The following is a 229,377-nucleotide window of genomic DNA, read 5'->3' as shown; positions in this document are numbered from 1 at the left end:
TGAGGACAAAGATTTGGAATTGATGGCTTTCTGTTTTGAATAGTCTACTAAAACATGTTTTAGCAATCTGCTTATTTATCACAATAAGGTGAAATGCATTACACAAGGGAGATGGATAGTGATATACTTCTTTTTTTTTACAAAGCCTTTTGATAGATTGCCACAAATGGATAAACCAGAATGGACGGGGTTGAATAATAGCCAGGTCTTCAATCCAATATAGTAATCTATCACATATCGAGTTGTATATACAATATCCTGGAAGAGGAAAGCCTCACTAGTGGTGTCTTAAGGATCTGTTTTAGGACAGTTCCTGTTTTAATTTCTGTGATACCAATTTGAAGGTAGATATTTGTTTTGCAGATGATGCAAGGTTGAAGTAAGGACATCAGATATGGCTTTACAAGATTTGAATAAGCTGAGTGAATTGGCATGGCAATTGGGGTCCATCAATTGTATACTTTGGTGGGATGCAGAGTACAGAATTGGGGACATGTTGGAGGTAGTAATTGATCTGGAGGTGGGTAAATTTTAGTAATTGTGAGGACAGCATGACAGATTGTCAATTATTATAGAGGACATTTACTTGTAACAATATTATAGTTCCATTTATATAAGGCTTGATTGGACCACATGAACTGTGCACAGATTTCATGACTAACTGGCTTTTAAAAGAATGAGTAGTAGAAAGTATTCAGAGATAGTTGACTAAAGTGACCTCTGGTCTTTGGAATGTAAAGTATGAAAAAGTTGAATGCAGCTTGCAGTCTGGTAAATAAGAGAAGGGGGGGAAGTGGCAAGTGATTTTTTTTCATTAGATTAATGAGGTTTTCAGAGAATGGAAAAACAGGTCATCTCTGAAAGCTGTATAAGGAACATATGAGAAAGGGAACAAGCAAGTTTTTTGCATGGAGGTGAATGATGTAGAATGCATTCTCTGAGAGACTGCAGAGAATGTGAACACATAAGGCACAGTATGATGAACTGTATGAGAGGTAAGAGCTCATGTGATTGACTTCATGTAGATCTGATGATAGTTTAATTTTTGCAAGTGTAAAATTTGTTTTGCATTAGGATAACTAAAATTCAGGCTTTATACAGGCAATCCCAGAAGGCCATACACATAATAGCTTGTTTTTTATCAAAAATGTGGCATTTCCTTTACTTCTGCTTTATAATTCACGAAAAAAAAGTTTAGTGAAGCTAAAATTTCATATTCATCCAGAAATATTGAAAAAATGCTTTTGATTTAATCTAAAATCACAAATGTCACTCAGCAAATCTTTGATACATTGTTCAGTGGCCATCCCTGGAATACTCTTAAGATGCCTGATTACTGCTTGGAACTAAGCAAATCTTTAATGTCCATAAACCCCTGAGCTAGTTAATGTATAACTGACATGATATATCCAGTCATTTATAAATTTAAAGTAGTTTCATATTGATCCAAATCTTTAGAATGAAAATATAGTAAATAGATGTCACATCTGTAAACATCAGTTACGTACAATAGATGCCAAGAAATTATATTCTTCGTTTAATCCTTTTTCTAAGTGTAAGCAAGCAAAGTTTGCACATGAAGTAACTTTATGATTGGGCAACTTATATATAGGCTATCAGGGTCTGGCTCCCATTGAGATCTCCAAGGTTGAAACTGGTCTGGGTAATAACCCTTCCCATGATGCAAGCATACATGTCTGTAAAGATAAGTATTTGTATGGGATACTGAGGCAAGTGATGTGAAGTAATTATCCTCTATATAAGAGTTGCCCAGTCGTGAAGTTGCTTCACACACTGTTTGCATACACTTGGATAATGGATTAAACCAATAATTCCTTGGCATCTTTAATTCATAGTATAACCAAGTGAAAAAATTCAAAATCGATTATGTACATCAAGAGTGCTCAGTCCAGAACAGATTTTTCCCTATAAATTGAATTACTTTACATGTCACTAACTGAAATGTAATTTGTCAGCTAGTATACTATCAGATTAAAAAATATCCAGATAACTCTGCATGGTATTTTATTTGTGCGAGGTTCTCCCTGTTCCTCGACTGTCCCCTCAGGACTGGTTGAGCCCTCCTAATGAGGAATTAAGTATGTATTTTTTTTTACTGTAGTCTGTCTGTTCATGGGCTGATTTGCCTGGTTGCAGGATGAAAAACCCCAGATAAGCTGGGGGGGAAAAACACTGCTGTCCATGCCAAAGACCAACTAATTTGGCTATGGCTTAGGAAGATCCTAAAGTTCCTCATGTCGTCGATGGGAATCAAACCTAGGACACTCCTTCCCCAGGCATATGGTTGCGAAGTATAGCCACTAGGCTAACCGCACAAACCGCATAGTAGTGGATTTGGCTATATACATCGCAACTATGGTATATGCAGTTATAAAAGGAAGCACAATCTCATACCAATTTTCAGTGAAAATTTATATTGAAGAACTCATTAAGTGATATGGTACTGTCATGGATGCCACATTTGCAACTAAGTTTGCAAAGTTTCTGTCCTTATTAATGTTGCTTCTAGCCATTTCTATTTCACAGTAACAGCACAATTGCAACATAGTCCAAACATAATTGCAGCAGGACTGCAGAGTGCTGATGCATGTGGTGTGACAATATTGCCCATCCTGAATTGAAACACATGCTACAGAGTTCCGAAATGCTTATGCAAGCAACATTAGCACGACTGTTTGTCAGCTGAATTTGGATTTCCATAGCTGCACAAAAGCCTCACATCAATTGCAATGCCAATTGTTGAGTGGAGTAAAGCTCACTGATATTGGACTCTGGAGCAGTGGAAACATTCTCTAGAACGATGAATCAGGTTTGTCATCTGCTAAACCAAGATAAGGAACACTACTACTACTTCTTGGACATGTGCCAACTGAACACAAGACTAGATTTGTAACAGAACAGCTTAATGTGATGGGTGAACTTGCCTAGAGCCTTGATCTCAATCCCATCAGACATGTGGGATGAATTGAAATACTGATTTTGAGCCAGGCTTAATCACCCATCAATGACCAACCTCACTAATACCCTTCTGGAAGAATGGAATAGAGATTATTGCAATAAAATACCAAAACTAGTGTTCTTATTAGTGTGAATAGGCGTCTGGACATGTTTTGATCAGATAGTGTACTTTGAAAGTATCAGTTTCATACGGTAGCAGATAGCCAGTCTCCAACCTCATTCACTCTAGTTTGACTATCAACATCATGCAGTAATCTATCAAAAGCCTTTGCAAAATCTAAGTATACTACTGTGTATTCCTCTCCTTTGTCCAAGGAAGCAGTCACCTTAATGTAATAAGTAAATTACTAAAACATGATCTCCCTTTAGCAAATCCATGCTGTTCATCATAGATAATACCATTGTTGTCAACCCAATTCTGGATCTTAGTTCTCACCAGCTTCTCCAACTTAACCACAACACCTGACACACAGATAGGCCTATAATTTGAGGCTTGAGTTCTATCATCTCCCGTATGAAGCAGCACAATCTTGAACTTCTTTGGAACCTCAACCCAGTGCAAGACTCACATTAAAAATTTATGTCAAGGCAGATTAAACTCCCTGGCACATTCCTTCAGAACACATGGCGATATTAAGTCTCACAGCCTTATTAAAATTAAGTTTGCTCAATTTCCCAAATTACCCTCTTGCTCATTTATAGTCAGTCTCTACTCCTCATCATCAACATTCTCAATCTGTCACATTCACAAGAATGAAAGACCTTTATGAACTGCTCATTAAGTATCTTTGCTATATCTTCTGCAGCAGTTGTCCTTATACCATTTTCTCCAATCAATGTCATCCTGCCATTATTTTTTGCTGGCTACATATCAAAAGAACTCCCTAAGATTCTTTTTGGCTTTATTAGCTAACTGCCGTTCATACTTCACTTTTGCAACCTTTACCAACTGCATCGCCCTCCTTGCCTGATCTTTGTAATCCTCATGGAATTGGTTATTGCCACTTCTTATGCTGCCTCCATAATGCCTTTTCCTCTGTATTGCATGCTTGATCTCATCATTCATCCATTTCACACCTATCTTATTTAACCTTCTGACCCCTGGAATAAATTTAGACATTGCTTCTACTAGATAGTTGAATATCCCCCAAGCTACATTGATCTCTTATCCAGCTAACTCCTCATTCCATGCTACATTTGCACACTGTCTCCCGAGATCCTCGTCACCAGCCTTCTAGTTCCACATATACCCTTTTCTCACAGAAGTCCTAGCAGAGCTGTCACCAGATTAGATCGCACCCTGAGGCAAACAATTAAATATCACCCCTGATTACAAGTCAAAAATATAAGAAAATCTCTAATCGTTTGTTTCTCTTGTAATAAAAATAATGAAAAATGATTACATAATATTAATTAAATGTTTGCTCTATCAATGGGGTTATTGCACAATAAAACGGTTTATAAGCTCTTTTAAATTATAAGCTATGTCTGCCTCTATCGATATAGTTGCTAAACCAACCAATCTTTCTTGGGTCATTGCTGTTTGCAAATAATTTTTAATCAATTTAAGCTTGGAAAAGCTTATTTCTGCACTTGCTATGCTAACAATTCCTGTTAGCGTAACGACAGCACCTACCACAATATGGCTGAACGAGCGCCCTTATTAAGTTGTGCTGTGAGGCAGGCTGCCTCTATGCTACGCCCTGTCGATGGTACTGGGTCCTCGCACTGCTGACAACCACCCAGGTAATTACTTCATGGTAACTCTCACCAGCTGGAGGGCGATTTGACACCTCATTTATAATTACATCCTCTATGAGATGATCAAATCCAAGACCCTCAATCCTCATGTGCCCTCTGTTACATACTGTCTAAGGTAGTTTTTCCTCAAAAACTTGCTCCTTTTCTTTACTTCCAGTTGCTATATTATCATCCCAGTCTCTATTGCAACAGTTTAAAATCATCCATAATAATAGCCTTTTTGCTTCACTAATTTTGATTATGCAGCCAGCAAAGGTTGGTCGATTGGTAGAGCCTCTGCTACTAATGGCTCAGTTAAGTAAGTTTGAGTGCGGTTAGTAGTTGGAAGGGACCAATCGTTAGGTGCTGTTGGCACACTCTCCCTCGACGAGTCCTTGGACTCCCTGGAGGTGTCAAATAATTTCATGGTCACTACCATCCACCATATTACTAGGTCTATAACAACCAAGTATTTCAATCTATTCACCTCTCTCACACCATACTGCCTCAAAACCACTGGCACTATTTCCCTCTTGCATCTCTACTTCGTATGGACATAACTCTTTATCACCAATAGCACTTCCCCCTTCCTTTTTATCTTCACAAAATACATCATACCCTTCCATCTATATTCATGTCAGGACATCATCCTCATCTAACCATGTCTCACTTATTCCAATAATTTTTGGGTGAACAGACTCAATTAATGCAACCATTTCATTTGCCTTGTTTCTTACACTTCTAGTATCTGTATACAAACACAGCAGCTTATTCCTGAATCTATAGCTAGTTCCACTGATACCACTTATTTGATATGACTTCTCCATCCTTAACTCAAGCCATTTCTTTTTCTCCTTATTCATCTTAGACCCTTCTTCAAATCTGACTGTTTGACCTCGATCCCAGGTCATCCACTTCTCTTTTGGTGTACCACGTGCATTCATATTCTCTTGGAGAATCTACATTTCTCATGCTGTGTTCCTTTCCTCTGTCCACCCTGAGCTTCCCTGTCTGCCTTGCACACCTATACTCGCACTGGTCACTTCATTCGTAACCACCTCTTCAATCTCTCCTGTCTTACTCTCCTGCTCTTCCACATCGCTTTCCACTTGATCAAATTCATTCTCTGCACTCACTTCTTTACCTTCCAGCAGCAATCTCTCCAAGCAACTCGCACCAAAACCACTCAAATGTGGTCCATTGCTCCTACACAGTTCACCTCAAACTCATTCCACACATTAACAAATGGCACTCCTTTCCTCTCACATTTCCGCTAACACATCATTCATAATCCTTGCTCTCCGCCTCATCTCGCAACTGTCATACCTGGGCAACATGATTATTACCTTTCCTATCACACTATTCTCTTTTTATCCATCTCAACAACCTCTTGATATCCAATCTGATTTTTTTTTAAATGTTATAGCTGGCTAGAAAATAACAAACTAAACAGATTAACCAGTCAGGCCACATGAAATCCATGACATTGAGTAATGAGTAAGATTATGGAAGATAACATTTTATGGGGAGGGAGAAGAGAAAGATGCTAAAGAAAAACCAAGGGTGTGAGCTAGTGTTTGATAGGTTTGTTGATACTGCCACATGTGGCAATATTAACTAAATTCTTGAATTAAGGTTGCAGAAAATGGATATAATTTGTACTGATCATTGAAAGTGTTGTCATTCCATCTGATATGGGGATGCTGGTGTTTTAAAAAAGTTTTTGTGGAAGGAACTTCTAAATAAAATCTTTTTTGCTGTTATATCTAGAAATGCTTTTAAAAACCTTAGACTTGCTCTAAGATACCTTTTTGTTATAGGGAATGGATATTCTCTTGATGTGAGAATACTACTAGCCATTCTAAGATTGTGACAAGTCTAAAGACTTGCTGTGGGAGGGCACACTACTCCACTAAATGAAACTAATTATATAGACTTTGCAGATGCTTCATCTGCAAGAGTTAAAAATAAAAGCCATATCAATTATAACTTAGTCTCGTCTAGCCAATATTTGAAATTTCCTTAAGTGCATGGACTGGGATCTGTCATGATGATGAAAATGAGTTGTCTAATGAGATCTAGTTGAGGTCTATGGCATGTAAGACAGCAGTTGGTTGCACTTAAAACCAATTGGGCAATACTCAGGCATAATAAAAAAATAAATAAACACTGAAGAGAAATATGAAGTTTGTTCTTTACTGTTAATCTTTTCCTTTAATGATACATAGTGAACAGCATTTCCATAAATTATGGAAACCACAACTTTCATATTATGGTCATCTGGAGTATACACATTTACAAAGACAAACTATTGCAAGTTTTTCCACTGGGTTATACTATAAATTATTAATACCAAAAAATTATATTCTGAATTTAATCCTTTATCCAAGTGTAAGAAAACAAAGTTTGAACCTGAACTATTTTCAGGACATGTACAAGGGTGATCTGAAAAGTTCTTGGCCTAACAATGACAAAACAAATTTTATAATTTCAAAATTATTTTTATTTTTCAAGATAATCTCATTTAAGACTAATGCATTTATTCCAGTGCTATTTTCCCATCCCTCTGGTGGTTCTCAGTAAGATCTTCAAAATGCCACTCTACAGCTGCAATCACCTCTTGATTTGAAGAAAAACGCTGACCAGCAAGGAAGAGTTTTAGTTTTGGGAAGAGATAGAAGTCAGAGGGAGCCAAATCTGGGGAATAGGGTGGATGTTCCAACAATTCATAGTGCAGATACCTTAATTTTCCCATTGCCAAAACACCTTTGTGGGCAGGTGCATTGTCCTAATGAGAAAAAAATTTTTTTTCATTAGGACAATGAAAAAAAGGTCTTTTCTCATGAATTTTTTTTGTCTAATTTGGTTAAAAGATGAGAATAATATTCTCATTGTTTTACCTTTTTCAAGATAAAAGATAAACAAAATGCCTTTAGCATCCCAAAACACTGCCATGACATTTCCTGCTGATGGTAACAGACTTTGTCTTTGATGCTGAACAATTGTCTTCTGTCCACTGTTTGGATTCTGGTGTGTAATGGTGAATCCAAGTCTCATCCATAGTAATAAATCGATGCACCAAATCAGTTTTATTCTTGTTAAAATGCTCCAAGCACTGTTAAGAGATTTTCACGCAAGTGCATTTTGATCTACTGTGAGCAAGCGTGGCACCCATCTTGTGCAAAGCTTTTTCATTTGCAATTCTTCATGCAAAATATATCCTACACATTCTTTTGAAATGCCTATATTCTCAGCAATTTCACGGACTTTGACTCGCCGGTCATCCAATACCATATTGTCCTTCATGTGGATCAAGGTTGGTACAGCCATGTTTAAACCTGGCAGCCCATTTCTTAATTGTCCAAAATGAAGGAGAGTGCACATAAACTTTTATGAACTTTGAATTTCTTTTGGCGTTAAACCTTTCTTTTATAACTGCACGATACTAAATTTTATCCATTTCAAGGGATACAGACAACACTATTGCTTCAGATAGCTGTATGAAACAAATTACTTGATAGAATAACTTGCAATTTCACATGGATGCTTATGACAGATGTGCCAACTTAGAGAAAAAAAAATGAGCCTATAGTATTGCCATCTATGGTAGAGGCCAAAAACTTTTCAGACCACCCTTGTATAATGCATAGCATTATACATATTGGTAAGGAAATATACTTTGTATTATGCAATACTAAGGCAAGTGATGTGAAATCATTAGCTTCTTTATATGAGTCAAGTTGCCTGTCCTGAAAATAGTTCAGATGCAAACTTTGTTTGCTTACACTTGGATAAAGGATTGAACCAAGAATATAATTTCTTGACATCTTTTAATTTAAAGACAAGCTATATTACATTTCAAACAGTGTGACAATGATTTGATCAACTGTTATTCCACTAGCTTGACCTCTAGTGGAAGAAGGGAAAAAAATATTCTATTTATAATACTTCATACATCAAAGGGATATCAGGTAAAATGAACAGAATACCAGAGAAATAAAGCCTTTATACCAGTGGTGGCCTGTATATAGACACTGCAGCATCCCCAAGGAAAAATGAAAAAAATTAAATTTTGTTTGTGTTTATAAATATAAATAACAATGCTTACAACATTGTATAAATGCAGTACAATATGTTAAAGGTTACAGCTTATGTTTTGACATTGATTGAATAGTTAATAATTGGAATTGTTTGATTAACGCTTTAGATTACGAAACAAATGCACTGCGATCTAATGCCTATATTCGTTTGCTCTTGTAATTGCACGTTACATCATTCCCAACTGTAACTGCTCAAACGGCAGTGTATTTTTAGTAAGCTTATGCGCCTTTTTTCTGTGAGATATGAAGCTTTTATTATTGGTGCATGTGCCTGGTGAACTATTTTTTTGTAAATCTTATTTTATTTTGTTAAAATAACATATAATTTTTTATTATAGATACAAGCTGAATTATCACTAGTGGCACTGTTGAAAATAGGAAAAGAATATTTTTTCAATTATCGTTACACGAAACAAATGCACTGCAATCAACCGCCGATATTAGTTTGCACTTATCATTGCTATTGATACGAAACTTTTATTATTGGTGTTTGTTCGTGGTGAGGATGAAATATTTTTAATATGTAAATTTATTTATTAATAAATTCATTACTTATTAGAGAAGTTTTTTTTTGTATATGCAGCACCCCAATTAAATTTTCACCAGCCGCCACTGCTTTATACCTACTACAAAATTAAAGAACTTATTAAACTCATCCAAGGATCCAGTGGCCTACCCTGGAGTATACCATATTCATTGCACCTGCAATATCCCTTTATATTTTATATACAGGGTGTTCGGGATAAATTTGACAGTTTCGTAAGGAAAAAGAAAATCTTCTTTGTATCTATTAAATTTAATGAATTGACAAAAAAAACATTACAGGCAGAGTTAATTACAATACTATCAACAAGATTTACTCAAAATAACCACCATTAGCATCGATCACAGCTTCAATTCTGCTTCGGAACCTCGAACAAGCTGATGCTACAGTCTCCCTGGGAAGGGCCGCAAAAACTGTTTTAATTTTATCCATTAACTGGGCTTTGTATTACTGGAAGTGCGATTGGTGTCTTTTTCAACTGCACCCCATACAAAATAATCCATGGGGTTAAGGTCTGGGGAGTTTGGAGGCCAAACATTTGGACTGGTGAAGTCGTAGAAATTTTCAGACAACCATTTTTGACTTTTCCCAGAGGTGTGGCAAGGGGCCGAATCCTGCTGCCATACATACGGCCTACCATTGGCTACCCTTGTTATCCAGGGCTTGACTACAGTTAGCAACTCCACGAACAAAGCCCGAATTCCAATGCCAGGGTTCTTCAACACCTGTTCCTGCAGATTTGCGAGGAATTCTGCTGTACGAACGCAATCAGATCGTCTGCTAGGGATCTTTCTTCTTGCTACATCCTCGTAGTCACCATTGCAAGTCTCTAGTTCATGCCTGATTGTTTTTACTGTATTCAGGGAGCATTGGGCAGCAGTCGTAATATCCTTATTTTGATGGCGGGCACGAATCATCATGATACAAGTTATTCTCTTCCATGATTCAGGTGGGTTCCAGCTATCCATCCTTTCTGACATCTTGTATATGAATGAAGAAGGGTCCAAACTTTTAAATGAAGAGAAGTGTGTGTTAATACATGTAACTTACGGAAAAATATAATTAATTATAAATGTCAAATTTATCCCGAACACCCTGTATATTCTAGGGGAGCTACGCCCCCCAGCCACCTGCTCCCCCGTGTTCCAGGCTGTTAGGCTGGTTCTTCAATTTTGAAGACTTGCCACTCAGGGGCTACCCTGAGTGTCGAGTCTTCAAAAAAAAAAGGGGAGGGTTCTGGCGCCTACAGCACCCCCGAGTTCCGGATTGGTAGACTGGTTCTCCTGATGACTTGAAAGGAGGGGTTCCTCCCCCTGGCAACTACGGCGGCCAACCCCCTGAGTTCTGGACTGGTAGGCCGGTTCTCCTTGAATTCTGATGACTTGAAAAGGGGGGTTCTGGCAACTACGGCAACCCCCCCCCTCCCCCTGAGTTCTGGACTGTTAGGATGGTTCTTGATTCTGACTCCAATTTTGAAGACTGAAAAGGGAGTTCCTCTCCCCCCCACAAGGTGCCCAACCCCCTCAAGTTCCAGACTGGTAGGCTGGTTCTTCAATTCTGATGACTCGAATTTTGAAGACTCGACATTCAGGGTAGCCTCTGAGTTTCAAATAACTTGACAAAAAATGTGACACAGAAACATTACATATAAAGCTTATCATTTTATATTATAGAGTAGACATATGTAGGTGAAACAGGATGCACAATTCCTATCCAAAAAAAAAGTAACAAACGGCATATTGAACTTAAGTATGATAAATCTGGCATTTTTGATCATGCCCTGAATACATAGAACTGACTGTAAAGACGCCTCATTACATCACACCAAAATGTAAAGAGACTTTGAAATTCTTATCAACCACCCTAACCTTAATAATGGTTTCAAAATCCCAAGAGTATGGATGGTGTATATTCTACTTGCATAACCTTTTGGTCTAAGAGTTGATTATAATTAGGGCTGTAGTAATGTAGAAACTTGGCTTTAATAATATAACACTTGTTAAATTATTGATTAAGCCACCCAATTTTGCTATATTAAAAGTATTAATATAATTTGTTTTCTGCTATAATAAATAGGATAGGATATAGCTTTGATGTGGTCCCCCTCCCACTAGGGATTAGGCCAATAAAATAACAGTTGATCATTGTTAATTTGGCATACTGTTCGAAATGTAATAGTGCTTGTCTTTGTGTGTACTTCGGATGATGACCTTAATATAAAGGTTGAAATGTCAGGAAATTAAAGTAATTATTTCTAACATGTCTGTAATCTCTATAATTTATCAAAATGAATCTTGACTATTAAATACAGACTGGCTTCAGCTGTAGGCTACAAATGTGATGGATTTATGTAACTAAGAAAGCATTGTTTACGGCTGGAAGATCAACTAAAAGTTATGCAATTATCTAATTTATCATTCTGGACCATGTCTTTTTATAAATGTTAAAGGATATTTGAGAATTCAGGAAAGCTTGTGACTATGCACCCCAATATGTATAGGGTGAATCATTTGTCATGCATATTGTTTGGTGATTGCATACTATTTTTATACAGCACAGGATTACTTCTCATACTAGCTGTGAGATTGATTATTCTGTGCACACCTCCCCCCCCCCCACACACACACAAATATGAAAAAAAATCCTTGAATACACTTGAGTTGCATGGTAAAAGTGTAAATTTGGATAAGTATTCATGAGCTTGTGCTATGATTATTAACATCTGAACTCCATGGAGTTGGAGACTCATCGTAGGAAGTACACACTTTAAATTGATTCAATGTGTCTACATTCACAACACAATCAGGCATTGCATCCCACTCTCCATGCAAAGAACCTATATTCCTCACACCCTCCTTATACAGTTTCCAGCGATGGCCTCTTATTCTCCCCCTCTTCCATTCTATGAAAAGTCTCCATGTCAACCCTGATAATCCCTGACTAGTTTATGTCTCGGTCATCTCCTTCCTGTTCACAAGGCTCTGTAACTTGCATCCTCTCATACTCAAAGACCACTGACCACCCTTGTGAATCTTCTCTGGACCCTTCCCAACACATCCTTGTCATTGTGAAAACCCAGTGACCAAATCTGTGCATAATTCATATGAGGCCTGATCAAGGCCTTATATATATATATACACACACACACAATGGCATAACCTCTATTTCTGCAGATCAGGGTCCTCCACATCATTGCCATTATCTGATATGTCTTTGCAACTTGTGCAGTGTGGCCACTGAATTATCAGGTTCTTGTCCACCATCGCTCCTAAATCTCTCATCTTCTCTAAAGTTTCCCCACCAAGTGTATACTTTGCATCCCATTGTTGCTTACCAAATCTCAAAACCTTACACTTTGCTACGTTGAACTGACAGTTCCACTTACTTGCCCACTCATGCAATTTATTCAAGTCTTCTTGTAAGGCCATATCTGCATTGCTCTCCCCTGTTTTGCTCATCTGAAAACAATTGCATATCACTAGTTAAACCAATCCCACTATCATTAACACACAGTGATGATTGTGCCACAGGGGTCAGTTTTGGTGCCATTTGTGACCTTTCTCTTTTGGGATACTGCACCCTATGTACAACTTTCTGCTACCTCTCCAACAGTCAGTCACTGATCCAACTCAGAAGTCTGTTATCCACTCTCATCTGTTTCAATTTATTTAAGAGTTTGTCATGTGGCAGTTTATCAAAAGCCTTTGCAAAATCTTCAAATGCCAGAGAGCACTTGACCACCTTTGTGAATCTTCTCTGAACATTTTCCAACATATCCTTGTCACCATGAAAATCTGGCAACTAAATCTGTGCACAATAATCCATATGAGACTTGATCAAGGCCTTATACCATGGCATCATAACCTCATTATTTCTGTATGTCAGAGTCCTATTGTGCTAAGATTCATAAGTCTCCTCCCACTTATTACAGAAAATTAGCCAAGCTTGTATTTGATTTTGTATAGCAAACTTATTTTTGGATGGATGTTAATTGAGATATAAAAAGATCTTAAGTGAGGAGAAAATTGTTTTATGATGCTCATTTCCAGATGTTCATGAATGAGCAGCATCCAAAAATAAGTATTATGCTACAACAACTATCATGTTCAGAAATGATCTTGATAAAAAGCTTTGCTGTATGAGGGTAATACTTAATTGATTTTCATCAGCTGCACAAATGCTGTTCATTGCCTTAAGGAACAGTCCAATGTTAATGTCATCTTGCAAAATATAAAACAACCTATAAAAATGAGATTGAAGTGATTCTTCTGAAATCCATTGTCAGTCTTGGTATGAACTGGCCATTTGCCTATAATCAAGATCATAATTTGGGGTTGGAGTTAAGTTTTTATTAGTAAAACTACAATAAATGAAACCTATCTTAAATGTAGAGTTTTTCATTTTTGTTGAATATCCCCCCCCCCTGTAAAAAAAAAAAGTTACTATTAAGTAGGTTGCAGATTTGCAGTTATGTGGAAAGATGAGAAAGGTGAAGAAACTCCCAAGCATGAGCAGCAAAAAAGATGGCACTTTGAATGGTCCGTTTGAGGTAGAACATGTAATTTATGACAGATGTTACCAGTCATGACTGGCAATTTCATATATTGGCAATGTTACTATAACTTTGTGCACTTGCTTAAAACTAGGGAAAATATAATTTATACCTTAATTACAACAGATTAACGTTTTACGTAAAGGAACATTTTACTTGTATATGCCAGATACTGCACAAATATTCCGAGTATACCAAATAATTTACCCTAAAATGGTATAGGGAAATGGAATGTGTTTAATTCTCAGCTAATCTTATTTCACCTTGCATTAATCTTTATTTTACTTTACCAGCGTGATTTTCAACTTTAGAGAATACTAAATTGATTGAAAGAAACGTAATACATCAGTGTCAGGAACTCTACAAACTTTCTGTTCATCCTTCATTTGTAAATAAGATTTTTCGCATTTACAAGGGGAGGAGGGAGAAGAAACCCGTGGGTGAAAATGACTGTGACCTTTGTACAAATATGGACTCCCCTCCGCCACTGTTTGATAGAGGGTTTCCTTGATAGAAACTACCCTCTTTCGAGGTCTTATTTGCCACTTAAAAGCGTCTTTATGAGATGGCTCCGTTGGGGGGGGGGGGGGGTAGAAAGAACACAACGAAACGCTTACCACGTTCCTAGAGGAAAACCCGGCAACGTAGCTGCTGATATCGCTAGACGTTCCATCACAGGATTGTTTACGGTCGGACGCTTAACAGGTCACGAGCAACAGGTATAAGGGCGATGCCTTTGGGTTATAGGACGACTGAAAATACAGATCTAGGACACTAAGGAGAACCCTTCAAGGTTAAATAACTGGATTGTTGTCGTCACTCGGTGGTAATGCTTTCCTTCTAGAAGTATGCGCCAGTGCTGAACTCCATCCGTTGATCGTAGGTCAAAATTTTACACCTGAAACGTTTACTGTGCGTTGGAATTTAGTTGAGGTCATGGACAAAAGTAGAACTGCGCCCGTTCACTGAATATTTCAATTAAAGATAGAAAGCTCCAAAAAAAATGAAAGCAAGTATAATACTTTTTCTACACTGGGTTTATCGCGATTATATATATATATATATAATAAAGCAATCAGTTTTATTTTATATAGTGTTTGACACACATAAAACCTGTATATTTGAACCGTTTAAATGTGAACTTAAATCGCTTTTAACTGAACGTTTGACTACATAATTTCTGTACACTTCGTAAAGAATTTTATGCATAATAACTTTTTTTCGTATTAGATTTGTAATTCTAACATTCGTAAGTGCGATCCGACATTCGCGCGTGTTACCCCACCTAGCTGTCAGTTTGATTCTCGTCTCTAATGAAAAATATTTCTGTAGTAAAAACTAAGTGGGCGAGTTAGAGGGTCATACGAAGGCGAGGAGTTTCGCTGCTTCCTGTAAGACAGAAATCAGAACACATGCAGTTATCACTATTTAATGGGCGGATTCCGGTCTGTAGTAGCCAACATGGAGTATCAACACTGTCTTTTATTATTATTATTAGATCATTTTTCTTCAGTGAGCATTTTAACAGCAAATTCAGAGGACTGATAGGCGCTTTCTGTCCGTTAATGATTTCTTTCTATTTTGTGCCGAAAACTCTGCTTTGATGGGACGTAAAAGCAGAACGATTTCAGGGTTCATATTAAAATTGCTTGTATTTCAACCGTTGCTTACTGCTTGTTTTTTTTTTTTTCAACTTAACGCAATTTATTACAGTTGAATATTATGTTAACCCGTATGTTTTTAAAAGTTTGCTAAAATTTCACATAAGCATTTTTTATGTATTTGCAAGTTTTCTCCAACACTCTTGTTAGAAATACGAGTGTTAATAAATATAGATGTTCTCAGCACAGCCATCCGAAGGAATAAAGGCTCTCTGCCGAACATACTGTTGGATATACTTTTGTAGTCTCTTGACTAACACTTTATGATAAAGTTGAAGAGTTGATAGGAAAATATTCAGAAGATTTTGAAGGATTTGAATGGGCACTTTCCTTAAATGTGACACTGGAAAGCCATCATGACCAGAAGCTGAATTACTAGAGGCAAATCTGATACAATTTCTTCATGCAATATGGGAGAATAAATAACTGATTCAGGGACAGACACAAGCACAGGAGGATGGTCATGATCAGGTAAATGCGGTGGTGGAGTGGAGAAGACAGTACTCCAAAACCACAAAATCGTTGTGCTGTTCTTCGGAGGGAGATGAAGATACCCCATCTGGTAAGGTATTTGCACACACATCCCGCAATTCTTATATATAAGGCTTGAAATTTCTACATAAGCCCTCTTCCTCAATTGTGAAGGTGGACTTAGAGGCTGGAGATGTCTTGGTTGTCGAGGCCGATGCTACTGCTCGGACAATACATTTTGGAGATAATCCTGGAGTTTGCTGGTGATATCATGCCCATTAAAATGAGCACGAATAATATCTTTAAGAGTTGTATGATTATATTCTGTTAAAGGTTGGTGGTCTAAAGCTGATGCTAACTTGGAAATCAGAGCCTCTGTTGATAAATCTGGTTGCTGAAAATCAACTTTTTGTTAAGTAGGAATGGAAGGGGCCGAGGTGGTAGGTACGGAGATATTATCCATCCTGCTATTCTTAGAAAGTTCTGTAAGCTGCTTGTAGCCTGCTAGTCTTCGATGACTTTTAATAGCATGAAAAGTACGATGAAGCAGCACATCAGTCAAAGCCTCATTTAAGTTCCTAACACCTGCCACCACCAAACGAACTTCATGGAGCAGCAAGAATGGCTCCTCTTCGGAACTCCAGCACACTTTAATGCGCTCGGTACAGAGAGCAGCGTTCACCTCAACAGGATGTTTAGAAGAACGATGCACTCAAGTAAAGGCACGATTACATTCGGGACAGATAAAATGATGCATGTCCGAAATTGCCGACCTGCTGGAACATTGATGACTTGTGCCTAACATTGATATGTTCGGTTTCTTTCGGACAGGACCGTTGTTAGGGGTATAGGCCGCCCCTATGCAAGCACTATTTCGCTGCCTTTAAATTCAATATAATTTGTAAAATTAGGAACAAAAAACGGTGTTTCTATAGTTGAGATACTCGCAAGTTTGCCTCTTTTTGCCAACTTCCCAACTTGCTGCTATTAGGCATTGTTTTTGTTTAGTAGGGGATTACGACGACCCTGCTTTATAAGGTAGTCGATCTAATCGTAATGGATTTGGAACTGGTATTAAATACCGAATAACTCCTTAACTTCCACTCCTTCGATAATTATCTCAATTTTCTTCTCCATTAGGAAAATAAACCGTTCCCGAAAACGTTGAGTCATGTAGCTGCAGTTTGCTGTATAAATCAGGCAGACAAGCATCTCGGACGTTTTTTTTTTTTTTTTTTTTGTGATTAATGTATCAGAATGGGTGAAATGCGTAACTTTGAACTTGTATGATGGTTTGTTCCAGTATGTCAAAGTCAGTCAAATCACAGCTCAATACAGCAGTGGTGGTAACAAATATCATCTCGCAGCGTATAGTTCGCTCTACACTTTTCCGAATGGGGAACAGGAGCAGACGACCCATCTGCATCTCAATGCTCTCAGCTAACAGAAAAATGCAACTTCAGTGGGCACGTGATCAAAATTAGACATGATACAACTAAAAAAATGTCACCTGGTCGGACGAGTTCTAGTTTGTACTGTATCATGTTGATGTCAACAACACGAGGACATAGTCCCTTTTTGCTAAATAACAGATCAGGCTGACGGTGGGAGTGTAACGTGTGGGGAATGTTTTTGGCACGTCAAACCCATGATACCAGTTGAACACTGCCTCAATGCCACAGCCCATCTTAACATTGGCGCTTATCATCTTCACTCATTTTCAAATGTGTTCGTACAGCACCATATTAGAAAGCGTTCTGTTAAAATGGTTCGAGAGTGTGTGTGTGTGCATACCAGTCACTGAATTAAAAATGTTTATTTGCTTTACAGGAATCAGTGGTTTCCACTAATGATGATAATAATAATTATAAAAATAAATCAAAAAAGAAATCAGCTAATGCCTATGTTGTTCCCGTATAGAGAAATAATAAATATAATAATAATATTTCTCTGAAATATAGAACACGCACCCGCAATAATCCAACAGCCACCTTATGTTCTGCCAGTTTGAATCGAAATATTCTTCGATATTGGACATTTGAACCAAAAGATTATTATTATTATTATTACGGGCGACTCCAAGGAGTCCTCAGACTCATCGAGGGAGGTCCTAAACATAATGTCCATCAAACCTATTTGACATTCACACAGTATCTATCATACTTTGCCTTGAACTCATTCACTGTCACAGCACCCACAACAAACCCAAGCAGCCTATTCCACTCATTCACCACTTAAAAGTAAAGAACACAGCTCAAACACCCTTACTAACTACACTCTTGCCCAGCTTCCATGGATGTCCCCTAGTCTTCCCACCACAGTCCTGTTCTCAAAAATATCTTCTGAATTAATCCTATAGAATCCCTTCAGCAATTTGAATGTCTCAATCATATCTCCCCTTTTCCGCCTATCAACCTATTTCTGCAACCCACAAATCTTCAACCTGTTTTCATAAGGTTCATTCCATAGACCTGCTATCATCTTGGTCACTCGCCTCTTGATCCTCTCAACCTCCTCCCCATCAAGAAGAAACCTAGGTGACCAGATCTGTGCACAGTAATCTAGATGGGGTCTTATCAAGGCTTGATACACAGGAACAATAACTTGCTTATCTCTGCTCGTATTCTTCAACAAATTCTTCAGCATCCTAGTGATTTGATGAGGTGATTTAGCCACTTTTGCGATGTGCCCCCTAATCTTCAACTCCGTATCCACCAACACCCCCAAGTCCCTGGCCTCATCAATCTCCTGGAGTACAGTTCCAGCAATGTGATATACTGCTGCTAATCTTTTCACCCCAAAATGCATAACCTTACACTTTGTCACATTAAATTGACATCCATTCTCCTTAGCCCAGATCACCAATCTATCCAAATCATCCTGCAAAATTTTGACATCTACATTCACTATTGCCCTACCCAACTTAGCATCATCAGCGAACAAATGAACCGTTCCTCTCAGATCCTTTCCTATATCATTAATGAGCATATTAAATAGCAGTGGTCCAAGAACAGAACCCTGTGTCACACCACTAGTCACAAGCCGTCTTTTGGACCCTACTCCTGAATAAACTAGTCTCTGATATCTCTCTATCAACCACCCACCTATCCATCTCATCAACCCTATGTCCATTCCTATATGTTATAATTTACGGGTTAGAATTCCATGTGGTATCCTGTCAAATGCCTTAGCCAGGTCCAGTGGTATCACTGTAAACCCATTACCCCTATCCAGTTCAGCCGTCACTGTGTTATAAAACCTGAGCAAGTTACTGAGGCATGATCTACCCTTCACAAAACCATGCTGTCCCCCATACAGTATCTCATTTTCATCAATCCATTCCTGTATTTTTTCCTTGACTACTTTCTCCAAGACCTTGATAACGATTCCTGATATACTGATAGGTCGGTAATTTGCAACATGTATGAACTTATTTGAACTTGGGAAACAAACTTAGTCTTGTAAAACAGTAGATGGGAAACAAACACCTCGGATGCAACGCTATTTTCTGAACGAGTTGAACGAAGCAAGGCACAAAATAATCAACAGTTTTTCACCGCATTCTTATCTGAGCAATTGAATTATCATATTTTATGAATAAGCTACTAACCGAACTATTCTGGGCTTATTGCATGGTAAGTAAATGTTGTACCTATGGGAAAAACAAGTTTTTCCATGCTAAACAGGTGTTTGTTGTTCTTGCAATATCTGAAAATCCTTTGTTGTAAACAAAGTACAATACATTAAAAAAAATTAATGGAGTTTTTCATATCTTGTAACAAATCACCGATTTGTAGATAAAAACCAATGACTTAATTTTGTTTTAAACTAACGTCTGCTGTACATATTTTTGTATATGTAATCTTGAATTGCAGGATAAAGAAAAGAGCACATTTGAGGCCATTTGGTGTGAGATTGTGGCTAGCAGAACTAAATATACAATTGGGTGCTGCTATAGACCAGGTGATGGAAAAGATGGTGGTGACAGTATGCGCAAGCAAATAGAAGAAATGAGTGGAAGGAGGGTAATTATTATGGGAGATTTCAACTATGGTCGCATTGATTGGAGTGAGGGGAGGACACACGGGGAAGGAATTGGATTTTATGCGGCTATTAAGGGATAACTATCTGCGACAGCATGTAATGGAAAGTACTAGGGGTCAGAGAGTGCTTGACCTAGTAATTACATCTGAGGATTTGGCTGTAACAAATATGACCACATTGCCACCAATTGGTGAGAGAGATCATAGGGTCTTGACTTGGGAGGTGGCTAAATGTGTGGAATTTTCAATTAAGACAGGGTACATGTGGAATTATCGGGCTGGAAAGTATGACAAGCTTAGGAGTTTGATTGGATCAGTGCTATGGCATGTACAACTGCAAGGACTAGAAGTCGATAGTGCATGGGAGGTAGTTAAGAAGTGTTTGCACGAAGCAATGGCTGACTGTATACCTAGAGTCCGAATAATAAATCAACTAGGGGTTAAATGGATGAATAACACCATTAAGCTTGAACTGCAAAAAAAAACAACTATGGAAGGAATTCAAGGAGAAAGGTGACCGGCAGGCACACGAACGGTATAAAGCGCAGGCCAGAAGAGTAACGAGTGTGGTAAGAAAAGCAAAAAAGGATTACGGAAGAACATTGGCAATGCAGGCTAAAGAGAATCTTAAACAGTTTTTTAGATATGTAGCAAGTAAAAGGAAAAATGTGCATGGCAGAATGATTTTAAAGAATGCCGATGGTAGGGAGGTAACTGAATCAGTTGATATAGTTGAGTTACTGAGTGAGCACTTTGCAAGAATATATCATCCAGGTGGTGACATTGCAGAAACGAATGTACCAGTAGATTATACTGGAATTGTGGTGAATGAAGTGGAGGTGAGTGGTCTATTGCATAACCTCAATGTCAATACATCTGTGGGATTGGATGGTATACCAGCTCGTGTTGTACGAGAAGCAGCTAAAGAATTGTCAGTACCCTTGACCATTTTGTTTAACTTGAGTCTCGGGTCTGGGTTAGTCCCAAGGGGGTGGAAAGAGGGGAAAATAGTTCCACTGCATAAAGGTGGTTCCAAGACTGTTGTTGTAAATTATCGACCGATTAGCATATCAGGAATCATTGTCAAGGTCTTAGAGAAATTAGTCAAGAAAAGAATACAGCATTGGATAGATGAAAATGGGATATTGTATGGGGGACAACATGGTTTTCTGAAGGGTAGATCATGCCTCAGTAACTTGCTCACGTTTTATAACATAGTGACGGCTGAACTGGATAGGGGTAATGAGTTTACAGTAATACTACTGGACCTTGCCAAGGCTTTTGATGGGATACTACATAGAACCCTAATCAGTAAACTGGAGCAGATGGGGATAGATATAGGGTTGGTGAGATGGATAGGAGGGTGGTTGAAGGAGAGATACCAGAGAGTGGTTATTCAGGAGTGGAGTCTAAAAGATGGCTTGTGACTAGTGGAGTGCCACAGGACTCCGTTCTTGGACCACTGCTTTTCAATTTGTTCATCAATGATATAGGAAAGGATTTGGGAGGAAGTGTTCACTTGTTTGCTGATGATGCAAAGTTGGGTAGAGCAATTATGAGTGCACAGGATGTCAAAATTTTACAGGATGATTTGGACAGTTTGGAGGACTGGGCTAGGAAAAATGGATGTCAATTTAATGTGCCAAAGTGTAAGGTTATGCACTTTGGGGTGAAAAGAATAGCAGCAGTATATTGCATTGGTGGAACCGTACTCCAGGAGATTGATGAGGCCAGGGATTTGGGAGTGTTGGTTGATAGGGAATTGAAGTCTGGGGAGCACATTGCAAAAGTGACTAAAACAGCTCACCAAATCACTTGGCTTTTGAAAAATACTTTAACATGCAGAGAAAAACAAGTTGTTGTTCCTCTGTATCGAGCCTTGATAAGACATCATCTGGACTACTGTGCCCAGTTATGGGCACCAGGGGTTCTTCGTGATGGGGAGGAAGTGGAGAGGATCCAGAGACGAGTGACCAAGATGATAGCAGGTCTGTGGAATGAACCTTATGAGAATAGATTGAAGATTTGTGGGTTGCAGAAATTGGTCGATAGGCGAAGGAGGGGTGATATGATTGAGACATTCAAATTACTGAAGGGTTTCTATAAGATTGATCCAGAAGATATTTTTGAAAATATGACTGGTGGTGGGGGGACTAGGGGCCATGAATGGAAGCTGGGCAAGAGCGTGGTTAGCAGGGGTGTTAGAGCTAGGTTTTTTACTTGGAGAGTAGTGAATGAGTGGAATCAGCTTCCAGAGTCTTTCACGTTCAAGGCAAGGTATGATAGATACTGTGTGAATGTCGAATAGTTGTTCTTGACATGATGTTAGGGCCTCCCTCGATGAGTCTTTTGACTCATAATAATAATAATAATAATAATAATCTGCATCAATAGGGATGATATCGTAGGACGTTTTAGGAATAATACAAGCGACGCACAGAAATTTCAGTTTTCTTTGCGGTTTTGTTCAGCGGTTAGTAAACATTTACTTCATCCTCTTCAAAACAGTCACTTTGGAAAACTGTGCTGCCATTATTCCGAAAATATAACATTTACAATTTCGAAAATATTGTTATTCGTTATTTTTAAAGATCTTACAACTGTTTATAAAATTTTGAACAATGTACCTCTATTTCGATTTAGCTCAAGTTAAAAGTTATAATTAAATAGGTGGCGCAATTTTCAGTGCCTATATTGTAAGTATCATATGTAAACAAATGTAAGTAATGTATCATATGTAATCAAACGTATGTAATGTATGTAATAACTGTAACAAAAGTATGCAATATAGAGTGATTATATCCATTGATATTGTATATATAGAGTGTAAAATTGCAAAGAAACATCTGTAATAATCATCATTATGAGTATTATAATAATATATGTTGTAAACAGTTATTGTTATTATTATTTTTTTAAAAAAAAACTTTATGTACGAGTACGAGACTCGTACATAAAGATCAGTATGGGCAACCTATACTTATTCCGGCCCATACCATCAAATCCTTACCTTGATGTTGGGGTCTTTCACGAACAAACTGTGGATTATTTCTTGTTCCACTTTCACGCCATATCAAGATACGTCGGTTATCTGGACGTATCTTGATATGGCGTGAAACCTGGGCTCTTCACTAAAAAATACATAAGCCCAATCCTCATTTGTCCAATTGCAATGTTCCTTTGCCCAAATTCTTTGGGCTCCTTGTGATTTGCATAAGTGGAATGCAAACCATTTGTCTTCGAGCATATAAATCTATGGCATAAAGACGATTTTGTACTGTCTGTGTCGATACCAGCTTCCCAGTTGCTGCGGCAAATTCGCTTTGAAGTTGTGTTGCGTTAAATGTTTGATTTCTTCTGGCAAGTAATGACAAATACAGATCGTCTGTTGAAGTTGTTGTTAATTTCGCGACTTTGGAATCGCTTTCTAGATACGGGGAATGTTTGCCGAAGACAAGGTCAAGGTCGCCCATCAACAACAACTTCAACAGACGATCTGTATTTGTCATTACTTGCCAGAAGAAATCAAACATTTAACGCAACACAACTTCAAAGCGAATTTGCCGCAGCAACTGGGAAGCTGGTATCGACACGCTTGAGCGACAGCTTGCTGCGTTTGTCCAGCTTCTAATCGACCAATGGCTCTCCAAGCCATGGATTCCAGGATATCATGTTGCTCTGCCATCTTTAACAAAATAATGGGTGGTAGGTGACACAAGTTTACAATTGAAGTGATAATTATGCAATGTGGAAGTAGGCGCAACAAGGCACGCTTTTATATCCCCCCACATGCTAAGACACGTTTCGACAAGTCCTAACATGATTTTGTACGCAGTTGCGTTTTCTACACCGTTGCATATTACGAATATTTTTAAATAAATGTGTTACATTTGTAAATTATTTTTATAACTTTATAATTTACAAGAAAACCAAAATATCCCTGTGTGTATATATATATATATATATATATATTTTTTTTTTTTTTTTTTTTTTTTAAATATAAGATAAACGTGGAAATAGCATTTGTTTCTATAGAGTATTTCTAGAGTTTAAACCACAAAGTCAAGCAGTCTCGCATGAAAATAGATTAGCAAAGTTATTTAAATATTTTTGAGCAATCGCTTGAATAAAATCTGAAAATTGTGTGTGTACACACATGTGGAGAAACGTGTACATGTGTTTCTCCTCTACGAGACCCCTCTCTTACTATTCTAAGCTTCATCTTTTTCGCAATCATAACCACTCACAATCATTCTGAATCCTTGCCAAGGTGGGGGGGGGGACAAACTTCCTTCATGTTGCAAGGAGGCATCCCAATTAATGATAAGCAGTAGATATATATACATCAGATATTTACGGTTGCGTTTCCTGTGTTACAATACAGGTTTAGAGATTACTATTTTCACTATATCCGGATGTGGAATTGAAGTAAATGTAGACAATTTAGCCTTCTTGTTCATCACACTTTCCTGTTCAAGACGAGTAAATAAACAGCTTTTCGTGTATTCCTACCGGTTTTTCTCCCTACCTACTTACTAGTTGTCAGTAAACAGTACTTAAAACCTATAACTACAATGGCGATCTCAGTTAACACTGTTAATCTTAGCATTGTCGACCTTGTCCTTTTACAAAATGATTTGAAAACAAATTACCTGAAAAGGCAGACAAACATACGGAAATAAACGCTTTAGGACTATTTTTGCACTTAATAATTCTTTCAAATGTAATCCGAACAATTTAATTCAAATTATGTGTCAAGGAAGACCAGCAGTAGTATTTCTTCCATAACAACAACTTCTACAAAACGTTTCCGCTTATTATCCTAACCCTAATAACGTTCTAAAATAAAAACCATAACAAATTTTATATCTTTAATTGTAATGTCCAAATATTTAAAGAGACGGAGTAAACACGATAAGCACCACGAACACTACTACCGGCGCAAACTGCATATAAACAATAGTGCCGTATTACACTAATAGCTCGTATCTCACTATGACGTGCATACTTGCGCGCGTAGCAATATGACGCTGTGGTAAACACAGTGCTGCTAGCGCCCTCCTAAGTGCTACAAGATGGATTTTTATTATTTTTTATACAAAATAAGAGAATTGTATAAGATTGTTGATGATAAAATTAAATATTACAAGCAAATATAAATCAATTAATAAATATATTTATATATCGAGAAAAATTGGGGGCGCTGCAGTTCCGCAGTGCCTATGCACGAGCCTCCCCTGTTAATACTGATACTGATTTACATAGTACAATATAAATTACATCCTCGTCGATGGGTTTACCATAAAATAAACAGTAAACAGGTGTTAGAAACTTCTTTAATGCTGTTGGGATTAATTACAGCTATTTTCTCGAGTTGTTTCAAAACTATGCCATCTGCATCTTGATCCTGACGGTCTATTCCTTTAATGGTAGGAATATAAGACCACGCAGGACTCATTACTAACGGAACTTCCAACTTCCCACTGGGCCACAGTAGGAACTCCGGTTAAGTCCCGATTTTGTATGGGTATTCACATTGCAGCACATCTGCAATGAATAGTATGTAATTATTAATTTCGTTTCCTGTACCTTTGGGAAAATATAAAAGTTGGTTCGCTGTTAATTAGAAGTATTACAAGCTAAACACGAGATGAAGAAAATGATGGTGTCATTGGCATACCAGGAAATCCCGCAATATGCGGGGAGGGGAAGAAGGTTCTATACGTGTAAAGAAAAAAAAAGTAGAAGAGAAACATGGATACTCTTGGTGCAACTTTAGTAAGTCTGCATGTGAAGTAGACCATGTCTAAGTGCTGTTGTATTCATGATTTATCAACTAGTTTTATTTTGTGTTTCTTTTTTTTGGGGGGGGGGTGGAATCAGGAAGATGGAGAGGGAAAAATTAACGGGGAATTCTATTTCCTTGTATATAAAAAATGTTTGCTTCTAAACAAGGATATTGAAGTATCTATTCCACTTCGTGTAATTCAACTATTACGCATAACCCCAAGTGCAGCCTATAGCTTTCAATGTAAAGCAGATAAAAAAAACAAAACAAAACTTATAAATTATAATACTAAACGATAAAAAAATATGAAGGCCAATTATTGTTGTCTTGCAAGCATTTTTTTATTTGACTTATTGTCGTGTTATGAATGAAAATATACAAAACAAAGATGAATTCCTAAAACTATTTTTCCATCAGCTGATTTTACGTCATCATCGCTTGGAAAATCTCACCAAGAAATGCACATTTTCTTTCTTTATCCCTACGCGGATATAAAATTAAACTTGGAAGGACTTGGGAAAGAAAATGCTGTATTTTTCTTCATGAGATGTAATCGATTTGTCTTCTTCAGATAACTCATTCACACCAACGATGGCAATAATATTTAGTGATTTGCAATATCATTGGAATCATTGTAAATCCTTTGATTGTCTCAGTAAGAGGATCAAATATTCCTTCTTCTAAATGGATTACAAATAACTTAAAGATATTATTGCCATCTTTGATGAGGTGAGGATGCTCCTACTCGGTTTTCTTTTTCCCGAGCGTATTGGCAGATCCAGGATCCCTTTTCGCAATGTCTCGTGCCACTGCGAAACATTTCAACGCATATCTCCATCATGTTAACGACGTTCCAAGTATAATAGAGCTTTCAAAGCCCGTTGATCTTCAATGAGTTGCTGGTAATGCTTCTTCTCCCAGAATCCTCATCATAGAGCCCGAGAAAGAAAAAAAAAGAGCCAAGATTGTATTGATATTCGGGACAATCATGTTTTTCCTTCGCCATAGCGGTTCTTTAGAACAATCCAACTGTTCTAACTTTGCACTGTTCTTTTGGGCCTATATGTCCAATTAAAAAAAAATCAGCTAATGCCTTTTTATTCCCGTATAGGGAGTAGGCGAGGCCGTTTAGCCCTATCTAACTTTTGGAGACTGAGTGCGCAGTTCAATTTCCACTGGTAGCCAATCAGAGATAGCTGGCCCAAGGCTATCACTAATTAAGCGTCATGCAGTGAAGAGAGACTGCTCAACAAGTGCTGCCATCTCGTAGTCCCTGACCCTAACACAATATATTTAATGTCTGAAATAATATGGATTCTACGGTCGATTTTCTTGAGTTTATGGGACGAAAAACCCGACTTTCTGGGAGAAAAAAAACCCCGCTTGCCTGTGCCAGAGATCGACTAACTCGGGAACCGGTCGAAAAAAGGCTTAGAAAAATTTCCTCTAGCAAACGACTAGATTCGAATCAAAGCCTTCCTTCGTGCGGTCAAGCGCCGTGGTGTGCAAACGCCCCATCCACTGAGCTACACAGGCTCTATGTCCAATTAATTCTAACATAAATCTCTTATTTGGCATTTACTTTTACCATAGTCATGTGCAAAAATCCTCCATATTTTCCCCACTGTTATAGGATGAATATTGGAAAATAAAATATATATAACTCAGAAAGAATGTACGTGTTACCATAATATTACCATAGTGTGTTTTATTCTTAACTCAATATTGTTATAAGGGTGAGAACGCTATTATTACCTCAAGAAAGTTTCCTAATTGTAATGATCGCTTTTTAGAATATTTTCGATGAACAATCTGCTGTATGCAGGATGAAATGAGAGTAAAGAAAGCGATTAGTGCGCCTTGTAAGAAACGTGTCAATACTGGCAACTTGTCTAAATATTTTTATCGTCATAGCAACCCGCTTGGTCGGAGAGAAACACAGGGTTATTGTCATTTCATGCGATATATTAATTCAGTTATATTATTTATATTGCAGCATTTTTTCCCCTGTTCTCTGCACATTCTTTTATAATTTTCGTGTCATTCTACATGTTTTATTAGTGGATTAGATCCGAATATCATAAAATCATCGTTGACGGCTGTTGGTAAATAGTACTGGTTTTAATAAAATAAAAATAAAAGAATAAAGAGAATAAAAGTACTGGTTTTAAATTAGCCAGTACTTTTATTCTCTGCGACTACTGAATATTCTCTTTTCGAATAACCCAAATGCAACTTTTTCAAGCCACTTAGGCCATCAACAAGCAAGGTGATAATCTCACAAGGGCGATGAATTCATTTACCACCGGAAGATATTGACAAGCATCCGCTCCCTCAGTGGGATCCGAACCTACGACCTAATTGATTGTAGAGAAGAAGTGCGCTTCACTTGGCCAACTAAGCCGGCATTTAAATTTAATAAATTTTATTTATAACAAATCAAAATTGTTTTAATATGTGATTTTTTTTTCTAAAAATGATAAATTACATTTTATAGGTAGTTATGTATATATAAAGCACTGTGATTAATATTTGTATAATTTTCAACCGACCAGCCGATTGATCTGTTGAAATTACTGACGCCATTATGATGCGAATTTGGTGGCACTCGATCTCCTCAAAGCAATAACGGGTAAAAGAGAGAAAGCATTTTCATTAACCAAACAAACATACCTGAATTGATAGCTAGGATAGTTGGCGCATCCATCTGAGAACAAATAAATTGAAAAACAGTTGAACTTAGTCACGTGATGCCGCATGTGCACTGTACGTTTTCCCATTGATGAATCATGCTAGTGAATTTTTAAGTTAATTAGTGGTTCTTGGTCTCAACACAAAATCGTTTTTTTTTTTTTAATTAGCTTTCATAATGGCGAAAAGTAACTGCTAATTATGAATGTTTCCATATATATATATATATATATATATATATATACCCCACACACACACATATACTGACATAGCAGCTGTGGAACAACATTAACCACCGTATCACAATGCATTAATTAGTAATAAACATACTCTAAATCTAGACAATATCTAAATAGCATTATATCGAAATCTAGGCCTATTTGGCGAAATACAAATATATAATATTTACATATTTAGTGGCCTTCCGTTGCCATAGAACAGGAAAGCTATCTTGTGAAGTCACATTGACGTCTAAATTACGTATTATAGCACTGCTATTACACATGCTATATAATACATGACTTTACGTTAACTGGGTAAATGATACATTGGTGTGACGTCACCAGAGGTGAGATACTCTTGTTACTAAGGTGACAAGTCGGCACTGGTTCAGTTCTTTATATTTCGCAAATTGTCTCTTAACATTTTTTCTTCCTTTTAAATTTACCAGAGTGGAGATAAAGCGTGCAATTTCAAATCTCAGTTAAAAAAATTTTTTTTTTAAATATAGGAATGGTTTTGGTCTTTAACGTTGCACAGAATAAAATCGAATAAATAATTCGATTTTATAACTACCAAACACCTGTTTAGGTGTACAATTTACTCATTAAAATACCTTCCTTCTAAGAAGTTACACGTTGAGCAATTGGAGTATTTAAATGTCGAAATAATAAAATTGCCCCGTCACGGGGAAAACCCCTACCTTAGAACAAGCAAGGCCAAACCTGTTAATCAAGTCAGCCAGATATTTCATCATTATTAGATTACAAACGTAGTCTGATTTAAAAAAAAAAAAAAAAAAACACACACACACAGAAAGAAATTACTTTATTAATTTATTATTTTTTAACCTGCCCTCTAGATTTATTATATTGGAATTGCCAAAAGATTTTTATCTGTGAGAAAGAAATGAACAATTTATTTCTTAGAGATTATCGAGAAAGGGCAAGTTACCGAGACTGCGCTGTCATTCACCAATGATATCAACGCAGTCTGGCGAGACGTTTTTTTTTTAATTGTGTAACGTTACGCCATTGACATTGAGTAAATAGCGTCTTTTAATTAAAAGCGTTAAAACAGGTATTTAAGATTTGCTAGATTTCTTTATATATATATTTAATGCTCTGCTCTTTTCGTTTTAAAATATTTTAGTAGCAATTGTGGTCAATGAAATATTCTTGCTTGCACATTCTAGCATAAATGAATAAGTTAAATTATTTCCGACCAAAAAGAAATAGCATATGAAATAAAATAAGTAAAACATAATTAATAGTGTATATTAATTATAATAATTATATCATATTATATTATTATATTATATTATATTATATTATATTATATTATATTATATTATATTATATTATATATAATCGTTACACTAAGAATACAGGCGTACTCTTTTCTTTGTAACTGTTGAAGAAGGAAAATACTGCTTTCTGAAGATTTTCGGAATAATAATAATAATAATTTAAAAATACCGTATATGGAAATCATCCAAATAATTCTATAAAGGAAATGTTTACTCGGTGATACCGCTGGCTTTTGCAAAAGGCATTTGACAAGATTATTATTATTATTATTATTATTATTATTATTATTATTATTATTATTATTATTATACAAACACCTCCTGGAGTCAAGACTCATCAAGGGAGGCTATAGTAAGATGCATTCTAACAGAGATAATGTTTATCACACCTCATCTTAAATTAGTTCAATGTTTCCACACTCACCACCTCATTCGGCAATAAATTCCACTCACCAATCACTCTCCATGCAAAAAAGTAATGCACCACTCTCTTACTCACCACATCTTTATATAACTTCCAAAAATGACTTCTTGTCTCTATTCGCTTTGAAAAATATCCTCGGTATCTGTTTGATAAGCACCCCTTAGCAAAGTATGTCTCAATCATATCGCAAATGGGAATGGATCTGAAGCTGATGATTTGGATTGGAGGGCGGACAAATATCAGAGTGGTTTATGGAGGAGTTGTGTACAGGAGAAGGCAGGTGACTAGGGGTGTACTTTGGGGCGCAGTATTTCGTCATCTGTTGTTTAATTTGTACATCAATAATATAGGGAAGAGAGAAATTAATCAGAACACTAAATTAGCTGTATACAAGACAATGTTTAAGCCAATTTTAACTTATGGATCTGAGAGCTGAGTTAGAAGTCAAACACTTGACCAAAGACTAGTGACCGCAGATATGAGAGTCCTGAGAAAGATTAGAGGGATGAACAGATGGCATCAATGGCAATATTATATTAAAAACGAGGATATTAGGAAAGAACTTGACATTGTCAGCATCCAGGAATGCGTTAACAGAGCTAATCTCAGGTGGTATGGTCACTTAAACAGAATGGGCGAGGAAAGATAAGCAAAACAAGTGTTCTCTGCCAGGTTGGCAGGAAAAAGACCCAGAAAAAAAAAAAAAAAACTCTTGCCGATAGCGTTGCCATCTATGGTTGAGGCCGAGAACTTTTCAGACCACCCTCGTATTATTATCAACGTCATCGATTTTTCTGAAATGCAGAGTTTCCTTGCATCCCTGGAAAGTTGACGTAGAAAAACCTTACTTGCCGGTTGCCAGAGATCAACTAACTTGAGAAGCGGTAGTTAAAAGCTTAGAAAAATTTCCTCTAGTTGGCCACTAAAATAGAACCTGTAATAGTTTTTCTTCGGCAGCGTAGCATTTATGGTAGTTGAAACGTTGTCGCAGGCACTTGATTTCATACTTATGCATTCAAAATAGTCCATTTATACTTATTTTTGTGTTGCATATTAAAAGTAATGGTTTGTGAGGACTCACCAATCACTTTGACTTGATTGTCCTTGAAGGGCTGGTATATTGAGAAGAAACGACTTACATAGTTTGCGTGAAGGGTGATTTTTAGAGGGAAGGGTGATTCAGTAGAAGAGCTAGTGATACACACACACACACACACACACACACACTGAATTAAGTCTTAACAGAACACGTCATGAAATATTCAATTCTGATGTGTCAACTGCGCTCGTTCGACGAGTTCATCTGCTTGGTGTCCATGTTAGGGTTGTGTATAGTAGTAACTATATATATATATATATATATATATTTATTTATTATTATTTTTTTTAAATAAATATTTAATGACCTTAAACCGAGATAAAATATTCTGGATCCTCCTAGGCAGTGTAGTACGGAAACTACTAATTTTAAAGGTAGCATCTCCATCCCATACATTAGTTCATTTTCCAAAAAAATGGCTAAAGTCCTTAAAAAAATACAACATCAGGACGTTTTTCACTACACTCCCTAAAGTCCGTTCTCTTATAAGCCATCCGAAGCCTATTCATCACAACCTAAAATATTCCAGGTGTATACAAATTATGGTGCGATTGTAATATTCCTTATTTTGGACAGACTAACAAATCTGTTCAACTGCATATTGAGGAGCATAAGAGAGATATCTCATATAAAAGATCACATGCGTCTGCGCTATCCAGTCATGTTCTTTTCTCTAATAAACCTCTTGACGATCTACAGAGTCACTCAGTTTGCTGGGATAAATCCGAAAACATTTTTCGCTGCAGTGATGAGTTTGAAAGGAAAATCGTGGAGTCCAGGGAAATCCTTAATCCTGAACATTTGAACAGCAATTTGAGTTATAACATCCCTGATAGCCATGCTGCAGTTGTTCAATACTGGCGTTCTCGAGAACTTACAAACACGCGTGCAACAAACAACAGCGCGTTGGATAGAACAACTTGAAAAATACAACGTTTTTTATGTCAATTATGTATTGCATTTTTGCCTGTAATTCTCAGTTTTTTGTAACTTCAATTTTTATTATTGTGTTCTACCTTTCGTGGATACCTGATGAAGGCTGTAAAAGGCTGAAACTAGTTGTATTATTTTCATTAAAACTTAATATTTTATCTCGGTTTAAAGTCAAAGTCATTAAATATCTATTTTTAAAATGTACCATACAGGTTACCAGTTGGATTTCACTCCTATGAATTTAATTGCATATTCGGTGTCTGTTTTCTTCTGTATGGACTAAATTCTGTAGTCTTCTTAGCTGTGTGCGCACGGGAAGTATTCAGGACATAGGTAATCATCGCTTTGTTTGCTGGACAGGTTAGATATGTGTGTTCCAAGGTACCTGAAACTTTGCAGAGTAGACACAGATCCGTTTCTCTAAGTTGAAATTTGTAGAGCTTAGAAGGAGTTGGCAGGATGTTATACCATAGTCTCCACTGTATGTCGGAATCTGATTTGGCCCACCTCGATTTATATGGAAGATCCCACTGAAAACTGAGTGGAGGCTCAGTTTTCAGTGGGATCCAGTTCTGTGTAGGGAAAAATAAGGGCTGGCCAGTTGCGAGACTTGTTATGTTTCTGTTCGAAAATAGTGGTTCTGTAAGTACAGCTGACTCTGTTGATCTTGTCAGTGTGTGATGAAGTTCTGTATTTTTCCACCGCTGTAGAGCATCTCTGTAAAAATGAGATAGTTTAGGAGGTGATGGTGCAGAACTGGCCATTCGGAGGATTGTGGAACGTGTGAATGCTCGGGTGGATGATTTCATGATGTAATCGAAAGTGGTTACATAAGCATGATTGGACTGAAGTGTCTTTAGGAGGAGGATTATCCTAAAGGATCTAATCTTGTTTTCAAGGGAAATCAGGCCTTGACCTCCCTTACTGAGTAGCTTGCAGAGCTCAGAGTATGTTGTCCAGTTAGTATTGTTGTAGAAGAAACGTTTGATTGCCTTTTGAATGTGGTTGAGAAATTCTTCAGGGGGTGTGAGTACTTCGAGGGTATGCCATAACTCACTCGCAGCCATCTGGTTGACTATTAGTACTCTTCCTCTAAATGAAGACATGGAACGAATGCTGTTCCATTTTCCTTGCAGCTGTGTCCAGTTCAGTGTGTTATATATTTTGATGTTGCCAAGGTTTACTTCTAAATATATTTGTCCTTCACTTGACCGTATATTCGATCAGAGAATAATTTCTAGCCTTTCATCTGCCTGACCACAAGTCAGTGGTTTTTGCAGAGTTTAATTTGTCTCCTGAAGCTTGTGTATATAGTCCGTGTGCTTCCTCGGTTACTGTCATTTCTTTTTATTTCGGATTATTACAGTGACGTCATTGGCATATGCTGACAGGGTTATTTTTTTATGTGATTCCATTACGCTGGTTCGTTTGGAGATGATGGTGTCTTGTACTCTTTTTAAGAAGAGTTCTATGGCCAGTGTATATAATTGTCCAGAGAGAGGACATCCTTGCTTGATCCCTCGAGAGTATGACGAAGTGTGGGTGAGCCTGTTGTTGATTTTTAAACAGAAGAGTGCATCACTGTATAGCAATTGCACTGTTTCAATAATGAGAGGACAATGCCTTTAGGACTTCATAAAGTTACTCGTGCCTTTTCTGTCGAAAGCCTTCTCCCGATCAAGGCTGACGAGTGCTAGGTTTCATGATGGCTGTTTGAGATGTGGATGAGATCTCTTATTAAATGGAGGTTATCCTGTATTGATCTTCTCGAACAGAATAAGTGTGATGAGATTGGACGCTAGTTTCGGATATCCGTGTGGTCTCCTTTCTTTGGTATCAATCGTACTACTGAGGTCGTGACGGATTGTGGGAGCCCATTCAGGTAGGCTTCTTGCAGTGTTTTCAGGAGAAATGGTCCGAGTTGATTCCAGATGACTTGAAAAAACTCTGACGTGAGACCATCAAGGCCAAGAGATTTGTTCTTTGGCAAAGATGTGCATGCGGTTTTCAGTTCATCTAGCGTGATTTTGTTTTCTAAGTGGTTCCGATCTGTTGCAGAGATTTTTTTTTGTTTCTTTCAATATTTCGTGAATGGCATGAAGGGATGATCCCGTAGAGCTGTATCCATCTTTGTAGTATTTCAGAAGTGATTTTACTTGGATCTTCTGAGATGCTGCCATCTTGAAGTCTAGTAGCAGAGATGGAGTTTGCTGCCTGGCATTTTTTTCCAAAGAGGAAAGATATTTTGTGTGGGCATCTGAAAGATTTATTTGTGTATGCCGCGATCTAAGTAGAGCACCTTTTGCAGATATTCTGAGTGTCTTTGCATAGCTTGGAGGGCTGAATGATATTCAGGGGTTTCTTCTGGAAGATACTTGAGCTGTTCTTCAAGTTGTCGGATACTAATGTTCCTCTGTTGAATTTTCTGGTGACTGTAGATCTGCGTGAAGGATTTTATTTGTGACTTTAGGCGGGGCCACCATGTTTTCATTGGTTCTGTATCCCCCCCTTCAAGTGAGTGAGGTTTATTAAAGCCTAAGTGTTTTTTATGTAATCTGGATCTTTTAGGAGGGTACTGTTGAAGATCCAATAGGCAATTCCTGATTTGAATGCTTCCAAAGATAATGAAAGTTGCAGCTTGATAAAGCGATGATCCGAGATGTAAGAAGGAATGTGTGAGATATTTCTAACTAGAGGAAAAAGTGTGTTTGGAAATGTATCAGTCCAGTCGTGCTTAGTAGAGTGGCCTGTTAGTTGCTGTGATTGCTGACCTCCATGTGTAGGACTTCTTATCTGGATGTTGATGCCGGAAGACGTCAATGAGTTCATTATCGTTTACCAGTGTTTGAAGTTTGTTTGTTAATCGGCTACGATGTTCAGCACATTGAAATCTGTCTTTTTCTTGGTCAAGAGTGCATTTAAAGTCTTCAGCTATTATGATATGTTCTTGGTCAATATAGAAGGATGGTTTTGAATGAAATCCAAGATTTGTGATGCCAGAGCATCCTGCTGTGGTATGTAGATATTGAACACATGCAGGGTATTATGGTTGGGTGCTCTTATGTGAGCATACAAGGCGTGTCCGGGTATATCAGCAATCACTTTCACTTTTTAGGGAGATCGATGATGTACATCTAAGCTAACTCCTGCTCCATGATGTTGTTGAGTTGCAGAGTGATGTAGGTCATAAGGCCCTGTGCCCATTTTCTGGTAAATTGGATGAGGAGTTATTTGAGGATGAGATATTTATTTCTTGAAGTATTATCTATATGATATTTTTGTACCTGAAGAATTTAACATAAAAGCTTTTCACTCAGCCTGCCATTTTTCCAATGGAGAAAGGGCGTCGTTTGTTTCGTTTGGAGAACAAAAAAGTACTTTAGTAAACTCCATAAGTACAGTGTATACGTATTTGGACAAAATATCAAAATTAAGTAAAAATTTATTTAAAAAAATTAAACATGAAAAAATATTGTTTATTATCGATAAAATTATACAGTTTAGTATAATTCAAAATTCCATAAAAATAAAATCCATTATCATAACCCCAATAATGTTCGAAAATAAAAACTATAACAAATGTTATGTCTTTAATTGTAATATGCAAATATTTAAAGAGACGGAGTAAACACGATAAGCTCTACTACTGGCGCAAATTGCATATAAACAGCAGTGGAACTGCGCGATGGACAGTGCCGTATTACGCCAATGACTCGCATCTTACTGTGAGGTGCTGTGCTTGCGCACGTAGCAAGCATAGCACGTCCCAATGCTCCTAGCATCTTTCGCCCTCCTAAGTGCTTCAAGATGAATTTTTATTATTTTTTATACAAAATAAGAGAATTGTATAGGATTGTTGATGATAAAATTAATTATTACAAGCAAATAAAATAAATTAATAAAATATTTGTGTATCGAGAAAAAGTGGGGGTGCTGCAGTTCCGTAGTGCCTATGCACGAGACGCCTCTGGTGACAATGTTTGTTTGCATTTCCAAGCTGTTATCACGTCGAATATTATCGTCACGCATTGGACTATTTCATCGTTAGCCATTAGAATAAATGAGAAAAGGTTTCTTATTAATTCTGCACAGATAGCTTTATTAAACAATTAAAAAAATGTGGATAATTCAATTTATTTATGGTCAATCAAATTTTTATTTTGAGGATTTCTACATCTGTGCTGAAATAACATAGACTAAAATGTTTACTGTTGATTCGGCATAGGGCTCTATTTATTTATTTTGTGACTAGTCTTTTTTTTTTTTTAACGTGTTTTTATATAACCAGAAATCAAAATCGAATATGCCCGTTTAACTCTTCCCCTGAAGTGGGGGGTAGTTAAATAAATAAATAACAATTGTTCCCCCAACAAACTCCTGTTTGTTGTGGAAATAATAACACAACTCAATTATCGCTGTGCTGTCGACCACAACTTTAACTGTTAAAATTGCCTTTCCGTGCGGTGGAATCTCCGAAAGTATTTTTAGAATTTATTATTGTTATTTTCTGCTGCATCGAGTCTATATACATTGAAACAATATTGTCTCACAGAATAAATTTAAAAAAAAAATCATGATTATGGGAAGATAAAAATGTGCTTTGTATGTTCCTTCAATTAATGATGATAACTAACTTTAGTTAAATAATTTGACACAGGAGTACACAGCACAGATCAAGTTTTGTACTAACATGCTGCCATCTTGTGAGAACAGATGTTACTAGAATCTAAATTTGATTTATAGCTAATTTATTTATTTTTGAGTCTAAAGACCATTCTTTTACCATCTTACGCTGCATATATTTTCATAAACTCTTTTTTCATGTACGGGCCTTTTTTGATATCTTTAGTCATCCTTTTTGTCATATTTTTTTAAAAAAATTCTATTCATGGCCGTGGCGGCCCGTACAAGCACTGCGATCCTGCAGCACCCCCAAGGAAAAATGAAAAATTTAAATTTTGTTTGTGTTTATAAATAATAACAATGCTTACAACATTATATAAATGCAATACAACATGTTAAAGGTTACAGCTTATGTTTCAACATTGATTGAATAGTTAATAATTTGAATTGTTCAATTAACCCTTTAGATTACAAAACAAATGCACTGCGATCTAACGTATCTAACGCCGATAGTTTGCGCTTGTCATTTCACGGTTACGTCATTCCCAACTGTAACTGCTCAAACGGCAGTGTATTTTTAGTATGTCTACGCGCCTTATTTCTGTGAGATATGAAACGTTTATTATTGGTGCTGGTGCATGTGCGTGGTGAACTATTTTTTGTAAATCTTATTTTATTTTGTTAAAATAACATATAATTATTTATTTATTATAGATATAAGGCTGAATTATGACGAGTGTCACTGTTGAAAATATGAAAAGAATTATATTTTTTCAATTATCGTTACACGAAACAAATGCACTGCAACGCCAATATTCGTTCGCACTTGTCATTGCCATGGATACGAAACTTTTATTATTGGTGTTTGTTCGTGGTGAGGATGAAATATTTTTAATAAAACCATTTTTAATATGTACATTTATTTATTAATAAATTCGTTACTAATTAGGGAAATAAAAGATTTTTTTTTTTTTTTTTTTTGTATATATGCAGCACCCCACTTAAAATTTTCACCGGCCGCCACTGATAATAATATAAAATTTTAGGTATTATTCCTATTTCTCAAATTAAAATAAAATTTCTTTTCAAATGGAAGCATAGGTAAATTCTGTATTAGGTGCTTTAACCTGGGAGCCAATTTAGTTTCATCACTTTTGTTGGACTGACATTTTTCTGAATTACTCTTTAATTTTAGAAAAATGTCAAGCTATTTAAACCTAACATTTTTAGTCGTTCAAGTTAGACATTCATTCAGGCACAAGGCGCATTTTCAATAAACACTCACTATCATAAAACATTTAAATCACAACTAATTTCTCACAGATCAATGACGTCTCACTTTAGACATCTTCCTAAGAACGGCACATTTCTCATGACTTTTTGATCTCCACACCCGGACAATTCGAATCATGACAGCAGCCTCTCTGCTGTCATAAGACATCACGTTTTTCAGATCCTCCTTTAAGTTACAAAACCATTAAAGGATGATAACTAATTATGGTGTGAAACCGCCACCACTTTGCTCACTAAAGGTCTGAAAATAAATCGAGTCGTTTCAGCTTATTTCCAGTTTTTGAACACTTTTTAAGATTAAGATGAAAAGCCAAACGGCTATTTTTTTCTGGCGAAGTTAATAAATTATTATTATTATTATTATTTTTGACACCTCCAGGGAGTCCAAAGACTCATCGAGGGAAAGGGGATAAAAATCCCTTATTGTGTTTAGCCAGTATACGAAACTCTAAGATCGAAAACTACGATGGTCATCTACCCTTCGCTTACACTACCAATGTACTACGGCTCTATAGCCCTATGGGGGGGGGGGGTAATAAATAACTTTTGAAACCCAACCAAGAGATGATAATTCTTGGTTTCATCCTTTATCCAAGTGTGAGCAAACAGAGTTTGCGCATGAAGTCACTTCACTACTGGGCTATTTGTATATGGAGGCTAATGACTCCACATCAGTTGCCTTAGTATCCCATAATATAACGCATATATCCTGTACGTGAAACTTGAAATGCAATATTTAGAGTAGTTTTATCCATCCACCTATGATAGAATAATTTTCCTGTGAAAATTACAAATATGTCTATGCATATGTACATACTTTATTTATATATAAATCCTTCACTGGGTTTTACCTTATAAAAGACATTATTTGAAGAATTGTTGCGCCAACAGTCATCTGGCGTTGAATTGTAATAATTGCTAAGATATATAAAATAAATGTAAATCAAAATGCCAAACAGAAAAAGCATTCTATGTACATGTGTATATATATTGTAAATAGTTGTATATATATTTATTTTGAATGTACTTAGAAGCTTTGGTGTAAATAAAATATAATGGCGTTGAATACACCGGTTCTCGTCCGATCACCGAAGTTAAGCAGCGTTGAGCTCGGTTAGTACTTGGGAGGGTGGCCACCTGGGAATACCGAGTACCGTTGGCATGAGATTTTTTTTTTCTCCCGCTTCCTTATGAATTTAGGTAAACAATGATGTCCTAATGTGTAATTTATTCTTCATTATCATTTAAGCTATAAAATAATATATTAGTAGTATAGCCTTTTTGATAACGAAAGAAAATTATGTATAGACTCACAAGCCAGAACATTATGATCACTTTCCTAGTAATGTGTTGGTTCTCCTTCGGGGAAATAACCGCTTCCACCTGCCACAGAATCCTAGAATTCCGCGAAAACTTGTAGGTGTTCCCCTTCAGTGACTGTGAACTGACTTCAGTGAATGTGTAAAACACTGATTTTTATTAAATGAATCTATTTCTATAACAGTTAATGTTACTCTATTATTTGTAATATTATGTCTCATATGTTTTCTTCATTCACAGAGGCAACTCGTGCATAGGCACTGCGGAACTGAAGCACCCCCCCCCCCATTTTTCTTCTGTATAAATATTATTATTATTCCTGATACCTCCAAGGAGTCCGAAGACTCATCGCGGGAGGACATCAACAACTGTCTCTACACCTAACCGCTACTACGAATCATCTCCATCAACGCCATCTACCGCCCACCTCCAACACCACCACAACTAGTAATTTTTGTCTGTAAATTGCGTGTGTTCTGAAGGGCCGATTTGTATGTTTATTAATTTATTTATATTGCTTGTAATATTTAATTTTATCATCAACAATCCTATACAATTCTCTTATTTTGTAAAAAAAATAAATAATAATAATAATAATAATCCATCTTGTAGCACTCAGGAGACCGAAGGACGCTAGCAGCCCTCTGTTTACCCCAGTGCCATATTACTATGCGCGCAAGCATATGCATGTCATAGTGAGATGCGCGCTATTAGCGTAATGCGGCACTGTCCGTGGCGCAGTTCCACTGTTGTTTATATGCAGTTTGCGCCAGTAGTAGAGTGTTCGTAGCGCTTATCGTGTTTACTCCGTCTCTTTAAATATTTGGACATTACAATTAAAGACATAACATTTGTTATAGTTTTATTTTAGAATATTATTGGGGTTATGATAACGAATTTTATTTTTAAGTAATTTTGAATTATACCAAACTGTATAATTTTATCGATAATAAACAATATGTTTTCACGTTGAATTTTTTTTTTTAATTTTTACCACAATTTTGATATTTTATCCAAACACATATACACTGTACTTACAGTGAGTATGTATATTTCGAAAGTTGCAGCACCTCACGATTTTAAGCCACGAGCCGCTACTGATTCATGGTCCGCACGGTTAGCCTAGTGGCTATGCGCTTCGCAATCATATGTCTGGGGAAGGAGTGTCCTGGGTTCGATTCCCGTTGCCTACGTGAGGAGCTTAAGGATCTTCCTCAGTCATAGCCAAGTTAGCCGATCTTGGACATGGGCATCTGGGTTTTTTCCCCAGTTTCTCTGGGGTTTTTCATCCCACAAGTAGGCAAACCGTCCCCATGAACACACGGATCTACAGTTTACATAAATACTTAACCCCCCTCATGAGGGGGCTCAACTCGCCCCAATAGGCACGGGGGAGAAAAGGGAATAAACTCCATATGAATAAAAACTGATTCATGGTATGCATTTTACCATTGTTGATAACAAATAACCCTTAACTAGCTTCCATACAATACTGACCTTTATATATCTTACAATTCCGCCATGTATTGTACATTTTTCGTTCTTCATAGTCAATTTGATGGTGATATTTGCTTCCACTTTTACCAAGTGGAAGCAAGTATGACATTTCAGGTGCTATCAAATCCTCTGATGCTCTAACTAAATCCAAAATTACTGATCCTCACATTTCCTCCATGCTTCTATGAAATTCGGCCATCAAGAAATCAAAACTGAGTTTCTTATGGTACTTCCTCTATCCTGTCTATATTGTCATGATAGAATTCATTCATAATGATCATCTGCTTTCCAATTACCATGCTACTTTGCCTCCTGCTCATCACCATCTATATTTCTCAGCCTATAGCAACATCCTACTATATATATATCGGCAAAAATGCTACTGAAACGTAGCTGTTGAAAGTGGCATATGGGGTGGATGCTCTGAAAAAGTTAATGTCCTTGAGTGGCATAAGATATTCAAAGGTTGGCTAGATGTGAACGACGACCCCAGAAGTGGGCAGCTTCCAAATGTGAACAGAGTGCGAGATTTGGTATGGTCTCACAGGCGATTAATGGCTGGTAAATTCCAAATGAATCGAGAAACAATCAAGGTAATTTTAACTGAAGAATTGGGTATGCGAAAGATTTCTGCGAAGTTTGTGCTTCGGCTCTTGACAGAAACAGCAGGTTCAAGTTGCGAGTGATCTTTCTGCAAATAAGAACGTGTTGCCGAGAGTAATTAGGGATGACAAAACAAAACGCCAGAATATGCAGTGGAAAACTCTTAGTTTTGCCGAAAAGATTAACGAGATTCTGTTCGGAGAAAAAGACTTGAATTGTGGCCTGACTAGTGGATCATCCATTGTGACAATGCGCCAAGCCATAATGTGCTCATTGTCAGAGTTTCTGGCCAAAAAATCGATTACCGAATTAGGTCATCCTTCCTATTCACCTGACTTAGCTCCGTGATTTCTAGCTATTTCCAAAATTAAAGAATGCACTAAAAGAACGAAGGTTTTCTGACATCGCTGATATCCAGCGTAATGCAATAAAGGAACTCGAGAGTATTCTGGAAAAAGTTCCAGGCCTGTTTCCAAAAATGGGAACACCATCTAAACAAATGTATAAATGCACAAGAGAACTACTTCAAAGGCAACAGTAGCTACTAGTGAATAGTTCCGACATAGGTTTTTTTACAGGTGCATTCCAGGAATTAAATTGTTATACCTCATATATAGAGGCCTGTGTAGCTCGGTGGAAGTGACGCTTGCATCCTCTGCACTTGGCCGCTTGAAGTTAGGCCTAGGTTCAAGTCTAGTCGTGGACTGGAGGAACTTTTTCTAAGTCTATCTTCAACTAGTTCCTGAGTTAGTCGATCTCTTACATGAGGGGGAAAGTGGTTTTTTCCTCCTGGAATCTTGGGTTTTTCGTTCCATAAAAGCAAGAAAATCGCCCTTAGTACCCACATTATTTCAGACAATCGCATATCCTGTTAGGGTTAGGCACCAAGAGATGGCAGCACTTGTTTGCAAATCTCTTCATCTGTAGCCACGAGCCAGCTAACTCTAGCTAACTGTCCACTCAATCTCCAAAGGCTAGATAGTGTATAAAGGCCTCGCCTACTCCCTATTAGGGAATAAAAGGTGTTATCTGATTTATTTTTTTTATACCTCATATATCTGATCCTGTCTTCCCCCAGTTCACATCACACACTCTCAAAGCCATGTGCATTATATTCCTTCTAGCTTTATCCTCAGAAGGCACATTTCACCAGCTATCCAAAGCAACATTTTCTCATTCTGTTTATCCTTCCTGTCCTTCTGGAAAATATCCTTCTACCTATACTCCTGTCAGGATATCATTCTCTGTTAACCTTGTTTCACTAATACCAATAATCTTAGGAAAGACCGAGTCAGTCACCGTCACAAACTCATTCCCTTTTTTCCTGATGCTTCTGGCATTTATATAGAAAAAGATGTGCATTCCCAGTCCTCTCTATAACATACCAGCTGAGTCAGTACTCTCACTGGTCCCATATATCCAGTGTACTCGACAATATCCTGTTTCATCAAACACCTTCCTTACATGAGGGGTGTCCTTCCTATCAGGGTCTACCAACAGTGCAAGACATGCATTTGCACGGGGTGGCAAGTTTTTTGGGGGGCGACAAAATTGGCATAAACTATACAAAAAAAATAAGGGGTAAGGGGCAGCAAAATTCCTAGGAGCAGCCCTGCTTCCTATTCTTAACCCTACCAGTTCTGGTCTCGTTGCCCAAAAACTTCCACTTGCTCAGAGAACAGTAGCCTCTTCAAACGTTTATTTTACAAATGCATCACTATGCTTGTATTTTACATGATTAATCATAGATGTTGTACATTTGTACATGCAGTTTTTCTTATATCACCCAAGATTTTTTTTTTTCACATTTTATGTTTTGCAAATTTTGAATCTTCACAAAAATCATATTGTTTTTGATCATTATTTATGGCCAAAGTTGTGTTATTTTTTTTCAATATTTTAAGGCTATAATATAAGACTACATGTGAACTAAAATAATAACAGATGATATCAAATGAAGTACCAATTGCAAATGAATATTTGGTGTATGTATCCCTGTTTTTTTTTGTTTTTTTTTTAATATAAGCCAAAAAAATCTTGAGAATCCATATCTGAAGGTAGCAACTATCTTTGAAAGTATGGATTGAAAGTCTTAGATCTGATCATATCATCAGAGAACATAACTCTGAATGGTGTGTGGCATTTTCCTCCAGATGGTGAGTGATCATAAAGAGGTCATCTGAGTGGTGGCCAGCCAAATCAAGACTTCTGTGAGAAAAGGATATATATGGACCTATAAGACCGGTGATTAAGAAAAGCTCAGGAGACAACTTGGACTATAGCATGGAATTAAGGAATTGGGTTGAAAAGAGACAGATACTGCTTGGGCACAGATCAAGAAATATTTAACAGCAAAATATCTGAGTATATGCCAAAGGTAAAATGGTTAATAAGGTAGGAGTAAAATGAATGACTGAAGGGATTGAGTGGCCATTCTGGAAAAAAAAGAAGACTCGATGGAGGATTTAAGCAGAGGTATGCAGCTGTTTACAGATGATGCAAAACTGGGGAGAACAATGAAGAGTCAAGCAGATGTGTCCTTACAGGAGAATATGAATAGGTTGTATGAGCAGGCAAGAATGTTGCTAAGTATAAGGTTCTGACATTTGGTGGCAAGAATATAAGATGAAAGGCATAATACACCTGGTGAGAAAATTTAGAGGAGATGAGAGATCTGGGAGTTATATTAGACAGCCACCTGAAGTTTAGTAATCATATTCAGAGGAGCTTGACATGCAGAACAAAAGAGGACTAAAACTAAAAACATGTTATATGGATTACTGTGTGCAGAGTTGGTCACCTAATTTCTATGGGGGGATGGGGATATATTAGAAAGGGCCCAGAGAAGACTTATTAAGATGGTATATGGTCTTTGGGATGTGGAGTATGAAGATAGATTGAGAGAATGCAAGTTGCAGAGCTTGTAAATATAAGCTGTAAAGAGGTTGTTACCTGGTTAATGTGGAAGAAATTTTTCTTAGAATTGGAGACAGGGAAGAACGAGTAGAACAAGGTAGAACCTTTTCTCCAAAATATTAACAACTACTGATGAAATGCAAATTGGTCTATGATTTGACACTTCCATTCTTCTACCACTCTTGTGCAATGGTACTATCTTACACCTCTTCCACTCATTGGACACCTTTTCCTTAACCAAACTCGCATTGAACATCTGTGTCAATGGTGCTGTCATTTCTTTAGAGCATTCTCTCAAAACCCGTGGTGAAATCCCATTGATTTATTGACATCCAGAATGCTCAGTATTTGAAACACACTCTTCTCTTGCACTCTAACCCTCAAACCTATCCTGTCCCTCTAGTGTTAAAGCCTTCTTCTCCAGGATGAAATACCCCAGTAGAGTGTTCGATAAAATGCAATGGGAAGTGAGAGAACAAGGGGATCATCTGTGGAAACTGTGTAATAGTATGGTTAAGAAGGGTGTTCGAACCTGATTTTTTGCTTGGAGCATGGTGAATGGGTGGCCACCAGTAGCATAAATACTTCATTGGTGAAGTATGATAAGATGCTGCAAATAATGGTCAGAATATGCCTCTCAGTTAGTCTTTGCCTTTGTGGAGATGCACTGCCAAAGAAATTATTATTATGATTATTAAGAGACCTCCAGGGAGTCAAAAACTCATCGAGTGAAGCCATACTATGTGCACCAGCAGTCATACCTGTTCTTGAATTAATTCACACTACTTGCACACACAACACCCAATGGAAATCCTGTATGATCCTTTCATAAGTTTGTAAATCTCAATCATAACACTCCTCTTTTTCCTGTTTGGTAGTGTTTGCAGCCTACAAACTCTCAGTCAGTCTTCAAAATTAGTATTCCATGATATCATTTTTGACACTACTTTGCACTTTCTCCACTGCATCATAATCACCATGGAAACCAGACCTGTGTGCAATAGTCCAAGTAAGGTTTTATCAAGGCCTTAGCTTCATCAGTTTCTCGAAGCATAATCCCACCAATATGATACGTCACTGGATATCTAATCACATCAGAGTGCATGACTTTACATTTATTAACATTGAAATGACAGCCATTTTCACATGCCCACAATTCCAGCCTATTCGAATATGCAAGTACTGCATATCAGCAGCACTCCTGATTACCCTACCTTTGCATCATCAGCAAATAGCTGTTTGTCACATGTCAATTCCTTCCCAATATCATTAATGTACAGATTGAATAACAATAGATCAAGGACTGATCCTTGAGGCATACCAAGGATCTTGCCTTGAATTACCTTGAATCTTGCAGATTCAACACCCCCATATACCACTTTTTGATATCTGTCAGTCAGCCATTCTCTTATCCATGCCAGTTATTTATAATCTAATCCCATATTCTCCAATTTATGCAACAGTTTCCATGCTGTATTCTGTCTAAAGCCTTTGCAAAATCCAAAGGTATTACAGTGTATTTATTATAGAATGTGAGCAAGTTGCTAAAACATGACCTTCCTTTAATAAACTCATGCTGTTCATTGCAAAGTAGAGATTCTCTGTCACAGTGGTGCACCCAGAAAGGGAGCCAAGGGGCCCTGCCCCCCCCCTCTAATTAAAATTATTATTTTTATTTATATTGTGTCATGTCTTCTATTTCTATACTACTTATTAATTAGCAGTCACATAAGGTGGGAATACCCTATAGCTCTCGGGAATAACGGCCACTGTTCGAGGTGAACAAAGTATTGCTCCATTGGACCGAGCACTACTTCATTTGCCCGAGCCGGGCCAAAGGAGATCACGGGTATCATGTATTGGCAGTCACTGCAGATGCTCAGTCATAGGTCATATGCAATGTGTAGTGTGTATTTCAAATCGTGTATTCTCAAATTCTCAACTTGGCCCTCCCCAAGATTAAATCTTGAGTGCGCCACTGCTCTGTCAACCTATTTCTGAATGCAGGCCCTAACCAACTTTTCCAAAATCTTCACAACCACTGCTGAGATACTGTTTGGTCAATAGTTGGATACATTATGCAAAGGCATTAATTTTCTTACTCACTTTTTCTTTACATTCATTTTTTGGTTTATTTACAGTATCTTCTAGAGATCATAATGACAGATATATTTGATTTAAAGAAATAATTCTATAATAAATTTAGTTTAATCCTTTATCCAAGTGTGAGCAAACAAAGTTTGCGCCTGAAAGTATCTTCAGGACTGGGGGAAGGTGGTACAACACCGGGCAACTCATTGCAAAGGTGGAGCAAGCTAACAGCGCTCCTATCTCAGTATCTCCCATAATGCAAAACACAAAACTCTCCTTGCAGATATGTATAATGTTATGCATTAAGGGAAGGGCCACTACCCAGACTAGTTTTGACCTTTATTGAGGTCTCTTCAGTGGGAGCCAGGCCCAAGTGGAGATACCAGACAGAAGCATTAACAAGGTCATCTCTACCTATAGGAGTTGCCAAACAGTGTGCCACCTTTCTATTAAATTACTCTGGATTTAGAGAAAGACGATGAAAGTTTATTTTTCACTTGGTTAGATTATAATAAATTTAGTTTAATCCTTTATCCAAGTGTGAGCAAACAAAGTTTGAGCCTGAAAGTATCTTCAGGACTGGGGTAAGGTGGCTAATGCTTCTGCCTGGTATCCCAACTTGGACCTGGCTCCCACTGAAGAGACCTCAATAAAGGTTGAAACTAACTAATCTGGGTAGTGGCCCTTCCCTTAATGCATGACATTAGACATATCTGCAAGGAGATGTGTTTTGCATTATGGGAGATACTGAGATAGGAGTGATGTTAGCTTGCTCCACCTTTGCAACGAGTTTCCCGGTGTTGTACCACCTTACCCCAGTCCTGAAGATACTTTCAGGCGCAAACTTTGTTTCTCGCACTTGATAAAGGATTAAACTAAATTTATTATAGTCTAACTAAGTGAAAAATAAACTTTCAATTTCAAAATCAAAGAAATAATTCAGTTTAATTCAGAGCAAACAGAAGGCTGAATAGTTTCGAGAATTATGATTACTTTCACAGATAGCATATATTACACAATATGAAAAATCATGATAAAACCCCAAAATCCACAGCTTTTTGGTGTGGATGTTGGTGATTTTCATAGTTCACTACGAGATCTCTATTTAGCAATGTAAAGCCTGAAGCAGCTTGAAAAAGCATCATGTAGTTTCTGGAACAGGGTTCTCAGATTATCTAAAGTTTAGCCTGCCTTGGTACTAAATGTGTTTTGGTTTTTCCAAATTTTCATGCTTGAGATCTATATATATATTTGGAAGAAAAAGGCAATATTTGTATAGATTTGATAAATATATCTATATTCATACTGTACACTTTATTACAGAGGTAATCTCAACTTTTTTTGTTAAGAGAAAGTGAGAATCCTTTCATTACATTTCATTAATAAGCACTACTGCTAACTAAGATTCAAATGTACAGTAAAAGTCCATTTTAATAAGAGTTAACAATAGTGGAAAATTATCATTATCGCCAATAAAACATCTGGAAACATAAAAATTGCTCCAGAATCAAACAGCAAGTATATAGTAAGTAAGTTTCTTTCACATTATTGTTTATACTGCAATAATTTTAATTAAATTAAACAGCTAATTTATCTGACTGACAATTGTCAATCGTTATAAAAGAAAGACATAAGTTTTAAAACAATAGGAATTCATCTGTTGAATGGTAGAACAAACATGGCTTCAACAGAGCATTGTAATACTATGTCTCTAATCAAAATTGTGACAGCAGGCTGCTATATTGCATTGTAATCACAGCATGTGATATTTTTCATCAAAAAGGCATGATGACAAAAAAAAAAAAAAAAAAAAAAATCAAGTTATATAAATGAACATAAAGAATTGAAACTAACAGTTACTGCATGTCATACAGAACTTCGTTTGTTAAAGCCATTTTATAACACTGTTCTTAAAGAAGTTTGCAGTATAATACAAAATTTAAATGCTAAATCGCATCTTGTTACTTAATGCATAATGCCTGTCTTAACTTCATGTATTATGTAGTTCTGATTTTCCACAAACAAATTGCTTCCCTCTCACACTCTCCATTTGTATATGTCTAGTCACCATGCAAGTGTCTAAACATTTGGATTTACTTTCTAAACATATTTCACTAAAATGTATTATCCTCTTGGATAATATGTTTTAGTGAAATATGTTTGGAGAATGTTTTAGTTTTAGCCATTCAACTATCCTTGTTGTGGTTGGCATATTCACTCTCCAACTAAGAGGCTGTGGGTTAATCCTGTCATGAGTATCGATGTTTGTGATTGTCTTTAGGTAGGAGATGAATTTCACTGCTTGGTGTGAGACCACCACTCTTCTTATTGTAGGCTTGAAGTAGTTTGAAAAGTTCCATGTTTGGTCTCTTAGAGCAGGGTTTCTGGACTATGTAAAACATAAAAATATATAAAATTAATAAAAATATAAAAAGATTCTTAGCCCACCCATAGTACGGGTGCATTACAGGTTTACAAAAACTTTTGTGGATAAGAGCCATGCCACAATAACACAAAAAAACAAGGAGATGCATAAGTAACCAGATGCAATTATACAAAAGAAATGTTTAATGATAATAAGTTATCTTAAAATGCATCATCAATTAAATAATGCAGATTCAAAAGGAAACCATACAGTAATGGATTTCATCTTTAAGGAGCATAATGTGGCTAAAAAGTATTTATTGCTGCCGAGAATAAGAATCTACTAAACTTCTTCTGGTATAGACATGAGGTTCAGTTGATTGCATCAACTGAACCTCATCTAGAACTAAACGGAACCTCAGAATTCTTTGCCAAACCAGCCAATGTGTTGGCCATTTTTACTTTTTTATGTTTTTGTTTTTCTTGTCTTAATGTGCCAGATGTTACTTCTAGCAGTGAAATCCATTATTGTATCCTACCTTTTGAATCCACACTATTTCACTGATGACCTGTTGTTTTCAGACCAAAATTTTTTATACATTTTAAGATAATTTATTACTAAATATTTTATTTGTGCATATATACAGTCCAGTCAAAATATTATGACCACCTCCACTATTTCCCAATCAGGTATTCTGCTTTGCCAGGTGGCACTCTTATCATAGTAAAAGCCATTATACGTGATACTGGAGGTGTGCGACTTACAAAATAGTTGCTGATCAACATGGGCAAGAAATGTGATCTGATGGACTTTCACAAAGGCATGATTGTAGGGTACCAGTTGAATGGTAGCAGTATAGGAAACTACCAATGTTGTAGGCTGTTCATGGAGTGCTATAATTAAGGTATTCCAAAAGTGGAAGAATACTGGATAGAACAACAGTTATTGGCCAACAAGTGGGTGTAGGTTATTCATCTGTATAACAAGTAATGTTAAAAATAGAGCAGAGATACATTATTAGTAGTGCCCATGCCTCATCAATGCTTATGGTGAGCACAGGTTGTCCTGCCTTGTGCAAACCCAAGATGTAAAACTGTGGGATGGCTGAACATAGAATTCTAGGGGATGAATTGCAGTGTTTCCACATCACAATCCTACATACCCACATTTGGACTTTTTAAAGTAGGTGCACCCTTGCATATCCATGTTTATAGTTTATTCATCTCATAGTTAACAATGAGATGAATCTCATTGTTAACTATGCCATGTGGATGGTAGGTGGAAGGTTAGGTGAAACCCTGGGGAGAGGAATAGCCAGGAGGGGAGCAGCGTTATAGTATGGAAGATGTTATCCTAGGAATCTCTTGATGTACTGACACCCATAGACCATACTATGAATGCTACAAAGTATTTGTACCTATACAAAGTACATATCCATGAAGAAGTATAATTCCTCTGTCCATGAAGAAGTATAGTCTTTTCCATGAAGATTATAGTGACACTTCTTCATGGTGACTGTCTTCCAACTTAACACAGGTAACTCCAGCAGGACAGCCATGCTACGTTGTCTGTATTGTTTGAGAGTGGTTCTCCCTAACCAGATGTTATATTGTTGCCAGGTTTGCTGGAAGTTTGCTGGATGTCTTAAAGATGTAATCCCAGAGATGCTCTGTAGGAGCATCTCTGGGATTACATCTTCAAGACATCCAGCATTGAATCCTCCACTCCAAACACTCACAGATCTAAGGGGGAAGCAATCCTGTCAGTATGGCACAGCATACCTTCTGCAATATGCTTAGGTTTTATAGAGTCCATGCTATGTTGTGTGGCAGCAGTTCTGGAAGCAAGGAGGACTGTAAACTATTAGGAAAGTGGTCATAATATTTTAATTGTACGTGTATGTTATTCATTGTATCACAAGTAATGTTAATAACAGAGATTCAGGGATACATTAGTAGTAGTAGCAGTAGTAATAATAATAATAAGAATATTTACTGGGTTCTCAAAGATAGTCAAAAGTGCTTGTTATAGTTAAATAGTGCACTTACACTCGTTATACTAAAAATATTTCTATGTTTAACATTATTACACTAACCATGCATAGAAAAACATTATAAAAATGGACTTCTCATTATAGGCAGGACTTGTATTGGACTTTTACTGGATTACCAAGTAGAATTTGTGTAAATAAAATGAAAAGAATAACACAAAACTATGATAAACATCTGGATATTATTTCAAGTGAATCTCAGTGGTTAAATTCTAAACGGATCAGCTGTGGGGCTCTTAAAGGATCATAAATGTAAGGCTATTCCTAGATTGTCACAACATTTTTTATTTTATTTATTTATTTATTCTGGTGGAGTTAAAGCCATCAGGCCAATGTGTCACAATGAATTCTCACTTTTACTTCTAATAATTGCTTCTGCACTTTTGTGAGATTTGGTATGTCTATGTTCGTAAATTTTCTTTCTGAGTTGCTTTTGTTGCCATTGCCCCTTCCCCTTTAATACATATTAATCCATTTATCCACTCTGATGCTAAATGAATACCCTGATATGAAGAACTTGCACCTAGGGTCTGTACCTCTGCACATGTTATACACCCCAAACCTCTGTCCTTACAAAATAACCAATTGTATTTACCTTTGAACGCGATCCACTGGTCGAGTGTCCAGCAAGTCTGCAAATCTTTCCTTTCGTTCAATGTATTAATATTATGGCATTGCAACTGATGGAATCCTGTGTTTCTGTGGATTCGTTACAGACTTCTCTCTTTTCAGAAACTACACACAAACTGTCATTACAAACTCGTTTTGTATTATCACTGTCATCCAAGCTATTTTTCCATTTAAAGAAGGTACCAACATACTTATCCATAGTTGAAATAGTAGGCCTACATAAACACAAAAAATATTACATGATTTTCTTTGTGCTTCTCACAATCACAAGCTCTGATAAATAACTAGTAATCTGCTGTTCTATTGTTGGTTACTGACTGTTGCTGATAGTGTTGCCAACCAGAAAAGACAAAATATTACTACGAGTCTGTCAAAATTCCACTACACTGCGCTGCAATAATGTTTGCTTGTCAATCGCTGCAAGATAACGCATTACAGGAACCTCCAAACCTCCCCATTCCTTTCATCACGTGTTCGTAATCAGGCGACTGTTGATATTGACTTTATATACACATTCAAAACTGTAAACAATTGTTGAATAATAACACAATAATGTAGGCATAATTACTGTAAAGGAAGAAAAGTCGCAAAACAAAAAATGTTCTGGGTCCGGGCCTGGTCCATAAAAAAAAAGTTCTGGGATGGGGCCCCAGAGGGCCCCAGCTGAATTTAACCACTGGTGAATCCTGCTCCAAAACAAAGATAATAGTACATGACTTTGGATACATGGTGTAATAGAACACTTAGTGAACCACAACTAGAAAACATGTACAAGCAAACTCGTCTTTCAATAAACAGATTATAAAATTGCCCAGTAAAGACTTTTCAAAAAAACAAAAATAAAATAAAATAAATAAATAAATAACACTATTTCAACTTAAACCAGAAAAATATAAGTAAACTATAATAGATAAGAAATGATACTATTGTTTTAATTGTTTTGCTATCTGCAAAATGTTTACCTGAGTGTGAGTGAATATTCAAATCATGAGAAACATGGGTTGCAAAAAAAAAATGCTATGCCACATTAAGGATAGGCACACTTTTTTATGTTCTATTTACATAATTAGGCATGGTAAATATAAATTAATACCTTAACAAATTAAAATAAGTCCTATGTATGGTTAAAAAGTTATTTCATCATTTATTTTACAAGGAACTTGACTGCAATATTTTGAATTGTCCATTATTTCTCTCTATTCTTCAATTGTCCACACATGTGGATTTTTCTTGATCTCAAGCACTAAAGAAGATATTCCAATATATCTGGCGATAAAGGATAATAAACTTCTTAAGGAAATTCCTAAAAATAAAAAAAAAACATGTAGATTTGTAGTTTGGTTTTTCTAAACCTTCCAAATTATTAGTCAGATCATAAATTCCTAAAAATTATTTTGCTAAAAGAATACTTGGTGATCATATATTTTCCTGATGGAAATATTTAACTGTGAAATGTATTATGTTCCAATCACTATAAAGATGAGTGATTATGATGATTAAACACAAAACTGCTATTCACAAAATTGCTATTGATACCAACTACTGTTTGTAATTTGTTTTTTTCTTCCAAGCAGTTTCCAGAGATACTGAAAATTAATAGTTTCAAAGAAAAACAGTGATCTCTGTTAATGTTAAAGCATCACTTGCACATATCAGTAGACCATTACTTCACAAAGAACTGCTGAAAATAGTCTGGTCCACCGGGTCATAACACCCACTGCTTTGAGATAGACATAACGGCCTGAAAGGTTCTGAGGACATTCCAAGTGCAACTTTCTTCGAAAAAGCGCATTATTCATTCTTGAAATAGAAGCACACTTTTTTCTTTCATCAGGATTCTCCAGTCGAGGCTTACCTTCCACATAAGAAATCAATTTATCTAAATTGTGAAGATGATCTCTATGTTGATTGGCACGATCTGTAAACATGAAAATTGTGAATCAGTAAAATGAAGACAGTGCAGAATGAAATTCATCATAATTGTTTTTTAAAATGTACACTGGTTTGAATCTAATACACATATACTTAAAGGAAATTTTATTTTACACAGGGGCAATCAAGGAACCTCTTAATTTTATTATATCAGCTGTATAAGTAGTGTTTCTGTCTTTACAGATATGCCTTCACCTCAACTAAGCAGCAATGGATCAAATATAAAAACCACCTTATGATTTTTTAATTAATAAACACATGACAATTTTCCATCTTATGATGCAATTACCTATTCAACTTTTAATTGGTTAATGTAGAGTTCATTAACCAGTTAACTGAAATGCAGCATTATATTATTATTATTATTATTACTTTGAGAACAATAAAGTAAACTTTTTTGCTTGGAATTTACTGTATCAGAAATTTCAATGGCTTTCAACAGTTGTACTTTTTTTTTTTGCTAAACATTTCTTTATTCACAAAATATAAAAATGAATTTTGCTTTGAAAGCATGTGCCAAAAAAAAAAAAAAAAGTTTAATGGTATCTATTTTAAAAATGTGACATATCAGTCCTAGCATTTTCCTTTAATATATTTATTATTATTATTATTATTATTATTATTAAACAAGACCTCATGGAGTCAAAGACTCATCTAGGAGGTCCTTTTATCTCACACACATCTCATCATACCGGGTCTTAAACACATTCAAACTCCTTGCAGACACCACACTCTCAGGCAAGGCATTCCAATCATTCACAACTCTGCACGAAAAAAACCTGCCTCTCACTCCCCTACTCACACCCTCTTTATACAGTTTCCAGGGATGACCTCTGGTTCTCCCCTGATCTCCCACTATTCGCTGTAGAACTTCTCCACCATTGATCCTATAGCAACCCCTTACCAACTTGTAGGTCTCTATCATATCTCCCCTCTTCCTTCTCTCCACTAGTCTCTGCAAATTACATCTTTTCAATCTTTCCTCATACTCGACATTCCAGAGGTCAGAAACTACCTTAGTCAGTCGCCTTTGGACCCTTTCCAACATCTCCTCATCCTTCTGAAAACCAGGTGACCAAATCTGGGCACAATAGTCCATGTGTGGCCTAATCAAAGCCTTATACAATGGAACAAGAATCTCCCTACTTCTACACGTCAGTGTCCTCCTCATCATTCCCAGAAGTCTTTGTGTTGTCTTCACAATTTTGGTGATGTGACCCCTAAATTTTAGATCTTTATCCACTATCACTCCCAGATCTCTTATTTCCTCTACTTCCAACAATATATTCTTACCAAGCATAAATTCTGCATCCCATCTTTGTTTTCCAAATTTTAAAACCTTACATTTTGCAACATTGAACTCACACCCCCATTTGCTTGCCCAATCACTCAATTTATTCAAGTCTTCTTGCAAGGCCACAACATCTTCACTACTCTTTATGGTTCTTCCCAACTTTGCATCATCTGCAAACAACTGAATATCTCCATCCAAATCTTCGCCAATATCATTAATATACAAGTTAAATAGTAATATTTATTCCTAGAAATATTTGCAATCTTTCCTGTTTTAAATGGAACAAGATAGATAATCAGGTCAGGTCAACTACTTCTCTTGGAAAGAATGTGGAAATTATTTTTATACTGTTTTTCCAAAGCTTGTCTTGAAAATATAAAGCTTTTTTTTTTTTTATGAAACGATGTTATTAAATGACATTTCTCTAAATAAATATTATTATTATTATGATTATGATTCAGGTCTCCATGGAGTCAAAAGACTCATCATGTTGGAGGCCCATCCTAGAAAACACAAAGTTTATCAAACCACTTCTTGAACTCATTGACTGTTTACACTCTCATCACTCTATCAGGCAATGTATTCCATGGTTGAACCACCCTCTTGCTCACAGCTTCCTTTTGTAACTTCTAGGGATGATCCCTTGTCCTCACTCCTTCCCCCTGTTCCATCAAGCAAAAGAACTCTCCAGTGTCAACCCTGTAACTACCTCTCAACAGTTTAAAAGTCTTAATCATATCACCTCTCCTCCTATCTACCAAACTCTGCAGTCCACATTCCCTCAGCCTGTCTTCATAACTAACATTGTACAGTCCTGATACCATCTTCGTTATCCGTCTCTTCTCCCTTTACACAGTTAATTTATCCCCTTCAAATCCTGGGGACCAAATTCGAGAACAATAGTCCAAGTGTGGTCTGCTCAGGACTTTATACAATGTGATATGGAAGCATTGGAGAGGGTCTAGTGACGAGCAACTAAGACTCAGGACTTTGGAATTTTGGCTAAGGAGAGAGGTTGAAGCATGTAGATTAAGTTTGGTAGATAAGAGGAAAAGAGGAGATATGACAGACACATTTTAAGTTAGTGAACTTCAAATTTCTATTGACTATCATCCTAAAATCATATGCTTTGTCTACTTCCTCCAGTCAACTTCTGCCAAGTATATGAGGTCTCCTGTCAGTGGATCCAAAATTTCAAGACTTTATACTTAGCTCTGTTGTGGAGTTTTGCCCTGATAAAGGAGGGGAGTGGAAGTGGGATTGCATTCCTGCACTCATCCCAATCTAAGTCAAGCATTATTTTTAGGCTTACAGATACTTATGTATTCCTTATTGTCTCTCCAATCCAAAACAACTGGTATAATGCAAAATTAATTTCTACAGATGCAACTATCAGTACCAGCATATATCCAATGCCATCATATTTTAGGTCATCCCTTCCAGAAAACCATCTTTCAGATCAATTTCATTGAAATATTTTCAGTTACTTACCTTAACATTGTCTGCACATAGCTCCTGCTTTTTGATTTTTCACATCTGCTCTCTTAGATAAACACTAAAAGCACCTAATTCCAAATCTATTTAACTGCAATTTATACCTGGGACAGATCCTTTCTTATAATTCTAAGAATTCACACAATAAATTCCATTTTCCAACTTCTAGGGATGGCCCCTTGTCCTCACTCCTTCCCCCCATTCCACAAAGCAAAAGAATTCCCCAGTGTCAACCCTGTAACTACCTCTCAACAGCTTAAAAGTCTTAATCACCTGCACAATCTATGTATTGAGTTATTTACTACCAAAACTTCTCAACTAACTTGGATTGTACTGTGGCAACAGACTCACAAATCTTAGCTCCTTCACTATTCTTTTTCACTTCTTCCAACAATCCTTTCAGGTCTTTTTTGCAAAAATATTTATTTGAAATTTTATATAATTTTGCACTTAAATATAATTTTGAAAGGGTCTCCATAACTCAGTCAATGATAGTACTCTTTGATTGGAAAGACAATTAAAGGGGAAATTTTGAAGGAGGTGGGAGAGATGAGAGATCTGGGAGCGATGATGGAAAGATTTGGAATTTAGGGGTCATAATATTGCTAAAACTGTGAGAACATCACAATGGATTATGACAATAATGAGGAGTGAGGAGGGCATCAACATGCCAAAGCTTTGATCAGACACATATAGACTACTGTGTGCAGATTGGGTCACCTGTTTTCAAGGGGATGAGGATGTATTGGAGAGGGTTTGCTAAGTGAGTGTCACATCTATGGAATGTCAAGCATGAGGGGTTGTTACCAGATTAATGTGGAGGAGATTTTTTATAGAGTAGAGAAAAACAAGGGCGGAACAAGAGGCCATCCCTGGAAGCTGTATAAGGAGAGTGTGAGCAGGGGGAATGAAAAGCAGGTTCTTTGCATGTAGTGTGATTGGTGAGTGGAATGCATTGTCTGAGAGTGAGTGTGTGTGGCGAGTGTGGAAACTGTGAATGGGTTTAAGACATGGTTCAATGATCTTTTTTAATGAGAGTGTATGGACCTCCTGCAATGAGTCCTTTAATTCCATGGACATCGGGAGTTAATTATAATGATAATAATAATAATCTTGGGTTTTCATCCTGCAGAATAGGCAGCCAGAGATTACTTATAATAGAGACAGACAGAGCAAACTATACAGATAAGATTACCTATCAGAGCATCAATTAAGTTTCTATGAACCAAGTTATTGGTGGTGATAGGACACAGCCTAATATGTAATGGAAGATGAGGTTTTTAAACTGATATTTAAAGAACCAGTTATTGTTTACTTGGGAAACAAAATCATATATTACAAAGAAATAAGTAATACAGCTTTCAACAAAATTCTCACTTTTGTTACAATATTTGTGTGATAAGAGATTTTCAGCACTAACGCTAATAAAGACATGCTTACATAATAACCTGTATCCCAAAGCAAAGAATTCTCAAGGCATATCATAAAAAAATTAAATTAAAAAAAAAAATGGTAACCATTGATACATGAACAATTCAGTTTCAACCTTCATGTTTTGACAATCCTTGAGCTTCCGACTTAAGTAATCACATATGCAGCATTCTCCAAACAATTCTAATTAATCTAATTAGTTTAACAGATGTTGCTTCATAACAATATTCTCTTTCCTAAATCCATACAAAAGAAGAAGGTAAAAAAAAAAAAGTGTTCTTTTGTTCATACCTTGCCCTTTGCCTTGCCATGTAAAAACTAAAACTCCTCTGACAGTCATATGGCTGCCTAAATCCACCATCCATACTGGGTTTTCTGCATAGTAGTTATCCAAAATGGCACATCTCTGAATCGGAGCTTCCAATTCACCATCTACAGCAAAAGAAGAATGTCCATATTTCCATCCAATCCATGCATGACGTTTATCATTCACCCATGTATCCTTGTTGTATGCCAAATTCTCCACTAAAATATAGAATAAGTAAAATAAACAGCTAATTAGCTCTTATAAAACGAATAGCTTGTTTAGTTTATATTGTTTTGTATGATTTTTTAAAGTAAAGATATAAAATAAAATGCTAAATAATTTATCAATATATTAAGTTAAGGGGATAATAAATCCCTCATTATTTTAAAGCCGGATACGAAACTCGGAGATCGAAATCTAAGAGTTTTATGCCGAAGAACTATTGGTGAGTCCAAGTGTAAGTCATCACCTGGGTAGTACAACACTAGGGCAACAACTCGTTGCAAAAGTGGAGCAAGCTTCGTCACTATCCTTAATATTTTCTCATAATGTAAAATGCAGCTCCTAGGAGATGTATTACTGTTTTACATTATGAGGAGAGGTCATTACCCAGACCAGTTTCGACCTTTATTGAGGTCTCATCAGTGAGTAGGTAGACCTGGAATACCAAGGTTTAAGTGAAACCGAACTCACATATATACCCTTACTATGAAACTCTTGAAAAAACCCTATGAAACTCTTAGATTTCAATCTCCGAGTTTCGTATCCGGCTTTAAAATAATGAGGGATTTATTATCCCCTTAACTTAATTTACGCCTCCAGAAAAATAGCCTCTTGGCTCTTTATCGTAGTAATAATAATATATGGGTACACTGGTCTGGCAATTCGTTAGTAGGGTAATATAGGTATATGAAAGTTCGGTTCATTTAAACCTTGGTATTCCAGGTCTACCTACTTACTGATGAGACCTCAATAAAGGTCAAAACTGGTCTGGGTAGTGATCTCTTCTCATAATGTAAAACAGTAATACATCTCCTAGGAGCTGTGTTTTACATTATGAGAAAATATTAAGGATAGTGACGGATCTTGCTCCACCTTTGCAACGAGTTGCCCTAGTGTTGTACCACCCAGGTGATGACTTACACTTGGACTCGCCGATAGTTCTTCGGCATGAAACTCTTAGATTTCGAGTTTCGTATCTGGCTTTAAAATAATGATTATCCCCCTAACTTAATTTACACCACCGGAAAAATAGCCTCTTGGCTCTTTATCGTTATCAATATATTATCAGGAATGTAAATTATTTAAACATTCAAAAACTGACATTTACTCAGCCATAATATATTAATTAAAATGTAACAATTAATTAAAATATTAATGTACAATAAATTAAATTAAAAACTTAAAAATTTCACTTTTGAATAAGTACTACAACTTTTATCCTCCTATATGATTAAAAACATGATTAAAAAACATGATTAAAAACACACATTTTAATCATGCTTTTTACCCTTTCTATTTTATATGGTCTCCTCCATATAAAATAGAAAGGGTAAAAAGGGAAGTGGAGTGCTATTGATGATAGAAAAAGAGTTACATCCTAGTAGAGTTGCTGTTTGTAGTTAGTCTCCTCCATATCCTCCTGTCTTGGGCTGTAACCACATCCAAGATCTTCATCCTCAAGTCCTCCTTCACCATCTCTCTCCATCCTTCTTTGGCTGCCTGCACTTCTTCCTCCCCTGCACATCCATCTGCATGACCTTTCTTCCCACATACTCGTCCTCCCTCCTCATCACATGACCAAACCATCTCAACCTTGCCTCCTGTATCTTTGCTCCTAGGTTCGTAACTTTCACTGTTCCCCTTACATAGTCATTTCTCAGACGATCCTTTCTGGTCACACTGCACATCCGCATAAGTATTCTCATCTCCGCTACCTCCATCCTGCTGATGTTATTTTTCCTCAGGGCCACAGTTTCCATAGCATATGTCATAGCTGGTCTCACTACTGTCCTGTAGATTTTGTCTTTTAGATTGATTGGCACCCTCTTATCGCATAGCACTCCAGCCATAATTCCAAGGATCACAATGTTAAATAGGGTAGGTGGGAAATGTCTGAATGAAAAGATTAAGCATACATACAGAGAAAGAAGGCATTATGGAGGCAACATAAGATGAGTGGTAATAATCAATTCCATGAGGAGTACAAAGAACAGGCATGGAGGGTGACTCGGTTAGTATGAGTAGCAAAAGTACAGTATGAGCAGCAGATAGCTAATGAAGCCAAAAAAAGATTATGGTAGGATGATATTGATTGGAGAAAATGGTATAAGGACAACTTCTGTGAAGGATGTAGTTGAGATATTTAATGAGCAGCTTGTAAAGGTCTTTCCTTGTGAATGTGACATCATGGAGAATTTGAGAGCAATGGATGATGCAGGGGAGAGACCGACTGTGAGTGAGCAACAGGTATATGAAGAAATGAGCAAACTTGATGTTAATAAGGCTGTGGGACTTGATGATATATCACTGTGTATTTTGAAGGAATGTGCCAGGGAGTTGACATCTGGCATGACATATTTGTTTAATATGAGCCTTAAATTGGGTGAAATTCCAAATGAGTGGAAGAAGGACGAATTGTAATGTTTCATAAGGGAGGTGACAAAACTCAAGCATCAAATTATAGGCCAATCTGTGTGTCAGGAGCAGCTGTTAAAATGGTTGAGAAGCTGGTAAGAACCAGGATCCAGGATCCAGAATTGAGTTGACAACAGTGGTATTATCTTTGATGGACAGGATGGATTTGCTAAAGGGAGGTCATGTTTTAGTAATCTGCTTACTTATTACAATAAGATGACAGCTGCATTGGATGGGGGGGGGGAGCTGGATACACAATAGTATACTTAGACTTTGCAAAGGCATTTGATAATCAAAGTAGAGTAGATGAGGTTAGACTAGTTCATTGGATTGGAGATTGGCTATCTGATAAGTATCAGTAAGTTGCGTATGGGGGAGTAATATTCTGGAAGAAGAAAGTCATTACTGGTGTGCCTCAGGGTCTTTTTTAGGGCCATTACTGTTTAACCTATATGTTAATGATATTGGGGAAGATTTGAATGGGGATATTCAGTGTACACAGCCTTGTTTGCAGATGATGCAAAGTAGGGACGAACTATGAGGAATAGAGCAGATGTTGTGGCCTTGCAAGAAGACTTGAATAGATTGAGTGAAGGGTATGGGGGTAAGGATGACAGTTCAATGTAGCAAAATGTAAGGTTTTAAAATTTGGGAAATAAAGATGGGATGTAGAGTTTACTCTTGGTGGGAATATATTGTTGGAGGTGAAGAGATGTTGGGGTGATGGTGGATAAAGATTGAAAATGTAGAGCATACATCACAAAAATTGTGAGGACAACACAATTAATTCTGGCAATGATATGGAAGACACTGACATTTTTACTGTTACTATTATTATGTGATACCTCCAGGGAGTCCAAAGACTCATTGAGGGAGATCACCTACTCTACAGCTCTCTATCTCCACCACTCAATCCACCAATAATGATATAATGAGCTGCAACTACACCAATGGCATCTACCTCCCACCACCGCCACCACTAGTATTTTTACAGACAATCACAAACATCCATGCCCACAGTGGGATTCAAACCCACAGCCTTTTGGCTGGAGAGTGGATATGCTAACCACTCAACCAACCAGGCCGACAAAGTGACTTGTAGAAGTAAATGTTGAAAGTTTTTCCACTTGGTTGTACTATAAAGTAAAGATGCCAAGAAATTATATTCTAGCTTTAATCCTTTATCCAAGTGTAAGCAAACAAAGTTTACATGTGAAGTAACTTTACAACAGGGCATGTCTAATGCTATTCTTTATGGGAAGGATCACAACCCAGACCAGTTTTGACTTTTATTGAGGTCTCATGAGTGAGAGCCAGACCTAGAAGTGATACCAAGGTTGAAGTAATGCAGAAGTCATATTTCCATATACAAGTAGCCAAAAAGTGTCACACCTTATTACTAAAATACTCTGGATTAGAGATAGATGTTGAAAGCTTTTCCACTTGGTTATACTATAACTAAGTAAGTGGATATGGAAGTGAGAAACTGTTTCACAGTTAACACACAATATTTGTTTGGTACTGCTACCCTCTTACTCGTCACATGCATTGATTCAGATGTTGCATGACAGTGAGATAGTACTGACCATTAAGCATTTGGCCCTCTTGAACAAATCCCTTATGAACAATTTCATGAATGTCAAAGAAAACAATCAGCATTGTTTTCTTTGACTCGAAGACTTACGCAGTGCACGTAATAAGCAGTCATCCCCATGTGGTATTGTGAGCTGATTAAGCATTTCTGAGATGGATTTGCCCAGTTTAAAATAAGATTTTATCACCACTTGGTGTTCATTTTCAAAGTTTTGACACAAGGCACTAACACCCTCTCACTCAAACAGAATCTATGAGGGCACTAATGAAGCTATCACAAATTGCATGGCTCATTGGAAAGAGAACACTCTCTAGTAGTTAAAATAATATACTATTTTACTCAACTTTATTAAGAGTACACATAAAAAACTTGTCTTGTTATTTAACAGGAACACCACGTACATTAGTTGGATTTTTTTAGGTCTATCCACATAACTGTGAAATAAAATAATGAAACTCAGAGTTTGGCAAATGATTTTCATAATGTGGTGTGGTGTGAGATCACTAGTGATGAAACTGGTCAGCATTTCTGCTTATTGGAGGTTTGAAGTGGCTAAATTGGATTCCTGGATTAACAGCCTTTATTCCACTTACAGCATACTAACATGTTATAGGCTAATCTTTTGTGGGATAGATATAAAATGCGACACGAGAAGTACTTATTGGATAGATGCAGAGAATATTTCTCATAGAACAAGAGAAAAGACAAAAAATGAGAAATCATCCTGAGAAGTTGACTAAGAATGTTGACAAGGAGTGGGTAGTCAGTAATGTCAAGTGAATTTGAAAGTGAGTATTATTATTATCATCATTAGACCTCAAAATTAAAAAAATTATCATAAGAGGACCAACTGTCAAAATAATTCATCGAATTATGCCATTAAACTCATTCACTGTTTATATTTATTCACTCATCTACCACATTCTCAACCAATTGCATTCCACTCACCATCCACTCTCCATACAGAAGGGACATGCTCCTCATTCTTCTGCAAGCATCCTCTTTACACAGCTTGCAGGAGCTCTTGTTCTATTCCTGTTTTCCCCTATTCCATGAACTATCTCCTCCATATTAATTATATAACAATTCTCTTACGAACTTATGTCTCAATTATATCTTCACTCCTTCTTTTCCTCCTGCTATTCACAAGGTTCTCCAAATTGCATTTTCACAGTCTATCATTGTTCTTAACATTCCAGAGATTAAGTGACTGCCTAAGCCAATTGTCAATGGACACTTTCCAATTTAATCTCATCCCCTTAAATCTGCAAACAGTAATCCAACCTTATTTAAGGGAACAAAACCGCTTACTTCTACATGTCAATACCCTCTACATCATTGCCGTAATCCATTGTGATGTTTTCACATTAAGAACGTGTTCCCTAAATTTTAGGTTCTTGTGCACCATTTCCTCCCAGATCCCTTATCTTCTGCACCTTATGCAAGATATTCTCCACCAAATATATACTTTGCATCCTATCCTTCCTTTCCAAATTTTAAAATCTTACACTTGGCAACAATGAACTAGAAACTCCACTCACCCACTCATATAGAGAGGAGATATGAGAGGGGATATGATAAACATTTTAGTTGCTTAAAGGGTTTTATAGGATAGATGTAGGGGAAATGTTTCAGCACTTGGTTAGAGGAACCAGAACAAGGAGTCATCCCTGGAAGTCAAATAAAGGTGTGGTTAGTAAGGTTGTGAAGACTAGATTTTTTGCTTGGAGTTGTGAATGAATGGAATGGGTTGCCAGTCAGTTGTAAGTGCTTTGTTAATGGGTTCACGGAGAGGTATGATAGATTGTGTGGATAGATGGGGTCTCCAGCAATGTCTTTGGACTCCATGGAGGTGCTTGTACAATAATAATAATAATAATATAGTTCAAATCCTCTTGCATAGCCATATCTGCTCTATCCCTCATCGTTTTCTCTAACTTTGCATCATCTGACAAATGCATATGCACACCTCTCCAGTATCACTGACATATAATATAAATTATCAGTGGCTCCAAAACAGACTCCTAGGGCAGTAAAAGAAAAAACCTCTGCATACCACAAATGGCTCAAGACCAAAGGACACTCTACCTATACTGCAGCTCACAACAGCTGTAAAAGAATCATCACCAATTCCAAATAAGACTTTGAAAGGATCAAATGCTGAGAACTTAACTCCTCCTCCTCCTCCCAAATGGTAAATCATTGCTTCTAGTCCCTTTCCAAGCCCAGTGGGCACAACCTTTTCCCACTGAGGTTTCCACCACTCTCACATCTGGATGGTATTGTCACTTCACCTAAAGACAAGGCGAACTTGGTATCACTCATCTCTTTCAATTCCTGCACTAATGATATGAGCCGACTTCCCTCCTCTCCAACAACTACTCTCTCTCCATGCCACCATAGTCTTCTTCCAGAAAGAAATCCAAAGAATCCTCAATAACCTGAATATAAACAAGGCATCTGGTGGTATCCCACTTATTGTGATAAAAATTTCTGCCTTAGAACTGACACCTATCCTGTATCACCCCATCAATCAATTCCATTCAACTGGCATCTACCCCTACAACATGAAAACAGGCTCACATCCAGCCCATCCCAAACAGAAGTGATAAAAATCAACCAGCGAACTACCAAACAATTGCTCTTACTCTTGTTCTCTAAAATTGTGGAGAAAGTCATCAACACCCAACTCTTGTATCATCTAGAGACCTAGCAACTAATCAGTGACCACCAGTACGGATTCTGCCACTTATGATCTACAGCTGATCTTCTAGCTTTCACCACCCCACCTCTGTACTCAAGGCATGGAAAAATTCAGAGAAACTAATATGGTTGCCTTCGGCATTTCAATGGCATTTGATCGGATTTGTCACAGGGATCTACTTAGCAAACTGCCATTCTATAGTCTGCCTTTCACACCCTGCAACTGGATTGTCAACTTTCTCACTGGTCACTCTCTATGTGTCATGGTGGACAGTTTCCTCTTCTCAGATTTCCCCACTAATGCAGGAGTAGCCCAGGGTTCTATTCTTTCATGCACTCTTTTCTTCTTGTATATAAATGACCTGCTCTCACAGACTTCCAACCCAATCGATAGCTTTGCTGATGGCAGTACACTCCATTCGTTCTTATCATTTGAAAAACCTTGTACTGCTCAAGTATTTGAATCCTGAAGATTCACCACGAGTAATGACCTGAACTCAATCTCCAAGCTATATCTGAATGGGGCAAGGATAACCCTGTAGACTTCAACCACCAAAACTCAGTTCTTTTTGATCTCTTGCATGAAAGAGGTCTCATTTCTCTTCTTAATTTTCACTAATACCCAGACATCCAAACATGATCAGATTTCCCTTCTTGGACTGACTTATAACTCTCACCTTTCCTGAGGAATATGCTTTGAAGAGCATGAATATTAATATGAAGAATTGCTGTTCAGAAGACATCAAAGAAGATTAGGAATGGCTCAAACAAAAGTCAGAGACTTTTCTAAAATATTGACAGATGGATCTATCTCCGTGGGAACAAAGTTGATTTTGGATGCAGTTGTTTTTCCAACAGTGACTTATGGATGTGAAACTTGGAACCTAAAGAAGTCAGATAAGAAAAGTATAGCTGCTTTTGAGATGTGGTGTTACAGAAGGCTGTTCAGGATATCATATACTGAAAGGTGTACAAATGAATAGGTGTTAGAAAAGTTCAGTAGAACTTTAAGGCTTCTTAAGGATATTGGCAGAAAAAAGTTAAAATATTTTGGACACATTGAAAGGATGGAAGGAGGACTTCTCAGAACAGTAATTGAAGGCAAAAGTTCCTGGAAAAAGAGGAAGGAGCGACCGTCAATGAGATGGATGGTGTGTGTTTGGAGTGATTAATCTTCAGAGAATTGAAGCCTCTAGAAAAGTATACAACAGGACTATATGGCAAAGACTAGTGTGGCACATCACCAAGCATCAGAGTGACCATATGGCATCTGTGGATGTCCAATGAACAGATGATGGTGATGAGCATGAAAAAAGGTGGATATCACAAAGATATTAGTGGAGATATTAAGTAGTGTGAGAAAACAGAATCATACCTGGAAGATGTATTAGGATTTAGGGAGTAATGGAGTGAAGATTAGATTTTTTTTTGGAGGGTCATGTTAGTTAATTGCATGGTTAGAATGGGTGGTGAAGCATTGATACTGAACATGATGAAAATAAGTAAGATAGGCATTGTAGTTAATGAAGACTTCCCAGGATAAGTCTGACTCTTTCCTGGATGCCTAAAATAATAGTACTATATTATAATCAATATTAAACAAATTGACAGTCATTTATGATAAACACTATTATGATGAAAGAAGATTTCACATGGAGGCTTGAAAATAATAGTCAACTGAATATAAATAATAATGAAAAGAAGCTCACCACATTCTGATTCTTCATGAATTCTAAAAAATTCAGGGCCACAGTCACCTGAAACATAAACAAGGAATTCAGTAAAACACACAACTTATTTCATCTTCAAAGCAATTTCATTTCTTAAAAGGACTCTTTATTCTTTTATTTAATTTGAACAGGCTATTAAGTTTAAGATTGTATTTGGTTATCAAGGAAAATTCTATGTATAAATAATTTCAGACTAATTTCTGATTATTATTATTATTATTAACATTAAACCTCCATGGAGTCAAAAGATCCATCTCAAGAGGTCCATACAATCATGCAAAATATCATTGAACTGAACATTAAACCCATAAAAGTTTCCACACTCATCGAACTATCAAGCAGTGAATTCAACTCACCAGACACTCAAAGAACTTCTCTTTACTCCCTTGCTCACACCCATCTTATACAGCTTCCAGGGATGGCCTACTCTTGTCTCTCACTACTGTATGAAAAATCTCCTTCACACTAATCTGGTACCACCCCCCCCCTTCCCCACCTCACCAGCTAATATGTCTCAATCACATCTCCTCTTCTTTTTCTATTAACAACACTTTGCAAATTACTCTCACACTATAGCTTCCATTTGCCTCATAAGTTGTTGATAATCACTGGTCTGGTAGTTCCACACACATATATCCTTTCATCATTCAAGCTCTCATATGAATGGCTACAACCCAGGTGATCACCTCATGGCAGGGCCGGATTTAGACTTGCTGAGGCCCTAAGCTATACAAAACCCAGAGGCCCCCTACTGTTTTAAATTACATCAGCTGGTCTCAGAAAAACTTAAAATATATACGCTTTTTAATACATGAAAATATATTGTCTTTTAATGTTTATTAAAAAAAATAATAAAGTATGCATTTACAAAATCACAGAAATAATTATATAATTAAAGGGTTTTAATTATATATAAATAAGGCTCAAAAAAAAAAAGACAAAATATCTCGATCACTTTTACAATGTGCCAAAATTATTTTAATGTTATATTTTGTATATTTAAAATTATTTAGAAATTATCATTGTGATATGTCTGACTTCATTTGAGATTTTTCTACGAATATTTTTTTATCAATTTTTATATTTTTTTGTTTTTTATTTGAGGCCCTAAACTGTAGCTTTTTTTTTAGCTTATATGTAAATCCGCCATTGCCTCATGGTCATGCTTGTTAATTTACAATCACATCCTCTGATGAATGATCATCACCAAGACTCAACCATCATGTATCATCCACTACATACTGCCTAAGACAGTTGTCATTCAAGAACTCAGAAATTAATTTTCCTTATTCCCTAATGATATCTCTTTATTCTATAATATTACCATAATTGAAATCACTCATAATGATCATCCCTCTCTCTCTTGCTCATTAAGCCAATTTGTTTACACATTTCTTTGTCTCCACTCTCTATACTCCCCTGGCCTATAGCAACATCTAACTAAATATGTCATTCTGTCAACCTCCACCTCATACCTTACTACTTCAAAATCACTGCCACTATATTCCCCTTGTGTCTCCACCTTGCGCAGACACAATTCCCCTTCTATTATCAGCAGTACACTGTCTGCCTTCTTGCCATTCCTGTTCTTATAAGAAACATCGTACCCTTCATTTTCACTCTTTTGGGATATCATTCCTATTCAACCATGTTTTATTTATTTTAAATATCTGCAGATAAATAAAATATGGTTGAAATAGGAATCTATTCTCTTTATACTGTGCCTTCCTGACTATCCCAGCTGCCTTTCTTCTTCTTCTGTTAGTAACTCAATATTGAAACAGGCAAGACCAAACACTCCAGTCTCACATGCGCCACTCTTCTACTTGTTCACATTACTCATTTCTTTCTAGAAACAGTTTCTCTAGTTGGTTCATGCCAAATCCATTTAACTGCACTATCTCTTTTATGCAATTCTATTTTCTTCTTGGATAAATTCACCACACATCAACAAATTGCACTCCCTTTTCTCATCATGGCAATGCTAGCATACAATTCATGATTTCTGTTCACAGTCTTAAGTTATCACTGACATATCTGGCCACACATCAACTACCCTTCCTATCATATTGCTGTCTTTTACTCTGCTTAATAATCTCCTGATATCCATCTTCCTATTCTCCCTATGCCAAACCAAATCATTACTTATTCTCTTGCATGTTTAATTCTCATATCCAAAGTATCCATCAAATGCTCATACTTTCTCCTAGAAAACAAACCTTGTGCACTCTCTCATCCATTGCTCTATACAAGTGTTTCTCAAAGTGTAGTATGCATATCCCCAGGGGTACATGAAAGGTCTTCAGGGGGGTACGTGACAATTTTTGGCTATGCATCATTAACACATGAAATCATTATTAAGAAAAACAGAATTATTTTAAATGAATATATTTCTCAATAAATTATATATTATGAATGAATTCTCCTGCTCAAATTGCCCTGACATTCACATTGGGGGGATAGTAACTCGCTCCCTTTGGTAAACAACACGCCCTCCCCAATAGCCACTATTCTGCAGATGCAAGAAAAACAAGTAGTTTTATTGTATCACTGAATAAGGTACAGAGACATTTGCAGACTGTGTAATATATTTCTTAACAAATAGTGCAATTAGAGACAACTGGGATAAAAACAGCAGTAACTAATGAATCACATGTCCCTCTCCACATTAACCATGCTGTATAGACTCAAGCAAAATCATATGTTGCACTGGCAAACATATGGTTTTGCTTGACACCACCCCATCGCACACATGTTAAAACTAAGAAATATATAGTGAATGTGTTTCAGATATTATGGAATTCAGTTGAAGAGAATTAGCATTTCAACTCAACTGTCGGCTTGCCTTTGTGTTTGGGTTGTGTGATCTTTTGTTAATACTGCACCAATCATATGCACATCTTCATAGCTGCTCTGTCTCTACTGGCCCACCATTGCTGTCTGTTTCGCACTCTGCTTTCATTTCTCATTATTCATTTGTGAAGGATTGTTCATTAGGTATCTCCAGTCTTGTAAGTTACCGGTAATTTTTGCTTGAAATAATGGGAAAGAAGATGATGCTATTTGGGTAGATGACCTTGACGGTGCACACAAGGAAACTGCTCTCGAGGCCAGAAACAGAGATAGTGAATAGGAGCTTCTTGGTAAGTCATACCCATGTCAGTATGACTTACCAAGAAGGTAAATCATACCGGAAACAAAAGTTTTCTGAAAACTTTTGTTTCCGAAATTTCCTGCATATATCTCGCAGCATGATTTTTAGCTTTAGTTTTGGAAAAAAAAAAAAAGTATGAGTTATATTCAAGCAAATAAATAAGTTTTTTAGCTTTCAAATTCTTAAGTAGATCATTGGTTAAAGACTGGATTTATAAAATGCACAAAAGAGATCAATATAGCAGATACAAGTAGCTGTAAGCAACAAGAAAACGTTAATATTGTATCTGAATCAAATGAAATTGATAAGAGTGTGTGTCGTCTGACATCTCTAAAGAACCAACTAGGAAGAAGATGAAAAAACTTCGTAAAAAACTTTGTACAGTATGATATGAATTACTTGAAATGTGGATTTTCATGGATGGGAAATGAACAGAAACCTATTCCATTATGTCTCATTTGTGGTGAAACTCTAAAATATGAAAGCATGAAACCATCTAATTTAAACTGCCATTTTGAATCAAAACATAATGCTTACAAGGACAAACCTATAGAATTTTTTCAAAATAAACTAAAAAAATTTAAAAGAATCTCAAAACATGATGTCGATCACATCGATGAACCCACTGACATTACAAATTTTGAAATTTTGCAAATCCTCTAGTTCATTAGGTATGAAAAAAATCAAAAACTTCATGATGACCTTTTATATTGCCACCCTTGCTAGAACATGCAACAGGAGAAGAAATAGGAAGTTTTTTTTTCACTTGGTTAGACTATAAATTATATATTTAGTTTAATCCTTTATCCAAGTGTAAGCAAACAAAGTTTGTGCCTGAAGTATCTTCAGGACTGGGGCAACTCGTGACAAAGGTGGACTGACTTCACATCACTTGCTTTAGTATCCCATAATGCAAAGCACATCTCCTTGCAGACATGTATAATGCTATGCATTATGGGAAGGGTCACTATCCAGCCCAGTCTCCCTGTTTAAGTGTGGGGGTTACCTCTCCAAAAATTCGTGCAATCGCTTAGATCACCCAGCAATGAGCGACCTGAGTGATCATTTAACTCAGCGTTGCCCCCCCCCCCCCCCAGTGGCAGGCTCAGGCTTACCCCACCACCGAGCAGAGTCATAATCTCAGCAGTGGCCCCACTCAGAGACAGGCAAAACCCTATCCCCAAGCAGAGCCACTCATATTTCAGGGAAAGCACTTCCCCTTCTGCGCAAAAGCATATCTGTGAGAGCCAGACCAGGAAACACCAATAGCCGAGCCTCAGTTAAGACTTCATTGGTTACAGCCTTGCCACAACCACTTCTGCACAAAAGCACATCAGTGGGAGCCAGATCCAGAGGTGATACCAAAGTTGAAGCAATTCAGGAGTCATATTTCCATATAAGAGTTGCCAAAAGGTGTCAGACCTTATTATTAAATTACTCTAGATTAAAGAAAGATGTTGGAAGTTTTTTCCCCCCCACTTGGTTAGACTATAAATATATATTTAGTTTAATCCATTATCCAAGTGTAAGCAAACAAACTTGCGCCTGAAGTAACTTCAGGACTGGGGCAACTCGTGGCAAAGGTGGACTGACTACACATCACTTGCCTTAGAAAGTAATAGGAAATAATATGAAAGTAATACAAAATATGACTTCTGCATTGTTTCAACCTTGGTATCACCTCTGGGTCTGGCTCCACTGAAGAGACCTCAATAAAGGGCAAAAAAAACGGTCTGGGTAGTGACCCTTCTCATAACACACAGCATTATACATGTCTGAAATGAGATGTGCTTTGCATTATGGGATACTAAGGCAAGTGATGTGAAGTCAGTCCACCTTTGCCACGAGTTGCCCCAGTCCTGAAGATACTTCAGGTGCAAACTTTGTTTGCTTACACTTGGATAAAGGATTAAACTAAATATATAATTTATAGGAGAAGAAATATTCAACAATATAAATACATTTATGCATCAAAACAAGCTTGATTGGAAAAGTTGTGTTGGAATAAGCATGGATGGAACAAAATCTGTGGTTGGATCTAAAAAGGGCTTGTTTCAAGGATTCAAGCTGTTGCACCAGATGCAAAGTCAACACACTGCTGCATACACAGGGAGACTTTGGCTACACATATGATGTCTGCAGACCTAAGAAAAGTTCTGGATGAAGCTGTCAAAATCATAAATTATATTCAAGGCCATCCTCTAAATGCCAGGCTTTTCTCTCGACTTTGCAAAAAAATGGGAAACAAAAATGGGAAACACAACTTCTTTTCCATACCAATTTTCGTTGGCTTTCTCGTGGAAAATTCTTTACTTGTTTATTTGAACTTTGGAATGAACTACAAGTCTTTCTTGATGAAAAGTTTGAATTGAAAAAATATTTACATAATTGGAAATGGCTCAGTCAATTAACATTCCTGGCAGATATATTTAATGTATTAAATAATCTTAATTTGTCTTTACAAGGCAAGGAAATTTCTATATTTCATGTCCAAGATAAAATGAACACCACATTGGCAAAAAAGAAGTTATGCAAAAGTGAATTGCTAATGGAGAATTTGACACATTTCCATCTCTTCATGAATTGCTTGCAAGTTCAAATGAACAAACTGATGATGACATGAAATTTACTATAATGCAGCATTTACAAAGCTTACAAATGAATCTAGAAAAGTATTTCCTGGAATTGGACATTAATATTAAGTGGATAAGATATCCTTTCAATATCAACAAATCTGTGCCAAAAGGTCTGTCGCCAATAAAAGAAGAACAACTTTTAGAACCAACTTCTGATGGTTTCCTAAAAAATAAATACAATGAGAACAGTGTATTTATTACGTAGTATCAAAATGATGATAATACGTTATCATCATTTTGATAACGTATTCTCTGGCTACAAATACAGAATAAATCTCCTGAATTAACAGATAAAGCTCTAATGTTTAAGAAGGGGTACACGGATATCTGAAGTTTCAGAAACGCTGCTCTACACAAAGCCACTCTTGTCATTCACCACCTCTTTTTCTTCACTACCTTTCATTTCATTCTTTTGTGCTTTTCTATCGTATCCACCAAATGTCTAATCGCATTTGGCATATGCCTTATCTAGTTTCCCATCTTAATCATCTCATTCTTCAACTCTTGCATTCTGGCAATCATACTTTCTTTAGTATTGACTATCACTCTTGCGATCGCTTCATTCATGCTCTTTTCTGTTTCCATAATTATTCTTGCTTTTGCGCCTGTCAGTCATGCTTTCCCCCATTCTTTTAATCAATCCCATTTTTCTCCTTATTATCAAGTGGTGAATATGAATGCCTGTGTAGATAAAAAGGGAAGGGGATGACATGGATTCAAAGAAAAACAGTTGGATCTGAAAATGGTTCAAAGAAGAATAAGGAAAAAAGAATGGCTTGAATTAAGCATGCAGAAGTCACATCAAATAAGTGGTGTTAGTGGAACTAGCTATAGATCCAGGAATAAGCTACTGTGTTTGTAAACAAATGCTAGAAGTGTAAGAAACAAGGCAAATGAAACAGTTGCATTATTGCTAGGGAACTGACAGTGCCTTTAACCTGGCTTTTCAATGAAAGCCTGGCTGCTGGAAAGGTACCCATGGAATGGAAAGAAGGTAAGATAGTGCCATTGCATAAGGGTGGTAACAGACTGGAAGTGTCTAATTATAGGCCAGTCTGTGTGTCATCAGTAGTTGTTAAGATCTTGGGGAAAGTAGTGAGGGACCGTATACAACATTGGGCAGATGAGGGTAATGTCATCTGTGAGAATCAACATGGATTTGTGAAAGGGCGCTCTTGTTTTAGCAATATGCTAGCTTTTTATAATAAAGTTACAAGAACATTAGATGAGAGAAAGGCATATACGGCAATTTTCTTAGACTTAGCGAAAGCATTTGACAGGGTGCCACATGATAAGCTGATATTTAAGTTGCAGCACATGGGTCTGGATGTCAGATTGGTCAACTGGATTCAGGATTGGCTGTCTGATAAGTATCAGAGAGTTGTGTATGGTGGAGCAGTTTTAAGGAGGCAGAGGGTTACAAGTGGGGTCCCACAGGGCTCAGTACTAGGACCTACATTGTTTAACCTTTATATCAATGACATAGCCAGTGGATTGCAAGGGGATATTCAGTTGTCTGCAGATGATGCAAAGCTGGGAAGGATTATTAGTAATAGTGCAGATGTGGTAGCCCTGCAAGAGGATTTGAATAAGCTAGATAGATGGGCAAATGAATGGGGGTCACAGTTTAATGCAGCAAAATGTAAGGTCTTCAGGTTTGGGAAACATCGATGGGACTCTGCATACTCTATAGGAGGAGTTATACTGGAAGAAGTAGGGGAGACAAGAGATCTGGGGTTGATGATTGATAGAAACCTGAAATTTGGGGGACATATTGCAAAGGTGGTGAAGGTAACACAGAGGATTGCTGCAATTATGAGAAGGACACTGACCTGCAGAGATAAAAGGGTTATCATTCCATTGTATAAGTCTCTGATCAGACCACACTTGGACTATTGTTCTCAGATTTAGTCCCCAGGATTTGAAGGGGATAAATTAACTGTTATTATTATTGTTATTGTTATTATTGTTCCGGGAAACTCCACGGAGTCGACAGACTCATCGAGGGAGGCCCTAACATCATGTCAAGAACAACTATTCAACATTCCCACAGTATCTATCATACCTTGCCTTGAACTCATTCACGGTCGTAGCACCCACAACAGACTCTGGAAGCTTATTCCACTCATTTACCACTCTCCAAGTAAAGAACCTAGCTCTAACACCCTTGTCAACCACGCTCTTGCCCAGCTTCCATGCATGGCCCCTAGTCCTCCCACCACCAGTCATATTTTCAAAAATATCTTCTGGATCAATCTTATAAAATCCCTTCAGTAATTTGAATGTCTCAATCATATCACCCCTCCTTCGCCTATCGTCCAATTTCTGCAACCCATAAATCTTCAACCTATTCTCATAAGGTTCATTCCACAGACCTGCTATCATCTTGGTCACTCGTCTCTGGACCTTCTCCACTTTCTCCCCATCACGAAGAAACCCTGGTGCCCATAGCTGGGCACAGAAGTCCAGATGGGGTCTTATCAAGGCTCGATACAGAGGAACAACAACTTGTTCGTCTCTGCATGTTAAAGTATTTTTCAGAAGCCAAGTGATTTGGTGAGCTGTTTTAGTTACTTTTGCAATGTGCCCCCTAAACTTCAACTCCCTATCCACCAACACTCCCAAATCCCTGGCCTCATCAATCTCCTGGAGCATAATTCCACCAATGCGATATACTGCTGCTATTCTTTTCACCCCAAAGTGCATAACCTTACACTTTGCAACATTAAATTCATATCCATTTTTCCTAGCCCAGTCCTCCAAACTATCCAAATCATCCTGTAAAATTTTGACATCTTGTGCACTCACAATTGCTCTACCCAACTTTGCATCATCAGCAAACAAGTGAACACTTCCTCTCAGATTCTTTCCAATATCATTGATGAACAAATTGAAAAGCAGTGGTCCAAGAACAGAGCCCTGTGGCACTCCACTAGTCACAAGACGTCTTTAAGACTCCACTCCTGAATAAACCACTCTTTGATATCTCTCCTTCAACCACCCTCTTATCCATCTCACCAACCCTATGAAACAAGCAGTGATGACAGCACAGTGATAAAAAACACTGACCAGGCATGCAGTCAGGAATACATATCCATACTTGAAGTAGAAAAAGCCATCAAAGGCTTGAAATGTGGAAAGGCATCAGGAGTAGATGATATTCGACCAGAAATGCTGAAGTATGGTGGTATAAAAGTCTTACAGTGGAAAGTGGAAAGGATACAAAGGAAAACTGTGGAAAGGATACAAAGACGGATGACAGAGATGGTTTCAGGACTGTACAAGGTTAGTTATGAGAATCGGCTGAGGGAATGCAGATTGCAGGATTTGGTGGATAGAAGGAGAGGTGATATGATTGAGATTTTTAAACTGTTGAGAGGTGGTTACAGGGTTAACACTGGGGAGTTCTTTCGCTTGGTTGAACAGCGGGAAGGAGTGATGATAAGAGGCCATCCCTGGAAGTTACGAAAGGAAACTGTGAGCAAGAGGGTAAGGAGTGGTTTCTTTGCGTGGAGGGTGGTTAAACCGTGGAATTCAATGCCTGATGGAGTGGTGAGAGCGAGAATGGTCAATGAGTTTAAGGAGTGGTATGATAGACTTTGTGTTTCTTAAGGGGGGACCTACCCTCGATGAGTCTTGACAGACTTTATGTTCTTAGGAAGGACCTTCCACGATGACTCTTTTGACTCCATGAATGCCTGAATAATAATAATAATAATAATAATAATAATAATAATAATAATAATAATAATAATTAATTGGATCTCTTACCCAAAAATTGTTGGAATAACTGAGAATGGATGAGGATAACATCTTAACAGGAGTAAAAATGGAAGGGTATGTATGATGTTTCGTGAGGATAAAAAGGGTAAAAAAGGAGGGGGTGCTATTGATGTAAACAAAGAATTATGACCATACAAAGTAGAGAAGCAAGAGGGGAAACAGTGCCAGTGGTTTTGAGGCAGTATGGTGTGAGATAGAGTTGAACAGAATGAAATACTTAGATATTGTTATAGACCTTGTAATGTGGATGGTAGTGACTATGAAATGTATAATCAATTCAAGACAGAACTTAAATAAAAATAAACTCTGCATTTTTTCAAGGCAATAGTTATATGTATTGACTTACTATATTTGCTAAATCATTTTACTACTTGAAGAACAATATAACCTACTTGAAACTGAGTCTCTGAAACTGATCACTGTAACCAGATCAGAGCAAGTGACTTTCAATGATGTGTTACTCTGGAGTGCATAGAAATCTACCACTCCTACTTCTACAACTGGAACAGAGAAGCAGTAGATTTTATAAATTGAGTAATCTTTTTAAAGCAATTTTGATTCCGTGTTTCTGTCATCAGAAATAATGAATATAACTACTATATCAATCAGAAAATCATCATCATCATCAAATTCCTGCCATGTACCCTCATGGGTGTACAGGATATGACAGTGCTACATGATAAAATTACATCATTACTAACTTCCTATCTACAATTTTCCTCCAAATCAGTCTGTTACTTGTCAAGACTCCAACATTATCAGATCTTATATTTTATCGTCTATGGCACTATGTACCGTATCAATCCACCTATATCTTGGTCTTCCTCTGGGCCGTTTTCCTGCCAACCTGGCAGAGAATTCCTCTCCCATTCTATTTAAGTGACCATACCACCTGAGATTAGCTCTGCTAACGCATTCCTGGATGCTGACAATGTCAAGTTCTTTCCTAATATCCTCATTTTTAATATGATATTGCCATTGATGCCATCTGTTCACGCCTCTAATCTTTCTCAGGACTCTCATATCTGCGGTCTCTAGTCTTTGGTCAAGTGTTTTACTTCTGATCCAGCTCTCAGATCCGTAAGTTAAAACTGGTTTGAACACTGTCTTGTATACAGCTAATTTAGTGTTCCGACTATTTTCTTTCTTATTCCATATGAATTTATTCAATTGACTTCCCACCATACCAGCTTTGCTGATTCTGTTGTCTATTTCTATATTTAATTTACCATCTTCAGTAAAAATCGTGGCTAAGTAGCTGAAATGTTTTACTTGTTCCACAGGTTCTCCATTCACAACACAGTTGACATTTTCAATGATTCTGCCTATTTTCATTGTCTTTGTCTTTTTATTGCTGACCTTCATACCATATCTATTACAACAGCTATTCAATTTAGTCAGAGAATCTTGCAGACTTGTAGCGGATTTATTTAGAAGTATAACATCATTCGCATAAAGCAAAGAGCTGACATTAACATCTCCAATTTTGATATCAGGTTTAATACCACATTCCTTCATAATGTGATCCATATAGATAATGAATAACAGAGGGGATAATGTACATCCTTGTCTCACACCAGATTTAACATTAAACCATCTTCCTGTACTTCCTTCAATTCTAACTGCTGCCTTACAACTCAAATAAAGACTAAGTATTGCTTGATATAATGCCCCATTGACACCATATAACTGCAGCGTATCGAATAGCTTCTCTCTTGGCACGTTGTCATATGCCTTTTCCAAATCGACAAAACTTAAATACAGATCTTTGTTATATTCCCATGCTTTCTCGACTATTTGTCGTAAAGTGAAGATCTGATCCTGACAGCCTCTATTTGGCCTGAATCCAGCTTGTTCTTCACCAAGCTTTTCTTCCACAATTCTTCTCAACCGTTTCTCAAGTATACTTGCATAGATCTTGCCAGGAACACTCAGTAGCGAAATACCTCTGTAATTCTCACATTCAGTTTTATTTCCCTTTTTATATATGGGTACTATGAGAGCTCTACTCCAATCATCGGGAATTCGTCCCTCTGTCCAGGCTTTCTGAACTATGTCACCTTTATCTTCTCTAATTCCTTTTACAGCACTCTTTCCTCCATTCCTAAGCTTCTTCAACAACCTCCAGAATATTTTGCCACCTTCTTGATATTTATATTCTATATTCTTGCCAAAGTCCTCCCATGACTTTTGTTTAGCTAGTTTTACACACTGTTTAGCTTTCTTACATTTGTCTCTGTATTCTCTAAGAGTAAAAGCTGACTTATTTGCCAGGAACTTTTGATATGCTTTCTTCTTTTCCTTCACTGCCTCTTTAACTTCCTGTGTCCACCAGGGAGTTCTGATTTTTTTATCCTTGCACACAACCTCACTACATGGCTCTCTGGCAGAATCAATCAATGTTTTCTTCAGAGTTTGCCATTGAATCTCCAAGGTTTGATTCCTGTTCTCAAACTCTTTCATTTTCTTTTCAATAATCTTTCTGTATTTTAGTCTACAGTTCACATCTGAGAGCTGCTCAACTTTTATTTGCTTTAAAACTTTCTTACATGTTATTCTTTTCAATATGTGAGGTGGAAAGAAAGTGAGGTGGAAAGAAACGAAATTGAGAGAACGAATGAAAGTAGAACTTGCGTAATGCAGAAATCGCAAGTAAAAAAAATCGAAAGAATAAATGATGGCGAAAGTTCGACGCATGTTGGACCGAAAGTACTGAAACAAAGAAAGATGAATGACAGTAAAAGTGAGAAGAATGATAGCGAAAGTAGGACGCATGTTAGTCCGAAAGTACGGAAACAAAGAAAGATAAATGAGAGTGAAAGTGAGAAGAATGATAGTGAAAGTTGGACGTATGTTGGACCGAAAGTACGGAAACAAAGAAGGATGAATGAGAGGGAATGTGAGAAGAGGGGGTCGAGAGTTAGAAAGTTAGAAAGATTTAATGATAGAGAGAATGTGTCGCGAGGTTCGGAAAGTGAATTAGATTGGATGAGGCAAGAAATGAAATGGATGCAGAATTAAATTAAGAGAATTCAGGTCAAAACTATTAAAATAAATCATGATGGCATGAAAGAGTTAACGAAAGATGAGCGAGTGGCGTTGTATGGCGACTCCATTATTAAAGGTGTGCTAGAGGATAAAATGCACAAGGTATGTTTTCCAGGCGGTAAAATAAGTAGAGTGATTGAGGCATTGGATATGAGGCAGGAGCGAGCAAAAGAGTTAATTGTATTAATTGGTACAAATGATTTGAGAGAGAACAAAGAGCATGTCAAAATGAATGTCAAGAGACTGCTTGGAAAGATAAAAGAGAATAGTGTGACAGGAAGGGTGATCAGTGTGTTGCCTAGGTATGATTGTGGTGAAATGAGGCGGAGAGCAAGGATTATGAATGGTATTCTGGCTGAAATGTGTGAGGAGATGGGTGTACAGTTTGTTAATGTGTGGAATGAGTTTGAGGGACGAAGTGAGCTGTATGGGAGCGATGGACTGCATTTGAGTGGTTATGGTGTGAGTCGCTTGGAGAGACTGCTGCTGGAAGGTAGAGAAGTGAATAGAGAAAATGAATCAGATCGAGAGGGGAGTGATGTGGAAGAGCAGGAGAGTAAGATAGGAGAGATTGAAGAAGTGGAAATGAATGGAGAGGTGAGTGGTATGAGTATAGAAAATGAGAGAATGGGTGTGCAAGAGGAGCAGGGAAACGGGGAGGCCCAGGGTGGACAGGGATACACAGCGTGAGAAAGGTGGATGCTCCAAGAGGAGGTGAGAGCATGTGTAGGCAGGAAAGTAATGGGATGACCAGGGATCAAGAGGAAACAGATGTTGTTGCAAAGGGTTCTAAAATGAAGAAGCAGAAAGAGAAATGGCCCCAGTCCAGCATGGAGAGAGCACATCGAGTGAATGGTATCAGTGGAACTAGCTGTAGATCCAGAAATGAGTTGTTGTGTTTGTATACCAATGCTAGAAGCATAAGAAACAAGGCAGATGAAATGGTTGCACTAATTGTGTCTGTGTACCCAGAGATTGTTGGAATAAGTGAGACATGGTTAGATGAGGACGACATCCCGACAGGAATAGAGATGGAAAGGTATGATGTGTTTCGTGAGGATAGAAGGGATAAAAAGGGAGGGGGAGTGCTATTGATGATAGAGAAAGAGTTATGTCCATACAAGGTAGAGATGCAAGAGGGAAATAGGGCCAGTGGTTTTGAGGCAGTATGGTGTGAGATAGAGGTGAATAGAATCAAATACTTGGTGGGATGTTGTTATAGACCTGGTAATGTGGATGGTGGTGATAGTGAAATGTATAGTCAAATAAGCCAAGCAAATAAGAAAAGGGTGATCATTATGGGCGATTTTAATTATGGCAATATAGACTGGATTGAAGAGATAGCGACTGGAAGTAAAGAAAATGAGTTTCTTGAGTTTTTGAGGGATAACTACCTCAGACAGTATGTAACAGAGGGCACACGAGGATTAAGGGTCTTGGATTTGGTCATCTCATTGGAGGATGTAATTATAAATGAGGTGTCAAATCATCCACCAATTGGTGAAAGTGACCATGAGGTGATTACCTGGGTGGTTGCCAGCAGTGCAAGGACCCCTGTGAAAAAAGGGTATATGTGGAACTACAAGGGGGGTGATTATGAAGAGCTCAGGAGACAGCTTGCAGATGTAGCATGGAATGAGGAGTTAGCTGGAAAAGAGATCAATGCAGCTTGGGGGATTTTCAAAAACTATTTAGTAGATGCAATGTCTAAATGTATACCACGGGTGAGAAGGTTAAATAAGGTAGGTGTGAGATGGATGAATAAAGAGATTAAGCATGCAATACAGAAAAAAAAGGCATTGTGGAGACAGCATAAGAGAAGTGGAAGTAACCAATTTCATGAGGTCTACAAAGACCAGGCAAGGAGGGTGACTTGGTTGGTGAGAGTAGCTAAAGAGAGGTATGAACAGCAGTTAGCTAATGAAGCCAAAAAGAATCCTAGGGAGTTCTTTCGATATGTAGCCAGCAAAAGAAAGAATGATTATGGAAGGATGACATTGATTGGAGGAAATGGTATAAAGACAGCTGTTGCAGAATGTGTTGTGGAGATACTTAATGAGCAATTCATAAAGATCTTTCAATCTTGTGAATGTGACTTCATGGAGAGATTAAGAGCAGTTGATGATGGGGAGGAGAGACTGACTGTAAGTGAGCAAGAGGTGTTTGGGGAGTTGAGTAAACTAGATGTAAATAAGGCTGTGGGACTTGATAATATATCACCACGTATTCTGAAGGAGTGTGCCAGAGAGTTGACACCTGCCTTGACATATTTTTTTAATACGAGTCTTGCACTTGGTCAAGTTCCTAAAGAGTGGAAGGAGGGCAAGATTGTGCCACTTCATAAAGGAGGTGATCGAACTCAAGCATCAAACTATAGGCCTATCTGTGTGTCAGGTGTTGTGGTTAAGTTGTTGGAGAAGCTTGTGAGAACTAGGATCCAGAGTTGGGTTGACAACAATGGTATAATCTTTGATGGACAGCATGGATTTGCTAAAGGGAGGTCATGTTTTAGTAATCTACTTACTTATTACAATAAAGTGACTGCTTACTTGGACAGAGGAGAAGGATACACAGTAATATACTTGGATTTCGCAAAGGCTTTTGATAGAGTACCTCATGATAAGTTGACAGTCAAACTAGAGCAGATGGGGTTGGATATTAGATTAGTGCATTGGATTGGAGACTGGCTATCTGATAGGTATCAACAAGTTGTGTATGGGGGTGCAATATCCAGGAAAAGGAAAGTCACTAGTGGAGTGCCTCAGGGGTCTGTTTTAGGGCCATTACTATTTAACTTATATATTAATGATATTGGTGAAGATTTGGATGGAGATATTCAGTTGTTTGCAGATGATGCAAAGTTGGGACGAACCATAAAGAGTAGTGAAGATGTTGTGGCCTTGCAAGAAGACTTGAATAAATTGAGTGATTGGGCAAGCAAATGGGGATGTGAGTTCAATGTTGCAAAATGTAAAGTTTTAAAATTTGGAAAACAAAGATGGGATGCAGAATTTATGCTTGGTGAGAATATATTGTTGGAAGTAGAGGAAATAAGAGATCTGGGGGTGATAGTGGATAAGGATCTAAAATTTAGGGGACACATCGCCAAAATTGTGAAGACAACACAAAGACTTCTGGGAATGATGCGGAGGACACTGACATGTAGAAGTAGGGAGATACTTGTTCCAATGTATAAGGCTTTGATTAGGCCACACTTGGACTATTGTGCCCAGATTTGGTCACCGGGTTTTCAGAAGGATGAAGAGATGTTGGAAAGGGTCCAAAGGCGACTGACTAAGATAGTTTCTGACCTCTGGAATGTTGAGTATGAGGAAAGATTGAAAAGATGTAATTTGCAGAGTCTCGTGGAGAGAAGGAAGAGGGGAGATATGATAGAGACCTACAAGTTGGTAAGGGGTTGTTATAGGATCAATGGTGGAGAAGTTCTACAGAGAATAGTGGGAGATCAGGGGAGAACCAGAGGTCATCCCTGGAAACTGTATAAGGAGGGTGTGAGTAAGGGAGTGAGAGGCAGGTTTTTTTCGTGCAGAGTTGTGAGTGATTGGAATGCCTTGCCTGAGAGCGTGGTGTCTGCAAGTAGTTTGAATGTGTTTAAGACACGGTATGATGAGATGCGTGTGTAAGATAAAAGGACCTCCTAGATGAGTCTTTGACTCCATGAGGTCTTGTTTAATAATAATAATAATAATAATAATAATATGAAATTCAATTTTATCCTGCTCAAGACTAAATAGTGATCACTTCCAATTTCAAATCCTCTGTACACTCTGGTGTCCTGCACCAGGGAGAAAACATCACTATCAACAATAACATAGTCAATGAGACTTTTCTTATTCCTAGCCTCTTCTCTCCATGTGAATTTGTGCACATTTTTATGTTGGAACATGGCGTTAGTAATAACCAGTCCATGTCCTGAGCAGAAATCCAACAGATATTTGCCATTATTATTAGCTTTGCTCTTTTCTCCAAATTTTCCCAAAATATTTTTGTATGTCTCACAATCATTTCCTACTCTGCTATTTAGATCCCTAACAAGGACCAACTTTTCCTTTTTCATTGTGTCAGTTGCTTTTTCTAAAGCCTCAAAAAATTCCTCCACTTCTACCTTAGTAGAACCTTCTGTGGGACCATAGGCACAAATAAGTCTCATTGTCCAGTTCCCCATTCTCATATTTGGCCACATTACTCTACTTGAGACTGACTGCCATTCAAGAAGATTAGCCTCGTATTTTGTGTTGAATACTATGGCTACTTCCTCTTTTCCTTGATTGTCATTGACTGCATATAACATTTTGTATTTATTGCTCAGAAAGATCTCACTAGTTTTGGTCTTTTTTGTTTCAGTCACCCCTATTATGTCGATCTGGTACTTATCTAATTCCTCAGCTAGCTCCATTTCTTTGCCATTCAGGCTTCTTACATTGATAGTACCGATCTTTAACTCTGGTGATGTTGAGTTGGGGTTTGTTTTCAGATTTGAAATCTGAAACAAATCAGAAAACAATCAGAAAATCTGCAGTCGAAATTAATAGCTAAATTTATAATACATATAATTTAATATAGTTTTTATCCTGCCGCGAGCCACACAAAATCACATTATGGATTGCATGTGGCCCTGCCGTTGGCCACCTATGCTATAAAGCATTCAATATTTATCATGCTATTAAAAAGATTGCTGTAGTTGGGGATGAAATTATCTCTCCATGTATGAGTGGCATATGGAAAAAGATATTAAAAAGATTTGTGCACGATTTTGGAAGTTTTTGAAAAAAAATGAAGACCTTTGTAAATTGAGTGAAGAAATAGTGGGCCTGGCAAACAACCTGAATCTCGAAGTGAATGATGATGACATAAACTTCCTATGAGTTTAACTCATAGGAAGTGTCCCTTGTTATACCCTGATAAGTTGGAACATTTGATATTTCATCTTATCATTGTATAACAGAGCGAACACTCAACATGAAAAATTAAACATGCTTGATATCTTGGTATAAATAAGTTCTGAATAATTTTTAAAGAGAAAAAAAGGGAATATGTAGAAATAAGAATGTAATTATCATGTGTATAATCTGTAAATGAGTTATGATTGACATTATTTTGATATAAAATAACCTTATAATTTGTGAAATAACGTGCAAAGGCTGGCCACCGTAATCTGTGTAAACGTTCAAAGGGGGGGAAAGCATACAGCTACCCCAGTAAGTCTTGTCCTCGTAGAACATAAGTAGAAGTGGGAGAAGCGACCGGAAGCCATGACGTTGTACACTCGTGATGGCGATTTCTACGTGCCGTGTGAAAAGAAAAGATTATAGCGATGACCGTTAGGGAGATGGTATATAAGGGTAAGTAACTCCCCCCCCCTCTCTCTCTCTCTTGTTCTTATTCCTGAGTCATCTCCTATTGACCAAAGCCCAGTGGCGTAAGGTCCTTTGCTGGTATGCGATTGGATGGTTTTAGGCGGGAAGTCCAATCCCAAAATGCTGCAGCAAGGAACGTCTAATAAAGTATGTGTCCAAAAGGCTGAAACAAAGGAAGCCAGATAGAAGAATCAAGTTAGCCAATTGATGTTGGAAGCCTAAACCGTGCCACATAGAAGGAAAGGGCAGTGAGGGAGAGATTCTGTGCAACAAAGGAACGGAGCCTCCATGAATAGATAAGTAGAATTTATGTCACTTAATTTCAGTATGTAAATCCATGGAGTTAGTATTGTGTTAACTTAAAAGAGAGACTCAGAGACATTTCTTAGAAGGAACTTTAAGAAAGAAAGTTGTTGTGCAAAATAATAAGGGAAGAATAAGTGTATTATGAGTTTGATTATAAAGAAAATGTCTGAGATAAGTTAAGAGGATTTTATTTAAGGAATGGCTGATAATTGAGATTTTTAAGGATGGTAAGATTACGGTGAGAGATTGATGCTATTTGTATAGTGATTAAGATTTATGAGAATTTAGTGTTTTCTGTAAAAATATTGGAATTGTCAGAATTGGTACAGCCTTTAACTAAGTCAGAATTTGAATATATCTTAAAGTATGCTTAAAGGAAATTTAACTAAGGAGTAAATGTTAACTAAGATTCAAAAGAGGAATTTATATTTTGAGACTATAGTGTGAGGGTGAGACTTTGTGTATGATAGTAAGATAAAATTAGAAATCTTTTGTGCTTTTCCTGTGGAAAGCGTTAGAGCCAGTTAGAGCGTTAGAAGTGATGTATATGATTAATTAACCATATTTAATTGAATCCCTTAAAATTTGTGTAATTAGTAACTTGTACATTTGTTAATTAAAACTTATTTTGTTTAATCTGCTGTGTTTTTCTTTATGGAATTCGATGCACCACTTGTAAAAATTAAGTACAAATCTGGGCGGGAAGAAAATTAATAGAAAGTAGTATAGGGTCACAATTGAGTATTTCGTGTTGTCTTTGTGTACTCCTTACCAATCCCTTGATTAACTTTTATTAATCTACAAGTTCTAGGTGGCGCAGTCTGTAAAAAAATATAAATGTTCTTAGAATTGTTAGAAAGATTGGTAATGAAGTGCTCTCACATAGGCAAGTCTTAGAAAAATAGTTAGTGTACCTGATAACCAGATTTAAAAAAAAAAATATTGGGTCACAACACCCTGAAGAATTGACCAATGAAGAATTAGTCAAACTGGAGGAAAAACATACTTCAAGAGAGGAAGAACAAGAAAAGGAAGAGGAAAATGAGAAACAAGGAGAGGTAGTTAAACAATTCACAGTGAAGGTCTTGCAGAAATGTTCTCTGAAGTTAGCAATGTTCTCAAAATGGTTGAAAACATGGACCCCCCCAATGTTGAACGCTACTTATTTGTAGAAAGGAAAGTACATGATGCATTTGCTTGCTATAAACACATTTATGATGAAAAGAAGAGGAACAAGCAAAGCACATTGGACGTGTTCATCAAAAAAAAAAGGTTACATCAGAAGAGCTGCAGCCTGGTCCTTCCAATAGGGAAGGTAATGAAGATGTGATTGTGGAGGAAGAGTTGGGTGATTATTCTCCTGATTGATTATACATTAATATATAATCAATCGTGTATTCACCCATATATTCACCCAATATATTCAATTACAACCTAAATTCAATTCAATTACAACCAACATAACATATATTCACCCAATCTCCTGATTGGGTGAATATATGTTCATTTAATGTATCGACTTACATCCAAACTGACTTACGTCCCTGATGGAACAGAACCCCGACGTAAGTTGAGGGATGACTGTATTAACATAATTACTTCATAATGCAAAAAATAAAAAATAAAAAAATGTATATAAAAAAGATCATGTTGATATACCTTTAAATCCCAATTGCTTTCACTTCTCAAATAGTAGATTGCAATAAAGAACACCTAGGTACCAATGCTGATTAAAACAAATGTAGTAGTGTTTTTTCACTGTGTCAAATTGAAAATTATGACTACAGAAAATTTGAAATTTACACTACCTTTGTGAGGACAGCCAATGATCCCAACTCGCATACTTATTCGTCCTTTCCACTTTCTTGGATGAACTCGAAGATAGCGTGCAACAAATGGTTGATTGAGATAATGTCTCCTCTCTGTGTTCTTATCCATGTTTCCTCCAAATTCCTGAAAAACGCAAGTATAAATATTTCTCAATTTTAATGTCTGAATCTTATTGTTTTATTATATTGGTATAACAAAAACGAAAAAAGTAAAATATTATTATTATTACACTCTCCATGGAGTCAACAGAATCATCGTGTAATTCATATTCATTAATCTAAATATCCTTAAAAAATGATAAGTATGTTATTTTCAATCAATGTAATTAAAATAACTAAACACTGAGTTTATTGGTCATAAAGATTTAATATTACTAGTTAATAATCGATACATTACTAAATAATGTAATGTATTGTTTATTCATAATATTCATAAACATAATATTCATAATTAATGCTTGTTGTGTTGTATATTTATATTTGTATGTCCATCAAAACCTAGATGAAGTCACTAGGTTACGTGGCAAAACTAGTAGGTGGCTAGTAGTATTAAATCCTTATGACCAATAAACCCAGTGTTTAGTTATTTTAATTTCATCCTTAAAATATTTTAATCTAGCTTCCAGATAAAAGTTTGTGCATCTGTAGTACTTTAGTACCATGAATGAGTTAAGGTTTTTTATTTTGTGTATATTATTAATATTTTTATTATTTTTTTACATAATTTAGAAACCATACTCTAGAGACCAAAGATGGAACTTTTTTTAAGCCACCTTAAGCCTCCAATAAGCGAGACAATGGTCACACATGGGTAATGAAATTATTGCAGGATATAAACCCATAGCTTGGTTAATAACTAGGATTCAAACCTGCAGCCTGTTAGTTGATTCTATACAAACATAATAATTTAATAAAGCTTTGTGCAGAAATTCCAGTTTTATTTGAAATGCAGAGTTTTTTTTCACTATTTTTGTTAATGAAAAGTAGTTTAGTGTACTTCACAGTAGAGTTGGTCTACAGTACTCATTTGTAAAGTACCACCGTAGACACAAACATAATATGTAAAACTTCACTAGTTATCATAAGGCCATAGCTTATACTGTGATATTTTTTTTCTTTTAAAAAGTATTATTATTAACATCTGACCTCTGTGGAATCAGAAACTCATCGTGGAAGGTGCATGGTATCTCTCTCTCTCTCTCTCTCTCTCACACACACACATAAACACACTTCATCCAACTATACTTTAAACTGATTCAATGAGTCTGCATTTACAACACACTCAGGTAATGCATTCCACTCACTAACCACTCTCCATGCAAAGAACCTGTTTCTCATTCCTTTTCTCATTACCCTTCCTTATACAGTTTCCAGGGATGACCTCATTCTACACCCCCTTCCCCTACCATTCTATGAAAAATTTCTTCCATCCGTGTTAACCTGGTAACCCTAATCAACTATCAAACCATTCAGATATTTTTTTCATTTGCAGGGGCATAAAGAGACAAAATGTGTCAAAATTATTTATTAAAATGACTTTTTTTTGACTGGATAGACTCTGAAAATTTTCAGATGAAACTAAATTAGAATAAAACCAAAATTGAAGTCCAATTCATGTTTTAATTATCTCACTTTTATTGGCAAAATATGATACAATTATTTAAACTGACCCTAATAAATCTACACAAAGTATAAATCTTTACAAAATTTTAGCTTCAATTAGATCATTTGTAGACTCCTAGCAAAAGTAAGCAAAACAAAATTATGTCTGTCTATTGTAATTGTATATATATATATATATGATGACTTGTAGTGTTGACTCGGAATTGGGATATGTTCATGCTTTTTATATACTGACTGAGATCTGAGAATTAGAATAAATAATGAAAGACTGAGATCCGAGAATTAGAATAAATAATGAAATTTATTAAAATACGCAACATGTTTCATCGGGGTGGACGACTTCTTCAGACGTGATAGAACATACAAAGCCAATAAAAAACACTGTAAAGAAACACTGAGTCACTATAAAACCATAAATTATAAAATCGATTATAAACTACAGTTATTTTGAACTGGAGCTACAGTCCGTGTTAAAGTTCTATTGCTAGAAACCTGTGTGCATGTGATTTCACAAATGCGCCAATATCTGACAGCAGAGCTAAAAGAGTCAGGCAAATTATAGCTGAGGTTACTGTTTAAATGAAGAGGGTCCATAACAATCTCTTTAGACTCGATTGTGTGGCATTCTACCTCGTCATGGCATATGTGCAGGTTTGAAGTTGTTGTCAGTTTATCTCATGTTGGTGGCCTTCATTATTTGTGTTAACCGAAAACAGAACATGGCTTGAGAGGGCACTAGCTCTAGTTCTTTTGTAAGCGATGTCTCTTTGGTGTTCCTCGAGACATAGGAGGATGGACTTTTCCGTTTGGCTATAGTATGGTTTCCCGCAGTCATATGTGATTTTGTACACACCTAGGAATTATAGATCTTTTTGAGCTTGTTTGTGATTGCTTAAACTTGATCTTAGTTTGGGAAGAGTAGAGAAGCACATTTTTATGTTAAACTTTCTTAAAATTCTACTCAGTTTCTTGGAGAGGGTGCTGATGTATAGCAAGGAGATATAGCCTTTGGGGTCGTCCTGTATTTCTACGTTATTTTGTTGATGGTTATCCTGCGTTACTACGTTGTTTTGTTGATGGTGGTATAGTTGTTTATTGATACGTTTTGAAGAGTAGCCATTTTTTTTGAAGGTCCTTTTAAGATGTTGTAGCTCATTTTTTAGTTCCTCTTCATCTGACAGTACAGATCTAGCACGATGTGCTAGAGTTGAAATGATACCCATCTTCTGTGCCGGATAGTGATGTGAGGACGCATGCAGGTATCTGTCTGTGTGTGTATGTTTTCTAAAGATGGAGAATTTTATGGACTCAGGTGTTTTAGTAAGTTTAACGTCCAGGAAACATAGAGATCCATTTTCTTCCATCTCCATGGTTAATTTGATGTCTTAATGGAAGTTGTTTAAGTGATTGAGAAAAGTGTGAAGATTCTCAATACCGTGTTCCCAGATGAGGAAAATGTCATCCACATATCTAAGCCAAATTTTTGGCTTAAAAGTAGAAGAGGAGATTGCCTTTTGTTCAAAGTCTTCAAAAAAGATATTCGCTAGTATTGGAGAGAGGGGGCTGCCCATTGCTAATCCTTTATCCTGTTTGTAAAGTTTACCTTCAAAGTCAAAGTAGCCAAAGTTAACACAATGAGATAGCAGAGAAAACATCTTCTTTGAAATCTTGTTACTTAAAATATGGAGACCTTCTTGCATTGGAATGTTTGTAAAGAGGGCTACTACGTCAAAGCTCACCATGATGTCAGAAGACTTGAGTTCTATATTCTTAATTTTAGAGACAAAGTCTGTTGAGTTTTTATATGAGAAGAAGATTTTCCTGCAAAAGCTTTTAAGGATGATGCAATATATTTTGATAACCTATAGGTGGGCGAGTCAATGCTATCCACTATAGGCCTCAGTGGGTAGTTTTCTTTGTATACCTTTGAAAGACCATATAACCTAGGAATGAGTGGATGTAATGAACAAATAGAAAGGCATATGTTTCTTGGCAGTTCTGTGGCTTTTTGTAGAAGGTTATTGGTTTTGTTGTGTATTTCTCTCATTGGATCTCTATCAATTTCCAAATAAGTATCCGACTCTAACAATGTTAAGATTTTTTCCCGATAGTCTGTTTTATTTAGAACTACAGTTGCATTCCCCTTGTCAGCTTGTAAGATTACAATGTCTTTATTTTTCTTTAGATTTTTGATTGCAAGCCTTTCACTAGGGGAGATATTATCAGAAGGAGGTTTTGCATTATTGATTGTAAAAATTGCTTCCATGCATAGTAAACTCGCGTCCACAGTAGGAAGTAGTGAAGCTGCTTTTTCAATCTTTGTTAAAAAAAGTTCTTTGGGAATGCATTTAGGTGCAGGGACAACATTGAGACCTTTTCCAAGAATTTGTTCTTCATCGTGATTTAGGACATATGACAATTTGTTAATCACTAATTTTTAAGTCTGTCATGAAGATTATTAAGCGCTGGCTGTTCTTGTGTTGAGTTGAGTGAGTTGAACTTTCTTATGAGCTTGTATTTATTTAAGTTTTGAGATCTTAGTGTGTGGCAAGTACTCATTTCCTGAATGTAATTCCATGACACGTGGTCTAAGCAGGCAGTTAATTGGTTTTCTAAATATGCTTTTTCTGTGAAGAGGACAGATAAATTGCTTTTGGTATCGCAAATCCTTTATGCTTTACTACAGAAAGAGCATGGTGTGCTCTTTCTGTAGTAATGACTACCCTAAATTGTAGGAATTTCGGAATAATTGAAGAAAACTTACAACGTTTCAAGAAGATAAGTCTGCTGATAGCGAGTCCAATGCTTCTGAGTGTCCTTTGATAAGCCTTCGTAAGTTGAAAATTGTCCTCGTCAGAAGGGATATGATGACTTGTAGTGTTGACTCGGAATTGGGATATGTTCATACTTTTTATATACTGACTGAGATCCGAGAATTAGAATAAATAATGAAATTTATTAAAATACACAAATTTCTATCACGCCTGAAGAAGTCGGCCACCCCAATGAAACATGTTGCATATTTTAATAAATTTCATTATTTATTCTAATTCTTGGATCTCAGTCAGTATATAAAAAGCATGGTGAAAAAAAAAAAAAAAAAATATATATATATATATATATATATATATTGGGGAGGGCACTCGTGAGTCAAGCGTGGCACACATGTGTAAGAAGAGCTCCAGATTGAGATAAGTATTCTTGGAATAATTAAGTATATATGAGTGTTTGTTTGAGTAAGAGCTGCTGTAAAAGTTGTGCACTGCCATTATTATTAGTGTGGGGGATTTTGTTTTGCTTAAACTTAATTACGAATTCGTTGTTATTATTAGACTTTAGAGTGTTAACTGGCAGATTAAACATGGTGGCGGCTTTGTCATTCCGTGACTTTAACTTAGATTTCAGTCGTTTTGTTAAGTGTGAGATGTGTTATATGTATTCTTTCGATTACATAAATGATTTGTGGATGTTTACGGCAGATGGAAGGAGGGTGTGTGCGAAGTGTGACCTGAACGAATTGATGAATGCAAATATGAAATTGATGACAGAAAGTTAGTAGCAAGAATGTCGCAGGGAAAATGAGTGCATCGAAAGAGAATGTTAAAAAATTAGTAAAAAAGAAAACGAGTGATTAAAAAACTAGGATGAAAGTGAGGCAAGAGTGGCGGAAGGAAACGAAATTGAGAGAATGAATGAAACTGGAAATGGCGTGATGCAGGAATCGAAAGTGGAAAAAAATCGGAAGAATGAATGATAGTGAAAGTCAGATGCATGTTGGACCGAAAGTACAGAAACACAGAAGGGTGAATGAGTGTGAAAGTGAGAAAAGGGTATCGAGAGTTAGAAAATTAGAAAGAATGAATGATAGAGAGAATGTGATGCGAGATTCAGAAGTTGAATTGGATTGGATGAGGAAAGAGATGAAATGGATGCGGAATGAAATTAAGAAAATTCTGGTAAAAACTAATAAAACTAATCATGATGGCATGAAAGAGTTAACAAAAGATGAGCGAGTGCCATTATATGGTGACTCCATTATTAAAGGTGTGCTGGATGATAGGATGCAGGTATGTTTGCCAGGCGGTAAAATGAATAGAGTGATTGAGGCATTGGATATGAGGAGGGAGTCAGCAAAGAAGTTGATGGTTTTAAGTGGGAAGTGATGTGGAAGAGCAGGAGAGTAAGATAGGAGAGATTGAAGAGGTGGTTATGAATGAGGAAGTGAGTGGTATGAGTATAGAAAATGAGAGAATGGGTGTGCAAGAGGAGCAGGGAAATGGGGAGGCTCAAGGTGGACAGGGGTACACAGCGTGAGAAAGGTGGATGCTCCGAGAGCAGGTGAGAGCATGTATAGGCAGGAAAGAAATGGGATGACCTGGGATCAAGAGGAAACAGTTGGAATTGAAAAGGATTTTAAAATGAATAAGCAGAAAGGGAAATGGCCCCAGTCGAGCATGGAGAGATCACATCGAATGAGTGGTATCAGTGGAACTAGCTGTAGATCCAGAAATGAGCTGTTGTGTTTGTATACAAATGCTAGAAGTATAAGAAACAAGGCAGATGAAATGGATGCATTAATTGCATCTGTTCACCCAAAGATTGTCGGAATAAATGAGACATGGTTGGAAGAGGACAACATCCTGACAGGAATAGAGATGGAAGGGTATGATGTGTTTCGTGAGGATAGAAGGGGTAAAATGGGAGGGGGAGTGCTATTGATGATAGAGAAAGAGTTATGTCCATACAAAGTAGTGATGCAAGAGGGAAATAGTGCCAGTGGTTTTGAGGCAGTATGGTGTGAGATAGAGGTGAATGGAATCAAATACTTGGTTGGATGTTGTTATAGGCCAGGTAATGTGGATGGTAGCAATAATGAAATGTATAATCAAATTAGTCAAGCAAATAAGAAAATGGTGATCATTATGGGCGATTTTAATTATGGCAATATAGACTGGAATGATGAGATAGCAACTGGAAGTAAAGAAAATGAGTTTCTTGAGTTTTTGAGGGATAACTATCTCAGATAGTATGTAACAGAGGGCATGCGAGGATTGAGGGTCTTGGACTTGGTCATCTCATCAGATGATGCAATTATAAATGAGGTGTCAAATCATCCACCAATTAGTGAGAGTGACCATGAGATGATTACCTGGGTGGTTGCCAGCAGGGTGAGGACCTCTGTGAGAAAATGGTATATGTGGAACTACAAGGGGGGGGGGTGATTATGAAGAGCTCAGGAGACAGCTTGCGGGTGTAACATGGAATGAGGAGTTAGTTGGAAAAGAGATCAATGCAGCTTGGGGTATTTTCAAAAACTATCTAGTAGATGCAATGTCTAAATGTATTCCAAGGGTGAGAAGGTTAAATAAGGTAGGTGTGAGATGGATGAATAAAAAGATTAAGCATGCGATACAGAGAAAGAGGGCATTGTGGAGGCAGCATAAGAGAAGTGGAAATAACCAATTCCATGAGGTCTACAAAGACCAAGCAAGGAGGGTGACTTGGTTGATGAGAGCAATTAGCTAATGAAGTCAAAAAGAATCCTAAGGAGTTCTTTCGATATGTAGCCAGCAAAAGAAAGAATGATTATGGAAGGATGACATTGATAGGAGTAAATGGTATAAAGACAGCTGTTGCAGAATGTGTGGTGGTGATACTTAATGAGCAATTCATAAAGGTCTTTCAATCTTGTGAATGTGACTTCATGGAGAAATTGAGAGCAGTAGATGATGGGGAGGAGAGACTGACTGTAAGTGAGCAAGAGGTGTATGGGGAGTTGAGTAAACTAGATGTTAATAAGGCTGTGGGACTTGATAGTATATCGCCACGTATTCTAAAGGAATGTACCAGGAAGCTGACACCTGTCTTGACATATTTTTTTAATACGAGTCTTGCACTCGGTCAAGTCCCTAAGGAGTGGAAGGAGGGCAAGATTGTGCCACTTCCTAAAGGAGATGATCAAACTCAAGCATCAAACTATAGGCCTATCTGTGTGTCAGGTGTTGTGGTTAAGTTGTTGGAGAAGCTTGTGAGAACTAGGATCCAGAGTTGGGTTGACAGCAATGGTATTATCTTTGATGGACAGCATGGATTTGCTAAAGGGAGGTCGTGTTTTAGTAATCTACTTACTTACAATAAAGTGACTGCTTCCTTGGACAGAGGAGAAGGATAGACAGTAATATACTTAGATTTCGCAAAGGCTTTTGATAGAGTACCTGATGATAAATTAATAGTCAAACTAGAGCAGACGGGGTTGGATATTAGATTAGTGCATTGGATTGGAGACTGGCTATCTGATAAGTATCAACAAGTTGTGTGTGGGGGAGCGATATCCAGGAAAAGGAAAGTCGCTAGTGGAGAGCCTCAGGGATCTGTTTTGGGGCCATTACTGTTTAACGATATAGGTGAAGATTTGGATGGAGATATTCAGTTGTTTGCAGATGATGCAAAGTTGGGACGAACCATGAAGAGTAGTGAAGATGTTGTGGCCTTACAAGAAGACTTGAATAAATTGAGTGATTGGGCACAGAAATGGAGATGTGAGTTCAATGTTGCAAAATGTAAGGTTTTAAAATTTATTATTATTATTATTATTATTATTCAGGCCTCCAAGGAGTCAAAAGACTCATCGAGGGAGGTCCTTCCTAAGACACAAAGTCTGTCAAGACTCATCGAGGGGAGGCCCCCCCCTGAGAAACACAAAGTCTATCATACCACTCTTTAAACTCACTGACCGTTCTTGCTCCCACCACTCCATCAGGCAATGCATTCCATGGCTCAACCATCCTCCACACAAAGAAACCACTCCTTACCCTCTTGCTCACAGTTTCCTTTCGTAACCTCCAGGGTTGGCCTCTTCAAATCCTGGGGACCAAATCTGAGAACAATAGTTCAAGTGTGGTCTGATCAGAGACTTATACAATGGAATGATAACCCTCTTATCTCTGCAGGTCAATGTCCTTCTCATAATAGCAGCAATCCTCTGTGTTACTTTCACCACCTTTGCAATATGTCCCCTAAACTTCAGGTTTCTATCAATCATCAACCCCAGATCTCGTCTCCCCTACTTTCTCCAGTATAACTCCTCCCATAGAGTATGCAGCATCCCATCGATGTTTCCCAAACCTCGAGACCTTACATTTTGCTGCATTAAACTGACACCCCCATTCATTTGCCCATCTATCTAGCTTATTTAAATCCTCTTGCAGGGCTACCACATCTGCACTATTACTAATAATCCTTCCCAGCTTCACATCATCCGCAAACAACTGAATATCCCCCTGCAATCCACTGGCTATGTCATTGATATAAAGGTTAAACAATATAGGTCCTAGTACTGACCCCTGTGGGACCCCACTTGTAACCTTATTATTATTATGTTGGAGGTTTAATGGATTTTTTACAACACTCAAAAAGAATTAAAATAGAATTTAATACTTCCTATATTTCGTCCTAGTCACTAGGACATCTGCGGGGATTACAAAAACAATTAATGTAACATGCACACAAAAACTTACAATACTAAGCCCAACCACATGGGTGACACTAAAGTCTTATCTAGGTGGAGTGCCCTCTAAGGGCGGTAGTAGGTGGCCTGGAATGTAAGGTCGGACCTCTGGTGATGAGTGTTTCCCAAATCTTAGGAAGCTTAATGCAACCCTATTTATTGAGATTTGGTTGGTTTCTGAGAGCTGCTGCTGCTTCTAAGAAAAGTCTTTCTTTCTTGAATTTGCCAAAAAAATAGCCAAGATACTAAAAAAGTATAACCTACACACAGCATATAAGCCCTACTGCAAACTTGCTACCCTTATCCGTTCTACGAAAGATCAGCTCCCTCCTCTCTCTCTCTCTGCCTGGAGTTTACAAAGTACCCTGTTCCTGTAAGCTTACGTACTTTGGACAGACAGGCAGATCAACATCCATCCGGCTGGAGGAACACAAGTCGTACATCGTTAAACATAACTACAGCCATTCAGGCTTGGCTGACCATGTGTTGGACACCACCCACAGAGTATCATGGATGAAAACCACCATGCTCCACCACAGCAAATTCAAGAAAGAGAGACTTTTCTTAGAAGCAGCAGCAGCTCTCAGAAACCAACCAAATCTCAATAAATACGGTTGCATTAAGCTTCCTAAGATTTGGGAAACACTCATCACCAGAGGTCCCACCTTACATTCCAGGCCACCTACTACCGCCCTTAGAGGGCGCTCCACCTAGATAGGACTTTAGTGTCACCCACGTGGTTGGGCTTAGTATTGTAAGTTTTTGTGTGCATGTTACATTAATTGTTTTTGTAATCCCCTTAGATGTCCTAGTGACTAGGACGAAATATAGGAAGTATTAAATTCTATTTTAATTCTTTTTGAGTGTAGTAAAAAATTCATTAAACCTCCAACATAATGTCCTCACAGCACTTAAGCCTCTACACAAGAACCCACTTGTAACCCTCTGCCTCCTGGAAACTGCTCCACCATACACAACTCTCTGATACCTATCAGACAGCCAATCCTGAATCCAGTTGACCAATCTGACATCCAGACCCATGTGCTGCAACTTAAATATCAGCTTATCATATGGCACCCTGTCAAATGCCTTTGCCAAGTCTAAGAAAATTGCAGTATATGCCTTTCCCTCATCTAATGTTCTTGTAACTTTATCATAAAAGGCTAGCATATTGCTAAAACAAGAGCGCCCCTTCACAAATCTATGCTGACTCTCACTGATAACATTACCCTCATCTGCCCAATGCTGTATATGGTCCCTCACTACTTTCTCCAAGATCTTAACAACTACTGATGACACACAGACTGGCCTATAATTAGACACTTCCAGTCTGTTACCACCCTTATGCAATGGCACTATCTTACCTTCCTTCCATTCCCTGGGCACCTTTGCCAAAGCCAGACTTTCATTGAAAAGCAACGTTAAAGGCACTGTCAATTCCCTAGCACATTCTCTCAAAACTCGTGGTGAAATACCATCCAGTCCCACAGCTTTACTGACATCCAGAGTACTCAGTATCTGAAACACACTCTCCTCCTGTATCTCCAGACCTCGAACCAGTCCTATCCCTCTAGCATTAAAACTGACTCCTCTAGGATGAAATACTCCAATAATGTGTTCATTGAACAATTCCACTATGTCCTCTGCATCAGTCACTCTATTCCCATTTTTATCCCACAATATCATTCTTCCACAGTCATTTCTCCTCCTACTGGCCACATAGCTAAAAAATTCCCTAGGATTTTCTTTGGATCTTAGGGCCAATCTCCTCTCATATTCCAGTTTCGCTTCCTTACCACACTAATCATTCTTCTGGCCTGTGTCATATATTCCTCATGCATCTCTTCACCTGTCTCCTTATATCTCTTCCATAGTCTCTTTTTTGCATGCAATTCCTGTTTAATATTGTTTGTCATCCACTTTACTCCAAATTGTGTCCTCTTCTTCACTCGTGGTATACAGCTTACCATTGCTGATAACAAATATTCTTTCACAATTTCCCACATACTAGTGATATCCCGGCCTTCCAATTCCTCCCTCCATGAAACTTTCCCAAGTTGATGTCTAAGACTATTGTAATCACCTGCCTTATAAATCCACATATATTCCCCTCTCTTTGATAATCCTGCATGTCTATTCATCTTCCAAGTCAAAACCATATGGTCACTCTCTCCAACTGGTGGGAGAGACGTCAACTCAGTTATTATCAACTCTTCTGATGCTATAACCAAATCCAAAACTTTTGAACCTCTTGTTCCCTCTGTTACATGTTGCCTAAGACATTTGTCCCTCAAGAATTCTAGAAATTCCATTCCCCTATTGCTACATGCATCTTCCTCTCTCCAATTTATACTACTGAAGTTAAAATCTCCCATAACAATCATTCTTCTTGCACTTGCCAAACTTAGCTGTCTAAACATCTCCTGGTCCATATCCTCTGTGCTCCTGGGTCTGTAGCAACACCCCACTAAATATCCTGTCTTGCCTACCTCTACCTCACACCATACGCTCTCAAAATCATTTGTCTCACTTCCTTCCAAATTCTCCACTCTTAGAGGACATAGGTCATCACTTATCATAAGCAGTACCCCACCACCACCACGCTTTCCCCTCCTATCCTGACAAAAAATGCTATACCCAGCGACTTCTATTCCTGTTGTTATATCCATTTCTGTCAACCACGTCTCAGTGATCGCAATAATTTTTGGCCAGGCTGATGCTATCTGCACCACCAATTCCTCTCCCTTATTCCGGATACTCCTGGCATTAGTATAAAGCATATAAATACCATTGTTTCTATACCCAGCATTATCCCTTCTAGACTCCACTGGGCTCAGTGTTACCTGACATTGTCTCCCTTCTCCAAAGTATCCATTCCCACAAGAGGCCACCCCTGCTATCATCCTCCCTGGCACACACTGACTCGTTCAGAACAGCAATCTCTCCAGATGCCTACGTCCTTCCTCATTCAAATGTAAACGGTCTCTCACATACAATTCCTCTCTTTCCTCAAACGCACTCCAAGCATCCACATATACCAGTCCTCTCTTGTCACACATTCTCGCTATTATGCCATTCAATATCACCGCTCTTCTGCTCAGCTCATCATTATCATACCTAGGCAACACGCACACTATTTTTCCTCAATCTGTCTTCTTCCGTACAGTCTCAAGCAAAAATCTCATATCTCTCGCTGCTCGACTTACCACTCAAGTCATTCGTTCCTACCATCACAATCATCTCATCCACCCTTTCACCTCTCTTAATTGCCATAGCCACCCTTTCTATGGTTCCTCCTGGCAAACACTCCTCACGCATCCTATCGTGAACACCACGGATCATTGAGTCGCCATACATTATACCTCTTACCATTCCCTCGCTCCTATTGTTTCCATTCTCTCCTCTTCTTTCATTCCCATACCTCTCTCTTCTACTGTTTCCATTCTCTCCTCTTCTAGCACTCTGATACATCTCTTTCATTCCCTCTCTCCTACTGTTTCCATTTTCTCCACTTCTAGCACTTCCATATCCCTCTCTCATTCTGTCTCTCCTACTACTGTTTCCATCCTCTCGTCTTCTTTTGTGTGCATGTTACATTCCCATACCTCTCTCTCATTCCATCTCTCCTACCGTTTCCATTCTCTCCTCTTCTAGCACTTCCATATCTCTCTCTCTCTCATTCCGTCTCTCCTACTGTTTCCATCCTCTCGTCTGCTAGCATTCCCATACCTCTCTCTCATTCCCTCTCTTCTACTGTTTCCATTCTCTCCTCTTCTTGCACCCCCATACCTCTCACTCACACTCCCTAAATTCTCTCTCTCTCCTACTCTGATTTGCCTTGCATTTATCTCTTCCATTCTCCTAATCTTATCTTTCATACTTCTGCTCTCATTCACAAGACATTCCACCTCCTCTTTCAACTCATCTATCTCCCTCTGCAGGTCAGTCACTCTTAATCTAAATTCACTCTCCATTTGGAAAACAAAGATGGGATGCAGAATTTATGCTTGGTGAGGATATACTGTTGGAGGTGGAAGAAATTAGAGATCTGGGGGTGATAGTGGCTAAGGATCTGAAATTTATGGGACACATAGCCAAAATTGTGAAGACAACGCAAAGGCTTCTGGGAATGATGCAGAGGACACTGACGTGTAGAAGTAGGGAGATTCTTGTTCAGTTGTATAAGGCTTTGATTAGGCCACACATGGACTATTGTGCCCAGATTTGGTCACCTGGTTTTCAGAAGGATGGAAGAGATGTTGGAAAGGGTCCAAAGGCGATTGACTATGGTAGTTTTTGATCTCTGGAATGTCGAGTATGAGGAAAGATTGAGAAGATGCAACTTGCAGAGTCTGGTGGACAGGAGGAATAGGGGAGATATGATAGAGACCTACAAGTTATTAATGGGGTTGTTATAGGATCAATGCTGGAGAGGTTCTACAGAAAATAGTGGGAGATCGCGGTAGAACCAGAGGTCATCCCTGGAAATTGTATAAAGAGGGTGTGAGTAGGGGAGTGAGAGGCAGGTTTCTTTCGTGCAGAGTTGTGAATGATTGGAATGCCTTGCCTGAGAGTGTGGTGTCTGCAAGGAGTTTGAACGTGTTCAAGGAACGGTATGATGAGCTGTGTGTGTGATAAAAGGACCTCCCAGATGAGTCTTTGACTCCATGAGGTTTTGGGGTAATAATAATAATAATAATAACATATATATAAATCACTGCTCGATAGTTATTTGAATAACAAATCTGACACAGACATAATGATATTCTTACAAAAACATTGGGAATAAATTATTCAGCTTTCAACAATTTCGAACTGTATAAGCACTTATTATTATCTAGGCATCTGCATGGAGTCTGAAGATTCACCTGGTAGGTATCACATGGTATCACACACACACCAACCTCATCCAACTATACTTTAAACTGATTCAATGAGTCTGCATTTACAACAGACTCAAGTAATGCATTATTCACGCTAAACATTATTCACGGCATGCCTGTCATTCCTCTCTGGAAATTCACAATGCGAGTTTCAGGAGAGGTATGATAACTATTTTGAATAATGGCTAATATGTGGGCTTCTCATGAACGAATATGTTCAAGAAAAAAAAATAATAATAATATCTGACTTTTAAAGAGAAGAGCTGCTTATTTGAAAGACTTCATGCAAAAATTATTTTGTATTGGGGTAGAAAGTGGAAAGTCAATAGTAGAAAAATTTTAATTTGCCAGACAAAATATCTTGACTGCAGGACAAGTGAGAAGAGAACGGTAATATCTAGTGGAAATTTTTCTATAATAGTATCATAGTGTCTTTCATGAGGACATTAGTGAACAGCCATGGCATCAAAACTGACCACAATATATTCAATGTTGAGTGTGATATTTTTGTTGATGTTAATAAAAGCAGTGTGTTGTGTTCTTATTGTAGAAGGGGAAAGATCTACAACTTCTTGAATATTGCATTGAGTGGAATGTTATTTTTATGTTCTCTGGGTAAACAGTATATTTTGAAGAAAATACAATAATTTTTTAACATTATCAGTTAACCAGGTGGTTACTTTTCCAAGTAAATCAAAAATTTTCTTTTTGGTATGCTTAACAGAGTTATAGTCAATGGCATCATATATAGCGTGTCTGCCAGTAATGAATTCACTTTGTCTAAGTGCTGATTTCAGTCAATTATAAATGTTGCATTTCCTTTATCAGCTTTGGTAATTAGAATATCCTTGTTCTTCAGAAATTTAATCTTGATTTAATTCTATAATTTCTCCTTGCTAGACGGCTAACCAAAAGTTAGCCATTATCTAGCAATTGCAATCTAATAAGGTTTGAATATCAATATCATAAATATGTTTTTAAGAATAATACTTAACCTCAAATTTTTCTTCTTTTGGTTAGTGGATAAAAGTATTAGTTTACTGGTTACTTTGTAATTGGCTATTTTTTTCTGTGTATACTGTATAGATGGGCAAATGAATGGAGGTCTCGGTTTAATGCAGCAAAATGTAAGGTCTTGAGGTTTGGGACACATCGATGGGACGCTGCATACTCTATGGGAGGAGTTAAACTGGAGGAAGTAGGGGAGACAAGAGATCTGGGGTTGATGATTGATAGAAACCTGAAATTTAGGGGACATATTGCAAAGGTGGTGAAGGTAACACAAAGGATTGCTGCTATTATGAGAAGGACACTGACCTGCAGAGATAAGAGGGTTATCATTCCGTTGTATAAGTCTCTGATCAGACCACACTTGGACTATTGTTCTCAGATTTGGTCCCCAGGATTTGAAGGGGATAAATTAACTGTGGAAAGGATACAAAGACGGATGACAGAGATGGTTTCAGGTCTGTACAATGATAGTTATGAGGATCGACTGAGGGAATGTGGACTGCAGAATTTGGCGAATAGAAGAAGGAGAGGTGATATGATTGAGACTTAAACTGTTGAGAGGTGGTTACAGGATTGACACTGGGGAGTTCTTTTACTTGGTTGAACAGCATGACAAGGGGCCATCCCTGAAAGTTACGAAAGGAAACTGTGAGAAAGAGGGTGAGGAGTGGTTTCTTTGCACGGAAGGTGGTTGAACCATGGAATGCATTGCCTGATGGAGTGGTGAGAGCGAGAATGGTCAATGTGTTTAAGGAGTGGTATGATAGACTTTGTGTTTCCTAGGAGGGACCTCCCTCGATGAGTCTTGATAGACTCGTGTTTCTTAGAAAGGACCACCCACGATGTGTCTTTTGACTCCATGGAGGCCTGAATAATAATAATAATAATAATAATAATAATAATAATAATAATAATAATAATAATAATAATGTACTACTGAAAACAACCTTAACAAAATGACTGAAATATTTGTTGAGTGTAATAATTTATTTTCATTAATAAATTTTTATTCACCAGAAGGCAGTTGATCCACAATTCTTTTACAATGATTGTTGTATACCATCAGACATTTCGAGTGAAGATGAAAGAGTTTGATGAAATAAAGCACAGTAATTACTATCTACTTAGTACAAAGGCATTTACTATTTCATCATTTGTTATTTTAGATGAAATAGTAAATGTCTTTGTGCTAAATAGCATTCTAATAATTACAGTGCTTTATGTAGCTTGTGAAATGGCAACACACACCACACTTCGACATTATTTTCAATAAAATATCTCACATTAGATATCTTATCTTGCTGCACACTGGAAAATAGGTAAAGCTGAAATATTGAGATTTAAAGACAATATAACTTTAGAATAACATCTCAGTTATCAGTTCTGATAATGTGAACTCAGTGACGAGAGATCTGAGAAATGTTAGAGGTTGTGCAACAGAAAAGTTTGAGAGGGAATGAATATATGAGATGGCTGCAGCAGAAGTGCAGGCATCTGGAGAAATAGTGAGAAAAACTATGATAAATAATGAATTGTATCCTGTCAGAGTAGAAAATTTGGAGGGAAATGGAACTAATGGTTCTGAGAGCATGTGTTGTAGGGTAGAGGTAGACAGAACACAATATTTATTAGAGTGTTGCTATAGGAGCAGGGGACACAAAAGGTGAAGAGCTGTATAAACAGCTGATGTTTATACAGTTTAGTTTGCCAAGCACAAAGCAAATGATCATTAGGGAAAATTTAACTACAGCAGTATAAACTGGAAAGAGGAAAAAGCATTTAACAGTAAGGAAATGGAATTTCTGCAATTCTTGAGGGAAAATCTTAGGCAACATGCAGTAGATGAAATATGAGGTTCAAGAGTTTTAAATTTGATCTTAGCCAGAGGATCATTTCTAACATATCCTCATCACCATGAAAACCGAAGGCCTTATATCAAGTTGTCAACTTGATAACAATTCTTCATATGATTATTCACAACCTAGGTGATCACTTCATGATCACTCTCATCAACTGGAGGGAAGTGCGAAACCCAACTCACATCACTTCCACTGATGAAATGATCAGATCTAAAACTCTCAATCTTCATATGCCCTCCTTTCCATCCTGCCTAAGATAATTGTCTCTCAAGAACTCAAGAAATTCATTTTCCTTATTCCCAAATGCTCTCTGTTCATTCCAATCTGTACTGCCATAATTAAAATCAACCATAATAATGACCCCTCTTTTTCACTAACCAAGTTGCTTATACATTTCCTCGTCATCATGTACCACATTTCCTGGGCTATAGAAGCATCTAACTAAATATCTCTTCTCGTCAACCTCCACCTCACACCACACTGACTCAACATCATTGCTGCTATTTAAATCTCTCATCTCTACTTTTAGTTGACATAATTTGGCTTCTATCATCAACAGTATCCCCCCCCTTCTTGTTTTTTCTATCCTTGCAAAAAAACACTGACCCTTCCATTTCTATTCCCATTGCTTATTACAACAATATTTGGATGAGTAAACTGAATCAATGAAACCATTTCATCTCCCTCATTTCTGATGCTCTTGGCATTTGTAAATAAACGAGCAATCCACTTTTAGGTGTATAACCAGTCCTTTCCATGCTACTTGTAGGTTGTGATTTCCCCACACCCAACCATTCCCAATTGCCTTTATCATGACTTAACTTATCTCTTCAGACTCAACCATATCCTGTACATCCCAGGCCATCCCATTCCAATATTGATCATCTCCATTAATCACTCACTCCTACTTCCAGCATCCAATCTTTTTCTTCTTCTTCTGTCTCCCTCTCCACCCTGATTCCACCCCCATTTCCCTGCATTCTCATTCCATCATCACTCACAGTACTACTATTCTCATTTACAATAACTTCAGTCTCACAAATTCTGCTCTCCTGATCTCTTCAACTTTTTTCTTTCTCTTCTTCTGCTCTCTTGCTCACATCACTCATTCCTCCTTGCAGCAATAGTTTCTCTGATTCACACCATGTCCATTCAAATGCAACCCATCACTTTTGTACATTTCCATCTTTCCTTCAAATGCATTCCACACCTTCAAAACCATTCCCTTCTCATCACAGAACTCCACCAATATACTATTCATGATACCTTTCACTCTCCTCAACAATCTACTGGTATCCATTCTTACATGCTTGCTCTCTTTATGTCCAAACAAGTCATTTGTTCTGACAACTAGTTCACTTGTGCCTATGCTTCTCTTATCTAATGCACCAATCATCCTGTTAATTCTCCCTCCTGGAAAAATACACCTTATGGAATCTCTCATTTACCACACCTCTAATAATGGAATCTCCTTATATCGCTATTCTCGAGTCATTTGTCACCTCTTTTTCTCTGCCTTTCTTCATTCCAACCTTTTGTACTCATCCATTCTTATTCACCAAACCTCATCTCACTGCATATTTTTCATTTCACTTCTCATTCTAATCAACTCATTTTTCAAGTATTGCATCCTGGCAATTACGCTGTCAATCTACCATTTGTTTCTTCATTCAAACATTCCTTTGCTTCCACAATGAAACTCGCTTTTGTTTCTTCAGCTATATTTTCTTTTGCTTCCATTCTGTAATTTACACAATCATTCACTCCTGCAATTGCTTCCATTCCATGAGTCATAAGGTCATTTGCCCCTGCAATTATGCATTTTTTCATTCCATTATCAGCCAGTTTCACTTTTGTCAATAACTCGTAGTCCAAAAGAATCACACTTTCAACATATCCATACCTTCTCTTGTCTCCTGTTCAGTCTCACTACAAACATACTTTCACATTCTGCCACATATACATCTTACATCCTTGAAAAGTTCATGGCATTAATTATGTCTGTTTGATTTTCGCTGCCTGATTTGCTTAATTTCCCGATCTTGTTGTACTACCATTTTGTCATCATTCACTGCAAGCTTCAAAAATAGTAAAAATAAAAGCCTAAAAATCTTTGGACAAGCAGACCACAGAGTTTGGCAGACAGAAGATGAAGAGATAATGATCAAGACATTTTAAAGTTGAGAGGTAGTTACAGGATTGACACTGGAATACCTTTAATATGGTAGAACAAGAAGAAAGCACAAGGACAATGGGCCATTCCTAGAAGCTGCAGATGATGAATAAAGGGGTAAGAATAAACTTTTTTTTTTGCATAGAAAGTGGCTGGGTCATGAAATGTATTACCTGATAGGGTGTTGAAAGTGCAAACAGTGAATGGGTTTAAGAAATGGTATGATAGATTTTGTGCAAGATTGGCCTCCTACAATAGTTCTTTGACTTTATGGAGGTTCTGATAATACTAAACATTTCAACCCCCCCCATCATAATATACACAGTAGAACTCAAAACTTGAGTTGAAGGAGTAAGGCATATACGAAGGAAAGAATTACTGATAACATTCCGCATTAATCTAAAAGGTATGAATAAAGCTCTATGAGTATTAATATGGAAGACTTTTGATTGGGTTACTTAATTTTTGAACCCTACTAATCAAATATAGATTAAAAAGACTGAATTCATTTTTCTAACCCAAATTTCAGTCAAATACTACCAACCTGAATTTTTGGATCATGAGGATTATCGTCTTTATAAAAGAACCATAAGACACTATCATTACTATAGGACAATCGGTATGATGTTACCCACTGTTTGTGTTTGCTTCCTCCTCGGCCTTTTGTAATAATCCCTGTAACCATAGTAGGAGGACCTAGGTCAATCTTTAACCACTGGTTACCTAAAATTAAATAAATGAAAATTGATTCAGTAATATTTATTTAACAGCAATGCTTGAAGGTATACTATAAGTTAGGAGGATAAATAAGATAGGTGTAAACATGAATCATGAAATTAAGTAAGCACTCTGGAAACAGAAAGCATTTATAAAGGTAGCATAGTAGAAGGTAATAACTGGTTGCATGTATAGTATAAAGAACTCACTAAGAAAGTTTTAATTTTGATAATAAGAGAAAAACCTGATTTGGCAAGTATCAGGAGCACTTGACCAATCAGGTTAAGGATTCTATGGTGCTCTTTCAATAAGCAGCCATAGAAGAAAGAATGATGGGAGGATGGATTGATGAAAAAGCTCAGGTAATGTACCTACTGTAGAGGATATAGTATTTGAAACATTTCATGTGCTGGTGAAAGTAGTTAAATACAAAATTTGGGTAAGGTTAATGAGTAAGAAGAATTTGAGGTATTAAGTAAATTCCATGTAAACAAGACAAGCGGACTTGACAAGATGTGTTTTAAAGGAACAATCCAGGGAGTTAAAGGTGCCTGTGAGTTGTTTAATACAAGGCTTGTTGAAGAAGATCTCCAAAAGAGTGGAAGTAGGAAAAAAGAATATAACTTCTTAAAGGGAATACTAAACTGAGGCTTCCAACTATGGACCAGTTTGTGTATCTAAATGGATAGCTAATGTGTAAAAGAGGTTAGTGTGAGGGCTAAAATTCAGGATTGGGCTGTTAAGAGCAAGATTCATTATACAGTCAGCATTAGTTTTCTGGAAAGGAGTCATGCTTTAGCATGACTCTTAACAACAGGATAAGAAATGTATTTAATAAGAAGGATACATATACAGTGATATATCTAATAGATAAACAGATATCAGTAAGTTATATGAGAGGAAGCAGTGTCCCAGGAAAGAAAGATGACAAGGTTCTGTTTTGGGATCATTGTTGTTAACATGTATTAAGAGAACTTGAAATTAATCTTGAACAAGCAGCAGAAATTTAGGAAACATACTGCAAAAATCTTAGGAACACATAGAAGATTATGGTAATAATCAGGAGGGCTCAGGCAAATATCAATTGTTCTATGGAGGGAATTTTTTGACTATGCAAGTTGATAATCAGGAAACATCGGGATTACTATTCATAGCTTTGATTACATGGTTTTCAAAGTAGCAATGAAGAAATTTTCAAAAGGAGTCACAGAAGAATGACAAAAGTAGTATCTTTAATTATTATTATTATTAACATCTGACTTCCATGAAGTCAAAGGGCTCTTCATGGGAGGTCAATACTCTCTCATGCAAAAATATCATCGAACAGCCTTAAACTTGGCAGTTTCTGCATTCATCACTTTCAGGCAATGAATTCCACTCACCAATCACTCTCCATGAAAAGCACCTTCTTCTTCTCACATACTCCTTGTACAGCATCCAGGGATGGCCTCTTGTTCTAGCCTTGTTTTCTTCTACTCTATGAAAATCTCCTCCACATTAATCTGGTAACAACCCCTCACCAACTTATATGTCTTGATCATATCTCCTCTCCTTCTATTAAAAAGTCTCTACAACTCACATTTCTTCAATCTTCCCTCATATCTGATATTCAATAGACCTGACAACATTGACTTAGTAAGCCTTCTCTTGACTCTCTCTAATATATCTTCATCCCCCTGGAAAATCAGGTGACCAAATCTGTGCACAGTAGTCCATATGTGGCCTGATGAAAGCCTTATACAAGGGAACCATAACCTCTTTGCTTCTGCAGGTCAATGTCCTCATCATTATTACCATAATCTACTGTGATGTTCTTATAATTTTAGCAATGTGATCCCTGAACTTTGTCTCTGTTCATCATCACCCCCAAATCTCTTATCTCTTCCACCCCTTCAAAATTTCTTCATTAATTTTATATTTTACATCCCAACCTTGCTTAACAAATTTCAGGATCTTGCACTTCGCAACAATAATGTTATAGCTCCACTTACTTGCCCATACATAATCTATTGAGATCCTCCTGCAAGGCTACAACATCTACCCTGCTTCTCATAGTTCTTCCCAACTTTGCATTATTGGCAAACAGCTATACATCTTCAGATAAACCAGTCCCAATGTCATTAACATACAGGTTAAACAATAATGGCCCCAAAACAGATCCCTGTGGCACTTCACTAGTGACCGTCCTCTTTTGGGGTACCACTCCTGTTGATACCTATCTGACAGCCAGTCATCTATTCAAGTCACTAATCTATTATTTAATCCCATCTGTTTCAATTTAGCTACCAGCTTGTCATGTGGCAGTCTATCATGGGCCTTTAAAAACCAAGTATACCACTGTATATTCTTACTTAATTCCTCATATGCATGATGCATCAAATACAAAAAACAGAACTGTCAGATGCCTATTTGCCTGATTTATATAGCCACATGACTCAACATCTTCAGGAATGGTCAATTTACCTAATTGGAGAGGTGCACCTAAAAAGTGGCCACTTGGTGTATTTTTATCGTAAATTCACTATAGCAAACTTTGCACTATAACAATTATGCTTCTGGCCCCTAGGGGTTTTCTATAGCAAGTGTCTACTTCATGTGCCCTAAATAATAATCTAGATACAGCATTTATTTAAATGTCAAGTCTTCTTGCATATTACAGATTCAAGGTTAATTCTTTTTATTATGAGTAGCGTACAAGTGGACTATTATGCACAACTTCAGAACTTAGCTAATCCAGAGTTCGGATTCCAGGTTTGCAAAAACTCCTTTATGTTCAGGAAGAACTAAGACTGCAGGTCATCTCAACAAGTCCATCACTCCTATATCCATAAACATTTTCTGACCAAAACATAACAGAATATAACAGGACTCTCACAGTTGGTTAAATCAGTTATTCTTTAGTTTGTCATCTGGGTTTGGCTCCCACTGAGACCTCAATAAAGGTCAAAACCAGTCCAGATAGTGCTCTTCCCATAATGCACAGCATTATATACACACACACACACCTGAAAGGATGTGTGCTTTGCATTATTGGATATTAAGGCAATTAATGTGAAGTCACTAGGCCTATATACAAGTAGTCTTGAAGATACTTATGTGCAAACTTTATTTACTTACATTTGGATAAAGGATTAGACAATAATATAATTTCTTAGCATCTTTAATTTAATTGAGATAATTTACCTTGTATATATGATAATGACTCCAAATAATGATCTTGATGCGAAGGCCAAAATATGGAGTAACTAATTTTGTTTTTAATTAAAGTTGTTATTCAAACACAGCAGCAGTCTCCAAAAGTTTTTTTTTATAAATGTTACACATCGTATAACAGTGAAAGAATATAACATTTCTAATTAATGAAATTGAAAAATAACTACTGGCACAGGGGAAGATTGCTCTTAAGCATGCTGGACATCATTCTGCAGCATGCTAAAAGTATGCTAAAGATGTGTTTTTATAAAATATGAAGAAGTGGGTATAGAGTGAAGTGTCCTCCTCCTCCTGTGATCCATGAACTCCTCAGAGACATCAAGTAATAATAATGATGAAATAATTAATGATATTGTATTAATTTGTAGTCTTTTTTTTTGGTTTTGTTTTTATAAGTACAGTATTTATTGAATAACACTGTGGGACTATGGAAGTCTGATGATAATAATAATAATAATAATATGATCAATAAGACTTTTCTTATTTCGTGTATATTCACTCCACATGAATTTATGCACACTATTATTATGATGTGCTATGGACTTAGAGACCAAAAATGGTATTTTTTTAAGATATTAAATTTAGGCCTCCAAATAAGCAAGGTAGTAGTCTCATAAGGGTGATGAAAATCAACCACTACTTAAAAAAATTGCACACACCCATGCCATGGTAAATTCAAACCTGTGCTATGCATTCAGCAAGTCAGATCAAGGAGTTCATGTCCTGAACAGAAATCTGGCAACTACTCACTGTTATCATTTGCATATTTGTATTGGCCTTTTCCTCCATTTTTTTTTTTTTTTTAACAAAAAGGTTCTATATATCTCCATTTATTTCATACCTTGCTATTTAGATCTCCAACATGAACCACTACCAAAATTCACTGATATTTTTTATCTCTTTATGTCAGCTATTCCTCTCTAATGACATAAAATTCCTCTACTTCGACTGTACTAGAACCTTCCACGAGTTCATATGCACAAATAAATCTTTGTCCACTTAATAGTTTAATAAACAGAAATACAGTAACTATAATGCTACCTTCAAATCAGAGTAGTCTGATCTGATTAATCACCTTATCAGCTATGATGTGTTTATCCGTCATGCAAAACCTGAATACAAAGTGTACCTTTGAAATTGACACACCATTGAGATACCACTAAAATAAAATGGATACAAATTTTAAGATGGTTGATATAATTCATCCACCATGGCCACTTTGGGTGGTTAAAATTATTTCACTAAGTAAATTACTTTTGTTAAGTTAATTTTAAGATTAAATTATTAGCAAGTTGGTAATAAAAAATTATCAATAATCTGAAAAACAGACTAAAGATAGTAACTAGAGTGAGAAAAAAAAATATTGATTTACCATTGTTATGTTTAGCACACCAAGCACCATTGCTGTAAATGTGAGCATCTTCTGGAGTACATGTGTGATGTTTCTTCCATGGTCGCCATGAAGAGGCAGTAAGTTTAGATTTAGATGGGAGACTAATTAACCGATTACATTCTGTAAATTAAAAATGTGGTATAAAATAATTTCTTTTCATTAAATTTAAATTATGACAAAAAATAACCTATTAATTAGAATCTTGAGCCTGTTATCTAAACTTTTAGGCTTTAAATTAAAAGCTAAAATTTTTGAAGTTGTTAAGCATAACTTCTAATTTCTGATGGCCATCCTCTTATTTACAGATAAGAGGATGGCCATCAGAAGTAGTATATGATGTACTGGAATCAAAGAGAAGGCATATGACTAGTGATGTGCCACAGGACTCTGTACTAGGGCTGCTGCATGCAGGGACGTGCCAGTAGTGTCCAGCGTCTGTGTGCAAACTTTAGTTGGCTCCCCTATCCCCCCCCATCCAATAAAAAATCACTTTAAAAAAACGTTTTTTTTTAAGTATTTCCTCCTCTTTGGCACCTTTACTATCCTGGTGTCTGTGTGCATTGCACACATTGCACATATGGCCGGAGTGCCCCTGGCTGCATATTCAATTTGTATCAGTGATATTGGGAATGATTTGAGGATGAATAGTCAGTTGTTGCCAATGGTTAAACTGGAGTAACAGTTAATCATGGTGATGTAGCAATCCTGGAGGATCACCTAAATCAGTAGTTTTCAAACTGCAGGTTGTGACCTATTAGTGGGCTGTGAAATCAGTTTAGTGGGTCGCAACAAACATTTTTTTAACATGTTTATATTGTAGCAGTTGAGACTCTCACACCACCACCACCCTAACCACCATCTGGCAGGGTGATTGAAAACACTGTTCCCTGTGGCCATTTTAATCTTGTATATCAGCAGATTATAATTATTTTATTATTATTATTATTATTATTATTATTATTTAGGCCTCCAAGGAGTCAAAAGACTCATCGCAGGAGGTCCTTCCTAGAAAACACAAATTCTATCATACCACTCCTTAAACTCATTGACCGTTCTCACTCTCACCACTCCATCAGGCAATGCATTCCATGGTTCAACCACCCTCCATGCAAAGAAACCACTCCTCACCCTCTTGCTCACAGTTTGCTTTCGTAACTTCCAGGGATGGCTCCTTATCATCACTCCTTCCCGCTGTTCAACCAAGCGAAGAACTCCCCAGTGTCAACACTGTAACCACCTCTCAACAGTTTAAAAGTCTCAATCATATCACCTCTCCTTCTTCCATCCACCAAACTCTGCAGTCCACATTCCCTCAGCCGATCCTCATAACTAACATTGTACAGTCCTGAAACTGTCTTCGTTATCCGCCTCTGTACCCTTTCCACAGTCATTTTATCCCCTTCAAATCCTGGGGACCAAATCTGAGAACAATAGTCTAAGTGTGATCTGATCAGGATCTTATACAACCGAATGATGACTCTTTTATCTCTGCAGGTCAGCATCCTTCTCATTATTGCAGCAATCCTTTGTGTTACCTTCACCACCTTTGCAACATGTCCCTTGAATTTCAGGTTTCTATCAATCATCAACCCCAGATATCTTGTCTCCCCTACTTCTTCCCGTATATCTCCTCCAATAGAGTATGCAGCATCCCATCGATGTGTCCCAAACCTCAAGACCTTACATTTTGCTGCATTAAACCGACACCCCATTCATTTGCCCATCTGTCTAGCTTATTCAAATCCTCTTGCATGACTACCACATCTGCACTATTACTAATAATCCTTCCCAGCTTCACATCATCTGCAAACAACTGAACATCCCTCTGCAATCCACGGACAATGTCATTGATATAAAGGTTAAACAATATAGGTCCCAGTATGAGCCCTGTGGAACCCCACTTGTAACCCTCTGCCTCCTTGAAACTGCCCCACCATCACAACTCTGTGATGGTGGGGCAGTTTCAAGTTATAAATATCACCTTATAAAATGTCTTTCCCTCATCTACTGCTCTTGTAACTTTATTATAAAAGGCTAGCATATTACTAAAGTAAGAGCACCCCCCTCACAAATCCATGTTGACTCTCACAGATAACATTACACTCATCTGCACTATGTTGTATATGGTCCCTAACTAATTTCTCCAAGATCTTAACAACTACTGATGACACACAAATTGGCCTATAATTAGACACTTCCAGTCTGCTACCGCTCTTATGCAATGGCACTATCTTACCTTCCTTCCATTCCCTGGGCACATTTCCTGTAGCAAGACTTTCATTGAAAAGCCAGGTCAAAGGAGCTGTCAGTTTCTTAGCACATTCTCTCAAAACTCATGGTGAAATACCATCCAGTCCCACAGCTTTACTGACATCCAGAGTACTCAGTATTTGGAACACGTTCTCCTCCTGCACCTCTAAACCTCGAACCTGCCCTATCCCTCTAGTATTAAAATTTACTCCTCCAGGATGAAATACACCAATAAAGTGTTCATTGAATAATTCCACTATGTCCTCTGCATCAGTCACTCTATTCCCATTTTTATCCAATGTAATTCTTCTACAATCATTTCTCCTCCTACTGGCCACATAGCTAAAAAAGTTCCCTAGGATTTTCTTTGGATTTTAGGGCCAGTCTCTTCTCATATTCCAGTTTCGTCTTCCTTACCATACTACTCACTCTCCTAACCTGTGTCTTATATTCTTCATGCATCTGATCTTAACCTGTCTCCTTATATCTCTTCCACAGCCTCTTTTTCACATGCAGCTCCTGTTGAATATTGTTTGTCATCCACTTTACACCAAATTGTGTCCTCTTCTTCACCTGTGGAATATTTGTTAGTAGCTTACTATTGCTGCTAACAAATATTCCTTCACAATTTCCCAAGCACTAATGATATGCCAGCCTTCCAATTTCTCCCTCCATGAAACTTTCCCAAGTTGATGTCTAAGACTATTGTAATCACCCGCCTTATAAATCCACATATATTCCCCTCTCTTTGATAATCCTGCATGTCTATTCATCTTCCAAGTCAAAACCATATGGTCACTCTCTCCAACTGGTGGGAGAGATGTCATTTCACTTATTATCAGCTCTTCTGATGCTATAACCAAATCCAAAACTCTTGAACCTCTTGTTCCCTCTATTACATGTTACCTAAGATATTTGTCCCTCAAGAATTCTAGAAATTCCATTCCCTTATTTCTACATGCATCTGTGCCAAATGTTGCACCAAAGATCGCGATAGATGTGCTAAATATCATGTTGGTTCTTCACAATTATAAACAAATCTGTGTGTGGAGAGGGAACTAATTGTTTGTTTTAGGATATATCAGAAAACAATACAAGGAGAATGCTATAGTTGGTAAGTATATTTGAATTATTAAAATGTGTAAATATATATGAACCATCATTAATGAGCCATGCATGAGTGGGAACTATAACCAAAAAAAAAAAGAATAGGTGTAAATAGAAATACTTTCATTACTGGAAATGAGTTATTAATAATTCATTTACAGTAATGAAGTTGAGCTTTTGTGATATTACATATATGTCTTATAAGTTGCTGGGTGAAGCAAGTAACATGTAATCCTATAAACTCTAGACATAATGTAGGCATAATTAAAAAAACACAAAAAAATTATGACTAGAATGAAAGAAATTTGTTTGAGAAATATGAACGACCAATAATAAATAGTGGTTATATACATTTGGTAGTTCAGTGAAAAAAACTACAGGGGAAAAAACTACTACTAGGTATTGCAAGAATATGTGTGGATAGATAGACCAGCAAATCATTCTGTAAAATTTTCTGCTTGTTATGTGTATTTATTTCTATATTATTTATATTTCATTTTGTTTTCTAAGAATTTTCTTTTATTCAATGGCTCTTTGGTGGTGCTAGTGTCCTTGGTGAATGTAGCGGTCATGTTTAGTTAGGCTAGAAAATGTCTTTTTAAATTTACATATAGTGTGGCTCTTTGTCTCAAATTGTGCTGCAGTTATGATCAGTTAGATACAGGTGTCCTTCAGTGGTGTTATTGTTTGGAACTGTGTTGTATATATTGTGTTTTTGCTACCCTTTGTTTCACTATTTCAACATGTAAAGATGGCGTCCAACAAGAAACGTACGTCAGCAGTGGGCAGGACTTCTACACGAAAGACTGGCTCAGCGACAGATTTTTCGCAATGGATGCATTGCGGAAACTGCTACATGTATGCGCCGAAGAATGTGAAGGATCTGTGGTCGGTTTGGCTAAATGAGAAGAACAAAAATATCGATGTATGTGAGAAGTGTCAGGATAGGCTGGAGCATTTAGGAATGGAAGCTGACATCGGGACCGTAGTGGAAGAACTTCGGTGGGAGTTCGTGAAAATGAAAAATGACCATCTTCTGCATGAGGAATTGGAAGTGCTCAGTAAGGAGATACTGGAAATTAAAACTGAGTTTAATGTGTTAAACAGAGAAATTAGGACTATACAGATTACTCTAGCTGAAGTAACTAGAACAGGTTTATGTATGGGTGAGTCTTTGGTGAATGATGAAGTAGTAAATAGTATGGGAGTGATTGGGAGTCAACAAAATAAAACCACAAGAGGTCTAGAAGAAACGAGATGTCGCGAGAGTGGGGGGGGTAAGTAAAAGAGCGTTGAGTAATGAAACTGGGAGAGTCATGCTGAATTATATAGAAAATGAGTCCATGAGTGATGCTTGTGTGGACCTGAATGAAGTTAAGAGTGGTAAGATATATGGTGATTCTATGATTAAGGGTATGGAGAGTGATATGCCTGAGGAGTGCTTGGCTGGTGGGACAATAGAAAGAGTGGCTTTAGCAATAAAGAGAGGGCATGATGCAGACAAGATGATAGTTATGGTGGGTACAAATGACCTGAGTGGAGGTATAAATTGGGTAGCAAAAGATTTAAGAATATTGTTAGATATTGTGAAGAGGAAAAGTGTCCATGGGAGGATACTGTGTGTGTGTGCTGCCTCGTTTTGACAATTACGAGTTAAGTAGACGAGCGATGATAATGAATGATATGATTGCAAGAATGTGCAAAAAAAAAGAAGTCTGGAAATTTGTTGATGTCTGGAGTGTGTTTGAAGGAAAAAGACAGTTGTATGCTAGAGATGGGCTGCACCTGAACATGGAATGACATAAGCGATTGAAGAAGCTACTGTTTTCTGAACAAGTTGAAGTAATTGGGCAGGGAAACTAATATTGAAAAGGTTGAGTGTAAGAGAGAGAGAAACTTTAGCAGTGATTGTATATTTATTGATCCTTATTCACAGAATAAATTGCAGAAGAGAGGGGATAAAAATCAGCATGGGACTATTGAAATTAGTGACTTGCCTATCAGTTCTAAAGCCAGTACAAGAACTAGAGGGAATCTGCAATTTTTGTATATCAATGCAAGAAGCATTCGAAATAAGAGAGAAGAATTTTTGGCATTGGTCAGTGCAATCTCACCAAAAGTTGTAGGCATTAGTGAAACTTGGCTGTCAGCAGAAGATGTGGTCACTGGAATTGAATGTGATGGGTACAGTATTTTCAGGGAGGATAGAGAAGATAGAATAGAGGGAGGAGTACTGTTGATGATAGCTGATGTGTTGCAGCCAAAGAAAGTAGTATATCATGATGATAGACATGTGAATGAGAGTTCATTTGAGGTGGTCTGGTGTGAAATAGTGACCAATGCAACCAAATATACAGTTGGATGCTGCTATAGGCCAGGGGATACAGGGGGCGATATTGAATTCATGCATTAGCAAATTAGTGCAATGAGTGCAGGTTTAGTGATTATTATGGGGGATTTTAATTATGGTGATATCAATTGAAAGGAGGAAATATCACATAGCAAAAAGGAAATGGAGTTCATACATCTTCTACGAGATAATTACTTGAAATAGCACATAACTGAAGGGACACATGGTGAGAGTGTTGGACCTGGTTATTGGTTCAGAGGATATATGCATAAGTAAGGTGTCCTCGTTATCCTCGTTACGAAAAATCTGTGGATTTTTTTGTTAAGAAGGGGTATATATGGAACTACAGGTTAGGCAATTATAACACGCTTCGGAGTGAGCTTACAGCCATCCCATGGCAGAACATATTGCAGGGGAAAGATGTTAGCAGTGCTTGGGATAAAATCAGTGGGTATCTGAGGAAAGCAATATCAGATTGTGTCCCCATGGTCAGGAAGACAAACAAAGCAGGCATTAGATGGATGAGCAGTAGTATCAAGCTTGATCTGCAAAAAAAAAGAAAATGTTATGGAGAATGTACAAGGAGAAATGCGATCAGTACACCCATGAGCAGTACAAGGCTCAAGCTAGGAAGGTTACCAGCATAGTAAGAAAAGCTAAATCAGATTATGAGACCTTAGCCAATGAGATCGAGGGTAATCCCTAAGAGTTCTTCCGCTATGTGGCGAGTAAAAGGAAGAATGACTTTGGAAGGATAACTTTAGTGGGTGCTGATGGTATTGAGGTGACAAAATCAGATGTAATAGTCGAGTTACTGAATGATCACTTTTCAAAAGTCTATCACCCAAGTGAGGATATCTCTGAACCTGTAGCAATGAATGACTAATGTGAGAATTGAAGCTAAGAAATCAAAGGTATTTAATATATTGCAAAATTTAAATGCAAAAACTGCTATAGGTTTAGATGGAATATCAGCTCAGGTGTTATGTGAATGTGCAAAGGAATTGTCAACCCCTCTTACTTGGATATTTAGCTTAAGTTTGAACTCTGGTATGGTCCTTAGGGAGTGGAAGTTAGGCAAAGTGGTTCCTTTGCATAAGGGCGGCTCTAAAACTGCGGTAGTTAATTACAGACCAATCACCATCTCAGAAATAGTGGTAAAAGTATTGAAAAAGTTGGTTAAAGACAAAATTCAAGAATGGGTGTATCAGAATATGATACTCTATAGAGGCCAACATGGTTTTGTTAAAGATAGATCCTGCCTTAGCAATCTATTAACTTTTCATTTACATCTGAGTTGGACAAAGGAACTGGCTACACAGTGGTACTTCTGGATTTTGCTAAGGCTTTTGACAGGATACCCCATAGAACACTGTTACGCAAATTGGAGCAGATGTGAATGGATACTAAATTGGTGATATGGATAGGAGAATGGCTCAGGGAGAGATACCAGAAGGTGGTGTATGGAGGAGCAGAGTTCAGGATGAGGCAGGTGACCAGTGGTGTGCCTCAGGGCTCTGTGGTTGGGCCATTGTTGTTTAAATTGTATATAAATGATATATGAAATGGCTTAAAGGGAGATATTCAGTTGTTTGCTGATGATGCAAAGTTGGGTAGTGCAATAAAAAATCAAGCTGATGTTGAAAGTTTGCAGGATGATTTAAATAAGCTGGTAGAATGGGCAAAAAGTAATGGATGTCAGTTCAATGTGGAAAAGTGTAAAGTCATGCATTTTGGGATTAAAAGATTACCAGCTGTGTACTACATTGATGGAACAGTACTCCAAGAGATTGATGAGGCTAGGGACTTAGAGGTGCTGGGAGACAGGGAGATGAAGTTCAGGGGACACACTGCTAAGGTGTCCAAGATTGCACATAGGATTACTTGGTTGTTGAGGAACACACTGACATCCAGAGATAAATAAATTATTATTCTGCTTTATAAAGCGTTGATACTTCCACATTTGGATTACTGTGCTCAGGTCTGGTCACCTGGATTCCTTGGAGATGATGAGCTGTGGAGAGGGCTCAGAGAAGAGTGACTAAGTTGGTGAGTGATGTAAAAAATGCTCCCTACATTGATAGATTGAGAGCTTGTGGATTGCAGAGGTTGGTTGATAGGTGGAGAAGAGGGAATATGATAGAAACGTTTAAATTACTTAAAAGGTTTTTATAGGATTGATGCAGGGGAAAATGTTTCAGTTGTGTGATAGTGATGGAAGAACAAGAGGTCATTCCTGGAAATTAAAGAAGAGTGTGGTTAACAAGGGTGTGAGAACAAGGTTTTTTGCCTGGAGGGTGGTGAATAAGTGGAATTCATTGCCTGACTTAGTTGTGAGTTCTTCGTCTGTAAATGAATTCAAGAAGAGATATGACAGATATTGTTTTGCTTGTTTGGGTCTCTCGCGATGAGTCTACTGACTCCATGGAGATAATAATAATAATAATAATAATAATAATAATAATAATAATTCACTGATGATCAGTAGACATTTTTACATAGTAATATATACATAAATAATTTATGATCATTATTGGACTTATCCATCCTTTTCTAAATGCTATGTTTATTTACATATATATATATATTCTTTTTTGACAATGGCTCTTCGGCTTATCAATAATATATATTATTATTATTATTATTACTATTATTACATAATACCTCCAGGGAGTCCAAAGACTCATCGAGGGAGGGCACCTACTCTACAGCTCTCTATCTCCATCACTGCACCAACCGCAACTACCTTCATCATCTACACCAGCACCATCTACCGCTGACAACCACCACTATTTTTCACAGACAATCACAAACATCCATGCTCAAGGCGGATTCGAACCCGCAGCCTTTTGGCTAGAGAGCGGATACACTAACCACTTAGCCAACCAGGCTGGCAAATCTCTCAGCAGATATCTCGCCCATGTTAGTATTTTACTGAAGATCAACAGATGCAGTTCACTTCTTATAACACATAGAAAGATCCATTTTTATTCAGGAATAGACAAATTTTTAGTTTCTGCATCTGTTCTTTTAGAAAACTAGAAACATTCCATTTCCAACAGACAATATACTGCAGAAGCAAGGAAAACAAGTAGTTTATTGTATCACTAACTATGGTACAAAGACATTTATAGTCTATGTACTCTATTTAGCAACAATTAGTGTAATTAGAAACAACTAGAAGGGCCCATCATAATTATTTATTATTATTATTTTGTGACATCTCCAAGGAGTCGAGACTCACTGAGGGAGGGCACCTACTCAACAACTCTCTCTCTCCCACTACTTAATCTGCCAACTACACTGAACCACCACTAGTATTTTTTGTCTGTAAATTGTGTGTGTTATGAAGGTTGATTTGTCTACATGTGAGATGAAAAACTCGAGTTTCCCAGAAGGAAAACCCTCCTACCTCCATATGAGATTGGCCAACTCACTGTAAATTGAAAAATTCCCACATAAAGATTCTTCTCATTATGACAAGAATCGAAGGGTACGATGTACTGTCATTCTTCCAATTGCACTATGGAGACAATTGAGCATGATGTATATTTAAACTTTTTTTTGAAAAGTTTAAATATACATGGCATGCTAGTTTGAATGTTTTTACTTAACTTTTAATTGTAATGAAAACCACATTCTCCTTCCTCAAATGTAATGTTACATACCCACTAGAAACAGCTTTTTTGTAGCAATAAACTGGAGAATCCTGCCGTGGGCATGGATGTTTGTGATTGTCTGTGGAAATAGTAGTGGTGGTGATCGGCGGTAGATGGCATGGTGTAGTTGCAGTCAGTTGGTGGATTGAGTGGTGGAGAGAGAGAGAGAGAGAGAGTTGTAAAGCAGGTGCCCTCCCTCGATGAGTCTTTGGACTCCCTGGAGGTGTCAAATAATAATAATAATAAAATAATAAACACAGTATCTAACTAAACACATTTGTCCTAACATCCTATTTCAAAATTTCAGTTGAAGAAAACAGGTGCAACAGCTGTTTATAATGCAGTCATAAAGTAAACAAAGATATATATGCTTATATACATAGATAGATAAATATATATATACACTATCTACCAATAATTGTCTGGACATCCCCTGTTATTTGAAGTTATGGAACATTCCAGGTTTGTTAATAACATAAAAACCAATATACAAATAGTAGGAAGCAGTATTTCATCATAGCAGTTGAATACAGTTAGTATGGCAACATAACATGAACTCAGTGACTTTGAGAGAGGTGTCATTATGGGCTGTCACAATGGTGGCATGTCCATATGTGTCATTGCCACTCAACTGGAGCATCCAGTTGAGTGGGTGGCAATGTGATCGACAAATGGAGACATTCCTGCATTTGCATCACTAGTGCAGGAAAACACTCAGGAGGGTGGCTGCTGAAAATGACTGACTGGGACAGGAGGGTGTTAAAATGGGTGGAACACAAAAACTGGCTACAATCAGCACAGACCATCCATGAGTTCCAGAGCACCAATAACACCATGGTGAGCACTAATACTGTATGAAAAGATCTCCATTTACTGGGTTTCCATGGAAGAACAGCAGCAGCATGCAAGCCAAACATCACAACAAAAACAAACAAGACAGCTCGTCTGGCCTGGTGAAAAGAACATGTGAACTGGACAATTGACCAGTGGAAAACGGTACTCTAGAGCGATGAATCAAGGTTCACCTGTTTCCAGTCTGATGGCAGGGTGTGGATACCAGAGTGTGTTGTACCCACAGTAAAGTTTGGTGGTGGAGTAACAGTGTGGGGTGAATTCAGCTGGTTTGGAGTGGGACCACTGATCATTGTCCGTGGTTCCATGAAGGCAGCTCAGTGTCCTGATATTCTGGGTAATCAGGTGCTGCCTACAATGTGGAGTTTTTATGGAAATAGACCCATGTTACTATCAAGATGACCATGCCACAAAGCTGCAGCTGTTATGGAATGGTATGAAGAGATGGATGTTGAACGATTGCCCTGGCCTGAACAGAGTCCTGACCTCTACCTATCAAACACCTATGGAACAAATTGGAGCAGCGATTGAGATCCAGAGCAGCACGTCCTTCCAAGATCTGTCACTGAACTCAATGCTGCTTTATTGGAGGAATGAAGACAAATTCTACCTGATGTCTGCCACACATTGGTGGAAAGCCTCCCTCAAAGGGTGCAGAGGAGATCAAAGCCAAAGGTGGATATACCCGATATTATGGTTTGCTTATTGATATCAATTGTAAATTGCTAAAGTGTCCGGACAATTATTAGTAGTGTGTATGTGTGTGTAACTTGAAATTAGTTCAAAATATCGAAAAAAAAAAAATATTTTTTTCAATATCATTAAAACATTCACAACTGCTAATTTTATAAATAAATTCCATTGAAAAAGTGTATAAGTTTTGTGAAAATGTCAGCAGTGGTTCATGTACATGTGGAAGCTGCCCAGCTTGGACATGTTAAAGGAAATATAGTAGAAGATATCAAAGTGTATCTGATATATTTCATAGTTTTAACATATTCATGCTGAGCAGTGACAAATCCTGCATTTTCCTTCAAGGCAGAACTCGTCTGCCAGTATATTATGTCCTTTCTATGTTGAGCAAACACGTTTTTGGAAAGTTTAAATATACATGGCCTGCTAGTCTGAATGTTTTCACTAAATGTTTAATTGTAAAATTAGTACTGCCTTAATGATAATGTATAATGTCAGTGGGAGGAGAGTTGTTTATCATTATGCAAATTCGGGTCATGTTCATTCCAGATGTCTCCAAATTACACTAATTGTTGCTGCATATCGTGCAGAGACTCGGATTTTGTCTGTACTCTATTTAGTGTCAAAATAAAGCTACTTGTGTCTTTCTTACATTTGCAGGATATGCAGGATTAAGGAGGAGATATTTATCACTATATAAGGATATTTTCATTCATCTTCTGAAAGAATAGGCATAGTGAGTAAAGCTCTGTTTATTCCTATAAATAAAAATGAATCCTATGTTTCATGGCAAGCACAGCCATAAAAATATTTCCTAATTTCAGGTTTTGTTGTTTATTATTTTCTTTTTTCTAATGTTGTATTTAAATGTTAATAAAATTCATGTTTGATATTAACTTTGTTATGTTTCCATTTTTACTTCATTAAATATCTGCTAAGGATATCTCTCTCTAAAAGATAAGCTTAAGAGTTGATGGTTATTCATGACTTATTTTTAATGATATTCACAACACCAAATAATTTTATTAAAATATGTTTTATTAACTACATTTTGCTGAATTTCAAATCAGCATCATCAGAGCACAACACAGGTAATATACGCAACAGCGAGTAAGTGGAACAATATGATTGTAATGGGCAAAAGATCCAAAGTCCTATATTCACACCCTCTAATGATGTAAAAAATAAATAAATAAATAAATAAAAATTAAAATAAAAAAAACATTACAGCTATGTGGGAGTTGCTCTTATGATAACAGTCTGCCAAATTTTTGGCAAATTAATGCAACCATATTTGTTTAGGTTAGGCAAATTCTTTAAGGCCATGATTGACTCAAAAAAATAATCTTTCAGATCTATAACGACTTCTAAATAGCACATTCGTTTTCTTCTAAATCCTGTGTGAAAGAGTGTCCAACGTGTGGTCTGCTAGTCCTGACTTTCCATAGTAATAGTACCGAATATATTTTTTATGTTCTTCCAGGCAGATGTTAACTGATCTTCCTGTTTGTCCTTAGTAGGCAATTCACAGTCACATCTTTTGATAAAATTGTTTGGTGTTGTGAATACTGTTAAAAATAAGTCCTGGTAAGGATATGTTTTGTTAAACTTTGTTTCAGTTTAGTATATAGTGTGTATGTGCTTTTTATTTCTCCCCAATGGAGAGAGAGCTGATCCCTTAGAGGTAGGGCAACTTGTGGAGGGAGCTACATGCATTTTTCCACTTTCCAAAAATCAGTTCAATATCCTGGGGAAGGGGGTGATGGGCATGCACCAGTCATTAAACTGATGAGAACAGATACTACACTTTTCAGTTCTTGGCCTTTTGGCTAAGATAAGATGCAGTATATGTTCTCATTAGCTTAACATCTGATGCAAGCCACAAGATATTAAACTGATTTTTGGATGATCGTGAAGTGTTTGGTCCTGCTCCACCTTTGTCATGAGTTGTCTCCTATTGTATAATCTTAGTCACCCTTGGGTTATCACTTCTCGGCCTTATTTATGTGTGTATATGTATATATATTGTCTGATGAAACCCTAAACTTTCTCAAAAAGAGAAAAGAAATGAAAAGAGATATAGATATGAGAAGTAGAATAGAATTCTCGGAGCTATGTAAAGCAATAAGAAAAAGGATGACACAAGAAATTAGAAACTTCAGAACAAGGAGAATTAGGATTACAATAAAAAACAATATGAGTTTAAAAGGAGTGAGAAGAGAGTTGTCCATAGGACAAAATAAATTAGTAAAGACAAAAAAACAGATCATAAGAAAACTAGAATTCTTTTCTGCCAAGTTGTATGATGATTTCCCAAGACTTAAACCAATATGAAAACAAAAATGTAATATCCCAAATGGAAGAGGAAGAAATATGTAACGATGTTTTAAAAGAAGAAGTTCAATATGCAATGGGTAGCATGAGTAATGGAAAGACATCAGGTGAAGATGAATTACCAACAGAAGTTCTGAAAGCAGGTGGTGTACCAGTCATTACTATGTTAAGTCAAATTTATACATCATGCCTAAGACAGAAGAGAATACCAAAGAGTTGGAACAATGCTATCCTTATTATAGTTTTTAAAAAGGGAGAAAGAGAATATATTAAAAATTACCACCATATCAGTCTTCGTTCAACAATATACAAAATTTTTATAAAAATCATTAACAACAGAATACAAAACAATCTAGATTTCTGCCAACCTCCAGAATAAGCAGGATTCAGAAAAAATTACAGCACCATTGATAATATATATATGTAATAAGACAAATAACTGACAAGACAAATGAATACATTTATTGATTTTGAAAAAGCATTTGATCCAATCTCAGCATTAGCTATTTTAGCTCTTAAGGATCAAAGAACTGGAAAAAAAAAAAAAACCATTGATATCATCACCATCATCAGCCATTGTCAATCCACTGTTGGATGAAGGCTTTTCCAAGATTACTCCAAAACGTTCTGTCCATGGCTCTCCTTTTCCATGTCACTCCTGCAAATCTGATGATATCATCAATCCACGTGATTTAGGTCGGCATTGTGGTCGTTTTTCCTCTCGTGGAATCCAATCCAGTACTTTTTTTGTCCATCGCTGATCTTGTCATCGAGCAATATGCCCAGCCCATTGCCACTTCAGATGCTTCACTCTTCCTATGATGTCAGAGACTTTGGTTTGATTTTTTATTCATGTATTCCTTTTGTGATCCAATCTTGTGATACCAAGAATACTAAATTGTGTCGTTCTTAATTTTTGAATTTCCTTTGCATTCAGTGTCCATGTTTCACAGCCATATGTCAGTATAGGAAGAATACACTGGTTAAAAACCTTTCTCTTCAGGCATAATGGTAGTTGGCCTTTGAATATTGAATGTAATTTTCCAAATGCTTTCTACCCAAGCATCTTTTAATTTCATCCATGATATTTTGTTCCATTGATATCTGTTGTCCTAAGTATATGTAATGATCTACTTGTTAAATTTCATTTTTGATTTTTATTATTTCTGGTTGGACATATCTATGGAACATAACTTTGGTATTCTTTAGGTTTATCTTTAGGCCTGCTGTTCTGCTAGCAATTTGGAGCTCATCGATACGAGTCTGTAATTCATGTGCAGTTGAAGTAAAGATAACTATGTCATCTGCAAAGCGTAAATGGCTTAAATATCTTCTATTTATCTTCAGACCTTTCCTTTCCCAATCAAGAAGTTTGAATATTTCTTCTAGGCATGCTGTGAATAATTTTGGAGATATTGTGTCACCCTGTCATATACCTCTCTGTATTCCCACAGTAGAGATGTTTTCATTGAAATGAATTGCTGCTGTGGCATTGGTGTATGCTGATTTGATGGTTCTGATGTATGGCTACTCTCTTGTTGGTTTTGTAATGCTTTAAGTATTGCACAAGTTTTAAGTGAATCAAAGGCTTTCTCATAGTTGATAAAACCAAGACAGAGTGATAATTGATATTTATTACACCATTCAATAATCTGCTGTACAACTTGAATATGGTCCACCATTGTACTAAAACCCCTTCAAAAGCCTGTCTGTTCTTTTGGTTGTGCTAGGTTCAGAGTCAAACAAAGCCTATGAGCTAAGACTTTTGTAAACACTTTGTAGACCACTGATAGTAGACTGATAGGTCGGCAGTTCATTAAGTCTTCTATCTCACGTTTTTTATGTATCAGAATTAGGGTAGCCTTCTTCCATGTTGTTGGTGTACATCATTTTTCTTCAGGCATAAAGTAAATAGTTTTGCTAAGAGTTTGTAGATTATTTCTTGGTATACTTAGATATACTTAGTCAAGTTATATACATTGATATACTTAGTCATATACAGATAACCCTCATATAACGTGGATGTTAGGTTCCATAGAAATGCTGGGTTATATAAATCGCGTTATGTGAGACTCAGATTACATAGAAAAAGTAGGGTTAGGTTCCGAAATCGTTTTTTTTTTAATTATATAAACAATAATGACATACCCAACAAAAATATATTTTTATTTAATTCTTGTAATTCATGTAAATTAAGTCTGTCTGTTCGGCTGTGTTCACTGTAAATTAAGAAAACATATAAACTATGAAACAAATATATAGTATAAACTTATAAAATTACAAATTGTACATAAACTTCATTGCACATGATAAAGTGCATATTTTAATCGTCATCGCTGTCTTCAAAACGAACATTTCGTAGATGGTCTTTATTTACAAGTGGCCGGAAGTCGTCATCACTGAAATCTCTGGGACATCATTTGTATAATTCTCATTGCATACTTTGGCTGGTTTAGTTATCAAGAAGTCAATAATAAGACCTCACTTATCATTATACTGCAATTTTTTATTACGCTCATAATATACAGCTAAACAAATATCCAATTATCTCGTGAATTTTCTGGAGCCCTCATCGAGGGATCATTATCCGTAAAATATCTTCCTAACTTTCTTGCCTAGTCCAATCCTTCTGCTAATCTGAAGGATTGGACTTGATGAATCCATTAAAAAATTCTGCTAAACTGAATATTTTAACAGATTCATCACAATTAGAATCTTCGACAGAACTTTCCTTGTCATTTGGTTCGACATCATCTATTAATTGTACTAGTTCCTCCTAATTTAAATTCATTTCCTCATCAATTAATTCACTAATTTCATTTTCCACCATATCGCAAAAGCCCTCTAAGTGGTCATTACTATGGAAATAATTTTTTTACAAAAAAAAAGCATTACATATTGTATGTAACTCACCAGGAAATAAAGTGCCCAGCTCGAGATGAACACACTTATGATTTTTAATGCGCTTTCCTGGCAGAAAACGAAGACAACTTTCAACAATAATTAACACTTTACATGGTAAATAATTGATGTAGATTCATGCTAAAGGTATTTCCCCTAAAATTCGCTACTTATAACTACATGCGCGATACGGGCAGACACTAATTTAACGAAGATAAAATTTGATTTTTAAGTCACAAGGTGAAAAATATATGAAAAGATAAAGGGTTACTGCAATTTGTAGACCGCGTTATATCGAAACTGCATTGTATAAATACCGTTATACGAGGGTTACCTATATATATAAATACAACTGCATCTTTGAAATCAGGAACAGTTATGAAATTTCCTATAAAAAAGGGAGTTTGACAGGGAGATGCCATTTGATCTAAATTATTTACAGCAGCCCTAGAAGTAATTGTTAAAAACTTGGATTGGAAAAATAGAGGAATTATGGTAAATGGGAAAGAACTAAATCACCTTTGATTTGCTGATAACAATGTTCTTTTAGGAAAACTCTGAAGAACTTCAAGAAATGATCACTGAATTGAATGCAGAAAGTAAAAAGAAAAGATTAATTATAAACAATTACAAAACAAAAATAATGTATAATGAATACATTACTAAAAAGTCGGTACAAATGGAACACCAGGAAATTGATATAGTAACCTCCAATGTTTAAACATAGGACAAAAGATCACGGTAGAAGGTGACTGTAAAGAAGAAATTATATAGAAAGTTTTTTACCTTGGGTATAATATATGTTATATGTTAAAGATGCAACATATAAGATGTTATATGTTAAAATGGAGTAAAACCAGGTTTAAAATAGCTTGGCATCTTTAGCAGGAGGATGAGATTAAAGAGATCGCAGGATCTCAGAGGCAGAGTAAGACTCAAGAATGGAGGACTTTAGGGGGGGGGGGGGAGCCTTCATCCAGCAGTGGATAGAAAATGGTGTTGATGATATATATATATATATATATATCATCAACACCATTTAGCTGTCTAACCGCAATATGGTCAGACGGCTAAATCTATCCTTTTATGTATTGAGGAACACAGAAGAGACATATCCTACAATAGGACCAGAGCCAGCGCTCTCTCAAGCCATGTTCTCTTCTCTATTAACTCGAATGAAGGCCACCAACACCTCGTACCACAAACTTCTAATGTACATATGTGTTATGTTGAGCTCGAAAGAAAGATAATCGAATCTAAAGGAATATCCCTTGATTCATCCCATATAAACAACAGCCTTAGCTACAATCTTTCTGACACACACATTGCCACTGTCCAGTATTGGTGCTCTTGTGATAACTCACGCATGTAGTTAACTTCAATTGGAACTCCAGCACACATTCCTGTTTAAACTGTACTACGGTCTTTTATATTAGATCTGTTGATGTGATTTTATAATGTCTCTGTTATTTTTTTATATAATTCTTTGTCTTTGATACCTGAAGAAGTTGATTTTTTCAATGAAACTAGTAGTATCTCAGCATTAAACCTGATTCTTTTTTATTCTCGGTATTATAGTCATTCAAACTAATTTATTTTTCATATATATATATATATATATATATATATATATATGTGTGTGTGTGTGTGTGTGTGTGCGTGTGTATATATAGTTTTATGAAGAATTAAATGACTAGAACTGAGATTTAAGTAAAAAGGTTTTAATATAAACACACTACTAGTTTCGGCATGTAACAGCCTTCTTCAGGTGACATTATAAAAGAAAAAACACTAAACATTGAGGGTTAAAAGACTATGAACAACACAGACAGTCTTTATACATAATTAGCATGAAAACGTTGTAGTTGTATTTGAAGCTGTCCTTTCGTTTGTTGCATTGTTGGGAGAGTGCGTGTTTGCTGCATCACGTGAACGCCAGTACATGATTACAGCTGAATGACTATCTGGGAGGTTGTAGCTTAAGTTGTTATTTAGATGAACAGGATTGAAGATGATTTCTCTAGATTCCACAATTTTTCTCTCTATTTCGTCACTGCAACGGAAGATGTTAGTAGATTTTTCTGCAGACTTTGTGACTTTGGTTATCATCATTAGGATTAGCCGAGAAAAGGATATGACTTGATAATGCACTCACTCGCTGTCTCTTGTAAGTAATGTCTCTCATGTTTTTTCTTTTATAATGTCACCTGAAGAAGGCTGTTACAGGCCGAAACTAGTAGTGTGTTTATATTAAAACCTTTTTACTTAAATCTCGGTTCTGGTAATTTAATTCTTCATAAAACTATGTATGTTAACCGAGTCAATGATCATTCTGTCGTGTGTGTATATATATATATATATATATATATATATATATATGAAAAAGCTTTAATGACTGATACCGAGAGATAAAAAGATGACATGATATATTTGAAAAGATACTACTAGTACACCAGCTTCATTGAATTGATCAACATCTTCAGGTATCACAATCAAAGAAGTATATAAAGAATTACAGAGACTTAAAATTGTAATAACAAAACAAGTACAAAAAGACAGTAGCGTGTTTGAAAACAAAATGCGAGCTTGAGTTCCAAACAAATGTATACTACGCGCTGTCACGAGTGCGGCAGTACTGAACAGAGGCAACACATGCGTCAGAGAGATTAAAACTCAGGCTGTTGTTGATATGAGAGGAATCTAGAGAAATTTCCCTAGATTCGACAATCTTTCTCTCGAGTTCATCATAGCACACATGGATGTTAGAAGTTTGAGTCCAGTTCACAATGTGTTGGCGGCCTTCGTCTGAGTTAGCTGAAAAGAGAATGTGGCTATATATATATATGTGTGTGTGTGTGTGTGATCCTGATTGGCCAAGTGGATAGCATATCACTCTCCAACCCACAGGTCATGGTTTCAAATTCCAACATGGGCACGGATGTTTGTGATTGTGTTCAGGTGGGAGATGAAGTTCATTGCCTATCGTAAGACTACCATCCTACTTATTAGAAGTCTGAAGTGGCTTGAAAAGGTTCAATGTTTGGTTTCTAGAGCAGGGTTTCCAGACTATGTAAAAAATAAACAAAAATACAAAAAAAAATTATAAAATGAATAAAAACAGAAAAAGAAATTCTTAAGCCACTCATGGCACTAACGTGATATAGGCTTTAACCTTTCATGAGTGGAAATCACACACACGCATGCACACACAGACACAGTGTGTGTGTGTGTGCATGCATGCTGGGTTGAGATGTAAAATCTATTTTTTATTGTGGATCATGGTCAGAAAAGTTTGAAAAACAGTGATCTAAACAGACTGGTAGTTTGGGCAAAGGATAATGGCTAACAGTTCAAAGTATAAAGTTATAAACTTTGGGATGAAAAAACTACAGCTTGCACATTATACAGATGGAACTGAACTGCAAGATACACACTGATAAGCAGGGTATAATAAGCACAGGTATAAGGCTTGATATGACCTGGGTTTCTTGGGGATGTTGAAGTGATGGACAGCACACTCATTGCAGCACACTCATTAATTACATTGTCATATGTCTATTTTGTATCATTTGCTGCAGGCATTTCAGAAGCATTTTTTTTATTTATGATCTTATTTTCAGAATAAAAAATAATACTCGCACGATTAAATAAATACAAGCAAACAAGCAAAAAAACACCATGGCAAACATTTAGGCCCATTTGCATGACAGCCTACAGGGAAATTTCCAATGAACCATACTTGACCATCTACCCTTGTAGTCAACCTCCAGCAAAGACTCCATGCAAGTGATATAATAATAACTAATTATAATAATCTGAACAATTATAAATAATGATTTCCTGATATGAGAATCAATATTTACTTAGGAATTGTTAATTTTATAAGTAAGATTTTGAATTGCAAAGAATTTTAATTCAATTTAAAAAGAATTAAGCTGCTTATAAAATAAAGCACTACATGTTACCTTGGCAACCCACCAATTCAAGCCTCATGCTTGGATGCTTTTGCCACTCCATCAAATGAACACGAATAAATCGTGCATTAACTGGATGATCAAGGTAGTTATATTTGACAGAATGTGAATCAACATTTCCTTGAAATAACTGTAAAAAATTTATCAGCAATGAGAGGTTCATCAAAACTGAATGAAGTCATACAAGTGTGAATATTTATAATACTCTATTTTTATATATCTCTTATGAACCTGTATTAAAATTAACATTTCACATTACTACTTTTGTGGTGCATATTCACTAGTAGACAGAAATTTCTTTGTGTCCATTGATGCATGTTTATGAGGGCACTTTCAAAGCCATTTCAAGAAAACATATCTGAGCAGAGTAGTTCCAGTGATGTACAAGATAGGATTCAAGATGTCTGAATGCCCCTTCTCAATAAGGGTATGTATACCTCTTCGAGAAAGTTCAGTGCCCAAAATAATGATTGGCAATAAATTTTTATGTAGTTGATGGCATACACAGCATGCCTGTTAAGTAATGAAATAACAATTATTATATCAAAATAAAGAACTATTTTTGGAACTGTCATACAGGTGTTCAAAGGTACAGTGGAAGTCCTGAATGGGAACCTCCTTCAGTCTCTGGGTCACATCATATTAGATGTCCTCAAATATCACCAAAGAACTCCCCCTTTCAAGACACTTTATCTTTGGAAAGAGGAAAAAGTCTCTGGGAGCCAAATATGGTGAACAAGGGGGGGGGGGATGTTTGATCACACAGATCGACTTTGAAGCCAAGAACTGCTTCACAAACAGTGCAAAGTATGCGGGTGCAATTGTTGTGCAACAGAAACCAATTGTTGTAGTGAAACAATTCTTTCCTGACACATTGCATGCGGGCATACAGATGTTGCATTACTCCTAAATAATACTGACCATTCACTGTGGCCCTCAGGAACAAATTTGCAGCAGATTACTAGCAGCATCAAAAAAAAACAAACAATGATCATTATCTTGACATGGATATTTGCAATCTGACTTTCTTATGCTGGGGAGAAGATGTTCCATGCCATTCGATGCTTTGGCATTTTGTTTCTGGATCAAACTGAAAAACACCAACTTTCATCACTGGTGACAATCCTTTGCAACACATCACAATCTTGATCAACTGCATGGATGAAATTTCGACAACATGCAACCAAGTGCTCCTCTTGTGCAAATCTCTTTCTAAGATTCATCTGGCTGTTTCCTTACTGACACCAAACTGTACAGTGAGTAGCCTAATGGTTAATCACCTGTCACTCTCATGGGCAACAATTTCCTTAGCTTTCATCACATTTTCATTTGTCCATTCAGAAACTTGCCGTCCACAGCATGGTTCTTCCTACAGGGACTCTCTCCCCTCTTTAAACATTGAAAACCAACGGAACACCTGTGCACAACTCAGACAGTCATCGCCATAAACGTTTTTTTAGGTCCTGGTACCCTTTTGTAGTAGTTGTTTTCCTAATTTACAGTAAAATTTTATCACAGCTCTTTGCTCCATAACGGAATCTCTGATACACTCCACTCTTACTTCAATGGTTGGCACATCACCTGACTCAAAAGTTGCACCTGCAATCACAACACACTAACAGTCCAAATTATAAACATGTTTGTTGCTTTTATTCAAAGGGCTGTCCTGTGAAAAATCAATCTCATTACTTAACAGGCACACTATGTACTGCTGGAAAATATTATTATAAAAAAGTTAATTTAAACAAATTCCCCACAATATATATATATAAGTGTTGCCAACTTAGCTCTTTTGAAGCTAGATCTAGCTCTTTTTTTTTTTCTCTAGCTCCAAAAATTTTAATCTAGCACCTAGCTTCTTCAGAACTAGTTTCAGCTCTTTTTAGTTGTTTTTATAACTTACTGTTAAAGAAATTGTTTTAAAAGTTTTCCAGATGTTCGCATTTGATAAGGAATTGTATTGTATGTTTGGTGCGAGCATCGTACATGTTTCAAACGCATGATGACATCAGTCAGTCACGTGGCCCATCAGTCTACCATTTTGTCGCCTTAAAGTTGATAGCACCAGTACAAGTTAGTCTTTGCACAGTGTTCTGATTGGTAGTTACAATAGCGAGTTGGAAGTTTTCAAAGACTGATTGTAATTCGTTGCAGTAAAGAGTTGTATACCCTTCTTTCAAAATGAGCAAAGAGAAAAATAAAGCTTACAAGCAAAAATTTAGGAGGGAGTGGTTGCAAATGGGAATGTTTAGTAAATGGTTGTATGAAGTTCCTGGTGATGCTACAAAAGGCCACTGTAAGTTTTGCAAATGTGATATAGCTGCTAAATATTGTCAACTTGTAAAGCATAGCAAAACTAAGAAACATCTTGCTGCAGTTCCATATAAGGCTCTTCCTATTTCAAATATGCTTGTGAAAAAGTCTGATGAGACTGCAAACTTTGAAGGTAGGTTAGCATTATTTCTTTGTTGTCACTCATCATTCAACAGTTGCGATCATCTAGTAGATCTTTGCAAAAATATCATCCCGGACAGTGAAATTATGCCAGAAGGTAAAAATGCACCGAACTAAGTGCTCTGCAACTGTAAAGAATATTATAAGTGAGCATTTTGAAGAAGATCTAATTGTGGACATTGGAGAAAAATTTCAGCTTGCTAATAGATGAATCGAATGATATCACAGTGAATAAGATTTTAGGAATGGCCATCATTTATTATAGCAAGAAATTCAACAATATTATGCATACATTTCTGAGCATCGTGGTTCTAGAAAAGTGTGACGCTAGTGGTATATTGGCTGCACTGAAAAAAGAGCTCTTGACCAAGAAACTGGACATTAAAAATCTCATTGCAATTGGTACAGACAACGGCAGTGTTATGGTTGGTGTCAATAATCACATTTATGAACAACTGAAGGCATATATTCCCTCCTTAATTTTAATTAGATGTGTATGCCATTCATTACAACTAGCAATGTCTCACATTTGTGCAGAATCTCTTCCAAGAAAATTAGAATTTTTAGTTGCCAAAACGTATAAGTGGTTTTCACATTCTTCTTCAAGACAAGCAGCATACAAAGAGCTGTATAAAACTATCAACGAAAATGATGCTCCTCTGAAAATTGTAAGCAATTGTACAACAAGGTGGCTCTCCATTGAACCTGCAGTAGACAGAATTCTCAGCCAGTGGTTGGAATTAAAAACTCACTTCGAAGTCGTGAGTGTGACCGAGAAATGTTACAAAGCTCAAATTTTGTGGGAGAAGTACAAAGATGAAAGGAATCTGTTGTACCTTTTATTTTTGCATCCTGTTCTAGTTCAAGTTCAGCAAGTTAACAAAATTTTCGAATCTAACGGTGCGGATAAGATGAGATTATTTGAAGACCTTTCTCGTTTGATTCGCTCTATTGCTAATATGTTAGTGCTACCATCATCCACGGTCGACCCTCTAGAGTGAGAGATTGATGACTATTTAGATCCCAATCTAAATCTTGGTTACAGATTTGAAAGAAAAATTTTTGAGTTGATGATACGAAAGAAAATAATGCAAAATGATGAGCGAAATCTTAGAAGTAGAGCAAGACAGTTTATTCTTGGTCTCTTCAAACAGCTTAAGCAAAGGTTGCCTGAAAACTTGGATATTTTAAGAATGATATCTTCTTTTTCTGTTGACAATACCCTAAAACATATAAATAAACCTGTTACTCCCATCTTAGAAATAATGCTGAAAACAGAAAAAGATGTTGCTGCTGCTGCTTCTGAATACCAGTACAATACTACCTACTTAAATAACTGAACAAATATAGAAAACACTGAGCTATTCTGGACTGAAGTACGAGAATATAAAGATGCATCTGGAATGAATCCATTTAAAGAAATTGCTCAGTATGCAATAAATTTATTAATACTGCCAAATTCTAATGTGGAAATTGAACAAATTTTTAGTTCCATGAATTTAGTTCCAATAAATTAAGAAACAAGATGGAATTGCCAATGCTGACAGCTATTTTGTATGTCAAGTACTGTACAGACTATCATTTACCAGCATCTACAACTGAATAATATTGGAACGATGGCCACATATAATAAAGCTGAAAATCTAAGTGAAAACATGGGTGAATTAAGCGCAGAAGACCACATGGAAGGTGTATTTAGCCACTTATATGCAAGTATTACTTCAACTTGAATAAAGTAAGTAAATTAAAAGTATCAGCTACTACTTTTAAAATTTTAGCATCAAATCTTTATTTTTAACTCCTTTTTAGTTCTTTTTAGCTCTTTTATTTAAGATTTAGCTGTTTTCAGTACCTTTCATTTGGCAACACTATATATATAAAGCTTGATTAGACAAAATCTTGACCACTATGTACAGATTTTATTGCCACTGTTTCAGGATGATGAGTATCAGCATTTTTCCAAAGAGAAAGTTAACTGAAGAACACCATAACTCTTCAGAATATAACTAAAATGGGGTACGATATGTAGTGAAACTTGCCTTGGGCACAATCTTTTTATAAAAATGCAACAAAAAATTCAAAATTTTTGGTTTTTCTGCAAATTAATATTAATGTTTATTAATATATTGTTTTAAAGGAGATTTTCTCTAATTAAAAATTAAAAACTAAAATGTTTTTTTTTTTTTTTTTTTAGGTAGACAGGACATACAATTGGTTTTGCACGAAGTGCAACATTGCTTGGTTACAGCATTGCTTCAGAATGTTTACTTAAAGACAGATTGAATGAATGCTATCAGTAGAGTCTAATTCCTTGATTATCTTTCTTCATGGTCAGTAAAAAAAAAAAAAAAAAAAAAAAAAAAGGTAACCTTTAGTCTGAATCTCTTTCATAGCTGAAAATCAATAAAACACCAGATCAGCAGTATATTTCACCACACATTTTATTTCTTTTTTTAAAGACAATGTTAGAATTTTAAAGGTGATATTAATCAATGAGGAAAATGGTTCTCTCTCTCCTTAGCTGCACTCCTTTAATTTTTCTGAAATTGAAGTTTGATAAGTACACATACTTGATCGTTATAGAATTAGAATGAGTTAGAAGCTATTTATGAGTTACTTGCATATTTTACTATACTTATATTTACTTTGAACGACCTGGATGGCTGAGTGGATAGCATACTTGCTCTACAAAATCAAGACATTGTGGATTCAATCCCATCTTTGGGATGGACATCTGTGAATGCCTTTAGGTGAAAAGTGAAAATCATTGCCTGGTATAAGTGTCACTAGTGTTGGAGTGACTGCAGCAGTATATTTGAAATGTGCTAAGAAAACAGTGTTGTAAATAAGATGAAAAGCCAAACAGCTATTTTTTTCTGGCGAGGTTGATAAGTTAAGGGGGGATAAAAATAGCCGTTTGGCTTTTCATCTTAGTTATAATATGTTATAATATAATATAGTGACACACCTTTCTGGCAATCGTATAGCAAAAGTATGTAAGTTCTTTTAACTTAAACTCTGATATTCTATGTCTAGCTACTCACTGATGAGACCTCAAAAAAGGTTGAAACCGGTCTGGGTACTGACCTCTCCTCATAATGTAAAACAATACTACATCTCCTAGGAGCTGTGTGTTTTTACATTATGAGAAAATATCAAGAATAGTGAGGGAGCTTGCTCCACCTTTGCAACGAGGCCACTCGTTGCAAAGGTGGAGCAAGCTCCCTCACTATTCTTGCCACACCAAGGCACTACCACCACTTGGTAGTGCCTTGGTGCGGCACTACCAAGTGGTCACTTACGCTTGGATCCGCCGACAGTTCGTTCGGCATGAAATGTTCAGATCGTAGTTTTCGATCTTAGTTTTGCTTACTGGCTGAAAAACAATAAGGGATTTTTATCCCCCTTAACTTAGTGTTGTAAATAGTTTAGCGTGGATTTTTTTTTTTTTTGTATCATTGCACTTTATTTCTTTCATGCTAGATACAAGTGTGCTTCAGTAGTGTTTGTTGTAATTTTTTATATTTGCATTTTTGCTAATTGTTCATGTTTCTACTGCTTACTGCGTTCTGAAAATGGTGTCCATAAGGAAGCATGTCTACAACATAGAAAGCTTCAGCACAAAGTTGAGTTTTGCCCTGGATTTTTCTCAGTAGTTGTGTTGCAAAAATTGTTTTATGTAAATATCAAAAAATGTGCAAGATTTGTGGACAGGATGAACAAAAACAGAAGGAAAGTATTAATGTATGTGAAAAGTGTAATGATAAGTTACAAATGTTTCAAAATGAGAGTTAGCATTATTGCTGGTAGTAAGCAGAAATTCGATGCAAGTTAGTAATGATGAAAAACAGAACAGAGTGGAAGAGTTTAGGCAAGAGTTGATGAAAATGAAGAGTAAAATGAAGCACCTGGAAAATGAGATTAAATATCTTAAGAAGAAATTGGCTGATGCGAAGTTAGTATTATGAAGAAAGAATCAAATGATAATCGTTTAGCATTGTATAGGGACTGTTATTAGAGATTGATGAATAACAAAGTACACAACATAAAATATGCTGTTCTGGTGGAAACACTGAAACAAATAACTGATGCTTTGAAAAGAAGGAAAGAGCAGGCATTAGAATTAGTGGTGGTTGTGGGCAGGAATGAATAGGGATTTCAGGAAGTTGTTGTGGGAGGTAAAGGATAATAGTGTTGTTGGGGAAGTTAGCATGTTGCCCAGATATGTTAACATGAGCTGAGAAGGAGAGAGGAGATGATGAATAGCAAGATGGCTGATGTGAGGCAAAGGGGGTGGGGAATTCAGTTTGTGAATCTATGGAGTGAATTTGAAGAGAAGTTGGAATTATTTAAGGCTAATGATTGCATTTGAATGGATTTCATATTAGTGTAGCTTAATGATCAAAGGGTGGTTATGATGTGGAATAGCACAGCCAAACAGGTTGTAGGCCAGGAGGAAGATGGACACAACACTGAAAATGTGATTGCAGCAGGACAAGGTGATGGAATGGATATAGGTGGAGATGAGACAGGTACGAATGGAAATCAGATGGGGGGGGGGGATTGTTATGTTTGTATGCAAATGTAAGGAGCATGCAAAATAAGAGAGCTAGGTTTGTTGTGTTGATTTAGTCAGTATGTCCAATGATAATTGGTTTAAAAAAGGTATCAGATACTGTTAGGAATAGAAATGGAAGGATATATGTCATTTTTAATTTAATTCTTTTCTTGGTCTATAACCAGTCCTACTCATGCTGCCCCCATCTGTGACTTCTCCATACTTGCTCCTGTCTGTTCACCTTCCATCCCATATACTCCCGCAGACTCAACCATCCCTCATGCATTTCAAGCCATTCCATTCCTATGCTAACCATCCACATGCATGCATTCAATTACTGCTTTTAGAATCCACTCTCCTTACACCTTAGATGCCTGCTCCACTCCATTTTGCTGTCCAACTTGCACTCCAGTTCTCACATTCATAATCACATGAGTTTCACCTGGTGCACTTTACTGCTACATCTCTGACTTCTGCTTATACCTTGTTTGCATCATTCACATTCCTTCCAATAGCAAGCTTTTCAAATGACTCACTCCAAAACCCCTTGCTCTAATACAGTTCCATTCATTCCTCAAACTCATTTCACACATTCACAAAGTGCAAACATTTCTGATAACATTCCAATCCAAATCTCTGCTCTCCTCTGCAACTCATCATTGTCATACCTGGACAATACATAAACTACTCTTCCTACTACCTGTTTATTTTCATTCACTCTCCCTCATTCTTGCATTCCTCTTATTTAATCTCTCAACAAACATATCTGCTACATTTGCCCATGAATACATATTACACTCTCAACAACAAACCATCTTATTAAAATCCACACCACTCAACACGCTTGATTTTTGCATGTGCATCTAGTTGACCTGGTTCTTACTACCATTTTTGTTTCAATTAACTGTTATACACAAAATTTGCTACAAAATGTACTAACAACCTTGATAATTAATATGCATTCAGTCTCAGTATCATTAATTCAATAAATATGTTATGGAGACATTTAAGTTAGTGAGGGAGTTTTATTGAATTAAAACAGAGGGGATTATAAAACTAGTAGAAGGTTAGAGGGGAAAGAACTAGAGATTATGTAAGAGTGTGGTGAAGAGGAGTGTGGGGAGTAGATTTTTTACATGGAGAATTGTGGGTGAATGGAACACATTGCCAGAACATGCTGTCGATGCAGGATAGTATTAAGGATTTTAAGATTTGGTATGATTAATATGTTGTCAGTTAAATGAACTTTCCATAATGAATCTGCAAACTCCACGGAAGGTGTGATAATAATAATAATAATAATAATAATATGACTATCACCCCGCTTACTGGAGACTTGAAGTGATTTTTATTTGGAAAAGATCCATGTTTGGTCTTCAGAGAAAGATTTCCAGATGATCTAACCCTGAATCTACCCATAGTACAATTATTATTATTATTATTATTTCATGATGCCTCCAAAGACTCATCACCAATGTCATCTACCACCCACCACCACCACCACTAGTATTTTTTTTGTCTGTAAACTGCATGTGTGCTGAAGGCTGATTTGTCTATATGTGGGATGAAAAACCCAAGTTTCTGGGAGGAAAAACCCTCCTACCTCTGTATGAAATCGGCTCATTCACCTTCAATTGAAAAAAACCCATATAAAGATTCCCCCCATCACAACGAGAATTGAACTAAGGCCTTTTCCAATCAAAGGCGCAACGTCATCAACGGCACTTCTATAATGGCAACATATTACTGGACATTGTGTAACACATGCAACACACTTACGGCAAAATTATTAATGTACAAAGGTCTACCTTTTTGTAGGCAGGGTTCACATAAAAGAACCTCCTGATAATGAGCTGCCATAGCGCAATTGGAAAAACAGTGGAACATTGCGCCCTTCAATTGGAAAAGACCTAAGTTCAATTATCGTCATGATGAGGGGAATCCTTATATGGGCTTTTTCAGTTGAAGGTGTGTTAGCCGATCTCATATGGTGGTAGCAGGGTTTTTTCTCTCAGAAACTCAGGTTTTTCATCCTGCGTACAGAAAAATTGGCCTTCAAAACATACACAATTTACAGACAAAAAATACTGTTGTTGGTGATGATGGGTGACAGATGGCATTGATGGTAGTAGTGTCGTAGTTGGAGAATTAAGTAATAGTGGAGTGGATGAGATGTATTTAGCGAAGTAGAGTAGTGTGCCCTCCCGCGATGAGTCCTTGGACTCCCTGGAGGTGTCATGTAATAATAATAATAAATGTCTCTGTTTGGTAAAAAAACAACAGTAATCACCCATCAAGTTAGCATTCTGTTTTCTCTGATCTCATCAACCTATTATTATGACATCCTGGTGGAAAACTGTTTGCCCTTTTTGTCACTCACTGCACCAAGATTTTTGAGGAAAGAAGCTGGGTGAGATTGAAGCAAATCATCAGTTGCATTCTGATCCCATACTCCATATTGTGGTACTTTGATATAAGTTGATAGAGTTTGATAAGTTGTTTCTGTAGAATTTTCACTTTATCATTGTTCCAAAACTCTGCAACGTGTATTAAGTAATTTCCAGATCTCTAGTTTTATTTTAGTTAGATTCTTTTCAAATTCTCCATCTTTTAAGCTGTCCCTAATTTAAGATTCAACAAATATATCTTCCTTAAATTTGGCTTTTGAATTATTTTGGAAGTCTTGAAATTAAATATTGGAACATAGACGTGTTTTTTGTTCAATATGTCAACAATGATTTTTCATGAGACCTAGTTTGATATGCAATGAGAAGAGAAATATTTTGATGATGCCAATGAGGGACTTGAATCTGTGCTCTTCTTTCTTCCTGGTGTAAAATCTTTTGAAAAAGATAAAGATCATCTTTTCTTCATATAACGTTCTGTCATTGTCCTTTTTTTCCCATAAGCATAGAACACATCAATGTTTTGTAAATCCCCCCCCCCCCCATTGTACCTAGAAGTAATGTAGTTACTTTTAAATCACTACAAACATTTAATGGAAGTTCTTGTACCTTATTACTTTCATCAATTCGGACATACTTTAAACTATCCTTTATATTTATCACAGGTGTGAGAGGTGTAGAAGGGTTCTTTACTGTATTTTATTTTGGAAGGGTTTTTGCAAACAAGAAACAGTCAGCTTATGAACTTCATTCTTTTCTCCAAAATGCCACTTATAACTTAGCAATAAAAAGTCTCACGCTTTGTCTCAAAATATGAAGTTAAGATTTTATTGCTATTTCTAAGCAGAAATTCTTGTTCCCCGAGCTAATAAGTTCCATAATGAAGATGAGATCCTAGCATCTCAGAGTGCTGGTTCAGATCCTAATAAGTTTAATTCTTCTGTTCACTCAGGATGCAATTTGCTGGTAATTTCATAAATGCTTTCATCTGATGATGACTTCTTATCTTCACTGGAAAAAGAAGCTTCATCATCATTCAGTGCTGGAATAGATGCTATAAGATCTATAGGTGAGTCACCAGTCTTATGGCAGATATGAATGGCGTTTGTTTATCATAGAAAATCTAGATACATTAATTCATAATCTGTTACATGATCTGTTGGTTCTCTCTAAATCATTGGCAGCTCTAAAGTTTAAGTAGGGCCTTTTACTTTTCAGTTAAATTAACTTTAAAAGATGTACATCAAGAAGTCATTGTCATCTTGGTACCCTGTTTGAACATCCAAAGTAATGCATGTACAGTCCTTACCTCATAAGAGATATTGTCACTCTATAAAAAAAATGAATCACACATGTAATAAAAAGCAGAATGTATTTATTTTAGCCTCTAATTTTAAATTATTATTATTATTATTATTATTTTATGGCATCTCCATGGAGTCTAGAGACTCGTCGTGGGAGACCCAAATTAACTATTATACACACAAATCCTATCATACCTCTCCTTGAATCCATTCACCATCAGGGAACTCACAACAAAATTTTGGCAATCCATTCCACTCGCTCACCATTCTTGGTGCAAAAAATCTGGTCCTCACACCCCCCTATTAACCACACTCTTACACAATGTTCATGGGTACCCTACTTCTCTGACTATTTGTCATATATTGAAAAATTTCATGTGCATCTATTTTATAAAAATCTTTTAATATCTTAAACAGTTTCTATCATGTCCCCTCTTTTCTGCCTATCAACTAAACTTTGTAACCCACAACCCTTCAACCTATCCTAGTAGGGAGTATTCCACAGACCTGTCACCATCTTGGTCACTCGTCTCAGAATCCTCTCTATCAACTTCTGGTCCCCAAGAAACCCAGGTTACTAAATCTGCACATAATAGTCAAGATGTGGCCAAATCATAGCCTTATAAAGAGGGAAAATAACTTCCCTATCTTTACTTGTTAGTATGTTTTTTAACATCTAAGTAATCCTTTGAGGTATTTTACCACCTTCTGCAATATGCCCTCTGAACTTCAACTCTTTGGCCACCATTATCCCCAAGTCCCTAGTGTTATCAATTTCCTGCAATCCAATACCATCAATATGATAGACACATTCATCCCTGGAAGTTACGAAAGGAAACTGTGAGAAAGAGGGTGAGGAGTGGTTTCTTTGCATGGAGGGTGGATGAACCATGGAATGCATTGCCTGATAGAGTGGTGAGAGCGAGAACGGTCAATGCGTTTAAGGTGTGGTATGATAGACTTTGTGTTTCCTAGGAGGGACCTCCCTCGATGAGTCTTGATGGACTTGTGTTTCTTAGAAAGGACCTCCCACGATGAGTCTTTTGACTCCATGGAGGCCTAAATAATAATAATAACATCATATGCATCCTTTTCAATCCAAAGTGCATAACCTTACTTTGCAACATTAAATTGACAATCATTATCCCACAATGTCAATTTATTTAAATCATCCTGCAGGATATCTACATCACCTTAATCAATTATTGCTCTCCCCAGTTTTGCATCATCAGTCCACTAGTCACCATCATTCTCCTAGATTCCACTCCACCATATACTACTCTTAGGAGTCTGTCCATCAGCCATCCCCACCCCCATCCATGCTACTAGCCTCATATCCATTCCCATTTGCTCTAGTTTTTGTAATACTTTTCCATGTGGTATTTTGTCAAATGCCTTGGCAAAGTCAAGCATTATCATGGTGTAGCTATTATCTTTATCCAATTCTGTTGTCACTTTATTATAAAATGTGAATAAGTTACTAAGACAGACCTACCCTTTACAAAGCCATACTGTCCACTATAGAGTATGGCAACCCTATTCACCCACTGAATAGGGTGAATAGGGATGCCAATACTTTCCCAATACTTTAACAACCACTCCTGATATATTAAGTGGTCTATAGTTTGCTACTCTGTCTTGGAGCCACCTTTATGCAATGGTACTATATTACCCTCTTTCCACTCCCTTGGAACCCTGCCAGTGCTGAGACTTAGATTTGAACACCTTTGTCAGAGGTAATGCTAATTTTCTTGCCCATTCACGTAGTACATGGATTGATATGCCATCTAGTCCAACTGCTGTGTTCACATTAATATTTTTTAATATGCTGAACACCTGTTCATCTACCTCAATTTTGATATGTGTCTCTGTAACATCAGCAACTGAAAAATCTCCACCTGGATGATACACTTTGCAAAATGATCACTCAGCAACTCAACTATTTCTTTTGGCTCAGTCACCTTCCTACCATGAGCACTGTTTAAAGTCATCCTACCATAGTCATTTTTCCTCATACTTGTTACATAATGAAAAACTCTTTTGGGTTTACTTTGGCCTGTTTGGCTAATTCTCTCTCATAGTCTGATTTGGCCTTCCTTATTATATTCCATACTAGTAATCCTTCATGCTTGCACTTTTTTCTTTAGATTTCCTCCACGATGTTTTCTTTTTTGCAACTGTTGCTTTATATCCCTACTTAATAATACCACTTAATTCCAACTCGGTTTATCCTCCTGAAATGCAACATAATAATTTAATTAAGGAAATGAGATTCAAAGATTCTCAGAATTAATGGACTGAGTCTGAGTTACAGTATTCTTTCATATAAGATTGATTCAGATATATTCAAACATGTTCAAACTGTGCCTCCATTCATTTTTAAGCTACTACTATTTGAGAGTTAAAATAGTCACAAAAAGGATATTACATGATTAATCTCAAGTTTCGTATCATTATTACTATCAAAATTCATTCAGTTACAGTATATTATACAAATGAGCACTGCTAATAAGTATATGTCAGTGATTATTACAAATTCATATAAGGCAAGATATTCATAATTTGTATAATTTGTTAAGAAAATATTGAAAGATTTCCATTATTACAAATTATTTTCTGAAATATGATCTGACCTTTCTCTTTCCATAAATATCAGTACAGTACTTCCAGTGAAATGCATCAGTGCTATGAGATACATGATAAAATGTCACCCACTGGTGCCCATCTCCTCTTCCTTGAGTCATAACTCCTGTAAGCTATGGAAATATAACAGAAGTAATTAAGAATCCTAAATCTTTTGGATGCAAAAGAAGACAGATATATGAAAACAATAATGAACAAAAAAGCAAGTAAGCCATAGATGCGAAAATAAAAGAAACATAGGTTAGTGAGAATGAATTTTGTGCAGATGTAGTAATTGCAAAAGTCTGAATCACTTTGGGATGCAATGTGACATACACTGTGGCATTCAGAATAAGATTCCATCACAAGAGGACTTCGGACTTCACGGGGAAAACTACAGATGATGATGATAATAAAATAATAGCAATACTGAGCATTTCTAAAACTTCGCCTATCATTTCATGGAATGTATGCCAAGAAGCAAAGTTAAGATTTCATTGTTATGTTTCTTCAGCAATTAATTCAGACTGCTTTATTAATAAGCATATGTGTGTGTATGCATATTTTGGGAAGTTTTTCCACTTGGTTATACATGTCTGCAAAGAGATGCGCTTTGCATTATGGGATACTAAGGCAAGTGATGTGAAGTCAGTAGCTTCTTTATACGAGTAGCCCAGTCTTGAAAAGAGTTCAGGAGCAAACTTGTTTGCTTACACTTGGATAAAGGATTAAACTAAGTATACAATTTCTTGGTATCTGTAATGTGTGCACATATATTAATCATTTTGAAAATAATTGCCACTTTTTGACTTTTGTGTCCACTTGTGGCTTTTTATCACAAATTGTGCTACATTTTTTCAGTTTGGATACAAGTGTCCTTCAGTGTTGTTGTTGGAAGTTTATTTTGCACTTGGTTAGACTATAATAAATTTAACTTAATCCTTTATCCAAGTGTGAGTCCACCTTTGCTCCGAGTTGCCAACAGTTGCACCACCTTGCTACAGTCCTGAAGATATTTTCAGGTGCAAACTTTGTTTGCTCACACTTGGATAAAGGATTAAACTAAATTTATTATTGTTGTTGTTGTTGTTATTGAAATTTTTTGCTGTTTATATCATATTTTGCTACTTGTTTGTTCATACTGCTTCTGCTTCTGAAAATGGTGTTCATAAAGAAACGTGTCTCAGCCGCATGGAAGGCTTCTATACAAAAGTCTCGCTGTGCCTTGGATTTTTTGCAATGGATGCATTGCAAAAATTGCTATATGTATGCACCGAAAGATTTGTGGACTGTTTGGGTAAATGAGAAGAAGGAAAACATTAACTTATGTGAAAAGTGTCTCGATAGATAAGAGCAATTAGAAATGAAAGCAAGTGTCAGGACCATAGTAGACAAGCTTAGACAGGAGTTAGTGAAAATGAAAATCAAAATGAAACATCTGGAAGAGGATATTAAACATCTAAAGAAAAGAGTCGTATATCATTGTATGGGGACTTGATCATTAGAGGTGTGATTACAAATAAAGTGCACAAAACATGCTTTCCTAGTGGAACAATGAAGCAAATAACTGAATTGCAGAAAAGGAAAGACCAAGCATCAAAATTAATGATAGTTGTGGGCAGCACAAATAACTTAGTTGGGGAGAAACAAAATGTTGATAGAGACTTGAGGAAGTTGTTGCAGCAGGTAAAGAAGAATAGTGTTGTTGGGAAAGTTGTAGGCATGTTGCCCAGATATGACAACAGTGAATTGAGAAGGAGAACAGAGATAATGAATAGCAAGATGGCTGAGTTGTGTGAGGCAAAGGGAGGTTCAATTTGTAAACCTGTGAAATGAATTTGAAGGGAAGTTGGAATCATTTAAAGCTGATGGATTACATTTAGAAAGTCTATTGTTTTCTGAGAAGACACAGAGTCAAGAAGTTAATGTAATAAATGATCAGTCTACTTGTGAAACAGGAAAGCACAAATAAATAGATTGCATGACAGGAGGAAGATGGATATGAGGTTGAAGATGTTGTTGCAACAGCACAAGATGATGGAATGCATAAAGGTGAGGATGAGACAGGTAGGAATAGAAATCAGAGTTAGGATCAGGGAAACGGGAGTGGCCAGACCAAAGAGAGAGAGAGAGAGAGAGGTGTGGTATAGTAACTAGAATAGAGAATGTTGGTGCTGGTAGAATGGCCCCAAACACACACACTGGGATTGTTATGTTTATACACAAATATAAGGAGTATTTGAAACAAGAGAGCTGAGTTTGTTGCATTGATTGAGTCAGCATGCCTAAAGATAACTGGAATAAGTGACACTTGGTTGTCTGAGGAGGATGTGATGCCGGGAATAGAAATAGAAGGAAATATAATTTTCCAGAAGGATACAAATGTGAAAAGAGGAGGGGAGTGCTCACGATTGCAGAGGAATTGTATCCACAAAGTGTGGAAGTTGATAGTGCATGCACAGATTTTGAATCTGTGTGAAGTTGAAATAAACAGGTTAGTATATCTGAAAGGATGCTGTTATAGGCCAGGGAATGCAAAGAATACAGATTATGAAATGTTTAGGCAAATTAGTTGGGCATGCATGTAAAAAGAAGGTGATAACGATGGGAGACGCTAATTACAGGAATATTGAATGGAAGGAGGAGATAGTGTATAACAAGGAGAGCGAGTTTGTGGAATTTCTGAGAGATAAATATCTTAAGCAGCATGTGATTGAAGCAACTAGAGGCTTTAATGTTTTGGAATTGGTGATAACTTCACCTTATGTAGTTGTTAAAGAGGTGTTGACACTGCCACCAGTTGGTGAGATTGATCGTGAGGTACTTGTTTGGGAGGTGATGAAATAAGAAAAGATTACTGCCAAAAATGGATACATATGGAAATATAAAGCAGGTGATTATAGAAAGCTCTCTAGTCAGCTAGAATCAGTACACTGGAAAAAAAGATGTTGACAATGCATGGAAACTCACAAAGCAGTAGCTGACAGAAGCAATGTATAATTGCATACCAAGGGTTAAGTGAGTAAATAGAGTAGAATTGAAATGGATGAACAGTGAAATAAAGCAAGCTTAACAAGGCAAACAATGTTATACGCAAAGCCCATCAAACCATACCTTAAGCTCATTCAATGTATCTGCATTCACCATAATGCATGCCACTCCATGCAATGAACCTGCTCTTTATGCCCCTGCTCACACCCTCCTTATACAGCTTTCAAGGATGCCCTCTTGTTCTACTTCCTTCTCCCATTCTATGAAAATTTCTTCCACATTAACCCAATAACAACCCATTACCAACTTGAATGTATCAACTATATTCTCTCTCTCTTCCTCCTATTCACAAAGCTTTTCAAACTGCATTCCCCCAGTCTGTCTTCATATCCCACATCCTCAGTACCACCTTAGTTTTGGTCATCTCTGAACCCTTTCCAATTCCTCATCACCATGAAAACCAGGGGACTAAGTCTGAGCAAGGATCCATACAAGGCCTAATCAAAGGCTTAGCCAAAGGAACCAGAACCTTTATTTCTGCATGTTAAGGTCCTCCACATCATTGCCATAATTGCCAAAATTTGCAGAGCCTCATGAATAGGAGAGGAGTATGAGAGGATGTGATTGAGACATATAAGATGGTATGTGGTTGTTAATGGATTGATATGGAAGATTCTTCAGAGAATAGAAAGAAGAATAACAAGAGGATATCACCGGTATCTGTGGAAGGAGGGTGTCAGCAGAATGCAAAGTATAGAAGGAGGGTGAGAACAATTTTTTTTTTTTCCTGGATTATGGTTGGTGAGTAGAATATTTGCCTGAGAGTGTGATAGCAGAAAACGTAAATGAGTTTAAAGCATAGTATAATGAGTTATGTGTATGATAGCAATACCATAGGACCTCCCATAATGAGCCTTTTCTGACTTCACTGGATGTCTGATAATAACAGTAATAATAATATTTTAATTAATTTTTGTATTATTAATATTATTTTCCTGAGCTCCATGGAGTCACAAGACTCATTGTGGGAGGTCAACACTAGTCAACACAAAACTACCATACCATTCCTTAAATTCATCCACAGTCTGCATGTTCACCACCCACTCAGGCAATGCAATCCATGCTCCTACCACTCTCCATGCAAAAAACTTACTTCTTACACTTTTACTCACCACCTTCTTTTGCAGCTTTTGTCCTTGCTCCTTTCTATCATTCTACCATATGAAAGATCCCCTCAGGATTACATCTGATAGATTACATTTGAATGACTGGAATGAGTGAACTAGAGAAACTGTTGCTAGATGAACATGCAGTGTGTGTGTGTGTGTGTGTGTGTGTGTGTGTGTGTGTGTGTGTGTGTGTGTGTGTGTGTGTGATGGAAGCAAGAGATCAGAAGTAAGAGATGAAGTGAAAGATCAGGAGAGTGTTACTGAAGAGACAGAAATGCTTGGCAATGGAAATGGTAGTAGTGTCACAGGTAGAGTGGATGTTCAAAGTAGTAGTGAATGTATGTATGGAGATGATCAGCATAGAAATGGAATTGATTGGGATGTGAGTGGGGAAGTTGAGATTGAGTGGATATATCTGGTAAGCAGGTGATAAACGTGATTGGACAAAGGCAAGTGTGGAGGGAAATTACAAACAACAAGTGGCTTGGGTAGAACTAGTTATAGACCTAAAAGTGAACTGCTGTGGTGTATTTACAAAAGTCAGGAGTATCAATAATAAGGAAGATGAAACGGTTTCATTAATTGAGTTTATTTGTCCCAAAATTGTTGGAATAAGTGTAACATGGTTGAATGAAGATGACATCCTAATGAGAATAGAAAGGGTAGTTACAGTGCTTTTCTTGAGGAAAGGACAAGAAGGGAGGGTTAGTGCTGCTGATGATCACAAGAGAATTATGTCAACATAAGAAGTCAGGTAATAATAATAATAATAATAATAATAAGGCAGACATGAAAGAGAGAAATAATGGCAATGGTTAGGCAGTGTGGTGTAAGGTGCAGGTTAACAGGAAGACATATGAGAGTGGTCTGAAAAGTTCTCAGCCTCAAAATGAAAAAACGAATTTATAATTTCAAAATTTTTATTTTTCAACATAATCTCCCTTAAGACTAATACATTTATTCCAGTGATGCTCCAGCACCATTATCCCGTCCCTGTAGTGGTTCTCAGTAAGATCTGCAAAATACCCCTCTACAGCTGCAATCACCTCTTGATTTGAAGACAAACGCTGACCAACGAGGAAGAGTTTTAGTTTTGGGAAGAGATAGAAGTCAGAGGAAGCCAAATCTGGGGAATAGGGGTGGATATTGCAACAATTCATAGTGCAGATCCCTTAATTTGGGGACAGGTGCATTGTCCTGATGAAAGATGATATTTTTTTTCTGCAAACCTGATCTTTTCTCACGAATTTTTTCGTCGTCTGGTTAAAAGATTGAAATAATATTCTCTGATCATTGTTTTACCCTTTTCCAGATAATTAATAAAGAAAATGCCTTTAGCATCCCAAAACACCGATGCCATGACCTTTCCTGCTGATGGAACAGATTTTGTCCTCTTTGGCACTGAACAACCGGCTTCTGTCCACTGTTTTGACTGGTGTTAGGATTCTGGTGTGTAATGGTAAATCCAAGTCTCATCCATAGCAAAAAATCGATGCACAAAATAAGTTTTATTCTTGTTAAAATGCTCCAAGCACTGTTCAGAGATTTTCATGTGAGTGCATTTTTGATCTGCTGTGAGCAAGCACGGCACTCATCTTTCGAAAGTTATTTCATTTGCAATTCTTCATGCAAAGTATATCCTACACGTTCTTTTGAAATGCCTATAGTCAGCAATTTCACGCTTTGACTCGCCAGTCATCCAATACCATATTGTGCACTTGATCAATGATTTCTGGTGTTGTACGTTTTTGGACGTCCTTCAGGTGAATCATCTTTAAGGCTGGTACGGTCATGTTTAAACTCGACAGCCCATTTCTTAATTGTCGAAAATGAAGGAGAAGAGTGCCTATAAACCTTTATGAACTTCGAATGAATTTCTTTTGGCGTTAAACCTTCTTTCACAAAGAATTCTATAACCTCATGATACTCAATGTAATCCATTTCAAGGGATAGACAACACTTTTGCTTCAGACAGCTGTATAAAACAAACTACTTGATAGAATGATTTGCAATTTAACATGGATGCTTATGACAGATGTACCAACTTAGAAAAAATAAATCTAGCCAATAATGTTGCCATCTATGGTTGTGGCCGAGAACTTTTCAGACCACCCTCATATTTAGTTGGATTTTGCTATAGGCTACGGAATGTCAATTTGGGTTAGTGAACAAAGGAAGGATGATTATTATGGACGATTTTAAATATGGCAATATAGATTGGAATGAAGAGATAGCATTTAGGAATAAGAAGTGAATTTTTTGAGAGACAACTACCTGGGAGGGCACGCAAAGATCATGAGTTTTAGATCTGATAGTCTCAGAGGATGTAAATGTGAGTGGGGTTTCACACTTTCCTCCAGTTGGTGAGAGTGATCATGAAGTAATCACCTGGGCTGTGGCTACTCATATGGACTTCTGTGAGAAAAGGATATATGTGGAAGTACAAGGCTGATGATCATAACAAGCTTGGAGACAGCTTAGAGTTATAGCATGGAATGAGGAATTGAGCAGTAAGTAAACACTGCTTGCTTGGGAACTGACAAAGAAATACATAATAGCATCAATGTGTGAATGTATTCCGAAGGTCAAAAGGCTGAATAAAGTATGTGTAAAATGGATGAATGAGGGGAATAAGCATGAAATCTAGAAGAAGAAGAAAAAGGCACTTTGGAGACTGAACAAGATGAATAATAATAATAATAATAATAATAATAATAATAATGAATTAGAAGAGTATAAAGAGCAAGCCAAGAGTGACTCGATTTATAAGGACAACAAAAGTGCAGTATGAGCAGAAATTAGCAAATCAGACAATGAAAAACCCTAGAGAGTTTTTTTAGATATGTGGCATGTAGAAGGAAAAATGATTATGGTAAATTGATGTTAATGGATGAAAATGGGAGACTGGTAACTGCTGCATATGAAATTGATGAGGTATTCAGTCATTAATTTATAAGGGTGCTTCATCCTCATTTGTGTGAAATAGTGGGAAACTAAAGTGTACGGGACATAGAAGAGGATGGCTTAACTAAGTGAGCAGGAGGTATCCGAGGAAATAAATAACCTCGATGTCAATAAGGCAATAGGATTTGATGACATGTCACCATGTGTATTAAGGGAATGTTCCAGGGAATTGGCATGCCTGTTTAATAAGAGTCTTACAACAGCACAGGTTCCAAGGGAGTAGAAGGAGGGTAAAATTGTTCCACTGCATAAAGTTGGTGATAACGTTGTGGCTACAAATTATAGGCCAATCTGTACATCTGGAGTTGTGGATAAGGTACTGGAGAGATTGGTGAGAATTAGGATACAGAAATGGGTTGATAAAGCAGTATTTTCTGTGGTTGTCAGCATGAGTTTGTTAAAGAGAGATCATGTTTTTAATTTATTTTTACCAATTTACTTATGTACTGTGACAAATGTCTTGGACAAGGGGGATGCATATACAGTGGTAATCTTAGATTTTGCAAAAGATTTTGATAGACTGTCACACGACAAGCTGTTAAATAAATTGAAATGGATGGGATTGGATAACAGACTTCTGAGTTGGATCGGTGACTGGTAGATATCAGATAGATATCTACCAGTTGTCTGATATCTAACTTGTCAGATAGATATCAGACAGTTGTATATGAGGGTGCAGTATCCCGAAAAAAGAAGGTCACTAGTGGTGTATCGCAGTGGGGGGTTTGTATTATTATTATTCAGGCCTCCATGGAGTCAAAAGATTCATCGTAGGAGGTCCTTTCTAAGAAAAACAAGTCTAAAGACTCATCGAGGGAGGTCCCTCCTAGGAAACATAGTCTATCATACCACTCCTTAAACGCATTGACTGTTCTCGCTCTCACCACTCTATCAGGCAATGCATGCCACAGCTCAACCACCCTCCATGCAAAGAACCACTCCTCACCCTCTTGCTCACAGTTTCCTTTCGTAACTTCCAGGGATGGCCTCTTGTCATCACTCCTTCCCGCTGTTCAACCAAGTGAAAGAACTCCCCAGTGTCAACCCTGTAACCACCTCTCAACAGTTTAAAAGTCTCAATCATATCACCTCTCCTTCTTCTATCCACCATACTCTGCAGTCCACATTCCCTCAGCCGATTCTCATAACTATCCTTGTACAGTCCTGAGACCATCTTTGTTATCCGCCTTTGTACCTTTTCCAGAGTTAATTTATCCCCTTCAAATCCTGGCGACCAAATCTGAGAACAATAGTCCAAGTGTAGTCTGATCAGAGACTTATACAATGGAATGATAACCCTTTTATCTCTGCAGGTCAGTGTCCTTCTCATAATTGCAGCAATCCTCTGTGTTACCTTAACCATCTTTGCAATATGTTCCCTAAATTTCAGGTTTCTATCAATCATCAACCCCAGATCTCTTGTCTCCCCTACTTCCTCCAGTGTAACTCCTCCCATAGAGTATGCAGAGTTCCATCGATGTTTTTTCCCAAACCTCAAGACCTTACATTTTGCTGCATTAAACCAAAACCCCCATTCATTTGCCCATCTATCCAGCTTATTCAAATCCTCTTGCAGGGCTACCACATCTGCACTATTACTAATAACCCTTCCCAGCTTTGCATCATCCGCAAACAACTGAATATCACCTTGCAATCCATGGACAATGTCATTGATATAAAGGTTAAACAATATAGGTCCCAGTACTGAGCCCTGTGGAATCCCACTTATAACCTCTTCTGGGTCTGGCTCCCACTGACAAGACCTCAATAAAGGTCGAAACCTGGGTAGTGGCTCTTCCCTTAATGCACATAGCATTATACATATCCAAAGGAGATGTGCTTTGCATTATGGGAGATACTGAGACAAGGAGTGATGAGAGCTTGGTCCACCTTTACTACAAGTTGCCTCAGTTCTGAAGATACTTCAGGTGCAAACTTTGCTTGCTTACACTTGGATAAAGGATTAAACTAAATTTATTATAGATTGAGAGCTTGTGGATTGCAGAGGTTGGCTGATAGGTGGAGTAGAAGGGATATGATATAAACATTGAAATTACTGAAAGGTTTTTATAAGATTGATGCAGGGGAAATATTTCAGCTATGTGATAGTGATGGAAGAACAAGAGGTTATCCCTGGAAATTAAGGAAAAGTGTGGTTAACAAGGGTGTGAGAACTGGATTTTTTGCTTGGAGGGTGGCGAATGAGTGGAATGCATTGCCTGACTCAGTTGTGAGTTCTTCGTCTGTAAAGGAATTCAAGAAGAGGTATGATAGATAGTGTTTTGATAGTTTGTGTCTCCCGCGATGAGTCTACTGACTTCATGGAGGTACCCTTAATAATAATAATAATAATAAACATCATAGAACCTTCCCTTAAAAGACATGGCAATATGTCATTTAGTTTTATGATAAATATAAAATTACAAGAAATGAAATTTATACACAGACAGAAGAAATTTATATTCTTTATTGATATCAGTTTAATATAATTTATTATCAATGTTAAAACAAAAATTCTCATTAAATTGCTACACTACCTTTGTAACAACACCCAAATCTATTTGGATCCATTCATATGCCGCTTGTAATCCTGCACACCACGCACGTCCTTCAGACTGCAAAAGACGAGCATATCGCATATGGCAGCCAGGATCTTTATCAGGAAATACAGATGAACTTGTGCTTATCTGCCAATCTTCAATTTTTCCTGATATCAAGCCCAATGGTTCACTACAACCTGTTAAAATGTTTAGTTTTATTCATTTAGAAGAATTTCACACAAGTATTTTATATTTGTCAAAAAGTATTTCTGTGGTAAATATTATATCTTTGATTTTGAAAAAGGTATGATTTGGATGTATAGAATAATTAAGAATCTATTAATTGGAATTTTTTCTCAGTATTTTAATAAGCATGTAATATAATGCAAACATCTTCCATACAAATTACTAAAAATGTCAAGAAACCATGGAATTATTAATCAATGTATCATATATATATAGTATATCTATTTAGTCACTCAAAGAATTGATTTCATACTATAGAGAAATATGAAAGAGCCAGCATTACAATTTCTGTTATTAATCACTTTCTTCACTGTCATGAGTGAGAAAAGCAGAGATGATGAATAGCAAGTTGGTTGAACTTTCTGTAAACATTTAGCCAGTCTTCGTAGGGAGCATTCCACAGATCAGTCACCATATCAGTTGTCTCCAAGTCCTCTCCAACACTTTCACATCCCCAAGAAATCTATGCAGAGTAGCCCAGATGTGGCTATATCACAGCCTTATAAAGAGAGATGATAACATAATTATAATCTCTAGTTGTCAGTGTGTTCTTCAATATTCAAGTGGTTTTGTTCAAATTTTGATTGAACTATTTTGCTCACTGTTGCACACTTATGTCCATGTTTAACTCCCAAACCTCCATCACCTCAGATCAAAGACTTATCAACATTCCTATAGGTCTGTACCATTAGTGTAATACACAGCTGGTAATCTTTCCATTCTAAAACGATCTTTACAAGCAGTAATAATGCTTGTAGCACTGGAATTTGATATGCTACTAAACCAACAAATATGACAACATTTTTGCAGTGAAATTGAAAAAAATAAAATAAAACTTACAGTGGGAATAATATGTGAAGATTATATATTATAGTTTTCATCAAGCACTCACCTTGTCCAACTACAGATGGCAGTTCAAATTCCCATAAGCCTAGTAAACAACATGAAGAAACAAACAGTATAGCCATATCCTGAGTCATTCTGATGAACCTATTTACAATGCACTGCAGCAGTTATGCATGAGCTGTAATTGTTAAATACATAAACTAAGTTATTATTATACAAAGGAACTCAAAAACAAAAAGAATGAACATTGCAGTTGAAAAGAAATTGTATTTACAACTTTATTTTACCACAGTGTAAGCATAAGTAGAGCCTCAAATACAAACTTATTTATTAATTACTGACCATTTACGAAAAACAAAACTACATTAGAGCCTACCAGTTTCGCCAGCAAACTGTCTGGCTTTTTCAAGGCATTTACAGAGACATGAAAACTAGTAAATGCAAATTGAAAGGAACATAAAAAAAACGTTGTAAACCAACTAGTAGCTAAGGTTACACGTTCACATGACAGAGAGGACTTATTATTCTTATTCATTATCATGCATGCATTTTTGTTGTAGACTTGTAATGTGATTACTGGCTAGCTGTAGTTCAGATTGATTTAGAGAGAGGACCAGGTTTTTCCACAAACTGTTTAGGATTGCACCCTGGTTTCTGTTGAGGTTTCCACCGATTATTAACACTATTGTGGCTTCCTTGAATAAACGATGTCTGTAGTCGTCATCCAGATATGTCATGGAGCTGTTTTGCCACTCTGTCGTGTGGTTAGATATACAGAAATGTACATCTAACCACACAGAAACCAGGGTGCAATCCTAAACAGTTCATGGAAAAACCTGATCCTCTCTCTAAATCAATCTGAACTACAGCTAGCCAGTAATCACATTACACGTTTAAAACAAACACACATGCATGATAATTAATAAGAACAATAAGTCCTCTCTGTCACGCGAGCATGTAACCTTAGCTACTAAGTAGAGCCCCCCATAGCTCAGTCTGTATAGACGAAGCCCTTTGGTCGGAAAGACCTGGGTTCAATTCCCGTCAGTGACTGAGGAACTTTATCTGGTCTCTTTCAATGAAAGGTGAGTTAGCCGGCCTCATACAGAGGTGTGTGTGTGTGGGGGGGAGTTCACCTGGAAACTTGGGTTTTTCGGGTTTCCCCACCCTGCATAAAATGAAAAATTATATCAACTGAAATCCTGTATGATCCTTTCAAAAGTTTGCAGGTCTCAATTATATAACCTTCTTTCTCCGGTTTGCTAGTGTCTGCAGTCTATAAATTCTCAATCTGTTTTCATAATCATTATTCCATAATCCTGATAACTCTCCTTTGCTCTCTCCATTGCATCACAATCTATGGAAACCATCCTGCACTCAGTAGTCCAAGTGAGGTCTTATTGAGGACTTGTAAAAAGGCAAATGACTTCCTTACCTTTACATGTTTGTTTCAGCATTGCCATTATTCTCTGAATTGTATTTACAATTTTTGCTATATGACCCTAGAACATCAACTTCCTGTCTACTAAAACTCCAAGATACCTAGCCTCATCAGTTTCTTCAAGCATAATCTCACCAATATAATATGCCATTGGATATCTAATCACATCAAAGTGACATGTGACTTTACATTTATTAACATTGAAATAATAACAGCCATTTTCACATGCCCACAATTCCAGCCTATTCAAATCATTCTGCAAGTACTGCATATCAGCAGCACTCCTGATTAGCATACCTATCTTTGCATCATCAGCAAATAACTGTATGTCACATGTCAAATCTTTCCCAATGTCATTAATGTACAGATTGAATAACAATGGACCAAGGACTGATCCTTGAGGTGCACCACCAGTTACCTCGAATCTTTCAGATTTACTCCTCATATGCCACTTTTTGATATCTGTCAGTCAGCCATCCTCTTATCCATGCCGATAGTTTATAATCCACTCCCATATTCTCTAATTTATGCAAAGTATTCCATGCTGTCAAATCTTCTTCTTCTTGTTACATTAGATATGATTTTATTAGTACAATCCCCAACTGGCCTGTAGCCAAGCCTGTCGCTGGGGGTGGTAAGAGGAGAATGTATTTTTGACTGTAGCAGTGTGTGTGTTCAATGGGCTAGTTTCCTGTTCTGAAGGCTTTGTCTATACGGACTGAGCTACGGAGGCTCATACTGTATTCTGTCAAATGCTTTAGCAAAATCCAAAAGTATCATGGTGTATCCATTCCCCTTGTCTAACTCTGTGGTAACATTATTATAGCATGTGAGCAAATTGCTAAAATATGACCTTTCCTTAGTAAATCCATGCTGTTGATTGCAAAGTTGCAAAGTAGAGATTCTCTGTTAACCCATTTCTGAATACGAGCCCTGACCAACTTTTCCAAAATCTACACCACCACACCTGAGATTACCATACATTCTTTCCACTCTTGTGAAATCTTCCCTGTTCTGAGACTCAAATCACATAGCCAGGTCGAGGGAATAGCCAGTTCAACTGAATATTCTTTTAGCATCCATGCTGATATTCCATTAGTTCCTACTGCAGAATTCTTATTCAGTTTATGCAACTCACCACTACCTCTTCATATGGTGAAGAGGTAGTGGTGAGTTCAATGCTGCATATACCAGGTTGATAACTTTTAGCAAAACGGCTGCTCATTAGTTGCACAATCACTTCTGCATCGCATCAGTCACCTGCATTTAGTACAGTTATTCTTTCAAATTCCTTCTTTTTTTTACTTGTAGTATAACGACAGAATTCTTTTGGGCTGTCTTTAACTTGCACAGCCAGTTTCTTTTCATACTCGGACTTAGCTTCCCATACAACACTTGTGACTCTTCTGGCCTGCTGCTTATAATTATTGTAACTGACATCATTCTTATGCACACAATTTTCCTTCCACATAATCTTTTTCTTACAAATCTCTTGCTTAATTAGTTTACACATCTATTTCACTCCTTCTCTATTTATTCTTCGAACTCTAAGGACACATTCTGATATCGCATTATTTAAGTATTTTTTAAACACTTTCCATGCACTGTCGATATCCTTCCCATCCAATGCTAATACCATGGCACAGAACCCAGCATATCCCTCAGGTAGTTATAATTTTCTGCATTGTAGTTCAGCATGTAACGTTTTCTGAATGGAACATTCATAAACTTAGCCACTTCCCAAGTGAGTACCGTATGATCACTGCCGCCAGCCAGAGGCAGAATAGTTATGTCATTAACTAAAACCCTCTCTGAACCATAATCAGATCTAACACTCTTCGAGTTCCTTCTATCACATGCTGCTTCAGGAAGTTGTCTCACAACAGCTCAATAAATTCAGTTTCATTCTTCTCATGCGATTTCATAGCTGCCTAATCAATTTTCAGATAATTAAAGTTCCCCATTATGATTACTCTATTCGCACTCATCATATTTAGTTGTTGATGCATTTCTTCATCACTAGCAACTGATCCACCAGGTCTGTAACAACATCCCACTGTGTATTTAATCTTGTTAGACTCCACCTCACACCAGGTGGCTTCAAACTCACTGCCACATGAAAAATTGTTACTAGTATTGTAGTCATAGGTGTCAACTCTAACTGGATTTAAGACATTTGATATCATTAGCAGCATGCCCCCCCTCCTCTCCTTATCCTGTCTATCCTTCCTAAAAATACTGTACTCTTTGCACTAGATACCAGTTAGCACATTTGCTTCTAATAGCCAGCTCTCACTAATGTCTTCAATATGAGGTGCCAATATATTAACTAAGATAACAATCTCTACTCCTTTCTTTCTGATACTTCTAGCATTCATGTGCAGACATAATTTATAAATTACCTGCATGCTCTTTTGCATGCACTTGACTGTGGTCTGCATGACACAGTTTGACAACTTGCAGATCTATGTTCTTATCTAGTTCCTTACTTATGCAAACATCGTTATACCATTCATCGTTCAGACCTATCAAGCATGATAGATCTGAACTGTATGGACACAGAATCATTCTCTCTTCATAATCATTTACATAATAATAACCATTCCCATCATTAACACAGTTACCTAATATTGGTGCTTTTACACACAGATTCTCATGATTCCTCCGATCAGAATTCAGTTCACCTGACTCTCTGTGTTAGGTCTTATATCAATTAATAATTTTTCAGTGATGGAAGCAATGATATGGTGGAAGCAATACAAGGGTTTAAAGTGATTCAAATGGCGATAGGCTCACAGGATGTGTGAGATATCAGAAACGGTGATGGTTGGTGAAAGTGACCATGATCATAACTTGGTAGGCAACCAAGCAGGGATGAAAGAAAGGAAATATTAAGAAAGAATATATGTCTAACTGTAAGATAGGTAATTAGGGAAAGCTCCATAATCCACCAACATCATCAATAACATGAGATGATGGGCTGCTAGAGAAAAGAAGTTGGAGTTGGTTAGAACATATCAATACAAGAAATGTATGCCTCTAAACCAAGATTGAGGGGAATAAATTTAGGAGTGAAATGAATGAATAGTGAAATTAGGCAAGCAGTGTGTGAAAAGAAGTTATTAAGGAAATAAAAATTAATATAAAATGATCAAATGCTTGAAGAGTAGAAAATTAGGCTAAAAAATGACAAATGTGGTAAAGGAAACAAAAAGGTGCAATGTGAAAGGAGAGTGGCCAGTCAAGCCAAAGAAAATCCATGGGAATTATTCTTCTGTGTGGCAAGTGAGATGATAAATTACAGAAAGATGACATTGATAGATTGTGTTAATAGCAATAGGATTATAGCAAAGGATGCAATGGAATTATTTAATGGGCACTTTGCAAGTATATATTATAGTGGTGTTAATGATATGCTATGCAGCACATAAATGGAGGACAAAAGCTGCAGTATAACCAGAAGTGGAAGAAAGCTGTATCTAATACTGTGTGAGCTAAATCTTAAAAATGGATGACATCAGTACATATCTGTAGGAACTGTGCAAAATAGTTGATAGTACCTTTGACCTGGCTTTTTTATGAGCCTTTTGCAATAAGCAGGGATCTCTCCAATGAGTGCAAAGACAAATAGCATCTCTGTACAAAATTGTTCTAGTCCAGTTGTGATAAGGATATTTATGTTGGATATTTATTTTTGGATATTATATTCTATCTATCAATCCATTTGTCAACAATTATCTATCTATCAATCTATCTATCAATTATTGATAGACAATCTATCAATGTCATCTTTCTATAATTCATCATCTTGCTTGCAACACAGAAGAATAACTCCCATGGATATTTATTATTATTATTATTATTATTATTATTATCCAGGCCTCCATGGAGTCAAAAGACTCATCAAGGAAGGTCGTTTTTAGGAAACACAAAGTTTATCATACCACTCCTTGAACCCATTGACCATTCCCACTCCAATCACTCTCTCAGGCAATGCATTCTAAGATTCAACCACCCTCCACACAAAGAAACCACTCCTCACCCTCTTGCGCACAGCCTCCTTTCATAACTTCCATGGATGGCCCCTTGTTATCGCTCCTTCCCGCCATTCCACCAAAAATGAAAGAACCCTCCAATGTCTACCCTGTAACTGCCTCTCAACAGTTAAAACGTCTTCTTCTATCCACCAAACTCTGTAGTCCACATTTTTTTATTTTATTTTGGATGTAGACTATTGAGGTGACTGAGGAAGGAATCTAATGTGTCTGGTCCATGAGGCCAAACAGAGAACACATCATCTACATATCTTAGCCAGATAGAAGGTTTTAGAGGGGAAGATTCAATGGCTCGTTTTTCAAAATTTTCCATTTAATAATTGGCAAGAGGGGGGTGAGAGGGGGAAGCCCGTGGCAGTTCCCTCTATCTGTTTGTAGATTTTGTTCTTCAAAGAGAAATAACCAGAATTGATGGCAAAGGAAAAGAGCTCTTTTCCTTTGATATCAGAAGGAAAAACATAACTCTTAAGATATCAGAAGGAAAAACATTTTTTAAGAGTGTTAAGGTGTCAATTATTAGGAGAATATTTGTAAACAAAGAGATGATGGCAAAGCTGACCAATATATCTGTATTATTTAAAGTGAGATTTTCAATTAAGTTTTTAAAATGGGTGGAGTTTTTTACATAAGATGAGGTAAGACCAGTGAGGGGTGTCAAAGAGTTAGCTAGCTGCTTTAATAATTTGTAGCAAGGTCTATTGGTGGCATCTGCTATAGGTCTTAGGGGAGAATTAGGTTTGTGGATTTTGCTTAAACCGTATATCCGGGGGTGGTGGTGAAAACAGAATGGTTTGAGTTTTTTTTGTAATGGCCAGGAAGAAACTTTTTTAAGTAGCTTTTTAATTTTTTAACTTGAGTTTTTGGAGGATTGTGTTCCAGTGGTATGTAGGTAGCATGATCACGGAGAATAATATCCATTTTCTGATTATATTCTGAGGCGTTTTGGATACATCCCACAGGATCTCCTGGAAAAAAACTACCATGCTCCACCATAGTAAATTCAAAAAAGAAAGACTATTCTTTGAATCCGCATCTACACTCAGGAATAATTTAATAATTATTCCTGAGTGTAGTTTAATGCAACCTAATTTAAACAAATACGGTTGCATTAAACTTCCTAAAATTTGGGAAAATTTAATTATCAGAGATCCCTCTTTACATCCTAGACCACCTGCAAATGCCCATAGAGGGCTCACCATCTAGATAGGATTTTAGTTTCACTTTGTATTGCATTTGTGTGTGTGTTGTTACAAGAAGGTTTTGTAATCCCCGAAGATGTCTGTGATGGAGACGAAATATTAGAAGTATTAAAATTAGTTTTAATCCTTTCTCAGTGCTGATAATATTCCATTAAACCTCTAACATGAATGACTGCTATAGTTAAAATCTCCCATAACAATCATTCTTCTTGCACTTGCAAGCTTAACTGCTTAAACATCTCCTGGTCCCCACCCTCTGTGCTCCCTGGTTTATAGCAACACCCTACTAAATATCCTGTCTTAGCCACTTCTACCTTACACCATATGCTTTCAAAACCATTTGTGTCACTGCCTTCCAAAGCCTCCACTCTTAGAGGACTTAAGTCATCACTTATCATAAGCAGTACTCCACCTCCACATTTTCCTTTCCTATCCTGCCAAAAAATGCTGTAGCCTACCACTTCAATTCCAGTTATTATATCATCCTCCATTATTATGATGAATAGCATACCATTAACACCACTATAATATATACTTGCAAAGTGCCCATTAAATAATTCCATTGCATCCTTTGCTATAGTCCTATTGCCATTAACAGAATCTATCAATGTCATCTTTCTGTAATTTATCATCTCGCTTGCCACACAGAAGAATAATTCCCATGGATAATTTTTATTATGATGAATAGTTGATAACAGAATACATGATTGGTTTGCCAGATTTAAGATTCTCAACAACAATTAGCACAGATTTGCACAAGGTTTGTCTTGCTTTAGCAAATTTCTTGCATTTTATGATAGTAAGTGCTGGATAAGGAGAACTCATATACACATCATAAAGACATTTGAAAGATTGCTGCATTAAATGTACAAGCTGGGGGAGATGATGATAAATAATGAATTGGTTTTCCTGCCAGCAATTGTACATGGGTGAACAATATCCCAGAACAGGAAGATAACCAAAGGAGTGACAGGGCCTCATGCTGTTTAACTTATTTGTTAATTTATTTATTTATTTATTCATATGGAGTTTCCTCCTTTTTCTCCCCTGTCCCTATTGGGGCGAGTTGAGCCCCCTCATGGGGGGGGGGGTTACGTATTTATGGCTGTAGATATGTGTGTGTTCACAGGGCCTGGTTTGCCTGCTTGCAGAATGAAAAACTCCAGATAAACTGGGGGAAAAAACCCTGCTGTCCATGCCCAAGACTGGCTAACTTGGCTATGGCTGAGCAAGATCCTTAAGCTCCTCACGTCGGCGATGGGAATCGAATCCAGCACACTCCTTCCCCAGGCATATGGTTGCGAAGCGCAAAGCACTAGGCTAACTGTGTGGACATTTGTTAATGATTATTACTATTATTACGGGCGACGCCAGGGAGTCCTTAGACTCATCAAGGGAGGCCCTAAACAACATGTCCACACAACTATTCGACATTCTCACAGTATCTACCACCCTTGCCTTGAACTCATTCACTGTCATAGCACCCACAACAGACTCTTGCAGCTTATTCCACTCATTTACCACTCTAAAAGTAAAGAACCCAGCTCTAACACCCTTGCTAACCACACTCTTGCCCAGCTTCCATAGATGTCCCCTAGTTCTCCCACTACCAGTCCTGATTTCAAAAATATCCTCTGAATTAATCCTATAGAAACCCTTCAGCAATTTGAATGTCAAAAGGGGCAATCATATTGCCCCTTTTCTGCCTATCAACCAATTTCTGCAACCCACAAATCTTCAACCTGTTCTCATAAGGTTCATTCTGTAGACCTGCTATCATCTTGGTCACTCACCTCTGGATCCTCTCAACCTCCTCCCCATCAAGAAGAAAACTAGGTGACCAAATCTGGGCACAGTGATGAGGTCTTATCAAAGCTCGGTACAGAGGAACAATAACTTGCTTGTCTCTGCTCGTCAAAGTATTTTTCAGCAACCAAGTGATTTGAGGAGCTGATTTAGCCACTTTTGCAATGTGTCCCCTAAACTTCATCTCCCTATCCACCAACACTCCCAAGTTCCTGGCCTCATCAATCCTCCCGGAGTACAGTTCCACCAATGTGGTATACTGCTGCTAATCTTTTCACCCCAAAATGCATAACCTTACATTTTGTCAAATTAAATTGACATCCATTCTCCTTAGCCCAGAACTCCAATCTATCCAAATCATCCTGCAAGATTTTGACATCTCCTGCATTCACTATTACCCCACCCAACTTTGCATCATCAGCGAACAAATGAACCGTTCCTCTTAGATCCTTCCCTATATCGTTAATGAACAAATTAAACAGCAGTAGTCCAAGAACAGAACCCTGCGGCACACCACTAGTCACAGGCCATCTTTTGGATTCTACTCCTGAATAATAATGCATGATAGAATTATGCATGATAATGCATAATAATGCATGATAAAATACATGATACCGCATGTATTGATAAGGAATGTTCAGTTTGCTTGCAAAGTTGTATAGAGTGATGCTGGTGCATTAAACCCCTTCAGGAAGATTTAAATAGACTTTTTTTAGATTGGAAGAATGAGTAGGGCTACTATTTTAAAGTTGATGTGTAAAGTTTAAAAGCATGGTTTGTTAAGAGAGAATTCTAGGTTCATAGTAGGGTAAAAAACTACATTGGACAGAGCACTTATACAGTGTTTCTTCCTCTTTAAAGGCATTCAACAGAATACTGAATACAAAATACAAACTATTGGTGAAATTCATGTCAAGTATGGCAGCCAATGGTTAGCTGCATAAGCAGGGGGGGATCACAGGTCCCCTTTCACAGCCTTGTGTATAAGGAATGGTTGGTTGATAGAGGTCAATGATATTGCATACAGCAAGTGAAGGGTGAGAAGTAGTATCCAATAATGTTCTGATCAGAATTCACTGTCATTTAGAGTTTTGTGAGATTATGCTTAACTGGTGAGAATATAACAGATATTTCTGATGTGCTTTTACTCTAAGAGGATTTCAGCAGGTTGATGAGATGGATAGGATAGATAAATGGATCTACCAGCTGCCAAGTGTCAAGTTGTGTACTTTAGCCAGAGGAGATTATTATTATTATTATTATTATTCAGGCCTCCATGGAGTCAAAAGACTCTTCGTGGGAGGTCCTTCCTAAGAACATAAAGTCTGTCAAGACTCATCGAGGGGAGGTTCCCCCCTAAGAAACACAAAGTCTATCATACCACTCCTTAAACTCATTGACCATTCTCGCCCTCACCACTCTATCAGGCAATGCATTCCACGGCTCAACCACCCTCCATGAAAAGAAACCACTCCTCACCCTCTTGCTCACAGTTTCCTTTCGTAACTTCCAGGGATGGCCTCTTCTCATTACTCCTTCCCGCTGTTCAACCAAGCGAAAGAACTCCCCAGTGTCAACCCTGTAACCACCTCTCAACAGTTTAAAAGTCTTGGTCATATCACCTCTCCTTCTTCTATCCACCAAACTCTGCAGTCCACATTCCCTCAGCCGATTCTCATAACTATCCTTGTACAGTCCTGAGACCATCTTTGTCATTCGTCTTTGTATCTTTTCCACAGTTAATTTATCCCCATCAAATCCTGGGGACCAAATCTGAGAACAATAATCCAAGTGCAGTCTGATCAGAGACCTATACAACGGAATGATAACCCTCTTATCTCTGCAGGTCAGTGTCCTTCTCATAATTGCAGCAATCCTCTGTGTTACCTTCACCACCTTTGCACTATGTCCCCTAAACTTCAGGTTTCTATCAATCATCAACCCCAGATCTCTTGTCTCCCCAACTTCCTCCAGTATAACTCCTCCCATAGAGTATACAGCATCCCATCGATGTTTCCCAAACCTCAAGACCTTACATTTTGCTGCATTAAAGTGACACCCCCATTCATTTGCCCATCTATCTAGCTTATTCAAATCCTGTAATAGTGCAGATGTGGTAGCCCTGATATAGCCCTGATATTGCAGGGCTACCATATCTGCACTATTACTAATATTCCTTCACAGCTTTGCATCATCTGCAAACAACTGAATATCCCCTTGCAATCCACTGGCAATTGTCATTGATATAAAGGTTAAACAATATAGGTCCTAGTACTGAGCCCTGTGGGACCCCATTTGCAACCTTCTGTCTCCTTGAAACTGCTCCACCATACACAACTATCTGATACCTATCAGACAGCCAATCCTGAATCCAGTTGACCAATCTGACATCCAGACCCATGTGTTGCAACTTAAATATCAGCTTATCATGTGGCATCCTGTCAAATGCCTTTGCTAAGTCTAAGAAAATTGCAGTAAATGCCTTTCCCTCATCTAATGTTCTTGTAACTTTATTATAAAAGGCTAGCCTATTGCTAAAACAAGAGCGCCCTTTCACAAACCCATGTTGACTCTCACAGATAATATTACCCTCATCTGCCCAGTGCTGTATACGGTCCCTCACTACTTTCTCCAAGATCTTAACAACTACTGATGACACACAGACTGGTCTATAATTAGACACTTCCAGTCTGTTACCACCCTTATGCAATAGCACTATCTTACCTTCCTTCCATTCCCTGGGCACCTTTGCTGAAGCCAGACTTTCATTGAAAAGCCAGGTTAAAGGCACTGTCAGTTCCCTAGCACATTCTCTCAAAACTCGTGGTGAAATACCATCCAGTCCCAAAGCTTTATTGACATCCAGAGTTCTCAGTATCTGAAACACACTCTCCTCCTGTACCTCTAAACCTTGAACCTGCCCTATCCCTCTAGCATTAAAACTTACTCCTCCAGGATGAAATACTCCAATAAAGTGGTCATTGAACAATTCCACTATGTCCTCTGCATCAGTCACTCTATTCCCATTTTTATCCCACAATATCATTCTTCCACAGTCATTTCTCCTCCTACTGGCCACATAGCTAAAAAATTCCCTAGGATTTTCTTTGGATCTTAGGGCCAATCTCCTCTCATATTCCAGTTTCGCTTTCCTTACCACACTAGTCACTCTTCTAGCCTGTGTCTTATATTCTTCATGCATCCTCTCTTCACCTGTCTCCTTATATCTCTTCCATAGCCTCTTTTTCACAGGCAATTCCTGTTTAATATTGTTTGTCATCCACTTTACTCCAAATTGTGTCCTCTTCTTCACTCGTGGTATACAACTTACCATTGCTGATAACAAATATTCTTTCACAATTTCCCACGCACTAACGATATCCCGGCCTTCCAATTCCTCCCTCCATGAAACTTCCCGAAGTTGATGTCTAAGACTATTATAATCACCTGCATTATATTTCCACATAAGTTCCCGTCTCTTTGATACTCCTACATGTCTATTCATTTTCCAAGTCAAAACCATATAGTCACTCTCTCCAACTGGTGGGAGAGATATCATCTCAGTTATTATCAACTCTTCTGATGCTATAACCAAATCTAAAACTCTTGAACCTCTTGTTCCCTCTGTTACATGTTGCCTAAGACATTTGTCCCTCAAAAATTCTAGAAATTCCATTCCACTATTGCTATATGCATCTTCCTCTCTCCAATTTATACTACTGTAGTTAAAATCTCCCATAACAATCATTCTTCTTGCACTTGCCAAACTTAGCTGTCTAAACATCTCCTGGTCCCCATCCTCTGTGCTCCTGGTTCTGTAGCAACACCCACTAAATATCCTGTCTTGTCTACCTCTACCTCACACCATATGCTCTCAAAATCATTTGTCTCACTTCCTTCCAAAGCCTCCACTCTTAGAGGACATAGGTCATCACTTATCATAAACAGTACCTCACCACCATGCTTTCCCCTCCTATCCTGACGAAAAATACTATACCCTGCGACTTCTATTCCTGTTATTATATCCCCTTCTGTCAACCACGTCTCAGTGATCCAAATAATTTTTGGCCAGGCTGATGCTACATGCGCCACCAATTCCTCTCCCTTATTCCGGATACTCCTGGCATTAGTATAAAGCATATAAATGCCATTGTTTCTATACCCAGCATTATCCCTTCTAGACTCCACTGGGCTCAGTGTTACCTGACATCATCTCCCTTCTAAGTATCCATTCCCACAAGAGGCCACCCCTGCTATCATCCTCCCTGGGACACACTGACTCGTTCAGAACAACAATCTCTCCAGATGCCTACTTCCTTCCTCATTCAAATGTAAACGGTCTCTCACATACAATTCCTCTCTTTCCTCAAATGCACTCCAAGCATCCACATATACCAGTCCTCTCTTGTCACACATTTTTGCTATTATGCCATTCAATATCACTGCTCTTCTGCTCAGCTCATCACTATCATACCTAGGCAACACACACACTATTTTTCCTCTCTCTGTCTTCTTCTGTACAGTCTCAAGCAAAAACCTCATATCTCTCGCTGCCTGACTTACATTACCACTCAAGTCATTCGTTCCTACCATCACAATCATCTCATCCACCCTTTCACCTCTCTTAATTGCCTTAGCCACCCTTTCTATTGTTCCTCCTGGTAAACACTCCTCACGCATCCTATCTTGAACACCACGGATCATTGAGTCGCCATACATTATACCTCTTACCATTCCCTCTCTCATATTGTTTCCATTCTCTCCTCTTCTTTCATTCCCATACATCTCTCTCATTCCCTCTCTCCTACTGTTTCCATTTTCTCCACTTCTAGCACTTCCATATCCCTCTCTCATTCTGTCTCTCCTACTGTTTCCATCCTCTCATCTTCTAGCATTCCCATACCTCTCTCTCATTCCATCTCTCCTACCGTTTCCATTCTCTCCTCTTCTAGCACTTCCATCCCTCTCTTCTACTGTTTCCATTCTCTCCTCTTCTAGCACCCCCATGCCTCTCACTCATACTCCTTAAATTCTCTCTCTCTCCTACTCTGATTCTCCTTGCATTTATCTCTTCCATTCTCCTAATCTTATCTTTCATACTTCTGCTTTCATTCACAAGACATTCCACCTCCTCTTTCAACTCATCTAGCTTCCTCTGCAGGTCAGTCACTCTTAATCTAAATTGACTCTCCCAAACAAAACCATCTCCTAAACTTTCACAGTCACTCACACCTTCCACACTATCAACTATTATTTTCTCATTCATATATATCTTTTTTTCATTCTCTCCTATCATACTGCTTGTCTTCCTACATTCATTCCCCATTCCTGGAGCAACAAAGTCAGATATCGATATTTCTAATGCACTTATTTCCTCCAACTGCCTGCATTTTGCGCATATACGCTCTCCGCTCTCTTTCACAAGCCACATATCTAATTCCCGAGACGCATACATGCCGCAAGTACTGCATGCCACAAAGTCCCTTATGATATTGCTAATAATTGAGTTCTTAAATGGCGGAGGACTTGGCAATACGCCACTTGCAACTGCTGCTGAATCCGTCATCATTCCTTACTGCCGAGTAGCGTAATCGTTAATTATTCAATTAATAAATTCCGTTAAATAAATAGAAAAAAAAGTACAAACAATTACAAGATGAGATGAGGTATGCTATATTGGTGGGCCACTTCAGGTAGTGGAGGGGGAAAAGGATCCTGGAATGATGGTGGATAGTAACTGAATATCAGGAACTCAGAAAATTGCTGCTTTAACATAGAGGATGCTGACAAGTAGGAATAATGTATATTTGGGATATTTATGAACTATCCTTAGAGATAATTCATTTAACAGACAATAATATACTGGCTATGAGGCCAGTATATTATTGTCTGTTAAATGCATATAATTTAGCTGATGTGCCTGTTTTGCAGAGAAAAAAAAACTTGAATTTGCAGGAAGATAAAACCCCTACCACCTCTGTATGAGATGAGCTAACTCACCTTCAGTTGAAAAATGCCCTTATAAAGGTTCTTTACATTCAAGACAGGATTTGAACCCAAATCTTCACACTCAAAGAAGATCTACAATAGTAGCTACAGATAATAATGTGATAGTGCCATTAATAAGGATACATTTAGATTTCTGTGCACATATATGATTGTCTGGATAATAAGGAAATAGAGAAAGTCCAAAGATCAGTGCCTAATTCTCTCTCAGGACTATAGAAAATAGAATACTGAGTATGAGACAGACTGAGAAAATATTGGAAGAAGTGATATTATTTTGTAGCATCTCCATGTAGTCCAGAGATTCATCATGGAAAGAGATATGATAGAGGCATTAGTCAGCGAGGGAGCTCGTTACACAGATAATGAGGAATTATTGCATAGGATAATAGGGGTGGGGTTGGAAGCAAGATATCCATAGAAGCCGTATAACAATATGAGTAAGATATGTGAAAGGTACTTTTTTTTCATGGCAGTGGTGAATGAGTAGAATGTGTTGGAGCAGATGGTGAATTCCTCAAATCCAAATGTCTTCTGGACCAGGTATGACATAAATTGTGGTCAGCAGAGTTTAAACCTCCTGATCCTCCTGTGAATGCTATGACTCCATGGAGTCTAGAAATAATACTGTACTAATGCTAATATCACTCTTTCAGTTCAATAAACTTACTCTTCATTCTCAATTTAATTCAGAGAATGAAATTCTCCTACAATTCCATTAACTGAATTGTAGGCAAATTGACTGAAGAAGCTCACACTACTACCACTAGCAGCCTACTAATTCATCACCACATACCACAAGAGAAATTTATACCTCTTACTCTCAGCTTCCATAGACCTATACTATAAAATTCCATACTAATTTGTATGCTTTGATATTCCCATTCACACACACTCAACATTCCACAGACTGTTAATTATTGTTAATACATCATCAAATTCCTGATATGTGCACATATCAGGAAATGGATGATGTATTTTGTCAACTATTTTCCTCCAAATTAGTCTATTACTTGTCAGCTCCAATATTGTCAGATCTTGTATTTCAGTCTACTGTGGCTCTTCTGACTGCATCAATCCACCTAGATCTTAGCCTTCCTATTTTTTTTTTTTAAGCATTAACACTCATTTTGTTAACATTTCCTCTCCCATTCTGTTTAAGTGACCATAATATCTTAGATTATTCACACATTCACACATTTGATATTTAAGTTGCAGCACATGGGTCTGGATGTCAGATTGGTCAACTGGATTCAGGATTGGCTGTCTGATAGGTATCAGAGAGTTGTGTATGGTGGAGCAGTTTCAAGGAGACAGAGGGTTACAAGTGGGGTCCCACAGGGCTCAGTACTAGGACCTATATTGTTTAACCTTTATATCAATGACATTGCCAGTGGATTGCAAGGGGATATTCAGTTGTTTGCGGATGATGCGAAGCTGGAAAGGATTATTAGTAATAGTGCAGATGTGGTAGCCCTGCAAGAGGATTTAAATAAGCTAGATAGATGGTCAAATGAATGGGGGTGTCACTTTAATGCAGCAAAATGTAAGGTCAGGAGGTTTGGGAAACATCGATGGGATGCTGCATACTCTATGGGAGGAGTTATACTGGAGGAAGTAGGGGAGACAAGAGATCTGAGGTTGATGATTGATAGAAACCTGAAGTTTAGGGGACATATTGCAAAGGTGGTTAAGGTAACGCAGAGAATTGCTGCAATTATGAGAAGGACACTGACCTGCAGAGATAAGAGGGTTATCATTCCGTTGTATAAGTCTCTGATCAGACCACACTTGGATTATTGTTCTCAGATTTGGTCCCCAGGATTTGAAGGGGATAAATTAACTGTGGAAAGGATACAAAGACGGATGACAAAGATGGTTTCAGGACTGTACAAGCATAGTTATGAGGATCGGCTGAGGGAATGTGGACTGCAGAGCTTGGTGGATAGAAGAAGGAGAGGTGATATGATTGAGACTTTTAAACTGTTGAGAGGTGGTTACAGGGTTGACACTGGGTAGTTCATTCGCTTGGTTGAACAGTGGGAAGGAGTGATGACAAGAAGCCATCCCTGAAAGTTACGAAAGGAAACTGTGAGCAAGAGGGTAAGGAGTGGTTTCTTTGTGTGGAGGGTGGTTGAACTGTGGAATGCATTGCCTGATGGAGTGGTGGGAGCGAGAACGGTCAATGAGTTTAAGGAGTGGTATGATAGACTTTGTGTTTCTTAGGGGGGACTTCCCCTCGATGAGTCGTGACAGACTTTATGTTCTTAGGAAGGACCTCCCACGATGAGTCTTTTGACTTCATGGAGGCCCGAATAATAATAATAATAATAATAATTCTTGTATACTAACAATATTGAGTTCCTTTCTAATATCCTCAATTTTAATGATTCTGTAAAAATGATACTATCTGTTCATGTGCCTAATTTTTCTCAGAACTCTCATATCTGCAGTCACTAGTCTTTGATGAACCATTTTATTTCTGACCAACTCTCAGATTAATAAATGAAAATTGGTTTCAATATCATCTTGTGTACTATTAGTTTAGTGTTTAAGCTAATTTTTATCATATTCCATATAAATTTAATCAACTGGATCCCCACCATACCATCTTTTCTTATTCTATTCTTTATTTCTATATCTGCAATGAAAACTGTGCCTAAATAGCTGAAATATTATATCTGTTCTATGGATTTTCATTGAAAATGCAGTTTAAGTTTCCATGCTCCTGCTTATTTTCACGTCTTCTTTCTTAGTGCTAATTTTCATGCCAAATTTGTTATAACTGTTATTCAGTTTAGTTAAAAAATTCTCAACACTTGCAATGGATTTGTTTAGGTCTGCAACATCATCTGCAAAACAAAGCAAAGAGAAAAGTTTGATATCTTTGATTCTGAAAGGTTTAATGTAATTTTCTTTTATAATGTGATTCATATAAATGAAGAATAAGAGGAGAGACAGAGTGTACATTTGTCTCACATCTGATTTTACATCCATTAATTCTAACTGCTAACTACTTACAACTTATGTATATAATATATATGCCGGCCTGGTTGGCAGAGTAGTTAGCGTATCCACTCTCCAGAATATTTCAGTACACTGTACTGAAATATTCTGAACAGTTTTTCTCTTGGTACCATCTTTTTTTTTTTTTTTTTTTCCAGAGCTAAAAAATATTAAGTACACGATCCTTGTTATATTCCCACAATTTCTCGATTATTTGTTGTAAACTGAAAATACGATTCTGACAACTTCTAGTTGTCCCGAACTCAACTTTTCTTCTCCAAGTTTTTCTGCCACAATTTTTCTTAGCCTCTTTTCGTAGCATAATACATGCCACCGATGTGAAGCAGAACAATGCTGTCCAAGGCATCATTGTTTAAAGAATTTAACCAAAGGGACTTTATGCAGTGCAATGTCTGTGAAATGTATGCATTACCAAAGGCAAAATGGAATTTGATCTGAAAGCAATAGTGGTGGAAAAGTGTGCTGAAAATGCTATGAGAGAGAGAGAGAGAGAGAGAGAGAGAGAGGGTCAAAAGTGTGTCTCAGGTCGCAAGATTGAAGTAGTGGATGGAACTCAGAATATGCTTGAAAATGTGTATGATGTAATAATGGCAGATAGGACTGAAAGAGAGATTAAATATGACATGTTGAGAGGGAGGGAGAGAGAGTAAAAGTGTTATCAAAAGAATAGAATGACTGATGTAAAGAATGAAGAATTAGCTGTAATGAGGGAAATAGCTTGGTTATGCTGAGTGATACAAGGGGCAAAGTGGGAGCTGCAATCAGTGGTGCATCCAGAGGGGTATGGGCTGTCCCCCTACCAAAGAAAAAGGGTAAAAAAACACTAGAAAAATTTCCAAAAATATTTTCTTAATTTAAATTCATTTTTTTAAAAATGTATGTTGTGTCGTGTCTTCTATTTCTTTACTATTTATGAATTAGCGATCATTGCAGGTGCCCAGTAATAGGTCATATGCAATGCATAGTGTGCATGTGGCTGGAATGAATGCAAAAACATCTGGCGAGTGGGTCAGCTGATAAAAGAAAGAAAGAAGTGTGAGATAAGAGAAATTAGGGCTTGAGCAAGAGAGAAGAAAAAATCAAGGAGCAAGTCTTGTACAGTGATTCAATCATAAGAGGTGTGATTGATGAGAGATTGACAAAATTGTGCTTTCCGGGTGTGAAAATTAATGATGTTAGTGAAGCTATTAGAGCACCAAAGGGTAAGGTGAAAGAGAGGATTGTATTGCCTGGAACGAATAATTTGAAAGGAGAAAAAGTACTGGAAGAAGTAGCAAAAGAAAAGAGCGAGAGAGTTAAGATAGTGATTCTGTTGCCACGGTATGACAGAGTAAGCTGAGAAGGAGGGGCAAAATAGAAAATGACTTGATGCATAGGTTATGCAGGAGGAGTGGTGTAGAATGAGTTTGATGGGCAAAATTACTTATACAAGAAGGATGGTTTTCATCTGAATAGATTTGACGATAGTGATGATAGCCGATGAACTGCAACCAAAGAGAGTAGAAGCTCAACTGCAGGCCAGTGAAAATAGCATGTTTGAGGATTTCTGGTGTGAGACAGAGGCTAGCAGAACAAAATATACAATTAAATGTGCTGCAGACCAAGGGATGGAAAAGATGATGGAGATAGTATGCATGGCAAATAGACACAATGATTGGAGGGCAGGTAATTATTGTGGGGAGAGATTTCAACTATGGGAACATAGGTTGGAAGGAGAAGGATACATGGGAGGAAGGAAATGGAATTTATGCAGTTACTAAAGGATAATTACCTGAGACAGCATGTGATAGAATATACTAGGGGTTCAAGAGTGCTCAATCTAGTAACTGCATCTGAGAATTCGTCTATAATGAATATAATGAATATGACCACGTTACCACCAATTGGTGAGAGTGATCATATGGTCTTGACCTGGGAGGTGGCTAAATGTGTGGAATTTTTAGTTAATATGGGGTATATGTGAAATTACAGGGCTGGTGAGTATGACAAGTTTAGGAGATTGCTTGGATCGATGCCATGGCATGTAAAACTGCAAGAGTTGAATATTGATAAGTTGATTGTGCATGGGAAGTGGTAAAGGAGTGTTTGGAAGTAAAGAAGGCTGCATGCCTAAAGTCAGGAGAGTATATCAAGTGGGAGTTAAATAGATGAATATTATCAAGTTGGAGCTGCAAAAAAAAAAAAAAAAAAAAAAAAAATTTGTGGAGGGTATTTAAGGAGAAAAGTGACCAGCAGGCACATGAACCGTACAAAGCACAGGCCAGAAGGGTAACTAATGTGATAAGAAAGGCAAAAGCAGAATATGAAAGGAAATTACCAATGCAGGCTAAATATAATCCCAAACAGTTCTTTTAATATGCAGCAAGTGAAAGAAAGAATGTTTATGGCAGAATGATATTAATGAATGCCAGTGGTAGGGGGGTAACTGAATCAGTTGAAATAGTAGAATTATTAAGTGAACACTTTGCAAGAGTATATCATCCAGGTGGAGATATTGTAGGAACGAAAGAGGCAAAGGCATATATGGGAACTGAGGTAAATGAAATGGAGGTGCACGGCATATAGCAGAACCTTAATGTGAATACAGCTGTGGGATTGGATGGTATACCAGCTCAAGTTTTAAGTGAAGCTGCTAGATAATTGTCAGTGTCTTTGACTACATAGTTTCTTGTAAGGCCACAACATCTACTTGATTTCTCATCACTCTCCCCAGTTTTGCATCATCTACAAACAGTTGTATATCACCAGTTAAACCCATCCCAATATCATTAATATAAATTAAATAACAATGGCCCCAACACACTACTAGTAATTTTCCCTCTTATACTTAATTCTCCTTCTGCATACACAACTTGCTGATACCTATCTGAGAACTAGCTGCATATCGAACTCACTAATCTATCATTCAATCCCATCTGCTCCAATTTAGTTACCAACTTGGTGTGACAATCTACCAAAAGCCTTTGCAAAATCAAAGGTTACCACTGTATATGCATCTCCCTTGAAAACAAATAAATTATAAATTACTGTTTAATTAGTTATTAATTAATTAAATAATAATAAAGAAATAAGGTGACAGAAGCAGAAGTAATAGTTGAATTACTGAGTGATATTTTTACGATACCATTAAAATCCAGATGGAGATATTGCAGTTATAGATGTGATAGAAATGATATAAAGTAGAGGTATATGAACAAGAGGTGTTTAGAATATTACAAATTTTCAATATGGATACTGCCATGGGCAGGGCCAGCTCTACCAATGGTGCAAGACGTGGATTTGCACGGGGCAGCAAATTTTTTTGGGACGTCAAAATTCCTAGGGGTGGCCCTGGCCATGGGATTGGATGGGATATTAGGATATATTATAAGATGGTGAAAAGAATTGCCACTGCCTTTTTCTATGCTATTTGATTTACAGGTGTGTGTGCTACGTTGATAGAATTGTACTGCAGAAAGTTGAAAAGACTACAGATTTGGGAGTGATAGTGGACTTGGTGTTACAATTCAGAAGGTATATCATAAAAGTAAGAGCAAAATAGCTCAAAAGGATCATTTAGATGTGTTAAAGAAAACTGACAAGTAGAGATAGGTTAGTACATAGATTTGGTTGCTTTGGTTTTCAAGGGGTTGTGGAAGTGTTATAGATGATCCGGCCTGGTTCACCGAGTGGTTAGCATATCCGCTCTCCAGCCAAAAGGCTGTGGGTTCGAATTCTGCCGTGGGCATGGATGTTTGTGATTGTTTGTGAGAATGCTAGTCATGGTGGTCGGCAGTAGATGGCATTGGTGTAGATGATGAAGATAGTTGTGGTTGGTGGAGAGAGAGAAAGTCGTAGAGTAGGTGCCCTCCCTCAATGAATTTTTGGACTCCCTGGAGGTATTATGTAATAATAATAATGATCTAGAGACAAATGACAGCAATAATGACTGGTCTGCAGACTACTCTCTATAATGGTAGATTAGATTACAAAATTTATTTCATAGTGATTAGTAATTACATGCTGGACAAAAAGTTGAAATATGGAAATACATTGCTAAAGTAATAAAGTTGTAATGGATAACTGCAATGTTGAAGAGATCAGTAACTTATGGAGATCTGGGCTACTATTGTGGTGAGATATGGTAACTTGAATCTTTTCCAGTATCTCTTTATTTTCATGGAACCTAAATTACCATATCTCGCCACAGTAGTCTAGATACAGTATGATCCTAATAGTCTTATAAAGATGAAAAAATACCTTTCTTATCTCTACAAGTTACTATTCTCTTCAACATTGCATGCAGTTATCCATTGCAAGAACTTTAGCATTTCAGCAATGTGTCTCCAAATTTCAACTTTGTTCAGCAATGTAATCAATTGCTTATATCTAGGTTTCTACCTCCAAGTCTGCAGCTAGTTTTCATTAGTATTATTATTAAATGGACCCCCCCCCAAGGAGTCTAAAGACTCATTGTGAGAGGTTCACATTGAATTCACAGTGAGTGACACCTATTATATCGCTTATTGAACTCATTCCTTGATAAAACACTTAGGACTTCCCCTGGTAACTTATTACACTCATTCACCACCTTCCAAGCAAAAAAAAAAAGTGTAGTGCTAGTGCTCTTGATAAATATGTCACACAATTTCCCTTCTCTTCTGTCCTGTCATATATTCAAAAATTCTTTGGTATCTACTCTATAAAACCCCTTTTATTAAAAGTATTTATTATTATGTGATAATAATAAATGTCTTTATATCCCTTCAAGGATATAAGGACTCATCGTGAGAGGGCACTCCACTCCACACAACCCACTGTCTGTGCTATCTAAACCCAAAGTGCTATCCAGCATCCACCAGAAGATGGCATTTTTATCTTTAAATTGCTTGGGTTCTGGCCTATTTGTCCATATTTTTATTACTATACCTCCAAGGAACTCAAGGACTCATCGATTGTGGGAGGGCACACTATTCCACTATACTCAATCACTGTCTTTCCTACTTAATCCTTCAATTACACAATGACACTACTACCATCAACACACAATGCCATCTAGCAACTACCACTAGCAGTATTTTTGTATGTAAACTGCATATTCTCTCAGCATATTTGCTGTATACGGGATGAAGAAACCTATTTCCAGGAGGAAAAACCCTGCTGTCTCCATTTGAGATTGGACTACTCACCTTTATCCTCTCTTTACAATGAGAATCAAACACAGCTCTTTTCTAATTGAAGGGCACAGTGCACTGACCGAGAGTTCGCTTACAAAAAATACACCTCTCCGACACTTCGAGTTCCTTAGTACTGAACAAGAGTTTTTACTCTCTTAAGGTTTCTGCTGTCAGGCCAGTGAAACCTTATGAAAATGGGCCAATAGAAGGCAAATATATAGATGCTTGGGCTAGCGATCATGTCTCCTATAAGGTCCACGCTAGGACAACTTGTAAATGCGGCAAGTGTAATCCCGTAAGCTCCCTGGTCAAATTTATATAACTTCATTTCAATCTTTGGAACTTATAAAATATCCACATTTCCATTATTTTAAAATTATAAAATAATTTAATATCTGAATACAAAGAGGTAGTCATTGTCAGATGAGCATAAAGATTCAAAATATAAATAAGAATTCCTTATCTTATACCTTAATAGTAATTATTTAAACATTACACCTTAATATTGAACTTTGGCAAGTATCTGTTGATACAGTACCTTTTAGAAATTTAGATTCCCCAGCTTACCAAATCCTCCTTTTTCATTTAAATAAAGTAAAGTAGTGCTAGAACCTTTGAATGTGCTCGGAATACATAACTTTCAATCCAGCTAGGCTGAGCTCCTTATCCATTAGGGTAATTTGGAGAATCCTAAGAAGTTGATAAAAACAAAAAAAACTTAGAAGTACAGCATTCATTGTAAATACTAAAGAATACTGTTCATATAAAGAGTAAGGAATATTGTGTGTGTAATAAGTTTCTACAGTCATGGTTCATTATAAAAGCAATTCTTCACAGTATCTATACCACAATATTCTTTATTATTAGTGGGTACACAAATATGAATCCCCCATACCACTCTTTAAGAAGAAAATACACCTCTCTCTTTGACAAATGATCAGTGCACTAAAATGACCATTCTCAGTATTATTTTAACAATATGCAAAGACATTTGATAGAATACCACATGAAAAATTAGAATATCTGAATACAAAGTCTTCAGATATTGAAATTGGTCAGTACACTCAATAAAGTGATAGTTTGCTGAAGTATGGGAACATTGTTTCAGAGAAAAGAAAGGGGACTGTTACAGAATTCTCTAGGACCAGATATATACAGGGTGTTCGGGATAAATTTGACATATTTATAATTAATTATATTTTTCCGTAAGTTACATGTATTAACACACACTTCTCTTCATTTAAAAGTTTGGACCCTTCTTCATTCATATACAAGATGTCAGAAAGGATGGATAGCTGGAACCCACCTGAATCATGGAAGAGAATAACTTGTATCATGATGATTCGTGCCCGCCATCAAAATAAGGATATTACGACTGCTGCCCAATGCTCCCTGAATACAGTAAAAACAATCAGGCATGAACTAGAGACTTGCAATGGTGACTACGAGGATGTAGCAAGAAGAAAGATCCCTAGCAGACGATCTGATTGCGTTCGTACAGCAGAATTCCTCGCAAATCTGCAGGAACAGGTGTTGAAGAACCCTGGCATTGGAATTCGGGCTTTGTTCGTGGAGTTGCTAACTGTAGTCAAGCCCTGGATAACAAGGGTAGCCAATGGTAGGCCGTATGTATGGCAGCAGGATTCGGCCCCTTGCCACACCTCTGGGAAAAGTCAAAAATGGTTGTCTGAAAATTTCTACGACTTCACCAGTCCAAATGTTTGGCCTCCAAACTCCCCAGACCTTAACCCCATGGATTATTTTGTATGGGGCGCAGTTGAAAAAGACACCAATCGCACTCCAAGTAATACAAAAGCCCAGTTAATGGATAAAATTAAAACAGTTTTTTGGGAGACTGTAGCATCAGCTTGTTCGAGGTTCCGAAGCAGAATTGAAGCTGTGATCGATGCTAATGGTGGTTATTTTGAGTAAATCTTGTTGATAGTATTGTAATTAACTCTGCCTGTAATGTTTTTTTGTCAATTCATTAAATTTAATAGATACAAAGAAGATTTTCTTTTTCCTTACGAAACTGTCAAATTTATCCCGAACACCCTGTATATTCAGTTATTCGAAGATGATGCCAAGTCATGCACACAAAGAGAGAGAGAGAGAGAGAATGGTCGTCTAAGTGCATTGTTTCATTTTTCAAAATAAAGACGATTAAAAACATTGTGCCATCTTGAAAGTTTATTTTTCACTTCGTTAGAGTATAATAAATTTAGTTTAATCCTTTATCCAAGTGTCAGCAAACAAAGTTTGCACCTGAAAGTATCTTCAGGACTGGGGTAAGGTGGCACAACACCAAGGCAACTCGTTGCAAAGGTGGAGCAAGCCACCAACGTTCCTGTCTCAGTATCTCCTATAATGCAAAACACATCTCCTTGCGGATATGATAAAGGATTAAACTAAATTTATTATACTCTAACCAAGTGAAAAATAAACTTTCAACATCTTTCTCTAAATCCAGAGTAATTTATTAAAAAAAGGGTGGCACACCATTTGGCAACTCCTATAGGTAGAGATGACCTTCTAATGCTTCTGCCTGGTAGCTCCACTTGGGCCTGGCTCCCACTGAAGAGACCTCAATAAAGGTCGAAACTAGTCTGGGTAGTGGCCCTTCCCTTAATGCATAACATTAAACATATCCGCAAGGAGATGTGTTTTGCATTATAGGAGATACTGAGACAGGAGTGTTGGTGGCTTGCTCCACCTTTGCAACGAGTTGCCTTGGTGTAGTACCACCTTACCCCAGTCCTGAAGATACTTTCAGGTGCAAACTTTGTTTGCTCACACTTGAATAAAGGATTAAACTAAATTTATTATATTGTGCCATCTATAAGGAGAGTAATGGCTAAGCATGTAGAACTTCTTTTGCATTTTGTGTCGCGAGTGCACGTTTGAAAGAGAAGGATGGTGAGGAGACAGGCGAAAAAATGTTAAAAATTCAGGAAAAAAGAAAAAGAGCGATTTGACAACCGTAACCGATGTTAAAAGGGACGAAAGTGAGGCGGAAAGAAACAAAATTGAGAGAACGAATGAAAGTAGAAATGGCGTGATGCAGAAATCGCAAGTAAAAAAAATCGAAAGAATGAATGATAGCGAAAAAAGAATGACTGATGGCAAAAGTTGGACGCATGTTGGAACGAAAGTACTGAACCAAAGAAAGATGAATGACAGTAAAAGTGAGAAAATGATAGTGAAAGTTGGACGCATGTTAGTCCGAAAGTACGGAAACAAAGAAAGATATGCGAGAGTGAAAGTGAGAAGAATGATAGTGAAAGTTGGACGTATGTTGGACCGAAAGTACGGAAACAAAGGATGAATGAGAGGGAAAGTGAGAAGAGGGGGTCGAGAGTTAGAAAGTTAGAAAGATTTAATGATAGAGTGAATGTGTCGCGAGGTTCGGAAGGTGAATTGGATTGGATGAAGCAAGAAATGAAATGGATGCGGAATGAAATTAAGAGAATTCAGGTCAAAACTATTAAAATAAATCATAATGGCATGAAAGAGTTAACAAAAGATGAGCGAGTGGCGTTGTATGGCGACTCCATTATTAAAAATGTGCTAGAGGATAAAATGCACAAGGTATGTTTTCCAGGCGGTAAAATGAGTAGAGTGATTGAGGCATTGAATATGAGGCGGGAACGAGTAAAAGAGTTAATTGTATTAATTGGTATGAATGATTTGAGAGAGAACAAAGAGCATGTCAAAATGAATGTCAGGAGACTGCTTGGAAAGATAAAGGAGAATAGTGTGACAGGAAGGGTGGTCAGTGTGTTGCCTAGGTATGATTGTGGTGAAATGAGGCAGAGAGCAAGGATTATGAATGATATTCTGGCTGAAATGTGTGAGGAGATGGGAGTACAGTTTGTTAATGTGTGGAATGAGTTTGAGGGACGAAGTGAGCTGTATGGGAGCGATGCACTGCATTTGAGTGGTTATGGTGTGAGTCGCTTGGAGAGACTGCTGCTGGAAAGTGGAGAAGTGAATAGAGAGAATGAATCAGATCGAGAGGGGAGTGATGTGGAAGAGCAGGAGAGTAAGACAGGAGAGATTGAAGGAGTGGAAATGAATGGGGAAGTGAGTGGTATGAGTATAGAAAATGAGAGAATGGGTGTGCAAGAGGAGCAGGGAAACGGGGAGGCTCAGGGTGGACAGGGATACACAGCGTGAGAAAGGTGGATGCTCCAAGAGGAGGTGAGAGCATGTGTAGGCAGAAAAGTAATGGGATGATCAGGGATCAAAAGGAAACAGATGGAATTGCAAAGGGTTCTAAAATGAAGAAGCAGAAGGGGAAATGGCCCCAGTCCAGCATGGAGAGATCACATCGAGTGAGTGGTATCGGTGGAACTAGCTGTAGATCCAGAAATGAGTTGTGTTTGTATACCAATGCTAGAAGTATAAGAAACAAGGCAGATGAAATGGTTGCACTAATTGCATCTGTGCACCCAGAGATTGTCGGAATAAGTGAGACATGGTTAGATGAGGATGACATCCTGACAAGAATAGAGATGGAAAGGTATGATGTGTTTCGTGAGGATAGAAGGGGTAAAAAGGGAGGGGGAGTGCTATTGATGATAGAGAAAGAGTTATGTCCATACAAGGTAGAGATGCAAGAGGGAAATGGGGCCAGTGGTTTTGAGGCAGTATGGTGTGAGATAGAGGTGAATAGAATCAAATACTTGGTGGGATGTTGTTATAGACCTGGTAATGTGGATGGTGGTGATAGTGAAATGTATAGTCAAATAAGCCAAGCAAATAAGAAAAGGGTGATCATTATGGGTGATTTTAATTATGGCAATATAGACTGGAATGAAGAGATAGCAACTGGAAGTAAAGAAAATGAGTTTCTTGAGTTTTTGAGGGATAACTACCTCAGATAGTATGTAACAGAGGGCACGCGAGGATTAAGGGTCTTGGATTTGGTCATCTCATCGGAGGATGTAATTATCAATGAGGTATCAAATCATCCACCAATTGGTGAAAGTGACCATGAGGTATTTACCTGGGTGGTTGCCAGCAGCGCAAGGACCCCTGTGAAAAAAGGGTATATGTGGAACTACAAGGGGGGTGATTATGAAGAGCTCAGGAGACAGCTTGCAGGTGTAGCATGGAATGAGGAGTTAGCTGGAAAAGAGATCAATGCAGCTTGGGGGATTTTCAAAAAATATTTAGTGGATGCAATGTCTAAATGTATACCACGGGTGAGAAGGTTAAATAAGGTAGGTGTGAGATGGATGAATAAAGAGATTAAGTATGCAATACAGAGAAAAAGGGCATTGTGGAGGCAGCATAAGAGAAGTAGAAGTAACCAATTTTATGAGGTCTACAAAGACCAGGCAAGGAGGGTGACTTGGTTGGTGAGAGTAGCTAAAGAGAGGTATGAACAGCAGTTAGCTAATGAAGCTAAAAAGAATCCTAGGGAGTTCTTTCGATATGTAGCCAGCAAAAGAAAGAATGATTATGGAAGGATGACATTGATTGGAGGAAATGGTATAAAGAGACAGCTGTTGCAGAATGTGTGGTGGAGATACTTAATGAGCAGTTCATAAAGATCTTTCAATCTTGTCAATGTGACTTCATGGAGAGATTAAGAGCAGTTGATGATGGGGAGGAGAGACTGACTGTAAGTGAGCAAGAGGTGTTTGGGGAGTTGAGTAAACTAGATGTAAATAAGGCTGTGGGACTTGATAATATATCACCGCGTATTCTGAAGGAATGTGCCAGAGAGTTGATACCTGCCTTGACATATTTTTTTAATACGAGTCTTGCACTTGGTCAAGTCCCTAAAGAGTGGAAGGAGGGCAAGATTGTGCCACTTCATAAAGGAGGTGATCGAACTCAAGCATCAAACTATAGGCCTATCTGTGTGTCAGGTGTTGTGGTTAAGTTGTTGGAGAAGCTTGTGAGAACTAGGATCCAGAGTTGGGTTGACAACAATGGTATAATCTTTGATGGACAGCATGGATTTGCTAAAGGGAGGTCGTGTTTTAGTAATCTACTTACTTATTAAAATAAAGTGACTGCTTCCTTGGACAGAGGAGAAGGATACACAGTAATATACTTGGATTTCGCAAAAGCTTTTGATAGAGTACCTCATGATAAGTTGACAGTCAAACTAGAGCAGATGGGGTTGGATATTAGATTAGTGCATTGGATTGGAGACTGGCTATCTGATAGGTATCAACAAGTTGTGTATGGGGGTGCAATATCCAGGAAAAGGAAAGTCACTAGTGGAGTGCCTCAAGGATCTGTTTTAGGGCCATTACTATTTAACTTGTATATTAATGATATTGGCGAAGATTTTGATGGAGATATTCAGTTGTTTGCAGATGATACAAAGTTGGGACGAACCATAAAGAGTAGTGAAGATGTTGTGGCCTTGCAAGAAGACTTGAATAAATTGAGTGATTGGGCAAGCAAATGGGGATGTGAGTTCAATGTTGCAAAATGTAAGGTTTTAAAATTTCGAAAACAAAGATGGGATGCAGAATTTATACTTGGTGAGAATATATTGTTGGAAGTAGAGGAAATAAGAGATCTGGGAGTGATAGTGGATAAGGATCTAAAATTTAGGGGACACATCGCCAAAATTGTGAAGACAACACAAAGACTTCTGGGAATGATGAGGAGGACACTGACGTGTAGAAGTAGGGAGATTCTTGTTCCATTGTATAAGGTTTTGATTAGGCCACACATGGACTATTGTGCCCAGATTTGGTCACCTAGTTTTTAGAAGGATGAAGAGATGTTGGAAAGGGTCCAAAGGCGACTGACTAAGGTAGTTTCTGACCTCTGGAATGTCGAGTATGAGGAAAGATTGAAAAGATGTAATTTGCAGAGTCTAGTGGAGAGAAGGAAGAGGGGAGATATGATAGAGACCTACAAGTTGGTAAGGGGTTGTTATAGGATCAATGGTGGAGAAGTTCTACAGAGAATAGTGGGAGATCAGGGGAAAACCAGAGGTCATCCCTGGAAACTGTATAAAGAGGGTGTGAGTAGGGGAGTGAGAGGCAGGTTTTTTTCGTGCAGAGTTGTGAATGATTGGAATGCCTTGCCTGAGAGTGTGGTGTCTGCAAGGAGTTTGAATGTGTTTAAGACCCGGTATGATGAGATGTGTGTGAGATAAAAGGACCTCCTAGATGAGTCTTTGACTCCATGAGGTCTTGTTTAATAATAATAATAATAATAATAATAATTTAAAAATAATGAATAATAAACAATATCATATAGTATTGTTGTGAAGTGTTTCTTCTTTGTTGTGTTTTCTTTTTCGGCTAGTGCAGTTTTCCAATTTATTTTTGGTATTCGGTCACGAGACAGTCTAGGCCTAATCTCTATATGGAGTAATACTGTACAAGAGTTAAAACAATAAGGGAGGTTATCAACGAGGTCGGTAATTCCCTAATTCTGTCTGCTGATTGATTCCATTTTCGAACACAAAGAAAATTTATATTTAACTGCACCACTCTGTGTCCATGGTTGTAAGAATATTGTAAATATTCTTACAATATTGTACTTCCTGATGATTAAGGAATCAATCATCAGGAAGTACAATGCTACAGTAATCTAAATAAGACATAACTTTCCTTAATCAAATTATCTTTACGTTATATAGCAGTCGTGGTTCTCTAATCTTTCCTTACTTTCACAATAAATAGAGTTCCCACTTAGATCCGAACTGTTAAAATGAGCGATGCAATGAAATGAACTCAAGCAAGCACAAGATTCAATTTAAATAAAAACATTTAATACACTAATACATGAATTTACATTAATCAAAGAAGATCTAAATATAACTAAAATGATCATGAAATAAAGAAGTTCTTATTAAGACAATAGTAACTTCACAGCAGAGTATACTCAGCGCGGTTCAATTCTTAACATATAGATTTCTACCCTTCTTAGAGTTATAAGCTTCTAAGCACAACTTTTAGACAAAGGTTATCTATTCAATGTACTTCAATTGTCGACTCTGCTTAGCCGTTCAGGATATACAAAGTACATATTGCTAAATACACACCAAGGAATTCTAAAGTCCTGTTAATCTATCACAGTAAATCTAAGTAAGTCAGTTTCTAACTTATATCACGTTCTCTTGGAACAAGCTTCAAGATATCACACGTTCAAACTTGAACTGTCATTAAGGCAATAGACTTCTCCTTTATTGTAATTACATTCACAAAAGACATAGAAAGGATTTCCTTACCGGGACGGTTGATATAATTTGCCTATTATCACGTGTTCTGGAAAACACTTCCTTGATTCTCAATAGCTTTCTCTCTTAGGTCACTTTAGTTCGATAGGAACCAGATTCACCCTAACGCTCTTGTTGGTTCAGGAATTCATGCTTGCTTCACTCTAAAATTGTCTATTGTTCAGGCTTCCTTGTCAATCCCTGTCATGCCTCTCGTCTTTCACAATTACAAGATGAGGGAATTAGAATCAGGATACAAACAAGAGCCCGTGAAAGAGTAAGAGAAAAACATAGAGCTCCCTTGTCTTTTTCAACCCCGGTATTTCCTTCGCGCCTCTTTTCTCCTTTATTCAACAGCGCATATCTCCTCCTTCCTTCTTTGTGCCAAAATCCACCTCGTGGATCTTCGTTAGCTCGGCATAGTAACTAGCGCCAAAATGTACTCTGGCAGATAACTTTTGTAATTTCATACAGCACTTAATTTCTATTATACTGGCTATGTCCTTGGCAATGGTTTACATAAACAGACTAAGTTCCGAGTTTCTGTGCACAGTTCACATAGGATATATATACTCTACAAAGAATTAGTACAGGATAAATAACTAACAAATATTAGCGCATACAATTATTTTATAATTATGGAATATACGTCAGTAAATGAATAAGCAGAAGTGGGATGAGTCAAGAGTGGAAGAGGACAGAAAGGAATACAGAGAGAAAAAGCGAGAAGCCAAGAGAGTTGTTGCACAGGCGAAGGCCATGGTATATCAAGACCTTTATGATCAATCAGAAACAAAGGAAGGACAGAGAAAGATTTATCAATTGGCAAAATGTAGAAATAAGGCATCAAAGAACAGCGTACATGTGAGGCAGATCAAAGACTCTGGAGGAAGGGTATTAAGGAGGGATGTGGATATAAGAAACAGATGGAGAATATACTTTGAATGGCTTTTGAATGAAGAAAATGCAAGGATCTTAGGGGATGGTACAGAACATTAGTTGAGTGGAAGTGAAGGAAGCCATAAAGAGCATGAAGAATGGAAAATCAGTGGGCCCTGACAGGATCCCAGTGGAGGCATGGAAGGCACTGGGGAAAGAAGGAATTGACCTGCTGTGTGATCTGTTAATAAAAGTTTGTCAACAGGAAAATATACCTGAGGAATGGAGGGAAAGTACTCTTGTCCCCATCTACAAGAGTAAAGGGGATGCACAAGACTGTAAGAATTACAGAGGAATAAAGTTAATGTCCCACACAATGAAAATCCTAGAGAGGGTTCTTGATGGAAGAATGAGGAAGGAGGTGGAGATTGCAAAAGAGCAATTTGGCTTCATGCCTGGTCCATCAATGACAGATGCTATCTTTGGGGTATGACAGATAAAGGAAAAGTTTCGAGAGAAGCAACGGGAGCTACATCTGGTATTTATTGATCTGGAGAAAGCATATGATAGAGTGCCAAGGCAAGAAGTCTGGAGGTGTCTGAGGGAGAAGAAGGTACCGGAGAAATATATCAGGTTGGTGCAGGAGATGTACAGAAATGTGAAGACAAGAGTTCAAACTTGCCTGGGAGAGACAGAAAGTTTTCCAGTGACAGTTGGCTTACATCAAGGGTCAGCATTAAGTCCATTCCTGTTTAATATTGTGATGGAGGTGGTGAAGGAGGAAGTGAGAGAAGGCCTTGGACTATGTTGTATGCAGATGACATCGTGCTGTGTGCATAATCAAGAGAAGAAGTGGCAGCCAAACTGGACAGTTGGAGGAAAGTACTCGAAGAGAGAGGTATGAGACTGAGCAGAAGTAAGACTGATTATATGTGTTGCAAAGTGGATGGCAGCCAGGAGACAGATCTGGAGCTGGAAGAAAATGTCATCAGGAAGGTCAGTGACTTTAGATACTTAGGTTCAACAATGAAAGAGGATGGTGAGGCTGAGAGGGAAGTGGGATGCAGGATACAAGCAGGATGGAGGAACTAGAGAGAGATGGCTGGAGTGCTATGTGATAAGAGGGTGCCGATCAAATTAATAGGCAAAATCTGAGGACAGTAGTGAGACCAGTTATGACGTATGCTTTGGAAACTGTGGCCCTGAGGAAAAATAACATCAGCAGGATAGAGGTAGCGGAGATGAGAATGCTTAGGTGGATGTGCAGTGTAACCAGAAAGGATCATCTGAGAAATGACCATATAAGGGGAACGGTGAAAGTTACAAACTTGGGAGCAAAGATACAGGAGGCAAGGTTGAGCTGGTTTGGTCATGTGATGAGGAGGGAGGAAGAGTATGTGGGAAGAAAGGTCATGCAGATGGATGTGCAGGGGAAGAGGAAGCGCAGACGGCCAAAGAAGAGATGGAGGGAGAGGTGGAGGAGGACTTGAGGATGAAGAACTTGGATGTGGCTACAGCCCAAGACAGGAAGTTGTGGAGGAAACTCACCATAAACAGCAACCCTACTTAAGTGGGAAAAGCTACAGAAGAAGAAGAAGAAGTGAATAATTTACTATTTGTCTGATGAGCAAATTTGGCTCAAGGAATGGCAGACTATGTTAAATCCTGAATGAAACGCTATTATATCATAATTCTCTTCATTCAGAATTTAACAGTATATCAATACTATGATATTCTTTGACTTGAGCAGAAAATAATGGCATATGCAGGATGATGCACAAGGGGTCTAAATCCTCTCCCATCCAATGGTATTTTGATCTTTGTGTGGGTGCTGTGCCAAATATTGGCTAAACATTTGGAACAGTTCTTTGTGGTATCAACAACACCAAGACCATGAGGGGAAAATATAATTATTTGTTGAAGGTACTAATATTTTGTTGTTTTTCTATCCATCATCATTGGAGCACAAATTACAAACAAGATAGTTGTAGAAACAATTCACACTGCAACTAAAGAAAACTAATGTGCTAACAAGGTGATCTCTAGGGGGGGGACAGATAATCATAAAATTAATATCAAAAAGTCAAGCTATATTGGATCTCAGAATGACTGCCTCCCAGATCTTTGACAAATTAATGTAGCCATACTTTGTTAAAGATACCAAACAATTTTATAAGCTAGGTTTTAATCCTTTTTCCCAAGTAAGCAAACAGACAAGTAAGTCAAGTTTGCACCTGAACATAGTTCAAGTCTGAGGCAACTCATGGTAAAGGTGGAGTAAGATCCGATCACTTTCCTTTGTATTTTCTCCTAATGCAAAGCACATCCCCTTACGGAAATGTATGATGCTATGCATTAAAGGCAAGGGGCCACTACCCAGACCGGTTTCGACCTTTACTGAGGTCTCGTCAGTGGGAGCCAGATCCAAAAATTGCCAAGGTTGAAGTAATGCAGAGCTTATAAATTTTACCTAAACAAGTTGCAACAAGGTGCTTTGACCTTATTAAAGGTGGAGTAAGATGTAGAAAGTTTTTTTACCTTGGGTATATACTGTGTTAAAAGATACCAAGCAATTTTATAAGCTAAGTTTTAATCCTTTTTCCCAAGTGAGCAAACAGACAAGTAAGTCAAGTTGCCTCAGACTTGCCTCTATTTGCTTACTTGGGAAAAAGGATTAAAACCTAGCTTATAAAATTGCTTGGTATCTTTAGCGTAGTATATACCCAAGGAAAAAACTTTCTGTAGCCATACTTGTTGAGAATGGGGAAGTGCTTCATAGTTGATGCTAAAAATAGTCTCTCAGACCTATAGCAAACATGTCTTCTTCCTGTGCAAAAAAATATCCCAAGCTAAGAAGATGCACACATAGTTTGTGAGAATGAGCAGAGTGATTGAATATGAGGAGTAAGTGAGCAAAAAAGTTGATAGTGGTAGTCAGTGCTGTAACTAGGCAGGTGCACAGACACAGGGACTCAAGACAAAGGGGGCCTGAGAATGGGGTATCAAAAAAATAATCAGTATTATAGTTTCATTTTGAAATTTAAAATTTTGCCACCATGGGGGCCGATTCCATAATATTTTTGGTTAAAGCTAAAAATTAACCGATCTATTTCTGTTGTATTTTTTTTTAAAGGGGGGGGGGAGAATAAAATCTTGCACAGGGCCCATGAAAAGCTAGTTACCAGCACTGGTGGTAGTAGAAATGAACAATTTGGCTGGGAACAAGAAGAATATGAGAATGGATATCACTAGGTTCTTGAGGAGAGTAAAAGATAACGGTATGGTAGGAAAAGTAGTTAGTGTTGTGTCGAAAAATGTGATGAGTCATTTCCTTTTTCCGACCCAACATAGAGTTAGCTCAGAAGGAGTGGATAAGGACATACTTGTGCCTCCAAACAGAAAATGTGCTCATTAATGACCCAAGAACATGAGTATATCCAGATTAGTAAATTCTAAGCAATGTTAAAGTATCCCATAAACTAAATAGAGAAGGTTTGTTAAATCTATTAAGGTAGAAAATCATGTATAAATTCTAAAAAGATGTGTACAAGCTAATAATAGTTTTAGGCCATGTTGAAGATAGTTCGTGGCCACAGTATCCAATCGGCAGCCACCGTACGTATGACGACAACACCACCAAGTGAGGGTGCTGTTTTGGAGTATAAGGTTTCGGCGGGGATTTGAATCGCTCTCTTTCTCTTCTCATTTCGTCAGTACCTGATTTCCTGTGCGGAAGGCTGTATAGCTGTGAAAAGCTTGCCTCCATGCGTAGCATGAATCTCCCCTTGCTATGTGTGCTACGTGGATCAAAGCTGCAGCTATAGTGCATCCAGATTCCTAAGAAGAAAGGGCCACTGATGAGTTAACATCAGTGTATAAATCAGTGTAAAAGTGTTTCGTTTTGTGTGGAACAAAAGAATGGTGAAGCCGCCATTAAAGAAAGTACAGTAAAGAGATCTGAATATCCAGACAAAGCAAGAACGGTAAGCAGAAATCTTTTCATATTAATATCGAAGTAACCGTGCAGTAAGGAGAACTGATGTTTAAGAACACAGCCCATTTCCGTGAAGTGTTACAAGAACTGTCTGCAGTTTGGACATTTTGTCTATATCTAAGGAAAAGGCATTTTAGGCTTGAGCCAAGTAGGAGGCGGAGGCTACGAACTGTTTGTGTCTAAAGAATAATAATGTTATACTGTTAAAACCTAATTGAATGTCAACTAAAATTTTGGGGGAGGATTAAGTCTAAAATATAACAAGGAGCATTGCCTCAAGAAATCTATGTTAGAGTTACTGAATTGACTTGTATATACAGGGTGTTCGGGATAAATTTGACAGTTTCGTAAGGAAAAAGAAAATCTTCTTTGTATCTATTAAATTTAATGAATTGACAAAAAAACATTACAGGCAGAGTTAATTACAATACTATCAACAAGATTTACTCAAAATAACCACCATTAGCATCGATCACAGCTTCAATTCTGCTTCGGAACCTCGAACAAGCTGATGCTACAGTCTCCCAAAAAACTGTTTTAATTTTATCCATTAACTGGGCTTTTGTATTACTGGAAGTGCGATTGGTGTCTTTTTCAACTGCGCCCCATACAAAATAATCCATGGGGTTAAGGTCTGGGGAGTTTGGAGGCCAAACATTTGGACTGGTGAAGTCGTAGAAATATTCAGACAACCATTTTTGACTTTTTCCAGAGGTGTGGCAAGGGGCCGAATCCTGCTGCCATACATACGGCCTACCATTGGCTACCCTTGTTATCCAGGGCTTGACTACAGTTAGCAACTCCACGAACAAAGCCCGAATTCCAATGCCAGGGTTCTTCAACACCTGTTCCTGCAGATTTGCGAGGAATTCTGCTGTACGAACGCAATCAGATCGTCTGCTAGGGATCTTTCTTCTTGCTACATCCTTGTAGTCACCATTGCAAGTCTCTAGTTCATGCCTGATTGTTTTTACTGTATTCAGGGAGCATTGGGCAGCAGTCGTAATATCCTTATTTTGATGGCGGGCACGAATCATCATGATACAAGTTATTCTCTTCCATGATTCAGGTGGGTTCCAGCTATCCATCCTTTCTGACATCTTGTATATGAATGAAGAAGGGTCCAAACTTTTAAATGAAGAGAAGTGTGTGTTAATACATGTAACTTACGGAAAAATATAATTAATTATAAATATGTCAAATTTATCCCGAACACCCTGTATATGTAATTAGCATGTGTGATAGTAGATCGGTTATTTAGTATATGTTGTCAGAGTCTGAGGATAGTTATATATATATATATAAGTGAAGGAATTTGTGTCAGTATAGAGGATTATAGTGTAGAAATTTTGAATGTGTTAAATTAAGAAAAGGGAGGGAACCCAGACTCTTAATTTAAGGATTAACTAACTTGTATCATTATATTTTGTGCTAAAATAAACGTATTTCTTTATGTGTAATCAAATGAGTTTGTCATGCTTTTTGTGGATTGAATTACCGCTTGGAAAATTACGAACCATGCATAAAAGGGGAATCCACTAATAGCATAAGAAACGGGACCACAACTGCATACTTCGTGATCCCTGCATTTTCTTTCTAAGTAATCTTGGTTAGTGTATCAGAATTTAGTTGCCGGCTGGCGCAGTCATTAAATAATATAAATTTGTCGGCAAACGAATTAACTGATAATAAGTAAAGTACTAAAATTTAATGATAACAAAAGATAAAGTTTAAGATAGGACAAATAAGAGATAAGACGCCAATAAGACCAAAGACACAAAGATATAACATTAGTATGTTGCCCAGGTATGACAGTGATAAATTCATAAATGATATACTACTGTTCGACCACAGATACGAGAACCTCAGTTGGCTCGGTGCCAAGAAGAGTCGATTCATGTTGAAGGGGAGAAAGAAATAAGGCGATATATAAATTGGTCACCAACACGTGAAATCACGTGCTTTATATGTAAAATTTTCGAACTGTTATACAAGCAAAATAGTTACCACTTCATATACTACAATATTCATAAAAGAGAAGTTAATTTTCCGATGTGTAATAATAATCAACTCATCTCACAATACAGATTGATTACCCTATTATCATAATGGATTCTCCTTCTTCTGACATGCGCAGAAGTGTCGAAGGATCTTACATCTGTGGGCGTAGTGGAGGAGTTATGTCCTTTCTCACGACATAGCAGAGCTATGTCGTGAGAAAGGACATAACTGGAACAGAGATGGATTGCATTTAAATGAGATTTAGTGTGAGTCAGTTGAAGAGACTGTGCTGGAAGGAAGTGAAATGACTGCAGTCAGTAGCAGTGGAGCACTCAGGATTTAATCTTGGAGTGGGGGGGGGTACAAGTTGAGTAAACTATTTGAGAATACCCACTACACATTGAATATGACCTATGACTGATTATCTGTAGTGATCTGCAATACATGATACCTGATCTCCTCTGGTCTGGCTCGGGCAAATGCTCTCAGACTGCCCGAGCACTACTTCGTTCGCCTTGCGTTCACAGCGGCCATGATTCATAAGTAGTATAGAAATAGAAGACACAACACAATGTAAATAAAAAAATGAATTTTAATTAGGAAAAGATTTTTGGAAAATTTTCGAGTATATTTTTTCTTTTCTTTTGGAGGGGGCCAGGGCCCCTTGGTCTCCTCCCTGGGTGCACCACTGGTCAGTAGAAGATCTGAGAATGTACAAAATAATCTGGAAGAGTAGAGAAGTAAGACAGATGATTTGTGAGTGGAGAAGTGAACAGTGTAATTGAAGAGGATGAGAGGGCAAGGACACAAAACAGACAGGAAAATTGGGGAATGATGACAGGGAAATACAGTTCAGGAGTTAAAACTGAGCAAAACAGCACAAAGATTACTTGGATGTTGTAAAAGATATTCATGAGTAGAGATAAGGAAATTACTGTTCTTCTCTACCACTCACTCATCATGGTGATGAAAAAGTGGTGGAGAAGATTCAGAGGCAGATGACTAAGATGGCAAAACAGTCCATGATGCTCACTTTGAAGGCAGATCAAAGGGGTTCTTTATTATATTATAGAAAGGTTGCAAAATTAGTTGATAGGTAGAAACATTTAAATTACTAGGAAGATTTTATAGAATATATTGTACATAAAATTTTCAATAAACACGAGGATCGAAGAGAACAAGAGAGACAATTTGAGGGATATAGCTGGAAATGGAGTAAGTGTGCAATTAGCAAGGCTATGACGACTAGAGGAGACTGAGAAAGCTGATGAACTAGTGAAATGGGTAGTTGTGAAAGACCCATTATTATTTGAAATAGTGCAAGTTCTGCTGTTGATTTATTTGGGTTGCAGGTTGAAAATCAAGTTCTGGGGAGGGGAATCCCTACTTTGCTACACTAAAAATCAACTCATTCAGAAACTGAATGAAAATAGGGCTTGAAAAATGTTCCTCTAGTTAATGTTTGGAACTGAGTCTATAACGATCTTTCATCTGACAGCCTAGCGCTATGGAACCAGAAGGCTGCACTGTACCTAATTATGAATTTTATGATATTTTCAGAATCATTTGATGTTGCTTAGTCCAAATCACTAAAAACGATCCCTTTTAAACTAAATTAAGGAAACACTACAGATTTTAGTCAAAATTCTAAGCAATAATAATAATTATTATTATTATTAGAAATTTGTCAGCAAAATTTGCAAACCACGAGAAATCAACATCTTTTCTATTAACATACAGATGTCTGCTAGAGGTTGGATCGTTTGATATTGTACCTGATGTGATATTAATTACCAAGTTCAAAATAATGTACTTGAAACAATGCAACACAGTCTTGAAAAAATGCACTCGGCAAATAACCATCTTGGAGTTCTTAAAACGACTGCTTTACGGGTGCTAATTAAAGTGCATTCATATCCATCTTTAATTTTGATCAGAGGGTGAAGAGATATGCAAACCAAGTAACCTAATGTCATTGTTTCATCTGTGCATAAAGTGTACAAGCACACTTTATTCACAGATGAAACAACATTTTCCCATGGAGTGATAATACTCCTAATTAGAATTTATAAGTTGGTAAATCCTCAGAAGGTGGTTGTGCCATTGTACACCCTCTGTTTCCAAAAAGAAACCGAACTTTTAGAAAATAGGAGAAACTAGTGGCGCCACCTGTTGTATCTTTTTGTTGTCGAAAGCGGCAACCTTCATTAGTGTTGTGTCAACTGTTTATGACGTTTTTTTTTTCTTTAGAAGCCGAGTTATGGTGCCAAGAGTGACAGTGTGTTTAGACGACCAGTCGGAAAATGAGTTTCAAACTGAGCTGCTGCGATTGACTTTTGTGTCAACCTTGGTAAAAGTTTTACCGAAACGCATCAGATGCTTCAAAACGCATACTGTGATGAATGCTTATCTCGTACTCGAGTTTACGAGTGGTTTAAGCGATTTCAAAGTGGTCGTGAGAAACTTGAGGACGACGAAAAGCTGGGCCGTCCAAAAATTGGACTGAGCGAAGTTAACATCCAAAAAGTGCGTGATTTCATCAAAGAAAACCCGAAATCGTCCGTAAGATTGGTTGAAGATGAATTGGGGATTCCTAAATCAACTGTGCACAACATTTTGACCGAGAGCTCCGGCCTTTCTGAATTGAATTCGCGATTTGTCCCCCACAAGTTGACCGACGACCACAAAATGTATCGAATTGAACACTGCAAGGACCTTATTAAAACCGCTCGTAAGGACTCAAACTTCCTTGAAACGATCGTTACTGGTGATGAAACGTGATGTTTTGAGTGTGAGCCCGAAACAAAGCGCCAGAGTGCTGAGTGGAGACCACAAGAAGAGGGCCATCCGAAAAAGTCGCTTGGAGAAGTCAGAAGTGAAGAAAATGCTGATTTGTTTCTGCGATTCTAAGGGCCGGAACGAATCCATAAAGAATTCGTTCCGCCTGGCCAAACGGTCAATGGTGAGTTTTATCTCGAAGTTTTGAAACGACTGATAGCGAGAATTCGTCGCGTACGACATGAATATCGTGACGACAGACCGTTCGTCAAAACACACTGTCACTCTTGGCACTATAACTCGGCTTCTAATGAAACAAATGTCATAAACAGTTGACACAACACCAATGCAGGTTGCCGCTTTCTACAACAAAAAAATACAGCAGGTGGCGCCACTAGTTTCTTCTATTTTCGAAAACTTCGGTTTCTTTTTAGACAGAAGGTGTATAAAGCACTGGTCAGACCACACTTGCTCAGTTATACAAACCTCGAAAGGAACAGCTCACACTGATGGGGAAAAAGCAGACGCTCTGGCCGACAGCTTGGAAAGTCAATGCAACCCTTCATATGAAAATTTGAACATCAATCTCATCTACAAGATTCACCGCCGAGTTAGGCAGGCCATAACACAACAAAAAGATGACCTAGAACCTCTCACACCTACTTCCCCAACAGAAGTTATAAACATTATAACCAACCTGAACAACAATAAAGCTCCAGGCTCAGATGGAATTACAAACAGAATAATTAAACTACTCCCCAGAAAACCATTGTACATCTAGTCAACATAATTAATGCCATCCTCAGATTCCAATATTTCCCTTTACCATGGAAAATAGCAGATGTTACACCCATCAAAAAGATGGGAAAAAACGCTCAACTCCCTGAAAACTACAGACCTATCAGTCTTCTGTCTAACCTTGGAAAGATCGCAGAAAAAGTAGTCTTTCAAGGCTTCAATCACAAACGGACTAACTACGTATAATCCCAAATGAGCAATTTGGATTCAGAAAAAACAACTCCACGCTCAGCAGATCCACAGGCTGATCGAATTTATCTCTGAAGATTTCAACCGGAACCTTCATACAGCTGCAGTCTTTTTAGATGCTGCAAAGGCTTTTGATAAGGTGTGGCATCAAGGTCTTCTCTACAAGGTTATCACATTCAATATGCCTACTAATCTAGTTAAACTAATTCATTCTTACCTCAGAGACAGATACATGCAAGTCAAAATAAATGAAATTGTGTCAACCAGACGCAAGGTCCTGGCGGGACTGCCGCAGGGCTCACTCTTGCCCCCCCTGCTGTTTTCTATTTATATTGCTGATATCCCTCAAAACCCAAGCTCAACAATCACTGCATTATATGCTGATAACACTGCATTATTAGCAAGATCTCTCAGCCCCAAACTAGCTATTAAGAGACTCCAAAGTAGCATTCACACGCTGGAAAGATGGTTTATGGACTGGAGAATTCAAACCAATCCACAGAAGAGCTCAGCCATACTGTTTACTAGAAAAAAGTCTCAAATCAAGGAAGATATACATTTACTAGGTGTTAAGGTCCCATGGCAAAACACAGTCAAATATCTTGGAGTAATTCTGGATAAAAAACTACAATTCACCAACCATATAGAACACATAAGTTTGAAGACATCCAAAGCAATAGCGCAGCTCTACCCCATGATCAACAGAAAAAGTAAACTCGATACTCAGAACAAACTGCTCATATACAAGATGGTAATACGCCCAGTCATAACTTATGCATCTCCTGCGTGGAGTCATACTTCGAAGACAAATATTCAGAAGCTGCAGAGAATACAAAACAAATGTCTGAGAATGAGTTTAGATGCTCCGTGGTTTATCAGAAACTCCCAAATTCACAGAGACGTCGGCATTCCCTATATCACATCTCTCCTTCATGATCTAGCTGAAAAGTTCTTCAATAAGACAATTAATCATCCGAACCCACTGATCAAGAAAGCTTCAGACTATAATGAAGTATTTCTGCAAATACAAGAGACCCAAGTCAATTCTATGCTCAGCTGAACAGAGTTAACCTCACTGCCCTTTCAGGGCGAGCTTAAAGCTCAATAATTCTCCACCCAAAGAACTTTCTTTTTCAGATGGAGGGGAATATGAAAAGTATTTATGCTTCACCCATCAAGTCAGTACCGTTATGCGTTATGTGACTTGCTCAGTTATAGTCACCTGACTTTCAATGTGATGTGGAAACATTGAACAGAGTCCAGAGAAGACTCACTAACGCAATATCAGAACTCTGGAATGCTGGCTATGGAGCAAGGTTGAAGAAATGTGGATTGTAGAGTTTGGTAGACAGGAAAAAAAGAAGTGATATGATCGAGACGTTCAAATTAGTGAGGGATTTTTTATCAAAATTAATCCAGAGGGGATTATAAAAAAAGAGTAGAAGACAAGAGGACAAGAACCAGAGGCCATCTCTGGACGTTGTGTAAGATTGTGATGAAAAGGGGTGCAAGGAATAAATATTTTACATGAGCTTCCGTTGCACAATTGGAAGAATGACGGTACGTTGCGCCTTCAACTGGAAAAGGCCTAAGCTCGAGTCTTGTCAATATCAGAGTGTTAAGGATTTTTAAGATTCAATATGATAGATTTGTTGACAGTTGAATGAACCACAATGAGTCCTTAAATTTCTTCCGAGAATTTAAAAACTAGATAATTAAAATTTTTGAGTCATAAATTAATATTTACGTAACTGCAAAAATGTTACATCCAGATTAATACCACTCAGTCATATTTCCGCCAGTTAATTAATCGGCGTCTGCTGCATTTATGCATATGGTACAATGTTGATAATGTCAGAAACTTTTGCAATTTTATTATAATTCGTTTGACGATTATCATTACCACTGTAAATGTCAAACTGAGCGAAAGGTTCTTTTATTAATTTATTCATTTTATTAATATATTATTCGATAAATAGAACAACGTTTATCGAAATCTGTCATTTCAATTATTTTTTAAAAAAATATTTTCTTCATTTTTGGCGTGTTTAATTTTTAACTACCGCCTGCTATTTGTGCAACTATAACAAAAACACTCCCCTATTCAAATATTTTGTCACTCGATAATACCTCACGTTCTAGGTCAAAGTTCCTTAGCTGTTATAGGTGGCTTCACGACGTTACATCACATCAGGTAGAACCTTTCAAATGAGTAAAGGGTCAGCAAGTTGAGGGTTACCAAAATAAAAGATGATTTACGTGCTTTGACGTTGGAGGCAAGGTCATAGATCTTTCTGGGAGAAGAGCCGAGCACGTGTAGGGTGATGATATTGAAGGGATGACATGTGGCGTGTATTTAAAAAAAAAAAAAAAGAAAAGAAAAAAAATGATGCGAAGGCATATGAGTCATTCAGTGGTTGAAACCTTAAAAATTTTGATGGAAAAAGTGGGTGTTACATGAGAAGATCAGTTACAGTAACATGATGGTGCATGCAGGATGTACGTAGGCACAGTCATTAATCTGAAAACTCTTCATTTTCATATCCGTACACATTTTTGCCTACAAGATAAGCAACTCCATTTTTTAATAAGTTAGATGAACTTCAAATTTTATCTCTATTGAAAAGTTCATAAAATAATCAGTAACTTTATGGTTCCGCATTGGTATTATAAAGAATTACTGTTAAAAAGGTATCGAAGGTCCGCTGCATCTTACTTCCATTCCAATATAAACCTCTTCTCTATAGTACTTGCACCAGTGGCAGCTCAGGGCTTGAAATCGTGGGGGCGCTGCAACTTTCGAAATATATCTACACACTGTAAGTACAGTGTATACGTGTTTGGATAAAATATCAAAATTATGGTAAAAATTAAAAAAAAAATTAAACATGAAACAATATTGTTTATTGTCAATAAAATTATACAGTTTGGTATAATTCAAAATTATTTAAAAATAAAACCCATTCCTTTAATTGTAATTAAAAGAATGGATTTACAATTTTTGGACATTGCAATTAAAGGATTTAATTGTAATGTACAAATATTTAAAAAGACGGAGTAAACAAGATATGCACTACGAACACTCTACTACTGACGCAAACTGCATATAAACAACAGTGGAACTACGCGACGGACAGTGCGGCATTATACTAATAGCTCGCATCTCACTATGACGTGCATATGCTTGCGCGCGTAGCAATATGACACTGTGGTAAACACAGTGCTGCTAGCGCCCTCCTAAGTGCTACAAGATGGATTTTTATTATTTTTTATACAAAATAAAAGAATTGTATAGGATTGTTGATGATAAATTAAATATTACAAGCAAATATAAATAAATTAATAAATATATTTATGTAACGAGAAAACTGGGGGTGCTGCAGTTCCGTAGTGTCTACGCACGAGCCACCCCTGGATGCACTGATGTCCAACTTTCTTTTCAGACATGTGGGTCCGATTTCAAGTGAGCAGAAATCGAGATGTCGTTATCAAGACAAAACAAGTAAGAAAATGATGTCGCAGTAATGATAAAAAGTACAACTGATATTTAGGTATGAGAAATTTTATAGTTTGGATGCCCTTTCAAAGATAAATTTGATTTTTTGTTTTAAAACTGTTATGAACTCTATTGGCAGTGAAATTACTTGACGTGTTGTGTTCAACTAGATCTAATATGCTATGTTTTTGACATTTCTACGCTTGTGGGAAGGTAGATGAATAGAATGAGTGCTGAAAGTCTTTAAACGGCAAAAATTTTGATCAGAAGAATGGAAGTTATAGTCTAACCATTAAGGAAACAAAAACTGCGAATGTTATCTTACTGGGCATGAATGTCATCTTTTCCAAGGACACCAGACTAAGAATGACAGTTGAGAGGATAAAGGAAACCTGTGGCAAAGTATGATCAAAATTAATATTTTGTAATTGTAATTGTAAGGGATAGATCAAGAGTGGTTAAGGTAAGGATTTTCTGGTTTATATTTGACAAATCAAGTATTGGTTTCGTGGGAGGTTTCCTCCTATACAGAATTACTGCTATTGCTCAGCTTGTTTTTTATGGTGCTGGAGTAAAGAGGAATGCAGTGTATAACAGTGATAAAATGTTGGATATGGCGCCCATGCAAAAAAACACGCCAGTTTCCTTGCTTTTGGCTGCTAAACATGTACTGTCTTTGCCCACGTTCAATATCTGCCTGGTGCTCTATTCTTCAGATTGGCACATGTAGAAAATGGCTGAATGTTCTGATTTAATTAACAGGCTAGTGTAATCATTGAAAACTGCAATTTTAATTATAGCAACTACTTTAAACAGAATGCCCACGAGCGCGAGTATCATTGTTCCCCGAAAAGGTGTACTTGTATAGGGCTTCTTAATAATAGATGTGGCAGATATCGGCTTTTGGCGAAGAGATGATTTCAGCTAAATAAATGTTCTTTCGGTAGGAAGAACATATCCCACTGGCATCTGTACTGTAGATGGTTAATGTGAATTTTGCTTATGGTCACTTGGAACATAGTTTGCCTAATTTTACTACCAAAGAGACATGATTTAAACGAACAAATTTGGAGATGAATGACAATAAAACAAGTAAAGATCCCAGATAACAAAATTTCATTAAAATGTGTCTGTCTAAAGTTCTGTCCGTGACATGCGTATGAAAGGGACAAAACGCATTGCGACACGCACCTAAACACACTTAAATTTTAGAATAAATAAATAAATACTGTTTAAGTAGGTTAGTTCGATAACACTGTGGTAAAGGCTATTCCGGACTATAGATATTTCCAGACCACTATATTTTGGATTTTTTCCATATAAACAAACGTCATATATATAAGCGTTATTTCGACTATTGCCTTGCCATGGAATGAAGATTTACTAATAAAAATTCGGCTCATGAGATGCCAAAACTGGAAACACCAAAAGAGCTTTGAATGTTTTGGTGTTCAAGTGTAAACGATTTACTAAAAATCTTAGTATATTTGGTTTGTGAGTATTGAGTATTTTTTATGCAAAACAGCAAATGGGCCAAATAGCACAGAACGCATTTACAGCTATAGCACACAGTGCAAACGAGATGCTCTGTCGTATGTCACGTTTCTACGAAACCAAGTTACTTAGCAGTTGCAGATCTTTGAGCCTAACACGAAAAGGAAGATGAGAAGTATTTTTATTTTCTCATCGGGATGCTTTAAAAAAACACATCTGTAAAGTTTGTAAATTTTAGATGAGAAATGGTGTTGTTACAGCGAAGTCGATCTATTAATCGTTTTGCTTTCGCTATGTTACACACTGTTGTAAGTCGTAGCTAACTCATCTGACACTAGTGATGCGAAAGAGATATTATCATCCACAAATGAACATAAAACATCCAAAAATGCTGGTTTCTAGTCCTTTGAACAGACTAAATAGATATGGGTTTTTGGAAAAGCGTCTTCGGCCAGTTACAGATGAAACGTTGTCAAGGAAAAAAGTACTTGATGAACATGCAAAACAATTCTCGCTTTCCACTGCCCTCGGCTTCATGATTGCTGAACATCAGCAGTCATCATAGTTGCTATAGATACAAATCCATTATCTATTACGACTTGAACAGACAACACACCTTCTCCTCAAGGCTCTAGGCTTGATTACAATAGGGGAATTGCATGAGATAACATGTAATAATAAGAAGAGATTCAAATTTAACCGAGAATATTTGACATAAGCGATACGTGGTTGACAGAGAGCAACATCCTGTCCTCTTTTAAGCATCATTGTTTCAAACAGGACAGGAATCAAGAAATTAAAGGACAAATAGAAAAGACTGAGATACTTAGATGGCAGACTCAATTCAGAGAGTTAGGAGAATAGGTAGAGTGGTATAAAGTAGCTCAGTACTTCTGAGTACTGGAAGGAAAGTATCAGCAAAGCTGGACTGGTTGAATAGCTCTTCTGCTTTCCTGTTAGTCAATAGGCCGTGAATTCGAATGCTTCTACAGCAGGGATGTTCGTGGATGTCTTTAGATGGCAATTGGATTTTAGCTTGCGTCCAAGACCACCGCCCTAATTAATAGCTACTTGGGAGGATTGAAAAGTTCTATTTGGTTCCTAGAGCTTGATTTCCGGACTATCATCCTTGGTCCACCCATACTAATGTACAATAGGTCACCATTTCATAGGTGAGATTCACATAAAAATGCGTAATGAATATAAAGTGCAGGCTAATAGGTGTAGTTAGAAAGAATAACTAAGAAAGAATGATTGTCATTGACGCTAACAAGGTGAATAACGAAGAAGATGCAGTAGAAAAATCCAATGGCTATTTGTGGAAATATGTTGATGTCAGATGCAAGCATGGAAATAGAAAAATGTGAAGTGTTTGCCGCAATGAGCTAACTTGAGGTCAATAAAGGATGGGATTGCATAAAGTATCCCTATATGTTTTTAATGGAATGTGCTAAGGATTCAAATGTGTCTCTGACTTTTCTTGATTGAGAAAAGTTATCAGAAGAATAGCAAGAGGGAGAAAGTTGTACCGCTATGTAAAGTGGATTCCAAAACAGAGGCCTAATTATCTACCAGTCTGTTTATGGCGTGATAGTGAAAGGTTTGGAGAAGTTGGTTAGGATATAAAACTGGGAGACCTTGCGTTACTAATTTGAACAGCGTTTACAATAACGCGACAATGGTACTCATAAGGGCTAAAGTTAGACATAAAATAGCATCACATCTGCTATTTTATCAGTTATTTTACTCGCAATTCTTCTGCTGTAGCCAGCATTAGTGTGTCAACGAAATCGTAGCTACGTCATCGCAATACATCTGTTTATACAAGTATAAAGTAAGGTAAGATGCAGTTTGGTGTCCTCAAAGACATCCAAGTAGCCACTAGTGATTTAATTACAACTTCGTTACGAAATAAACAAACAGGAACTACTACAGGCAGCGCCTTTAAGTCCTTGGTGGTGGATGTGCTACGTAACAACCACCGAAGCGGCGCCAGTCAAGACTAGTTAAACTGAATGAACTACAAAAGGAAATTCATGCAGGAAATAGCGTTAGTAAAAGGAGCAAGGAGCACTATTTTCAAGGGAAAATGACGAGTTGACCCCTGATGCGTGATATATCTTTGTAGACAGTGACACACTGATCTCATTTCTGTATGTACTCGTATTTCAAATGAAAACAAGAAACCGGTACAGTGGACTGCAGTAACTGAAATATGTATCACATATTTCAATATCAGTTTCGTATACGTAATTTCTAAGAAAGGAAAACGAAGTACTAATTATTTATTATTTTATTAATTAATTTATTATTAATAATTTATAAATAAATTTATAAATAATTTATTAATAATTCTTTGTTAAGGCCAGCGTGAGCAGGGTCAGAAAAGGAAAATATTTTTGGTTAATTTAATTTTTCCTCAATTAAGCACCGAATAATATACGCAGAATTTTACTCTTTATTATTCTTAATATTATTATTATCGACGTCATTCTTAGAAATTGTATAAAGATGCGCTGCACAGACATTGAACCAATTTAAGATGACGTATGATATCTTTGTTAGATACCTCTCACAATGTCTCTTGACTCCAAGAGGTGTTTGTATAATAATGTATAATAATAAATCAGAAAGCAGTCGCAAGCTTTTACCAAAACATGAAATTTTTGACAAGCAACGTCGCAACAAAATTAATATTATAAACCTTAATGTGTATGAAGTTTGTAACTATTGTGAGATAGGCGCGTTTTTGTTTGGCATATTTTATCACCGTACAGTTTGAAAATGCTCGAAATCTATGGTTTCACAGTGGCGACTCGTGGCTTGAAATCATGGGAATGCTGCAACTTTCGAAACATATACACACTGTAAGTACAGTGTATACGTGTTTGGATAAAATATTAAAATTATGGTAAATATTAAAAAAAAATTACACATAAAAAATACTGTTTATTATCGATAAAATTATACAGTTTAGTATAATTCAAAATTAGTTAAAAATAAAATACAGCTAACCCTCGTATAACGCGGTACTTATACAACACGGTTTCGATATAAGACGGTCTACAAACTGTAGTAACCCACCCTTTATCTTTTCATACATTTTTCAACGTGCGACTTAAAAATCAAATTTTATCTTCGTTAAATTTGCGTCTGCCCGTATCGCGCATTTAGTTATAAGTAGCGAATTTATATTAGGGGAAAATACCTCTTAGCACGCATGTACATCAATTGTTTACCGTATAAAGTATTTATTTTGAAAATTGTCTTCGTTTTCTGCCAGGAAAGCGCATTAAAAATCCTAAGCGTGTTAATCTCAAGCTGAGCACTTTATTTTCTGGTGAGTTACATATAATATGTATTTTTTTTTTTTATGTAAAAAAAATTATTTATAGTAATGACCATTTAAAGCGCTTTTGAGATATGGTTGAAAACGAAATTAGTGAATTAATTGATGGAGAAATAGAATCCGTTAAAGAATTCAATTTAAAGAAATTAGCAGAAGGATTGGACTTGGCAAGAAAGTTATTTTGTGGATAATGATCTCTCAATGGAGCGCTCCAGAAAATTCACGAGACAATTGGATATTTGTTTAGCTCTGTATTATGAACTGAATAAAAAATTGCAGCATAGTGGTAAGCAAGGTCTTATTACTGACTTCTTGATAACTAAACCAACCGAAGTATGCAATGAGAATTATACTAATAATGTCTGAGATATTTCAAGTGTAACGACGTCCGGCCACTCGTAAATAAAGAACATCTACAAAATGTTAGTTTTGAAGAGAGTGATGACGATTAAAATATACACTTTATTTAAACTATATGGGATGTAATATCCCTTAACTTAAACACTTTATTTTATTTTGCCTAAAACATTTATGTATGATGTGCAATGAAGTTTACGTACAATTTATAATTTTTTATAATTTTATACTATGTATTTGTTTCGTAGTTTATTTGTTTTCGTAACTTACATGAGTTAAATAAAAAAATATTTTGTTGGATGTCATTGTTTATATAATCATTAAAAAAAAACGATTTCGGAACCTAACCCTACTTTTTCTATGTGATCTGAGTCTCGTATAAAGAGATTTATATAACGCGGCATTTTTTGTGGAACCTAACATCCGCGTTATACGAGGGTTACCTGTATATTCTTCTTGTTTTGTTTCATGAAAAAACAGTGTTTATTATCGATAAAATTATACAGTTTCGTATAATCCAAAATTATTCAAAAATAAAATCAATTATCATAACCGTAATAATGTTCTAAAATAAAAACTATATCTTATTTAAATTTATAAATATTTAAAGAGACGAAGTAAACACGATAAGCACTATGGACACTCTACTACTAGCGCAAACTGCATATAAACAACAGTTGGAACTGCGCGACGGACAGTGCCGTATTACGCTAATGTTTGCGCGCGTAGCAATATGGCACTGTGGAAAACACAGTGTCGCTAGCGTCCTTCGCCCTCCTAAGTGCTGCAAGATGGATTTTTATTATTTTTTATACAAAATAAGAAAATTGTATAGGATTATTGACGATAAAATTAAACATTACAAGCAAATATAAATAAATTATTAAATATATTTATATATCGAGAAAAATTGGGGGCGCTGCAGTGCCTATGCACGAGCCGCCCTTGTTCGTATGCTTTCACCATGACCATACGTATTTTCACACTCTTTTAAGTTTTTTTCATCGAATACAGTTTTAGTTCAATATTCATGAATAGCTTATTGTAGACTATTTTGGTGAGTCACAGTTCGTATTAAATTGCACGACATATCTTCTCTTGAAGGGAAAAAAAAATCAAATTAAAGTTTGCGTTTTTTTTTTCCCCTTTTACTGTTTTTGCTCCAAGGATGCAAGGCGTGAAAGGTCAACATTCCAAAGCACACAAATAGATGCCGATTTTGCCACACACAAAGCGTAATATAATCAAGATATAGTAGAAGTTCGATTGAGCACGCGCTTTTGGAAACTTAATCCCACTTCCCAAACAGCAACACATGGGCAAACAACATTTCGAAGGTTCCAAACAAATACATGAATAAAAACTAAGCTGAAGCCTTTAACTGAAGCTGCTAACCTTATACGTTCTGTCGGCCATTTATGTTTTTATAAGATTTGGTACTCATCGAAACCAAGGAGAAAAGTCAGTGACCCTATTTGACATGGCAATCGTTTGTCACAAAGGGTATTAATAAGACTGGTGTTATTTATGACACGTTCGTCAAGTGTGTGTGTGGGGGGGGTTGCATGGCAGAAGCAGTCATGCAAAGCTTGTGCGTCCGATAATATTCCCAAGCAATATCTCAGTCTAACTTCCTCCTTTACAGCCGTGTACGTTATGTGTCAGCTTTTTATAAACTATCAACATTAAATAACCTTGAGAGATTTAAGAAGGCTTAGCCTCAGATAATTCAAGACTTTTGGTTTGCTCTGTCATTAGGAAAAAGAAATGAATTCAGAGGGAGTTTAAAAAATCATGGGGAGGAAGGGGTGCAAAGGTTCTGGTGTACATTTTTATAGAAGTATCGATTCTCAATTGGGAGATGATACCGGCATTAAAATGCATATTCGAAAACACATCCACGACTCGAAACGACCAATCCACAGAGATGGGGACTGCTGTGAATTTAGTACGTCTGTATTTCAAATAACAGAAAAGAGTGGATAAATTTCTTTAGATATTTCAAGAATGAAATAACTTTTTATAAACTTCTATGTCTCACTTTACTAATTAGTTTAATTACATATGTAAAATTGAGTGATATTTTACCTAAGAGAGGAATAAACAGAGCACATATTCTTTTGATTAACGCTAAAAAAAAGGTACTTTTGCTTAATCCCTCTGATCCGTGGATCTTTAGATCAACGATTGTTTTAGTGATGTGCGTTGAATAATTAAATAAAAAGTATTTTAATGGAAAAATTAAAGTTTATTAACTTTTAACAAAAGGCACAAATTACACACACACACAGGCACGCACACATAAATCAAGTATTTAAGTAAATCATCACCATCATCATCACCATCCTACATATCCAGGATTTAGGCCTAGCGTGGCCTGTTCCGGCCTTAGAAGTCATCGTTGAATCGTTTAAGACGACGTCCTGGTTTTCTTTTCCCTAATGGCTTCTACTTTAAGGCTTGTTTTGGTAATCTTTCTGTTTTCATTCTTTGAACGTGTTCCATCCATTTATGTTTATATTTTTTAATTTTTTCTTGGTTTAATTCTTTCATAATATCTTCGTTTCTTTTGTGATCAAATAGGGTATACGTTGCAGTTTTTCTCATAAACTTCATTTCTGCTGCTGTTAATCTTTGTTTGTCTTTTTGTTTTATTGTCCAGATTTCGCTTCCATACAATAAGACTGGTAGGGCTAATGTATTGTATACTTTTAGCCTGGTTTGTTTTTGAACTAGGTTTGGTTTAAATATAGAGTTAATCACACCTGTTATTTTTAAATATTTTGCAATTTTTATGTTTATATCTTTTTCATTTTCATAAGTGATATACATCCTAGGTAGTTAAATGAATTCACCTGTTCTAAGATCTTGTTATCTATTACTATTTTAGTTCTTGCTGGATCTTGTCCTTTAAAAGCCATAGTTTTTGATTTTTCCGTTGATATTATCATACCATAATCTTTGGCTATCTTATTTAGATCTAAAATAGCTTTCTGTAAGTTATCTTCAGAATTTGTAATTATTATTTGGTCGTCGGCAAAAAGGAGAGTGTTTACGTTTACTGTAGGAGAAAGTTTAATTCCTTGATGTAAATTTTTATTCCATTTTATTATTATTTCATTTAGGTAAATATTAAAGAGAGTTGCTGAGACGGGGCATCCCTGTCGGACCCCCTTGGTTTATCTCTCTCGTATGTGATAGCTCGTGATTTAATCTTATTTGTATTTGATTATTTTCATATATACTTGTGATGGCTTTTAGGATATTATTTGGTTTTGTCTTTCTTTTAATACGTTAAATAAAATGCTTCTTTTAACTTTGTCAAATGCTTTTTCAGTCAATAAATGATTAAGTAAATGGTTAAACATTATTTTTCAATCTTCAAGAATATGCATGTTTCTTCATGTTAAGCATCAAAATCTAAAGCCTTTTTACGTTCCATGTCTACTATTAAGTTCTGTCATAATCGACGTACACCTGGCTAGCAACGTTTTAGCAAACAATGATGAAATTACAAGGTAAGAATAGACATTAAACAGGAAATACTCAAATTTAACCAAATAATTCTCAAAATAAAAGGGGGGTAATAACAACAACATAAAGGATATATTATGTATCTCGATTATATATAACATCGGCTTCCACTAGACTAGCAAAAATACTGCAGGAGTGCAAAAATCAGACCCATCTTCTATCATTCATCAGAGTTCGATCTCTGCTTCGGTGAGTCAAATCACTGATGAGTTATAAAATATCCGAAGTATAGAGACATTCGTGCTAGTGTGATGCAGATGCTTGTACCTAGGACCGAGAAATCAATCGGACTATGTATAGAAGAACACGTCAGAAACAAAGCCGCAGAGTACATAAGTATTTGGTGTGCTTAAGTTGGTAACATACAGTAATATAATGTCTACGCTGAACTGACGTGCAAGTCATAAGTATAACTTGAACATACATGTAAATATATATATGCTACTGTTTATATATATATACATATATATTTGAATTTAATAAAATTATTTATTAAATTTACTTAATTTTCCCAGCCAATTCCCTTTATAAACCACGCTAATGATTCTGAATGCGATGCGATAGGCGAGCCTAAATACGCTATCAGTAAATGACGTATAGATCAAACTGCGAGAACCGTGAAACTAAAGAATCAAACTACAAATTCCCATCTGTAATTTTCGCCAACAGACCACAGACTGGGTAGGCATACGCTTGGAACTCATCGAGGCTGTTGTCTGCTATTGGTAGTAATTTATATTACCGAAGCAACTAAGCTTATGAATTCGTCATATTCTCGTTAACCGTGTGAGTTTTCTATGCAGTATGTACTTTTTGTGGAGGATAAAAACACAAGTTTCCAAGAGCGAATCCTGTAGCTTCGTACGAGACCGGTTAACTCATCTTTCGTTGGTAATTTCTTATAAATGTTGCTTCTAGGAAGCTCAGTTCTTTCCTAGAACAAATGTAGGGTTGTCCTCGCGACAGCGCTACCTACCTGCAGATCGAAGCGTTTCGTTACCTACAAGAAGCAGTGAAAAAATGGATTGTCGTGAGTTATATCTGGGCGCCAAGGGTTACTACAGCATGATACCAAAACGGACAATGCATTATAGTTCGGTTTCTGAGCATCTGTAAAGATCAGTTTAATCCCAGTGCACTTCCAACAATAACAGCCTTTTGAATTTGCATTAATAAATTAGAAAGGGCTGCAAACAGTATGAACCCCGACATTCCTCTGAAACACAGACAATAGGATAACAGTGAAGGAAAATACACCCGCCCACCAGTTGGGTTAAAGAAATGCTTGCTTATACACGAAGATATTATCTGTGTTGGATTACCTAATATACACAGCAGGGGACACTGTCGAGGCCACGCTTCGAATGGGGTCTGGACACTCCCTGTGTAGGAGTGAGGATCACAAGTCATCTCCCCTACCGCACGCTCCTACTCTATAAATTTTCCCACATTCTAACATGAAAGACAGCACATAAAATAGTGTTCATGCAGGTAAAAAATCACATACAAAAAGCAACAAAAAATTGCCAAATAAATAAAAATATATCCGAAAAGTTTAACATAACAAACACACATAGACTTTACCAATATCAAGATGCTTAATGCTGACATCAGCGATAATATACACCATCACAGACATTCGATCCCGATCTGTCATTCATCACCGACTCTCAACGAGTATCCCATACGACTACAGTCAATCTCAACTTTCCACAACATCACGCATGATGCCTTCTGTAAAAAGGGTGGAACAACTTTTGCAAGATCTGATATCACACGCCAAACATTATCAGACCTATAATCTTCTTCATATGATCATCTACTTTGGTGCAAGATTTCCTTGCCTCATTTTGGTGGCTTTATTTGTTGACTGCCTTTCTGATATTGATAATTATACAGACTTTGCTTATTTTTCTTTGAAAGGCTGATCACGTCTAGTCAGCAAACAGTGAGATCATCTAACGTTGATATTTCTAAGGAAGTTTCCAAATCTTCTCGTTAATCTTACCCGCCTTTGGATACTTACCGGCCATGGAAAGAATTGAAGCTCAAGTCGGTATTACAGAATTATTATTATTATTATTATTATTATTCGTGACACCTCCAAGGAGTCCGAAGACTCATCGCGGGAGAACACCCACTATACAACTGTCTCCACCACTACACCGAACCTCTACTACCAATCACCTCCACCAACGCCATCTACCGCCCATCACCACAACTAGTATTTTTTTGTCTGTAAATTGCATGTGTTCTGAAGGGCTGATTTGTCTGTATGCGAGATGATAAACCCGAGTTTCTAGGAGAAAAAAAAAAACCTGCTAAGCACAATAATACCGATGTGTTATCTGTAATATTAGTATTGTGTATCATATATTACAGATACTCGTATATAAAAAATAATAATAATAAATAACAAACTGTTATGATGTGACTGCGTACATAAAGGCAAGCGTATATTAAACTTTATTGGTAGTTAAATATTTAGTAAGGCAGATAAAAATCCTGTTTTCTAACTAATATTTCACTAAGTACACCTGTATATTTTTTAAAAGTATTAATTATAGGGAAGACAACAAACTTCGATTTGGAACACTGAACACATTGATATTCAGGAGGATCGAGCGAAGACTTTTCGGCTCCTGGGGCAAGATAACAAACGGCACCCCCTTGAATGAGTATTCATTTTGCAATTAAATGCAAAGTACCCATGTTCTTCCCTCTTCAATCAATATCTGATTGATTTTAGACGGAGGGGAGACTTTTAAAAAAATATAACTGAGGCACACAGATACGATTACCTCGAAGTGTCGGACAAGCCCTGCTAATGGCTAAAGAGGAGACGTATTTTTTATAAACCAATTAATATAAGCGGTATCTAGCGGCTGGCACATAAACTAAATGATTAGTCTGTATTGTAGAAAAAAGTTGAGAGGTTACATTGTGATTTTCATGAGTTATTAAGGGCGAAAAAAATCAGGTAAGTTCAATGTAAATTTTGACTTTATTTAAATAGATGATATTGATCGAATAATATCATTTCACGGTACGTTACTAGAGTTTTTTTGATACTAGACTTGATCCGTCTGGTACGATTTAGGACATTACATATACATTTTTATTATTTTGAAAAATTCTTCATTGTTCTTATAGCATGGAAATGTTGAAAAAAATTCTCAAAACGATATTGCGTTTTCCGAAAATGAGTTAAATGAGACTGAAACTGAAGATCCTCAGATTGCAATTGAATCCGGCACTGTAGAAATTAACGAGATGGATGAATCAAAAGAGAATGTTCAACCTAGTTCTTCTTTAAAAGTTCCTATTGCCGAAATATCACCGATCCCAACTGGTAAGAACCGACGAGCAGCTCAACCAACTCTGAAGGAAAAGAAACTAACAAAGATTGATTCTATGAGCAAGAAGTTGCAACATCTAAAGAATGCCTCCAAAAGACTTTTAAAACACCGATTGCAGGGTCATAAAAAAAACGTTTAAAACACTTGCGAAAAAGGAAAAAACGTGCTAAAAATACAGACATGAGATGCATAAGGAATCAATTTGTAGAAACAAACATGATTTATCATTTAAAAGCATATTGGGCAATAAATGTCAAAAATGTTTTAAGCAGACGATATGGGCAACTCTCCACTACTTGTGTTGACTACTTAAATGAATATAAAACAACATTTGTGTCAAAATCCACCGAGGGTTGATTGCATTCTTAAAAGACTGTCAGCTGTCAGTAAAAATTAGTTAACATCCACTGGGTGCAGAGGCAAAACTGATGAATAACGTCTCGGTGTGCTCCAGCTTCCTTTTTTTATTAATTCATATCCATTTATTCATATCCATCCAGGTGGAACTAGACTGTCTGAAAAGAACAGGTTGTTCTACATGGATCTCTGAATTAACGAAACACTAAAGCAGTTGCAGTAACCTTCGCGCTATCCTGTTTGTCTTTTCGGCTGTATATGCATCCTATTTATTTATTTATGGGGAGTTTCCTGTAATTTTCTTCTGATTAAAATATAATTCTTCTTTCGTTCATTTGCACTAATATTTCACGAAAAACGTTGCCTACAGCGGCCTATGACGCGCTACATATCATCGCCTTATTTGGTACCAGTTAAGAAATTTATTCTTGAACGTCTCTTGACACTTATGTAAATGAGCTCACAGAAAAATGTTCCAAAATAAACACTCCCACACTTCACCCGAATAAACTTATGTTACAAGCGTACAAAGTCATTCTTAAATAGCAAGTTCGCGATGACTCATGAGTGTATTCGTATTATACCACAGACTAGTGCTTATAAACCATCAGAAGACCTGATGCAGTATCCATGAGAGATTTTTAAAGTGATTCGCCAGTGCTGTTCCTGAGCATAACAGTAATCCAAATGTGGTTTAAATTTTTATATTTTTTTCTTAATGAATTAAAGAGACTCAGATTTCTATTTCTAGATTAATGTAACCAAATCTAGTAAAACATTAATCTATCGTACATAGCGATATCGTAAAATTCGATTAAGGTCTCCTCACTAGTGGAAGATTTCAATTTGCTGATTTTTTTATAAAAAGCGACTCCTGATTTTACATCAGAAAAATGGTACTGCTTAAAACAGGGCCATGCCGTGATGGAACAAGGGGTAGTTGAACTTTACAAATATCCAGCGATATACTATAACTCATCCCTGTCCTTCCCTGGAAAAATTTTTCTAGCTAGCGGTCAGGATAGAAATACGATGGTAGCCCATGATTGCTGAAACACTGGGGTGGGTAGACTGCAGCCATCAATGGCTTTAACAGGCACTTAAGCACCCACAGTCTTCCATTTATCTTTATCTTCCATTCCTTTAATCTCCATTTTAGGAGATAAAGGAATGAAATCATTTTGAAAATTTTAAAAATAAAAACACAATCCCTAATGCTTTTTATTCCCAATGTGAGCAGTTCGAACTCCTTTAGCCCTAATTAACTTTTTGAAGACAAGCGTGGAGTCAGTGTCCAACCTTCAGCCATTACTAATAGTGAACTCATAATATCAATAACCCCTAGAGGAGAAATTACAGCAGACAAGTGCTGCCATCTCGTGGCCTTAAGCCCTAACAAGTAAGAATTCATATCTGAAATAGTATAAGTTCTGCGGTTGTCTATTTTTTTGAGCTGTGAAGTTGCTTTAAAAAAATTGCTTTATTCAAAATATTTTACCCTCACTGCGAACACGCACCAATAATAAAAGTTTCATACACAGAAATAACGCGCGCAAGCATACAATATATCTGTAGCGACACTGCTCGTTGAGCAGTGTCGGTTTTGACAATCTGACACTGCGTTAGATCGCAGTGCATTTGTTTCGTGTAACGATAATTGAGAAAATATAATTCTTTTCATATTTTCAACAGTGACACTCGTCATGATTCAGCCTTGTATTTATAATAAATAAATAAATGTTATTTTAACAGCATGAAGTACGATTCACCAAAAATATTTCACCACCACGAACACACACCAATAATAAAAGTTTCATACACAGAAATAACGCGCGCAAGCATACAATTTATCTGTAGCGACACTGCTCGTTAAGCAGTGTCGGATTCACTTGTTACGTGCAGTGACGAGTGCAAACGAATATCGGCGAGTCTACCCGGAACTGACCGAACGTGATAATTCCGACACTCACTGCGTTAGATCGTGCATTTGTTTCGTAATCTAAAGCGTTAATCGAACAATTCCAATTATTAACTATTCAATCAATGTCGAAACATAAGCTGTAACCTTTAACATGTTGTATTGCATTTATATAATGTTGTAAGCATTGTTATTATTTATAAACACAAACAAAATTTAATTTTTTCGTTTTTTCCTTGGGGGCGCTGCAGTGTCGCAGTGCTTATGTACAAGCCGCCACTGATTCAGAAGCAGATTTTTTCGGCGATACTATGAAAGACATTCTCTGACTAGAAGTAGTTGAGGCCATTAGTCTTAATAACATCAACTAAACCAAGGGCATGGAATTTAATGAGTGAAATGAATTTGTATTTTCTAGACTTTCATGTAAAATAGTTCAAGGTTTCAAAAACATAACATTCCACTCAATAGGAAAACGAACCACTGCAGTAGATTAGATTACAACTGTCAAGATTGCGTTGACAAAGTATGACGCGCCAAAGATTTCCACGGACAAAAATAAACCCGCAATAGTTTGATTAATAGTGTAGCATATTTTAAGCAACTGAGATCTCCATAAGGTTATCACGAAATCGAAACGTATCAGATTGTTTTTTTTTTTTTTTTTTTTTTTTTTTCACACAAGCGTTTCGGTCATCAACTATTTTCAACATTCAGGTGACGACCAGTATATTAGTGGAAAAGAACTGGTGTTTGTCATCATCGCAAGTGTTATTTAATATTTCAAATGACATCAGTTGAACTAATGAGAAAAAAAATCTACACATAAATTAAAAAAAAAAAAAAACATTCAGTTTTTGGAGTGTTGTAACAAGAGATCTATTTCTAGTATCCTATAAACCAGTGCTAACGAATTTTACTTCAAAATATAATTGCAAAATCGGTTAGTTTCATTCCTATTTCTAGTTCCTCTAATATATAAAAAAAAATAGCAAATAAATTTAGTCTGAAATTCAACAGACGAATCGCAAACTGCTAAACAATATTTTAATTCCTTTCACTGTATATATATTATTATATTAATATAATCAGAACATTTTTAGCTTATAAATTATACTTACTAAACACAACACAACAATGTAGATTGTCAGATGAAATGCGAATAAAGAGTAAGAACAAATACGACCAAAACATTAATGTTGAAATTAACGCAACTCACTGAATAGCAATCCAAATTGCTGTTCATTTTATGCGAATCGCATTGGCGAAAGGTTGTAAATCGATCGTATATTTTATGCCGTGAGAGAGCTAAGGATTACACAAAAGGGAATCCTGCTTTTGAGACTAAAATATGGTACTTTTTTTCAAGATACAGTAACCCTCCTATAACGCGAATGTTAGGTTAAGCAGAAATGGCGCGTTATATAAATCGAGTTATGCGAGACTCAGATCACATAGAAAAAGTAGGGTTAGGTTCCGAAATTGTTTTTGTTTTTTAAGATTATATAAACAATGACATATCCAACAAAAAATATTTTTATTTAATTCAGGTAATTCATGTAAGTTAAGAAAACAAATAAACTACGAAACAAATACATAGTATAAAATTATAAATTGTACCTAAACTTCATTGCACATAATACATAAACATTCACAAACATCTATGCGACAATGGGATTCGAACCAACAGCTTGTTAGTCGGCAAGGGGAGACGCTACCCATTTGTCAATCAGTCCAGCAACTGGATGATGGTGATAACATGAACTAATTGTTTCTGTGTAGGTGGTAAAGGGTAAAGAACTTTATAAAAAAATTAAAAAAAAAACATTCGTGGAAGTCCCTTACTAGGAATCAAGAATGAGAAATCGGAACGCACACACATGTAGCATTTAAAAATAAATAAATAGGAATCATTCTAAATGAAATCATTTCCGTTTTAATTTACAGGGGAAAAAAAAAAAACTTCATTGTCTAGACACGTCACACTTTGGGAGGAGATTGTAATGTGACATTCCTGTGGCTAGCAAGAGAACGATGCGATATTAGGTCAAAAAAAAAAAAAAAAAAGAGTCAAAGACAAATCATTTGCTTACAAGGGAAATAGAAACGCACTTAACACATTTTAAAACTTTTAATAAATTCCAGAAAATTACCGAATATCAACGAAAGATAATTATTTAAAATTAGATAAATTGGATATAAAAATATTTAAAAGTAAAACTTCGGATTTTCACGTGATTTTTTTTTTTTTTTTTTGTGTGTGTGTGTGTGTGTGAAAATATGGTGCGACTAACAAAACTCTTTGATATCAAACTCGTTATAACATTACGTATATATAATAATTTATTGGGACCAAGATGGACGTGACGTAATATTTCAATAGTCTTACGTCATCAAGAACAACAACAACAAAGGCAAGTCAGCCGTATATCAGTGGAAGAAGGGCGATACCACTTCTAGATATTCTCTTTTCGAATACACAACTCATTAAAAAAAAAAAAAAAATCGATAAATGAAAAGCTTTCAGTTGAAACAAAACAGATTTATAGACAGATAATTCTCTCTCTGCTGAAACATTAATTTTAGTTTCTCATAACCCAATAATTTATTAAAAGCTTGCTGGTAAATTTACAAGTGATGACATACGGAAGAAGAAAATTATATGGTTTGAAAAACTAGGTGCTGATTTCCCAGGATTTTTAACCACAGGTTTTTCCAGCAGGTGAAACTAACTAGTTTCCTCTTCGTGTGTTTACTCTTCCATTTGACACTGACATAAATCATTTCAGCGATACAAGAAAAGGTATTTTGTAGGTGGAGACAAGCCAATAAACTTTCTTTTAAAACACTTTAGGGTACGTCTTCAAGTTAAACGCTAGCTATCCCTTGTAGCCAACACAGCCGACTCTTGGCAGATGTCTAAAAGGAAGATTGAAATATAGCGAACCGCGTTTTAAAAGGTTCAGTGTTCTATCTAATCATCATAACTTAACCTGTGATTTTTTTCCTAGAAATTTTGGAAATATCAGAAACGGAAAACTAAGATTCGAAAATAGACAGAGCAAGCAACACAATTCTGTGCATATACAAAAAAAAAAAAAAAAAAAAAAAAAAAAAAAAAAAAGTGAAAAGAGTAATATTATCAGATTAATTCAGAAAGAATTTTTAACTTGTAGAGAAAATGACATTAAAATTAATATACATAATTAAATTTAAATTTTCTAGTATTTAAATGCTTGATGATCGTAAAGCGTAAGTTGGTGGTAGACATAACGATAGGTGTGTGTGTGATAACTTTAATATGAACTTGACTATCTCGATTATGGAAACAAAATTCAGTGAGATTTAGCCATTATGACCAAAACATATTATTCCCTAGCAAAGAACAAACAATAAGTGATTCGATTATCGCAATTCATAGCAATTTGGGTTTAAATTACCCTAGCTAAAATACACCAAAAATAAAAATAAAAACATCAAAGCTTCTTTATCAATGCTGGAATATCTCGGGATTCGGTACTCTAATACGCGCTTCCCCCCCCCCCCAACATCAACAATGTTCGCTAATTTCAAATTCTGTTCATAGTTTTGTCGATGATAAGGAACCATTATTCCTCTTTTTTTAATTCACGAAACCGTGTAGTACTCAAAATGAATCAAACTTCTATAACTAATGTCCTAAATATTGATCTCTTTACCAGTGGCAACTCATGGCTTGGAATCGTGGGGATGCTGCAATTTTCGAAATATACATACGCACTGTAAGTACAGTGTATACGTGTTTGGATAAAATATCAAAATTATGGTAAAAATTAAACATGAAAAAATATTGTTTATTAACGATAAAATTATACAGTTTAGTAAATTTTTGAACATTGCAATTAAATGTCCTAAAGAGATGGAGTAAACACGATAAGCACTACAAACACTCTACTACTGGCGCAAACTGCATATAAACAACAGTGGAACTGCGCCACGGACAGTCCCCCATTACGCTAATAGCTCGCATCTCACTATGATGAGCATATGCTTGCGCGCGTAGCAATACGCCACTGTGGTAAACACAGTGCTGCTAGCGCCCTCTTAAGTGCTACAAGATGGATTTTCATTAGTTTTTATGCAAAATAAGAGAATTGGATAGGATTGTTGATGATAAAATTAAATATGGAAGAAAAATGTTAAATATAAAATTAAATATCCATATCCTGGAACAAGCATATTACTTAAACAGCCTCCAAAAACTTGATATTATTTTTTCTTCGGGGAAAAAAAAAAAAAAAAAAAAAACGAATGATTGTACACTAACCTTATTCCAAGCACACATTTTATGACACTGGAATATATATTCCCAGGCACCCAAAATTACATGGAAGCTACCGAAATGCATAGTTGAAAGCTTCTTTTGATGGTAATAAAGGATCTCAAAGAGTACTATTGCAAACTATGTGGATATAGTTACTGGTACCACTAAATAATACACAAAGCATCTTTTATATGTTTTATTGCGTTTGTTTTGTCTCCTTCATCAATAAACTATAATTTAAAAATTTCCCTTCAGTTATCATCGGCTCTTTGTCGCAACGACATGTCATTATTTTGCTCCAGGGAGTCTGTAAATAGTGATTAAAGCCTGACATGTTAATCATAAATCCTTGCGGAGCAACGACTTCACCAGCTAATGGCAGATTCACATGCTTAACATTACTCTTTTCTAGGGAGAGGTGACTATTACTATGATAAGCGTTCTGAGTAAAATGCTTCTTACATGTTTGATGTCATTTTTCCTTTGCAGGGTCTAGTTCCACGCAATATGGCGGATGGAAAGAACACAATACGTACCGCTGGATACCTCTTAACACTTACTACTATATGAAAAATATAATTTTTATATTTTTCATATAAATAAAGAAAGTACCAAGTTAAAACCGGTTGGAAGAGGGTTGGGTTAGAATGCTTCACATTTTTGAGGATAAGATTCACATTCTTCTACTCAGCGATGGGATTTAAATTCTGGCATTTTCTACTTGATACTTAATGTCAGTACATGTCAAGTTACGGATTCCTTCAAACAAATAAGCACACGAAGCCTCCCTTCTTAGAAAAATCAAAACCGTGAATTTCATAAAAATATATAATCTTAAATCATATGAAATATAGAGGGTAGTTCAAAATTCCACGTACAAACTTTGAGGGGAGGTAGAGAACATCAAAATCAACCATATTCACATAGAAAAGCATGACCGGAAACGCCACCGGAAGGTACTAACAGGGACACAAAGATACAGAAATAACGTAAGGCAGTAAGTAGCGTAAAAAACTTTATTAGGCCTAACTGAACAGTTCAGTAGTTGGATACATAATATGGTAGACGTCTGCCACCTCAGCGTTCGTAAAACGACGCATGTTCTTCGTAGGACGTCGAAAGCTTGAATGAGGAAGCCCAGGGGACGGTCCGAGAGTATCTGATGCCCCTAGGCAAAGAAAATTTAGTCGCCCCTATACATTGTCTCTCTCTATATATATTTTGTCATATTCACACAAGCACGCGTACACCTACACATGTGGATATTTATAAAAATAATATCATTATGAACATTAAAAAAATTTATTAATCAAAACCAATACATTTGTATACATATATGATTACTTCTAATATATGTACAGCAAGAAAATTATTACATCTTAAATACGTCTTAGCGCCCCTAGGCGATTGCCTAGGTTCGCCTAATGATAAAATCGGTCCCGAGGAAGCCCCAGTTGCTCACCTGGAGCGCGAGCGCTGGCGAACAGCGCCACCTATCACTTTTGGGTGGCGTTTGAAAATCATCAGAAACCCACTATCTGCACCAATTTTAATTTTCTTTTTTATGTGGCTCCCACCTATGAAAAGAGTCTGCCTTAGCCTGAGCAGAGATTATCATAAAGGATATTATATAACTGTTTCTGCCCACAAGTGAAGCTTCTTTTAATTGACAATTATAAGGGCCATTTCATACGGAGACAACAGGGTTTTTCGTCCATAAAACTGGCCTTCCCTTTTAATCCCTGAAACTTTGGTTTTCCCGCAAACTAGACAAACCGGCCAAGGAATAGGCGAATTTAACATGCGTAACATACTCGTTTGTATTTTTTAAAATAAAAACAGTATCAACTTAGGTTTTCAATATCAATTTGATACTGTTTTCAAAACAGTATCAATTTAGGTTGGGGGAAATCCAACTAGCAAAGCATTTCAATCTTCGTTCTCTCCACCGTAATCATTTGAGTTCTAACATTTCCAGATAAATTTATGTTTACTTCTGTAATTTTAACAATTACGCTACATTATTCTAAATACATTCCCCGTCTGGGTCACAGTGCATAGGTTCTCCAACATCTCCCTAAAAAGTGACATTTAAGAAATGGATGACCTCTTTAATCTGGAAAGAATTGAAAAGAAAGGCAACTCAAAAACATATTGATTGCGATTATCAATATGCACCAAAAGTATAAACAACTGGCCAAAAAAAAAAAAAAAAAAGCAATTAGTTATACAGAGAGGGAAAACACGATATTACAACCATGATGAGATTTAGATCATTAAGGAGGAAATACATTTTTTTTTTTCTCATTTAGTCTTCCCGATCCACACAGCCTTTTTAGTTTTGCCATTAGGAACCGCCTACCACTCTTGTGCGGGAGTCAGACAAGTTCCAGTTCACGTGATCAAAGAATCAAGTGACGCCCAGAAAGCCAGCACTAATTTCAGTGCACGAAAGCTCCTAATGAATTTTGAATGCAAATAACCCATCTATTTCCCAACTAAACGATGAATTATGGCAGTTCTTCAACTAAGGTCATTAAGTCAGATGACCCAAATAATTTCCTCGGTACAATGGGATGCGGAGTCTATTATGACTGTTTTCCTCCTTCGAATTAAAAAAAAAAAACAAAAAAAAAACATTAAAGCAAAACACACATGAAGGGCATTGAACCGAAATTAATAATTCGATTCATTATCCTTCAGTTTCGCAATGAACTTAATATTAGCTGTTCACTGTTGATAACAAATGTTGCCTTCGTTTTTATTGGAATGATCCAGGTCGTTCAATGGTCAAGAATTGCTTGGTACACGTACACACGAGATGCTGCCAGTTCAGTCAAGCACACTACTAGCAAACCTTGCTATTAATTATAGTATTACTCTTGATACAAATGCAATCGCAAATAGCAACACCACAAAAGTACTCTCAGTAATGAAATAACCTTTATCTTTTTATATAAATCTTTGTTTTCCAACAAATGAGCATAACTGCTCAAGATAAAATAGCAGATTGCCATCAATCTTCTTAGCTTCCTTTATAATAATTACGAAAACTTTTATTAATCAATTCACGTTCCAAAAGTAGCAAACCTTCCTCTTTCAAATATCAATCATGCGATCATGACTTTTTTCAAATATTTGGCAGCAACTTATGTCTAAATTTAATTACTTTCAACTCCTTTACAGAATTGAAAGATAAAATGGAAAACCTTATTACTAATACTGGATTTTTATTCAAATTCAGCGTTAAATAAGTTTCGCTTTTTGAAATTACAAAACATGAGTTAGGCCTAATGAAACGAACACATACAATGCTGTATGTGTTCGTTTCAAATTATTTTAGGAATACGAATTCACTCGTAATTTACTTTAAAAAAAAAAAAAAATGAAAAATTTAACAATTTTCGTTTTCCCAATGCTATTTTAAGAGCCCCTTAATAATATCTGATTGGAAAATACCTGAGTTGTAATCTTATCATGACTGGAGGAACATGTATAAGGATGTTTTTCAATTACAGATTAGTTTCGTATTTTCATATAGAGGTAGATTTTTTTTTTAATCTTCCGAAAACTTTGGATTTTTCTCCTATAAACGAGTCAGAAGTGATCAGAAGCATACAACATCTGCCCCCGTCATTTACGTATGTAATACAACATAAAGTTTTTTTTTAAGAAAATTAATCACCGACAACGCTTGCTCGCGAAAGTGTCTTTCAAATGACGTAATTGTGTTTTGTTGCAAAGGTCTTTCGATGACAGAAATTTTCAGAGTTTCACGCGATACCCAACGACTCCGATATTATGATACACTCTGCTACTGGGTAAGGAAAAAATATTAATGTTAGCATTTTTAATAAAAGTTTAGTTATATCGCCACTTTTACTGGATAAAACGTTGTTGCCTGAATAGTTTCAATGGCTGACGGTCTTAATAGATTTTCATCCTATTCTCTGAAAATATATACGCAATTAAAATTGGTAGAACGTTGAAAAAATACTTTGTTATCAGAACCAATAATTACTGGAGCTATTAGGTATGGAAAAAACATGGCAAGCTAAGGGTGGAAAAATTCTAAACGCAATATTCTTAATATTGCTTTTACATCTGCCAACGACATTCTACTTAAATTTTAGACCGAAAACATTAAAATATACAAAAAAATGGCAAAATGTTGATTTCTTAACTGTCATAAATTTATAATGTCAAAGTTCACTGTAAATTATTATAGATGCTCAAAGAAATCTGTAATTCAATTCAGATTTCAGTACTTTTGAGGCTGCTGTGTTATCCGAGCAGATTCAAATCTTATTGGCACCTCAGGCGATTAGGCCGATAACATCTAATTATTATAAATTTATGAAATTGAATCGGAATAAACTGAGGGAAGAAATTCCGGATTAAAATATGACCCTGAAGAAGGGAAAATTAAATAATACGTTGCAGTACTCTTTTTAGTGACTTGGCTAATCTTGGTTTCGAGGTTTGCAATGTCTGTCCGTTGTAGCTAAGAAGGCGTTCGCAATTACATCCTCCAAGACAGACTGTGACTAACATCTCATGTTTAATGCCACTTTCCTGTGTAACGATCCATATTGATTATAAATAGCAGTAAAGACAGCGTGCACTGTTGCCTTACACCTTTATATCAAATCACAAACACACTCCATTTTAATTATTGTCTTGCAATTTAATTGTAGGATATATATTGTTCTGTATAATGTCCATTTGCATCATATAATTGAAGTACTTTCTCTTGGTGCACTGTATCAAATGCAAAGAGAAAATATACAGGCGTGCGAGGGACGAAATGCTTAGTCTTCTTGTAGCAAGGCTTATACGTTGGTCATACATAACTGGTAATTATCTTACGGAATTAACGCATATAACGGATATTAATTAAAGCAAACTTTAATGAATACCTTCAATATTTCGGCAACGTCACGTTGCCATCTTCAGGAACATACAAATATGGTATGTGCACGCAGCCACTAACAAAAGCAAATGAGGACGAAGGCAAGAAACTAATATTGGTCCTAAAGTCCTAATGGTGCCTCCTAGTGGGCTAATTGGTTTGTCTTGGCCGTTGGGCTGAAGTTCTCATAATGTAGGCTTCCCAAATTTGGGGTAGTTTCATGCACCCAAATTTGTTGAGGTCTGGAACGTTTTTTAGAGCTGCAGATGATTCCATAAATAATCTTTCGTACTTGAACTTGCTGGGGTGTATTATTTTAGTTTTCTTCCAACGAATTATATATATACATTGTATATATGTTATATACAACGAATTATATATAATGCCAGCCCAGAGTGGCTGTACTGGTGAAACCGGATGTAGTCTTTGTGTTCTGAAATCCTGATATTCGCTGCCCTGCCTGTTTGGTCAAAATAGGACAATTTACAGCTGAAAGGGACCTGGTATACACCAGGTAGGTCTAGGGAAAGTGGTTGGTCTTTGGTGGAGCAGATAAGGGATGCCAACTTTTTATATGGTCTATAACAGGAAGTCAGGTCATATTTTTTGAGGATATTGGTTATTTTCTCAGAGGTGCCCTGGATGTAGGGGATGGTGGTGGATTTAGTGTAATCTTTATTGTGGAGGGGGGTTGTGGTTTACTGGTCTTAGCATTTTTTTTATTTTGGGGGGGTTGTAGCCAATGGCTAAGAAAGTGTTGAGGATGTGCTTTAGTTCAGTGGTCAGGGCATCGTGATCTGAGCAGATTAATTTTGCCCTGTTAAATAGTGTTTTTATAACTCCATATTGTTGTTGGGGGGGGGGGGAGATTGCTGGTGAATGTATCTGCCTGTATGGGTGGGTTTTCTATAAACAGAGAAGACCAAAGATCCATCAGGCTAGCGAGTGATTAGAATGTCTAGGAAGGGGAGGGTGTTGTTTTCCTCTTTTTCTAAGGTGAACTGGACTCTGGGGTGTTGGTTGTTTAGGTGTGTTAGGAAGGAGTGGAGTGTATCTGAGCCATGTGGCCAAATAGCGAATACATCATCCACGTAACGAAGCCAAATAGTGGGTTTTTGTGGGGCGGAGTTTAGGGCTTTCTCTTCAAAGGTCTCCATAAAGAAGTTGGCCAAGAGTGGGGAAAGTGGTGAACCCATGGATGTCCCCTCTATCTGTTTGTAGAATTTTCCTTGCCAAACGAAATAGCCTGAGTTCATTGTGAACTGAAATAGGGCTGAGATATCGGGAGGAAACTTGGCTTGGATGAGGTCTAGGGTTTCCTTGAGTGGGACATTAGTGAATAGGGAGGAATATAAGACAACACACTGACATAATGGTCAAAACTGACCATTATGTCAGTGTGTTGGAGTGAAAGGTTTTCTATACTAGCTTTGAAGTGGGCTGAGTTTTTTATGTGATGGTGTGTCGCCAGTATAGTGTGTGAGCGCTTTGGCTAAATGTTTGGCTAATTTGTATGTGGGGGAATCAATGCTATCCACTATGGGACGTAATGGCACATTTTGTTTATGTATTTTTGGAAGTCCATATAATCGGGGGGGGGGGGTCTAGAGTTAAAAGATTTTAGTTTGTTGGTGACTTCCACAGGCCAAGAAGCGACTTTCTTAAGGAGTCTGTGGAGAGTTCTAATCTGAGAGCTGGTAGGATTATATTCAATATGGAGGTAGGTGGTACGGTCTAATACTAAAGCATTAAGTTTACCTGTGTAGTCCTTTTGGTTGAGAACCACAGTGGCGTTTCCCTTATCCGCTTTGGTGATTACTATTTTTTTGTTTTTCTTCATTTCTAGTAAAGCTGCATATTCGTCTTTGGATAAGTTGGTTTTTGGAGGATTTGCTTTGCTGAGAATGCTTAGTCTGTTATACGATCCTTTTTTTATGTAATGTGAATTCCACCCATGAAAAGTAAACTGTACACAATATAAGACATCAATTAAAACGCGTATGCCGTTTAATTACGATTAATCAATATGTTCTTTTGATTTATACCATTTCAGTGTAGTACTGTGCATTTATAACGTACTCAGTTTACAATGGAAGAAAAAGAAGAAGATATTTCTGTCGATGTACCACGAACATAGGAAGATAGTTGGTAACAGCGACTTTCAGAATGGCCTGACCTATGGGATTTGCGCATCTGGGAAATTTCTAAAGGCAATAACAATTTCAGTGGGTGTATCGGTGAAGAAAGTGATATATCCATGGAGGCTTCCATGTTGGGACCAAGAGGAAAAAACCTTGTACGTTTCTCCCCTGGAAAAACGTGGAACCTGACTAAAAATCAAGTGAACGACTGTGTTCATCGACTTAAGTGAAATGTCTATAAATGGGACAGTTGCTGCAAAAGTTGCAGTAACTTTAAAATCGCTAATGATTCAAGATAGAGATTCGAATTAAAAAACAACAACAACAACAACATGGATTTGTAGCTATTTATATGGTCGAAAAATCTATTTCCATGGTAAAAGGAAATGCAACCAGCCTTGGACCAGATGAACGCATATTTCGGGCGTTTGTCTGTATACATGTCCTTCTACAATAGCCGAAGGGACTACCGACAAATCAAAATTCTTGCTAATTCAATGAGTATAAAGACGACTATATATATATATATATATATATATATATATATATATATATATAGACAGTTTTGTCTGCCTTCTTATGCGCACCTCTTATATATATATATATATAAATGTCTATGTCGAAACTGTCTATATATATATATATATATATATATATATATATATATATATATATATATATATATATATATATATATATATATATATATAGACAGTTTCGTGTGTGTATATATATATATAAAGTTAAGCAAATAATTTTATATCCATAATATCTCTACTGTCATTGCACTCCCCCAAAATAAACTCTATCCATAAAGTGCTTTTATTGGAGCATATATATAGTTTTATAAAAACAATATTTTGATGCAAAAAATCTGTGACATGTTTTTATTTAAGTACTAACGTATTAGTAACACTATGGTGATTTCGTCTTACTGACTACAACCAAATTGGCGAAATCATTATAATCTAATTTTGAGACAAAATTTTTAATCGAGTATAATTTAAGATGAACTGTCAGCATAAAAAGGAATCAACTTGAGGCTCACTAGAAACATATTCGGAAACAAAATTCTGTGTAGCAGGTAAATCTTTACGAAACGCCAGTAACGCAAGAGTATGTTTAGGTTGACACATTTACGAGGGCAACATTCCGTCAATATATAAAACTAGCTATTTTTTTTTAAATCTTTAACAATGTAATTTTGTAATTGTGATTATATTAAAATAAAAATGACAACATTTGTATTCATGATATATATATATATATATATATATATATATATATATATATATATATATATATATATATATATATATATATATATATATATATATATATATATATATATATATATATATATAACATAAACTACAAAAGTCAAGAAAAAGGGGTGACGGCTAAAAAAATTTGCTTAGGGGACAACAAAAAACATACTGAAAACAATGTTAGTGCAACGTCAATGCGGTTTTACAGAAAAATATAATGGTTATTCAGTTTAAAAATCTGATTTTAAGCTTAATTTTATGAAAAAATATTCCATTAGCTATTTATATATAATCTGCGTTTATACAATTTCGGATGCGATACATGGACCATGAATTACTAATCCGATCTAAATATTTACGGTGGTAACTAGCTGTACATAAATGCGAATATATGTGGCTAGTTACCGCTGTAAATATTTAAATCGGATTAGTGCGAATTCATATATATATATATATATATATATATAAACATATAGTATTTAGAATAGAATAAAAGATGTAGATTATCAAAATAATAATCACGTACAAAATCAGGAGACAAAATGATTTATACGGCCTTTTATTCCGGTTGTTTAAATATATTTCCTACTATTATACATGCTAAAATATTATTATACGCTGTAAAAAGTTGTTTACTGCCAAAAGATTGGTAAATGTAACTTACTTGCTTTGCAGTATTGAGAATTTTAATCAATGGGTGAGGTTTTTGGACAGCATTCAAACACCAATGTCAAGCATTGCAATGAAAATTTCTTGCTTAACGTATCCACTGTCTTACCAAAAGATAAGGCAAAAGATGTTTTTATCTAAAAGGATAAATAAACTTAATTTTCTGAAACTAAGTTACACAACTTTAAATTATAAAACATCGTAGCATCTTGATATGCTTTTAAAAAAACCGCATAAAAAGTCTTGCGACTTTTCGAAATCACTGCTAATACTTTCGCTATGAGTTAGTTGACTGCTTTGAAAGCAGGCCACGCGCTACCCACAACGCGCGAACGCGTTTTCATCACGTGATTGAAGTCTCGACGTATGACGTGTTGATTATACGGCGTAGAGTGAAAAGAGCGTTCGCCACTAGGTGATATATTTTACGGTATCGAATGCCTATGTTTATAGCTGTTTTCAGTAATAAGGTAATATTTTTAGCCTGAAATGAAAAACAACAACAAAAATTCTGGAAGTCTATTCGTATTTCATGTATAAATTAAAGCAAAAATTGTTTTAAAAACCTCATTGCCGTTTCTCCTTAACACACACACACATACGAGGAAAGCAGATAAAATTTCCTAATAATTATAGGAAAGATAATTTCATTAATTTTAATTCAATTTCATGTCAATGAAAAGACATACTGAAAAATATGTATTTCATAATATTTAATTATACTCCAATTCTTCCGTATTAAATACAAAGTTATTAACAGTACATTATTTGTACAACCACTTTGTAACTGATCATCCGTAAACGCTATTATTATTATTATTATTATTATTATTATTATTATTATTATTATTATTATTATTATTATTATGTGACACCTCCAGGGAATCTAAGGGCTT

General features: G+C 36.9%; 1 protein-coding gene, 1 non-coding gene and 1 pseudogene across 3 annotated transcripts; 1 reads left to right on the top strand and 2 right to left on the bottom strand.

The window, feature by feature from the left end:
• Positions 1-52,968: 52,968 nt before the first annotated feature.
• Positions 52,969-228,738, bottom strand: LOC150092389 (lactadherin-like). 2 transcript variants are annotated; one of them, XM_090414957.1, is made up of 12 exons: positions 228,477-228,738; positions 179,024-179,175; positions 155,842-155,973; positions 154,701-154,900; positions 145,051-145,173; positions 131,688-131,826; positions 111,556-111,696; positions 106,798-106,976; positions 87,177-87,321; positions 67,043-67,090; positions 58,384-58,617; positions 52,969-53,859 (listed from the first exon to the last, which is right to left on the bottom strand). In XM_090414957.1, exons 3-12 carry the CDS (start codon positions 155,927-155,929, stop codon positions 53,594-53,596), a joined length of 1,563 nt encoding a protein of 520 aa, XP_090271083.1. In that variant the 5' UTR covers positions 155,930-155,973; positions 179,024-179,175; positions 228,477-228,738; the 3' UTR covers positions 52,969-53,593. The 2 variants fall into 2 exon arrangements, with proteins under 2 accessions (XP_090271083.1, XP_090271084.1); XM_090414958.1 differs by having other exon boundaries at positions 179,053-179,175.
• Positions 124,131-124,328, bottom strand: LOC150092391 (U2 spliceosomal RNA). Its single transcript, XR_016550589.1, has one exon. It is a non-coding gene; the product is annotated as a U2 spliceosomal RNA (small nuclear RNA).
• Positions 124,297-124,457, top strand: LOC150092390 (U2 spliceosomal RNA; annotated as a pseudogene).
• Positions 228,739-229,377: the final 639 nt, after the last annotated feature.

This window comes from Typopeltis vanoorti, chromosome 26 (assembly GCF_054136105.1).
Source record: "Typopeltis vanoorti isolate ZY-2024b chromosome 26, IOZ_Tvanoo_1.0, whole genome shotgun sequence".
NCBI lineage: Eukaryota > Metazoa > Arthropoda > Arachnida > Uropygi > Thelyphonidae > Typopeltis > Typopeltis vanoorti.
Note: the sequence above shows the minus strand (reverse complement) of the source record. Positions and strands in the feature narration are given on the sequence as shown.

What these genes read in the sequence shown, in the direction of transcription:
- LOC150092389 (XM_090414957.1), bottom strand. Translation starts at nt 155,929, where the DNA reads ATGACTCAGGATATGGCTATACTGTTTGTTTCTTCATGTTGTTTACTA. An exon ending in GCCATCTGTAGTTGGACAAG is followed by an intron (nt 154,901 to 155,841) that starts GTGAGTGCTTGA and finishes ACATTTTAACAG; the next exon opens with GTTGTAGTGAACCATTGGGC. An exon ending in ATATTTATGGAAAGAGAAAG is followed by an intron (nt 131,827 to 145,050) that starts GTCAGATCATAT and finishes AATTTTTTACAG; the next exon opens with TTATTTCAAGGAAATGTTGA.